General features: G+C 32.9%; 32 protein-coding genes, 1 non-coding gene and 1 pseudogene across 63 annotated transcripts in view; 17 read left to right on the top strand and 17 right to left on the bottom strand.

Annotated features, from left to right (window-relative positions):
- The window catches only part of LOC137806860 (CRM-domain containing factor CFM2, chloroplastic), a 3531-nt gene extending 962 nt beyond the window's left edge, over positions 1-2569 (top strand). Inside the window, exons 3-4 of the mRNA XM_068607236.1 lie at positions 371-772; positions 2081-2569. Coding sequence (XP_068463337.1) covers positions 371-772; positions 2081-2566 — 888 coding nt within the window. The 3' untranslated portion in view covers positions 2567-2569. The remainder of the gene's footprint in view (positions 1-370; positions 773-2080) is intronic.
- A 6318-nt stretch (positions 2570-8887) lies between these two features.
- On the top strand, positions 8888-13020 carry LOC137806725 (fructokinase-2-like). The gene is made up of 5 exons (XM_068607013.1): positions 8888-9477; positions 11265-11597; positions 11812-11928; positions 12092-12214; positions 12735-13020. The coding sequence occupies exons 1-5, from the start codon at positions 9064-9066 to the stop codon at positions 12789-12791; spliced, it is 1044 nt and encodes a 347-aa protein (XP_068463114.1). The 5' UTR covers positions 8888-9063; the 3' UTR covers positions 12792-13020.
- Positions 13021-13651: 631 nt separating this feature from the next.
- LOC137806803 (B-box zinc finger protein 24-like) lies at positions 13652-16934 on the bottom strand. Its single transcript, XM_068607124.1, has 3 exons — positions 16323-16934; positions 15351-15653; positions 13652-14250 (listed from the first exon to the last, which is right to left on the bottom strand). Exons 1-3 carry the CDS (start codon positions 16503-16505, stop codon positions 14011-14013), a joined length of 726 nt encoding a protein of 241 aa, XP_068463225.1. The 5' UTR covers positions 16506-16934; the 3' UTR covers positions 13652-14010.
- Positions 16935-21522: 4588 nt separating this feature from the next.
- Positions 21523-22883, top strand: LOC137827260 (RHOMBOID-like protein 13). The gene is made up of 2 exons (XM_068633537.1): positions 21523-21602; positions 21745-22883. The coding sequence occupies exon 2, from the start codon at positions 21961-21963 to the stop codon at positions 22774-22776; it is 816 nt and encodes a 271-aa protein (XP_068489638.1). The 5' UTR covers positions 21523-21602; positions 21745-21960; the 3' UTR covers positions 22777-22883.
- A 3545-nt stretch (positions 22884-26428) lies between these two features.
- Positions 26429-31220, bottom strand: LOC137806592 (probable transcription factor PosF21). 2 transcript variants are annotated; one of them, XM_068606828.1, is made up of 5 exons: positions 30893-31220; positions 30225-30731; positions 27953-28085; positions 27700-27784; positions 26429-27039 (listed from the first exon to the last, which is right to left on the bottom strand). In XM_068606828.1, the coding sequence occupies exons 2-5, from the start codon at positions 30695-30697 to the stop codon at positions 26717-26719; spliced, it is 1014 nt and encodes a 337-aa protein (XP_068462929.1). In that variant the 5' UTR covers positions 30698-30731; positions 30893-31220; the 3' UTR covers positions 26429-26716. The 2 variants fall into 2 exon arrangements, with proteins under 2 accessions (XP_068462929.1, XP_068463003.1); XM_068606902.1 differs by having other exon boundaries at positions 30225-30726; positions 30893-31171.
- Positions 31221-32996: 1776 nt separating this feature from the next.
- On the bottom strand, positions 32997-37147 carry LOC137806467 (F-box protein SKIP16). Of its 2 annotated transcripts, none has more exons than XM_068606644.1 (5): positions 36806-37147; positions 35293-36015; positions 34670-34888; positions 33581-33687; positions 32997-33259 (listed from the first exon to the last, which is right to left on the bottom strand). In XM_068606644.1, exons 1-5 carry the CDS (start codon positions 37007-37009, stop codon positions 33181-33183), a joined length of 1332 nt encoding a protein of 443 aa, XP_068462745.1. In that variant the 5' UTR covers positions 37010-37147; the 3' UTR covers positions 32997-33180. The 2 variants fall into 2 exon arrangements, with proteins under 2 accessions (XP_068462745.1, XP_068462825.1); XM_068606724.1 differs by having other exon boundaries at positions 35293-36046; positions 36806-37107.
- A 2617-nt stretch (positions 37148-39764) lies between these two features.
- LOC137808146 (flowering time control protein FPA-like) lies at positions 39765-51418 on the bottom strand. 4 transcript variants are annotated; one of them, XM_068609147.1, is made up of 6 exons: positions 51017-51418; positions 48189-48434; positions 47773-47853; positions 46542-47560; positions 44653-46049; positions 39765-40041 (listed from the first exon to the last, which is right to left on the bottom strand). In XM_068609147.1, exons 1-5 carry the CDS (start codon positions 51287-51289, stop codon positions 44666-44668), a joined length of 3003 nt encoding a protein of 1000 aa, XP_068465248.1. In that variant the 5' UTR covers positions 51290-51418; the 3' UTR covers positions 39765-40041; positions 44653-44665. The 4 variants fall into 4 exon arrangements, with proteins under 4 accessions (XP_068465248.1, XP_068465403.1, XP_068465478.1 ...); XM_068609302.1 differs by having other exon boundaries at positions 46542-47557; XM_068609377.1 differs by lacking the exon at positions 39765-40041 and adding an exon at positions 43428-43706 and having other exon boundaries at positions 46542-47557.
- A 2416-nt stretch (positions 51419-53834) lies between these two features.
- LOC137823463 (3beta-hydroxysteroid-dehydrogenase/decarboxylase) lies at positions 53835-59586 on the bottom strand. 4 transcript variants are annotated; one of them, XM_068628622.1, is made up of 13 exons: positions 59369-59586; positions 58971-59219; positions 58784-58873; positions 58574-58707; positions 58282-58452; positions 57429-57545; positions 57270-57349; positions 56689-56884; positions 56236-56353; positions 55279-55453; positions 54737-54893; positions 54378-54444; positions 53835-54297 (listed from the first exon to the last, which is right to left on the bottom strand). In XM_068628622.1, the coding sequence occupies exons 2-13, from the start codon at positions 59215-59217 to the stop codon at positions 54092-54094; spliced, it is 1758 nt and encodes a 585-aa protein (XP_068484723.1). In that variant the 5' UTR covers positions 59218-59219; positions 59369-59586; the 3' UTR covers positions 53835-54091. The 4 variants fall into 4 exon arrangements, with proteins under 4 accessions (XP_068484723.1, XP_068484739.1, XP_068484731.1 ...); XM_068628638.1 differs by having other exon boundaries at positions 58971-59162; positions 59369-59537; XM_068628630.1 differs by having other exon boundaries at positions 58971-59242; positions 59369-59503.
- Positions 59587-60572: 986 nt separating this feature from the next.
- LOC137806302 (probable hydroxyacylglutathione hydrolase 2, chloroplastic) lies at positions 60573-63812 on the bottom strand. 3 transcript variants are annotated; one of them, XM_068606443.1, is made up of 9 exons: positions 63381-63666; positions 63000-63181; positions 62686-62868; positions 62361-62564; positions 62121-62244; positions 61531-61631; positions 61272-61346; positions 61085-61183; positions 60573-60886 (listed from the first exon to the last, which is right to left on the bottom strand). In XM_068606443.1, exons 2-9 carry the CDS (start codon positions 63006-63008, stop codon positions 60740-60742), a joined length of 942 nt encoding a protein of 313 aa, XP_068462544.1. In that variant the 5' UTR covers positions 63009-63181; positions 63381-63666; the 3' UTR covers positions 60573-60739. The 3 variants fall into 3 exon arrangements, with proteins under 3 accessions (XP_068462544.1, XP_068462470.1, XP_068462632.1); XM_068606369.1 differs by lacking the exon at positions 63000-63181 and having other exon boundaries at positions 63381-63812; XM_068606531.1 differs by lacking the exons at positions 63000-63181; positions 63381-63666 and adding an exon at positions 63697-63812.
- A 3959-nt stretch (positions 63813-67771) lies between these two features.
- Positions 67772-74728, bottom strand: LOC137820041 (calreticulin-3). The gene is made up of 14 exons (XM_068623823.1): positions 74483-74728; positions 74290-74397; positions 73499-73691; positions 72521-72779; positions 72209-72265; positions 71495-71542; positions 71296-71382; positions 71160-71217; positions 70612-70679; positions 70392-70487; positions 70239-70295; positions 70046-70129; positions 69552-69581; positions 67772-68073 (listed from the first exon to the last, which is right to left on the bottom strand). The coding sequence occupies exons 1-14, from the start codon at positions 74580-74582 to the stop codon at positions 68062-68064; spliced, it is 1257 nt and encodes a 418-aa protein (XP_068479924.1). The 5' UTR covers positions 74583-74728; the 3' UTR covers positions 67772-68061.
- Positions 68768-68840, top strand: TRNAA-AGC (transfer RNA alanine (anticodon AGC)). Its single transcript has one exon. It is a non-coding gene; the product is annotated as a tRNA-Ala (tRNA).
- Positions 74729-77936: 3208 nt separating the features above from the next.
- Positions 77937-83396, bottom strand: LOC137822995 (uncharacterized). 2 transcript variants are annotated; one of them, XM_068628063.1, is made up of 4 exons: positions 81357-83396; positions 80831-81139; positions 80004-80095; positions 77937-79123 (listed from the first exon to the last, which is right to left on the bottom strand). In XM_068628063.1, exons 1-4 carry the CDS (start codon positions 82341-82343, stop codon positions 78241-78243), a joined length of 2271 nt encoding a protein of 756 aa, XP_068484164.1. In that variant the 5' UTR covers positions 82344-83396; the 3' UTR covers positions 77937-78240. The 2 variants fall into 2 exon arrangements, with proteins under 2 accessions (XP_068484164.1, XP_068484170.1); XM_068628069.1 differs by having other exon boundaries at positions 81369-83066.
- Positions 83397-92407: 9011 nt separating this feature from the next.
- Positions 92408-94628, bottom strand: LOC137830619 (uncharacterized). The gene is made up of 8 exons (XM_068638070.1): positions 94358-94628; positions 94194-94277; positions 94014-94094; positions 93511-93650; positions 93310-93400; positions 93159-93222; positions 92692-92754; positions 92408-92605 (listed from the first exon to the last, which is right to left on the bottom strand). Exons 1-8 carry the CDS (start codon positions 94417-94419, stop codon positions 92528-92530), a joined length of 663 nt encoding a protein of 220 aa, XP_068494171.1. The 5' UTR covers positions 94420-94628; the 3' UTR covers positions 92408-92527.
- A 911-nt stretch (positions 94629-95539) lies between these two features.
- LOC137824486 (uncharacterized) lies at positions 95540-101189 on the bottom strand. Its single transcript, XM_068630143.1, has 11 exons — positions 101014-101189; positions 100405-100523; positions 99262-99347; positions 98965-99173; positions 97906-98184; positions 97758-97816; positions 97569-97605; positions 97409-97480; positions 97124-97274; positions 96492-96623; positions 95540-96380 (listed from the first exon to the last, which is right to left on the bottom strand). The coding sequence occupies exons 2-11, from the start codon at positions 100514-100516 to the stop codon at positions 96039-96041; spliced, it is 1479 nt and encodes a 492-aa protein (XP_068486244.1). The 5' UTR covers positions 100517-100523; positions 101014-101189; the 3' UTR covers positions 95540-96038.
- Positions 101190-102510: 1321 nt separating this feature from the next.
- Positions 102511-114164, bottom strand: LOC137825061 (uncharacterized). Of its 2 annotated transcripts, XM_068630740.1 has the most exons (8): positions 113673-114164; positions 112673-112772; positions 111989-112048; positions 104502-104616; positions 104265-104347; positions 103763-103824; positions 103604-103658; positions 102511-102893 (listed from the first exon to the last, which is right to left on the bottom strand). In XM_068630740.1, the coding sequence occupies exons 1-7, from the start codon at positions 113846-113848 to the stop codon at positions 103646-103648; spliced, it is 609 nt and encodes a 202-aa protein (XP_068486841.1). In that variant the 5' UTR covers positions 113849-114164; the 3' UTR covers positions 102511-102893; positions 103604-103645. The 2 variants fall into 2 exon arrangements, with proteins under 2 accessions (XP_068486841.1, XP_068486836.1); XM_068630735.1 differs by lacking the exon at positions 103604-103658.
- Positions 114165-116027: 1863 nt separating this feature from the next.
- Positions 116028-130609, top strand: LOC137818802 (U11/U12 small nuclear ribonucleoprotein 59 kDa protein). 7 transcript variants are annotated; one of them, XR_011082145.1, is made up of 11 exons: positions 116049-116317; positions 116445-116787; positions 116891-116974; positions 117542-117607; positions 118048-118120; positions 118600-118976; positions 119223-119263; positions 119793-119920; positions 128820-129070; positions 129191-129472; positions 130084-130609. XR_011082145.1 is itself a non-coding variant. In XM_068622418.1 (9 exons), exons 1-8 carry the CDS (start codon positions 116157-116159, stop codon positions 119869-119871), a joined length of 1224 nt encoding a protein of 407 aa, XP_068478519.1. In that variant the 5' UTR covers positions 116028-116156; the 3' UTR covers positions 119872-119920; positions 130084-130609. The 7 variants fall into 7 exon arrangements, 4 of the variants coding, with proteins under 4 accessions (XP_068478519.1, XP_068478546.1, XP_068478554.1 ...); XR_011082144.1 differs by adding an exon at positions 125345-125517 and having other exon boundaries at positions 128820-129472; XR_011082143.1 differs by having other exon boundaries at positions 128820-129472.
- Positions 130610-136070: 5461 nt separating this feature from the next.
- Positions 136071-142222, top strand: LOC137826646 (protein NLP9-like). 2 transcript variants are annotated; one of them, XM_068632712.1, is made up of 6 exons: positions 136071-136510; positions 137422-138503; positions 139009-139053; positions 139209-139946; positions 140193-140316; positions 140748-142222. In XM_068632712.1, exons 2-6 carry the CDS (start codon positions 137547-137549, stop codon positions 141788-141790), a joined length of 2907 nt encoding a protein of 968 aa, XP_068488813.1. In that variant the 5' UTR covers positions 136071-136510; positions 137422-137546; the 3' UTR covers positions 141791-142222. The 2 variants fall into 2 exon arrangements, with proteins under 2 accessions (XP_068488813.1, XP_068488822.1); XM_068632721.1 differs by lacking the exon at positions 136071-136510 and adding an exon at positions 136840-137033.
- A 518-nt stretch (positions 142223-142740) lies between these two features.
- LOC137820849 (peroxisomal membrane protein 13-like) lies at positions 142741-146070 on the top strand. Its single transcript, XM_068625136.1, has 5 exons — positions 142741-143212; positions 143610-143834; positions 143953-144254; positions 144924-145016; positions 145498-146070. The coding sequence occupies exons 1-5, from the start codon at positions 143194-143196 to the stop codon at positions 145717-145719; spliced, it is 861 nt and encodes a 286-aa protein (XP_068481237.1). The 5' UTR covers positions 142741-143193; the 3' UTR covers positions 145720-146070.
- Positions 146071-147446: 1376 nt separating this feature from the next.
- On the bottom strand, positions 147447-155822 carry LOC137813336 (uncharacterized). 2 transcript variants are annotated; one of them, XM_068615544.1, is made up of 17 exons: positions 155407-155822; positions 155216-155306; positions 154990-155108; positions 154670-154860; positions 154324-154534; positions 153447-153687; positions 152665-153056; positions 152263-152368; positions 151917-152113; positions 151342-151676; positions 150679-150778; positions 150392-150610; positions 149739-149978; positions 149388-149597; positions 148993-149262; positions 148666-148875; positions 147447-148084 (listed from the first exon to the last, which is right to left on the bottom strand). In XM_068615544.1, the coding sequence occupies exons 1-17, from the start codon at positions 155689-155691 to the stop codon at positions 147929-147931; spliced, it is 3573 nt and encodes a 1190-aa protein (XP_068471645.1). In that variant the 5' UTR covers positions 155692-155822; the 3' UTR covers positions 147447-147928. The 2 variants fall into 2 exon arrangements, with proteins under 2 accessions (XP_068471645.1, XP_068471724.1); XM_068615623.1 differs by having other exon boundaries at positions 151917-152110.
- A 6504-nt stretch (positions 155823-162326) lies between these two features.
- LOC137825125 (uncharacterized) lies at positions 162327-170483 on the top strand. The gene is made up of 10 exons (XM_068630821.1): positions 162327-162698; positions 165576-165750; positions 165854-166037; positions 166350-166420; positions 166803-166940; positions 167028-167119; positions 168128-168399; positions 169277-169362; positions 169517-169618; positions 170062-170483. Exons 1-10 carry the CDS (start codon positions 162616-162618, stop codon positions 170221-170223), a joined length of 1365 nt encoding a protein of 454 aa, XP_068486922.1. The 5' UTR covers positions 162327-162615; the 3' UTR covers positions 170224-170483.
- A 182-nt stretch (positions 170484-170665) lies between these two features.
- On the bottom strand, positions 170666-174575 carry LOC137825191 (peptidyl-prolyl cis-trans isomerase FKBP16-3, chloroplastic). Of its 2 annotated transcripts, none has more exons than XM_068630918.1 (7): positions 173950-174575; positions 173365-173633; positions 172616-172699; positions 171967-172016; positions 171507-171555; positions 171281-171355; positions 170666-170920 (listed from the first exon to the last, which is right to left on the bottom strand). In XM_068630918.1, the coding sequence occupies exons 1-7, from the start codon at positions 174119-174121 to the stop codon at positions 170801-170803; spliced, it is 819 nt and encodes a 272-aa protein (XP_068487019.1). In that variant the 5' UTR covers positions 174122-174575; the 3' UTR covers positions 170666-170800. The 2 variants fall into 2 exon arrangements, with proteins under 2 accessions (XP_068487019.1, XP_068486983.1); XM_068630882.1 differs by having other exon boundaries at positions 173365-173648; positions 173950-174500.
- Positions 174576-185125: 10550 nt separating this feature from the next.
- On the bottom strand, positions 185126-186179 carry LOC137830189 (endochitinase PR4-like). The gene is made up of 2 exons (XM_068637371.1): positions 185706-186179; positions 185126-185623 (listed from the first exon to the last, which is right to left on the bottom strand). Exons 1-2 carry the CDS (start codon positions 185989-185991, stop codon positions 185217-185219), a joined length of 693 nt encoding a protein of 230 aa, XP_068493472.1. The 5' UTR covers positions 185992-186179; the 3' UTR covers positions 185126-185216.
- A 2898-nt stretch (positions 186180-189077) lies between these two features.
- LOC137829369 (uncharacterized) lies at positions 189078-191648 on the top strand. The gene is made up of 3 exons (XM_068636177.1): positions 189078-189269; positions 189609-190157; positions 190419-191648. Exons 1-3 carry the CDS (start codon positions 189084-189086, stop codon positions 191439-191441), a joined length of 1758 nt encoding a protein of 585 aa, XP_068492278.1. The 5' UTR covers positions 189078-189083; the 3' UTR covers positions 191442-191648.
- A 1707-nt stretch (positions 191649-193355) lies between these two features.
- LOC137830255 (uncharacterized) lies at positions 193356-201786 on the bottom strand. 2 transcript variants are annotated; one of them, XM_068637466.1, is made up of 3 exons: positions 201257-201786; positions 194024-194492; positions 193356-193930 (listed from the first exon to the last, which is right to left on the bottom strand). In XM_068637466.1, the coding sequence occupies exons 1-3, from the start codon at positions 201713-201715 to the stop codon at positions 193470-193472; spliced, it is 1389 nt and encodes a 462-aa protein (XP_068493567.1). In that variant the 5' UTR covers positions 201716-201786; the 3' UTR covers positions 193356-193469. The 2 variants fall into 2 exon arrangements, with proteins under 2 accessions (XP_068493567.1, XP_068493560.1); XM_068637459.1 differs by having other exon boundaries at positions 193356-194492; positions 201257-201785.
- A 5067-nt stretch (positions 201787-206853) lies between these two features.
- LOC137833417 (uncharacterized) lies at positions 206854-210121 on the top strand. Its single transcript, XM_068641769.1, has 2 exons — positions 206854-207353; positions 208944-210121. The coding sequence occupies exons 1-2, from the start codon at positions 206898-206900 to the stop codon at positions 209964-209966; spliced, it is 1479 nt and encodes a 492-aa protein (XP_068497870.1). The 5' UTR covers positions 206854-206897; the 3' UTR covers positions 209967-210121.
- A 1139-nt stretch (positions 210122-211260) lies between these two features.
- On the top strand, positions 211261-213984 carry LOC137829355 (uncharacterized; annotated as a pseudogene).
- A 681-nt stretch (positions 213985-214665) lies between these two features.
- LOC137829348 (uncharacterized) lies at positions 214666-216185 on the bottom strand. The gene is made up of 3 exons (XM_068636158.1): positions 215729-216185; positions 215191-215295; positions 214666-215083 (listed from the first exon to the last, which is right to left on the bottom strand). Exons 1-3 carry the CDS (start codon positions 216083-216085, stop codon positions 214781-214783), a joined length of 765 nt encoding a protein of 254 aa, XP_068492259.1. The 5' UTR covers positions 216086-216185; the 3' UTR covers positions 214666-214780.
- A 1591-nt stretch (positions 216186-217776) lies between these two features.
- On the top strand, positions 217777-219910 carry LOC137829341 (putative B3 domain-containing protein Os03g0621600). Of its 2 annotated transcripts, XM_068636154.1 has the most exons (5): positions 217777-217832; positions 218047-218119; positions 218644-219010; positions 219191-219360; positions 219518-219910. In XM_068636154.1, the coding sequence occupies exons 1-5, from the start codon at positions 217792-217794 to the stop codon at positions 219785-219787; spliced, it is 921 nt and encodes a 306-aa protein (XP_068492255.1). In that variant the 5' UTR covers positions 217777-217791; the 3' UTR covers positions 219788-219910. The 2 variants fall into 2 exon arrangements, with proteins under 2 accessions (XP_068492255.1, XP_068492252.1); XM_068636151.1 differs by lacking the exon at positions 217777-217832 and having other exon boundaries at positions 217846-218119.
- Positions 219911-223047: 3137 nt separating this feature from the next.
- On the top strand, positions 223048-228294 carry LOC137829326 (B3 domain-containing protein Os01g0723500-like). 3 transcript variants are annotated; one of them, XM_068636142.1, is made up of 7 exons: positions 223048-223214; positions 223332-223515; positions 223928-224046; positions 226222-226576; positions 226729-226893; positions 227073-227242; positions 227895-228294. In XM_068636142.1, exons 3-7 carry the CDS (start codon positions 223975-223977, stop codon positions 228153-228155), a joined length of 1023 nt encoding a protein of 340 aa, XP_068492243.1. In that variant the 5' UTR covers positions 223048-223214; positions 223332-223515; positions 223928-223974; the 3' UTR covers positions 228156-228294. The 3 variants fall into 3 exon arrangements, with proteins under 3 accessions (XP_068492243.1, XP_068492238.1, XP_068492247.1); XM_068636137.1 differs by having other exon boundaries at positions 223136-223214; positions 223329-223515; XM_068636146.1 differs by lacking the exon at positions 223048-223214 and having other exon boundaries at positions 223473-223608.
- Positions 228295-233260: 4966 nt separating this feature from the next.
- Positions 233261-236744, top strand: LOC137829301 (B3 domain-containing transcription factor VRN1-like). 4 transcript variants are annotated; one of them, XM_068636110.1, is made up of 4 exons: positions 233261-233431; positions 235115-235787; positions 235880-236079; positions 236175-236744. In XM_068636110.1, the coding sequence occupies exons 2-4, from the start codon at positions 235133-235135 to the stop codon at positions 236532-236534; spliced, it is 1215 nt and encodes a 404-aa protein (XP_068492211.1). In that variant the 5' UTR covers positions 233261-233431; positions 235115-235132; the 3' UTR covers positions 236535-236744. The 4 variants fall into 4 exon arrangements, with proteins under 4 accessions (XP_068492211.1, XP_068492207.1, XP_068492216.1 ...); XM_068636106.1 differs by having other exon boundaries at positions 233336-233766; XM_068636115.1 differs by lacking the exon at positions 233261-233431 and adding an exon at positions 233492-233766 and having other exon boundaries at positions 234180-235787.
- A 1438-nt stretch (positions 236745-238182) lies between these two features.
- LOC137829317 (B3 domain-containing protein REM20-like) lies at positions 238183-242137 on the top strand. 2 transcript variants are annotated; one of them, XM_068636127.1, is made up of 6 exons: positions 238183-238767; positions 240130-240215; positions 240447-240993; positions 241073-241209; positions 241504-241590; positions 241711-242137. In XM_068636127.1, the coding sequence occupies exons 2-6, from the start codon at positions 240147-240149 to the stop codon at positions 241963-241965; spliced, it is 1095 nt and encodes a 364-aa protein (XP_068492228.1). In that variant the 5' UTR covers positions 238183-238767; positions 240130-240146; the 3' UTR covers positions 241966-242137. The 2 variants fall into 2 exon arrangements, with proteins under 2 accessions (XP_068492228.1, XP_068492233.1); XM_068636132.1 differs by having other exon boundaries at positions 238207-238767; positions 241073-241280.
- A 1001-nt stretch (positions 242138-243138) lies between these two features.
- Positions 243139-245412, bottom strand: LOC137829362 (diphthamide biosynthesis protein 3-like). Its single transcript, XM_068636169.1, has 2 exons — positions 245059-245412; positions 243139-243460 (listed from the first exon to the last, which is right to left on the bottom strand). The coding sequence occupies exon 1, from the start codon at positions 245324-245326 to the stop codon at positions 245066-245068; it is 261 nt and encodes an 86-aa protein (XP_068492270.1). The 5' UTR covers positions 245327-245412; the 3' UTR covers positions 243139-243460; positions 245059-245065.
- An 8566-nt stretch (positions 245413-253978) lies between these two features.
- Positions 253979-270532, top strand: LOC137811470 (uncharacterized). Of its 2 annotated transcripts, XR_011081089.1 has the most exons (16): positions 253979-254278; positions 254379-259326; positions 259419-259607; positions 260106-260220; positions 260387-261437; positions 262077-262524; positions 263076-263129; positions 263250-266100; positions 266191-266304; positions 266440-266570; positions 267178-267270; positions 267406-267675; positions 267928-268576; positions 269345-269420; positions 269498-269762; positions 269851-270532. XR_011081089.1 is itself a non-coding variant. In XM_068613247.1 (15 exons), exons 1-15 carry the CDS (start codon positions 254067-254069, stop codon positions 269595-269597), a joined length of 11301 nt encoding a protein of 3766 aa, XP_068469348.1. In that variant the 5' UTR covers positions 253979-254066; the 3' UTR covers positions 269598-270532. The 2 variants fall into 2 exon arrangements, 1 of the variants encoding a protein (XP_068469348.1); XM_068613247.1 differs by having other exon boundaries at positions 269498-270532.
- Positions 270533-278362: 7830 nt separating this feature from the next.
- Positions 278363-281529, top strand: part of LOC137829638 (extra-large guanine nucleotide-binding protein 1-like) — a 5668-nt gene continuing 2501 nt past the window's right edge. The window contains exons 1-4 of the mRNA XM_068636489.1: positions 278363-280825; positions 280957-281094; positions 281173-281277; positions 281355-281528. Coding sequence (XP_068492590.1) covers positions 279926-280825; positions 280957-281094; positions 281173-281277; positions 281355-281528 — 1317 coding nt within the window. The 5' untranslated portion in view covers positions 278363-279925. The remainder of the gene's footprint in view (positions 280826-280956; positions 281095-281172; positions 281278-281354; position 281529) is intronic.

Genomic DNA, 281529 nt, shown 5'->3' with positions numbered 1-281529 from the left:
TTCGTTGTACTTCTTGATCTTAGATGCTAATATGCTATATGCATAATTTTTATAAAAATAGAAAATGTCTCTATTGTACTGCTGGTTGTTGTCCATTTTGAAGAGCTTGGCTGTAGCAGTTATGGACTTGAGGCATATTTGATTGAATTTTACTCATGATAGGTGGTGCCGGGTTTTTTGTCACTTTAGTTGGTCTGATAGATCTCCTATTTATGTTCTACATTGTTCTAACAGAGATTTTGTGTATATGTAGTGTTTTAATGATGAGACTAGGAAATTGTTCATCAACAATAACAAAAAACTTGAAATGCTTATTATCTTATACATTTCTTTCTACTAAACTTTTGCATGAATATGGTTTTAATCTCAGGCCAGAGTTAAGGAAGCATTGCTCATTGAAAGGCTCAAAAGATATGAAGTTCCTAAACTTCAGGGTCCTGTTGTGAAGCCTGATAGCTTGACGGGGGAGGAAAGGTTTTATTTGAAGAAAATGGCTCAGAAGAGATCTAATTATCTACAAATTGGCAGAAGAGGATTGTTTGGAGGGGTTGTGCTCAATATGCATATGCATTGGAAGAAACATGAGACTGTTAAGGTCATATGCAAGCCTTGTAAGCCTGGTCAAATACACGAGTATGTGCAAGAACTTACCAGAAAGAGCGGCGGTATTCCACTTCAAATAATTGGAGATGACACTGCAATATTTTATCGTGGAAAGAACTACGAACAGCCTGATATTATGTCACCAATTGATACACTGTCCAAGAAAAAGGTGTGTTTCTGTGCTTCACTAAAAAGGAAAAGAAAATATTTGAAATTATCATTGTTATAGTTTTTGTTCATAGTTTAAAAGCATTGGAAATGAAAATTGTTTCGATAATTTACCTGCAATCTCCGTTGCAGAAAAGGTTTATATCATGCAACTCTCTTTTAAAATCTGGTCTAAGTAGAAAAAGGATATTTTCGCTATTCCTTCCTAACAGTGATCGAAACCAGCATTGTGTATTTTCATCATAGGATCCAAATCTTCTAAAATAAGGGGAGTGCACTTACGATTAGTGATTAGAAAATTAATGTTTGAGAATTGTGATAAAATAAAAAACATGCTAACAACTTTTGAAGTTAATGTCACATGGAAACTGTTGCATTGTCATACTTTCTAATATTTTAGTTAGCTATTAAGCTTTAATCAAACATAGTTGTTTTCCGAGATCATTTCCCCCGTTTTGTTCATCTGTTTTTTAATTTTAAATCTGCATGCATCACTTTCTGTTTCGAATAAGGGCCCTTTATACCATAGAAATAGTAAATCTTTGTGTACATTCAACTTGACTAAAGAGTTTCTGATCTAATTGTTTTATCTTCTTATTTCCATTCAGTAATATATCCCATCATAGGTCATTCATTCTGCATGTTTTTCTGCATCTGCTTGTAAATAAATGCATGATTGGTAATGCAAAGCTGGGAAATCAAGCAATGGACAATAAATAAGTAGGAGGCTAATAGGAGAGTGTTCCAAGGAGTGCCAAGCTATTAGTGGGACAATGCAGTGTGAAAATATTATGGTTAAAGGCTAAGCAAATAAGGAGCTGAACTTGCTAGTACAGTGTTTAAATACGTAGCATTTGGCCTATGGGATAGAGTTTCTTATGCATGAGTTTTGTGTATCATAATATAGTGATCTCTAGTCTGCATTTTGAAGTAGTATGTTCATGGACGGTTGAAAACTCATGCTTTCACTAACGAATTTTATGCTGAAATTGAGACATTTGCAGCTGTCGTTTCAATTCTCGATGACAAATTTGAATTTATAAGCAATGTGGAAATCTGTAGTTGGTTGATATTTTATACTAACTTCGCATTTTTTCTGTTGCTTGGAGAAAAATATTGTGCAGTTTGGTGTGTTTTTCTTGCAGTTTCTGTAAAGATCCACTATTTCTTATTGTAGCTCCCTCTTGGTTGAGTGACATTTCATTATTTCAGATGGAACTAATTTTCAGATTAAGTGTTTTTTTTGTTGACATATGAGTTTGTTATTGGTTTAACTCCTACCTTAATCAAATCACTTTTTTTCCTGCAGGCACTTGAAAAATCTAAGTATGAGCAATCACTTGACTCGGTGAGGCGCTTCATTGCTATTGCTGAGAAAGAACTAGAGCTATATTACAGACACGTTGCACTTTATGGTGATCCAAACAACCGAAATCCCTTATCAGTACTGGACAGTCCAGATGGAAACTCCAAGGAAAAAGGGAATCATGGAATTCAAGATAAAAAATTCCCTCACTTGAACAGTGATTATTTTTCAGCTACTCTTTCAGAGACTAAAGCAGATTCCACCGAAATGGAGCTGTCAGAAGCAGAAGATAGTTTTGAAGATGAAAGCCTGTCAATGAATGAATCAGATTCTGAAGAGAACAGCATGTCTGGTTCCAATGGTGATCAAGAAAAGGAGGTGTATTTTACTAAATTGCGATATGAAAGTGTAAGCTCGACCACTGGTTCTTCATCAATGGCTAAACGTAGCCACTATTATAATAATAATAATAAAAATCAATGTATATAACAAGTTCCATTCACTAGAGATTACACATATATTGTTAACAGTTAGTTACCTTGAGTAAATCAACATGCACATAGAAATATACCTTGCAAGAATCTGAAAAATAGGTAATTTGTTGAGTGTTCAAAAATAGTTTTGATGTGGTGGACACAGTTGCATGGCTACACGTGTGTGCATGCTGGTGTTGATAACAGGGTAAGACACTTTTTCATGGACATAGTTCACACAGTACTTCAAAGTTGACAATCAAAAACATTGTGCTCGCATAATGTTGTTTCCACTTACCAAGAGGGTAAAGCATTTAAACACTGTGATATGATATCAGTGTCTGAAATTAAGTCATTGGAACGTGAGATAAGTTTCAAATCTGAATTATTTACTGTCCCTGGTCTTAGTGTTCATCATGAGGACATGGACCTCTAATGGCTACTTATGGATGTTTTGATTGAAGCTACCACTAATGATTTTTTGACACATTGATTCAAAAATGCAACAGCATTTCTGATTTTCACTGTTATTGAATGCTAGTTACATTTACCAAAACAATTTGTCCATTTCATGATTGATTATTTGTGATGCCATCTGACTCACCTCCCAATGCTGCTGCCTCCTTGTAATAATGTTTGTCTTTTTACAATAAAATTAATATTAAATTATTGAATTTGTTTAAATTAATCACAACTATACAGTGCTAAATTAGAACACTTATTTAAATATTATAAAGTATAGGAATTATTTTTCTTACACTGGAAGTATGTTTGGTTTAAGAAAAACAAATGTTAAAGAATATTATAATTTCATAATTCAATACTCATTTACTTATTCATATGACTTTAGCAATAAATACTATAGAGGTAAATTTTTCATGGATAAATATATATAACAAAACACTTGTATATTATATCACCTCTCAAGATCAAAACCAGTGCAATTCATCAATGACATTATTCTTCCACGACAGCACAATGGATTTTAGCAATGTTCCAAATTTAACTTCAGTAAGGTGTGCACTAACATCTTACTCCATCGAACAATTTAAGAACAATGAAGCAAATCCTTTCTAAACAACTAATTTAATTAAGTTACCTCATTAATTTTAGTTTGATGTTGGTTATGACCCCACAAACAAGTTCATCAAACATTTTCTCTTAATGTCTATAAAGCTCTATGCTTCACAATTTAGAGTTTCCAACTTATTTTCTTAAAGGTAAGTTAGTTTCTCAAACCTCAATTTTCCTTTTGTCTCAAGGTTGTGTTTGGTTTGCGGAGAAGATTTGAGAGGAAAGTGTAAAGAAGGGTTGTTTGGACTAAGGTATACTAGAGTGGATTCGTGAGGAAAATTTATTGAAATTTGTGAGTGATATGATGGTTATGAGAAGATTTTTAATTTTTTTTAAATGTGTAAAATGTAATTTTACAAATTTATCCTTATCTTTAAAAATATTTGAATAACAAAATAGGAGATTTTTTTATAAAGTTAATTAAATATTTGATGTAAAAAATATTTATTTTTATTAAATAATTTTTTATTATAAATACATTAAAAAAACATTTTCATCAAATCAAATTAATTTTTAATTTATTATTATTATTGATATTATTATTTAATAAATTTATTTTAATTATTATTAAACATGTAATTTATTTTTAGGGTTTAGGGTTTAGTTTTATTATTGTTGTAATATATATATATATATATATATATAATGTTATTTTATATATATAAAGTTAAGAGTAATTTTGACTTTTTAGTAATGTTATTTGAACAATAGTAATGTTATTTAAACTTTTTGTTGATTTCGTTGCTTTTTTTCACTGCACACCGAATATTGTTTTTTCTCTTCTCTCGCAACTAATCGCTTTTCTTTCCTAACAATTACGCAGATACAAACATATATTTTATTTTCTTTAAAAGAAATTACAAATTTGAAAAAGTAATTTGAATTTCAACACCATAAAAGCTCTTAATTTGTCGGGACGGAACTTCTCTTATAGTCACAACATCAAATCCTTAATATTTAGTCTTTTCGATTATCGATATTCTCGGTTCTTTTGATAAGAGTATCTACAATATCACTTCAATACTCAAGTTAATTGAGAGTTTGAGTGTGTAGAGTATTATGGGTTCAATTTTCATTACGTTTGACTCTATGAGATTTCGTTTATTTATAACCACACATTTAGGTTTCATGGTGTACAAAAGTGTATGGATATGGTTCAATGGAGCTCAATTATCTCTTAATAATGATTTGTGCATTATTATCTCGTAATGATTGCTAAATGATGTTGTTAATCGCTTTGTCAGTTACAATACGAGACAGACTAGGAGACCGAACAGTCACGTAATAACGTTAATCAGATATTCGACCTCCCATTAGTACACTAATCAACCAACATTTTAAAATAAGTTGAATTTGAGTATAAACCTTTTTTCTTCAACCACTCTAACATGCATGAGTTCCAATTTTGGGGGAAATGGAAATTGGAAAGGGAAGAAATGAGATGACCTTACCCATAGCAAAGCCTTTAGATTAATTTTCCACACAATTCTTGAGCTAGCTTGTAGGTTGAAGTTTTCTCAAAATAATAGAAGAGGATTTGACTGCAATGTTTTAGTCATTATAAAAAAAAGTTGAAGATGAAGGAATGGATAAATGAAAGAGTTTTTGTTTTCTCTGAACACTTACCCTTCTTCCCTCAAACACTCCTGTCACTTACTTCCCACACCCCTTTGCAATAGCCCACTAATCAAAAGTTCTAACTCAAGCAAAACACATACACTACCTTAAACATATACTTGGTTAAATTAAAGATTAAGCATAAATTAAATGCGTTCAACACTTCTAAATTTAATTATATGATTACTAATAGCACCAAGAACGGTTCCTTATAAAGATGATTGTGCAGGTTATTTAGTAAAAAAGGAAGCTAACAATACATAAAAATAACATGCTTATTATTATTAATAAAACAAAAGATTTATACACAAACAAGGGTGTTTTAATAGTTTTATAAATATTGTTCTATAATTTCTTAATAAGTTATTTTTCCTAATTTTTTTTATAAAACTTTACAATAAATTATAAAAAATCTTAAAATGGTAGAACGTTTGCATTAGGGTTCACCTTATAATTTAGTTGAATGATGATAATGCAACTTTCCTTGAAAGACACGTTTGTTAATTTGTTCCACTGTCAAATTCCAATAGGGTTCCACTTAACTGTAACCTCTTCAGATTCAGATCTTCCAACACTTTATGTTCCAATATCAAATTAATTTTTTTATGATGTTTCATTAAATAAGCCAAATCAATATACAATATATTTTAAAAAATATAATTAAATAAACTATAATAATTTATTTAAAATTTAGTTTACATGATTCTTTGGTCAATATAGAAATACTCAGCATTTATGTTAATAAAGTTTAATATATGTAAAAAAATTATTTAAATGATAAACTTCATTGAGAGATACCCTTTTAAAACTATATATATCCACGTTCATGAGAATAATTTATGACAATCACAAAATAAATAAAAATATATGATTAAGATTAAATTTCTTAAAATATTTTTATTATAAATTTAAAAAATTCACCTAAAACATCATATCTATAACTGTTAGATGATAGTGGAGATAATGATCATGGAGACAAGACAATAAACCTAATTATATTATGTAATAATGAGTTTAACTATTATTATGAGTATTGTGGTTTTTTTATTATAATTATCACTATTAATATAAAGAGTGATTAAAACTAAATCAATAAAAAATTGATCAAAATGATTTTTTCTTTAAAACTTTTTAATTTACCTTTTTCTCAACAAAACAATTTTGTTTAGATTTCAAACTAAAATATTATACATTTAAAATTATTTATGTAGGTTGTAATTATACAGTAAATTTTAATTATAAAATTGTGTAATTTAATTATAAATTTCAAATTGTAAATATAACAATATAATTATATATAAAAATAACAATTTTATAATAATAAAATCGCAAAAAAATTGAAACCAAACTGTAAAATAATATTAGTGTGATTTGGTTTAAATTTTACACTAAATTAAAACTGAACCGAATGAAATAAAACTGCATTTTACTTTTTTACTTAGTTCAAATCACATTCTAATAAAAGTCAAAATTGATAATCATTATATTAGTAGTGATAATAATCATGATAATAGAAAATATACGTGGTTTACAATTATCATAACATTATATAATTTAACTTCTATTGGTAATCTTTTTAGAAATTTAACAATTTTAAAATTTAAATTGTTGGTTGCATCCTGCAGTTTTTTTTTATGTATATCAATGTTTACATCTATCTATATTCAACAGAATTTATCAGCAATTTTTAGTTATTAAAAAGAACTTAATTAAATTTTAAGTTTTTTTATAAATTTGAATATTTTTAATTAAATTTTTATTTATTGAGTACTATTTTTTTTTAACTGTTATTTAATTTTTCTAATATCTGAGTGCGTAATTCTTCTTCCATGGTCATCTTACTAACTTCTTTAAAATGAAGGTTTTGTAATATAAAAAAATATTATGATTAATGTAAAAAGACAACTAATTTTTATAGTTTATTAAAAACATATTAAATAATAAGGTACTTTCGTAATTATATACATTAATGGGTACTGATAATGATCCTTTAATTATACTTTTAATGATTATATTTTGATGTTTTAATTTATTTATGTTTTACTTGTTATTATTATTATTATTATTAAATAATTGGTGAGATATTACCATTCTTTACTTAGGTTCCAAGTTTAATTATAATATATTTATTTATTAAATGTTGTATATATTAAAAAGGAACGAATAAAGTTTTATTTTATTTTGAGGGAAAGAAACGAATAAAGGTTTTTTAGTGTGAGAAAGGAATAAAATTATAGTACTAGATTAATGATATATTTTTTATAATAATGTTGATGATTCATTTTAAGAAGAATAATGTAATAGCTGCTTAAAGTGAAAAAGGTTTAGTTAAGAAATCACATGTGTGATAGATTAAATATAAATCCAATAAAGTAAAGTAGCATACCTAATATGCCATCACGTTTTTTTTTGGTACACAATTCTTTTCATTTACTCAACATGATGTGCTTAAATCTCTTAAAAAAAATTATTCAAAATTTAAAAATATTCACCTAAAAAACAAAATATAAATATTCATGTCAATAAATGTTACAGTTACTGGCAACGAAAATTATAGTAGTGATAAGTGTAATAATGAGCTTAATTATTTTATTATTATATTGCTGTTGTTTTTCCTACAATAATCTATTATAACCACTGTTATTAATATTAAAAGTGTTTAAAATTGAACTAATCCAAAAGTTGATAAGATAATTAAAATGATTTTTCTTAGGTTTTTTAATTTATTTTTTCACCAAACAAATTTATTTAGATTTCAAAATAAAATTTAGATTTGTATAATTTCAACAAAAATATGATATTTATATATAATATTATTCAATTCGATTTTAAATTATATAGATTTCAATTATTAAGTCCAGCAAAAAATAACCACGGTTTTATTTTATTTAAAAAAAATAAAAAAACCTGAAGTACTAATATTATTTTATTTTTGCGTACAAACTTATTGTGTTGATAAATATTTTTTGTATGTGAAATTTCAATTGAAGTAAGTGTATGTCATTTAAACATTTATGTATATTTTAAATATTCATAATCGATAAATATTAAAAAAATCAGCTGAATTATTAAAACAATTTTATTAAATACAGATTCAATTTTAGTTTAATTGTGAAATTTTTTGTTTAGTTATTATACATGTAACACATACACTTACACGGACACGGAGATACATAAAATCTCTAAAATGTAGGACACGTGGACACAAATTTATATATTATATAATTATGAATTATATAAATTGACAAAAAAATATGTGCACAAGTATGTTTCAGATTAATTTTTGAGCCGAAATATATTTTTCATAATTGGTTCACAGAAATTTGTTTTTTATTTTTATAACTATAATAACAATTTATAAAATAAAATTTAATTTTTAAAAAAATTAATATATTTTTTCTTTTTAAAATTATATTAAAACCGTATTCAAATTATAAAAAATGATATGAATATGAAATACTGACACGCCATTTAAGAGGAGCGTATGAAATTCGTATATATAAACTTCTCCCTCCTTTCTACATTCACCTTATAATTAAAAAAATAAATATTAAAATATAATATTTTATTAGAAAAACAGATGTAAAGTGAATGTATTTTTTAAACTTGAAAAGAATATTTATCCTAACTTTTCCGATTTAAAAACAGTGTTGTATGTTGTTGTTTATTATGACCAAAATTTGAAGATTAAGGAAAGGATTGACGGATTTACTTATCTTAATTCTTGTTTTCTTCACTATATAAACTCTACAAAATTAGTATCCAAACTCACTCTATCATCTTCAACCTCCAATTCAAATCAAAATTCCATACTCAGAAGCCATGGCCTCCACCAATGCTCTTCCTCCCACCGGCACCGGCCTCGTCGTCAGCTTCGGCGAGATGCTCATCGACTTCGTCCCCACCGTCTCCGGCGTCTCCCTCGCCGAGGCCCCGGGTTTCCTCAAGGCTCCCGGCGGCGCCCCCGCCAACGTCGCCATCGCCGTCGCGAGACTCGGCGGCAAGGCGGCTTTCGTTGGCAAGCTCGGCGACGACGAGTTCGGCCACATGCTCGCCGCAATCCTCAAGGAGAACGACGTGAGATCCGACGGGATCAACTTCGACCAGGGCGCGCGCACTGCGCTCGCGTTCGTGACCCTACGCGCCGACGGAGAGCGTGAGTTCATGTTCTACAGAAACCCCAGCGCCGACATGCTCCTCACGCCCGAAGATCTCAATCTTGAACTCATCAGATCTGTTAGTAAAATCTCTCTCTCTCTCTTTTTCTTCTTCTCTCTTTTGCGAGCGCGGTGTCTGTGAAGCACGCGCGTGTGGGAATGTGGGCTTTAAGGTAATGGATTTTGCCGAGTCAGCTCGTGGGGTCCACAGTGGATCTAGTATACCCGAATAACGCAGCAGGTTATTTTTAAATAAATTAAAAATAAAAATAAAAACCCTTTTTCTCTTTTTCTAATTTGCAATCATATCAGATCGCAAAAACTGGTGCAGTCACGTGACGTGTCTCACGTGTTTTTTCTATTTTGGATGAAACTTTTACGGAGGTGGATAATGCGGATTGGGACCACTTATCTACTGTTTCTTTTCTTCAAACAAACTCAACATTACCTTTTTTTTTTTTTTTTTTTTTTTTTATATAAACGTGAAGTGTTCACATTTTTTTTTTCTGATAACTAATCCCTATAAAAGATTCGATTCATCACTTTGTAGTAAATTTTTTCTTTTTTAGTTATTTTTTCATTAAAATACTATATTTTGAAACTTTACTAAGTCATTTTTTCTCAAACTCTAGCAGAAACAGTTACCTTGAGGACAAAGCTGTTCTTTTTTTATCGATTTAAAAGTTTAAAATAAATAAAAAATGTAATCTTTCTTTCTGTTATTTTAGTTTAAAGTTGACATATTTGTTTACTACACGTACTTGTTAATACTTTGACCCGTTGTGCTTTTGAAAAATTAATCATAATATATTTAGCAAAAAAAGATAATTTTGAATTTTAACTGAGTCTCGAGTTCTATTTAAATTATTAACATAAATTACACTTTCCATTTTTAAACTTTAATGTTTTCAAGAAATTGATTACAAATTAATCTTCGGAGCATGCAATGACTATAATTCTACTAATAATCAAATCTTTCATTTTATTTGTTTTTTATGGATATCTATAACTATTTCTATTCACGCGCTAGATCGAGAGTGGGAGTGGTAAGGAAGCTCTTTCTGTTGTCCTTTGCCTTGAGACAATTAATTGTGTTTGTCTCAACAGTATGGGGCATGCATATGCCCCTCTAACTGTGTTCTCACGGTTCAGTTGACTCTGCCAGAACTTTTAAAAGTTAAATTTTTTTTTTTAAATTAATGAAAATATTGAAGATGCTGAGAGAATAAATTAATGTTGTCATAAAACATTCAATGAATGAATTATATATGACGTGGGAAAGTGATTTTGATGAGTGTATCGAGAGCTTTTGTTTTCAAACGATTTTAGAAGGAGCCAACAACAAGTAGTTTTGTTGTTTTATTTCTTATTGTTCTTCATTGTTGTTATCATTTTATCATACTGTGTTGCATTATTTGTTTGTTGTTCCCTTGTGACCAAAATATCAGGGTTTATTTTATATAAAATAAAATTGAATATGGAGGAGGATGATAGAGACCCTCTAGGGTTTGCAGGCAAGGGTATCATAATGGGAGACATTTCACTATTTGTTTATTTGTTGTTTTGTTATGAGTTGCAGATGAAGAGCCTTGTTTACATTTTACAGCCTTGCAAACATGTTTATAATTAAAAAAATAATAATAATTTGCCGGCCTTTTGCCATGAAGGTACGGCGATGAATTCATGAACAGAGTACTATTTTTTGTTTTCAATTAATGTGGTTGAAATCTTGAAGTACAAGAACAACCAGATCGAAATTTACTCTTGGCAGTGTAGTTGCATAAATGTTTTGCATTGGGTGTAGATGTATGTATTCTGTTTTATTTTCTTGGGGAGTGATTGAATGTGAAGTTGATTTGTGAGCAGGCAAAGGTATTTCATTATGGATCGATAAGTTTGATCGTGGAGCCATGCAGATCAGCACACCTGAAGGCAATGGAAGTTGCGAGGGAAGCAGGGTGTCTGCTTTCTTACGATCCAAACCTGCGGCTACCCTTGTGGCCATCACCTGAGGAAGCGCGTCAGCAAATACTCAGCATATGGGAGAAGGCTGATTTGATAAAGGTGAGTGATGTGGAACTGGAATTCCTAACCGGAAGTGACAAAATTGATGATGAATCTGCTCTCTCACTGTGGCACCCCAATTTGAAGTTGCTCCTTGTCACTCTTGGGGAACATGGTTCTAGGTACTACACCAAGGTAAGAAAAAAACACCCTACTCAATCAAGTTATACTAAAAAGATGTAGTGTCTTTATTTTCACCAAAGGGGTGGAAATTGCTATTCTCTCTAGGATCATATGGGTTTCATCTTTATGATATTTACATTTCAAAAAGTTATGTTCTGCAAAGTATGTTAATGCTGACTACCCTTTTTCTATTTGTAATAATTGTTCTCCTTTCTGCACAAACCAGAATTTCCATGGATCAGTGGACGCTTTTCATGTCAACACAGTTGATACAACTGGCGCAGGCGATTCCTTTGTTGGTGCTCTATTATGCAAGATTGTCGATGATCAATCCATACTTGAAGTGAGTGCTGACTAAATAAACCTTCAAATTAGCTGCTTCATGCAAAGTTTGGAAAATTAATTCATCGTTATGCATTTTCAACTGTATTGTTACTGATTTTGTAATCTTTAGTCAGGATCATTTTGAAGTCATTGATTTATTTCCATAATCTGGTTAACTGCAGGATGAAGCAAGGTTAAGGGAAGTACTCAAGTTTGCAAATGCGTGTGGGGCCATTACAACTACTAAAAAGGGAGCAATTCCCGCTCTTCCCACAGAGGCTGATGCCCTCAACCTGATCAAAGAGGCATAGAAATTTCGTGCTATTATCTTTTGGTTTTCTTTATATATATCTCTCTTCATCTTTTCACTTTTCTGCTGAAGTTTCTTGCTATCAACTTAAGATGGATTTTGATCCTTGGTTTTCTATGTTTTATTTCCCCCCTCGTTCTGCATTAACAGTAATATCATATGATTTGGGGTTTTTTGCAAATGAAAATTTGACTCCTTGTCATCTTGGCCAACAATGGCTTTTTCTTCGGGACTTGAATTGGTTTGTCTTTATTGCAAAAAAGATTGCATTATTATGTAGTCTTAGTTTGTACAAATCAAATCGAGTATAGAATAATGAACCAAAGTTTTGGGTAATCAATTAGTTCAATCAGTTTAGTAGTGTAGTTGAAACAATCTGTCTGGTTTACTACAGTGGCCAGATTAATCGGATTAAATATATGTTTTTTACATTACTTTCCAAATATTTTAAACAAAATGTCTTTTATCAATAAGCAAGAATGTTAACAAAAATGGATATATTTTTTTATTGACAGAAAAACGTAAAGGAGGATGTGCGTGAAGCCTTGAAAACCAGGTGTCTTATTCTGTGATCATTTTCAAACAATTGATTTGTGGTTTAAAGTAAAGCAATCCAGCCAACCCTCTGTAAAATTAAGATAAAAAGTGGAGAGCTTCTGTCACAATGTAACAAGGGCCCTACCCTCAAAACTACAATTTACAATTTTTTAAATTATTATAACTTTTCATACATTTATCAGTATGTACTATATAAAAAATACAAAAAATGACAGTTATAAATGTTAATATATATTCAAACAACTTCATACTTGCACATTTCTTATTATCATTTTAAGATATATAAAAGCGTATATGAAACGTGCTGGCTATAATTCAGTTTATAATATATGTTTGAAAGGCTAAATTTCGTACACACATACTTAATGTGTCGAATATTGGACACAAGCAATGGGTATATTATTTCAAAAATGGAAAGACAACCTTTTTTTCTTTATTAGAGATGTCTCTAATTATCAAAAAAGAAAGGTCTTTAGCCTTTTGAAGAGACAAGATCTAAGTGTTTGACGAAATTACTAAGAGACAAAAGGTCCAAGTGCTTGATAAAGTTGTTAAATCTTTGTAGAATTGCATAACAAAGGATTTTGATTTGAAGTAACCAGAATGTTCTTTTCATTTTCAGTATTTAAGATTTCATGATACGTGATTCACGGACATATTGATCCAAACATTGAAGCATATATTTTTGCAGTCTCTAACCGAGGTTCATGTTATTTTTAAGTCAACCCTATCAGTTTTTCACCCTTTTTTCAACATAAAGTTTCTGGTAAGAAATCTTGATAATGATTTATTTTTCCTCATTTGTATTCTTGTAGAAAATGGTCAAAAGATTACCTAATGAAGTGTTCAATATATTAAACTAAAGCTTGTCATCTAACAAAAGACATAAAGTTGGATTTTGCCTGTCATATATACAAGTAATATCGCTTCCAAAATTGGTAACACAAATATACGTATGAAATTAATCAGCCCAAAGACCAAGGACCTAAGATTTAATCTATGCTATTTTCTAAAAATAAAACCATTCCAAGCTCCTAAAATGAGATATTTATCATCTCCACACAACTAGTCAACATACTTCATTACTCACTTTCCTAGGAGAACTATGCATATACAACTCATCAATCTGCAAAGCTTCAGCTAGATAATGCATATTGAAGAGTTCATTAACATCTCCATCTAGTATGCATATACAATTCATCAATCAGGAAATTGTTTACATGACCATGTGCTCTAGCCTAGATCAGGAACAGTGAAGTGTTCCTCATCATCTTCATCCAGGGCTTCAATCCTAGGCTTTTTGTAAGACATGAAGGATTTAGAAGCTTTCTGTGAGGTAACATTGCTAGTATGTGTCACTGGAAGCTGGGGAACTTCAGCAGCGGCTAAAGGTTCCTCAGGGAACTGTTCACCAAAAAGACCTACATCTGCTAGCCATTCAAGCTCTCCAAACTCCAGGGACTGCTTCTGAGCCTGAAAAATATGAATCAGTTCCAAACATTATAACAATACACAAGGGTAACAATGTAATTAAATGATGTCAACTCCTTACCATAACCCTCAACACAGTTTATGGTGCAAATATGACACAACATATTGTTTAAAGAAAGTCAGATAAACAAGAATCAAGAGCTCGAATGTACTACATAGAAGCCAATCTACCTTCTAATTAATAAGTTAAAAGAACTAGCCTCTTCCTTGATGAATCATTTTTAGATATAGAATGCAGTGTTTGATCATGTGCAAAACTCATAAACCTTAATCTCTCAATTCGTAAACAATTTAAAAATAACTGCTTTGGTCAGTCTTCATCCTTCACACACCAACAAACAAAAGTTTGTGTGCATATTTTTTGTGACTTGCATTCCAACACTCACAAAACTGCACTCACAAAACTGCATGAAGGACTTCAAGAATGTTGATCAACAAAAACAAGTCATTACATAGGTTAGTACTGCATTCATGCACTCTATAAATAATTTTTAATTGTATTTTATCTGTAAAAATGTCGACTTCCAATTCCTCTGGATATGTCTTGACTCAGTCAAGTTCACCTTGTACTATAAAATTCTGCATGAAGAAAGTCCAGAGGTGGTGAATTGGCTTAATCGCATTGGAAAGGAACAATGGACTGGAGCATGTTGGAGATACATGGAAACCATTCTTGCCAAGCCAATCAATTAAGTACTAATGGGGATGCAAAATCTTCCAATATTTCCATTAGTCCAAACAACCTAAAAATCTCAACCGTGTTTATACAGATATTCCCACCAAGGCCATGGATGAGGCATAGGCAAAGGCCAGATTTCACCATGTTTGTAATTTATACCTATAACAGAGTGGAGAAGTTTTGTAACCCACAAGAGGGACAACTTGAAGGAAAATTTAAGGTGAGGCCAGATTTTATGGTAACATGTTGTGTGATGATTGGCTACTGTATGCTATTTCAAAATGGATATTGGAGGCAACAAAACAAAATGGTCCCTCTAAATCATACTAGATTCTTACATCAAAATCACTCTAATTTCTTAGCTAATGTATGCAACTAAAATAGAGAAACAAATCTGCCTTACTTTGTCTGGTGACTCAAAGTCTGTTAATTCCAACAAGTCATCAACTGCCCAAGAGGATGTGCAGCTAGGCACTTGCTGAGAAGGAACTTTCACAGGAACTTCTTGTGCATTTGGATTAGATGGTTCCACATGATGACCTTTTTCATTGCCTTTGGTGCAAGTAGAACCCAAAGCCACCCGAATACCAGTAGCAAGAAAGCGCTGGTGGTTTGCAGAAAGGCTACCAGCTACATGAATTGGCTCGTCACAGTCTTTACAGAAGAGTGCTCTATCCTCAACACAAAATATGAAAGCTGCCTTGTCCTACAGTTACATTACATACATCACAAAGTTAACAAAGTCATCCATGTTCAACACAGGTTTCAACTCTTATACTCTACTTACAACAGAGGTCATAACAATACATAAGGATTATTCTCTACCATAAATAGTCAAAGATGAATAAGGTTTTGGTAGAACGATACATGATTATAGCATCTCTAACCTCTTCCTTGCATAAGCTTACATCAAAGGTATCAGACCATTATACTGACCAGTTAGCTCTTTTCATAAATTTAGTGCTTTAAATAACCAGAAACTTGTGGCTTTAACAATCATAAAGAAATACCATAGGATTAAGACAGTAAATTTTAAATATAAGGTTTATGGAATCAGATTTTACAATCCTTGCGAGGAAATGCTATGAAGTTTTCTTAAACACCCTCTGCCGGAATAAATTCTTGTGTGCCATGGGAGCAATTGACACAATTAAAAGCACAATCATGCATGCCAAACAGATTCAATTTATTAGAATTAAATCTGGTCTTCTTTGTTATATAGATCTCTTTATTTGATACTTAAACAGCAGCCAAGGTTATTACTACACTCCAAGATATCCCGGTTGATTCTCATATGAAACAAACACACACCAAAATTCTTGGCAAAATCAAACAAAATCCATCCATCCAAGTATAACGATTTGTGAAGGAGTACCTGACATATGTCACATCTGGGAAGCTTGTTTGATAAACATTGAAGGAGAAGCCTCTGATGCTTGCTTGCAAGCTTGTTTGCAGCATGCACTTCAACGTCACATTTGGCACACAACACTGCCTCATCTGCGCAACAAATCACTGTTGCCGGGGCTTTCTCACACACATCACACTGAATTTTCATGTTCTTACCAGCAGTGTCTCTTCTCTCACTTTCTTTGGAAAATGGGGTTCAGAAAAACACCATGCCAATATCAATATCCACACAAAACAGGAGAACCTCTACTACAGCCACTACCCTATAAGACAAAACCTTCCTATTGTAATGTGAACAGCTTTAGCTGTTCTAAGCCGAGAATATGAGCAAAAGGTTAGATCAAGTTGAATATGAACAGAAAAAGGGGAGCGAAAACAAAAGATAGCATTCAAAGTGACAGTGCTAAGTAATTAATGCAGAGAGAAAATAGTTTGGCCATGGAAAAGGAAGTGGCTGGAGGAGGGTACAGTTGGTGAAAGGGTGATGCGAAGATGGAGATTTCATGAGATCTTACCTTTGAGAATAATGAAGAGTGGGGTCACTTTGCCATGCGTGTGGCTGTGGAAGTACCACATCGAACGCGTGAAGTTGGAGTTTTAGATATTCTTATGTGTGGTCCTTGTCCTACATTGCTGACTGTGACTTACATGTTCTAAAAAAATGAACAAAGGGAATGCATCTAAATTCTAATTAATACAAATTACTTTTTCATAATCAAATTTTGCTCAGATTTTCATAATAATGACAAAAAAATGACGTGGTTATACCTCAAATTGAAGGTGTATAAATTAAACAAAGGGTGTGTACTTAGTAATAAAGACTAACCCTATTGATGTTGTTGTTTCGATGAAACCAAAGTCACTTTTATTTCAGAAAATGTTCACACAAAAAGAAAAATGACAGATACCACACACAAAAGAAAAAATGGTAGTAATAAAGCAACGTAATAGATAAATAAGAATAAAATAGATGGTGATAGTTAGAGTTTTTTAAGCTTATCCACTCAAGTATACAAATTAAAAAATACATTTTTAAATTTTATGTTATAAATGATTTTTATCAATATAATAAAATATATTTATTTTGACATCAATTCAGAGAGATAATATAATTAGGATCAATCATTACATTCGAGGTATTATCTACTTTGAAAGTTGGTGTTTCGTCACAAATTTATTATTAAAAAACACTTCAATGATTTAAAAAAGAAATATGTATTTAAATTGTTATTGTTTTCAACTCCTCCTGATATTATATTAGACGTATCGAAACAATATTCAATATTAAAAGATATAACATGTATGTGTTTTTCGTAAAAAAAATAGTTGAATTTTCCATCAATAATTATCTATAGAATAAGGTTCATTTGATCTTTATGCAATAACTATTGGCATAGGTTATGAATCAAAACATGATAGGAGAAGAGAGGTAGATGAACTCAATTTTTTTTTACAACTCAAATGCTCTATTTTTATTTATTTTATTTTTTATGGTAAAAAAATTATGAAGTTTTTTTAATAAAAGAAAACTAATTTCTTAATTACAAAACCCTAGCAAGCATATACATGTTCTTCTAATTGTCACTGACAAAAATAGATCTTCTATGCTAAAGTGCACATTATTTTGATTTACGTGTGGATTATGATGGCAAATTCATGGAACTCTACTCATAATCATGTGAAAAATGGTACGGAAGTCATGGATGTAAATGTGCAAGATCCTCCTAGGAGCTATGGTGATCTTGAAGGTGCATGATGTGTATGGAAGTAGGGAGGTTCGGCCAGCCCTATGGTAAGTGATGAAGATGAAAATTAGATCCTAGAAACTAGGTAGAAGCAAAGTATGGCACAATGTTGGCAGCATAACTTTACTCTCATTAATCTTGCAAGATACAAGAGATGGTTTCTCCTTTTATAGCCAAGGAGGCCGTAAATTCTAAGCTAATTACACATGAAATGTGAGCAAAATGAAATGAAAATGAGAAGGCACATGGCACATGGACCACATGGCCGGTCATGTGTGCTAAGGTTCTAGAATGTGCACAAAATCTAGGGTAAATCACATATAAGACAAGTTTGTGCTTTCTAACACTACACTAATTACTAAGTCACCTCTAATGGGCCTCCATGTAACATGTATAAGGCCTTCTCTTTTCCATCCGTGGCTTCATCCATTTGGGCGTGAGTGTGCTTAGCCATTGACCTTGTAATAGGGCCTAGACGGTCTAGCCCTCCTCCTAGACGCTCCATGTGTAGCATTCCCTCATCATGTCCTAGACGCTCCTTTCTTGAGTCTAGACGCTCATCACGGTCTAGTCTTGGGTTTTGGCTTCCATGGTGAGGTGTGCTTGGCCCTCCTCCATCACATAAGATAATTAAAAATATATAATTTATTTAAATATCATTCTCGTGTGAGAATTTACAATATAAGATAATATAAGATAGTATAATTTTCTACATTAGTAATACATTTCAATAAATTTTTAAAATATTTTTATATTAGATTGTTAATTAATTAGTGGAATTTAATTTAAACTCAATCTCGTTGATATTTGTCCTATATATTAAAATTTTGTCATATTTTTGTTTATGTCAAAATATCTTAATTTATTCCTTTCTCATGTAAAATCATTAAAATTTTATTACATTAATTTTAATAAATATTCAATCTTTAAAAATTAAGAAGTTAAAATTAATATACAAGACCCAGAATAATATACAAACTATCAATAAAAAATGTATATGAAAATATGTAAATACAAACCTTTTATATTATATTATTTTTATCAAATACTTTGAAAATGTGATTTATTATATATTAGTAATTAAATAAGGTAGTTTATACCTTCAACTTATAATCCTTTTAGCAGTTCCATTTATGATCGTTGTATTTCTTCCCCACCTCCACATATTTCGACCTACATCCCATAAATATAAAATATTTATTTTGCATTGTACAAATTTTTAATTTTTAATTTCCACATTTCATAATATGTAAGTATTTTTTTTTCAAAAAATTATTATATAATTTAAAAATTATTTTTTACTTCTAAATTATATAATCTAAAACTCATTAAGATTGTAAAATCTAGAAAAAATAAATAAATTTTGAATTGTACAATTTAAAAGATTTTTTCTAGAAAAAATAATTTTAAAATTTTACAATATTCCAAAATCATTTCATAAAGAAAAAAATGACTTCTAAACATTACACTCTAAAAACTTTTTTAAGATAAAAATTACTTTAAAATTTGTAATTAATAAGCCAAAAGTAATTTCCAAATGGTACAATCCAAAAATAAATTAGATTATATAATAAAAAAGACATTTTTAACTTTTGAATTTCACAATTTAAAAAAAAAACAAAATGAGAATTTATTATTTAAGGGCTACAAGAAGAAGATATGAAGGTATGTTTGACAAAAATCCTCTAGCAGTTTCTTCTTGCACTTTTACATTTTTCTTCCTGCACCCTAATGTTATGCAAAGATCATATTGTTTCTATTATTTTTAAAAACTCCAAAATGCAGTTAAACTGTACTTATTTTTTTACATTCCAGATAGATTAAGGAATCTAGAAAAATTTCGGATTGACACTTCCAGTAAACTTTTGGATCCACTAATCCGTAATTCAAAATATACATTTTACATTTAGAAATCCATCATTAAAAAAAAAACATTCCGGATCCACTAATCCATAACAGAAATATGTATTTTGGATTCAGAAATTCATAATTAAAAAAAAAACATTCCGATTCACCAATAACAAAATTAGGCTTACGAATTCAGCAATCCAGAAATCAACAATTTATACAAAATTTGCTTATGGAATACTCCTCATCCAAAAAACACAGTTTAATCAATTCCAGATTCATGAATCCATAATACATTACCGGATCCCGATATCCGGTAACCCCGAAATCTCCATAACCACCATGCTCCTAAAAAAATGTAACTCTTACCTCTACAACCCAAACAATACTTCGAGAACGTAGTGTACTCTCCCACCTTGCTCTGAACAACTACAAAGACCCTCAACTAGCGGTTGATATTCAATGATGAAGATGAACAGTGATAAAGAAGTCAACACGGTGTCCCTTTTCAAATTATATGTCAAGGTTAATTTTGGGATATTTAAAATTGTGGTGGTGCAGGAAGAAGTAACCAAATCCTCTTAAAGTAGAATATAAGGCCCAAATAGTTTTTGTGTTCTATTTTTGGTCCTCAGATCCTTCACAATAACCACTGCTAGGCCCATTCCTAATATTGACGACAAAAATTATGTAGTATTGATAATATTTTTATAATATATTTTTATTATTTATTTAAAAAATGTTATAAAATATCTCAACTTAAATTTTATATATTTTTTTATTTTAGTATATATTTTTATATTAAAAACTGACTTTAAGTTTAACTTAACTTTATAAAAATAACTTTTTAAAATAAATATACATCCATATGAAATATTTTTATCTAAATGAAATACTAAATTAGTGGTATATATCTCATTTAAAAAAAATGAGAGATAGAGAAAAAAAAGTAATATATTTTATTAATAAAATATTGTTACTCACTTACATTTACTCTATTTATATAGTATATAAAAAAGATAAAAAATAATTATGATTAATAAAACAGTTGTAATTATTAAAAAATAACTAAAACAGTTACAATTGTTTAAAAAATATAACTAAAAATATAAAATATTATATGAGGTTATATTTATCATCTAATATTATTATTGTATATGAGATCTGGTTGATGTTTTAAAAAATATTTTTTTAAATGAGGAGAAAAATAATTAAATTCCAAACAGAACTTTTAATGCACGTAGTTTTTTTTTTTTATTGATTACAAGTATAAGGTTTTACATACTTCATTCTATCTCAAATATAAAAACTATAGAGATAGAGGGTGTTTGTTTCATATAAGTAAATTTCAACTTATTTCATTTCATAATAGTGTAATTTTTTAAAAATGTTTTATATATTTTTAGTTAGTGTGATTTTTCATGCATTCAAACGCCAAATATAATAAAATTCAATAAGTTTATTATGTAAAATTATTTGTTCTTGAAACATGGTATAAAACTATTTTACATTAAAAAAAAAAAATTTATAAAAAAATAAAAGACAGCTACCTCATAAGATGTAATTTAGAAAAAAAAAATGAAATATTATATGATTCAGAAAACGAAGGCCATGGAAGGATTCAACTGGAATTGTCTAGTACCTCAATCAAGGTGAGCATTATTCTGAACCCTCTTTCTGCATTTCTCTCATCACCAATTCATTTTTCCAATTCAATCTCAATGCAACAATCCCACTACTGTTTCGCGTAATTCAACTTCTTCACCCTTGTTTATGAACTCCCTCAACTCAAAGACTCCACCTTTCTGCTTCTGTTCTCGTGCAATCCCTTCAGAAAGGCTTCTGTTCCGTGAAGGGGAATAGCTGCGCGATTTTTCATTTGGTGGGTTTCATTAATTTCTGAGATTTCCTGAAAATTGAAATAAATAAAAAAACCCTTGGATTTGGAGTGTTGGATTGAATAGGCTGTGTTGTGTTGTTTGATTGTGGCATTAGAAGGGATTCTGGGAAATGGGGAAGCCTTTGTTTTATGAGATCTTGGAAAAACCTGCCACAAGTTGTATGATAGGAATATGCAGCATGATTTGGTTCTATATACAGAAGAAAAATATTGGGTATTCACATGTGGGTTTGAGTTATGAGACTGCAGTGGAAGGGCATTATTGGAGGATAATTACTTCTGCTTTTTCTCATATTAGTGTTATTCATCTTGTTTTTAACATGAGTGCATTGTGGAGTCTTGGGGTGATAGAGCAGCTTGGGCACTTGGGCCTTGGTGTTGAGTACTACTTGCAGTACACACTTGTGTTGGTGATTGTATCAGGAGTGCTGGTTCTTGCAATGTATCATATGTTGATTCAGAGATTCAAGCTTGAGTATTTTCGTCGAGTGACAGCTGTTGGCTATTCCTGCGTTGTTTTTGGGTGGATGACAATTCTTTCTGTGAAGCAACCATCTTCCAAGTTGGATCTCTTTGGGTTTCTGTCTCTCCCTATCAGTTTTGCGCCGTTTGAATCGCTTATTTTCACTTCGATCATCGTTCCTCAGGCAAGTTTCATTGGCCATTTGTCAGGGATTGTTGTTGGATATGCTATAGCATGGGGTTTAATTCATGGGATGAGCAATTACTGGGCACTCTCCTTATTGGGATGGATTCTGCTTGTCTTTGTTTTTAGTTTGAAGAGATCTGGAGCGCTTGATCTAAGCTTTCTTGAGATTGAATCTGTTACCGATCCTTCCTTACCTTCTGTGCGGTTTTTGGCATCAAGCACTGGCAGAACACTGCAGATGAGTGCTTTGCCAAATGGGAATGTTGAAATTGTCTAATGTAAAAGTCATATATATCTTGTGATATCAGATGTTGCCTTGACACAATCTACATTGATAGCAATGCAATTCTAATTCTTCCAATATATAATTTGTTTAAAGATTCACCAATATCCCTCTTCAGAGTTTGCATGTTTAGTTTTGTGATAATGATCGTTCTCTGATGCTCTGTATATTCCTCTGCTGAAGTGATACTGCTCGCTGCAAATTTGCTGCTACTTTTTGCCCTTTGTTTAGTTTATTTGCTCGTGGACGATACCAGTTGAATCTGATTTTACAAGAACAGAGGACAGTGGTTATTTTGTAAATGAAAATTTAGCTGTTTTTGCTGTTTGATTGAGTTTTGGACTCCAATTTTATGTATATGCTACTTGGCAATCTGCGGTTTGCCTTCAATAAAAGTATTAAGTTAGCATGGAGATTAATAACTTGTTTGTTTTAAAATTAGATAGAATTGATTTTAACACGATTAATTGAACTATTGAACATAATTATAATGTGTTCCAATCAATCTCCAGTCACAGATTTCCAGTGAAATGTGCATTTTTCACTGGAAAAAAATCTGAGAATTAATTTTACAGTATCAAAACAAATAGGTCCTAAAATAGCAGTAAATGAATTGGCACCAAAGTAAAAATTTCTCTGGATTAAAGTTACTTTGCTGCTAAAATCAATTTTTGTGTTGCTCTGTCAACAATTTATATAAACTAGACAGAAGGTGCTAGATCCCCAGGTTGCAGTCATAGATGTAAATTAAGAAAGAAAAGAAAGACAGCATACACTAACACAACCAAGAAATATCATAATATTTAATAAAATACAAGCAAATTAACAAGTGAAGCAGAAAACTGGGCTATGTAAAAAGACATTTTGGGATTGAATCTAATCAACCAACTATCTTGTATTGGATCTGATCTATTTATATATATTTGATTAATCTCTACTATAAAAAAAGTGAACCAGAAACAGAACAGAATTGGTTCAAATATAGACAAATAAAACTGTGCTCTCAATCTACTGATTAGAGTGATGATGAGTATATCAGTTACTACCATGGAAGACCTAATATCAATATCTACTTGTATGTAATTGACAATAATGTTTAGTGCTTCAAAGTAATATACAATACAAACTTACAATCGGCAACATAAAAGCAGAAGCTAATATGATGCATGTGTATGTGAGCAGCCATAAAAAACTGCGCAAGATTTACCCAATATACATACACACAGTACATAAATATTCGTTCTAAAATTGGGTGGTGACATGGAAGCAAAGAAGTGGATCACCTAGAAAGCTTAGCACCGACAGTCTTTAACGCAAACAGAGTCTATTTCCTATATATAGAGAGACACACACAAAGATGATTATGACATTGTTTCCATATTTTAGTAGGATTTGTGAATGAAGTTATTCTATAAATCATGTAGACTCGTTGAAAGTAGAGTAAACATATGAAGTTTGATGCAAAGTCATGTTAATGCTGAAACTTTTTCAAGCAGGTAACGAATGAATACGTTTATGAATCATGTACGTATAGGTGCAGGTAGAAATGCAAACCGCATGTATCCTCTAACTCCTTCACAGTTTTATCTTAATAAAGATATTCTAACTCCTTCACAGTTTTATCCTTAATAAAGATATAGAGAGGAATGTGTAATTAAATTGATTTTGATTTCGACTTTTAATACATGTGAGACTATTGGATATACTAGAATTTGACGAAGCTTTTACCCTTTTTCTTGCTTCTTAGTTCAAGGTACTATTCGAGGGATAGTAAGAAACAACCCACAATAAGCTAATATCTCATAGACTAATCTTTTGTCTTATGATCTCAGAGGCCCTCCCTTTCAGAAACGAAAGGGTGGAAGAGCCAATTCCAAGAGACAAACCACCCTTTTGAGTCCTATTTAATCGTCGTTGTATAAATTAATTGTCGAACTTTATTAATGAAATACTAAGTGATAAGTGAAAATCTATCTGCAGAAAATTCATTCTAGTTTCTCAAGAGTTAGTAAAAACTTAAAAAACATGAAAATATTTAATATTTAATATTTAAGTGAATGAATGAGATTAAATAATTAGTTCCTAAAATTTTGTGGTTTAATTAGTTAGTTAGTCTATTACAACATAAATTCAAGTAAATATGAGTTATCAGGAGGATTTGTAACTGATTTTAACCATCAAAAGTATTCATGAGTCCTCTCTCAAACCTGATAGAAATAATAAGATTCAAGAACACTAGAAAGAATCGATTTGGAGAGGTGCATCGAAACCAAGTAATGTTTAGTCTTAAACTTCCTATGTTTATACTAAGGATTAACATGATAAAATGTGTGATTATCTTCAGGAAGATAATGTTACAGAACTACTACATTCATGACAAATAGCATTAATTTACATAATTTGATCGTGTTGTCTCCAATGGAAATAATTGATGGAAACCCATGGACAAGCAAAAAGTAAAGTAACGTGTAATGCATAAATCATGCTATGAAGTCTTATTTTAATTTTCCGAATCTTATCATTGTATCATTCCTTAAATTGTTTGTTTTTATGACTCGTGATCTTATTTTAAGTTTAGTAATCAAGAATCTCTTATCAGGATACATAAATAATGAATAATTAAGCTAAAATTTATATTTAAATATGTTTATACTTTATAATTTGTATTTCTAATATTTTTTTATGTAATAATAAATTAAGTTAAACTTTAAAATTTTGTTATATATTTTTTTTACTTTTATTAGATTTTACATCTGAATTCACAACTTTAGATTTCGCTAGCGTTCATATCAATTATTTTTCTTAAAAATACGATTATTTGGATTCTACATTATAATAATCAGCTATCATAAAATCATTTTATAAATAAAATTATTACAAAATTTAAAAGTTCAATTTTGAATTTTTAAAGTTAACAAATTTAAATAATGATAGTAATTATGATAATTACTACACAATATTTAATTAGTAATTTTTTAAAAAAAATTTATGTATTGATAATTATGATGCAAATGTATCTCACATCCACCTATTAGAAATTTGTTAAAATGTTCTTTTGTATTTTTTATTACTTACTTAAGTTTACATACTATTTATTATTTTCCTTCATTCATTTGGTTTTGAAAAATTAATGTAATTTTCCATCATCATTTCCATATATATATATAAAAGTTTAAAAATGATGAATATGTAATTGTCTACTGCAAAACCACATAATTAAAGAGACAGAAAAAATGATCCACACTTAGATTTTTGCATCTTCATGTTACATGAGAGAATATGATATCCAGTTTAAATAATGTAGTTTTACAAGTTACTAAATTATGTTCACATTATTTGTTGTCTTGTTTTTGTAATTTTAAAATTATTATATTTTTCCTATATGTGTATATGACTTTATCATTATGTTACATTTTGATTTAGTTTTGCAACACTAGTACAAATAAGAGTATGATGGTTTTACTCACCAATAATGGTGTCAAATTGAATACACTAAACACAATAAAATATAAAAAAAAAATGGTAAAATTAATGATATTAAAGATTAATATAGATTAGAGATGATCAAAATAAAGCTAATAAAAGTAACTATCTAATCGTATATAAATTTTGTCCTATTTATTAATCTAAACACTAAACAGGACACTTGTGCAGCCATACGTAGGCCAAAGAAATTGAAAGAAGGTTTCATAAACATAAATCCGACCCGCAGATCCAACCAAGGGTACCAAAGAATTTTACAGTGCATAATTTTGAATCTCTAACTAGGACCATCTCATGAATAAGAAATAAAATGTGACTGTGACCTACACAAACTCTAAAACACAAGACAGGTTAAATAAAAAAGTGATGAAGAGAGGGAAACTTGTAGTCTCTATTGTCCTCGGTTGCTGAAGGGTTTTACATTTCATGAAGGGTTATCTGTGTCCCCTCCCTATTCAAGTGCCCCATTTGTTGATGTTACAGTACTTGTTGCTGTTGTTTGTTTCTGCTGTTGCTGTTGTAGTTGATGCTGAAGTTGATGTTGCTGAAACTGTTGTTGTTGCTGCTGAAGTTGATGCTGCTGCTGCTTCTGGGATTGAATTTGAAGCTGTTGAAACTTTTGTGCAGCTAAAAGAGTGTACATGGCGTGATTGTTGGGATAGAATTGTTGCCCCCCACCAAACGAAGCAAAGTTTGTAGATCCTCCATTTGGAATGGCTTGTCCAGTCATTAATTTCAAATGCTGAATTTCTTCTTTTAATGCATCATTTAATGCTGCAGGCGGTAGAAAAAGCCAGGAATTAATTTTTGTAACAGAAAAAATCGGGATAAACTCTCCATCCATGCACAGCAAATTTGATTTTTATTGCTTCAATCATGAAAACACATTTTCAACCAGAAGAGCAAGTTTCAGACGCAACCCAAGAAGCCAACCCACAAATTTTATCAGCCAGCTTTACAAAAGGGAGGTGGCTTTATCTTAAGACTCATGCATTAATTCCATGGGCAGTCTTACTGATGTCATAAAAAAAGCACAAACCTTAAATGTAAGGTGAAAAAATAAAATACTTCATCAACTTAAATAATAAATTCAAAAATCCAAGTAGCAATATGCAAACATACACCATAATAAATAAGTTTACATTTTTCTTTCATTGTTTTGAAATATATTACAAGTTCAATTTACTTTAACCACTGTTTTCACAATGTTGATTACCTTCTAACTTCTATGCATGCTAAGGAGCAGCCCCACCAAAAAACATGAAAGTTGATCAAACTTTTGGTTCAGCATAAATCAAGGTAAAATTACTATATATCAATAAAGGTCACAAGTCGTAGAGCTTAGTAGCTCACAATGTTTGCCAATATTCTTTTTAATCTAAAATTAGAAAAACAGGAGAAGAAAAGGATAGAGCAATAATCTAAAACGCTTACCATCTTGCAAGTGAACCTGTTGCTCCATGGTTTGCAACCGCAACTTCAACTCACCGTTCTCAGCATTCAGTCCGTTTGTATCTCTCTGCTCATATAAGAGGCAAAATTACATTGATTACAATTCCTACTATTTGTTTTCAATCAGAAGGAGACATGGTAGCCGTCAGAAGGTTAAACATAAATAGCTGTCAGACGTTGACATAAGTGGAATAGAAAAGTATACGACATAAGATGAAGACGTGTTAGGGAGTACCTGCAAAAGAGTTAATTGTGCAGACAAGGATGTTGCTTCTGTTTGCAATGTCTGCACTTTCCTTTCAAGCTCGGAAATGTAACGCATCTTCCTTTCTTTTGATCTTGCAGCAGACTGTCGGTTTGCCCATATCCTATCACACTCATATAAGGAGTATAAGTCATGGTTTGTAAGTTTTTTTTACTTTTAATAAAAAGATTCATGGAAAGTGTTTAAAGTCAAGAAAGTATGACACTATTCCCTCCAATTTTAAAATGTAGGTGAAAATTTGGGAACAATGGGGGACAATTGTGCCCAACGGAAAAGGAATACAGAAATATCACATATATACAAGTTGGAATGCTGATTTACTAAGATAGAAAGGTGGACAGATGGTTCCTGCCCAGAAGAGCAAACATGTACGCAATTTATTCCACAATATATATCAGCGACCCCACACAAGGTAGAAAGAAAAGTGAAAAGACAATGAAAAATAACAGAAAGCCATGCCCCATAATTTTTTTTACAAAGTAACCCTAACAGAACTTCCAAAGCCAATATTAATTCACAACCCATACAGTAGCAGATACCACTAAATTCAACAACGTAAATCACAATTTGCAATCGAATAATGTAATTGCTATTAGTTGATTTTAACTAATAACCTACAGACAAACCACGTAATAACACCTACAGTGCCAAACAGCCCATAGCTTTACAGACGCTAAAGCAATCAAAGAAACATAAACAAGTCTAGCAATCACGAAGGGCAAATATCATACAGAAAACCTAAAGATGACCAGAGAGGATTACTTTTTATATTTCTATATAAAATCAATTCAGAAATAAACACTAGGTAAGAAAATTACGGCAGTTTCATTGTTGGACTAAAGCTAATGGAAAAAACCAAGGATTTGTCTTGTCAATGAACAATATAAACCTATGAAGCACGGACAAGGGTGTGTCCGTACGTGTCAGATTCATGTGTACAATTTAAAAACCTTTTTTTTTACTTCGGCACGGCTGTGGCACAAGTTAGTGAGTGAAGAGGTATTTATTTTTTCAAGAAGCTTGTATTGTTACATAATCAAGAATATGTATTATTATGAATTTTTTTATTTAATCTTTATCATATCTTTATTAGATAATATCAAATTTCTTTTGTTTATTGTATTAATTTCATTTTTTTTCAAAATAAATACATTTATGTTGTCTCAGAAACATATAATTTCAAATCAATATCTCTCTTTTCTATGGTCTAAGAGTTTCTCCATTTCCTCTTTTACTGCCATTTTTTAATTTTCTCATTGTTAGTCTCTTATCTTATGCACTTCCCCACTATTCCATGCTTCTTAATTCTTGACAACACGATGAAAACCTACCACTAAAGTTTATGTAGGAAGTACTATTATGAATACAGTAAATTTGATGCTTTGTTAATCATTTTCACATAAAAAATAATACGAAATTCTCTATTTTTGTTGTAGTCAAACAATTTTTGTTGTTGATGTTCTTGGAGTTATGTAATACATTTATATTATGTCTAAATTTATATTTTCTCTCCCTTGCTAATGTTATGTAATACTTTTTATGCTATGTTTCGATGGATTAAATGCTCATGCTATGCTCTCTTTTTTTGTTTTGTTTGAAATTGTAGTAGAGATGAGTATTCCAAATCCTAGTTCTAGTCAAGCCAAAGAACAAGATAATGATACTAAATCTCTACAGAAATATCTTACAGATAAGTGTATATTGTTCTTGTGGTGGAAAAAATGAAATTAAATGCAAACTTTATGATTTAACTTTTGAGGGATCTAGACTGAAGGTACACTTATTGAAGATTTGGAGAAAAGGGAGTTAGAGTTTGTCAAAAGTAACAAATGTCAAACTTGAATTTAAGAAGTTGGACCATGAGACCACACTGAAGAAGATAAGTCAAAAACAAACTCTCATTAATACTGTGTCGAAGCAACAAAAAAAACAGTTTTTAAATCCGCGCCATTGAATATGTATCTGTGCTTCATAGATATAAACAATACTACCTAGTTCTAATCCCTCTTAAGAATCGGTTTATTAATAAAAAGCTACCCATTTTTATCTGTCCATTCAAAATTATATTTTGGCACGGGGCTACAAATATACCCTACAGAAGATAAAACAGTCAAAGTCTGATAGAACTATTTCAGAGAAGTATACTGTCAATTATGCACTTACATTACCTACACCTAAATTTTTACTATTTGGCTGACACATCAAATAAAGATAGAGAGAAAGGAGAATAGTAAAAGAGTACCTTTTAGCCCGCTTGGGATCAATTAAGGCAAGCTCAGCAAGCTTGTCAGCCGACATAGCCTTTTTGGCATCCAAGCCAGCAACGTCATCGGCGCCGGAGATCAGCATATCCGGCTGGATGGACAAATCCATGGAATGGCTATGTTGGTGTCTAACCCTCGGCCTTTCAGTAGCAACGCCGTAATCGTTATTGCTGCTGCTGTAATTATTGTTGTTGCCGATGTTCTTGTTGTTATCTTCAGGCAACGGAGGGGAATTGAGATGATCTACGAGGGCGAGGAAGTCATCATCGAGGGCGAGATCAGTGTCGAAGGTGAGGTCATCGGGAAGGGTGATAATCTCGGAATGGGCGCGTCTGTGGCCCCTGTTTTTGGGCGGATTATCGGGCATTCCGACGATGTCGTGGCTGAAAGGTTGGGACGAGGAAGATGAAGGCGGCAGAGGAGGGGATTTGTTGTCTCTGTCTCTATCCATTACCCTACACTATGCTACGCTACGCTACACTACACTACAATTCAACACAAACAAAAATCAAATTCAACAAACAGAATCAAGACATTGAACATTTGATTGACGGATAGATAAATTGATCGGTGAATGATGAATAATTGATATCGGTGGATGTGAAATTGAAAGGAAATGATAATCGTATTGCATGTATGGTAGTACCTTTGGATTTGGTTGAAGACGAAGCAGAAGAATGGTCCGTTAGATCAGAGATGCTAACATCAAATGCCAAAACTATCACACGCTATTCACTCAAATTGGATCATAATCACGCACACATCGCAACGCGCATAAGAGAGAGAGAGAGAGAGAGAGAGAGAGAGAGAAAGAGAGAGAGAGAGAGAGAAAGAGGAGTGAGAGAACTCAACCCAAATCCTATGAGAGATTGCAGATTCTGGGTTAGCACAAACTACACACCAGAGCTTCTTCTCTTTCTTCCTCTTTTTATTTATATCCTTTCTTTTTTTCTATGCAATCTTATTGTCCGTTCAGATATCAATCAAATTATTATTTTTAAATAGCTATAAATAAAGAGGTTAAAAAACATTATTATTTTTAAATAACTATAAATAATTAGGAGTTTAAATATGTAATATTCATGTAAGTCAGCATTAGTCGAAATTGAATTGTTATGTAAAAAAAAAAAATTAATAGAAATAAAATTTTATTTAATCCTAAATAAGATCTATTGCTACTCTAAGTTTCAAGTCCTGTGGGGTGGTCAACCCTAAAAAAAATTAGTATTATTTGATGAAATTAAATTAAATTAAAATGAGTTATAATTTCTAATACATTTACTGTTTTCTTTTTTTGTTGGAATAATTAAATATTCATTACATGTTTTTAAATAAAAATTAATAAATACTTAATGTTTTTATAGAAGTTATATTGACATGGTTCCTTTCTAACAGATAATGTTTGATGAAACAGTTGAAGTGAAGTAATATTATTACAAGAACATAACTGTCGTTGCTAAAATTAATGTTGAATATTCTACTCATTTATTTTGGTGTTTTTACTTTTATTATTTAATTAAAGTGACGATGTTAGAGAATTATTCTTATCTACTCTAAATAAAATATTTTAATTATCATCGTAGAATGAATATGGACCGAAAAATTGTTATTCATTGAACCAAGACGCGCCGTTTCTATAGTATTGTGACGGTTCACTTTCTTTACCTATTAAATATAATTGATATAACAAAATTGAAATCTGTATTCTTATATCTTCAATGTTACCAATGAGTTTAACTTCGATTAAAACATGAATTGTTGTAAAAATATCATCAACATTACATTTAATAATATATAATTTTTAAATTCCAAAACATAATAACTCTCTTCTCATATGACTACTGGATTTGAAAATTTAAAATAAATTATTCTAAAATAATAAGGACAAATTCTTCTTCCATAAATTCTTCTTCCATCTCATGCATTCTTTTTTACTTTCCATGTTAATTGGAAAAAGTCAATTTTAACTTTTTAAAAAAATTTAAGTAACCTTAAATAAAGTATAATTTTACTTTATTAAATTATTTCAGTTGTATCTCTCTACCTTCTCTTTAGTCGCATACCTTACTTCACTTCCAGTTATAACACTTTTATTCTTCTTTCGTCCCAATATTTAATAAAGCGGTTTCATCATTTGTGGGCAAGAAAATTAACAGAAAATTCGTTGTATTTAACATTTTGTAAAGATATTTTTTAATTGTGACCTGGTTTTTCTTTTTTGGTTTTTGTGACTTCAAAAAATAAAAAAAATAAACAAAAACACAATCACATATCCATACAAACATCACAAATTTTATCCTAATCACCAAAGTTCATCACCAGTCAAAAAAAACAATCACCATTACTTAAAAGAAGAAGACAACACATTCTTGTGCCAAATAATAAAACCTGGTTCAATTATAAGACTATTCTTGTGCCAATTCTGCTTAAACCATAAAATGGGTATCCTTTAACTATTTTTTCACACTAATGCTCAAATATCTTTCCTATATTAAGAGAATGGAGAATTTCGTTTATTTATATATTTGAGTATTTACACAAAATAATTATAATCAAATTCATTCTATCTAAGTTCGAGTTTGGTGTGGGAATGAGATTCAAGTGAAATCATGTGAATAGCACGACAAATTCAAATTTACCCAAATACGAAGATGATTTCTTTTACCATTCTATTAGATGACAAAAACCTCATTGAATCGCATGCATATATACAGAGTGAATGGAGGGTACAAAGTTAAGAGACAAGTGAATAACGCAAGAAATCCAATATTACTACAGATAGATTATATATAGGGAAATTGTGCAGGTCCAACACTTAGAAGAATAAAAACTCAGGAACCAAGCCACTCTCACTAAAGTCACATAATGTGCACAAACGCCATTGGGGAGCTGCAATTGCCATCAGAGATACTTCATTTCCATTCAGAATCAAAATCAGAAAATATAGTCTGGCAGCTGGAGAGGGAATTGTGCCACTGTAGCTAGAAAAGGGTCTCCTTTTGGGTATGCCAAGCTGAAATCAGAATAAAAAACGAAAATGGCTAGCTCACAAGACAATAACAATAGAATTTAATTCATATGGTGTCAAATGCATGGTTTTGTTGCTTGCTGTGAATCAAGGCATCCCGTGGAAAAATTGACATTTGGATGATGAATGTGGTTTAAGTTGGCAAAGAAAAACCCAAACCATTAGTAAAAAGTTCATGTGTACTTAGTACAAGCAAATTTGAAATTTGCTCAATCCAAAATTCACATATTCCTACACTGTCAAACTAACCATAGATAACCAAATAACTTGTCGCAAACAATAATTAAAATAACAAAAAATGCATACCTGCCAGGTACAAAAGTAAAAGAACCTTCAATGGAACCTGATGGCAGTGGTAGAGGTGTGCAACTCTGATAAACAAATTCTTCTGCACCAGGATGCAGAAGTGGATACTGCAGGGAGATTCACAACTCAGTAGTTTAACACTTTGACCACTTTATTTACCAAAGTTACTCGGACTTTAGAAAATGAGGACAATTTTCATTGTTTTCTAAGAAAAATAGAGTTTAAATTCCAAGTTCCAAAAACTATGAATTATAAACCTTTGCTACCTTTGGAAATGAAAACCACTAAATCAGTTCAATTTTTATCTGGTTTGCAGAGTTGGACCTATGACTATCTGCTCGAAAGCCATAAAGTAAATTACAAGCTGAACTAAGCTATAAAGTAAATTATAAGAAAATGAAGACAATATTCTTTGTTTTCTAAGAAAAATATAGTTTAAAGACATTCTTCCAAGTTCGAAAAACTATGAATTATAAACCTTTGCTACTTATGGAAATCAAAATCACTAAATCAGTTCAATTTTTATCTGGTTTGCAGAGATGAACTTAAGGATGACTCTATCTGCTCGAAAACTATAAAGTAAACTACAAGCTTAACTAAGTTAGGCACGTCACTTAGATGCACTCAATCAGTATATGCAACAAGAATCAAAAGCCCCAAAGTTTTATTAGACTTTGGCCACATACAAGCTCATAGAAAGGTAATGGCAGTGTGCTAATGTGCAGTTTTTGGGAAATTCCACAATTAATTCACAACTGAACAGAAGCTTCTTGTTGTAAAAATTCAACAAACCAAAATACTCGTAGAACAATTAGGTGAATATCAATTCATTTAGATAAGGGAGACCTTGATCAGCTGTTCATTTGAAATTTTGACCCCGATATGTCTAAAATCCAAGTGAAGTCAATGCACCTAACTCACTTCTCACGGCTACTAACTCATCCGGAATTTCAAAATTATGGATTCAATTTTAAAAGATCTATGTCCAACAGCCAAGACATGAAATAGTCTAAAATGCATACTTACTGAATAACTTCAATAGAATAAAAATAATTGCACAAATTGAGGGGAAATTTTGGGAACTTATACCTGTCCTATAACAGCTTCTCCATTGAAATCCGATACAACATCATCATTAGCACGAATGATCCAGTGCCTCCAATGGAGCTGACAAGAGTTGAAGGACATTCCATTAATCAAGCATCCTTGCGGTTCAAGGGACAAGCGGATTGAATAAGCAAATAAGTACTTTTCATTCTCATCTTGAGGATCAATAAACTCAGGGATAATCAATGCAGATGCACGGACCTTGAAAAAAAAACACTTGTAAGTCTCCAAGGAAAAATGACATACTGGAACTACGAAATATTCGTAAAAAAAATCAGTAGTGATGAAAAAGGCACGTGAATTGGAATATCCCATGCATCATAATGAGCAAAAGTCATTAACCATTTGCTTCCTTTATGCATAAAGACAACAAAAAGAAAAAAGAAGCTCCAGATCCAATCCAAGAAAATCTGTCCTGATATATATTGTAATTATAAATATCCAAACCTCAGGAGGCATATGATAACCTCATTACAATAATTATTCCCTGTAACCCAATATGACTTTGCAAACTGCATCAACGACTACCATAGCAATAATGTTTTCTATGCCGTAAGATACAGTGCTAATTGAGCAAGCATAAAGAGTGGTATACAGGCTTTTACCTTCACACCATTAGTAACAGCCGTTGAACAAAAAGGGGGTTCTTCTGGGAAAAGATTAATGCTTCTTCCATTTTCTTTGTCACAGAGTTTGATGAAGCCATGTTCTAAACGACGACCATGTTCTTCTAACCACAGTAGCATGGCATCTTGTTGCTCTTCAATATTTAATTCCCGATGTAAACTTATCAGATCTTGAGGTACACAAGGGATTATGTCTTTTTCAGAATGAAGTTTATTGGTTCCAACATATAGTTGACCATTGGAACAGTTGAGGAAAAACAACTTTCTACGGAAAGTGGATGAAGCAGCCACAAGAACAAACTTGGATCTTCTTAAAAAGCTCAAGTGACGCCTAATTTGCTCAGTTTCTTGGATTATCTGACGTATAGGCAATAGATAAACATTCACCAAATGATTATAGAAGGAGTAACCCCCAATTAGACCCAAAGAACTTCCAAATGTACTAGTTTCTGGATTTGCTTTTACGATTTCTTGCCCATTATGAAAGCGATAAAGGATCCTTGTAGGAAGTGGCAATTCCACCTTTAACAAATTCTCCAACGTCTGAATGTCAGCTTCAGTTGCCCCTTTACAAAGAGTGGCCTCAGCTTCAGGAAAGTTATTGGTCAACCAGGTCTTTATTCTATCCCAGCACTTTTTCACACGCTTAACAAGAGGCCATGGATACATATCAAAAGCTCCTCTCCATGCTTGATAGCATTCCTGCGTAACACATACACAGTCTGATTTCTAGCTGTACCAAAAACATTAGTTCAAATTTAGCACACACAAGTCAGTATCATCAAGAATCTTGAGCAACAGAGCATCCATCCTTCTCAACATGAAAGAAAGAAAACGATGCACACTTTACAAAACATAAATTTAGCAGGTCCATGAACCGGCAAACAGGAAGGTCAGAAGTTAGTTTCATAAGTAGTGTCGAGAAAGCATGCAAGTAGTAAGTACACTAAATCCACAACTTGACTGTTTCCAAAAATATAAAAAGAAATGGAGGAACCAAATGTATCATGGTTTTCATTTCTTTAAAATGGGAAAAGCACTGAATGGAGCATAAAGGAGTCTATTCCACCCCATTCCATTTATTCTATTCCACCAAAAAAACATCTAATCCAAGGCTCTATCATTCTACCCCCAATTACCACATCCTTGTCAGTTCAATCCCACACGGCATTAAATATAAATCTAACCACAACAGGATAAACATACTTTTAACCAGGGCAAGAAGTTCACCCTGTTTCACAATTGGACCAAGTCAACACAACAAGGTCATTTTTTAGCACACATGGAACAACAACAAGGACATCCAAAAGCACTACCCAATCATGTGCCTGAAATTGAAAGACACAGAAACAAATCAAACTTCACAAAGAGACAACTTCATCATTTGACTGAAACCACCCAATAACAATTCAATGCATCTTTTTCCACAAAATAATTATCACCCAAAAGCAGAGGCTCAGGAAAAGTGAAGGAAAATTAAAAAAGGAGCGACCTTGAAGGAAGGGAAGGGGTTTCCAAGATGATCGATGGGTTGGGTCAAAGCGAGTTCATGGAAGCAGAGATTGGTCCAAAGAGTGTCATCTGAAGCTGAAAACCTAAACCTTTTGCTGGCACAAGCGACTCTGGCAACATCTTCGCCTTCTAACTTCTTAAGAATCATGTTAATGGCTAAATCTCCAACAGATTCCAACCCCATTTTTCTGCTCTCTCAATTGCACTCTCTCAACAATCAACCAAATTTGTTCATAACTATAACATTTAAAGCAAAATTATTTGACAGAGAACAAACTATTCACATCATAAGTTTACTTTAGTTCATTATATTCAAGATTTCAGATGGTGAGAAATTTGTCTATTTTTATTACTTTGTTATAAATTTCATATAAACTATTAACAAATTAATTAAATAATTAAGAAATTTATTTATTTACTTTTCAAATATTATTTTACAGATTCTTTCTAAATTGAGTTTGTCAATTTTCATATTTTCTTAATAATGACATTTTTAATATTTATTTTAAATTTAAATTTAAATTATTTCAATGCCAGAGAGATATTTACTAGTACATTTAAAAAAATACATGCTTACAATATTAATTTAAGTTATTAGTCTAAATTATAAATTAAATTTTCAATTCTTAATATGAACAATTTTCTCACCTTTAAATAACTCAAAAGTGTTATTAATTTTAAATCACAAAATTTCAATGCAAAAAAATCATATTTTTTTTTTAAAATAAAATTATTTAGAAAACAAATAATTGTAACATTTATCTTCTATTACTAACAGAATCACAACTTAAATTAATATATAATTTCATGTATTACATCGTTATCTCAATAAAATTATTACAATTTACCAAGTTTGTAAACATTTATGTTATTTATTTCTCACTTTAAACTAATTTTTCATTTTAAATATTCCTTTATTGTTTTGTTTCAATGAAATAAACTTTATAGATGTCATCAAGCCAAAATAAAATATATTTATTACACTTAACAAATTTCATAATTATGTATATATTATTTCGTATTTATATAGGTAAATTAATAATTAGATTTAATTGTAAATGTACTCAAATCATTAACTTGAACCAATATTTAAATTCTTATTTTTATTATCAAATAAATTAATATCTTTAAAAAATCTCAATATTAATTACATTTAATAATTTATTTAAATTATTAAAAAAATTAAAATTATCATTGTAAAACATTACCTGTTTTTTATTATTATATTTTTAATTTTTTAATTTTAAGACTGTTTTATAGTTTCAATTTTTTAATTTAAAAAAGTTTTCAGAAATTAAATTATGTCTTATTTTTTAAACGATTATCAAAATGAACATTTTTACCATGAACAATAAATTATATTATTTAAATAAATATTATAGTTAATATGCCATTCAGATGAGTTTTTTTTTTAACAAAACTATCTTAGAAAAAAAATTCATAATTAGCAGCTACTGCAGTGGTGTTGCCTCAACCACTGAACAAAGAGTAACAATTTTACACTTATTTTTTTCTCATATTCCTGTTTTCTTATAAAATTATTTTGTAAATATAAATATTATACAAAAAATTTATCTTTACATCATCAGAAATCACAATGAGATAAAAGGACACGTATCTGAGTTTGAGTTTGATAGAAGAAAAGTATGTGAGGAGGAGTAAAACTCACACCTTGAAATAAACAATAATATTATTTTCTCCACTATATTTATAGCTTGTTATCATCATTTTATTTTCCTTTTTCTAATTGTATTATTATATTTTTTCAATTATTTTTTCTTTACCAAACACACTTCACATGAAAGTTTGTGAGAATGACATGATAAAAGCTATAGCTTAATTTATATATCTAGTTACTATAAAATAATTTTATATATGTTTTTAGCAGATGAGTCACATCGAGTTTCATTTGTGTAATACATTTGACAGTGAAAAGTAATAAATGCTTAATTAAGAGTACCATGTGTTAAAGAAATACCAATTTATTAACATTTGGTAAATAAATATAAATATGAAATCATTGCACTATTTATATCTCAGATTAATTTAAAGAATAATGTGTGGGTTTGAAAAGATGATAGTACATAGTTAAATTCGTTGCAGTTTTAACAGAATAAATTTGAGAAAGAAAAACACCAATAACTTGTTTTTTATTTCTGCTTTTCTTAATTTTATGACATAAACATCACTATCAAAAGATAATCTCTCTTTCTTGTAATATGTTGGATACCATATATAATTTAAGGACCTGGTACTCTTGATTTGTAATATCTTAATAATAAAATTATAAGGTATGTTTGTAATTACACGTTATAAAAAATTATTAATAATTAAGAAAGGTAGTGATGTGGGTGTAAAAAAAAGGAGTGTAGTGTTTATATATAGTATATAATACATAAAAGAAACTACTGAAACCTATTTTATTGTATTCCATTGTTCATCTTCAATTATTTCTCTCTCCAAATTATTAACGGCTAAGAATTTTGTGCACATAAATAAAAGAATAAAACTTTTATTCCATCATGTCTCACTTTATTCTACTATAATATAGTTGTTTTCCTTTTACCATATCACATTGAACCACCGCATAATACTGAGACTAGAAGTGAAGTATTTGAATTACCAACATACTAAGGATATTTTGCCTTTATTATGCCTTTTAGCTATCATATTTTTTATAACCTTTAAATTTTGAACAGATTTTATTCAACTTAATCATCATTTCCAAAATGACATTATTTACACTTTTTTCAATTGATATACTTATTTTTATCTAATATTTAACTAATTAACAAAAATGGTGATGTAAAAGTAAAAAGTGTCAATTCGTTAAATCCATTTTTTTTCAGATAGACACCGTAGTTACTTCTGACCCTAGTTGATCCATTTTGGAGCAATCTCCTCTGGACTTGCCAATAATATTTGAAACACAAAGAAACGTTGGATATCCAAAGAAATAGAACAGCAAAAGTTTAAACAAATAATTTTAAAAAAGTAGTCACACGTCGGGTGGGTAGCCTAAAAAAGTTATGTACATTGAACAGTATGATGAATAAAAACCAACTTACAGCTTTGTATTTTGTGGAGTGAAAAAGGTTAGAAGGAAAGAGAGTAAGTGGGGTAAACGAAAGTTGCTTTGATAAATGATTAAATAGAAATTGCTGTTGAACAATGGTGAAGTCTGGGTCACCTTCGCATGCATCTTTCGACCATTACCTACGCGTCCATAAAGATAGGGAAAAAACGACACGATTAGACTTGGCAGAACCTCATCAATTACGTTGCGCAGCGCATAAAAACATATTTATTTGGATAGGGTATGCATGTATAATGAAAAGAAGATCAAAAATCATATCGCAGTAATGAGTATAGTGTTGCCAGATCGTAGAGTCTAATTTTATATCATTGCATTATAAGATTTTATAACTTAATATGTAAAATTTGATTTTAATGGATGAGATTGATGCAGATGATTCAACTGCAGAGAAGTGAGAACCTAATAAAGCAGAAAATCGCGGTGCTACGAAGTACGAACCCTTAATGAATGGAATGGTTCAGTACCTGAATGGATCTACGAAGGAATTTTTGGTATTCAGAATCGCATTAATGGGTGAATACCCTGCAATGTAGCACTCAACACTCACCGGCTATTAACTATGGACAGAAAAAGCTTTTAGCAGGGGGGGAAATACGTTATTATGGTATTCCAGTGTTAAAAATTAATTATAATGTTTTCGGTATTCTATTAACAAGTACCTTCCTCAAATTTCATATCCAGATAATATTTATTGGGTTAATTACATCAAGGTGTTGCTTACAAGGCATTATTGATAACAACAAATAGAACAAACTCAATTAGGAAGACAGTAATTTTGTCCGAATGCTGTCAGAAACACAAATTCAAAATGACACATTCTTTTATCACAAAACTAGATGCTACTCAGCACCAAAGTCATTGAGACTGAATAAAGAAATGTATGGAGGTATTTTCATTTTATAGATCATCTACTGCCAGACTCTTTATTTTCTAGGTTTAATCAAGTAAATTAAAAATAGGTCTGATATTTTCACAAGAAATGCATAATCAAGGCCCGGTATATGAAGCAGTTTTAATTAACTAAATATCTATTTATCACTCAATTTTGTTTAAAAGTAGTTGACAGTTACTGCCATCGCCTCTATATATTTTTAATTATATATATTTAACGAATTTTCACCTTTTTATATATTTAATGAATTTTCACATTCATATATTTTAATGGAGTTCCAGCTAACAAGCATTACACAGGGAACAGAAAATCCACGTGCTCTGGCTCTTTTTTATTTCAACGTATACTAAAATGAAACCAGCAGGACTGATAGAACATTCATAAGAATGCAGGCAACTGAGTGTTTATTAGCCCTCTAACGATAATAAAATTTGGGACGCCTTTCCATGGTATTCCTAATACCTTTTCCTAAGTTTAGACGCTACTCTTACTTCGAGAAGTTGGCCTTCATATTAGGAAGTAAATGATTGAGTACTACTTGCCACGCATGCTAATTGCAAGAGACAGACGACATTAAAAATTGTCCTTAAAATTAAATAGGGCAGGTAGGATCTAAAGTTTTCAGTTAAAAATTTCACTAACCAAGTTCAAAAAATTAATCTAACCATGTTGATGACCAATTAGGGCAATCAAAGTTCCTATAAATTTCAATCCGTGTCGAGTTCTTGAGGTCATTATTATATCTCTCGTCCCTAAGCCAAACTTGTAATTTCTGTATCCCATATACAGGAGGGGAATCATAGGGGAAATTAGTGCAAAACCACAATTGACAGTGGCACCAAATTTGTTGATTTGATATACTAATCCTTAATTAAGGTTAGCTAGGAAAATATTAGACAAATTTAACTCTAAATGTACACATTTAATTTGAAGTGTCTTCACAAGACCTGAAGAAACACTTTCAAGATTCTTACCCGGTGGGAGTTAAACCTAACAAGTCTCAATAAGTTTAAGGGTGATTGAATTCGGAAAGAAACATAGGGAAAGTAAATGGAAAACCACAATTGGGATGTGGTACCGAAATTTGTTGATTCAGTCTACCAATCCTGGATTATGGTTAGCTAGGAAAATAGTAAACAAGTTAACTCCAAATTTTCAAATGTAATCAGCAAATATCTTCTCATTATCTTTAGAAGCACATTCAAGATTCTTACATAGTGGAAATTACACCTCACAAGTCACGATAAAATAAGTTCAAGTGACTGAATTTCTACCCCTAAAAACTACCTTTCACGAGGTGAAAAAAGAAGAGAAGAAAGATTAAAGCCTACAGCTAAAAATAATGGATACAAAACACAGAAGAAAATAAGCTATTATCACACCAAGTTTTTATAAGTCATATAATTGGTATGTAACAGTCAATCACACTGTCAAAGTACACTACTGAGAGATAAGGAAAACAGAAAGAAGAATAAGACATGTATGTATTAGAGACAGAAAACATAAACAGTAATATACAATAGGTATAACACTACAGAATTAATCTACTTATATATGAAATGGGTCAGTTGATGACACGGTGATACCAAGTAATGAAGAAAAAAAATAGATGGGGAAAGTAATACTAAAATGATACTGCCTCCAATCTCTAATATAAGCCCAAAAAGAAAATATTGGACATTCTTTCAATTACAATCTCAACTTAATGAAATTATCACTAAAATGCCCTTCATTTAGTTGGTGTCTAATTTCCAAGTGTCTAATTTTCAATGACTCTTTTATTCTTGATATCTATTTCCAATGCAAAGTAACTAAAGAAACAAATTGATTTTTAAATGAAATTAGTGCAATTAAATGTTACTAACTCTCTGTAATTAGTCGAATAAGTATTTTTACTTGTATTTGAGACTGGAGGGAGTAAAAAACTACTTACCTATCGACAATGACCAAATAACCACAACATTAATTCCATTATATCAAATGGTTTCTAGAGCACAAGCCTAACAGATGATCCTCCCTATTATCAATGATGACTAAACTGCCATAGCAAACCAGCTATGGGTACCTTAAATATCATGAAACGGCCACTGAAGACAAAGTGCTAATGTATTGTACCAACCAGGAATTTCTTCAAATCCTAATAATAGACCCATTGTGAACGTTTAAAGAGGGGGAAAAGGAAATGTAGGAGGGTGAAATGTGAATGTTGGGCCTAAGGAACAACGAGAGTGGGTATATTTGAGGAAAAATAAATGGGTGACAAATGACGAGGAGGAAGGATTATCAGGAAAGGAAAAAATGAAAACTGGCAAAGGGGAGTTGAGGGACATGTCAGAATCATACGAGAGAGACAGCGGAGAGATTAAGAGGAAAGTAAGGAAAAGACTGGGCATGAATGAGAACAAGAAATTTTGTAGATTTTGAATTGAGGATCTCACACCATTAGCATTTTATTCTTCCTTTCTGCAAGCAGACTCATTTAATATTTCATTTGCCTGTGCCATGAATATATCTTTGAAGTTTTATTAAATTCAAATTCACTTGGTATTTCCTGTCAACTAAGTTTACTGCCTAATACTTGACAGATAAAATATCAATCCTACACACAGCCCAAAATTCAAATCACGAGTTTTCTTAACATCCCTGGAAAAAAACTTTCCAGCTGTTAATCTGACAACCATGAAGCAGTCAAAAGAGATATCTTAGTCGATGAGGGAAAGAAACAAAAACTTAGCAAGCAACATTGACAGTTTACCTTGTAATAAACCAGCACGCAGCAGAAAACAAGAGAAATCAACAGATCTTGAAGTAGTTCAATGACAAAAACTAGTAGCAATAAAACCCTAATCCCATGGTCACCGCCAAAGATGTGACTACTGAATTTACAAGATGCTGTACCACGATTTGCCAAGAATGGGTCAGGCACAAATAAAACAATAATCAGGAAGAAGGGCTAGAACAGAGAGACAAGCAAAAAAGAATTGAGGTAAGCTGGCCCATGGCTTTGCAATGTAAAGCACTTTACCAATATCATAATAAGATAAGGTGAAAACACAAGGACATTTAAAGCTAGTGATGCAAAAGGGAAATCCCAAATGAGGTAGTAGAGCCAGGAGGAGAAACGGGAGAGAAATGGTTGAACAGGCAGATGGCTTGGAAATCGAAGAGTTAGAAAATGATGTAACGGAAATGTCTTTATTCAAGCACACAGTAAAGAATACAGACTTTTTAGAATATTGTAAACCTTTCAAGAAAAATCATGGAATTCTGATAGTATGACAATTTGTAACAAAGTTCAGAGCAAAGAAGAGGCAAAAGTAAGATAATGAGGGTCAAACATAAAGAAAGACTAAGAGATAATGAATGAATAATCCAAATCATAATTTACCGGAGGACAAAATAGGATCAAACAAATACAATGGAATTTTTCAACAGACAAATGCAGTTTGATTTATTTGGAAATGACATCATTAAGATCACCTGCCTAATCCCAACCCAAACTATATAAGAAAAACGACTTGTTCCAGAATACTCCCCATAAAAGTTTGGACATACTTCCAACTACATATAATTGTTTCCAAGGGCTTATTACATCTCTGTAAATTTATAAGTTCAAGATTTCCATATTTATTTTGTCCATGACTTCAAGGATTTCAGGTGTAGAACCTACAGATCATTTGCAATTGCAACCAAGGTATGGAACCAGACAATCACGTGGAATATACCATCACATAAATGACATAAAAATATTTACAAGAAAAATGTAAATATGGACAGAATCTGAATGAGTCAATTAAACAGTCAACTAGATCATATATTAAAGAAAGAAATTACTTACAGGAAACATCTCATTATTGAATTCCTGGTCCATGCCCTCCCGGGGCTTGTTGTTGCTTCTGTTGTATTTGGAGAAGAAGATTGGCAGCAAACTGTAATGTTGACTGGTACCTCTGATTCTTATCAGCTTCCACCTCTGGTGTGCCTTGACCGACTCCAAAAACAGAAAGTTGCTGATTGGGGGTGTCTGGGTTTACTTGGTCTACTGTATATGGCATGGCTGTCTGCTGCTGTGAAGAATTGGCACCACTAACTTGATTAGTTAAGGCAATAGAATTATTAGGTTGCTGGAAAGGCAGTGAATTGTTATTAGGTTGTTGGAAAGCCTGAGAATTGTATAAAACAGAGGCATCCGTTCCCTGCACAACTCCAAAGCCTTTCTGATTGCTGGGGGAGGCTTCAACTTGATAATGCTGACTGCCATGAGGGGATGCAGCTACTTGTCCACTTTGAGTGGGCATCATGAAATTAGGCATGTGTCTAGATAAAACAGCACCTTGCTGATGCATGGTGGCTGTAGTATCTTGGATATGAGAACTACTAGAGACCACTTGAGTAGGATTGCCACCTGGAGCAGATGCTGGTGGATAGTGCTGATAGTGAGCATTCTGAACGTTATACATACTCCTCAACTGTTGAGGAGGATGAGTGGTTTGATCAGCAATTTGATTATCCTGTTTCCATAAATAGGATTGACTTCCATCATTTGGTGCCACAGGAGGAAATGGAGGCTTCATGGTGGAGGAACCCACTCCAGGCTTGGCACCATCAGTGGCAGATAATGGTGCAGTTGTAGGGAGAAAAGAAGCTAGAGTTGCAATCAGCTCAGGCGTTAATGCAACTCCTGCTTGGGACCCAGCAACACCATTAATAGGAGCATAATCTGAAGGCACAGAATGAACTGAAGGAGGCCCACCTGCAGGTGGGTAGACTGGTTTAGTAGGAAGCATAGAATCCTCATGCAATGGTCTGCTATAATCCATTGACAAAACCTGTTCCTCTTTCATAGGAATCAAACCATATTCAGTCTGTGAAGGAGGAATTTGCTGCATATACTGACTTGTTGGTACAGGCAAGTTCGATGGTTGTTGCATAGGTGCATTACTTGGCAATTGAGGAAACTTCAGAACCACACCATACAATCGCTCAGGTCCACTCACTTTCAAAACTCTTGTGAGAAAATCAGAAGGAGGCACCAGGAATAAGGTGGTGTTATCAACAAATTTGGCAACACCAGCACGATTTTTTGCACTGAGATAGCGAAGGAATTCAGTATATGATGCAAAATCATCTTCACTATCAGGCAGAAAGAAAACAATATCAAAACCAATTGCATCAGCATAATGTTTAGTGAGTATATCCAATCCCGTCCTAGCTGAGCAATCAATAACATCAGGACTGCAGCAAAAGAACAAAGCAAACTTGAATTAACATTAAAACAGTAACATAAAGAAATATATATACAATACATTAATCAAGATGGACTGGTGTTTTCGAGAAAAAATCATACAAAACTAAGTACCCATTGGTTGTGCTTAGGAAAAAAAATGAGCAAGTCAGTTAGAATCTTTACCTCCAATATACTAAAAAACATAAAAGTTTAAGACTATTATTTTCATAAAGAAAACATAAGAAAAATAAGCACACCATTTGTCCTGATGACAGCACAAACCAGTAAAATTCATAAAACATATGTTCTTGTAGAAAAGAAACAACACACAGAGGAAAGAGAATATCCTACATGTTGACTTTGCTAGCAATGAGAATACGATAAATGCAAAATAAGTCAACAGAAATGAACAGATTCCAAGAACTATTCCAACTTTTTCCTTCCTCTAACAAACATGCAAATTTTTAATTGAGATTAGAGATAGATAAAGCTATACTCACAGCTCAGACCCAATCCCTTTCCCAATTGGTATACATCTAGCACGGCAAACAGGAGTTCCGCCTTTTGCAATAATTCCACGCCAAATATGATCACTATCAGGTTGGACCGTACCACGTACTCCAGCTGTAATCCTTGAGTTCATTGGACCAAGGTGACTCTTTCCTTGAATGTTTGCATAGGGACCAGAGCTACCTCCATCAACTGATGGATCCATCCCATAAGATTGCTCCAGGGCTAATCCCCGATCATCCATATTCCTTAAAGGAAATGGGGCTTCGTCAACAGGTAAGGGTCCATCAATCCTTGAACGTTTAGAATCTCTTGGAATATGGTTTATGTCAAGTACATCCCATGCACCAGAGGTTGATCTTGTAGGATGCCTAGGACCTGGTGCAGGAGAAGAAAGCATCCCTGGTGCAGGAGGAGATGGCCTTTTCCAGTTTGGACCCATGTTACTCTTGGAGATTACATCCTGAAATTTGTGGAGGGCATTAATCTCATTAAACTCAGGACCAGAAATAACAGTGTCAACACCGCTGTGAGGACCAAAAGGTCGCATTGGTACATTTGGACCCATAATACCGCTAGGCGGTAACTGACCAGTAAAATTATTTGGAACCATTGGACGATTATGACTAAATGCATCTATTTGTAACGGTCGGAATGGATGCTCATTCAGCAATACATCGGACCTTGGTCCATTACTTCCAGAAGAAAAGCCAGGGTAATCACTGCCATGTACTAGATCATTGCTAGAATACATAATTGTTATTCGAGGATCATTAAAAAGGCGCCCTTGAAGGCCCTCTTTTGCACGTCGGGCTTCATCAACACTTCTAAACTCTACAATAGAATAATTCCTCAAGGGAAAACTCTTGATTCTCTCAATTTCACCAAATAAAATCATAGCATTGTGGAGCATTTGTTTATCAATCTGAACAGCAGGAGGATAACCAATCCACAACACATTACTTGGTTGACCATCGCCTTTCCTCCCCATTGGAGGCTGTGAATGCTGCTGACACAAGAAATGTTATTTATAAGAGGAACTGAAAAAGTTCAAGCCACAGGATATACAGAAAACATTGAGCATTCTTGTGTAAATAATGCCCAGTCTTCCTAAAACTAAAACGTTACATTAAACAAAGCAATGACAGACAGATGAGCAAGAATTATACAAAAAAAAAAGTTACAAACTTGCAATTAGATTCACATTGCAAGGACCCTCACCAGTGGTCTTTTCTGGCCAGAATAAGCATCACTAGGCCCCAAGCTTTTTCCTTGAAACTGCCCATAATCAAGCAACTGATCCTACAATAATCAGCAAAGGAAACATTAACTACAACAAAGTAACATGTAAACAGAAAAAGCTACATAAAAAGGAAATAAGCCAGTTCATCAATTCTAGAATGAAAGCAATTTACACAAACGCTTGGCTCAAACAGTTTCAAGTGAAAAAAAACCATTACAATAGTAAATATGGATTATTTATCAATACAAGAAATAAAATTCAAGATGTATGCCATTTTAAAATAATCACTCCCCACTAACTTAATTTTAATTACTCTTTACCAACATGAGGCATCAGGCCCTAGATAGTTGAATAATAAAAGGAAATCAAAGAAAACCATAAAAAATCTACTTACCCTTTTTGTAGCTTGTGATCGAAGGAAGTCAACACGAATATGCTCCCCCCCTATTCTTTTCCCATTCATTATTTTCATGGCCTGAGAAGCATCTTCTAAATTGAAAAATTCAACACATGCAGTATTACGGTCTCTGTAGAACTTAAAATCCTCAATTTTACCAATTTTACAAAATTCAGCTTCCAATTCTTCCTTTGTAACAGCTGGGCTAATACCACCCACCCAAAGCTGTTTGTTTGCCTTTGCCTGAGAACATTTTTTAGTCATTTAAATAAACATTAGAAAAATACAGATAACACCCTCCACATACAGATGTTTACGAAAAAACATGTTAAGATTTAAATAGTTGATACTATTGAAAGATATTGTACTTTTGCTTCAAAACAATCAAAGGAGAAGCTAGTACTATGAATTTCCCAGTTGAACAATTGAAAAAGAAGTCCCATCTTGGTTTGCCCAAGAAAAGAAAAATAAGGTCAATGTTTGTCTATTCCACTTTGACACATAACATAACACATCCAATGGTAGGAACTAAAATGTGAACTCAACTGTATTATTATTTTGATCATGTAAGGAGAGAGGATACAAGTTGAGTAAATAAATATGAAAAAAAATCATTAATTATATTGCTAAATTGCTAGTTGAATGTTGTGTCTAGGTAAATAAATTGAACTAAAGATGATGAGATCATTAAACATTACATGGTGAAATAAAGTATGACATGATACAACCTCGCTTCAACGTTCAAACAATAACATATACTTATGTGATTAGCAGTATCAAACCAAAGCTACCAAGTAAGACTTCCAAAAGTTCCGCTTCGATTTAAGGACTGAAATTGCTTTCACTACAATCAATCAAGAATGTTTATCCACACATCACCTATCGTTTTGCACTTTCTATTTCGTACATGATTCTGATCTTTTTCAGACTTTCATTTTTTTCAAATTCTTAATATAGGAGAAACTCAAGAACTGGATATCATTCTCTGTATCGTATGTTTCAATTCATCAATCTTATCCTGGATTTGTTTTTTAATTTAATTTTAAAATATTGTTATCAGCTCCTCGCCCAACTTTAAACGAGAGAAATGTCTTCCAGGAAGCCATGTTTAGAAGTTTAACGCCGGCGGTCTATGTTTTTTTTATTGAAACAAGTCTTAATACTCTACAGAGAACGTCCATCACAACTAAACATCAGGTTGCGGTTTGGACTATCTATTAGTATATAATAAACACACTACACCCGAACCAAATACTAAAACAAAATTACTGTTCATGCTACTACCGAACCAGTGTTATTTTAATTTTATTGGCCTTGGTTTCTTTTTATGTAAGTTACGTTATTTGAATGGCTGGTATTTTTTTAAAGTAGGGCAGAACAATATAAAGTTGTTTGATGATTATACAGATTTTCGCAGTTACGTAAGTTTCTATACGAATAATGCTTGGTAACCTCACAACAGTGAGATCACTACTGTACTCCAAATCAAACTAAAACCAAGGGTAATTAATTGGAGTAAATCAAAGTAATGCATTTTCACAGATTTCAATAAAACAAACATCTATTCTTCTCTATTTCGTTCATTCTGAGTTTTTCTAAATCTAACATCAGATATGTTGTAATTCAGATACTTCAAAAGGCAATCTTTCCAATTGTCCATTTATCCTGTCACCTCTCTGTAGACCTAAAGAAACACTCCATCCTGTTGGCTACACAGTGGTTATTAATCAAATAATTTGTATTTCTTAACTGGTAGATTGAAAGACTTCTTTTAAGTCAACCTCTTCGTTTTAGCCAAACGCACAGCTAGATAGGAGATTCGTGTTTCATGATAATTAATTTCAGGAGTTTCAGGACAGGAAGAAAAAAAAAAGTCTCAGTTCATACGCATTATGTTGTGTGTTTACTATGAGGACGTATCTGAGTAGCTCATTCTGACTTTTAGCGTGGGTGTGTATTTACTTCATTGTTGCTGTTCTCATTAGATGACAGAATTAGTTACATATGAGCTCATGTAAAGCACTATTCTACAACACTGTCACTTTGAGCGATGCATTGTTGTATAACTTGGGTCATGTTTACATAACATTTTAGATCTTCGTTTAAGAATTAAATAAATCTTAGTGACTAGAACAAACGAACCACAAAACAAGCTTTCAGACCCCTTTTGAGATGTGAAGAATTAATCAACAGAACAAGAGTTTATATGTCACCAGACTCCCAACCAAATTTTCACCCCTTAAATTTAAGCAATTTTAATTATTTTTTATTTAAAAATTACAAATTTGTATCTTAAACTAATCACCACAACAACTAATTTACTAAGGATTTCGTCCAATGTAATCCAAACACTGCACACCGATCTTCGCCGACAACGAGGTTAGTTTACACTATTTCTACGTTGTATTTGACTTCACAATTTCATAGCGAGTATCACGATCAATTTCGCCATTTCTATGCAACGTATATGGTTACTGTTTGTTTAAATTCATTCAACACAATAAAAAAATTACACTAAATTTTAAATAAAACTTGCCTTGAGAATCAATTTTACAAAATTAATCTTATCCAAAATCAATTTTGCAGAACACGGCGACCTAAACACGCGAAAAATACTTAAAATTAGGGATTTGGATTTTGTTCATGCATGTCGAGCAATTCCGTGAAACAAATGGCAACGAGGGAGAAAAATACAAAAATAACAAAAGCCTAGAATGGAGAAATAGCAAAAATACTAAAAATAATAATATATTAGTTGAAAGAAAAAGAAGAAGATGAATACAGGAATTGTGAGAGCAAATGAAAGCAAAAAGATGAAGACAAACCGGTCTGGCAAACTCAATCTTCAAGGAACTGCCGCGGAGAGAGGTTCCTTGGAGAGCGTTTTTGGCGGCTTTGGCATCTTCGACGCGCTTGAAGAAGACGAAGGCGTAACTGCGAGCGGAATAAGAGGTGACGCTGTCGAGTGCGCCGTATTTGGCGAAAAGTTCCATGAGATCGGCGTCGGTGACATCCGGCGCCAGATTCCCCACCCACAGGTTGTTGGAAGGGCTCGAGGACTCGTCGGAATCCCTCATTGGTTTCGCTGGAAGTGGCATTGGAACGAACAGCTTCTATCCAAATGCAAATAAAAAAAACCCTAGAGAGAGAAAGGTGAAAATGTTGTTCGAGAGAAACCCTAGAAATAAGTAGAAGAGAGAATGAATAATTTTTATGCGATAATGGTTGAAAAAAAAACTTCAAATGTAATATTTATATATTTTTTAGTTGCCTTGGAAGACCCAGAATATTCGGGTTCCATTTTCCGGATATATTACTTTCACCGTTGTTTTAAATATTTATATATCTATACTTATATAAACACAAAATTTTTAAATTCTACTCTTATTTAATATATTTTATTTTATTAATATAATAAAGTATTTTATATAAATTACTTAAAAATTAAAATTATTTTTTAATTTTTTAATTAATATTAATGTACAATTTTTATATGATTTTTCCAATCTTTCTTTAAGAGAAAAAAAAAGATATTCTCACAAAATTTTACATAAAATAAAAATTACTCTATACTTTATTTTTTGTTTGTTTGTCAATTTTGACTTGTTCAAAATTATTTTTTAGATATATTACATTCTGAAAATTGAGTGTTATAAGAATAGTTATAATTAAGTATTTTTTTTCAAATAAACTTGATTCATTTTATTTAGTGTGGTTTAATTAAATTATCTTTTAAATTTAATTCAAAATTAACAAATTTAATTTCAAAGTAATGTAAAATAAAGTATAGCATTCAATTTTTAAAAATCCAACAAATATCAATAAAAGAGTTTGCATAATTTTAATTAGAAATAGTTAACTAAATCATCAGATAACAATGCAATCTTTTAACAGGTATTAAAAAATTCTAACGAAATTTCATGATTTTATTTTATATTTAATATAATTAAACTCAAATCAAGAAAGAGTACTTTGTTTTTTACTCAAATCTTAGTAGATTAGATTTAATATGATATGTGAAAGTTATAGAGTATATAACAAAATTCTAAAATTTGATTTACTTTATTTATGAATAATCATGCGTATAAAAGTGCAATTACGTATATTAAATGATGAGTGATATTCTAAATTCATAAAGTAATTATGATGCAACACATAACAACTTATAATAAAAGGGGATGTTTAAAATTAATGAAATTTAGTCCAATAGTTTTAAATCTTGGTAGATTTGATTGTATATAGAGATTTTCAATCATCTTCTATTTCTAACTAATATATAGTAGTTTAGAGTGTACAAGTTGTGAAAGTAAGAAAATATTGTGAAAGTAAGAAAATATTTCATAATATGAGATTCAAAGTTATCATAAATGTGAGCTAATTTTGTTTCTTTTATATATTTTAAATAGTTTTTAAGATTGAAATAAATGTTATATGGCTCCCTTAAATTAAGAATATTCTTTAATACTAAGTTTCTTATGTATACAAAGTAAGTAATCATGGTTGGTGATAGACAAAATAAACAACTATTTTATATTGTTCTGATTTTAAGTCGAAGAGATAACATTGTCAGAATTAATTAATTATATATGAGATATTGTCTGTTTTGGAAATCAATACTTTGACAGGATTTGGTGCTTAAAATATATCTGAGTAGATTAGAGAAATAAAAAGTATATAAATTATTGGCCTCAATTCCTGAAAAATATGAGAATATATTGAGGGTAGGGAATATTATTTTTTCAAAGTAAAAAAGAAGATGGTGAAATATATTTATAGTAGGAAAATAAACTCATTCATGCTATACAAAGAAACTCATGTTAGGATCAATAAAAAATAGACACTAATAACTTTTTATGGAAATAAATATATTAAAACTACGCTGAGATAAATATATTGTTTTGGTTAACAGATTATTGATAAGATCAAAGTAAGTAATTTACTTCTTTTACTTTATATTTTAAAGGACAATATCATAATTTAATCTCATACTATTTTCATTTAAATTTGCTGCAATTTTAAAAAATAATTTAATTATAGTTAAATATTAATTTAATGTCTGTGTAAAATGGATTGATATTAAAAATTACTTGTATTCTTGATATTATTCAAGACTCAGTCATTAAATTGAAGAACTTCGTATAGCTATGAGTATAATATATATTTTTATATATAAAAATACATCATTAATTAAATATTGTTGGAATTACTATCAATCTCCAAACCAGAGAGCGCTTAACCTAAAAAAATATAAACATTTCTCACCAATGATCACCAGTGAGTTTTGCAGTGTAATTAATTACTAATTAATATGTCAGTATATCTTGTTCTTTTGGTACAACGACCATAATGCGTTGTTTGTTCCCACAAATTTTCGAATTTTACCAACATGTTTTTATTCGACTATCCACAATTTATGCATTTTGTTAAATCAAAATTCACTGCTCAGAGTGCACCATGCTTGAAGATTGTAGTACACTGCACTATTGCAGGGCGTGCCAATTCGTTTTTTAATATTTCAACACTTACAAAGAATATCAGTATTTACAAAAAAAAAAATTCAAATTGCAATCTTCAGCCTGATTCTTTGGTAGTGTGTTTTCAAATTTTCCAACAAAAATAGTGTCGTGACAATGAACGAAAAAATAGAAACAACTATTCCATGCTTGTTCCTGCTTTCCACATGGAATTTATATTGATTTTGGTCAAATTGAAGCTAATCTAAACATAGTACAGTTCGATTGTGATTACAGAATACTGTAAGAGAGGGTATTCCGAAGCGTGATTGTATTTTCCGTATGTTTTTTCATAGGGACAGGACTCTTTTTCAATTGTTAGGTATGTAAAATATATAGCGTAATTGAGCTTAATAGCATAGCAAAGCTGAAACTTTCTTCTTTTGGCTATCTCATGTTTTTTACGTTTCTTGGTCTTTCATACTGCTGAAAGTTGTCATGATAATGCAGAAGCCTCGATATAAAAGCAGGAGAAATTCTCATCAAATATATCATGAACTCTCTCAAACTGGTGAAAAGAATATCCACCACTCCATCAACTTCTGATTCATATTGCTCGTAAACAAAAAATGCCATAAATGCGAACACCAAACCTACAGAACAATTCAGATTGAGTAAAAATGAAGTTACACAAACCGACAAAGTTCTAAAACTCATCTCAACAATTCCATACCTATGCCTATCAATTTCGTCAACAACTTTGCCAGGAACATCTTCAGAAGGTAAAGAAAAACTGCAATCTGCATCAGTTAAAAAAAATTAAACATGGAAGGGAATGATTCCCAGTATCTCTACATAGTAAAACTTTATTCATGTGTGAATTATTCATTCTTTCAAGCCAACCTCGAAAACAAGTACGTAAGCCACAAGCAAAAGAACAATTAGTAATAGAAACCTAGAACCCATTTTTCCAAAACCAAAGAACAGACCCAGACATTCTCAATAAACAAATAATGCTTAGATAATATATTTTAAATTTAATTAGAACAAGAAAAAAGGCATGTTCGCCTTTTTCTTTTTAAGTTTGTTTACCTTGAAGAATGCGGACCAGTCTTCCCCATGGGCCAATCTTCTTATTATTTGAAAACCCTTGTTCCAAAGATATACTGTAGTTATAACTGAATCTTTCACTTCCGCATTAGAGATCTCGAAATAAGACAAGGGTATCATTTGTATCTTAAAACCAAATCTGTTAAAGTGTCACACAGTTAGTACTTAGTGAACGATTTATTTTTCCAGTAACATATAAGGGTACAAGTTGTTATGAGCCAAAATCCCCAAAACAACTTTTAAGTGTTCATTAAATGTACACTACGTATTTGGCACCCACTTGTGGTGAGATGAGTAGCTCTTACGGCTGATACACCACATTACTCCAAAAATAATTCATTTAAATAAAGAAGCTGTGACTAGAACATATCTAGCCATGCCAAACCAGAAGGATGACCAACTGTAGAATCATCATTTCAATTAAGCAATTTGTGCTATACATGATTTGACGGCAGAAAGCTTTGTAAATTTGTTAAAAAGTGTTGAAAGAGAGAAATTTGAAGTCTTTATGAGCATGCACTTACAACTTTGATGGCAGAAAACCATGTCCATAAAAAAGTAACGTGGCAAGCTGCAAAAGTTTTGCAGCAGATGATATAAAAGTTCTTCCAGAAAGGAAAAACCAGTAAAACAACAAAACCAGCACAACAAAATATGTAAATGATTTCTTCTCGTCTCTCCACAACAAAATGTCAGCCACTGTAAAAATAAAGCAAAAATTATTTGGCTTGGCAATGTTATAAAATATCTATGATTCAGAAGAGTTAACACATGTACTGCCAAATATTTCCTTTAATTATGTATTTCAATTGTATTCTACCAAAGTGATTTTAAAATGATTGACGTTTAGATGCATTTGCACATCAACTTTAGTGGGTTAATGCTTATGACCCAAAGACTACAAACGAATTGGTGTGGATGGGATAGTAAAATAAGAAAAATACACTATTGAAGTGATCTAAGAGTGGGTACATTTGGCAGGGAAGGCAAAAATACGGAGAGCAGTAAAAATAGTTTAGGATGGAAAAAAGAAATTTCCCGGACCTCAATGTACAGTCAAGAGTAGAAAAACATGAGCAAAAAATATTAAAATTTGGTACTGAGTGCAACCCACTTCTGCGCTTCTCTGAGAACACTGCCATATTTAACTTGTACCATACAAGTGTAAAGAATTTTTCATTTGAGCCAAGCACACCCTAAAGTAAACAAAAAAATTAAAATATCTGGGCAAGCCTATGAGCAATGTATTTATGGTTGGTGGTGTTTCCCTTAAACTTATGTCAGGTTTAACTTAATCAGATAATTTGCAGGTTAAAAGTTAACTATTCTAACAAGATAGCCTCATATGCATGCAATAAGGTATAAATATGCTCCAAGTCACTCCATTTTCACTAAAAGTAGTTATGACAGTAACTAAAGATAACAAACCTTCATTGATGCATGTAAACACTGTAATGCAAGATAAAATATTAAGTTTTAACCTTTTCCTCCACCCAGCAACTTATCTGCTTTTGACTGTTCAGTGGAACTACGACATCTTGATAAACATGAGTGTTTGGATAAATGAGAGAATGATTCTATGGTTAATGTGACTCCTTCCTGTATTGGCCAATATCAATAAATATAAATGCAAATCTCAATAGTAAGAAATTCCAAGAACATTTCCAAGTAGAATATTTCACTCTGTTTAGAACACTATAAAGTAACAGAAAGGAATATCAAGAGCCTAATTTGTGTATCTGTATGTGTGAGGCATTGGAGGTCTGAACATTATTGAAAAGGGAACAGCCTTATTTTATTTCAGAATCTTAATTTTTCCTCTTTGGAAGTTGTTCCACAGTTACACGACCTCATATAATTCAGTTATCACTAAGTAACAAGAATATATGAGATTTCACAGGTAAAAATTTAAAATGAAGCAAGAACAATTAAACCTCAAGGGAGACTATTGGTGAGTATCCAATATTTTTGTGAGCTTTAGTGCAGTTGAAAGTTCGAGTATAGGAAGCTAACTGAAAATAGCGAACTAATAAAGGATAGCTGAAGTATCTGGGTCCCAACTTTTCATGTGACCACTTTAAAACCGATAGAATACATTGAACCAACTTAGCAGGAAGTTTGACGTATGGCCTGCAATTCAAGCAAGGATTTTTCTGGCTTGGTTAACAGCATAAGAGATCATAAACCAGCAATAAAGAAAAAATACAAATAGCCTTTAGTTGCCTCCAACAATAACTGAAATACCAAACCGAAGGAGCAAATATACCAAAGAAAGAGCTAATTTGTTATGATATCTCCTAAATTGGTAGGAAGGAAAAGGTTATTTTAATATAGTTTGTGGCTAAAATTTTCCAAAACATATGAGCAGAGAAAATATAATTTTAAGCTTTTTTGCTCTTCTAAAACTCCCGGATACTATATCATACCATTAAGTCAAACATACACAACTAAACATCAATGACATCAAAAACAATACTATGGCATTCATAAATCAAAACAGGCTACCTATTTTTACCTTTGATATTCAAGACCTTCTAACAAAAGCGAAAGAAATTCCCAGAATTGTATAGGCTCATGATTCGTGATGAAAAATGCCTGCATGAAAAGAAAAATACTTTGTCATGCATGAATATCAAAACAGCAAGTAGTGAGTCGATATTCCATATATACACACCTTTCCTGCCACAGAAACTGTTTGGAAATTTAGGGCTTCTTCTGCACAGATATGGGCATGGGTAACATTTTCAGAAAAGGTGAAGTCTGAAAGATTATCACCAGTCCCTATAATAAACTGAAATGAGAAATTGTTACTCTAAAATAAGACTTTACCGGACTAGGTGAGATCAAAATACATAAATCACATGATATATGAAACCATCAACAAAAGTTTTATCCCACAAGGTGAGATCAGAGATCAACTACATAATTCACAATTCAACTAGGTTAAACATCAAACTAATAGGTTTTGGAAAGTTTCCTTAATTGCAGTTACCCATAGCCCGTCACATTAGGGTCCTTTTTGGGGGGCTTCCTTAATTGCAATCTCTAGGGTGGTATTTTAGTCTCACATCAATTAGAGATATAACTTAAACAAGCTTTGAAGATTGGGTAGTCATCATCTTACATGTGTTTTTTGTAGAATTGACTTAGACCATAAGTTAAAATTCTAAGAATAGGAAATTTTGAACTTGGCATCATATGGAGCACGAAAAAATTTATAGCATATCCAATAATTAAAACAAATCAAGGACCCAAAATTGTGGATGTAAGTGACTGTATCAAGTATGATGGTCAGTGTGAAATTAGCTTCATCATCATACACACACATATATGATAGAGAGAGAAAAAAGTATTGTTGTATAGATTACAAATAACACAACTCTAAGTTAATTTCAACCAGATTATAAGAATGTTAAACGTGAACTTTTTGTAAAGCTTACATTAGCATTTATAAAACAACCCGCCCCCCTCTTTTTGACAAAAGAATACTACGAAGCCAAAAAAAAACAGGATAAAAAGAAAACTACCTTTGCAAAACCATATCTTGCTAACTTGAGAAAATATGGTACAAATTCTGTGTCACCAGGTCCAAAAACATTACTAGGACGAAGAGAGCATGTCAATAGGCCATCAATGTCATTGACACTCAGGATCAAAGCTTCTGCTTGAGCCTTAAGGTCACTTAACATATTGTCAGTCTGCAATTCACATCCTCCCATTAAAATGCTTAATCATTCGCAAATGAAAAACATCTAATCTAGTTCTTAAAGGGGAAAAACAAAAAGGCTCTTCCAAACTTGAACAAAAGCAGAGCCGTACTTTCCACGGATAGGCCAACGACTCATCTCCGTCACGAATATCATGCAAACCATCAAATACAACATCCGCAGAACTGTTATATATCAGGCGTTTCACTCTACATTCACGGCAAGCACTAATTACATTCTTTGCTCCTGAATAATCGAACATCAAATCGAATAAGAAAAAGCATCTAATCCACTGCAATTAACGGAGCAAATGGAAGAGTACCTTGAACTATTAGCTTATAACAAGTATAGAAGTCATTAATATCAACGCCAGCAACGTCCATAAAAAACACAACGGAAGAACCTTCTAGAACTGCACAAAGCGCATTTGAAGGCTGACATCAGTTTCCACAATTGAAAGGAATTGAAAGAAAACGAGTGCACGTGACGTAACAGAAAGGATTGTGGACCTTTGACAATGTTGCACTTATCGGTAAGGTCGATGTGGAAGTAAGAAGCGCGTGCGGAAGAGAGAGCTTGCGCGAGGACGGACTCGGAGTTATGGAGGTGGAGAGACTGAGCGGAATCGGCGATTCGGACGATCCAGTTACCGAGTTTCAACAGCCGGAGGACCAAGGATCTTCCGAGGAATCCTCTGCCACCTAAAACCACGCACTTCTTAGGGTTCAAATGTGCAAAGCGATCGTCCACCGCCATTGCTGCCAGAGCGAAACGACGAACGCTAATGTTGTTGATTGTATGTATGTATTGAATTGAATTGAATTATTGATGTGGAACGTTGTTAATGTAATGTGAGTGAAAAAGGAGAGAGAGCGAGCGAGAAAGAGAGTATAGTTGGTGAATTAACCTGTTGTTAGTGTTGTTCTGCGTTTCCTTTGGCGCGGAAACTGTTTCTGTGTATTGCAGAGCAAATCGCACTGAGAGTGGGTGGGGACCCTCTTAGAATCTTGTGGACAAGGGAAGGGCGAGGGATAATAATCTGATCACGACGCTTAATAACTATGATGTTGATGCTCATGCTAATGCCACACAACAACGGGACTAACCACCACGACATTTCTTTCCATTATTATTATTATTATTATAATGTATTATAAGAATAATAATTTATTATTGTTGTTGTTGTTAAAATTATCATAGCACATTACATAACGTGAGTGTTAGCATGCGGGGGTGTGCAGGAGGAGCCCACTAAACTGCAGTGCTTGGATAATTTATGTACTTTGTTGACTCGTGAAACAAAAGACGTAAACGTTAAGACACACATATCCAACTGTAGGGAATTGGAAGAGGTTAACCAAATAATGATCCTATGTGTGGTGATACCAACAGGTACGAGATGACATGGGTAGGTGTATATTTTTTTTTTTCTGGGAACAGTGGAATAGCTCGTAAAGTAATTCTGTCATATTCGAGAAGGATGATGATGATGGATGGTGTTGTCTGTTTCTTCGAAGAGTGGCGATTAATGCAGAAGCCGTTGAAGATTCGGGTTTTAGGTGAATCCATCCATCGACTTAAAAGTGTGAGAGTAACAACCCACCATACTCCACAAGTCTCTCGCAAAAAGTTACGCAACTCACTCGCTTTCTAAAATGAGAGGGCATGGGAAAAAGTCGGTACTACGGCCAATATATACAATCTTCAACGACAGATCACACGTATAAACAAAATACTTGAAATCAAATCCATTATTTTGATGCTTGCATCCTCTATCCTTTGGTTTCAAGTCATACGACATCAATTGCAAATATTACATATCATTGGCCGAGATGTCTGTTTATAATATAAATTATCACAGTAGACCCATGAACCGCTAACGGCTGACAAGACGATGTCATTTTTCGTTGGCCTTATTACTGATAAAGCATGCTCTTATTCGTACAAACTAGACTTTGAAGTATTGAAAATCGTCATTGCCAACATGCAGTGGTTCAAAATAGTGAAATACCACTTCTTAAACATTCTTAAGATATGCATATGCTAACACAAGGGCGTGTCTTAGTGATGTGCTTCATCCATGCATCATCATATGATTTTGACTCCCATCATGCCAACGAAACTGAAATCTAATTTACATTTCAAATGAAGCCGAAGAAAATTTTAAAAATTACATTACGATACCACCAAGTAAATATTATTCCATTGATGGATTCATGAACCTAATCTATACAGAATAAGTATAATCTTTAGAATTTTAAAATTTAATTAAGAAATTCTAAAATTTATCCTTTGCTTGCCGAATAACACGCAGGGCTTCTGCTTCTTCTGCTGTGGCTGCAATATTTAGTTTTTGCCGGATTTCCATGCTCCATGTGCGAAGAAACGGATTGCAAGCCTTTTCCATCTTCAGCGTAGTTGGAATCTAAGAAAACAGTAATAATTAGGTAAAGCAAAACGCCAGATTCAAATCAAATAGACCAACAACTAACAACGGCATGTTAGCTTTGAATGATGACGAAAAAATGTTGGCTGAGTTATGACATGTTAGTGAGGAAGATCCGCCACGGATAGGGCACTTGAAAGTTGAAACCATCCATAGAAGTTCAATTCTGGAAATTACCGTGGCCAAGCCCTTATTTCTAATGTGAGCTACGTGGGCAGCATAGGATTGAAGTTCCTTGTTTTGTGGTTCTATGGACAAGGCAAACTTTGAATTATTCTGTCAAATTTGAGAAGCCAAAGTCAAGGTCACAGCAATTAGACTTGGAAATGAAGCAGGGAACATAATGAAAGTAGAAACAACCAACCAATGTATATTCATGACCGCAGTAAATACTTGTGTCATCTGGCAACGACATAATCCTTTTAAGAGAAGATAGCATCTGTAACATGGAAGAAATTCTCAATAATTAAAGGGTAAAAACATTACAAGCTAACAGAGCATCGGACTTATACAAATTGTACATTTGTAAATAACATCTAGAAATCAACATCCAACATAAAAAAGGATAAAATAAAAGACTTATCCTTATGTAACTAACATATACAAATGCAATTCAAATCAACCTGTTCAGGGGTTCCTTCAAAGAGATCGCCACATGATAAGCTGAACAAGGTGTCTCCAGTAAAAATTGCTGCCGATCCTGGAAAGTAGAAGCTTACATGACCTGCTTATAGCACAAACAGACAATAACTTGAAAAGGTGAGGGTCAGCAGGTTGAAGTGAAGAAAATCATATAAAGGAAATTAGCAGCACCTTGAGCATGTTAGTTACACAGGCAAACACTAGAGGACTACCCAAAGCAATAACCCAAAAAATGTTTATAGAAAAGCCCTAAACCATAGTATCGATAAAATAAACCCTGGAGTCTAGCCATGGGAAAGGAAGTCAAAGACTAGAATTCTGTGAGGGCCAGATAATATCATGCTAAACCAAGAAGAACGTGTATGCCTTCAAGTAAAAACCACGAGTTTAGACAATATAACAGCAAAGAAATACACAGTTTAGATTCCCGTGGAATTGAAAATTGTAGAGCAGAATAAAAGAGCTAAAGTAACAAGTCGACCCGAGCCATATTTTTAATCAATTAACTTAAAATATATCTAGTGGCAGACAAAATTAAGATTTATTATTGCAAGTAGACAATGAATATGACCTTCAGTGTGACCAGGAGTGGCTAATATATGCACCTCATGACCTGCAAACATCCAGTTATCTCCATCACTCAAATAAATATCAATACCAGGAATTCTTTCCTTGTCTATTTCTGAGCCAATTACCTGTAAGACAAAGAAGTGTAACAAATAAATCTCCTCACATTTGCTGATAACACATTTATAATACTAATTAAAAGTATTATAAACTTTGACTCAAGATAAAAGACGTACGTACGTACCTTTGCCCCGTACCTTTCTTTCAACTCTACATTTCCACTGGTGATATCATGATGGTGGTGAGTGTTCAGTATGTAAGTCAAATTTAGATTTTTCTTACTCAAAGCATCTATAATAGGCGCAGCTTCAGAAGGATCAACAACACCAACTGTCCCCGTATCCACATCATGTAAAAGATAAGCATAACTGTCCCTAAGGCATGGAACCTAAAATCAAAGAAAAATAAGATTAATCTAAGATTTCGGCACACCGCACCAGAACTTATCAGCATGAGTGACTAATATTAATCTAATTGCATCATAAAAAAGGAGGGAGAAATTTGCTCACCAATTCAATCTGCAGTGAGGAAGATAGATTCACTACACTGCAAAATTGATCTACTCTCAACGAGCGACTAGCCCCACGCAAAGTTTTTAACGGTATAGAAAATAATCGCATAAATCCATATAAAAGACCTTTCCTCAAGCAAAGTTGTCTCGCATCCGGCCACACGCAAAACCCACTTCTTTCCTATAAGACAGAGAGTAATCAACACATATTACCAAATAATAATAAAACGAGCACATCAACACGCATACACAGCTATTACACCCAAATGCAAAAAGTAAAATCAGCAGCGAAACACGCGAACGAAAACTTACAATGCCCATACTAGATTATAAGAATTTGAGCCGTAAAACTCCCCAGCACAAACAGAAAACCGAATTAACTCGAAATAAAACACTACTGTGAAACATTTTCGAAATCAGAAAGCAAAATCAGTTGCAATCAATTGCTTCCAAGCAATACAGAAATCCTTGTGAGAGATCTACACTCAAAAGATCTGGCATACAAGAAAATTCATGAAATCAAATAACGAAGATTCGCACAAACAGACAAACAAAACACAATAAGAAAAAGGTTCATTCGATGCGTGGTAATAAGATCTCGGATTAGAAGGGAGACAAGAGCGCAGAATTGCAAGGAAGTGAAAAAATCAGTTAAAATAATAATAATAATAATTATTATTATTATAATAATACCTTAGTTTGACTCATCGAATGTGAGGCGAAAGAGTGTGGAGGGAAAGAAGAAGAGAAAGTGAATTGTTAAGAAAGAAAGAGAAAGAGAAAGAGAGAGAGAGTTTGTTGCATCAGGAATCCATTACTGTGAGATTGTTGAATGTGAGGAGAATTGGCGATTGAATTGTGAGAGAGAGAAGAAACCCTAGAAGAAGAGGAATCGGTGAAAGAGCATTGATCTGAGATGAAATGTGTGTGAGAAGAGAATGAATGGAATGAAATGAAATGAAAAGAGCGAAAAATGAATGAAAAGAGAAAGCAGTTGCATTTATTTTACGTTGACACAAACTCTTCTTTCTCTACTGTTTCCTTGAAAACGATTTTGCCTTCTCCCCCTCCCACCACCTTTCCCTTCCACCTCCTACCAACCTTCCTACTATTTTTCAACCTTTAATTCTTATATTATTCTTCATCAACTTTTATTATAAATTATTTTTAAATTAATTAACTCAATCAATTTTATTATTAAAAATAAAATGTGTTTATTCCTATAAAATAGGATATATTCACTATATCAATAATTGCATTAAGTATTATCTGGTTTAGTATTTTGTTACAGTTTTATTCTTAAAAGATATATCAATGAGTTAAAGGTAAAGGAGAAAGTATATAAATTGTCAACTTTCTAAACAATATATAACTATATTAACGGTGTTGAGACCATGGTAGTAAGTATCGTACGATATGATACGATTCAGAGTATCCGCGATACGAATTGCAAGAATAATCGTTTTTTCTCTCATATCGCAGTTGTAACGTGTGAATCGTGATACGAATCGCGAAACAATTCCGTATCGGGACTTACTTTTCTAAAAATCTTAATTTTAATTTGAATTATTATATAAAAATCCTAATTTTAATTTTAACTATATTTATAAATAAAAGCTCTAATTTTAATTTACCCACGAACCTAGTGCCTCATTTCAAATGTCCCCTACTCATTCTAAAAGTTCCTGTGTACATCACTCATTACGTAAAATATAAAATTATTTTGTTATTAATTACATATTTGCATTTTTACATATCTTATATATTTAATTATATATCACATTTTTTAACATTTATGAATCTTACAATGAAACGATACCTAATTCAGAAAATCAACTCTCCATAGACTAATTGTATCTCGATTCAAATGAGACAATGTCCACGGATTATTTGAGAACATTGTTCATATACGTAAACATTTTTCAAAATCTGATTATTTTTTGTGAAATTGAATATTTGATTTTAACCTGCACAATATTTCCATAAAAAATCTACATAGTATTTACACTTTAGTAAAGTTCAAATTTTATTTTAATCCTTAATCATTTTTTTATTTTACTTTAATCGTTTTGAAAAAATTTAGACATCAACAGTATTACCTAACATTGCCAACGCACTCTTTGGGATCAAAACCTTATAGAGACACTAACTTACACTGCTCATAACTAGCAAAATTTAAACAAATGAAATTTTAATTTAACGAGATCTGCAGAAAATTTACAAGTATAGAAAGTGAAAATTGAATTAATAAACATATTTATTTTCGTTGCCTGAATCTGGATGCTTTTAAAGGAATAGTGAGTAAAATAAGAATTTGAATATGTTCACAAAATGGCTTAATTTAAAATGGAACAAACATCATGTAGCTTTCTTTTTCACACATCTCTTGGATCAAAGGGACCCATCATGTTCCTTTTTGTTAAACTGGCAACGGATAAGTTAAAGATTCAAAGTTTTGAAAAATGGCACATCATTTGAAACCACAAAACATTGGATTAACCATCATAATAACAACTCTTTCTACCAATCACCACTATTATCATCCCTAAAACTTTCCAAAACACAATCAAGGATATTGTTACTATTGGGACCAAACAACAACACCAAGATTCTTGCTTTGACTTGCTAATATGTGGTAACCTTACTCCATAATGTTCAATTGTTTATTAAAAATCTCTTAGTCCTTTATATAATTAAGAAATGGAGAGAGAAATATAAACATTATTCCTTCAACATAAAAACTTATTCTCACTATTTAGCATAACTAAAAAAAAATAAAAAATTCATTTGTATACTTTAATGTGGAATTAGTTTTCGTTCTTAGCCTAAATTTTACCTTCTGAATATTTGTAATAAGGAAATTATTAAAATAAGTTATTGTCATTTTTTTTCACGACAAACGAATTTATTTTCACTGTGAATTATGATGTTAAAATATTTCATATTGACTCGTCGTTGACGTAAATGTAATGGTATTATAATATAGTTTACGCTGAAAGTTCGTTTGTTAAAAAATATTGATAAAAATTTATTTCAAGAGTTTCTTAACACAAGTATCTAAAAGATATAAAATTTAGGTTAAGGACGAAAAACATATTTTATCCTAACTGTATTCTAAACCTTTTATATTCACAATTATTTTATTATATGTGACTTCCTTAAAGATATTTATATCATTTTATAAATCTACCTCTTCTTTTCTCTTATATTCCTTTCTTTATATTAAATGTCTATTCTTTTAGTTTTGTTCTCACTTTTTTTCCCTTCTTTACACTTTTTGTATTGATTTCATGAACAATTATGGTATTAATTCATCCTAACTCCTTTGTAAAAGTAAATGATGATGAACCCATATTAAGTATGCGTCTGTTGCATGTCATTATTTGATTGAAGTCTTTGAAGACTTTTTGAGTTTTAATGTTGAGCTATCTTTATGAATATCTAACTTATCTTCACTACAACTTTTTAATCAAAGTTTTCTTAAATTTACCTCAAACTTTTTAATCAAAGTCAATCTTATACATCACAGATCTAGCATATGTAGTTAAACTTTCTTTATACCATTTCATGTCATGATTGACCACTTTGGTGGGATAATAAATAACTTAATTTGTCTTGAATGAGTAATACATGAATAGTTTAGAGTATTAATGGGTTTTCCAATTAAAGTTTAACAACAACAAAAAAAACAATTTATTAAATAAAATTAGCATTATTAATCTATTTGTTCATCAATACAAAAACACATAATTGGATTGGACAAAATTGATTTTCAACTGTTGAACATAATTGATATTGGAACATGTGTTTCTTACTTTAAAAGTTTAAGAATATCTTTATTAATTTAGAAATAAATATAATTTTTGCCCTTATATTTTACATTTTGTTTGCTAATCTCACAAAATCAAATAATTTAATTCACATATATTATTATTTAAAAATATTTCAAACTAAATTAAATTGATGTTGAAATAAAATTATTTGTAAAAAATGAATTATTGTATTAATTAATTTTTAAAAACTGAATTGTTAATATTTTATTTAATTCATTTGCATATTTAATGCAATTATTAATGCATCTATATAAATGTTATCAATTAAATTTCTCATTAAAAAATAAATTTCCTAATGATATGCAAATGGGTTAAAGATTAAAGAATGGTAAAAATATGAATAATAAAAAATTAACTAATATTTTCTTAAATTTTAAAAATAACAGTTAAGTAAAAATAGAAAATCTTTCTATATTCCACAGTTTAAAAACCAAAAGATATTTAGTGTCAATAATTCCTAATAGTATTAAAGGCTTTATTGACTAATATACATCAAAATTATGAACAAAAACAGTGTTAGCCATCAAAATCAAAAATCAACCTCATTGGTCATATCATTAAGGATTGAAATGATCGATAGTTACTGAATTAAAGTCTATTTCTTTCATTTCAGAATTTTGAGCGTTTTTTTTAATGTTTTGTGATTTTAGAATTTCAACATACATACTGTGTAAAATTTTCAGTTTCCCAGTTAAATATACAAGGCAGAAGTATAAAAAAGTATTTGTAATAAAATCAAGCAATTGAAATAATAATACAGAAATTTGTAAAATAATGATTAAGAATAATTTACTTTAATTTTATATAAATTAAATATTTATTAATTTGCATATAAAAAAAACCTTAGTAAAATTTTTTAAATAGAGAAGTACATGTTATTATAATTTTGCATTAGAACAACCAGCACTTATAATTTTGTCATCAAATGGGAATAACAGTTCATATTTCTTTTGTTTTTTCCCCTCTGTTCTATCTCTAGTTTCTACTATTCGAATTTCCATTTCTAACAAAAAGGTTTATACTACTTCCTCCTTGTTATTCGTGATGCTTTTGAATTATATTTTCTCTCTCTTACACAATAATGACAGAATCTTATCCTACTAGCAAGAAAGAGTCAGATCAATGGAAATTATTTTCTAAGTCCTAAGTTTTAAAGTAAAACTCCCCAACCCCCAACTACACAAAAAAAAAAATGTTCTTCTTACTCAACCACATCAGTAACAATTGGATGGAAAATATTATGCAGTAATATACCAAAAAGCAATAATTTTTTTTTTCTTTTTTCCTTCTGGGTTACAGGGAAAGTTTAAATTCCATCCTTCAGAACAGTACCAGCAGACCAGCTGTTACCTTATAATAATCCAAAAGAAATCAGGTTAACATTATGACTGACCCATTTTTTCAGATGTTACAATGCAGTACAGCTCGGTATGGTAGGTGCAATTGAAGCTCTGGTCCTACAATTCACAGCACTTTAAAAACTTCAAAGATGCATTTTATTGCTGCAATCACACAGCTGACACCTACCCAGAGTACACCTCTCAAAGTTCATCCTGAAAGAGTCAAAGTAGAAGGAAATGATTTACTGAGGGTACTGAAAATAAAAACTGACCCTTACCAAAATTGAAGAAAAAGAAATTTGACTCAATGGAAAGATCTCACAATTCAATGAATCCAAAAGTAGCTCAATAATTTCAGAAAGTTGTATTTTGTATTACAAATTCATAATATTAGCGCCTGGTACTCGAACTTTGGCTCGAGGCATTTTCTCTACCCCTTCTTACCCTGAAAAAGCAGGGGCACCATGCGTCCTTGAACCGATAACCATCTTTCGGCTAACCTAGCCTCCTCCGTCCCTCGGGACCAACAAAGGGTAGTACAGGAATATTCACCTGTTGTCCATCGACTACGCCTTTCGGCCTGATCTTAGGCCCTGACTCACCCTCCGTGGACAAACCTTGCGGAGGAACCCTTGGGTTTTCGAGACATTGGATTCTCACCAACGTTCGCGTTACTCAAGCCGACTTATCCTCATGACTTCCTCACAATGTAAGAAAAATTATCTGACATTTATGAATCATAACTCATGACTAAGTGTACTTTTATAGGAAATTACCTATGAGGAAATTTAGTGAATCATTGAATTTATAATTATTTATAGCAACTCAGGACTAAGTGTACTTTTAGTGGAAATTACCTATGAGAAAGTTTAGAAATTGAATTTAAGGACAATTTAAATTATCAAATGGGGATGTAGCTCAGATGGTAGAGCGCTCGCTTAGCATGCGAGAGGTATGGGGATCGATACCCCGCATCTCCAAATAATCTTAAATTTTTTTAATATTTTTTCATGTGGTGACTGTCTCAGAAAAAAGAAAGCAAACAAAATTTCAGATGCAATGATTACTATTGAAAGACACTTTCAGGAATTTATTTATAATTTTGCATATCTAAGTATAACAGAACAGTAGTTTTTTTAAATTGATGTTTGAATATCTTAGCTTGTTTTGAATAAATTAGGACTTAAAACATAAAAGGAAAATTCAATCCAAAAGATTATTCCATTCATAATGTTAATCCACTTAATAGGTGAGAAAATTTCAAGACTTATTATCACGATAAGTAGTTTGTCCTGTTTAATGTGAAACTTTTTCCAGAATCAATGCACACTTTGCCACTTTTTTGAGGTTCTGATCAGATACAAACTTCACCAAATCACACCGAATGATCACAGCCAGAAGGTATACATTTCAAGTTCGAATAGTGTTTTTGCCAAGGTTTACTTTGTTTTTCGTGTTTGTGTCATGTAACTGAAAATATCTTGTTCGTATTTAATTTGGATAAGCAAAAAGGTTGATATCTATCTAAATGGCAACGTGGGCAGTGGTCATATACCTAACTCAAGCAAACCGTAATCACAATCTCAGCAGCCAAAGTTCACACAACACATCATTACATGAACAACGGAAGCAATAAAGTATCACGAGGCATATTCACATTAGCATTAAATAACAGAGAATTTTAGGCTTACATGGTAATCATACGTATCGTGGGGATCCGGCTGCAAAACAAAGTTTTGACATCAGACTTTGTAGTTCATATGCGATAAGTGAACATAGATCCATTAGAGACCAAACAATTTTACATATATTGGCTAGGAAATTTAAGAGAAGAAAGCACAAAAAACTGTTAGCTTGCGATCTTTTAGTTTCCCCATCAAATGTCCCAAACTCGTGTACCAATGTTTTGCATTCTTTTTTCAAGCATGAAGCTTTCATATATCCTCTTTCTTAAACGTCTTCTAACTATTTATTCACCATTCATTTATTTGTTCCCAACTGGTCTAAGTGTAACTACAGGTTTTGAATGAAAGGGATTCCAAAGCAAAAATGTTGAAATCAATCTCAATTCGATAATTCTATATTGCATATTCTCTCCCTCTTAAACACAGATAAGGAAATAAGGATAACAAGAAGCTTTTTCTATAGAACAATTTTTTACGAGAAACCAGGATAGAAACAGTACCCTTCGGCGACGCCTCCTATTTCCATATTTATGATCCCTCTCCTTCCTCCTTTTTTCACCCTCTTCTCTTGCTCTCTGTGCCTCCTACACAATCATAACATCAAATGGTATTGATATTGTACAAAGCAACATGACAAATATGGTTATCACACTTTAAAAATACTGCTGAAGCATTTAGGCTTTGAATGGTCACCTCTTCTTCCCGAGCCCTTCTTTCTTTTTCTGCTTCTTCAAAAGCTTCTTTTTCAGCCTGAGATTTTACACAAAATGAGAATGATGCAGATACTACGATTCCTATCTGCTACAAACTAAATAACAGATACGAAGTCTAGAAGCAAAAGCTCACCTCTCTATTATTAGCCATAAATTCATCCACAGCTTGCTTTGCATACTGCGGGTCATCACAAATTAAGATGTTGTCGTAAACTGAACCTGCCTTCACCTAAAATTTCAAAGTTAATATTGTCACACTCAAATATTCAATAAAAGATATTTTCAAGTTTAGGTAAACTTCTGAAAATTACTGCTTAGGGTGTTTGGGTAAACAATTTAATCAAGACACACACCTGCCACACTTCAATGCCCACATACTTTATTGGCTTGAGAACATAAAGATCAGGATCATCCTCAAATTCTGCAGGAAACAGAAAGGGTAAAGCAAATTTCGTAATTAGAGATGACATTAGTAACGTATAAAGAGCAAAACCAGAAAGTAAAGATCAAGTAACTACACCAATTGCTACACGTAAGTTTACATAGAAGTCATAACAAGTTTGCTAAACATTCATGCAGAGGCTTATAAGCTTAACTGAATGAAAGGCTGAAAATATTACTAAAATAATTGATAGCTCAGTTGCCACCTAGTGAAAACTATGAGAATACCATTTTATAATTTTCTTGTCTAATCAAAATTTTCCCTAGCCAACAAGAAATGAGCAAAAACCAACAGTCTAGATCCATATAAAATTATAATGTCAATACATTTCATATTTGCAACAGTTACAAGTTAACATAATGACAAAGCCTAAAAGTATAGGCTAGTTTTTTTTTTGTCTGTACCAGGAAATTAAAACATTGACTCCAACTTCTTGATTCTAAAAACAGATAAATCTACCTGGGTTATCAATCCATGGAATCTTCCACTTTCCTTTGTAGTTGGGATTCTTGATTTTCTGCAGTTCAATAATTTTCAACAATAAGAAAGCCTAAAAGAATAATGACTTCAACTTTAAATGTGTGGCATTAAGAACCTTGCGTTTCCACGGTCCTTTGTATGCTGGATTAGGAACCTTTGAGGGCTTCCATAGTCCATCGTCATCATCATCCCAGTCAGCAGGCTACTCAAACAAAGAATTAAACAAAAGAAAAGAAGGAAAAGAACATTCATAAGTCCATGCTAAATTAAGTCTTCTGTCAATAATTAAAAAAATATGAAGTAAAGAAATCAACCTTTTTTGCTTTTGGATCAGGAATTTCAGCTGGAATGGAATCATATCCCTGCAATATAAAAAAAATTAAGCAGAATGAAGCACATGAAAATGTAACTAAAAATCCATATGACATTATGAGTTGCCAAAAACCTTTCAAGCAGAGGTTGGCTAAAAAAATTTCATTGGAATTTAATTGTCAAGTTGATGTTCCATCATTATTAGAATCAACCACTTCAAATAAATAATCTAATACTTGTAACAGGGGACTGAGAGAAAGACAAGAAGTATCTGAAAAAGTTTGATACCATTTATGATGCCTGATGAGACTTAAAAGAGTAATTAATAAAACAAAAAGCAATTGATTTTTTTGTTGTTGACACTGGAAACATCTTCAATACAAAATAAACAGAATTTTGCTAATAGCCCAGCCACTTGTAGCAGACAGTGTTCTAAACTGCAAAGTGGTTGCGGTTGCACGGATGAAATTTAGTTGCAAAGTAATTGACCAATCGCAACTTAAAACACTTAGCAGATATTATCTACTGTTCATGTGGACATTAAACTCAGTGAAATGGAAAATGCATACCACTACATAAATTCCTAAAAAGGTGATTGTGAAGGCTTTTCGTGTAAATGCAAATGCTACATGTAAAGGTGAAGGTGTTTGGAAAACTTGATGAAGAATTTCAAGTTACCAGAAGAGGATGATAGTGAAAAGGGGGGCAAATAGTACCTCTGGTTTGACCCCATCAGGATCTTCAATGTACTCTCTATCATCCCAGTCTGCTGGCTGCAAAAGTGAAAATAAAATGTTTCAGATGAAAGAAAATTGATTGATAAAAGATGTAAAATATACCAAAAGAACCAAAGTGTTTCCTATATCAATTAAAGAACCCTATAGAATGAATGTTTAAGTTGTTTTTTAATGTATGACCGTTGAAGCCCCAGAAATTATTAACTAATAACAATAACAATGCAGCTCATATACTTAGAAAGGTAATTACAAATATTCTCCATTCAAACAAGTCCAGTCCCATAGTTGTACCTTTTTTGCTTTGACATCCTTGATTTTCCTTGGAGGAAGGATGTCCCAATCTGTATACATGCTTCCCGAATCTCTTTCCCGGTTATCAACAAGGATACTATAAGAGGCATCAGGCCTTAGAATAAATGTATAGAAATGAGTCAATTTATCCGTTTCACATTGCAGTTCCTTTGTAATAGGGTAATTCTGCCCCTGGTATGATAGTATAAGATGGAGCTTCTTAGTTTGTGTACCGCATATATCTGGTCCAAACATCAAACTGCATCAAGCAAGACAATCAGTTCACTCTACTCGTCAGCACAGCGACAGATTAAATAGAACACTGAAGCGCATGTTTCTACAACATCAAACAACAAGACGCCTCACTTCAATAAAATCAAGTGGGGGAATAAAAAGAGAAACATTTAAATGTGTTAAAGAAATAGCAAACAAATGCAGGAGTAAGCTGTTTGGATAAATTCCTCTTCAAGCTCTTACTAGGGAAGAAATTAAGAAAGTAAAATGAAATAAGTTTCTCTCAAAAGTTAAAATCAACTTATCCACCGAATAATTTACAGAAATTGCCCCATTTAGTTATTCCACAAGTTACTTTTACCTTATAAAAGAAAATTATGTCTCTTTTTCATATTATTGTTCTTCTACACAAATTCCTTACAAAAAAATTATTTAAACTTAATCTATATAACTAACATAAAAAAATACGTTCAAATATACTCTTTCTAGCACATTTTTTTGTTAACTAAAATTTATTAAAAACTCACAAAAAAACCTGGGTCCCACCCTCTATCTAACAAGTGAAGTCTCACCCATAATTTCTCATGTCCTAATAAATATGAACCAAACATTGAAAGCGTGCTGTTAACATTTCTTGATACAGTATAAAATTTAGTCCATTTATAAAGAAGTTCATCTTCTATTTGTAACAAGCTACCAAGCATACATCTTCTAAAACATAACATGAGAAATTGACGGACAGACCTATAAGGGGTATCACCACCAAACTTCTTCTGATTGACATAACCAGAGAGAAGTTTGATGTAACCGCCACCACATTCAATGTCCTGCTCAAGCCTAATGGAATACTGCACCACAAGGGTTCTGTCCTTGTTGTTAAACTCCGGTATCTTCGCAGATATGGCAAAATGCTTGGCATCGTTATATGTCTGAAGACCTGAAAAAAAAAAAAAAAACATTCATCATCATCATCAAAACAATAATAATACAATTAATTTTTTTTTAATTTTTAACTTGTGTATAAGTTAATTAAGAGATATAAATTTCAAATTTTGTCTTCATATTTTCCCTGTTAGAGGTCAAGATCGTCCTAATAGGTCATTAGTATGTGAAATAGTTTATTATTCTAATCAATGTGGGACATGTAAGATTAATGAATTAAAGAATTATTACAAAGTGGACTTTATGCATAACTCAATCCCATAAAATCATTTCATAAGTTAAGGTTTGCACTCACTTATATACAATTAAATGTCTTAATCTCTAGTCGATGTGAGATCTCTAACACACTCCTCACACCCGAGAGTGACAGCTCGTACGTGAAATAACATATTATGGATGGTCCGATAAGTGGTAGCTTGATAAATCCAACAAATACTCGCTAAGATAGACTTTAAATGATTTTGATACCATATTACAAAGTGAATCTTAAGCCTAACTCAATCCATAAAATTTGTTTATGAGATTTGCACGCACTTATATACAACGAAATATCCTAATTTCTAGTCGAGATGTGAGATAACAAGAATGAATACCTTTGTCATCAGGATCTCCAGACCATTTCCCTGCTGTGTGCTTGAAGGTACCTGCTTTCCCCTCACTCCTTTTCCAGTCCGATAACACCCAACGGCTCTTCCATCCATCTGAAACAATCAATCAACAAAGTAAAAAATTTCCGAAAACCGTGGAATCTGAGGTGAAGTGGAGGATGAAGATTTCAACGATTACCTTCGAATCTCTCTTCGAAGAAAATCTCAGCAAGTGCAGAGTGAAGAATCAGAAGGAAAAGGAAGAGCTTGAAGAAGTGGGTAGTGTTGCCATTGGCCATCTCATTCCTCACTGCAATGGCAACAAAGTTGCTTCAGATTTCAGCTTAGAGTGCTGAGTTGAACTGAGTTGCCACAAACGAATTTAAAATTCCGACGCTGGAGGAGTGGTACTTTCTAGAACACTGTCCTTCAAATTTATTCATTTATTGCAAAAGAAAACTATTTATGAATATATTCTCACTCCGAATATTAATAATTTTCACTAAAGTTTATAAGAATGAATTAAAAATAATTTATAAGTTAGACGTTTCTATAAATAAATTATAAGTTATTTAATAAGAAGTAGTTTTATTTAACTTCAATATTATTTTACTTATATTTAAGATTATTTATTAAATTAAAACAACTTGTCTTAATTGGTTGTGACATTTATCTTTTGTATTGCTATTAATATCTGCTAAAAGCATTGTTTTTTTGTACTTTTTAAACTATTAATATCAAACTCCTTTTTTTTCTGCAAATGTTTAAAAGTGCAAATGGTTAAAGTTATGTGCTTTTGCTAATTTAAAGGTATCTCCATAGTTAATTGTGTTACTTCAATGTTGATCTTTTACATCTTGAAATAAATTATAATTGATTATTACTATTGTGTTGATTAAAATTGATAAAAAAAATATTTAAAATAAAATAAAACATGACTGGGTTAAACCTGCAATTCCCAGTTAAAACCAACCTTATTTCACAATCTAGCCAATGAATAAACTTTCAAAATTACATGATTTTATGCTGTCTATTTCTATTTCATTTCAGTAAGAATAATTTTTGAAATTTTACAATACTATTTTTTATTCACTCTCCTATTATTAAATACAGCTTTTTTTTGGTTTTAATTTTCAGACCTATATTTTTACACAGTATATCTTTTGTTATGAACATGTGGAAAAAAAAAATCCATGAGCTTTAAGATAAGATTGTTTTAAATAAATTAAAATTATTCTAATAAAGGTTGTCTTTAGAACTTTTAGCCCCTGTTTGAATTGGGGGTGGCACTGTAGCCGCAGACGGATGTTGGGTGTTACCACGTTTGGATGTGTAGATGGGTGAGGGTGAGAAGGAAGTTGGCCAAAATGATGGTCTTTTGAGAAGTGAAGAGAAATGAGAGGGTGAGCGTAATAAAAAACTCCAACAATATATATGTGGTTACCAAGCTCAGAAACCTCACAAAGTAGAGCACATACATAGAGAGCTTGGAGGGGGCTTGTTCTTCGTTTGTGACCTCAGGTGAGCTGTGTGTGAGTTTAGTTTCACTCTTAATCGATTATCACTGAAAATGAATGTATGCAATAATCGATTATCTAGAAAAAAAAATAGTTGATAATCGATTATGTTCATCACATAATCGATTATCTGTAAAAAAAAAAATCATGAGATAATCGATTATGGTCGTTTTTGCACTGGAAGCATAATCGATTATGTGCCATAAAGATTTGGATAATCGATTATGTCGTATTTTGCACTGGGTTGATAATCGATTATGGTTCTAATTTTTCAGATTTATGATTTTATGTTTTTTGATAATTAATATCATAATTAATAGTAATTATATTAGTAATCAAAATCATAATTAAAATCAAAATTATTAATTGAAAAATAGTAATTATATTAGTAATTATATTATTAATTGAAAATAGTAATCAAAATCATAATTAACAATAATTATATATTTATATAACATAATATTTATTAAATAATCATTAATAACATTATAATTATCTACCAACAAAATTTTACTAATACAAATATTTTCAATTAATAAAATTATAAACGAAGAATTCATATTTCATTTCTATATTCTATTTTTTTTAATTCATTTCAATTTTATATTATTTTTTAAGTTATAATTGAAACTTACAATTATTTTAATTATGAAAATTATGTATAAAAGTAATAATTATTTCTTTATTATTTTTTTACACACATGACAAAAGTATATTTTATTATTATATATAATGTAATATAAATTAAATAATATAATATTAATTATTTTAATTAACTTAAATATCTTTAAACTAATTAATATTTCATTTTCCTATTTATTTATATACAAGGATAAATTTGTAATCTTACAATTTACACTATTCAAAATATATTAAAATACTCTCACAACTATCATATCATTCACACTTCTCAATAATCCACTCTAACATCTCCTAATCCAAACACCCTCAACTTTCTCCTCAACTTTCTCCACACTTTCTTCACATTTCCACTCACCCACACCCTCAACTTTTCACTCACCCACAATCTCTAATCCAAACAAATCATTACTCACAAAGCTTTTGTAATAATTTCATTTAATATATTCTTTTAAACCCAAAGAGAACTTCTTTTATATAGGAAGAAACAAAATGGTACTAAGAAAACCTTTTTTTTAGAGAAAAACATATTTAACTACCTTAATAAATTAACATTGCTTATTAAATATTTATTAACTTTTATTTAATTTTTAAAATATTACTAACTTGTAAAATGTTGTTTAGATTGAATGGTACTTCACTCACCTTAGGGTTGGATCCATGACACTTAAATTGCAAACAATTCTACATTCATAAACCCATCACTCACTCCTATCAAAAAAATTCATATTAGGTTGACTCTTGAATTCTTGTATTGCATGTACTTTTTAAGTTGAGATTGAATTGAAATAGTTACAGTTTTTATTTTATTTTTGTTATATTTTTTAGAAGATTTAATTAAATTTAGATATTTTGAATTGAGTTTTATTATTTAATTTCATTAAGGGTGACATGACTCTTAGTTTGTATCATCATTACTTAAATTATATTTCTCATATATTTAGGTATTTTCAATTGAATGTTTATTTAATCTTTTTTTTATTAATATCAAAACTCTATATTTGTCAATTTAGTACTGGTGATCACTTAGAGTCATAGTTTGTAATGACATTGTTTTATTTTATAAATTAAATATTAAAATAAAAATTAAATTGTGGAGACACAATAATGACATTTATTAAATACAATTAGTTCATGACACTCCCAACTAACTACACACTCAATTGAATAATATAGAAGTTTTGGACATTCAATAAAACAATTTTTTTCAATAAAAATATAGAAATTTATGAGGAATTTTAAGACACGTAAATAATGAATGTACAAAAGTAAAAATTATGTTACCCCAATTAACAACAAAAAATCAAATGACAGATAATTGATTTTTTTTAATACTTTGTAGATTTTTTTAATAATAGAAACTCAATTAAAATATTCAATTTTATGAGAGATATAAAATTTAATTAAACCTTTTTAGAATAATTATTTAATATTTAAATAATAAAATAAATTAATATTTCAAAAGTAAATATTTAGTTAATGGAATAATAAAATAAATTGAATAATAGGAATATTACTATTGTTATTCTCACTCCTTATATCTGTCTACTGTTTCAATTTGTGTAGTTTCATATGAGCAATAACTTAGTAAAAGAAAAAGAAAATTCTCACAGATAACAATGGCTACTTCCCGCATAAACAATTAACACTTCATATTCTACACCTCAAAACACTTGCAGGATCTATGTACAAAAAAATGAGTGAAAGGAGAGAAACTTTGTTGAGTTCTTCTGGTGACTAAATATCCTCCCATGCCACCATAAACAATGCATATCCTTAAGCTAAGCTATGTACCTATTCATCACTTTTGGACTTTGATCTCTGATGTTTGTACTCCAGGGGATGATTGTGATCCACCAGTGAGTGCAGCTGCTGCAGATTCAACATGTGTAAGAAGATATTCATATATCTTCTTCCTCAACCTGTCAATTGTCTCTGCTGGTATCTGGCATGATTCTCCTTCATTCTTGCTTGATCCTACCTCATCAAGCCAATCATTCACACTTTTTAGTTGAGTGAGCATGCCTGCTATCTGCCCATTATTTGACAAGCTAGCAGTGTCCCCATCAGAGTCCAAGAATCTCTCAACAAACACCAAAAACCAATCTCTTGACCTCAGTTGCAGCATGTCAGTTAAATCAACCACTTCATCAAAGCCATTTCCTCTAACCCAATCCCGTGGTGGGGATTGGACTAGTTGTTTGTGTCCATTTGATAAGGCATTGCCTGCTTTGCGAGGAGTTCCTTGCAAGGCTTGTTTGGAACTACTACCCGTCTGACTCTGACGGGTTTTTCCATGAGATTTTGATGAAGTATCTTCACTTGAACTTTCTATGACCACCATTGGTTTGCTTCCCATGATATTCTTTTGGTTTTGAGAATTGGTTGAAGCTGGAAGCCTGGATGATGGAGGTTCTCGGTTATAAACAGAAAAGGATGATAGATTGGTGGATATAGCAGTTTGGACCCAAGAATTTGCAAGCTTTTGTCTATCTGATTTGAGTTTTATTGCTTCTTCTGTTATGATTCTTTCGTTATCTTGAGAAGAGTCATCTGGAATGGATTTGGCTAGCGAGTCAGCAATCATTCGTGCACTATTTAGGCTAGCATGAAGAGTCAAGAACTGCTCTATTGTAGGATGCGGGTTTTGCTCATTTGCAGAATTACTTAGCTCTGCATATACGCTGCCAGAAACATTGCAAAAGAAATGTCAGAAAAACCTGGTATGCTGCATTGCAGGAGGGTGACATAGAAGAATGGCTGTGGAAGAAGATGGATAGCAAACATCTATGGTTAAATGTGTACATCAAATGAGTCATCATCTTAACTTGGCAAGATATAGATCAGCTTTAATTTACAGTTGAACATTGACTGCATTTAGACGCATTGTTCTTCACTTTTATTCAAATATATCCAACAAATATAGATAAAGTATACACCATGATTGCAAATGCCAAGGGTCATACTTGTCAGAACACACAATAGACCTCACATGACCCAACATTAACCCTACCCTCAACAGCCCACACTTTTTCTATCTTAGAAGTTACTAATTATTAGTATATTGTACGAATTTAGAAATAAACATTTAAATCTGTATTAAGAAGCAAGCAAGAAATGATTAGCATAAAAAGATAAGTACTATATTTATATGACTCATATGATGTAACTCCATATCATAAAATACAAAGCAAATGCATATGTAGCATCACTATCACTAATGTCTAGGATTCAATTTGCCATCCCACATTTTTCAGATTCCATAGTCATTTTGGTAAATCACATTTCTGTATAGCCATTCAACAATGCACATAGTTTATCAGAAAGTATCAGCATGACCTCATATCTAGAGGTGCTGTGCTATGCTTTAATGAGCAGCAATTTTATCAAAACAAACATAAACCATATACCAGTAATATATCTTGGTTTAAAGTCTAAATTTCAATTTCCATACATGAGAAGTCCAAAATCTCAATTGTATTGAGAAGCACTAAAGTTCGGAAGTACTGATATGTCATTGAGCAGTCCATAGGAATTGGTTATTAAATGTGAATATATTCATACCTTAGACATTGCAGCAAACTCTCAGCAGCAGCAGCCTCCTGAATAGCCTCAGTTGCTGCCATTTGTGCTGCATCTCTGTGCTTCATCACTTCCTGTGAAGACATGACATTATAAAATGACGATGAAACAGTTTCAAAACTTCTTGTCCAAACAGCAGGACCAACAAGAAAAAAATAATCTAATAAATAATGCATCCAGTGGGCAAGGACATGGTATAAGAGCATGGGCAGAAAACATTTTACTATGGAAGACTCATAAAACAAAAGAATAAACCAACCGTATGATCTGACAGTTGACATAATACTTTTTGCATACTTATTATATATGCATTTATGATGTCACAACAATAGCTTTATGAAACTCATGATATTCATGTTTATTTAACGTTGCAAAGGAGCACCAGGTTGACTTTTTCCCATTAGCAATACCCTCCTGCAATGCCCTTAATTGAAAGTTGGAGACATGACAATTGACCAATGAGAATAAATACAAAACTTGCAAGGCATGCCTGGCAGCATCTCTGAACAGTTCTTATTGTTTAACCAAGTTCAAAAATAGTGTATGAGGTTCACCTATTGGGGAGGGTAGATGTACACAGCCTTACCCTCACAAAGGATGTTTCTAAGATTTAAACACATACTTCAGGTCATTAAGATGTACACAGCCTTATTGCTGTGCTGAGATTTGCCCTCTACTAAACTTTAAAAAATGTCAGTGAAAATCACTGGTGAAGATTGCATATAATTATATTCATCATTCAGCAGTATATACTTTGCAGAAAAGAGTAAAAAAACTGGTGAAAAGAGACGTGTTTTAAAAGGATATACCCTGCCAAGCTTTGCTATAGATGATGGCAGTGAAGCCCATTGAACACTTGCATCTGTCACTTTTCTACTACTTGGAGAAACTTTCACCAAGTTTCCAGGGAATCCAGTGTTTGAAAATTCTGACGATTTCTTTCCAACAGAAACTCTTTGCTTGCCTGTCTTTTCTTGTTCTTCCATAGTTCCATTGGCAACAACTTTCTTTATAGATGTTTGAGTCCTGTGCTCTTCCTTGGAGGACTTTGTCAGCGGTTGCATCTTGCTCTCTTCTTTAGAGGACAACTTTTCACTTGAAGTACTTCTCCTAGGAGTCTGGAACACCACAAAGTGAAAGTAAGAACATAACTGTTTGATTGCTTAAAAGATAAAGGAAACTGAAACTGAAATGCAGATATCTTATAGTGACACCACACAACTCGTATACAAAAGTAGTTAATATAGCATTTTTTCTCAAGGGAAATTAGATATAAACAAAAGTTGTGGTTTGAAGCTAGGAGATGTTCAAGAAGAGAAATTACGAATCACTTACTGAGCCACGAACCTCAGGCTTAGGGTCAGACTTGGTAGCCCTTGATTTGGATGTGTCTTTATTCTTGACTTCCATACTCCCTTCCCAGCTCTTACGCAGCACCTTAGCTCCAAGCTCAATTCCCTGAACCAAATTTCTGATCGGGTTTCCCATGGAAATTCTCTTTCCGGTTGGACTAGCTCCACGGACACCCTTTCCTACCTCCAACACTCCCACCTTGGCAGTTAGCCTGTCCACTCCCTTGATATTTGCCTGATTCTTGACCCCGTTGGCAAATTTCTCAAAGGAAGTAGGCAAAGAATAACAACTAGTGGGGGAAGAAGGAGTGGCCCTTGAATTAAATGACTTCAATCTTGCCAATGGTTCCTTCTTCACATCAATAGTATTGTTGGCTGCCACTGCTTTTGTTGTCTGAGATTTACTCTTAGCCAAAACCGCTGGTTTCTTGTCTAATTGCTCTTCATTATGCAGTCTTACTTTCTCCTTCTTCTCCTTCTCCTTCTCCCCAACGTGGTGATTCCCCAACACTTTCCTAGGAGACCTGGATCTCTCTAAGTCCAAGGGACCAGAACAAGCACTGTTCTTTTTAGCCTTAGCGTTACCGAGGAACCCAAGTGAGTGAGTTGTTGCAACAATGTCCTCAGGGGTTCCAACACAGGCGTGCCTCCCAGGAATAGGCCTAACCCCGTGAAGAATAGGAACTGGTGAAGCACCCTCCAAACGATCCACAAAAACAAACTGCCCCAGTTGAATCTTGTCACTGAGGATGAGATCATCATGTTCATCAGGGAGAGAGACATAGGTGGCATGCAAGGAATCAGAAACCTTGAGATAAAAGCCTTGATTTGGGAACAACTCACCCCCGGCAAGAGCCGGAACAATGCTCACTACTTGCAACAGAGAGGACCTGTGCTCACCAGCAACTTTCACATCTGTGTTCATGTGCTGCATAAGTTTGAGAAGCACCCCAGGAACAAGACTTGCCATCTTTTGTTGTTCTGGCAGCTTCAATATGCATCACTCTCTTAATACCTAAATGGGGCTTTAAACACCGGGAAAAAAACAAGGAAGCGTTTTGCAATGAAAATGCAGAATTTTAGACGTTTTCTAAGCAAACTTGCAACTGATGGAATGCCAAATCTGAACTGAAACAATAAATGCTGCGATGCCTTCGGGGGATTCTACAATCGCAGAGAGGGAAATCTTGCAATAAAGTCGCAATCATAGGCTATCCAAATCCAAGTAAAGAGTAAATTGAATAAATTGAGAAATATTTCAGATTTTGGAAAGGGAAGAAGAAAAAAAGCATAGGCTTTGGTAGCAATTTTTAATACTAGAAAAGGACACAAAACAACAAATAAGACACCAATAAGCTATCAAAAAGAATTCCCCAACCAGAGGATGAAGAGATTTTCTATCCTGGTTAGTATCATTGGGTGGTAGTACAGCTTGGACATGAGAAGGAGAACCCACCCACCTTCCTAGAAACACAAGCTAGACGGTGACAAATATGTGAAGTCCAGAAATGGGAGAATTATTTCTCCTTTGGAAATGGTTTGGAATCAGTGTCTTGTACATTTCACAGCAATAATAACAGTTTTGGTTGTCCACACCACACTAAACCAAGAAGTAAAATTTAGAAGCCATAAAAACACAATTCTTTTGTGGAAGCTACCTTTATTGGCTCTGTGTCATGTTGGAGAATGATGTGAGATTTAGATAAAAGCCTTAAAAGGTTTTAAGGAAAATAGGTAAGGGGGTATAATTGGCACCATGCTTATTGCATGATTGATATGAAAAGAGCTGTCAGTGTCTGACAGATACATCTAAACACACATGCACATCAATGGATACAAGAATAAGAAACCTGAACTTGACCCACTTTAGTTTTGGCTCAGTTACTGAATCACACACACAACAAAGAAGGCTACTTTCCTCAAATCAATAAAAAAAGGGATAAAGGGGAACCTCTCAGAGCTTCAATTACTATACTTTTTTATGTGTTTTTATTGTTTTTCTCTTTAATTATGAGCAAGGTGAGAGCTTTTCAAAGAAAGATTCCAATTTTATAAAGGGTGAATGCAAGACTCTGCATGTGCAGGGGTAACGCCGGTGTTGAGAACATGGTAATGGTGTGTCGGCTACCTAAAAAAACAAGATTCACGTTCTTCATTATTTATCCAATCACAACAAAAAATTAATTTTCTAAGAAAAACATCATCAAAAAGTGTTTTAGATAATGTTGGTGAGTGTTTTAAAGCATTGATGAATTACAAATGAAAAATATTTAAAATGTTACTCCCACTTTTTTCAATGCAATTCTAATGTTCTTATTACTATTTTTAGCTGTTAGAACTACACTATAAACAAATTTCAATCCAACACTTTCTCTATTGTATCAATATTTCAGTAGTTGACATTGATAATAATGTGTGTTTCTTATTTAAATAATATTCAATTTTTAATAATGTTCTTTTAATATGAATTTAACTATTTTAGAATAAGAGTATTCATATTTTATACATTAAAAAAATTTATTAAATAAAAATTTTAGAGAAAAAAAAATAATTAATTGATATATTATTAAACTAGATATCATTTTAAATAAAAAAAATTATTATTTTAAAATTATTTTCTATTATTGAAAAATAGTTTTTAAATTATTATCTAATTTAAATTTAAAATTTAGATAATTGATAAACGAAATCGGTAGTTATGTGCTAATTTAAAAATTATTTATTAGTAATAGAAACTAATTTAAAATTAATAATTTTTTTAGTTTATAAAATAATATCTAATCTAGTTAATATAATAATTAATTTTTTTAATTTCTAAAATTAATTTTTATTTAATTTTTTTTAGTAATTACGTCAATAAACTTAGTATATTAGTAATATCATCTTAGAAATTCAGCAAATTTAATTGTTTTTTTTTCATGTTTACGTTACAAGTGCCTTCTATTAACAGCGAGAAAACATTTATTATATATTTTTTAACAGAAATTCACTTTCTTTCTCCCACTTAATTGTATAATTTATTATACGTGTTGTTTTAGAAATAATGTTCTGTACGTAATTATATAATTGATAACTTTATTTTGCTTCAACTAAAAATTTCGGACCTAATTATATATAAAAATAGGATGTAATAAAAATATGCATTGGGCTTTATTCTTAGGTCATAAAGGTATTAAAAGTTGTTGTTTTTTTAATTAAAATTAGTTTCTGCATTAACTGCTATAGATATAGTTTTCTAAATTGTTATTTTTAATTCATTTCATTATTTTCGATATATATATGTGGTAGTTTTATTTCTTTTCTATATTTTTTGGCAATTGTTTGTATTTTAATAAAATTGCATTTATTCCTGTTTCATAGGTGGCATGAGACAGTAAAAGAAAAAGGAACATAATATTTCTTTTAACATGGGTATTTATTGTTTAAAAAAAAACCTATGAAACAAAACATGTGATAACATTATGTGTCGACCCAACACCCTAATAAATATCTACATACATGGAATATAAAAGTATATGAAAGTAATTAATGGAGAGAAGCCAATTACTATCAGTGTGGTTTTAAAATATTATTTTTATTGCAAACACAGTAGGATGGTAATGTGGGCTCATTCTCCTCCATAGTTTTGTTATGGTTCACAAAATATGAATTAGGTTGGTCCTTTTTAAATAATGTAAGTTTATTTTACTGGTTCGTTTTACATTTAAAAAAATATGAATAAAAAATACTGTTGTTAAAAAATTAAAATTTTATTACAGTTTTAATTTATTTAATTAATATAAAATATAAAGGAATTTAAGTATGAAAGTTGTTAAAAGGTTTGATTAAAAATAATGAAAATTTTATTTTATATCTATTTTTCCTTTATATGTATAACGATTGGTACTGGACAGATCAATCCTGGTCTCGGTAACCGACCGTCCAAGTCAAAGAACAAGAGATGCGATAAGTAACAATAATTATAAGTAGCGTTGAATGAGTCAAGGTGCATCCGAAATATACGAAAATATCTCCGATAAACCAGCTAAAACAGATTAACTCTCATGATAATAGGGGACCACGATGCATGTAAAATAATAACTGATATACGGCCCATCAGAGTCACGACCCATAAACTAATACTATAAATAGTAAGGTACGTTTTTTCCATTTAATCAAACAACACTCTTAAACCATAACACTTACTTGAGCATTGGAGTACCTTTTTTAGGTAACCTTCGATCGAACGAATATCAACATTAAAGGAAAGAGACTTGAATTAGTTAGGAGATTACTGACACGTCAGCAATTGTACGTCCAATCATAGGTACTATCTGAGCCTTTCAACTTATATATGTACAAATGTATGTAAATGTATCTTACCAAAGTTTTGCTATAAAATATTTTAATGAAAAGAACTAATTTTTTAATGAGTATCTTATTGAAATCTTTTTTTATATTATTTTTTATTAACAAACTTTAAATATAAGATTTTATTTCAAATTAAATTCACTGACATTCTTAATATTAACTTCTTTAGACGATTAAAATAAAACATTCATTTTTTTAGTACATTAAATTCAATTTTTTTTAAAAATAAAATAAAATAAAGGTCACAATGCAATAATAAGTGATTGAGGTATTATTGTTTTTACAAAAAAAAAAAAAAAATTATTTACGTAGGCCAACCTGTCTCGCCTCACTGCTAACCTGTACAGACTGTAGGTTATATAGGACGACGGATAAATAGGTTAGATCTGTGAACCCGTCCACACAGACTGCGGACCGGCTCATATGATCCAACTCACATCTTCATTCCTAAACAATAGTAAGTGTATTTCATGGTTGACGTAATTGTTACACACTCCAAGTACATGAGAAAATAATTTGTATAAAAAAGTTGTATTTGATTTTCAAACTATAAAAAACTTGTGGGATCAATACTATAGTTAGCGAGTATATAGTTTAATGAATCTAGAAAAATTATTGATAAGAAAAAAACACCAATAAGCAAGATTATATAAACTAATTTACTTTGTGTTGATTTTGAAGTGAAGTTAAAAAATGGGAATATTGATAATAACTTAATTAAAAAAACTTATAAGACCTAAGTTTTACACAGTTTAAATTTAAAAACCGGAATTAAATCTTATTTTTCCTATATTTTTAAATATGTTTTTTAAGAAAACAAATTTCTCATATGTGTTTTCCCATTTTTTTTGTTGTGGGTTGTTAAAAAACTTCTTTTAAAGTAGATGCAAAAATTAAAAAAATAATTAAATAATTAATATTTCCTTAAAAAAATATGCAACTTGAAATAGTGTAATTATATTATATTCTTTGAGACTTCGCCAAACGCTTAAATGTCATTCTCATTAATGAGTTTTGCCTCGTCTTCAAGGTCACGACAAGGAATTCTTTATTATTCAAAAAATTTTGTATACAAAATCTCACATTATTAACGTAATTAAGACACTCCATTAAGTGTGTATAGTATTGAACCATTAACACATAATATGGTTTTTTTTTTTTTTTTAATGTACACATTTTCTATCTATTATTTTCCTTTATATATATATATATATAAATATAAAAATTGTTCCTACTCGGGAGATGAGACCTAGATAACTATTAAAATGTTCTTCTCCTTCCTTCGGTCGGGCAGATGACTAAGTGATAAGTTGTGATTCTTCTCGTCCTCTTGCTTATCCTTTGATAGTTGGCACTCGGTCGTCGAGCGAATCACCGGATGGTGGGGGTACATGCAAAGGCACTTCGACGCTCAAGTCAGTTAAGCGGGTGCTCAGCTCTCAGGTAAGTGAACAGTAATAAATGACATACCTTACTCCTTGGGATGCGTGCTATTTATATTATTCTAATGGGCCTACCTTGTTGGGCTTGTTTATCTAGGTGGATATCGCTTAGGGTCGCATTACCCAATTCCTAATGATAGATTAACTTCACTGACATTGCTTTGAGCGTTAACTGTAATGGGGGTCGGCCGTCGGCCAAATCATCATGATATGGGTCGGCCATCGGCCATATTCCAGTGGTCTTGATTGTCTCGGTCAAGCCTTCTAAGGTTTCGGTCTCTCGGCCAAGTCTTATGAGGTCTCGACCAGTTTCCCTTGGTCTCGGTCAAGTGGACTCGGCCTCGCCCATACCGGTACATAAATATATAATAATCCTAGGTTTGTGGGGAAGGGGAAATAGTGAGTTGGTTCCAAAGAGCAGTAGGTTGGAAAATTGGTGCAGGCGATAAAGTTAGGTTTTGAGAAGATATATGGGTGAGTAATAATAATCTTAAATATATTTTTCCTAGGTTGTATTCAATATCTTTGGATCAAGGTCGCAAAGTGGGAGAAGTAAGTGTGTGGGAAGGATCAGATTGGAATTGGAGGTAAGCTGGAGACGAAATATGTTTGATTGGGAACTTGCACAACAAGAAGAATTACTAAGAACGTTGTCTTGTGTAAAACTGAATAAGAAGGTAAAGGAGACAAAGATATGAGAGGGTGGTGAGTTCTCAATTAAATTAATTTATGAATGTGTAACAAATATTGTTAAGGAAAGTGAAAATACTAGGTTCAAACAATTATGATTGTCTAAAACGCTCAGTGTGAAAATTACAACATGGAGAACTTTGTTGGATAGACTTCCAACACGAGTGAATTTAATTAGGAAATGAATAGTGGTTAGTTTTTCCATTTGTGTTTTGTGCCAAAAAATGGCAAAATCGACCCAACATCTACTATAGGAATGTAAAGTTGTTTTTGAAGTTTGAAATTATTACTTCACATAGATTAAAATTTTGTTCGTCCAACATAAGGAGTGTCATTTTGAAAGTTTTCATTTGGATCATATGAGTTCAAAGCAATATATATATATATATATATATATATATAATAACAATAATAATTGTTATTATTATTATTTTGTAATAATTTTATTTATATTTTTCAAATTATTCATATATCTGACATACGATACACGTCATAAATTATCTACAATTTATAAGTAATTATTTTTATTTTTTCAATATACAGTTTTCTGTGTTCACTAATTCTAATTATACTGATAAAATCGACAAAAAAAAAACCTAACCACTGATTTGGTAGAACTTTAAATTAGTGTTAGTGATTGATTGGTAATGATTCCTAATCCATGAAAATGGTACACTTTTGAGTGGAAACAAAGAGAATAAAGAATTTGTGAAATAGTTAATGATGTTAAAGTAGTTGCAATTATTTCTTAAGTGAAAGAGGTGGTTGCGGTTATTAGTTGCTCTAATTAAAAGTTAATTAAAGAAAAGTATAAAGTTTAAGCTTCCACGACACTCTCATTAGAAGAATATATGATTTGAAAAAGCAATTAAAGGTCAAAGTTGGTTCAAAATAATTACAACAATCCAATTAACTGCCACATAATCTCAACTTTTTTCTCATCACAAATTTTTTTATCTTCTCTTAAAGTTTCAATTAGCTTTTTCTACTAATCATCGCTTAATTAGTTAACAAACTACTAATAAAAATAGTTAACAAATTATCATTTTATAAATTAATGTATTAGTTAGTAGATATCATATATGAAGCTCGAACACTTTTCTTAAATGGTGAGTTGGTGTCTGATACTCATATCGGATACTGACATTCGTATGACACTTGTAAGACACTTATCCTTGAAGTGTCCAATTAAAAAAGTATTTGTTAAATTTCTAACAATTCTAAAATAGTTTTAACCTAATTTTAAAAAGGAAAAATACATTAATTTTCTAAAAATTCAAACTGTATTGTATAAATTGTTATTATGATTATAAAAATAAGAAACAAATACTTGTGAACCAGTCATGAAAAACATCTTTTTGCTCCAAAAAACAATTTGAAACATACTTGTGCACATAAATCTTTATTGTCAATTTATATAATTCATAATTATATAATATATAGATCTGCGTTCCCATGTCCTACATTTTAGAGAGTTTACATATCTCTCTGTTCGTCTCCGTGTCGTATCAGTATCCGTGTCAATGTCTGTGCTACATAAATATCATACACTCTAATATATAAGAACATTAATTATATATATATATATAATAAAAACAATTTATATAAATAAGTTAGTATTTGACTTTTTTAATACATGAAAACTCGTTACATAGTATCATAATTTACATGGTTAACTAAATTTTACATAGAGGGTTTTTAAATAATTTTTTATTAAACTCTTTTTAATTTTTATTTTGAGATGTAATTGCTATTTTTGTTTTATTTACTAATTCGTCGGTTGAATTTTTTTTTTTAATTTCTTCTAAATTATTGATCAACTTATTTTTAGATTAAAAAAACAGGCTGATCAGTAAATAATTATAACTTAATATAAAAAAGACTTAAAAATAAACTTAATAGAATAAGTTTGGAAAAGTTATGAATGAATATTTTAGGTTTGCAAATAATTTATTTAAGCATAGAAAATTTAGAAAGAGAAATAGAATTAAAATTGTAATTATTTGAGTTGATTAGGTGTTGAAAAGGAAAGATGATGGGTGGAGAGTAGACACCGACGCATAGGTAGGTCTACAATTCATCATCCACGTCAAATCTCACAAAAGTTAATGTATTCAGATTAAAGTTTTTATACTTAGATTGTAATGATTTTTTTTTATTTGCTATTTTAATTGGATTTTAAAGATGAAAATTGTTTTCCTACGCCCAATAATTTTATACAGTTGAAGAGTATTAATAATTTTATATTATTTAAGAATTGAGTTCAAAGATATTATATATATATATATATATATATATTTTAAACTTTTTATTATGTTTTTTTAAATACAAAATGTGATGGATTGTAGTCATAAGCGATATCATCTTAAGAAAATGAAAATAAAAAAATATATAAAACTTGATTTACAATTGAACTCAACTAAGAATTAAAAAAAAATCAATTTTATTTTTAAAAGTTATAACTTAAAACCTAATAATATATCTTTTAATGATACCATCTTAACATACTTAAGGGAAAAAAAAATTGATTTAGAGTGGGAGTCAACTAAAAATTAAAAGTTTTTTTCAATTTTAATTTTTAAGATTTTTAAGGTCCAACTCAAAACCCGTGTGTATATGTGTATTTTTATTTTAGTATTATTTCTTCTTTATTAAGAGATTGAAAAAAAAAAAAAACACCCGTGTTTTCTTATAGGAATGTTTGTTTCAAGAAGTTTATATACTTTTATTTCATAAGTATATGGAATAGAGAATATTTGTTTTCGCATGTTTTATTTATTTATGCATGCATATTCTTTTGTTTAGCCTAGTCTAATATGTTAGATTATTCATCGTATAAACTGTTATAAATAATTAATATTATTAACAGGAGAGAATGTTTTGTAATGACTTTTATACTTTTAATTAGTTAAAAATAATTTTAAATATTATTTTAAATTATTATTATTATATATATAAAAATTAGCGAAATTTATTATATATGATGATTTAAGATTGAATGATAATATTTTTTTATAATATTAATATATTCAAATTAAATGTATGTTTGAAGGCTGAAATCTGGTTTAAATTTTGGCATTTGGTAATTCTTTTTTTAATCAATAAAAAATGTTTTCTTACTCCATCAAGAAATTACAAGCATCACATTTAAGAACAAGACAAAATTTCACCAGATTTAAGAGCATATAATAATGATTGTAAAACAAATAATATATGTTCATTGGGAACATCAACATGTATAATACCTACCCAATTATACCCTTATAGAAAAACTAAAGTTTTGACTTTAAAATGATATTTAATATCAATAAAAATTTGCAATTGAAACTCAAAAGCAGTGAAACTTCAAACCCACGTTTTCAATGTCACAGAATAAGACCAATTAATGGATGGAGAATTTTCTATCCTTTGAAGAAAGGTGGTTGTGAAATGCAAACAATTAGATTCTTGGCTCTTTTACAACCAGGGAAGTTACACAGCAAAATGAAAAGGAAACTCAACCACCATACATGGTGATGATGATGACTGTTGACTAAAAATAAGAATACATTAATATCTTCTGAGATTTAACGAAATTGCATTCTAACTTCCTTTAATTCATATAATAACATTAAAAACCAGGATGTTTCTATAACCAGAAGGGTAAATGTCACATTGCTATTATTTGATAACTGAGGATAACTCCCCTAGCATCAGCTTCTAGCATGCCTAGTAACTGCGATGGTAAGGTTTCATTTTCAACTCTGAAAATGAACTCCAGAGATGGTCCCCACCTTGGCTATGTAATCATCACAGTAGTTCCTCTCTCTTTCTGGGATGACCACATTTATCTGCCTAGTTATTGAGAGTGCCATATTTATGACACGGGTTCAGGGGTTGCTGTACTAATGAAACTGATAGCAATGAATCAGATAAACACAGCACCTTCCCATGCCCAACAATTAGTTTCATTAAATCTTACAAAATGTGAGTGTAATTTGCCCAACAATTAAAGCTACAGACATACTCTATTCCAAAATGAAGACTCTAAGAAAATTACCCCCAATGTATTCTGAGTTCTAAGCTGGGTTGGTCAAACATACACAGGCAATTGAAATGTTTGGTCCAGCACCCACCAATGTCACAGGATCATCATCAGTTGGGCTGTGGCTAGAAAATCGATGCATCATTAACGCATTAAATAACTAGCACTGATCTAAATGGAAACCCTATTTGAAACTATAATTCCAATATTAAAAATGTGATTTCAGTATAAGGTTTCCTATAAGTCGGCTAGCAAACTACTAATGCATCGGATCTCATCAGAATTTTTCGCAGTTAAATGTGTTTGGACGAAGATAGTACTAGGATGAGTGACCTCTTGGAAAGTCCTTGTGTTGTACCACTTTTTGTATTTCTTTAAAAAAAAATTGCATGGTCATTGGGGATTTTGAAGTCTTCTAGTGCTGTTACCTGGATAGATAGCAGATGTACTACTAGTTACATTGAAAAGAAAAAAACTACGTACAAAGTATATGATCCACAATATAAATTGGATGAGACAGTCCTCAAATTGCACTTGTGAAAATTTTCATTAGAGGCTTGGGAATTGAGCTTTAATACATCCAAAATCATATAGCTCGGTAATTTCAAGCAGAAGGGGTGAGAACAAAAGAACATCTTAATTTACAGATTAAATTCTCCTTCTATTATCAACCCGTTGTTTCTTTGACGCAGATCCAGCTTGTGTATGCTCACCACTTGATCGAATCTAGAAGAGAAGAAGAAGAAACTATTTCAAACTTCAACACAATAAATGATTCTTTCTTAAACATATTATGCAGTAGAAGACATCACCTTATCAAGCTTATTCCGCACAATATTTACTGTTTGATTCATGGAATGTGAAGCAAAATAATCCTGGAAATAGAACATGTTAGTATGAGGTAATATACGAAAAGCAAGTGTCCATTTTTCTTTGCATACAACATCTTAGAGCAAATTTATTAAGTCTAATAGTTTGGGAAACTATAATATCAGATCCATCAATGAGGGCCCTAACATATTGCAAAAAAGCCAATAACAGTAAAAATAACTTCCACTAGAGAAATGATGAATGCTGAACATTTGAAAATACAACTGCATATAGGTGTCTTCCGATTGGTCCAGATAATAAAGACATGAAACTCAAAAACAGATAATAAAGACAAGAAACTCAAAAACTTTCGAATAGCTAAGAGTTATTCATTCGCCACCCAAAAAATTCCTTCAATTCAAAAGACTAGCGTAAACTTTTGATGTGCATATAGCAAGAAGCAACAAACCTCATTAGAGGAAATTCTTATTGGAAAATTACCACTGCCTGAACCTCCTTTGATTTCTACATCCCTACAGTGGGAAAAGAGAAACAATTACAAATGTTGCCTTGCTTCAACTCAAATCTACGAATTGCAGAGCACAGACAGAATAAATTACCTTGCATTAGAATCTAAATGTTGTGCACTATTGACATTTGATGTAATCAGAGCATTAGAGCTTGTGGCTGGGGTCTCTTTAGATCTCCTAGCTGATGTCAGAGGGAATGTATAAGTTAAAAAATGTCATTACAACAATTATTCATTTAACAAGCACTATGTATACTGTGTAGTATGTTACCACTGAACGGTTCTAACTTACGGTTCAATCGTGCTAAAACCTCCCTTCTTCTTCCCTCTAATTTATCTTGTGTGTCTGACAGGCTCTCGAATTGGGAAGCATATGAAACCTGCAGTTTATTCCCGAAGAAAACAAAATCATCCAATTTTCTTTTTGCAAACCTGAAAATTATAGATAGCAGGTACTCCCTCAATTCAACCTTCTCAAACATAACATTAAGAAAAGCTAATATCATACTCCTCTATAACACTTATTTTCTTCTCAAAGCTCTCCTTATTAAAATTGCACACTGATTTCAGTGATAAAAAAATGAGCTCCAGTTATTTAGTATGCTTTATAAACAGTTTTAACAACCACAAATTGCAAAAAATGGTAGAACTGCTATATTCCATCTGCAATTTGATGTTGCTATCAAACCGCAATTTAACACTGGTTTTGAAAATTTGATGATTGTTTGGTGCTATTGTTCCTCCTATATTTTATAACACAACCACTTCATGAGCCAATGGAGAACAAAATGAAACCTAGCATTGCTGACAAGGCGGAATTTGATCCAATAGACATCAGTGTATTTATCACAGTCTTCTGCATCCATGGGCTTACACCTGCAGAGAAAAATACCCAAATATATTGATAGATAGAGATAAACAATAAACTAAATAAATGAATGAATACACAAATTGGGAATTAATGAGTGAATTTACTCCTCGACTTCTCCATAGGATGAAAAAAGTTGGAGCAAATCATCCCCACAGCCAAATTCTGGAATGTTCCTCACAATCAAATATCTGCACCCACCAAACCAAGAAATTCATTTTTTTTTCACTAAAAAAATAGATTGAACTGACGAAAGAATAAAAAACAGGACCTGGATTCATCACAGACAGTGTAAACCCGAACTGCAGGGGACTCGTCCTTGTAACGAGGCATTTGAGAATTGTTTGTTCAAAGAAATGAAAAATAAGGTTTATGGGAAGAGGATTAACGGAATGGTAGAAACTGGGGTTAGGTTTGGAAATTGACAAACACATTATAAGATCAATGCATGAAAAAATTGGGAGATTAGGTTACGATTTACTCAGCGATTTGGGACAATTGATTGAGAAGAACAAAAAGCAGGTTTTGGGAGTAATTGATTTGAATTTTTTTTTTCAAATTTGAATTTTCTTTCTTGTAATTGTATAAAATGTATAATATTTTTTTAATACTTACATCATTTTTCAAGCATTGATACAATTTTTATTAATATTATTACTAGAAAAGATATATTTTATATTTCTATATTTTTTTAAATAAAAAAATACATAAAGACAACATTAGATATATAGTGTGTATTTTTTTTTAATTTTAAAATATAATAAAAAAATAAGAATATGAAATGTGTATATTAAAATTGAGAATTTCATTATGTATTGTTATGATTTTTTATTTATAATTTTAAAATAGACTTAAAAATAAAATAAAATATGAAATACATAAATAGGAGAATATCATTATGTTGTTAAAGATGAAATTTTTCACTAAGTGTATATGTTTCCTTACTTTCTCTAACTAAAATATGACAAAGATGTTAAATTATTATTATTATTATTACAAAAACAAAATTATTATTATTATTATTACTATTATATTCTTCTTATTATTATGGTTGTCCATGTCAAAACATTTATGTTCTATTGTTCGCTTACTAAGTTTGAAGAGTGAATATTATTATTGATCAAACTCACTATAAGAACCTCATTGAAATTAATTAATAAACACAATTTTTTTAATTATGGTCTTTAATAACAAGCCAACTCTTTTTTTATGTGATTTTGAAGATTACAATTTGTCTTATAATTAAAAGAATTTTGACTTAAGCATAAAGAATAAAGATATATTAGGCTTTTTATTCCAACACCATCCCACCACTTTCACTTTCTCAACTTTACATTCAACTTAGAATTTCTAAGGAAAGTTAAACCAATTTGTATATGGAATTTGTGTACCAAGAAAGTTCAAAAGGCAAACCCTACTCTATATCTCTTTATAAAAGAAAAAGAAAAAAAAGAGAGAAAAATGATACTTGATTACTTTATGTAAAGGTCTACACCTCATTCCTCTCCTCACTTACTTGGAAGTTGCTATTTGCTAATTTTTTTTAAACTAAGTAGACTATGATTAAGAGATTTTGATTAATGGTGATTAATCTCTTAATCTGCTCCAAATTCTTAGTTTTTCTCAAGAATCTGATGTCCCTATGTCCTCTTCTCATTTTTGTTGTTTTGATCTCTCGAGTTTTCAGTGTCTTTCGGTCTTGCAATTTTTGTTGTTTTGATCTCTCGAGTTTTCAGTGTCTTTCGGTCTTGCAAGTAAGGTGTATGTAATTATATTTCGACGATCAAGTCAATTTTAATCTAAATAAATGATGTACATACAAGAAACGTTAGAGTATAATTACAGACATCCTACTGGAAGACGGAGACACGAAAACCAAGAGATCAAGACATCAGAGTGGAGAGAGAGACCTTACAAAGAAGAAGACTTAGTATTGCCATGACAAGATAGTGTTACACAGAACAATCTGAAGGTTCATGACTATGGTCTTGGCAAGCCCTTATTGTCCATAGCACAACAAAAAACACCATGACCACTGCAAGAAGCATCACTCCTATCCATGTCATCCGAGAAAATTTCTTCAAAGGCTTGCAGTGTTTGAGAATGATTTGAGAGAATGCTTCTTTTACCAACTGGCATTCTATCAACTGTTCCATTCCAGGATACATATTCAGTATGCTCTGAACTAAATTTGTGTAAGTCTCAACTAAATGATATTCACCAGCATTGATGAATACTTTACTGCTCCCACATTTTTCATTATCATCATTAAAACAAGTATAATGCTTCAAAACCTACAAAAAAGCATTAGGAAAGTGATAGTAATCACAGATAACAAAAGTAGAATAACTGTAAAGCAAGATTATAGAGTGTTAGTGTTAGTGATTCCCTTATTTGTCTCATACCTCAGGGATATCTGCAATTTTAATAGTATTAGGTTTGCACATCTCTGGCTGATATGAATATTCAGGTGCTGCTGAGAAAGGATCGCACAGATAAACACCTTTTGGAAGCAAAGTCCCCGCGTTTTTATTCACCTAGAGTTTAGCCAAAGAATAATAACATCAAATCATTTTCAGCTTATAATATGAGATGTGAAAGTTAAACTCCTTTTGCTGTGAATTGTGGTACTATAGTTTTCAATGAATCCATTGATTCATAAAACACAAGTGGTTGGAGAGTCCATTACTTCTCATGTTAGTTCCTTAAACTCAGTTTGATACACATGAACATGACCAAATATTAGTCCTCTGTGACATATAACCTCCACTCTCTTGGATTAAACACCAACACAATGTGAATTTGTATAGAAAAGTAAGTGATAATGAAGGGGAAAGAAGAAAGAGAAATGTGTGCTCTTTTCTGCATAACTTTTAATTGGTTGAAGTTTATTGAAACTTTCAAATTCTTTTTACTCTTCTTATTCTATAGTTTTTAATAAATTTTAACCAATAGTGTCTTAGAAGGATGGATAGAGAGTATCTGTTGGTAGCAATTCTCGAGAAGAAATTCATGTTTGAGACTATGCAAATGTTACCTCATGTACTACGTAGGAAATCGCTGCAGCAATTTTCTGTAGAAATGTTTTTGCTGAGAGCAATTTAGCACAAGGGATGGTTGAACTTAGGGTGTTGTTGTAGGGGTTTTCTTTGAAGCTCTCAAGAACTGTGCACGTATCATCAGAAAAACTGCAGAATAGGATAAGTCCTTTAGTAATTAAACTCCAACTTCACACCTACTAAACATTTTCTAGCAGGAAAAATACTGATATAACTAAAGAATAAATACAACAACCAGTAAATTGGAAAGAACTTGGTTATACTTTTCCAAGAAGAAATACAATCCGAAGATTAGCCAGCATACAACTGTCATCAGCCAGCACAGTATAACAAATCTGAGAGCAGAAGAGAGGAGAAAATAAAGAACCAATAATTCATGGATGAAAATGTTAGTTCCAAGCAAAGACAATTTAGTTTACCTACACGTAAAATGGCCTCCAAAACATCTTTACTCCAAAAACTGTTCCACAGAAAATTCCAACATGTTATGAGAATCATGCCTAATTTATCAAAATTTCAAATTTAACTAGTTAGTTTATAAGCTTTTTGAGTTACTAGCTTAGAAACTAAATGCTATGTATCATCATATCATTATTGACCAGTTTGACATACCTGAAAAAATTGGTACTGCAACTAAATTCAAGGTTATGATCAGAATGGTGATTACAAGCCTGAAGTTAAAAGCATCCAATCATTTCCATGGAATTAGGAACTCACTTACATGTTTTCAAAATGAAAATAAGTGGCCTAAAATTCTTACACTACTTTGAAAGCCTTGTTAACAGTGTGCCTACGTGTCCAAGTTTTCTCTACAACATCATCAACAGCATCATCCATTCTATTGGCCGTAGAGTTAAGTTTTGTAAAAACGTCAGCAGTAATACTGGATTCCAAGTTTTTTTCGATGTCTCCTAACACCCTTGTTGCATTGTGTACAATTTCTGATGCATCATCTGCTATCTTCACTATAATATTAACTGAAGTCCTTGCTTGAAAATGGAAGTTTGCACTCCCAACATAAACTACCACACTAGCAACCCTATAGAAAGATAATTATATATATGACAACTATTGGTAGTAATAAAGATCAGTGTAAAATATTTTGACACATTCAATGAAAATCACCTTATCTGCTATATCATAGTGAAGAAGAACAAACTAACATGTTTTAAGAATCCCAAAAGGCCAAAGTCTCACATTGTCTACATATAACTTGTTAAGTGTTTATAAATCATTCTGTTTCCCTTTTCTAAAATTCACAATATTTTTTTCTCTTCTCCTCCATGCTTTTCTTGAGTTTATTATATGTTTTTGAAAGCTTTGTAGCTTCAATATACCACCTTAGAGGATCGTGTTATGTCCTGCAAGACTTAAGCCATACTCCCCAATAAGTTCTCAAAAACAGTGTTGGAGATCTCACATCGACTAGAAATAAGAACATTTCATAGTGTATAAGTGGGTCAAACCTCATCTTATAATTGGTTTTTTAAGGTTAAGTTAGGCTTAAAGTCTACTTCTTACTAGACCAAGCTATGTTTCAACAACTTATTTTCTTCATATTCTGTCTTTTTATACTACACTAACATGGCAAAAGAAATAAAATCTTATTAGATACCTACATAAATTTATTTTACATTAACTGTGTATATAAATTGAAATCTTTTTGTTGTATGTTTCAAAACCAGTTAACTTAAGATTACACATGTGCCTTTCCATTTTGTAAAGTACATCAACCATGCACATGTTGCAACAGTGCAGAGAACCAATAATCAGTAGATACTATATGCTGTATGTTATGCAGAAAGGTTTCGAAGCTTACATGATTAACATGATGAAGGATATAGCCAGAGCAATTGGCGAAAAATGACAACTCTTACAATTACATAGAAGATTTTTCTTGATCTTTCTTCTCCCATCATGACTTTGGCAACAAAAAGTGATTATTATCCAAAATAAGCCACACATCATTCCACAAAAAAGCCAAACCACCCCAATTGCATATCCATATATTCCTGTGAAGATAACTGACTACAAATATTAAAGACAAGTTAAAAAAATACCATGGATGTTAGGGTTAATTAGACTCAGACAAGAAAAAAATGGTAGAAAAACTTACAATCCAATAATGGATATTGGTGATGTCATATCCTCCTCTGTATTTTTTAAAATTATCTGTTGGATCTACTCTAATAGTATGGTCCCCTGTTTGAAATAATATGCTTCTGTCAGTAAAAAACTAGGATACAAAGGTAGGATATACAAGATATATACAGAATCAAATTAGATAACTTGTGATAGCATTTTTCTTTGACAAAGTAGTACAGTTTTGCTTTCAATTTTACCAAATAGTGTTGCAAGTTTTAAATTTTTTACAGTTAGTTAGTAGGTAGCATTTGGTGAGACCTGTGTAGTACAAAAATGTGAAACTTGCATTTTTTTTCAATAATCATATTGCTGATGATTAATTTCTTAATATAGTGTTTGATCAACTTTAATAAAGTCTTCTTCTCTTAATCACATATTTCTCACTCACAAAACTCAAATCTTAAAGAGCACACAGGATATTTCTTAAACTAATTTGTTCTTGAATATAAAAATATTATGAATTTGCATTTCACAAGTTGATAGGTCATACATCAGATGACTTAATTTTACACTCTTCGTAATTTCCAAGTACAACTTGCTCTAACTTGTGTAAAAAAGTTTTAAAAGACACAGGATTTTATTTTGGTGAAAAGGGAAAAACCACTTCCAACCATCAAATACAAAACTGTACAGCAATGCACTCCCTGCATTATATTTCAGTGGAAAATGTTCATCAGTACAAAAAGTGGTTTATGGTAAACTTTTGAAAGTAATTTCTATCTCTATACTAATATACCCACTACTCCAAAAAACTCTTTCATACCAAATAACGTTTCAGTCACAAAAATTTATTCATGTCTGTAATTGTCTTTCCTTTGCATGCTTTTTAAAGCCTAAAGACAGATAATTTATAAATTATAACTATATACTGTCAAGAGAACACTAACAGATACAAAAAATACTACTTTCCATTTCCATAAAATTTATTCAAATTCAAGATTGTGTTGTTATGTGTGCTACCATTACCTTGCTTTTTCAAGCCTGATCATATGCACTCATTCTTCTATGCATTGTTCAGGTATTACAGTATCATAATTTTGACAATTGCAAAAAATCTGGAATGGTAAAAAGTATAAAGATTGAAGAGACTTTTCACAAAAGCCTTTTACATTACCTACAACAGATTCTTGGATGGAGACTATATGTGCAGCAGTTTGGGGGAGAATTAATGCTATAATCACAATAATATATGCTAGGCCAAGAGGGGTGTCTTTGGAGATAGCCATCTTTAACCTGCAAAGCCAAACAACAAGCATATTCTGCTTAACAAATATTTGCATGGTTGATGACTAGAGACTGATATATAGTTTAATGCATTTTGTATATAGATACATATGAACTAAAACCATTGGTGGTTTATCTATGCTTCACGTGTATTTACATTGCAAATTTGCATGCATGCATGGTATAATGATCATTGAGACCATTTTAAAAATTCTCTTTTAAAATAACAAACACATAGTTGGTCACAAACTTACAATGAAAAAATTCCTATAATTATAGGGGTGGTAATACATATATACATGCAGTATTTTGGATTGACTTTACCTGAGAAACTGATAGTTGAAAAAGGATTTGGATAACTTTCTTATGAATTATGACCTCAAAAAAGCTACTCTTAAGGCTTAATTTCTGCATATATATATGTCTGAAGATTGACAAATATATATATAACTTCCTATCTTATTTCAGGCCATGGAATAAAATGCAGAAAAATCATCACCTTCTCAAGCTCTAATTCTTTGAACAGAAAACACATGGAAGCTCAAGCTATTCAGAATTCACATGTCATCTTTCTAGTATTTCTTGTAGAGCAAAATGAGCCAATTCCAACTACAATCGTAACTCTTCATATTTTTCTCAAAACGTAAAAACTAAATTGAAAACCATGAATGAAGTAGGTAAAAAATATGATTAATGGTGAGAACATAAACTGTTATCAGTTTGCTTGAAATGCATGGTATCAGAAGTTTTTACCATAAAAAAAGTGCTATTGTTTAACACCATTAGTTTATTTTCCAAATTGTAAAGCCCAAATAAAGATTTTTTTTCAAGTCTAATAATACCATTTTGTTCAATCATATATAAGAAAAAAAATGGTGTTCAGCACTCTCTAAATGGTTTTCAAATTTTCAGATTAATCCACTCCTCACACCATACAGAAGTTTTTGAAACATTGTACAATTTTATCAATTTGGTGAGTAACTTTTGAAAAAAGAAATCCTGAAGATTCAATAATTATTAGCCAAAACCCATGTCCACGTTTTTATTTGTGCAAAAAAAAAATGGAAATAATTTTGTAAGACTAAAAGTTGAAAAGTTGTACCATTATTCTATAGTTGGGTTGGGAAATTGTGCAGTTGTTTTTCTAATTCGAAATTATACATTTACGTATTTGATTAAAGAATGAAATTATTTTAATTTATTGAATATTAAAATTAGCTAGTTAAAAATGATATAAAAAATAATTACAAAAATATGTATCCTGTTATATAATGTTTGAGACATTGTTATGATTTTAAGTATTGTGAAATAGATAATTAGAATATTGTTTTGTTCTTAAAAGATGTTTAAGAGAGTTAGGAGATGAATGTGTGTTTATAGTGTCATTAATTTTAACAAACTATTGGACGTATAACACATTAAAAAGATATAAATATTTATTTATAATTGTATTTTTTTTAAATAAGTGGATGATTTTGAAAGGTTATTCAAAATAATAGTAACATTTAATTAAAATCAAATTTTATACTCTTATAAGTTTCTGAATATTTAAAAAATGGAAAGAAAGGCTTAATATTGTTTTAATAGCATTTTTTTTTTCAAATATCCTTTAAAAATGTAATTTCTAAACTTTTTTTTTAAAAATTATTATATTTTCTCCTAAAGTGATCCCTTAAGTAATTAATAAACCTTTAAAGTAATTTCAGAGTACTGGATATTCATTTTCAATTCCTAAACTGACCTATGTTTTGGTAAAAGGGATCATTTGAAGGAGTTTTTAATATTTAAAAGTGTTTAAAATTATTTCTAATAATTACTTAAGTGATTTTTTTATTTTAGGATTTAATCAAACACAAAATTTGTAATTTATTTAAGGGACTTTATTCATATACCCACATATGTATTTTAGAATATACATTCTAAAACCACATCTAAAATAAGTTGGTGAAGACTAAAAATATGAATTCAGTGCAGGAGAACCAGAAAGTGGTGAGCATAGACAAGGAAACAAAATCTACCATTTATATATAAAGAGAATACAATTTACAAATATCCAAGTTCTACTTATTGTTGTCCAAGTTCTACTAATAACAAAACAACTACTTCCTATACTCCAATTAAGTTAAAAACTTAACAAGGGAAGAACAAGATGAGGAAAACCAGCTTGTTACAAAAATTGAAGACTAGTTTAGTTGGGTGGTGGAGCTCAACTTATTCCATTCTCTCTTCTTTAATGCTCAGTCAATAATATGGTAGAAGCAAGCCAGATATTATAGCATCTGGTGAATTGTTTTTGGAAATATGGAGTTGAGTATAGTTTCATTGATCTTCAAAGGAAGAGGTGGCATTTGCTTCATTATATCTGACATGTCATTCATGCTGCCAAAATAGTAAGACAAAGAGTCAAATAAGAAGAAGAAAAAAATTAATGAAGAGGAATGCAGAAGAGTTCTTGTAGAACAGTTAAGTATAAAAGAACTAGAAAATAATACACTTCTATAAAAGTTCCAAATGTATTACATGTTTGTCATGAATAGGTTCTTTTACTTAACATCTTGCATTTGTTAGGAAGACTCATGAAGAGTAAACTACCATTTTAATCACTGAAATTGTGGACTGCTGTCATATTAGTGTTCCTGAAGTTAGAAAATTATCAAATAACCCTGAAATTGAAATTAGTTAGTCATATTAGTCCTTGCTACTAGTTTCGTTAGGGACATAAAGATTAGTGACTTATAAAAATTTAAGGACTATAGTGATGGTTATGTTGTGCATTTCAAGGGCTAAAATGATATTTATCTGACATTATTCTAATTTAAAGGACATGACAGTGTTTTTGTATACGGGTTGGAACACCCCTGAAGTGTTCCCTTTAATTTAATTATTTTTTTGCTGATAAAAAAAAATCATGGCAGGATCTTACAACCTTAATGACAGTAAAATGATAGGAGCACTCAATTTAAACTAGTTTTAGTTTAATGTAATGATATTTCACAACTAAAACAAGTTTGTTTTTGAAACAAATCCAACTCCGCTGAAATTATAAGAACAAAATTATAAACACAAAGCTCTTCTCTCCCTTATTATACCTGCTGATTGAGAATTAAAAAGAGAGTTACAGAATTGTTGTTTCACTTTAGTTTCCTGTTGAATATTGATCAAGGACTTTCAGTCATTCACACATGGACTACTAGCCTCTGGTATATATAATATACTTTTAAACAACCAAGAAACGGTTTCTAACTTACTCATTCAAAATTGTGATGATGTTGTCTCTCGTTTGGCTGAAAAGATTGATGTTATCCTGAAACTGGAAACAAAGATATAGTGAGAAATGAAAAACATGTGAATTTAAACCTCCCCTTTGTACAATGAGTAATCAGTGAACGACCTATATATAAATTCAAAATAAGTCTTCTGATTTGAAGAAAAAAAAAAGCTTTATGGACATATATTTGTTTGGTCAAAAGAGTCCTCCGAATATTCTGGTCTTATATTGGTAATTGTTTTCACTTTGAATAGAACCCAAGTATACACTTTATGCTCACATCTTTAACATTTTTTGAACTTTCAGAAATGTTGTAATTGATAGATCTGTATAAACATAGTTTTACAAGCCTTAACCAATAACAGGATGAAGAATCTAACATCTGAGTGTTCACTACCGAGATATTGTGTTTTATCCTTTTAGATGAAGAGATTATTTTTGCATGCATCAGGTTAAATCAATTAAACTGGGAAAGAACTCACCTGAAGAGCAGCAAGATTGGTAGAAATGTTATTCAAGGCCTGTGCATTTTGCTCTAAGAGCTCACCTGCAGGGCCTCCAATAGCTACAAAAAGAACAATGCAAAGATCAAAGCAGAAACTTCAATATTCAAAAGGAACATGCAAATACATGAGATCTCCAAAGCAATGAAAAGGACCTACAAGACATAAATCATAAATGCAAACATCAAAATATTTACTGCTATGAAAGAAACAAACCTTTATGAGAGATGCTGTCATCATTGTCTATCATCTTCATTGCAGGAGCATATAGGGAAACATTAGATTGAGCAGTAAAGTGAGATGACCTCACTGCAGGATCTGTAGCCTTTTCCTGAAAAAAAAAAACAGTTTTCCATAAATGCAACTATATGTTACATAGCTCTTGCTTCCTTTTTCAGTTTTTTTTCATTGGTAATTTTTCAAGCCAACCTTTTCCTTATTTAATATGTAAAAATGAGAGAAATTACATGCTAGCTTTTTCCTGTTTAGAACATTTAACATATATGATGCTTAGCCTATTTCAAGAGCGAAGGTATAATAATAACCAGCAAATGCAATTCCATGGAGAAAGAAAATAATCTCTCCACCTGAATAGAAAAAGACCTTACAACACCAAAAGGAGGTGATATCATAATGTGCAGTAAATGGAAATGTTTGCTACAACAAAAAATAAAAGCCAAGGAGCTAATCCATTAACAATATGATAAGTATCCACGGACTTAAGGAACCCATGCTCAAAAGCTAGCCACTAAGGGGGATGGGGAGAACCAAACACTTAAATACTCCATGGAGTTCCTATCATAGGAGGGGATTTGGGAGGAGGGGAGTGAGTGGATTTGTGAGAATTAGAGAGGATGAGTGAGGATATGTGAGGTTGTTTGGACTGAGGGATGATAGAGTGGATTTGTGATGATGATTAATTGTATGTTTACAAATTTGTCCTTGTTATTAAAAAATATTTAAAGAATTAATTATGATTCTTTTGGTGTGTAGGTTTGAATTAATTAAATTTTTTAATATATAATATTCATAATTACTTATATTTTTTAATAAAAAATTAAAAAATATAATAGAAAATATTTTTGTGTTAAATTGAAATAAAATTATTAAACATATTAAAATTTATGAAAATAATATTTATTATTATATTCATTTATTATTTTATATAACTATATATATTTTGTTAATATTATAATTTTTTTTATTTTCATTATTTACAATTGTATGTTGTTATTAATAGTATAATTAAATATTTTTTAAATTATAAATAAATTTATGTAATATTTAATTTTGATATTGTAATAAAATGCATGCCCAAGGATATTTTGGTAAAATACAACCATCGTACATTAATCCCCACAAAACTCTTCATTTTGTGAAGAATGAAAAAATCACTCACCATCTCCCCCATCCACTCCCCCACCCTCAAAACCCTTGAAACAAACACAAAAAGCACCCTCTCCCTCCTCCTCCATGGAAACAAACACACTCTACGGGTGGTCATGGATTATCCAATCCAAATTCAAATAAATGGATTTAAAAAATCCATTTAAGGTGGATTAAATCCTCTGTTAATTAAATTAAATCCACTTTGTAAAATACTTTAAATCTATTTAGATATGGACACAAACTAACTTGGTTCGAACTGGGCCTAAGCCGACTCACCTTGGACGCGGACCAACTAGACTCAACATCGGCTCGGGCCTGGACCACTCGAAATCCTGAGCCCGAACGACTCGACATCGACTCAGGCACAATTGACCCAAAATCAACCCGAGTCTAGACGACTAAACATAGACCCGAGCCCAGACGCCTCGAAATCGGCCCGAGCTCGTTCGACTCGACATCGACCTAAGACTGCTCGACTCGACATTGGCCAGAGATTGTTGGTCACGTGATCGGCTCGGGCCCGAACGACTAGACATTGACCCAGGCCCAAACGACTAGACATCGACCCAGGCCCAAATGACTTGACATCGACATCGACCCAGGACTGCTCGACTCGACAACAACCCGAACCTGGACGACTCAACATCGGCCTGAGCTCGTAGGACCCGATATCTACCCGGGACCGCTTGGCCGGACATCGACCAGGGGCTGCTCGACTCGAAATTGGCCTACGATTGCTGATCACGACATCGGCCTGAGCTCATACGACTCGACATCGGCTCGGGCCCGTATGACTCCACAACTGCCCGGGCCCATACAACTCAACATCGACCTCGGGACCGTACGAATCAATATCGGCCTGGGCACGGACGACTCGACATCGGTTCGGGCTCGCTCGAATCCACATCAATCTAAGAATGCTCGACTCGACATTAGCCGGAGACTGCTGGTCACGTCATCGACACGGGCCCGGACGACTAGACATCGCCCAAACCCGGACGACTCGACATCAGCCCGAGCCCGAACTAATCGACATTGGCCTGGGCCCAAACGACTTGACATCAGCCCGGGCTCGCTCGGCTCAACATCGACCCGAGACCGCTCGGCTCGACATCGACCCGAGATTGCTCGACTCGTCATTGGCCCGAGATTGTTAGTCACGTCATCGGCCCAGCCCAAAGGACTTGACATCGGTCTGAGCCCAATCGACTCAACATCGGCCCAGGCTCGAACAATTCAACATGGAGCTGGGCCCGTACGACTCAACATCGGCCCAGGCTCGAACAATTCAACATGGAGCTGGGCCCATACGACTCGACATCGGCCCGGGCCCAAACGACTCGACAATGGATATACTGCTGGTCACGTCATCAGCTCGAGCCCGGACGACTAGACATCGACCCAGGCCCAAACGACTCGACATCAACCTGAGCCCGAACGAATCGAAATTAGCACGGGCTCAAACGACTCGACATCAACCTGAGCCCGAACGAATCGAAATTAGCACGGGCTCAAACGACTCAACATTCGCCCGGACCCGCAACTCGACATTGGCTCGAGACTGCTGGTCACGTCATCGGCCCGGGCCTAGACGACTCAACATCAGCCCAGGCCTAAAGGACTCGATATCGACGGGGCCCGAACGACTCGACATCGGCCTGGGCTTGAACGACTCGTTATCGACCCAGACCCGTACAACTCGACATCAGCGCGGGCCCGCTCAGTTCAACATCGACTCGGGAATGCTCAACTAGACATTATCCCGAGATTGCTCGACTCGACATTGGCCAGAGAGTGCTGGTCACGTCATCGGCCCAAGCCCGAACGACTTGACATTGGCCCAGGCCCGAACGACTTGACATCGGGCTGAGCCCGAACGACTCGACATCGGGCTAAGCCCGATAGACTCAACATCGAGCTGAGCCCGAACGACTCGACATCGGCCCAGGCTCGAACGACTCGGCATCGATCTGGCCCCGAACGACTCGACATCGGGCTGAGCCCGATCGACTCGACATCGACCCGGGCTCGAACGACTCAACATCGATCTGGCCCCGTACGACTCGACACTGACCCGGGCCCGTACTACTCGACATCGGCCTGAGCCCTCGTTGAGTCCGGACAACTCGACATGGACCTGAGACTTCTCGACTCGACATTGGACAAAGACTGTTGGTCACGTCATCGGCTCGGGCCCGGACGATTACACATCGACCTAGGCCCGAACGACTCAACATCGACCCGAGCCCGAACGAATTGACATCAGCACGGGCCCAAATGCCTCGACATCGACCCAGGCTCGCTCGATTGGACATTGGCCCGAGAAAGTTGGTCACATCATCGGCCCGAGCCCGGACGACTCAACATTGGCCCAGGCCCGAACGACTCGATATCGACAGCGCCCGAACTACTCGACATCTGGTCGGGCCCGTACGACTAGATATCTGCCTGGGCCCGCTCGACTCGACATCGGCCTGGGCTCGAACGACTCGTCATCGGCCGGGACCCATACAACTCGACATCGACCTCGGCCCGAACGACTCGATATCGGCGGGACCCGAACGACTCAACATCGGCCCAGGCCCGTACGACTACATATCTACCCGGGCCCGCTCGACTCGACATCGGCCTGGGCTCGAACAACTCGTCATTGGCCCGGGTCCGGTCCGTACAACTCGACATCGGCCTTGGCCCGAACGACTCGACATCGACTTAGGCTCGTACGAATCTACATACGCACGGGCCCACTCGGCTCAACATCGACCTGGAACCGCTCCACTCGAGATTGCTCGTCTCGACATTGGCTTGAGACTATTGTTCACGTCATCGGATCGGGCCCGGACGACTCAACATTGGCCCAGGCCCGAACGACTTGATATCGGCGGGGCTCGAACAACTCAACATTGGCCCGAGCCCGTACAACTCGACATCTACCTTGGCCCGAATGACTCGACATCGACCCACGCCCGTACGACTCGACATACGCCCGGGCCCGCTCGTCTCAACATCGACCCGAGACCACTCGACTCGACATCGACTCGACATTGGCCCGAGATTGTTGGTCACGTCAACGGCCCGGGCCCAAACGACTTGACATCGGCCCATACTCGAACGACACGATATCAGTCCAAGACCGAACGAAACGATATTGGTCAAGGCCCGAACGGCTCAACATCGGCCTGGGCTCAACGACTCGGCATCGGCCCGGGTTTGTACAACTTGACATCTGCCCGGGCCCGTACGACTCGACATCAGCCACAGGCCTGTACGACTTGACATCGACACAGACTCGAACGAAACGATATCAGTCAAGGCCCGAACGGGTCGACACCAACCCGGGATCTTACTACTCGACATCGACCTGAGCCCATACGACTTGATATCGGCCTGAGCCTGAACGAATCGACATCGACCTGAGCTCAAACGACTTGACATCGGCCTGGTCCCATACGACTCGACACCAACTCAGGCCCGTACTACTCGACATCGGCCTGAGTCCAGACGACTAGACATCGGCCCGGGCCCGTTCGACTCGACATTGGCTAGAGACTGCCGGTCACGTCATCGGCTCGGACCCGAACGACTAGACATCGACCCAGGCCCGAACGACTCAACATCGACCCGAGCCCGAACGAATCGGCATCAGCACTAGCTCAAATGACTTGACATCGGCACGGGCCCGCTCGGCTCGGCATCGACCCGAGATTGCTCAACTCGACATTGGCTGGAGACTACTTGTCACGTTATCGGACCGGGCCCGAACGAATCGACATCGGCCCAGGCCCGAACGAATCGACATCGGCCCAGGCCCGAACGAATTGATATCGGAGTGACCCGAACGACTCAATATCGGTTCAGGCCCGTACAACTAGATGTCTACCCGGGCCCGCTCGACTCGACATCGGCCTGGGCTCGAACGACTCGTCATTGGCCCGGGCCCGTACAACTCGACATCGGTCTTGGCCCGAACGACTCGACATCGACTTTGGCCCGTACGACTCTACATACGCACGGGCCCGCTCGGCTCAACATCGACCTGGAACCGCTCCACTCGACATCGATTCAAGATTGCTCGTCTCGACATTGGCCCGAAACTGTTGTTCACGTCATCAGATCGGCCCGGACGACTCAACATCGGCCCAGGCCCGAACGACTTGATATCGACGGTGCTCGAATGACTCGACATTGGCCCGAGCCCGTACAACTCGACATCTACCTTGGCCCGAATGACTCGACATCGACCCATGCCCGTACGACTCGACATACGCCCGGGCCCGCTCGTCTCAACATCGACCCGAAATCGCTCGACTCGACATCGACCCGAGATTGCTCGACTCAACATTGGCCCGAGACTGTTTGTCACGTCAACAGCCCAGACCCGAACGACTTGACATCGGCCCATACTCGAACGACTCTATATCGCCCGGGCTCGAACGACTCAACATCGACCCAGGCCCGAACGACTTAACATCGGCCCATACTCGAACGACACGATATCAGTCCAAGACCGAACGACTCTATATCGGTTGGGCTTGAACGACTCGACATTGGCCCGGGCCCGAACGACTCAACATCGGCCTGGGCTCGAACGACTCGTCATCGGTTCGGGCCTATACGACTCGACATCGGCCTGGGCCCAAACAACTTGACATCGACTTGGGCCTGGACGACTCGTCATGGGCCTAGGCCCGTACGACCCAATATCGACCCGGGCCCGCTCTGCTCGACATCTAGCCGGGACCGTCGACAGAACATCAACCCGGGACTGCTCAACTCGACATTGGCATGGGATTGCTGATCACGACATCGACCTGAGCCCAATCGACTAGACATTGGCTCGGGCCCGGACGTCTCGACATTTGCTCGAGGCCGAACTACTCGACATCAGCCCGAGCCCGAACGACTCGACATTGGCCCGGGCTCGAACAACTCAACATCAGCCCGGGTCCGAACAACTCGACATCTGCCTGGGCCCCTACGACTCGACACCAGCCCGGGCCTGCACTGCTCGACATCGGCCTGAGCTCATACGACTCGACATTGAGTCGGGCTCGCTCAGATCCACATCGGCCTGGGCTTGCTTGGCTCGACATCGACTCGGGCCTGCTCGACTCGTCATGGGCTCGGGCTAGCTCAGCTCGCTATCAGCCCTAGCCTGGTCATCTGGATATCGTCCCAGGCCCGCTGGACTCCATATCGGACACGAAAGACTCAGCTCGACATGGACATGGACCGGCTCAAGTAAACATTGGCTTGGGCCAACTCGGCTCGATATTGACCACAGCTAACTCAATATCGATCACTCAACTCAACTTGGCCTAGGGTTGACTCGACTCGACTTTGGCCCGAAACGACTTGGTTGACTTTGGCTCATACCGACTCGATTCGACCTTGGCCCGGACGACTCAGCTTGACGTGGACTTGGGCCGACTTTGCTCAACCTGGGTCTGGATTGTCTTGGCTTAACCTGGATCTGGCCAAGTCAAAATCCAACCCAAAATGCAATTTGGATAATCTAAAAATGTATCTAATCTATATCTAATCCATATCCAATTAAATGGATTGGATTTAAAATCCAAAAATATGGATTTGGATTTGAGATAAATTCATTTAAATGGATTAAAACTAATATGGATTTGAATAATTATGAATTGGATTTTCTAATTTGGATTTTTTGCCCACCCTTACATAGCACACCTCGAAGAGTTCACATCTCACCAGCTTTCACTCAAGGAAACTTCACTCCGTGATACCTCACTCAGTGATACTTCACTCAACTCCTTGTTGGTCAAAGCCCTCCGCAGGTAGCTCCTTCCAAGACACCAACTATCAACTCTGATACTAATTGACAAGTACTCAGGCACTTGAGAAATTCACCCTCAAAGGATAGCTACTTAGGGGGGAGAGTCAAACACTAAAATACTTGACTGAACATCTCATATACTTGATGTGGGACTTAGGTACCCAATAATATCCAAGTTTCTATCACAATATTTCGCTATAATAATCCTTAGCAGCATATAATGGTTAACCATTTGCTTTCATATTTATTATCAGTTCAAAGTAGTAAGTCATACGAGAGGGTAGTATTATATATTTCCCTCATGAAAATATGTGTGGTTAAATGTGGGATGGGTTGCCAGAGTAAATGCAAAGGAAAACAACAAAAAGAAACAGAAAGATACTGTAGCATGCATATGACAGTGAAAGATGTTAAAAGGCATATATATATCTACTCTGGTATGCACAAAGTGAGAACACAAAACACCTATTCAAATCATACATACATGATATCAAATAAATGTAAGCCATACCTTTTTATCTTTAGTTTTCCTTGAAAAATCATCTTTCCTTCTCTTGCAATTTTCTTTTTTCTGTACAAAAATGCAAGCCACACATGTCATTAATCAGAGAAAGTAACCAATTTAAAGAAATTTGGAACTTGTTTGAAACTTTTTATAAAATATATATTTATTGAATATTTGTGGTAGATTATTGGATCTATATGCTGATTAAATTGTAAATTTAACTCCTGCAGGTGCATACAACAACTTTGAGTTATAACGATAGCTCCAAAAGGAAAGAAAATAATGTTTGCTTAAGATAAGTGGCCAAGAAGAGGAGCAATCAATAACAAACCAGGCTCTGCCTCTGAGAATTTGTCTTCATTTTAATCAGAGTGTGCAGAAGCTAAGCCTAAAACAATCTCATCTTGTTTTATTTTTCATTAAGAGTGAGAGTGTTGCAACTTGCAAAAGCTATGTAACTGTCCAGAATCATTCTAATTGTGGAAACTTCATAAATTATCCTTTGCTTTCAGAAGGTAAGATGATTCTTTAACCTTAAGACAGTAATAAGCATAATGAAAGAAAATAGTACTATGTATCATCTCTGACACACAAATTTCAATAAGAACCCTATCTAAGCTGAAAACAGGTTAAGGCATTCATAGTGACATAAACAACTTGTGTTGTGACAACAACAGGTATGTAGCTTACATTCATCCACCTGACCCTCAGTGCTACATCCCGGACTGTCTTGTTATTCAGATTTATTGCTATCTTTGCATAGCGAGTGAGATTAGGTTCAGAAGCAAACCTACAAGTAAAAAAGAAATTGTCTTTTCTTTAAAAAATGACGGGCTATAGAACTTATCAAACACACTTACTAGTCAAGGGTAAGATGTTAAAAAGCAAACAACATAACAATGAAATCACAGAATCAGCACAGAACACAATTCAAGATTATCTGCTTACACATTAAAGTAAATACATGTAATAAAAATATTTGATTTCAAACTGCAACAACCAATCCACAACATTACAAGGTCACAAAAATACTTAAAAAAGAAAGAAAGGTGAAATATAGGTTAAAAGAAACTTTTAGGCTCTTAAGTGTTTTTGTTTCATTCTGGTTCCCTTAAAGTGTTTCTGTTCTACCATACTAACTTGGTAAATTTGGTAACATATGACCTGATAAACTGTGAGAAATGTCATGTGAAATAAGTGTTTGTTATGTTTGCCATAATTAGCATTGTTAATTAAAAAAATAATCGACGAAAGTATTAATTGGTTCTGACAAAGACACAAGAGATCCAGATGAACCTTTTAAACATGGAGATTGAACTAAAACCAAAAAAAGAAAGATGAAGGACAGCAAGTGTATTTAGTCAGAAAAAGAAAATACAAAGACACCATCACACACATAGTTTCCTCTGTCTCTCTCGTACTAAAGTTTAACACAGAATTGTTCTCAACAGATTCAAATGGAACTGCTTATCAGAGCCTACCCCAATATCAAATAAACATACAGATAAAAAGTTATTTATCAATAACATCAAAACATTAATAAAGACACACTTTCAATTTCAAAAAACCATGTATAGCCCCACAGAAGAAAACGCTTTGGACATAAAAAATAACAAAAAAGTAAAAGCTGAAACAACAAAGCAACAATCAATTCACAAAATAGAAAAGAAAAGAAGAATTGGTATCATACAGAGAGAGTCCTTCTTCGAGAACGGTTTGTTCTTGAGGGGTCCAATCGAGGGCGATGCCAGAGTTGTGCTTCATGGCGAGCGCGGTGGGCAAAGTCTCGGCTGCCAAATTCCCGTTGAACGACGACGCAACATGGGTTGTCTGCTCTTCTTCGTGATTCCCAGAAGGGTTAGCCATTGAAAATTGATGCCCCCTTTTTTCCTTTTCTTTCCAAAGATTCCAAGGCTGAATCTTTACGCGCAAATCTTTCACAATTGGCCAATTCCACACAAAGGGTATCCGAATTGACAGTTGGTTCCCGCCAATTACCACATAACATCAAAATACATTTGAAAATGAAACAAAAATTCAAAAAAAGTATGGACACGTTACAGTGAAGAAGAAAGAAAAAAAGTTATGGATGATGGCAGAGAGAGAGAAAGAGAGAGAAAGAGAGAGAAGAACGCACTAGCAGCTACAGTAGAAAATCAACGAGGGATTCTTTTCTGTCTTTACCAAAGCTTTTACCTTTTGTTTAACAAAGAAACATCAAAGTATGAAAAATTAATTGTTTTTGTTTAATTAAAATATAAGCCAATAGAAAATACATATGATTTACTCGTATAATTACTAATAACCATCTCTGATGAGGTTTTTAAATTTTTATACTATTGTTCCTTATATATTATTACATTTTATTTATACTAAGGAGCACATAAATAGGGTGGCAAAGCAGGTCAGGCCTGCAAAAATACAAGTCGGATTGGCTTGTCCCGCAAAGTTATTGTGGGTTAGAATTCTCGACCCACCCTACATAAGAGCTAGCCCGTGAGTTTGCAGGTCAGTCCGCGTTTTTTTTTAAATTAAATATATATTTTTTTACCTTTTGTTCTTAAAAAATTGTCAAATTAAACCTATATATTTGTTACTATCAAACCTAATTTTTTTTTTCTTTCCTTTCAAACATAGTCAAACATCAAAACATTAAACATTAAGATAAATCAGGGATGGCAAAGCGGGCCAGCCCGCCCCGCATTGGCCCGCCCCGCGCTTGGCCCGCAAAAATGCGGGACGGGTTGGCCCGCCCCGCAAAGTTATTGCGGGCTAAAATTCCCAACCCGCCCCACATAAGAGTTGGCCCGCAGGTTTGCGGGCCAGCCCGCGTTCTTTTTTTTTAAATTAAATATTTATTTTTTTACATTTTGTTATTAAAAAATTGTCAAATTAAACCTATATATTTGTTATTATCAAACCTAATTTTTTTTCCTTCCTTTTCAAATATAGTCAAACATCAAAACATTAAGATAAATATCAAATATGGTGTCTTGCTCCTTTATCGTGTTTGAAATTGATTTAATTGGCATGACCCAGTTTAGGTTGCCCTGCTGCAGTGTCAATATTTTTTTCTTGCGGGTTTGCGGGCTAGCCCGCCCCGCCCCGCAATTGGCCCGCGCGGGTTGCGGGCTAATGCGGGGCGGGTTAGCGGGTTGAAAAGGTCATCCCGTCCCGCTTTGCCATCCCTAAGATAAATAACAAATATTACTATTCTTCCACTTTCAAACCATTAAAAATACTTAATTCCAAAACATTAAACATAAACATTAATTCAAAAATATTAAACATAAACATTATTGACATTCTTCCATTTCAATAGCATTAGATGCCACCTTAGAATAATTTTCATACATTTTTTCAAACATAAACCTAATTGTGTTGGCCTGCTGCTAAGTGTCAATTTTTTTTTTCTTGCGGGCTAACCCGCCCCGCCCTGCTGCTGGCCCGTGGGCTAATGCAGGTTAACGGGTTGAAAAGGTCAGTCCACCCACATTTTTTACCAGCGGGACGTGGACGGCCCGCACGACCCGTTCCACTTTGTCATACCTACACGTAACTATAAAAGCTTAAAATATAAGACCATTTATTTTTATTTTTTCAGTTTGCTTGTAAAATGTATAAAGTGGTAATAATTTAGTCTTTCATCGTGAAATGTGATAAAAAAATATGATTTACCAAAATTATTCATAAAATATATAATTTAATTTTAAATATTATTATTTATGACAAATAGTTTCATAAATTTACACTCATCTTAAATTACACATTGACATTTATAGGATATTTATAGGATAAGTATAGGTGAAATATTTAATTTAAAAAATATTTATTGATTTTTTTACAATTTTAACAAATCTAACATAATTTTAAATAAGAAAAATACATAAATTTTTTAAATTTTTTTATTATAATTATAAAAATAAGCATATTTTTGAATGAGTCATAAAAAAAACATTTTTTTTATTTTAAAAAATTGAAATGTATATAAATATTTATATTTATTCTCTATAATATATAAATATGTTTATATATTTTAGAGATTGTGTGTTGTATAGTATGAATGTTATATGCTAGATAGTTTACAAATAATTGTTTAAGCTATTGCAATTTCAAATTCTTCTAGTTAGGTTATATATTTTGGGTTTTCTGAATCTATCACTACTCCGTAGGAATGAATCCGATTCCTTTTCAATCTGTAGCACCGCCACCTCCTCCTCCATGGTTTCCGATATTACCCTCGGAACCACCGAATTCGGCTTCCTTTTGGGAGAACAGAAATGTCAGCGATCGCCTCAGGGAATTGCGACACACTCTCAATCTCGCAAAGGCAATGTACGTGGCTCTTATTTTACACTGCTAAAATCTATTTCAGTTATGTTATGATTGTAAGCTATTATCATTGAATTTTTTTAGCATGCTATTTGATACTGTTGAATTAGTTGGGTGTTGTGTTGTGTAGGCAGAAGGAGCTAGAAATGTTGATGGTGGTAAAAGATGGTAAAGGGTCTTTAGAAGGTGTGAAACTTGTCACCAATGAACCTTGCCATTCTGGTTTTCTAAAATGTATAGAAGACAGAGGGGTTAGTGTAGAATCCCTAGAATCATTTGCTGTGGAAGCAGCAAATTCTTTGATGTCAAAGCTAAGAGCTCAGCTGGAGCCGTTCCGGTATGTTGCTGATGAGACAAGTCCATGGGAGGAGAAATCAGCTGTGGCTAGGCTTGCAAATAAAGTAAACAAGTCTAAACGGAATAAACTATGGAGGAAGAAAAAGAGGAAACGTGTTGCGGAGTTGATTGCAAAGGTTGTTCTGCTTTGGTTTGGATTTGTTAGGTTTTTACTTCCCCTTCATTGTAGCTGTTGTTAGAGACTGATTAATTAGTTGCTTTCTTTGTTGAAAAATCTAGGAGCATGAGAAATTTGAACAAATGGACAGAGAAGCCGATGATTGGATTGCTAGGGAAAAGGCCAAGGAAATTGCTAACAGCAAGGTATGGAAACTCTTTCAATCTATGCCTACTTTTATTTTGACTGAAGTTAGTAATTGTTTTTTACTCGAAACTGAATGAAATAGCATGCTAATATGATTTTAAATTTTAATTAGAGAGGGTTTTCAAAAAGATGTACGATTAGGATGGGTGCTTAAGGAAACATGAACTATTAGTTGATTATGGTAAAGTTCTCATACTTTATTATTATTATTATTATTATTATTATTATTATTATTATTATTATTATTCTGAATTATAGCGCACTCCCTGTTACTATACTGTTTATATGGCTATATACTTTCAGTTTCAGATTAAGAGTGGGGCTAAGTGAAAGGCATTCAGTTCATGGAATTTCAAATAACACATTTGTACATATTGGTTTAAACCAATGGGCCTATTTTTTGAGTTGTTTCAAACTCTTTGCTGCTATATTGTCTTTACTGTTCTCTGTGGAAAATTGGGAAGGGTAATATTGATTCATTGTTTTTTGGCAGTTGCTTATGGATATATTAGCAGTTACATTAGTTTGCGTTGCAAGTCTTATTCAGGAAGAATTTCTATTTACAGGTATTGAAGATGAAAGAAATTGCGAAGTCTAAAGCCAAAGAAGAGAAGAAGAAACTAGAGGCTGAGGTAACTTTCTTTTTTAACAAATGACGGGTAAACCATTGCCAATTTATCGTTGCTGTTAACTCTGAAGAACTTGGTCAAACATTCCATGCACTATAACATATGTTATGACTTTCACTTGCACAGGTTGCACTTATTAACTACCTAACTCATAATTTCCCCCTTTATTTTTCAGCTCAGTATGTTCCTTAGCTCCTCACCATCAAATTCGTTTTTTTTTGTCTTCTCTTTCTATTTTGTCATTTTGTGGCTGCCATGCCAAAGGGTTCATGGCTTGTTTTTGGTATGTGTCTCTTAAAAATTAAGCATATGCATGCTTTCATCCGTCTCTATGTTTATTTGCTGAACAAGAATCATGCCATTTATGTGTATCCTTCATCATTCCTCTTACTTTCCCATTGGGTGATAATTAATTGATTCTCTTACGTTACTTGATATCATAGCTTGAGCTGCTCTTGGTGGTGGAAAAGCTTCAGGAGTTGCGCTCCATAAGAATACAAAGGTTGAAAAAACAAGGTATATATAGAAAACCACTCAGCTTCTAGTTATCTGTGCTATAAACTTATGATTATTATAGTGTACATTATTACTTGGTCTCTTGTGACTGTGCTTGGGTTCTTTTTCTCCATCCTTGCTGCCATATATAACATTTGAACTTGTTATATTAATTTTCTTACCTCCACAGTACCAAATGCTGGTTTACGATTGATTGGTCATATTTATAAATCATGTGTGCCAGAGTTCAAGCTCTGGTATTTTAGCATTCTGATTCTGAATAGATAATTATTCACCTTATAAATGTATAATGAGAAATATATAATCAACACATTTGTTAATTATGAAACTATACATTCTTAATTTCGTAATATAATTGGAATGGTTTTAATTGTTTTTCTAATTGGAATCTTCAATATTCACATTTTTGTGCATGCAAGAGTTTGTAATATTCACATATTTAACGTTTAATTTGTTTATGGTTCTTTACAAATGGTCAGGCCATTTTCTCCCAGAGGAGGATGACAAGTTTCTTGATAGAGTTCAAGCTGCAGTGGAAGAAGAGGAGCGTGAAGCTTTGGCTGCACTTGAAGCAGATGCTGCTAAAGAAGCAATTGCAACTGCTGAGGAATCCAGGAAAGCTATTCAGAATCAAGGGAAACTGTCAAAAGGAAGCAATGATGATAGTGAAGTAAAGGATAACACAGAGCAAATAGATCCCAGTGTGACTGAAGAGGGATCTGGTGCATTTGATGAGAATAAATCCAGTAAAATAGGACAGATCAGTGGAGGAGCATATGATCCTTTGGCAAATTTACCCATTGAGTTCTACCATTATTATTATGGAAGCAACAATGATATGGGTACACTCATTGAGGTAAACTCAACTATTTTTGTTATTAAATTGTACATCTCTTCTGCACTTTTCTTTGTTTCCTTAGAATAAATACATAATTTGTCAACTTTCCTGTGTTTGAAAACTTCTAGTTTTACTTGATTGTTACACTAATAGCCTAATGATGCTACATGTTTTTCATTACCAGCTTATGTGTAATTCACTTGCTTGCTTTTTCATTATAACTTTTTGTTGTTAATGTTAAGGCTGCTATACAATCTCATGCAGGTTAGAAGAGGATGGGATGCCTATATCAGACCTGGAGGAAGGTAAGAAATAAGAATGATGAAACTTTTCTGCTTATGCTTAATTCTTTGAGTGGGGTGATCATTAAGGGATATTTTACTTATAGATCTAAATGCCCGATGTAATTTTTCATATAAATGTCTCATTGGTGAATATTTTACCTCATTGCTTAAGGGCATCCAAAGTTGCTTTCTAGTGAAATATTTTTCTGTTTTAGGCATATCTATGATTATATTTCAAAACTGAGTTAAGAGACAGAACATCGGGTGTTAAGTCCTTAAATTATATTCATGAGAAGTCAAGACTCTGACTAAAGTACCAGACTAACCACCTTTTATCACACTAATGATCTGTATGAACTATATTAGTATATCACACAATCTGTTCCACTGTTCTTACTTCACATGTTGGGTCTGTAGTTACGATTAAAATTTATTTTGATAGTTGCTTTCACTTATTTTGGTTAGTGTGTAACATGCATGCATCATAATCAATGAGTGTGAAAAATGTAAATCAATCATTTATCTTTTGATATTTTTTCCTTGCATCCAGCCGCATACCAGGGCATTGGGTTCAGCCTCCTCCTCCAGCTAATGAGATATGGGCATCTTACTTGGTGAGGCCTAAATGATTAGTTAACAAATCAACCGTTTTGCACAAAGATGCCGTACCCTCATATGGTAAGTTTTGAAGGTTTGAACTGTGTTCCTTGCCAACCTCAGCAATATGCTTTTGGCGGCATGTTTATATGCGTAATGCTCATCATGTACTCAGTTCAGATTTTGATAATCATTATTGTTAAATTTACATGAAGATAAAGGGAAAAAATTACCTTTACTCACTTTTTCTAAACAACTATAGTGATTTACATTAATATAAAAGTTGTACTAGACCCGTCTATTTATAGTCTGTTAGATATTATTAGATATAATTAGATATTATTTGATATTATGAGATATTATAGATATTGTTAGATATCTCATATTTATGTAATGGGCTTAGCCCATATGTTTCTTTTTCCTATATAAACATAACCCTATGTGTTCAATATACACAAGGGATTTACCCTATTCTTTCTTTTCCTTTAATATGGTATCAGAGCATAAGGTTAGAGTTTAGGGTTTAGGGTTCAATTTTTATTGGTGAATCCACTATTCACTGGAATTTTCCAGCCACCACCCCCACTGTCTCGCCGGACCTTCGCCGGACCTCCGCTGGACCTTCGCTGGACCTTCGCTGGAACTTCGCCGGAGACGCCGCCGGAATCTCGCCGGAATCGCTGTCGGAGCCTTCATCTTTGTTGCTCCCGCCAATTAACCGGTGACTGGATTTGTCCTTATCTTTTATGGCTTCTTCCGCTTCCGCTGCCACTATGGCTTCTTCTTCAGTCATTATGCCGGATTCATCTATTTATACTAATTACGTCAATGTTCATCTTTCCATTAACAAATTGGATGGAACCAATTATGACACTTGGGCATCAGATATTAAATTATGGCTTAAGAGTCAAGGTTATGTTGATCATCTTACTCATCCTACTCTTGCTGAAAATGAGGTTGTTCGTTGGTCGAAAATTGATGCTCAATTATGCATTGTTATCAAATCGACCATTCACTCATCTTTAAAACAATTTTTTCGTACCTATGAAACATGTTCAGAAGTTTGGGAACAAGCAAAATTATTATACACCAATGATACTCAACGTCTTTATGGTGTGTGTCAAAATCTTCTCACAATTGTTGCTCCCAAACGTCTTGATGGTACAATGGCAGAATATCTAGGTAAACTTCATGCTCTTCTTCATGATTTTAATGAGTTATTACCTCCTGCCTCTACTCCTTCTCAAGAACTAGAACAAAGATCCAAGTTCTTCATGTTATTGGGTTTACATGGTCTTCCTGATGATTATTCTCACGTTCGTGATCAAATTTTGGGATCTCCTATTGTGCCCAATTTTACTTCCACTTGTTCTATCCTTTTGCACGTGCCAGGTAAACACACCGCTGATATAACGTCTCATGTTGATGACTCTTCTGCTTTAGTATCTCAGCATAATGATCGTACTCGCCCTCACAAGCTGGGCAAAGGGCGTCACAAGTGTGACCATTGTGGCAAACTTGGCCACAAAATTGACAGATGTTATGCCTTACATGGTCGTCCTCCTAGATCTGTTGCGGTTGCTCAAATTGCCCCTGTGCAACCTTCTACCATGGACCATACTTCAATTGATACCCCAAGCCAGCCTGCTATTTTCAATGAATTTCTTAAATGGTATGAGGATCGTCAGAACCCTAGTTCCACGGCTTCTGTTGCACATTCAGGTACATCTTTTGTTGGCCTCACTCACTCCACTTCCCATGGCCCTTGGGTTCTAGATTCAGGTGCCACTGATCACATTATTGGTAATAAATCTTTTTTCTCTTCCCTATCTACTACGGGTTATTTACCTTCAGTTACCATGGCCAATGGATATAGGGTACCATCACATGGTGTTGGTACTATTAATCTTTTTTCATCTTTATCTATTGATAATGTTCTTTATGTCCCTGGGTCTCCATTTAACTTATTATCCATTAGTCGTCTCACTCGTTCCCTTGACTGTGTTATTTCTTTTACCAAAGATTCTGTTACTTTACAGGACCGGAGTTCGGGACGGATGATTGGCACCGGATGTGAGTCTCATGGACTTTATCAACTACAGATCTCTGCACATGTTGGCGCAATTATGGATTCTCCATCTCTCATTCATGCTCGGTTGGGTCATCCTAGTCTTGCCAAGATGCAACAGCTTGTTCCAAGTTTGTCTAATGTGTCTACTTTATCGTGTGAGTCGTGTCAGTTAGGGAAACACATTCGTAGTTCTTTTCCTCGTAGTGTCTCACAACGTGCTTCATCTCCTTTTGCCTTAGTTCACTCTGACATTTGGGGACCAAGTCGTATTAAGTCTAATTTAGGATTTCAGTATTTTGTTACTTTTATTGATGATTATTCAAGATGTACTTGGGTATTTTTAATGAAAAACCGTTCTGAGTTGTTTTCTATATTTCAAATATTTTACAATGAAATTAAAAATCAATTTGGAATTTCCATCCGAATTTTGCGCAGTGATAATGGACGTGAGTATCTTTCTCATTCTTTTAAAAATTTTATGGCTTCTCATGGTATTCTTCATCAAACTTCATGTGCTTATACACCTCAACAAAATGGGGTAGCTGAGCGCAAGAATAGACATCTTGTTGAAACAACTCGTACTATTTTAATCCATGGTGATGTTCCTCAGCGTTTTTGGGGTGATGCTGTTCTTAGTGCATGTTATCTCATTAATCGCATGCCATCTTCAGTTTTAGATAACAAAATTCCTCATTCTATTTTATTTCCACATGACCCTCTCCACTCTTTACCTCCCAAAGTTTTTGGGTCCACATGTTTTGTTCATAATTTTAGTCCTGGTCTTGATAAATTATCTCCTAAGTCACACAAATGTGTCTTTTTAGGGTTCACTAGATCACAAAAAGGATATAAATGTTTCTCACCGTCTTTAAACCGTTATTTTATTTCAGCAGATGTCACCTTCAGTGAATCTTCCCTTTACTTTAAGTCTTGTCCTTCTCCTTCAATTTCTTCATCTAATCAAGTTAATATTCCTCTTGTTGTGCCTAGTGCACCTAACAATTCACCACCGCCACCAACTCTTCAGGTGTATCGTCGTCGTCAACCGTCTCATCGTCCATCAGCAGACTCTATTCTGGTGCCAACACCTCATCCCCCTCCGGCTCCTATAGTTGAACCTCCGATTGTTGAACCTGATCTTCCTATTGCTATCCGTAAAGGTATACGTTCTACTCGTAATCCCTCTCCACATTATACTGCTTTGAGTTACCATAGACTATCTCAACCCTTTTATACCTGCCTTTCGTCTATTTCTTCTGTATCCATTCCAAAATCTGTAGGTGATGCCTTAGCCCATCCTGGTTGGCGTCAGGCCATGCTTGATGAAATGAATGCGCTTCAGAATAATGGAACTTGGGAACTTGTTCCTTTACCATCTAGGAAATCTGTTGTTGGTTGCAGGTGGATTTTTGCTATCAAAGTTGGTGCTGATGGTACTATTGATCGTCTCAAAGCTCGTCTTGTGGCTAAGGGTTATACCCAAATTTTTGGTTTAGACTATGGTGATACTTTTTCTCCAGTAGCAAAGATGGCCTCTGTTCGCTTATTCATAGCTATGGCTGCTCTTCAACAATGGCCTCTTTATCAACTGGATGTTAAAAATGCTTTTCTTAATGGGGATTTGCAGGAAGAAATTTATATGGAGCAACCTCCCGGTTTTGTTGCTCGGGGGAGTCTTCTGGATTGGTATGTCGTCTTCGCAAATCCTTATATGGCCTCAAGCAGTCTCCTAGGGCTTGGTTTGGAAAATTTAGCAATGTTGTTCAACAATTTGGTATGACTCGCAGTGAAGGCGATCATTCAGTTTTTTATCGTCACTCGAGTGCTGGGTGTATCTATCTTGTAGTATATGTTGATGACATTGTTCTTACAGGCAGTGATCACCATGGCATCTCACAAGTAAAACAACACCTTTGTCAACACTTTCAGACCAAAGATCTTGGCAAACTCAGATATTTCTTGGGAATTGAGGTAGCACAATCCAATACTGGTATTGTTATCTCTCAAAGAAAATACGCATTAGATATTTTGGAGGAAATTGGGTTGATGAATTCGAAATCTGTTGATACTCCCATGGATCCCAACGTCAAGCTTCTACCCAATCAGGGGGAGCCTCTTTCAGATCCTGAGAAGTACAGGAGATTAGTTGGAAGATTGAACTATCTCACTGTTACTCGTCCTGATATTTCCTTTGCAGTCAGTGTGGTGAGTCAATTTCTTAATTCTCCATGTGAAGATCATTGGAATGCAGTCATTCGTATAGTGAAGTACATTATAGGCTCTCCTGGAAAAGGTTTGTTATATGGTCATAATAACCATACTAAAGTCGTTTGTTATTCAGATGCTGATTGGGCAGGATCTCCATCTGATAGAAGGTCAACTTCTGGTTATTGTGTCTCCATTGGTGATAACTTGATCTCTTGGAAGAGCAAGAAACAAAGTGTTGTGGCAAGATCTAGTGCAGAAGCAGAATATAGAGCTATGGCCTCGGCTACTTGTGAGCTTATTTGGCTTAAACAGTTACTTAAAGAATTGCAATTTGGAGAGGTTACTCAAATGACACTGATATGTGATAATCAGGCTGCTCTTCATATTAGCTCAAATCCAGTTTTTCATGAAAGGACAAAACATATTGAGATTGATTGTCATTTCATTCGAGAAAAGATTATATCAGGAGATATCAAGACTGAGTTTGTTAATTCAAATAATCAATTAGCGGATATTTTTACTAAACCCTTACGAGGACCTAGGATTGATTACATTTGTAACAAGCTGGGTACATATGATCTATATGCACCAGCTTGAGGGGGAGTGTTAGATATTATTAGATATAATTAGATATTATTTGATATTATGAGATATTATAGATATTGTTAGATATCTCATATTTATGTAATGGGCTTAGCCCATATGTTTCTTTTTCCTATATAAACATAACCCTATGTGTTCAATATACACAAGGGATTTACCCTATTCTTTCTTTTCCTTTAATATAGTCAAATAGAATTTTATTGTTAAAACGTGATTATATGCTTTCAGAATCCTTCTTAAATATTAGTTACAATCTAACCGTGAGGTGAAGTGGAAGTCCTAGATGGAAAACTTTTGTTTGGTAGAGTTGAAACGTATTGAAAATAGAGGTTCAGAAAAGAGCGTTGGATTGTTGAAATTCGGCTGGTTTGGTTGTGAAGAAATTGTGAGCAAAGAAATATAAAGTAGGTGGGTCTCACATTAAAATAAATGAGTAAAGTACTTAATGGGTCCTGAAACTTATAGACACTTGTTGATTAGTTCCTTATTTTTTTGCACAAGTCCTTGAAAAATTTTCAAGTATCATTTTAGTCCTTCTGTTTAGTAGGACTATTAACATAAGTTCAAATCATTAAGCATCATAGTGACACCTTTTTCACTCCTAGATGACTCTTATTTGTCAGGTACAATGTAGAGTAGACTTTTCAACTCCAATGGAAGTTCAAATATTGATGCTTTTGTTGGAAAAGTACTTGACCAACTGCTGAGTGTTGTGGAAATGAAAAAGGACAGTGAAGTTCAGATCCACCATCAAAGAATTGCAATCCACCATTGAAATAATAGAATCAACGACTAGGTAGATTGTATTAACAAGCAATTTTGTTGGATAACCAAATGGCAGAAATAACCTCAAAAGGTGTTGTCTCGGGTGGCTAATTTATAAATTCACTGGCAACTCTAATCATATGAAATGGGATATGCATTTGATATAAAGCGAAAAATTCAAGTGTTTTGAACGTGAGAACATGTATCAATAGGCCCATCTGCACTAATGATAGACGACCTGGAACTTTGTAAGTGCATGAGCAAAATATCAATCAAATTAGTTTGTTTCAAGGTAATAGGTAGACGGCTAGGTGTGAAAAAAAAGTTAGGTTAGAGATCCACCAAGAGGTGGGTTGTTAGTTGTGTCTCCTTTCTTGTTGATACCAAATGACAAAAGTCAAGAACTTAGGGTTGTTGCTCTACACATCTATGTTGATTGTTATGTTTTTATTTGGGCAACTACATGCAACCAGTGTTGTCAAGATCGCGATCTAGATCGTTGATCTTTCAATCTTTTGAGAAGAAAATGAGTCGGATCGAGGGTGGATCGGAATTTGTCCGGATCGGAGTGATTCGGCGATTCATGGGTTGGATCAGACAATCTCTGTGGCCTCCACGATACATGACTCGACCCATTAAAAAAAATTGAAAACCCATAATCCTAATTTCATAACCTCTGCAGCTAACGACTTCGGTCTCGTTGTCGCTCGTGCCTCCGTTCGCGTCGTCGTATCACTGCTTGCGCTATCGCTCACGCACGCAATTCGTCGCCACTCGCGCCTCCGTTTGCGTGCTAGCATGGACTTCAAAGGATGTGAGAGCATGTATATCAGTGTCGGAAGAGGTTAAAAAATCAATGTTGGATATTGTTGTTATTCCGCAACAAAATTTGTTAAAGAAATCAATCTCTAGAGAAGAGAGTAATGTGGGTTATTCAGAAAATGCTACAAAAAGACCAAGTGAAGAAGAGATTGAGCACTCATCAAATATTTTCAACAAAAGGGGAACTCAAAGTACTATAAGAAGAATGACAAAGAGGGCATGTTAAGAGATTGCTCGGTTTTTCTACAATAATGTTATTCCTTTTAATGTAGCAAAGAGTGAGGAGATGCTTGAATTAGATGGTAGACATGGTCCCGGATTAAAGCCAACATCATATAATGAAATAAAAGTGAAATATTTGAAGCAACAGGTTGAGGAGACAAATCTGATTCTAAAAGAACATAAAGTTTTTTGGAAAAAATTGGATGTACAATAATGACAGATGAATGGACCGATAGGAAGAAGAAGACTATATTTAATTTTTTAGTAAATAGTCCAAGGGAAACTGTTGTTTTGAAGTCTATTGATGCATTTGATATATGTAAGACAATTGAAAAGATCTTCAAAATGATGGATGTAATTTACCTATATTTGATTTCTAAATTAGAAATATATACTTGTTTTGGAGATTAATTTATTTATTTTTATCTTATTTAGCTACACTCTCCTTTGGAAAATCATTGAACAAAGATGGGACAACCAATTGCATAGGTCGTTGCATGCTGCACGATATTATCTTAATCCCATGTTACACTATCATCTTGACTTAAAGTTGATTATGAGATGAAATGTGGAATGTATGACTGTTTAGAATAGTTGATGGGAAACATTGATGAGATGAGTAAAATTGATGTTCAATTTGAGATGAGTAAAATTCATATTTACTCTTGAAACTCTCAATTTGGGCATCAATCTTACTTATCTCATTAATGTCTCCTCCCATCCTTTTTAAACAATCATACATTCTCGTTTCACCTCATAATCAACTTTAAATTCCGGATGATAATGCAATATGGGATTAAGATAATAGCGTGTAATGGCTTATGCAATTGGTTGTCCCATCTTTTATCAATGATTTCCCAAAGGGGTGTAACTAAGTAAGATAAAAGTAAATAAATTAATCTAAAAAACAAAGTTTATATTTCTAAAAAAGATTAGACATGAAATAAAAGTGAAAGGTAATTAGTTATTTACCTTTTACTAACTCCATTGAAGAGACTTTGTATCTTCTCTTTATCAAGGTCCATCTCTTCATAAATAAATTTCATGGCTGGTTTTTCATTTGAATCCACCATGCGCAACACCTTAATTAGGGGAAGAGCACCCCTCATACAATTCAAAATATTTGTGAAGAATCCCTTATCCAATACTAAATTTCCAATAAGTCTTCCATCTTTAGTTTTTACAAACTGACTAGATTGTCACTCCTTAGATGTAAACATCCTAATAAGTGATTTCTTATTCTCATTTAAACATCCCAAAGTTAAATAAGAAATGACAAAACGAGTATTAGTTGGTCTTATCAAATTTATCCATTCAGTATGTTTGTGCAACAAGCAAATAAGACTAGTTCTTAAATATATGTAGGTTGTGATTTTCTTACCATTAGATATGGTCTCTTGATGGAGAGCATTTTCTTTTCAAAATCTTCTAATATTAAATCAATGCAATGTGTTGCACATGGTGTCCAGTACAATTTTTTTCTCTTTTGCATTAAGAGATCTCTTGCTTTGTAATTTGTTGCATTATTAGTTACAATTTGGATGATATTATCTCCCAACCTTTTCAACAACATCATCCATCAGCTTTTTTTTCAGTTGTCTTGGATATGTCAAAAGCATCAATCGCTTCAAAAAACATTTCCCTTTGGACTATTTACAAGAAAATTAACTATGGTTTTTCTTTACTTATCATTTCATCCATCTGTCATTATTGTGCTGCCAGTTTTTTTCCAAAATAATATATGTTCTTCCAATATTTGATTGGTCTTTTCAACCTGTTGCTTCAAATATTTCACCTTGAATTCATGGTATGATGGTAGCTTAAATTCGGGACCATGTTTGGAAATCATGTCAACCATTTTACTGGACTTTTCACTCCTTACTACATTAAATGGAATAACATTTTTGTAGAAAAATAAAGCAATTTTTTGACATGTATCTTCCCTCTCACTCTTCTTGAAGATGGAAATTATAGTACTTTGAGTTCCCCTTCTCTTGAAGATGATTCATCCCACTCTCTTCTTGAGTTGATCTTTTTCTAAAATTTTCATAATCACCCACATTACTATCCAAGTCTTCTCTGAACATAAATTTCTTGATTAAATTAAAACAGTACACAACATTAATTTTTTAACTTCTTCCAGAACGGCAAGACGTGCTCCAACATCCTTTGAAGTGCTTGCAAGATGTGTTTTAGTTTGTAGATACCACCAGTTAAAACCTTCTCACAATATTTACATTTCAAGTTTCTTGATTTTCCATCAATAAAAACACAAATGATTCCATGTAGGGTCTTGTATTGTCATCGTCTGAAGCCATTATAAAAGGCACAAACACTACTTCTGAGTAACGCTATCTCGGAGAAGAAAAGAATGAGAACCGTGACTCATGGAGAATGAAAGAAGAGGAGAACGTGAGCAGTTGTTGTGGCGAACAATAGTAATGGAGAATGCAACTATGAGTGCTGGCAGAGAACCTAAGCGTGACAGCGGTGCCGGTGGAGAACGTGGGTTCTACGATGTTTGTTTTCTCTCTTTAGGGGTTTGTGACTTTCACCCTATTCTTTCCTGCTTCACTCACATATATGCTTTTGGGCTGCATTGGGCCTTAAAATGGTCGTGCTAGGTCCAATAAATTTTGACCTAAAACATGTCGTGCTAGGTTATGTTGCGGATTGACGACGCCTTCTGATGCACCGAGTCGCGCAGTGTCGTGGTGCGATCCTCTCCGATGCCGATTCGTTGGTCGAGTCATCTTGGTTTGGCTTCCATACTCATTGCCTCGTGCAAGTTCGCTAGTTTACTCGCAATTTTGACTACATTGATCACAATGGTGGGAATCATATGGTGATGAACATCCAGAACTACAAAGATTTGCAATTAGAGTACTGAGTTTGACTTGTAGTTCATCTGGTTGCGAGCGTAATTGGAGTGTTTTTGAAAGGTAAGAATTTAAATTATTGAAAGTGATTATATAATTATTTTTTAGATGATCATATGGTGTTAACTAGTTTTATAATTATTTTTGTCCACACTAAGAAAATAAATCGTTTACACCAAATGACCATGAATGATGTGGTGTTTGTGATGACTAATTCAAGATTGATGAAGAAGAAAGATGTTAGAAAAATAAAAGACTATAATATTAGTGATCTGGCTTCTGATGATGAATAGAATGTGGAGGAAAATGGAACATTAGATGGTTTAGATGAAGATATATTACTTGAAGTAGGAGAAGATGATGCTAGTAGAGGTGTTGTTGCTCCATCCATTAATGATTCAGAGGTTCCTCCAATTGATAATGAAAATGTAGATTATTTGGAGGAGGAAGATGATTATCCTATGATTAATGTGAATTTTTTTCTTTGATAGTTTATTTGTATTAAACATTATCTTGAATCTACTTTTAATTATGTTATGTATTTGGACCATTTTATGTATTATAAATCTATGTTTAATTATGTTATGTATTTGGACCATTTCATGAATTACGAATCTATTTTTAATTATGTTATGTATAGTAGTAACTTAAATAGTAACTCTTTCGAATCTCAGGTTACGAGTTTTCATACTCTTTCTGATCCGCTTCCGAATTACAAGTTTAACAACATTGCATGCAACACTGGAGCTACATAGCCCTAGTTAAGTTAAAAACCAAATATTGATGCTCTATAGTTGATGAAGGATATTCTTAATAAGCAATGGGTTATATGCTAAGAGTTGCATTATGGTTGCTGCATGATGTTCATTTGAGGGAGGTGAAGTTCAGGTTGAAGTTGCTGAAGAACTATCGGAAAACAAGGTTTGTGGAAGTCAATGTTGGCAAAAAAGTTTTGTTCTGATGAAGAGAAGGCAAAGGTATGAATTCTCACAATTAAGAGTCACCTTGGAATCAAACATCCTCCATCATGATTTATGATTAGAACTGTTAGACCCATAGATGGATTGACCCTTTCATGTAACTCATTAATAGTGTCAATTGCCAATATTTGTTTTAGTACATTCTTTTTTAGACTTCAAACATCAGATCAAACATACAATATAAATTATTACTTGTGAATTAATACTCTTACTATGATAATTGATTGTGTTTCATCTTTGCAATGATAGCACTGAATTGATAATAGGTTTTGGTACAGTAATTTTGTTATTAATCAAACTTGTGTCTTTTGCATCTTTTCTCCTTGAAAAGGGTTATCTATACATTATCGATAAACTATTTTAAATACATACTCCTATTGGTTGAAATTTATTGAAAACAACAAAACTAACATTTTCACCTCAGATTTAGGGTTGTTTAAGGTTTAATAAGAAGTATCTATTAGTTTTTGTTGATAATTAATTTCCATCACAATTTAGTTAGTGATTTTTAGAAGGGTGTTTTTTCTTAATCATATTTTTTTTATCTACAATATTTGAACCCAGAATCTTATATAAAAATACTGATGATTTGTTCTTTACGTCCAAGACCACTCGTACTAATAAGATGTTGGCACTACCAATCTGAGCTGTTAGTATTGTTATAATAATCAATTGAGAAATGATTTTCTATAATTATTATTTTGATGGATAGAAATTTTTAATGCAAGGTGATTTTTTGTGTTAAAGTATAATAATCTTTTTATTTCTAAATCATACAATCTAATAAGAAATTCTAAAAATATTTCTTCTCTGTTTTACTTTTAATTTCTAAATTATCCTTTCTCTAATTTTGTCTTTTTTTCTATTTTATTCACATTTTCCCCTTCGAGTTAATTTGCAAAAAAAAAGTGAAGAATGGAAACTTATGTTTATATTGTTACTACTTTTTCATTTATTGTTGCCTGTTATATTCATTTTCATGGGGATGATTTTATCCTTTTCATTTATTTTTTTATAATTCAATTCCATTAGTCTTTAAAGTTAAATTCATATAATGTGACGTGTTTTAATGTAAAAATCGTAATTAATATTAAATTTAAATACATATATTTAACTCATAATTATAATTTATTTATTTTTACTTAGCATTCAAGAAAAAATGTATTATTTTAATATTGAATGCTTAATAATATTTTATTTTTTACAATAATTTTTATTTTTTGTAAAAAAATAACTAATAAATATCTGAACAAATAGAAATTGTGACATGGAGATAGAGAGATAAAGATCAAACATAAATTTTATATCCATATCCATAAAATATCAAGCAAAAAAATAAATATATATTTTTCTTACTTTAAAAACAAATATGAGTATAATTATTTTTTAGATTACATCACATAAACAGATCACATAAACAGGTGAATCATACACCATATTTTTGTTCTTAATACTTATATTTTATATAGAAGACTTTCTGAAAATATCTTGTGTTAGGATGTTAACGTGAAATAGTTTAAAATTCTTCATATTTTGCTTTTCGTCACACTAATGGGATTTGTTAAACAATACGTACAAGTTTTCCTCTTGAAAGAACCAAATCAACTAAAAAATATTATCAACATAAGACAAACCATATATAACATCACTTTCTATTAATAAATAACTAGCCATGAAAACTACCTTTTTACATAAACAATTTGAAATCAAATGATATTATTTTATTTTAAACAATTATAAGATTTTTTTTATGTTACATATTAGCCTTCTCACAAAATTAATAAAACCATACAAAACATTTTTGTAGTTGAAGAAATAGTATATACTTTATAAATAAAATATACAATCAACATTTCATCATTAGAGGAATATGACTTCTCCAGACTCTTTATGGATATTCTTTTATATATTTATAATTTTTTTTCATAATATATATTGTAGGGTTTTCAGAAATATTTTAATTAGTATTTCCATTGTGAAAAAACATTTGCAATTTTTTATTTTAATAATTTTTTTTATTTCATAATAGTTACAAAAACAGTGGAAGTGATAAAAATATTTTTTAGTTATTTTGTATAAATATTTTTAAATAAAATGACAATAAGGTGATGGTTTTTCTATTTTTATGAAAATAAAAATATGTATTCCCCTCAATGTAACTTATCTGACTTTTTCTCTTTTAATATTATCAATCTGGTAAATTTTATTTACATCTATCCAACTTAAAAATAGTTATTTTTTATCCTTTGGAGTTTTAGTGATCAAATAAATTACTTTTATATTCTAAGAATTTAGTTTAGTAAATTAAAAAAATTCTTATAAGTTACTTCTGTAGATCATCTTATTACATTAATTAAAAAAATCAATGATAGTTATCTTCTCTCTCGAATATTTTGTTTGTTTTAATAGTTCTATTGTTTGTTTTAATAGTTCTATATTATATTGTGAAGGGGAAAAGATTAACTAAAGTGGATGATTCAAGGTTGTGGATAAATATAAAAAAAAAAAAATCACACGATTTAGATTATTTGATAAATACATGAGATTAGTTGTTTTATTTCTTTTTTTTATCTTAATCTCGTAAAAATGATTTGTAAAATAAGAATAATAATTAAATTATATATTATAATTTTATTTTATTTTTAGTTAATGTAATTTCACAGAATGAATATTTTAAATATGTAATTAAATATACGTGAATTATTTAACAAAAGTTCAATAACGATGGTACAAATTAACTCACTAATTTTTTTTTAAATAATTCAAATATCAATATACGTTAAACTTATAAAATTAATTTATAATATGGGTGTAAGAGTATATGCACTCATCAAACACCTCACAATTATCACCTTTAAAAAAATAAAAATTATATATTAATTCAAATATTGAATAGAACATAATGCTTAATATAAGGACCCACAATTCACTTTATCACTATAGGAAAAACATCATATTAGCATTGTTGATAAAGAAACAAATTATTTTTGTACACGAAGCACACTACTCGTGATTGTGACTACATCACTATCACCACTACAAGAAAATCAATAAATAAAATTAATTTTAAAGATAAAAAATAATTAGTTATTATATTAATTAAATTATATATTATTTTATAGATAAAAAATTATAAATATCTAAATTATTTTATATTATTGATAAATAGTGTATAAATTGGTACCTAATTAACTACCAATATTTTAGGTTCCAATTTTATAATATAAATAAGTGGTAGCTAAAACCTTAATAGTTAATTAGATACCAATTTAATTTGTTTTTATTAATAATATAAATTAATTTAGATACCAATATTTTTTTAGTTTATAAAATAATATTTTTAATTTAATCAATATAACAACTAATTATATTTTGTTTTTATTTAATAATATTCAAATAGTTCACATAACACACTTTCTAAATTTCTATCTTTGGTGTGACAAATATATATATATATATATATATATATATATATATATATATATATATATATATATATATATATATATAACTTAACTTAGTGAAGTTCTCTTTTTATTTGAGCTTGACATTATTGAATTGAGAGAATAGTTTAAAATAGAAATATGATGAATTAGTTGAACATAATTAATTATATTTTTCACATAATACCAATTATGGGATGTTCAGTTTATGTTCATGGATTCTATTTCGGTATCTTAATATGTGTGAAAATATCACAATTTCGGTATCTTAATAGTGTGAAAATATCACACGATGTTGTGTTATGTATTGAAAATTTTAATAGTTATATAAGTTGAAAGGTGACAAGTACAAAGGATTTGAAATTTAGCATATAACTTAAGTTTAGTTATTTTTTGAAGCAAGAATTTAACATTCTTGAGGTTATAATTTAAGATGTTCACCAAGAAGAATTTGAAATTAGTAGAACGTTTTAAATATGATTTAATTTTTTGAAATTGAGATTAAATTTTAAAATTAGTTTGACATTTTAAAGTAATGATTGAAATTGTAAAGTGGTTTAATATTTTTAACTATTGATTAGAGTTTAAGTAGGGTTAATATTTGAATGTAGGGAATAAAATATAAGAAAGTAGTTCTTATATTGCTAAAATTTAACATTTAGTATTTTTAATACATATGTTTTATGTTATACGGTATTGATTGTTGTTCAAGTGATTAGTTTCAAAATTTTGTGTTTTTTTGTTAATTGAAGTATTTTATATTTAATTTATCACAATAAGAATATAGTGATTATATGATTCGGTCTCTATATTCTTATTTTAAAGAGTTCTATAAATTAATTTTGATAGAAAAATAATTTCTCTGTCAATCTTTCATTTTATTTTCCCTTGAATTTATCTAGAAAGGAAAATAGAATAAAAAACTTTTAAATTTAAAATATTATATGAAAAAATTATAATTAGCAAAAGAACATAAAACAAAGAAGAGACCACTTCCCAGGAAAAATATATTTTTATGAATAGTTTGTTTAAAAATGACAACCAAATAACAAAATGAGATCTATCTACTAATGAATTAGTATTACTCACACATGTACTTTTCTTTTTTCTTTTAATAAAAAATCGTATTTTAGTCTCTTATAAAACTCTTACTGGGTGTTATAGTCCAATATAAAAGAAATTTTTTATTACTTGCATTATATTGATTAACTTTATCTCAAACAAAATAATTTAAAAAGAGATATTATGTCAATTCTAATTAAATGCGTGATTAATATTATTTAACAAATAACTGATAACTTAAATATATTAATTCAGGTCGAAACCATAGCAAAACAAAAGTAAAAGTTTTGTAAGAATCAAAATAGAATAAACTCTATTGAGAATAAAAACAAAACACACAAAATTATTTGAGAAAAAGTAAAAAAAAAAACAAAAACATTTTATTGAACTACTAACATGTCATATGACAAATAATTAACTAGTATCCATAAACAAAAAAACTAAAATAGAAATAATTTTTTTATCGAAAATCAAAACAGAAAAATAATTACCATTTACTTACGCCAAATTAATAACACTAAAAAATGTTACAGAAGTAAGATATTAAATATGAGCCATTAATATATAAGATAAAAAAAAAGGTATAAATGTTTTAAAATGAAAAATATGACCTAAGGAGACAGCTTAAGGTTCGAAAAAAAACAAAAAACAAAAAGCGCATCATTCTCAACATCTTCAATCTGACACCACAATAAATATTTTATTTTATTTTATTTTATTTATTGAAATATAGTTGTCTATCTATCCACAAGATTCTGATTCCACATGAATTCTGGTGGTTAGGTAGTTTAATATCAATAAATTAATAGTTAATTACGTAAACTGAAAATACATTAATAATTAATTACGTAAACTATAATTAAACTGAAAATACAGTTATTTTTACAAAGTTCAATAATACCTTATTACCAATTTTATACATTTTCACATAAAAAACATTATTTTATTTTAAAAAGTAATTGTGGAATGATTGTATTTTACAGATATTTTGACACCAAATCCCATTTGACATAAAAAAGTTTATTATTTTATTATAATATAATATTTTATTTTAGAAAATAACTGTAAAATGATTGTTTTTTTACTATTGGAATTAGATGCATGTTTGAAAAAAACATTGCATGTAGAAGTTGATATTTTATTTGTTTTCTTCTCTATTCTAAAAATATGTTTTTCAAACATTCAGATAAGATTATTTTATTGTGTTTGTGCCTATAATTAGAATGAGGCTAAGACAAGGAACGGTAGATCACCCCACCTTTAACGGTTTTCTATTTCTAGTAACCATTTTTTGTACTTTAAGTAACCAGTTTATGTGAAACTGCTGCAAAAATCATATACTACTCAGTTCTGTTACATTCCCTTTTATGGAATCTGTCTTTTCCACCTACCCTTTGCTACTATTAGCTTCCATCAAGGAAGAAAATTCATGGGTTTGTGAAAATTCTGAATTTTGGCTTCCAAGTTTCAAGCTTTTGGAATTTTAGGACAGTTGTCTCTTTTGGGTGTTTGAGTGGGTTGGAATGTGAAAGCTTATCTGATAAGAAGACAGGCATCTTAGTTCAAAAACCTCTTTCAGCTACTTACAGATTGCTCAATGAAGAGGTTCTGACATGGTTAGTAGAATTTGAACTCATGTTCTTGTGAAGAGCTTGCATTCACACTCACATTAAGTGCATTACACAACTGGGACTTTCTCATTATCATAAATGGTTGACACCCTTTACGAATCCTTGTTCTTGGTGACTTAATTGTGGGTTAAATTCTTTCATTGATGCACTTGATGGAGTACAAGCATTCAAACCCAACTTCATTGTTAAATTTGTCTTTTGTTTTAACTCAGTTTGTTGTTTGTTTAATGTGTTGTGATGTTTTAAACATCTGTTATGCTGAATTTATTGCTATATACAGTTGTGCCTAATTTCAAGATTGGAATTTTCTTTAGGTTTAAATAATAGCTTTAGGGTAGTTGGCGGCTACTCATTAGTTTGGTTGGCGAATTTTGACTATTGGATGTGATGATTTGCTTATACTAATTCCTCTGATTCAAACTTTTACTAAAACGAGGACTTTGGAGTAATGATTCTTGAATCCTCGATTCTAATTCCCCCAAGTTTCAAATACCGGATTTTAAATGAGGTGATGTTTTTTTGTAATTACTCATTATTGTTACATAAAGTTTTTCTGTTAAGTTCCCGTACTTCAAAACATTCTTTCAAGTTCCTGTAAATATCATTTTTAACCCTTTTTAGCCTTTGCTAAAGAGATTGAAAAGAATTGAAATGATATGTGGACACAACAGAGATTAAAATTGGTATGTGGAAGGACTAAAAGAAGATTTTTTTGAAGTATGAAGATTATAAGAAAAGTTTTTGTAAATATGGACAACAAGGGAATGATTATTTTTTTAATTAATTTTCTTTTTCTGTTTGATTTTGTTGTGTTTTTCTTTCTGTGATCAGAAGACTTTTGTGTGATGATGTTCAGTTCCTGAGAATCCTTTCCTAAGATTGTGCATGCCATGCAGTGTTAAACCTTGGTGGCTTTTAGGATGTTGGTAAGCTGGGAAGAAGCCTCTGGTGCAAATTTTTATTCAAAGGGACTCTAACGTAGGTCAAATTCTCAACTTCAATTTTTCTCTTCAACCAAACCATGGAAGATCATTTTTGCCCTAAGGGGAATGAAACTGGCTATTGCACCTCTCCTGGGGCCCAGTTGGAGGAATCAACATCGGTTGATGGTGGAATGAAAAAATCTGCTTCAGAAGACATGTTTAGTAACTTCTCTGAGCTCATGAACTTTGATACCTATGCTGGTTGGAACAATAGCTCATGTATGACTTATCAGAGTTTGGCTAATGTGTTTTCATCATTTTCCTCAGCATCATACCCTCCCTCCGAGGGATTGAATTTGGTGGAACATGGCAATGGTCCATGCTTCATGACAGAAGTTAGTGAAATTCACAGTGGTATGGAAAGTTCTCCTAGTTGTGAGGAGAGAGGTATATTTCAGCAAATGGACATCCAACTTGGGTTCTTAGATGAAGCAAATGATTCAAACAGCTTTGATTCAAAGCAAAATCGTAATGGTACATATCAGCAACTTAATACCTCAGACATGTGCAATTACTTAATCTCAAGGTCATCAGGTAGGCCACTTGATGATAGAATATTGAGGGCTTTGTCCTTCTTTATGGAATCAGTTGATGGGGAAATGCTGGCACAAGTTTGGGTACCTATAAAGCATGGTGATGAATTCATCTTAAGCACAAGTGAACAACCTTATTTGTTAGATCCAAAGCTTGCAGGGTACCGAGAGGTGTCAAGGGCATTCACATTTTCTGCAGAGGGAAAGAAAGGATCATGTCCAGGGCTTCCTGCTCGAGTGTTTATATCACATGTTCCTGAATGGACTTCCAATGTTGGTTACTATAATAAAACTGAGTACTTAAGGTTGGACCATGCATTGAATCATGAAATTCGTGGATCTATTGCTCTTCCTATTTCCGATCTGCATTCTCTAGTGCCATGTGCTGTATTGGAACTAGTCACTACAAAGGAGAAACCGAATTTTGACAGAGAACTAGAAATTGTTACTCATGCACTCCAGGTGGATTTTTCTTCTGCTATTTCTCTTGTACACTGTAATTTCTGCCGTTTCCTGTCTCACTGCTTCTTATACTATGTTTGTTTGGCAAATCAGTGTTATTCATGGAAAATTTTCTACCTTGTCTGTATTCTGTAATATTTTATGTCTATCTCTTGCTGTAGGTGAGGAAAAGTTAGGAAAGAAGATTTTCTAAGCATGTGCATGGTGCTGGTGCAGTCATATTTCTAGTGATCAAACTAGGATTAGTTTGCAAAAATTGTAGCCTTCAAATTATACTAGTCTATTTCTAGTCCATAGTCATCCTTTGTAGGCACATCCTGCATTCATTAGTACATAACTTACTTGTATGAGAAACCTCTAGGGCCGTGATAATATGAGTCAAGTCAGTTATGGATCCACTCTACAATTACTTGGAAAAGTAGCCTTTTCTATGTTTTAGATATTTCCATATTATGTTATCATCGAAGGTTCTAATGATAAATATCCTTGTGATGACTTTATGCAGCTTGTAAATTTAAAGACCATTACGCCTCCACGACTTCTTCCCCAGGTAATGATAATCCATACTATGATGATTTATCATATTGATCTTTCCCCACCATAAAGGCAAAGCTAAACTTTCTAAATTTTCAATGGAGTGGAGGGGCTTGAGAAGTATCATTATCTGGTTTTCTGAACAACTTATTAGTGGTTCTTTTTCTGCAGAGTCTATCAAGTAACAAAAGAGCTGCTTTAACAGAGATACTTGATGTGTTACGTGCCGTGTGTCATGCACATAGATTGCCACTAGCACTGACATGGATTCCCTGTAGTTACAGTGAGGGATTAGGGGATGAATCTGAGAGAATACAAATCAAAGAAGGTCATACAAGTTCTAATGAAAAATGTGTGTTATGTATTGAGGAATCAGCTTGCTATATAAATGATGGAGCACTGGGAGGATTTGTTCATGCATGCGTTGAACATCATCTTGAGGAAGGACAAGGTATAGCAGGGAAAGCTCTTCAATCAAATCATCCATTCTTCTATACTGATGTGAAGACATATGATATTGGTGAATACCCCCTTGTTCATCATGCACGCAAATATAACTTGAATGCTGCAGTTGCAATTCGGCTGAGGAGTACCTATACTAATGATGATGATTACATATTAGAATTCTTTCTGCCGGTGACCATGACAGGGAGTTCAGAACAACAACTTTTATTGGATAATCTCTCAGGTACCATGCGGAGAATTTGTAGGAGTTTGAGAACAGTTTCAGATGCTGAGTTAACAGGAATAGAAGGATCCGTAGCTGAGTTTCCAAAGGAAAAAGCCACATATTTTTTTCCCATGTCCAAAAGAAACTCTCAGATAGCATTTATAAATGATGATCATGATTCGGTCCAGAAAATGTCCTTGAAAGCATCTAACAATGGGATAGAAGCTGTTCATAGCCAGGTACATCTTGGCCATTTCCTTTATCCTGTGCCCTTGAGAAATTTAATATAAAATGAATGCTTAGTTTGAGAAAGCATTTGGTACCAAAGTTATTGTGATAATGGAATTAAACAGGGGAGAAGTACTGATTGTCCAATGGGAGTGAGCTAATGTAGAAAAAACTTCATGGAATTTATGCTTCAACTTTGTAAATTGGTGTAATGGTTTTGGGATTGAACTTTAACATCGTAAGAATTTGTCTTGTAGGTAGTGAATGGATCAAGAAAACAGATTGAGAAAAAGAGAAGCACAGTGGAGAAGAATGTTAGTTTGAGTGTTCTCCAACAGTACTTTTCTGGTAGTCTGAAAGATGCTGCAAAAAGCATTGGTGGTGAGACCCCGATGTTAATTGTGTTAATTTCTTCACCTTATTTTTAATGAAGATTAATGTTTTTGGGTTATGTGAGATATTTTTTTCATCAATCACATTTGTTTGATTTCATGCACATAAGTTCTGAAACAAATGTATATGTTTTTTCTCTACCAGAGTTTCTACTTACTAAAGAAAATAATAAATGCAATTTCATTGAATTATTCATGATGGAATTGTTTAGAATGAAAGATGCAAGAGAGATGTTACAAATTTAGATATGCAAAGTGTTATGCTAAGCCTGAGTTGAATTCATAAATTCAAAACCATACTATTGTTGCTATATGTTAAACTGAAGAAGATGTTATAAATTTCTGAAAGACTGAAGAAGTATGTTTCAGAAAGAAGAGGTAATTCTTGTTAACAAAGTCAGGTTTTTCTTCTTTGAACAGTTTGCCCAACAACTCTAAAACGGATATGCAGGCAACATGGAATTTCAAGATGGCCATCCCGGAAGATCAATAAAGTGAATCGTTCATTAAAGAAGATACAGACTGTGCTTGATTCTGTCCAGGGAGTGGAAGGAGGGTTGAAGTTTGATCCTTATACTGGGGGGCTTATAGCTGGAGGATCAATAATGCAAGAAATTGACACACATAAATATATTCTGTTTCCTGAGAAAAGTGCTGTGAAAGACCCTAAGCATGCAACACAAAAACCAGTCTCAGTAGTTCCAGCACCAGGCAGCACTAGTGAGAATTCAACAATTAAGTTGGATAATGATGATGGTGTTTGTTTGGTGGGAAACAAGCTTGTGCATTCAAGAAGTGTACTTATATCTGATACCAGTGAGGGAGGATTGAAAAAAGACAATGCTTCTTCTGATGATTGTTGTGAAGATTCAAAATCAGTGGCCATGAATGATGGATCAAGCCAGAAGGGCAGCAAACGGGCCAAGAATCAGGATTGCCCTGATCAAACTTGTTCAATATCCTTGGTTACTGATGAGGTTGAAGTTGGAGTAGATGGGGGAGAGGGAATTGATGAACACAACCACCTTAATTCTTCAAGCACTACACACTCATCCAATGGCTCTGGCTCAATGATGCATGGCAGCTCATCACGCTCTCAAAGCTTTGAGAACCAAAAGCATTCAAAAGTAAAATCAACTTGTGTTCATAGTGGGTCAAAAATGATTGTGAAAGCTAGCTATAGGGGAGACACTATTCGTTTCAAGTTTGATCCATCCGCAGGTTGTTTCCAGCTATATGATGAAGTTGCAACAAGGTTCAAACTCCAAAACGGGTCATTCCAGCTCAAATATCTAGATGATGAAGAGGAATGGGTGATGTTGGTGAATGACTCAGATTTGCAGGAATGTATAGAAATTTTGGATGACATTGGCACACGTTGTGTGAAGTTTCTGGTTCGTGATGTGCCTTGTGTTTTAAGCAGTCGTGGCAGCAACAATTGCTTCTTGTCAGACAGTTCATAGTGTCTGATATGATGCATGGCTTCATTGAGACCATTCAAAGTCTTGCTTCAACAATATTTTGTTAATTTGTCACATTATCATGAGGGTTTTGGTTCACACTTGATTCCAATAGTATGTTGGTTGGAAGAGTTGGCCTTTTAGCCACCAATGCAACATGCAAATTTCTTCATTTCTGTGTAGATGTTTCAAGTGCCATTTGTGGGCATTGGGTCAAATATTTGTTATAATGCTATCTTCTAAGGGTGGCTGTTTTTAGTAGATAGAAAGATAAACTCACATGATAGCACTAGCATGTTAAATATGTAGTTCTCTCTCTATATGCTTCATTAAAGCATGTAGAGAAGACAGATGATGTAAATAGCTCAATCTTCAGTTGATCAGATTTGTCATCTCAGAATATGATCAGAAGTTAAAAGAATCTCTATGTTTGAATTCTTGTTTCTTTTTACTTTGCAAATGATAGTAAGTTAGGAACATAAAGTGCTAGAGATAATGACTTAGTAATGAGTAAATTTCATAAGAACATTTCGTATATAACATCTCATAATTTATAATAAGTTGCAAATATATGTAAAATGGATATAAATTTCATAAAATTAAATTAAACTTATTAATAGAAACATTCGAGTCAATTTTATATAATAAACCTATGGTAAGGTAATAAAAAATCATTTTAAGATAATTATTACGAAGTAGACTTTAGGCCTAACTCAATCCCATAAAATCGACTCATAAAATTAAGGTTTGCACCCACTTATATACAATGAAAGGTTCAGATCTCTAGTCGATGTGGGATCTCCACCAATAACTATGTTTTTAAATGAATATTTTATATTAATTTTTTAATCTAAAACATATTTTTACATCCTCCAATATATTAACAAATATTTAAAGTATTAAAGACAAAATAATTGATAAGTAAAAGCTTTAGACGAGTGAGTCAACCTTTTATAGAATTGAGAATTCACATTGTGGAAGGTTGGCTTTTTAAAAAAAGGAAGAAAAACGAAAAACACGTGCTGTTGTAAAAAAGTTGGAACAACAGAGATGAAGGTTCTTGGAATGAGTAATTAAAATTATTTTTATTGTTTATAATAAGAAAATTTGACATACTTAATAAATAAAATACTTTTTAAATTTTAATTATTTAATTAATATCCCTAATTAAATGAATCCACGCCATGGTTATTTAACATTTTACCTGTTTTGTCACAAAAAAAAACTAAATGAGGAAATGTTTTCACCGTCCTGATCCGTTCCACCAAAGATAAATCAATGGCTGAAATCGAAGTAATTAATTATTAAAACACTTTTTTGTTTAAGATATTGTTTGTACCAACGTAAACATCTAAATCGCGTTGAGTTGTTGTCTGAAGAGCTTATGCTGTTTGATTGCAATTCGCATGGAACCATCAGCTTCAGGTTCAGTTCGCAGAACCCTCGATTTTTTAAATTTGTTCTTTTTCTAATTTCGTTTATTAAAGAAAAGGGGTAATTACTATTGTTGTTGTTGTTCTAATTTTTCTTGATGAAACCAAATAAAGAAAAGGGTAACCGCAAAACTTGATCTTTTGGTGATTATTAGTGAAATTGGATTTCATAGTTTGGCATGTATTGATTCGGCAATTCTGGCGGTTCAGTCAATTACTGTGTAGTATTCTGGGCATTATCAAAATGAAGTGTGGTTTGTGTCAGTATTAGAGACAAAAGAGGTTTTGATTTGTGTTTCCTGAGTGGTGGAGGTGATGATAATGGAATTTAACTTTTCTCCCTCTTAATGGGATTTCCATTCCAACAATTTTATAGTTTTGTGTTGCAGCTCCACCTAAACCGTGGGAGAAAGTAGCAGCCTCATCTGGGCCTGCACCTTTTAAACCCCCATCAGCAGGTACCACGAGTGATGTAGTTGAGTCTTCAGGGACTGCAAAACCTGGGGAAATAGTTTCAGCTTCCAATAACACTGCAACTGTCAATAGGAATGCTCTTGGAAGACCCCTTCCCACAAGGCCTTGGGAGCAGAATTATGGAAGTACCAGCTATGGAGGTGTCTTTTTTATGTTAAATTGTTTCTGGTCTTGCATATTTGTTCTCCTATGATCCTATCCTTTTGGTTTTTCCTTGCTTTACCTATTTTTGTGAGTCGTTTCATTTGTGATTTACAGGGTATGGTTCTACAATGAATTACAATTCTGGATATGGATCCTCCTATGGTGGAGTGGGAGGGTTTAGTGGTGGTGGAGGAATGTATGGCAACGGTATCAACAGTATGTACAGGGGAGGAGGATATGGGGGGCTTTATGGGTCCTCTGGGATGTATGGAGGGGGAATGTATAATGGTGGCTTTGGTGGTGGTCCAATGGGTGGTTATGGCATGGGTGGTGGTCCTTATGGAGCTGAAGATCCCAATAATCCATATGGTGCTCCTTCACCGCCCCCAGGATTTTGGATTTCTTTCATACGTGTGGTGAGCAATATAATTTTCTGCCCAGTTTTGTTCTTTTTTTCCTTACTAATTGATTTTGGTTCTCATATTCTGGGTTACTATTACTAATTACTTGATCATAAAGTAATGTATAATTTCTTATTACTGATAATTTATTTACTATTTTTTTAATTATATGTTTGATACACATCAAATTCTCTCTCATTTCTTAATAACCTTAATTTAGTACAATGCATTTCTTTTGTATGTTATTGTACAACAAGAAGTTCAATTGGTCATTCCTGTCTGTGCTTCATTGGCGTAATAATTACTCTCACTTCAGTTCAGACTAGATGCAACAGAAACTAGGAGAATAGATGTTCCTTAAGTTTTAAGTCTTTCAGTGTTGTTCTTCGATTAAAATTGGAATTTAACATCAACAATTTGCGTAATAAAGGTCTTCATTAAAAGTCAGTGTATGTAGGTTACTGAGGTAACACTATTTTTGTCCTTAATCTTTCTTATGAAACTTCATGTTTTTAGGTGTATTTGGCCATTCAATCGGCATTCTAAAAGGGACACGTTATTTTAAATCCTTTTTTGGTGTACTCTATTCACTGTTCTCATTCTACTCCACGACCTCAACCTTTCCCCCTCCTTTGAAAATTTGCTTTGCATTATTTTATTTTATTTTTTCCCTTTAAATTGTAGATGCAAGGCGTGGTTAACTTCTTTGGTAGGATTTCAATTCTCGTAGACCAGAACACGCAGGCTTTCCATATGTTCATGACCTCACTTCTTCAGGTTTTACTTTCATCTTTTTCTTTCCATTTTGTGTTCCTTTCCTTTATTAATTTGTTAATATTATACTATAGGCTCTAATGGATGTTTGAAGATCACAAGTAATCTATAATCGCTCCTATCTTTTGAATTCTGTTAATTTGAAAAGCTTATTGGACAAAATTAAAATCAAGTTTGATCTGGCTTGTCCAGTCCAAATTCCAACTCAGTTAAAAGTTACCAAGTGATTTAATCAAAGCACAATTCGATTGATGGATGTATGTATTAGTTTTCTCACACAAATGCACTGAGTTTACCTTCTGTTACATTTAATTTAATGCATATTGCAGTTAGCCATTCTAGTTTCTATTGTTTACTTTCTTTTCACAGGGCATGTTGCCAACAATGATAGTCCATGCCAAAGATCACTGTGTTTTCTCCCCCTTTCAAATAGTATTATGAATGTTATTTTAATGCCATATATGGTTACTTGGTATCTTGACAGCTTTTTGATCGGTCTGGTGTGTTGTATGGAGAGCTAGCTAGATTTGTGCTGCGGTTGCTTGGAGTCAAATCTAAGCCCCAAAAGATTAACCATGCAGGTCCAGATGGACTTCCACTGCCTGGGCCACACAGTTCCTCTGTAAATCAGAACTATATTGAGGGAACAAAGGCTGCACCAAGTGGTTCTTGGGACAATGCATGGGAATATGATGCCAATAAATGATGAAATGAATCTGTTGTGCTGCTGATAGAGAGAATCCAAAGACAATATAAGGAATTGAGAAACAGCTGAAGCAATGCAAATGAAGATACTGAAGATGTGCAAGTCATGCTTATCCTGGAATTTTCAGTATGCTTTGGTTAGATTTGTTTGTTTTACTGGAAACGAAATACAATGGTAAAACAAACCAGTAATACATTTACCTTTAAGCATCTGCTTGGAATTTTGTGGGATACGATTTGTATAGATAGTTGTATTGCTTTGTATTTCAAATGTTGCTTAACCTATTGGGGGAGACAAATAGAAACAAGTAAATTGAGTGAAAAAAATATAAAGGCTTGTTTGACTCTTCAATTTCTGGTTTTAAAAACCGATTTCTTAAAAAATTTGCATTACTGAGCAATTAAATTTCATATAGACTTTACTAAGTTCTGACAATTGTTTCCAAAATAAGTTTTTTAGAAATATATATATATATATATATATAAACGAACAAAAAAATTATACGTTTTCTCATCTGTTTTTTTAAGCATCATGTTCAAGTGTTTAAGAAACATCTTATTAGAAAATACAAATGTTCTTGAGGCTCAAAAACTTATAAGTATATCGGGACAATCAAATATAAGAAAGAATATACATTGTTTTTGGGTTACCTTGTATTGTTCTTCCTAAACATTGTTGTTTTCTTGGGTCTAAATAAATGCTAGAAGCATAAAGCTTGTTTTCCCCGACTCTGTAGAAATAGTAAAACCCCATCAAAGGTGATGCTACACCTTCTGAACAATATAGACCAACAGTAATCGCATTACCTTCAACAAATTATGTTTTAAACCTTTGTTAAACACCATCCTTAAATAACACTGTAAAGTTGTTTTAAAGAAGAGTGGAAATAAATGTCAAATGGTAAAACTGTTTCAAATAGCATGTGTGTATTGTTTATAAATAAGTACTTATCTAATAAAATAAGCATATTCTTTGTTCTATTTCTTTGTCTAATCTGCTTATTTTAAAATAAACAAATTTTATCTTCTTAAATAAGTGATTATTTTAAGAAGTACTTATTTTAAGTTATTTTATTTCAATTTCTATGTAATTCTTTAAAATTTCTATCTATTTTAATTTACTCTTTTAAATTGAATTCAATGTCAATAACTAAAATATTATTTAAATTAATTATTATCAATTTAAAATATAACTAATAGACTCAAAAACATTTATTTATTATATTTGTATATAAAATAAACATTTATGTAAAAAAATTTAAATATGAAACTTATACATTTTACAAGTTAAAATAGTAGTTTGTCTTAAATTTTGACAAATCATTTCAACTGACTGACAACTCCACAAGAAACTTCTAAAATATAAAAAAAAAAAATCTCCTTCTAAAAGGTTATCTTCATAGTAAATTTTAAAAAAAAAGTTCCCAAACAACAAAAATTTAAAATAACCTGAATACTAACTTTCAAGAGTCTGCTTCCGGGTTGTCGCAGAAACAAATTGGCATTTGAATGGAATTCTATAACATTATGTTGTCTCAGATTTTCATATTTAACTAGTTCTTTCAAATATCCTTAAATAAAAATAATAAATAACACATTTAATATTTTTATGTTTTAGGCACTACATAACTTGTAATGTATATTTCTTCCTAAAATTTGACTTCTAAATAATACGTAATTCAAAGATAAACAGTAGAAGCTTCCAGCACTAAATAAGCAGAGCAGAGGTAATAGAACAATAGAAATTAATTTTCCAAGGAATTTGAAATAATTTTACAGAAGCACAACTGTCAAAGTAACTCCTCGCACAAAATTGATATTCGTACTAACTAGTAGTAACTAACAAAACACGCAAAACAAATTTATCTAATAATTCACCTCTTTTTTGCTCAATAATTGACACTAGCAGGACAAAATTTATAGTAATACATGTACTTGCAACATGCGATTTCTAAGCCGGGATAACCGATTTCCGACTCAACCAATTTTATCTATCAATGTTGTCATTAATTCCTGAGATCCATAGCACCATTTCCAAAACAATCTACATGATGCTGAATACGTGAAATTTGTTCTCTTTAATTCCATAATTCACGTAGATCCAACCGCATGAACCTTTCATTTCATGTTTCTCTTTTGTGACAGTTCCAAGTCACCAAAATTCATTTACCTCAACAATTTCAGAACGAAATCTAGTAGTAAATGTAAACCTATGCTTTCCGAATTCTCTTGTTCTGCTTGCCTTCTGCCCGGTATTTCCCACGTCTTTCCTCTCTCCGGCGTTTCTTCAACAACTGCTCATCTTTTGCTCTCTCTGCTTCAAGTTCTTTCCTTTTCTTCTCTTCCTTAAACTTTCGCTTTTTCATCTGCAAGGGGCTCAGAAAATAGAGTATGTCAAAAGACATGCAACAGCAGTGCTTTAAAAAAAATGTGCTCCATCATAACAATGTCACTTATTATGAATGGTATTGCTAAAGAACTCCAGAATAAAAGACTCTAGATACCATGAAATTACAACTTAGTCAACTGGGAATCAATTTCTCAAAAAGTCAGTAAAAAGGGTTAGTAATTAAGACCCATTAACCATTGATACCTTGAGGCAAGAAAAGGAAAAGTGAAAAACCATCAAGAGGACAGTAGCCATTAAAGCACTGAAATTTGGTGAGTTAGGAATATAACCCAGTATATCCAGAGGACAGTAGCCATTAATTAAGCTACAAAATCATTGGCTAGTGAAGGCCTTCTTTGAATTTGAGTGAACTAAAGGGAAAATCTACTGTGTTTGAAGTTAATTCATCCTCAATTTTAAAAGACTTCGCATCCAATAAAATGGAACAAAAATACTTTTTAGCAATGGAGTATAGTCCCAAGCCAGTTGCACAGTCTGCTTGGAAATCTTGATAGAAATTCAAATAAAGTTGAACAAACAATCAGCTGCCATACTTACCTTCTCATTATTTATTAACTGGAGATGTTGAACAAGAGCATGAACTTTGCGCTCTCGAGGTTCCATGACAACACCCCTTCCCCTTCTCTCTTCAAGTAAGGGCTTCTTTCGCTTGGGTATATCCTTGGGTTTTGAGGCAAAGGGAAGACTTGCTTGAAGAGACTTGGGAATTACCAATGGATTGAACTTTCTAGGTTTTCTTTCAATTTTCTGGCAGAAGATGAGAATGAAAATAAGTAGACAAACTACAAACCATAAGGGAGAAGAAACGTCTCAATGCACAGCAGGAAGGGAAAGCATCCATTAGTATCAAACTAGAACATGTACCTTGTAAAGTGAATCTTTATTTACAGGAACAGGAAGATTGTGTTCTCTTCTCAATTCTGCAACGGTCCTCATTCCTTTCCAGGTCTTTTCACGAGGCTGTAATGCAGTTGTCAATGGATTATAAAACTGAGGGACTTCAACTTGAGTCCATGCACGCAGGAAAACAATGTCACTCATCAGGATTTTATCTTCAAAAGTGCACCTAGCAATTCCTTCTTTAGTTTGCCCACCATTCCTTTTTGCTTGATTACCTATTTCTTCTTTTGCGACCTGCCAGATTAATAAATAACTTAGGATAAAATAGATGGTAAGTTATACGTATCCAACTGCTGTAACTACCAAAACAAACCATCAGTATAATGTACGTCACTAACTCAATGTGACAATTCACAGACCTTCTTGACCTGCCCCCTAATCCCACTGACTGTTCGAATAGCTGCACCTTCAAACCGAGCTACTTCAAGATCTGAAGTAAACATATCCTTGATAAGTGCTGTCTTCTTGAATATCTTGCATGGATAACCAACCAATTTGATTTTCTTCGCTATCCTTGCTGCATGATTAAACTCAAGCACAACTGCAGTGGCAGTAATCCTAAATGTTGCCTGATAAACATAAAACATCCTCTCAGGCACTAAGCAAAACAATAACACAGAAAAAAAAAAGGAATAAACTAGTAAAGATCCCATGATTTGACAAGACTTTAAAGAAGGATTATTTAACAGAAAGGAATGTAAGCACCAGACCTGATTGTTTGATAAATTCTGAACAGCTACAACCCCAGTGTTGGGAGGAGCAAGAGGGCCCCAAAACATAGCAAGGCAATGCATGTGTTCCGGAGTGTACTTAAGCATTCGATGCCTTCCATTGCTATCCTCAATGGCATAAACTGGGGTTGTCTGGTAACGCCTCCATCCTACAGATACAATAATTGGATCTCTAGTCTTCAAAACTTTCTTGTGCCACCTGTGCCGCTTTAACCTTGTCTGGAAACAAATAGAAAACAAATCTCAAAATTCAAATTTCAGTCAACTTTTAAAACTGAACTCAAGGCTGCTATTTAAATGTTTTAGAAGCCAAACTTTCATTTTCTTCTACACAAACAGATTTTTGCATTCCTTTCCTCGCATATAGGAGGTCCATGTTACCATCTTAGTAAACAGCTATAAATAGTCACTATTTCAAATATAAATAATACACAATACATTCATTTTAATATTTTACAAAGTTTTTTTATGGTCACACGTGACTTGTCCTAGGATTATTGCATTAAACAATCTGGACAAATAGAAATCCCAACCAATTTACTTTTAAAGAAAATATTAGTTTTATTGACCTTAAAATGTTAATAACACTTGTGAACTTAAACATTATAAGGAATTATGCTTTAAACACAGACCTGCATATATCCAACATTTTCCTCCCCTATACCAACCCCTCCAACCAATATTGGATGGTAGGGATCAAAGTGTTCAACCATCTCACAAGGAACATCGTCAACCTCCAACCTTAGGTATGTCCCTGTTCGGAAGCCTTCTATCTCCAATCGGGTATCTTCATCAAGATCATTGAGTTCAGCTATATTCCTTTGTTTCTGGAGTTCGATCTCCTCCTTCAACTGGGAAAAAACAACACGTATTAGCCATAATAGAATGTGGTAGTTGACACCTAATGTTTGCAATTTACCTTGTCAAAATAGCTACTTTCATTAGCTTGACCACGCTGGAACTTGTGTTCACTTTCATTACCAGTGTCTTCCTCTGGTGACCCAGGGTCCTCATCAAATGTAAATAACGGAATTAAGGTAACAAAATACAGTACCATATTGCACCCAACAATTTGCTAAAGTCAGCATCACACATTAGACTAATGAGTCAGTGTCTTCACATTTCACATCATTATCATACCAATGCCTGAGACATTAGATCCATATCATTACCCAAAAGTTTAGGGCAAAGGGCCTTGATGAAGTTTTCTATGTGGACCATTCATCACTGATTTGGATTGGACCCTTATTCATGTGAAAGACATCAAGTTTTGGCAGGGATGGAAGTGGACCATAACCCAAAGAGGCTCCACCATTAGGACAATTGTAAGACAGCATTATTAAAGTATGGCATAAATTGGTAATCTATTTTCTAGTCCTATGGAATTTTTATTTCGTGACTGTGCATGTTGGTGGAAGGGTTGTTAACCTTTGAATAAGACAAGCTATGTATGGAATTTAAAGATATGATTCTACCAAAATCAACCTTAAAGTTATAAATGAACTTTTTCAGATGAGGGTGTGGATTAATAGAAGTAACTGTTCATGTTCAATAAGTATATATGGAGAGAAAAAAAGGATATTGAGAATCAAATTTTGCACGGAGAGCACGTTTCTTAAGCCTCCGCTCCTCAGCTTCCAATTCATCTCCCTTGAGTGTTGTTGCAGCATCATCTGTTCGATAATTCTCATGTTTTTCTCCTGTTTCCAAATCTTCAAAGTCACCATAGACATCATCATTTTCTCCTTCAGTATTAGCTGATTGTAATGCATTTCTGAGTGCAGCTTTTGCCAAATTGCCAGACACAAAGCGGTTCCGAATCTCCTCATCCCATCTCTGATTCACAAATTGTGCACACTTGGAACAATCCTCAGTGTTGACCACTCCATCATCATCCAATCCATCTCTCATGTTTTGCTATATATTTTGAAGACAAAAGGCACAAACACAATTGCTTAGTTCATGTAGCAAACAATAACATACTTTGAGGGCTAACAAAGTAACAAATTTAAAAAAGGGTTTTTAAGAAATACCAACATGTACATTTCAAATGTGGTGTTTCTAAAAATCGTTAAAGGAAAAAACATTGCTAGACAGGCAAGCAATAATTAAATGAGCAATTTGGTACATGTCCTGACAAGGTAGTAACGGACAAACCTTTTTCAGTTCTTCTATGGGCTTAAAAAAGTCATCATCACTTTCCTCGTCTCCACTATTATCATTCTGTGTGTTTGTAGTGATTGAATTATTAGTAGATTCCCCATACACAAGTTGCATCAAGCCAGGAACTTTCCGTGAGAGAGTTCTTTCTGCCAAAGACTCCTTCCACTTGGAAACATTACCCATGCCATCTTCTATGAGAAAATGAAGAGAAGTCAGAAAAGATATAAAGACTCTAGTTTCAGTAACAAGTTACTGATTTATAGCAATTAATATCAGATACAATATAGCCAGACAAGAACAGAAGACATAAATCTTAACAATAACATGAGGAAAACTGCACCATTTGTGTCAATGTTATCATCTTCCGCCTCTTCTTCTGAAGATTCTGAATCAGAAGATGCAATATCATCATCACTGGCAACACCATCCTCGTCTCCTTCTGAATCCTATCAACAAAATCAGTTTGAAATTGAGTGTCACAATAGAGCATTTTCAATGCAAATTGACATACATATCACATGAAACAAAAGGGAAAATAATTATATTCAAACAGCAGTCAGTAATTCAATGAGTTTTAGCTTGGATAACAATTCAGTATAATATAAGCCTGACCTCATATAAACAAGATACGTAGGAATTAGAAAAATGAAAAAGGAATGACAGTAACACAATCTATGATATTTCCCTTATGTGAGGCATGAGTTGTGTGACCAAAAAACAAACAAAATTGCTTAAAGCTTACCATCACATCACTTTGATCAGTATCATTTCCAAATATTGCTCTCCGCCTTCGTCTTCCATCATGAAACTCAATATGTTCTTGTATTTGGTCTCCATTCAAAGAATTACTATTTGGTGAATCTTCATCGTCAGAACCAGAAGCTTCACTTTCTTTCAAGGTGTCCTCTTCATCCTGATCAGATGATTCTGAACCATCCAAATCCTTTGAGTTTATAACAGCCTCAGTCTGTTCTACATCATTGTTTGTGCCATGTGCATCAGCGAGAGCTTCTGATGATACTTTAGGCTTTTCACCAAAAAGACTGATAAAGCTGTTCTCCAGCTTTTCATTGATAGAGTATTTGGTATTCTGTAGTGATTTCACCAAAACCTCTCCTACATCTCTGTCCTTTCCTGTCAAAAGCATATGAGATAAAAGTTTAATAAATAAACTGTTCAAAACAAGGAAGAAATCAGAAAAGTGAAACAAAAACACTATTGAGTTATGCACAATATAACCTGAAAGTATAATGAGTAATTGTGTTAAAATGATGCAGGTAAAAAACAAGTACCATGGATAACTGGTGTCATATGATATGATCGCAATAAGATATAATGATAAAAGTTACAAACCAGCAGAATACCTCAACTTTCTATCAAAGGAACCGCCACCATATGATCGTAATATGATTTCACAGACAATGATAAAATAATCAAAATATATTTATTCTTCCACCATATGACCACAATATGATTTAATGAACAGGGATGAAATACATGAAGGAAAGGAAACTAACAAGAGACCTTTGCTTGTCATAGCAGAGTTTTCACCATCAACTTTTGAGAATTGAACAAGGTGGTCGTTAATATTTATGTATACAGCATCTTTGTCATACAAAAGATCCCCAAGTCCAGACATAGGAGCATAGAATAATCTTTCCTTATCCCGCAGTCCTTTCTTTTTTGCAGCAGATGGAAGAGGACAAGGATCGGGTAAAGCAGTAATACAAGTTAAGCTATAATCACCCACTCCTGCTATGTGTACCTGATTTCCAAAATCCAAAACACTGGTTAGACTACCAATATTTGAGGGCACGTAAACATAATACTTCAATTACCATCTCATAACTGTATTTCTCTAAACAGATAGTTTAAGTTGATCAAACACTTCTAGCATGCACCAAACTAAAACAGTGAACCCAGTGACTAACTGAATTCCTTTTTATGTAATATATACATTCAAATCTCTTGTGGAGAAGGAAGGAGATTTTTCAGCAGGGGGAATGGTTAATATAGTGTATAAGTAGAAAATAAATAGTAATTAGTAGTTTGAAAAACATTTATAAAATAAATGAAGATATTTTGAAATTAAATTTAAGCAAAATTAGCATGAAATTTTAGATACACAGATATTAGGATTTAAGATCACAGTTACATTTTAATTATTTATCCCCTTCAGCTAATTGGTTACAATCAGTATACTGAAATCAAACCAACAGATAAAGCATGAATTTGTTCATGTCAAGGCAAGATAACAGTGCGAACTTTGAGCTAACCATGAGATGAGGAACCATCTTAAGTATCAATCGAGGACACTATGTGCACTCTACCAAAAAGCGCTAGATTCTAATGAATTTAGTTTCAGGAAAAGAAAATAATATACTTGAACTGCTAAACACACCTTATTGCCCTTTTTCAAATTACATCCTCTAAGATAACCATAAAGGGTGACTTTTCTATCACATTTATCATTAGAGTGCACTTTTTCAGGAGGAGTGATGTCTTCAAAACGATCAACTAAAACATAAGGGTGGGAAGTTCGCCAAGATAAAGGATGAAACTTCATGACTGAAATAAATCGAGCAAGATTGTGAACTTCCCGCTTAACATACCTATTAAATTAAGGAAAGTCAGTATTTAAAAGAAAAAACTACTAACAAGGCCTAGTAAACACTATTAAGCATTAAAATGCAGAAGTAAAAGAAGAAATTGTATAGTAACAAAACAGATTTCTTCTAACAACTTACTTTCCATGAATTAGGCCTGATAAGTAAAATAGTTTAGCGCCATCATATATCTCTGTCCAAAACCGGTGTTTAAGTCTTTGTTTTGTTTTCCTCAGCTTTTTCACATCCTTGAATTTATCAAGATGGGTGAGAACGCCCATGACCTTTGGGAACCCATGAACTTGCAATATATTTAGGAACTCAAAGGTTTCCTACAAAAAAAGTAAATATAAAAAAACATCATCCTTATTTTATAAAACGATGCCAAACCAAATTCATCAAAATCACACAATAGCACCACTACACGTGGACAACCCTATCGTCATTCACAAACAACTCACCATTTCAAACCCATAACTCCCATCTATGAGAAGAAGCGCTAGATCAGCAAACTTCGCCGCGTCTATCATGCCATTGATATCATTCGGACATTCCACAAACTGCACCCGCCTTTGCTTTCCTGACAGGTGAAACAAAAAAACACCGTTAACTAAGTGCAGAGAAATAGTGAAACACACACAAGTAAAGGTACAGATAGAAGCAATGTAGATAAAAATAATCCCAGACCTGACACAATAGTAATTGGACCTCGAACATCGGGCAAATTATGTTTCGTGTAATGTTTAACCAAAGATTTAATCAGAAGTGACTTCCCAACCTGAAATCAAACCAAACACACCAATCAATACAGGATTGATATATGATGCAAGCACAAAGTTGAGTTAAATTATAGTGAAATAGAAGAGAACAATAAGCACCTGAGGAGGACCCTGCACGACGACGACGTATGGTGCGACTTCGCCGTAGGAGCGGTCAATGATGGGAGCGTGAAGGCGGCGCTGCTCTTTCTCGACGGTACGTGATTGCAACCGCTTGGCTTTGTTGGAGGAAGAAAAGGCGAATGCCTTAGGGTTTTGGTGTTTCTGATCCTCTCCTCCGTCATCCTGATTCTGCTTCTTCTTACTCTTCTTCTTGGCGGATTTGGAACCGGATTGGCGGGTCCTGTGAGCCCTGTTGGATTGATCGGCGTCGTTGACGGCCATTGAAAGAGGTGGCCGAACTCTGCCACCACTGTCTGGTGAGGTTTAGGGTTTATCGGCTTCGATTTTAGAACGATAATGGCGGCCACGTTGTACAATGCACGAAAACCTACTCGTTGTTTTTATCTTTATTTGATTAATTTAAATACTGTGATTACCTTTATCTTCACAAAATAAAAAAAAAAATACAAATCTCACTTTTTAGTCAATGAGAACGCAATAAAATTTGGTAATGTCAATAACAAATATTGTTGTTAAATTATTTATTTATATATATATAGTTTTTTAATTTAATATTTTTTCAATACAAAAGTATGATAAATTAAATTCACAATAGATTTTTGTGATAAAATTGATTAAATTTTTATATCTTTTATGTAGAAAAAATATTCTTTAGAATTATAAATACTAAATTGTAAAATTTATTATTTCTTTTATTAATTATATTTTAAAACAATGATGGTGTGTATAAGTAAGGAGAAATAATTTTAAATTTGTATAAGTAATTTTGAGTAAGAATTAACATGTGCAAGTGATCATGAAGATTCATAGAAATTATATATTTAGTACGTACATGTTTACCTTTATTAAAATTTTACTATCTAATATTTGTAATGATTATTACAAATTTACTTTCTAATCTATATATATATAAAAAGATTTTCCATTATAACTAATTTTTTATACACAAATTTGTTTATATTTTATCTTTATTAATATTTTATTTTATTATTTTATTTTTTATATTTTAATTATTTCCTATCTTTTAAATATTTATTAAATAACTAATTATTTTTATAGTTAATTAAAAATTGTTTTTTTATTTTTAAAATTAATATACTGTCATTTGTAAAAAACAGTTATGTAAAAAATCATTTTTTTTTATATATTCTATCTCTCTTGTAAATTATAGTTTTTTATCCTTTCTTATCATTTGGTTTAGTTCTTCCCTATCATTTAATTTAATTGTTATCTTTCTTATCATTTAGTTTTTTCAAATATTATGAATTTAAATAGATATGTATTTAAATATTAAACATAAATATATATATTTATACTTATATATATAAAAAAGAGATTTTTCTGACTTTGAAATATTTTCTTATTTTATTCTTATATTAAAATTTAATTTAATTATTATATTATTTACATTACGTCATTTTCTATTTTTTCTATAACATATTAAAACAGTTAGTAGATTTAAAAGTAGAATAAATTTTTTTTAACTTAAATTTTTTAAATATATATTCATTTCTTCAATTTTCATATGATTGTTGCTTTCCAAATTGAATTTTTTAATTTATTTTATTTTAACACGGTTCTTTCTCTCTTCGCTCTTTCTCACTTTATATCTCTTATTCTTCAAAACTCTTGAAACTCAATAACATAGCTCTCATGTTCTTTGTGTCTCTCATGCTCTCTGTGTCTCTCATACATACAGATACACATAAATATATATTTTATTTAAATAAATATAAATATACACATAATAATAGTAAAACTAAAAAATAAACAATGTGAATGTGTTCGGACATCTTGTAATATTATAAAGAGTATAGAGAATTTATTTATTTTCACATGGAAGTATATGAAAGTCTTCAATGACATCATTTTGTATTATTGATTTATCCTAATAAACATTTATTTTGCTTTTTTCAACAACAAATCTAAAATCAATTTGTTACATTTTTAAATTCTGCAATGTACTAAACTTAATTAACTATTAAAATAAAAAACCATAAAGACTAAGTATACAAAACTAAACTTAGAGGAATAATCTTTTATCTTAGTCTTGCCCTCCGTTGTTTAATCAAGACAATAAAATAAATTCACTAAGTGGTTGGAAAATAAAAATAATAGGGATGGGGAAATGATTTACATATTTCCTAAACAGCATTTTGAAATTTTTCATCACTTTGTTAACTTTGTCTCCGTATGTTAAAATATATAATTTTGTATAGAAATATTTTATAAAATATTTTTTAACTTTGGAAATATCTCTAAAATACAAGGAGGTACTATATTTTAACTGATTTTTTAATTTATTTTTTTATATCCAAAGTTGTTTTCTTTCTATTGATTTTTTTTTCAACAAGTTATTTCTAGTTTTCTCTTTTAATTAGCATAACATTTTAAAAATTACTAGAATAGACCAAAAAATATATTTACAACTATAAGTGGGTTGTGTTTCGTAGGCACAACTTCATTTAGAATAAGTTGTCATGGTAGAGCATGACTTGAGGATGATGTAAGTAAAAGGCAAAAGTCGTGTTAGATTGCACGACTTAGTATAATTTATTTTGGCTAAAAAATTGTGTTTAATGTTCAAGACTTTAATTAAGGTGTAATGTATGATTTTCATAAAAGTTGTGTGGGCATGGCACAACTTTAGTGCAAAATAAAATAATTGAAGTTGTGCAAATGTTTTCATAGGTGTGACAACTCCACTTGTTTTTGTTAAGAAATGAAGTCGTGTTACACCTATATGACTCAAATTTGATTTATTTTTTTTTTTGCGTCCTTGCAGCACCCACCTATGCCTCGGTGTTGGCTGACATGGCAAACACAAATAACACATTGGATGCGACCATTGCTGACGTAGAGAAAATTGATGAGTTACTCTCACACCCTGAAGTGTCAAACTTTTTTGTGCACACGATGTTGAACATGGAGAAGAAGCAAAAGGTAGTGGATGATGGTTGAGTCCTCATGGTTCCAACCCCACACCAAAAACTTCCTCTACATCGTAGTGGATTAACAAGATAATAAAGGAGTTTAACTTGGTGTATAACAAGTTCATCAACATGAAATTCGTGTTTATGTCTTAAGTTGTTTTCACATTAATTTCATCTCGTAGCTCCACTTCTTGATGACAATCCAATCACATCATTAAACCTATCCAACAAACCCTATTAACGTATTTTAGATTGTGTTACAGCAAAAGAAACCATAAAACACATGTCATAACTCATTTACTTCCTTTGACCATTGAGTTGAAAGAATACATTATTTGGGTATGTATTTGAAGATTTGTTTCATTGCAAACAAGTACAATTATATTTAGTATTGTTGGGAATATCAAAATGGTTTTTATAAATTTTAAGCATTTATTAAAAAAATATTTATACTTTGAGTTAATAGTTTATTTTAGTTACAACATATTTCAAGGTTTGACATGTTTGGTGAAGATAAAAACCAATTCCCTCATTTATCTACAAATTGTATAAAAACTCTTCTCTTCCTTATATCCATGTCTTTCTTACTTTTTTTCCTTTATTACATATATGCATGCACATATTAAAAATGACTTCGAAATTAACAAGGACAACTTCATATGTAAAGAAGTTGTGACACTTGATGACATTACATGTGATGAAATTGTGGGACTAAATCACAATTTTGTCGTTGTAGGACACAATGATTTTGTGTAGGTGTAACATGATTTCAATGTAAAACAAAAAAACAACTCAAGATGTTACACATATGTATGATTTTAGTTGTTTTTGTTTTACTCTAAAGTTTACACCCACACAATTTATATGAAAATACATTGACCTCAAATTACATCTTAATTGAAGTTGTGGACATGGAACATGATTTTTAACTAGAAAAAAATACACTGAAGTTGTGCAAAATTAGCACGACTTCTATTTTTGTCTTAGGTCTCACCTTAAGTCGTGTTTTACCATGACAACTTCTAAATGAAGTTGTGCTTACAAGTCATAACTTTCCCATAGTCGTAAATAGTTTTTGTTATCCATTATGATAATTTTCAAAACAAAATTATTTTTTTTAAAAGATAATTAATTTTTATAATTATTATCTATAAGTTTTGGAAATTTCAAAGGTTTTTTTAGATTTTATTATTCTTTTAAGTGTTAAAAGAGTATATTTTGTTAATCTTATAATCACATTACAAACCAATCATAACTATATTTCATTGTGATATTTATCATATTTAACATTTTTTCTAGTTTGTCAAACAATAAAATTAAAAGTGTAAACACAATGTCATGAAAATTTCCTCTATGATTGTTTCAATTGACCAAAATTAAAAATTTCATTTATCACTTTTCAACTCTCATCAATAAAGTGTCAATTGAGTAAGTATGACCTTGAAAAATATTTGTTGTTCAAACATCACAAACTAAACAGATTTTAAGAGTATTTTTTTACATATTTTTCTTAACTTTATCCATTATTTTAACGTATTTTTTTTTCTACATCTGCCACGATATTTCTACGTCTCATTTTAAATTTAAATTCTACTTAGAATACAAAAATATAACTAATTTTAATACGTAACAAACTTTTGTGATAGTTTATTATTGTTGAAAACGATAGATTAAGAAATGATTACCTAAATTTGGGAATTTCAAATTCACATTAATGTAAGAAGTTAAGATTCTTTATACTTTTAAATTTAATTATCTTATTTTTGTATTTGGTTGAAGGGTTATTAGCTTAGCTAGTATTGAAACATCTATTTTGAAGTCGTGCATTTTCAACTAGATATCATTTTATTATTGATCTCGTGAAGATCTCTTAAAATATAATGAATTATAGTTCATTTTTATTAAAATGATTAAAGTTATTTCATTATTATATGAAAGTAATTTCCAACATTATGTTTTTCTTTTATCAAAGAAAGGCTAATTTTAAGCATGATTTTTTTTTTATGTTATCTAAAAGTTTTTTATATTAATGTTAGTTGAAGTTGTAGTTATTTCTTAATTGATGATAGTTAGAATTTTCTCAACTTAAATTCCTCTCACATTAATATAATTTATATTTTGTTTGACATTATTAATTAGTTGTAGGTTATCATTATTTCACGGTCAATATTAATCATGATTTTCTTGATAATTATAAGCAATCTTTTTTTTTTCAGTGGGTGTCAACTTTATTTTACTCTCGTAATTATTGTTTTTTTTAATATTTATATTAGTTGGTTTTAATAGACAACACTAATGTTTTTGTTGTTAAAAGTTAGTTGGTTAAATTATTTTTGTAGTATCGATTGAGAACTTTTTTGATCAATTTTAGCTTGAATTTTTTTGTTCTTAGTGTCAATTAAGAAGATTTTTCAATCAACATTTGAGAAGTAAAAAAAAAAAAGAAACTCAACAAAGATTAAAGAAAAAACTCTTATTAATATTAGCTTGAAAAATTGATATCAACGTGAACTGAAAATATCATTTGTCCATATTAATTATCATCGATTAAGAAAATGAAATTTTCACTAACTTCAATCGAAAAATAATATTAAATATTATTTGATATTTAAATGATTTATTATGTTGGGTGACAATTATAATACTCCATTCAAATTTTAAAATAAACTATTAAAAATATGAATTTTCTTAATCAAACAGAATATTCAAAAAATTAAATAATTTTGTAGAATAAAAAAACTATTCAACTTAAATGTACTTAAAATTGTTTTGAAAATGATGACTAGTCTTTTTTTTTTTTATGTAAATGAAAGGTAAAAATAATAAAAATGAAGCTTGTTTCTCGTGACATTTTCGCAAATTCTCCATGCACCTCTTTCTCTTGCATATATATATATATATTAATTTCAATAATATACAACGAAGAACATTAGATGTTTTTCTTCATTTTCAAGTGGTGGTTTAAGATTTACGTGATTGATAGTGAATATTAGTAATTAAAATAAGTTTTGTAATATTTTTAATGATAATATTTATGTTTTCATTCGCTTATTTTATTTTTATGTTTTTTGGAAGTCAAAAAATTCCAAACAAAAATTAACAATATGTAAAATTAGAATATAAAACTAAAAAAAATTATTATCATAAAGGGAAATGTGAATACAATAAATTCGTCAACTCTCTTACACACGCTTAAATGATAAAATTGCTATCTCAAACACTCCAACATAAGAATAATGAAAATGTTACAAACTAGAAGGGAGATATGAGGAGTACAACTGAGGTTATTTAAAAAAATGAAATTATGCTTCATTTAGAATTATTTAAAATTTTAAAAATAAATTTAAAACAAACTTAAAGAAAGAGATGGATGAAGAATTTATCTATATTTTTATCGTCAATAATTTTTTTGACAAAGTGCTTTAGAAAAACTCACTTGTCTATGAATAATGTTTGATTACTGCTATAAACAATTTATATGTTAGAAAAGTCTTCACCAAATAATGAAAGTCAAATGATAAAACATATACAAAACAACAACAATGATAAAAAAAAATATACAAGACAACATTGTGGTTATAAATAAATAGTAGAAAAAGAACCAAATTTAAAATGATTAACGACATTTTATTTGCCTCCACATAAAAAATTCAACAAAAATTCCACTACTAATAAGATTATACGTTGTTTCAGCCAAACTAAGAAAATTATTGCCTCCACAAGTTTTCTTAAAAAAATTGGAAAATTTTGATATTGCAAGTCTTATGGACAAACTTGAAAATTTCTCTCCTTATTGATATTATATATTTCTTAAATAACTTATTTTAAAATTATTTATTTTAAAAGCTCTTTTTTTTGTAAGTTTGAAATCCATAACAGTATTAAATAAATTGAACCGCGGCTATAAAACGTTCCTTAAGGATTAAAAATAAATAAAAAAATGATTTCTTTAAGATCTTAAATAAATATTAACGTGTGCGGCCAAAGGAACGCGCTTATGGGCGAAAGGGTAGTGCCAGAAAAAAGTTACAGAACAAAAAGCGATTACGAAAAATTAGGAATTAAAGAAATACAAAGCTTAGCGATGTGGGTTTTCACTTTTCATAATTATTACGCACGATTACTGAAAGTTAGAATGTTATTTTGGCGGTAATAGATGACGACGGCGACGACGGCGACGACGACGACGACGACGGACGAGTGTTAGTTTCGGCAGAAGTAGCTGAAACAAACAACGAAAACTGTGATAAGCATGAACGAGAGCCAAGAAGATGAGCGTAAGATAGCTACTACCCTTGACTCCAGATTGAATCAGACCCTCAAAAATGTTCAAGGGTAACCCTCAATTCATCTCCTTTTTCTTTTCTCAAATCGAGGGTAATATTGGCGTTACTATTGCTTCATCTAGGTTTTATCCCTCTTGTATTTTCTAGTTGATTTTATAACTAAACTTGTTTCTGAAGTTTTCGTTTTCTTCCTCTTCAGTGGATTGGTTGATTGAACGATATTATTATTTCCCCCTTCTGAATTTTGTATACAGTTAATAGTTTCATCTACAACTTGAAGCACATAGCTTAGTATATTAGCTAGCCTGCATTTAGAAAATGACTTAGTTTTTTCGGACTATTTTGTTGATAAGAAGAAAAATAAGAAGATGAAATGAAATGAACTTCTCCGGCAAACTAAAACCAATTTATTGATCTCATCTTTTCGAGAAGCTAAATGAGAGAACTAAATTGCTTTTTTAGCTTAGGGAATAAACTTAATTGAAAAAGAACTTGATTATAATACATATATCTTAAAACTATATCACGCTAATAATTTATGCACATCAAAAGAAAACTAGAATAATAATTCAAAACCCTGGACCACATCTATAATCCTGTATATCAGTCCACCATTACCCGCATTGTTATGTGCTCCTGTGTATCATCATAGTTATAAAACGAACAACATCATAGGGTAGGCTAGGAAATATTTATATTTGCACAAGAGTATGTATACGAAGAAACACAAAATTGATATGATATGACATAAAAGAAATCAATCACAGCCATGCCTACTCCAAGACTCAAAATCATATCAATAGTTACAAGGACTTGACTATGTCTGAAAGACAACATTGAGTACGAATATCTAAGAATGACACTTGTCATGTCTTTTACAAAATACCTAGTCATGAAATTGGCCATATGAAAATTTACTTATTATTTAGCCATGATTTGAAGGATATCCTAACTAATTTTACACATAATACTTGACCATCAAGTTGGCCATATGAAATAGGTGACAAGAACCTTCTTTGGCTTTTTTGCCTACCCGATATCTTTATCTATATGATTTAGAAGTTTAGAAGTCCCACCTTTCAACACTTACACCATACTTATGCCATGTCAGATATTCTCCGAGGTAACCACAATTTGTTAACTTGTAATTGACTAACTCTTTATGCTCATATGACCTTTGTAGAGTTTAAATACAATATCTAGAGTTATATTAATCATATGAAGTTGTTTCTTATCTTGTTTGAAAGCTACTATAATTATCTACAACTTTTATGTTAATTTTTTCCTAATTCAATTTAACATCATATTTAAACGGGTCAAAATCTTAAAAAATAAAATACACTTCGTAGTTCACCTTCCACACCCTGTGTCTGCAACCATATCCTTATTGGAGAATCTTTTATGCAAATTTCTACATCAACAAGTTTCCCATACTTCTGTGGTATCAACGAAAACCCTGTGGATGAACATTTGATTCAAATCTGTTTATCAACGAGCTTCACACACCTCTATTGGCTCACCTGCAACCCTGTGGGCAAATCTTTGATGCAAATTTCTGCATCAGCTAGACTTTCACGTCTGTGGAAAACCTGTGATGCAAATGTCTATATCAGCAAGCCTCTCACACATCTGTGGGATCAACTACAACCTTGTGGGATCAACCACAATCCTGAGGGAGAACCTTTGATGCAAATTTCTATATTAGCTAGTCTCCCACATCTTTGTGAGTTCAACAACAATTTTGTAGCCAAACCTCTCCAAATTTCAACATTAAACTAAAATGCATTATATTAACATCTCAACATTTTAACATGAAATCATTTACAAAGTTCAATATCTCTAGTTTACATCAAATAACAAAATTCATCAAGTTTTGGTTTTCCATTTAACATAGTTTCATAACCCAAAATCTACACAAGTCTTTACTTGTATTTTAATTTAAAAGTCAAAATAGAGTTAGCTTCCCATACTTAAATCTTCCTTGTTGTTTAAGGAACTAGAGTTTCAAGGGAGGAGGCCAAAACACTGAGGAACTCTTAGATCACTTCAAAGTATAAAGCCTAACCGGTCAACTATAATAAATGGGTTAAAAACCACAAAACTCCCATACATTTCAAATTCTAACTGATGCATGTATTATCCGAGAAAAAAAAAATGAGAGGAGAAAAACTTACCCAAAACCCACAACCCAAACTATTTGCACCACTCTTCCCCTTCCCAAGATTTTAGGCTCCAAAGAATTTACTCTATGTAGGATAGGAATTTCACTAGAGATATTTAGGGAGAAGAAGAATGATTATAGGAGAAGAAAGGAAGAATGGAACAGGTGTTCTGTTTTAAGGCAAAGAGATAACTTTTTAAATTAATAAACTAAAGCTTCAACAAAATTTCAAATTTAACTATCAGTTTTAATTTATTTCATGCACTTTATATTACAGCACAAAAAAATGGGTCCTTACACTTTCCATTATGAGAAGTTTATCTAAACAGAATCTAAACTCATTGAGTAAGTGCTTATCTGTAAGCATTTATGTATAAGTTGTTTCTAATGAAAATGGGAAATAAAGATTAAACTGTTTTCATGAGTTTGTAAGTTGTTTCTGTAATTTATTGTGTAAAGCTTATTTAAAAAAGCTGAAAATAACTTACAAACATGTTATAAACTATAGTAAACAATTGCATGACTGCTTATGTCATTACTAATATACTGAAATAAAGTGTAGATAAGGTCTGCTTAATGTATCCTTATGATTGATATTGATAGTAGCAATTTAATCGATGATTTATAAGGCTGGAAGTAACTCACAGACTTATTATAAACTCTCGTAAACAATAACATAAACTCAACTAAACTGTAAACATGTTCTTCGAAAGGTATCCTTATGATTGATAGTAGCAATTTAATCTATGGTCCCTCTTTATAAAGGTTACTCAAAGGTCGCAGCATACCCGGTAAAATATTGTTGAGCCGTAGCCCTCCGGATAACTCAAACTCAAAGATATCAAATAACCCAAACTCAGAGATATCCTCACCAAGTTACAAGAGGAGCTTTTCTCACAACGATGCTAGTCCAAGCGATCACACATCTGGGGCAAAAGAGGTGACAGTGTTATTCATAACTATATCATTTTATACTGCCTCTATGAGATTAACATGAGTGGTGGGGATCAGCTCATCAAGCGGAATTTCTACTCTTGATGCAGAAGGAATTTCACAGTACAAGCAAACCAATTAGTATTGCCAATGCCAGTAAGCTAAAGGTGTCTACCTCCTTTGGTGGCAACCTGCCTGAAGAAATCCGCAAGTCTACAATGGGTGCTAGAGCTACGGATTCTGCAAGAGTTATGAAGTTCACTAAGGTCCTTTCAGAGACAGTGGTTATATTAGGTATTTTAACTTTCCCTATTTGTATTTTCTTTTGTATATCATTCATTGACCTTTTTCCTTATATCTCGTACTTGGCTGCAACCAGTTGGGGAATCATAAGCTGTGTGCTCTTATAAACATACCCATCACGTGGTTTCCTTCTATGGATAATTTTAAAAGTAAGAATAAAAGATAAATTGCAACAGAAACTGAATTATTGAACCATGGCCATAGCATCATATATAAATTTTATCTTTCCTTTTTATAAACCTTTTGAAAACCCATGGTTATCTACCCCAATAAGATATCTCCTCCTTGAAATCTATATTTTAGACAAGTTGCGTGAATTAGCTTGGAGTGGTGTTCCAGACAAAATGCGTCCTGAAGTGTGGAGACTTCTGTTGGTAAGCTCTATGTCCTTCAGCTATTTCTCTTGCTATAACTCATGCCTTTGATGGTAGTTCTCAAGTCATACAAAGTGTAATGTGTGTATAAGAAATTTTCAGGTCTGAGTGGATTCTTATTTTATGTAGGGGATGCCTTAGATTAAACTTTTGTTGACAGAGGGTTAGACATGAAATTATTCTATTGCAACTGATCTAGATGCTGCTTACAAAATGTTTTGAAACTGTAATATATACAGTAGATTTTAGAATAGAAAGTTGAAGTGATTTATACTGTAGAGAAAATAATTTGAGTAAGGGCTTAACATTTTTGACCCCCAGTCACTCTTCTTTTTATAGAACATTTTTCCTTCCTGGAAATTTAAAGATATACTGACAACAGGGATATGCACCACCTAATTCAGATAGACGGGAGGGAGTTCTAAGAAGGAAGCGCCTTGAGTATCTTGACTGTATATCCCAGTATTACGATATTCCAGATACAGAACGTTCAGATGATGAGGTCAACATGCTTCGTCAGGTATTCTCAGGTTTCATATATTCCTATCTTGATTATTCACGTAAATAATGTATTTCTTTCTGACTGTTGTCATTATATATTTGTTAGATTGGTGTTGATTGTCCAAGAACTGTACCCGATGTTCCATTCTTCCAGCAACAGCTAGTTCAGAAATCACTGGAACGTATTCTTTATGCATGGTTAGATATTGTTGTTACCCAAATGTTGGCCAGATATTATTCATAGTTCACTGTTCTATGTTATCGATTTTCTTGTTAAGTTGAAAATTCCTTAGTATTGGGTATGTACCAATTTGTGAACCTAACAGTTCTGTTTCATTATGGATGTAACAACCATTTGAGTAGATACCAGTTTTAGACGGTGGGACTTATGCTTTCTTTTTTGGTACTGTACTCAATCAAGCCTGGAAAAATATAAGTGTTATTGTGTTAGGCAATGTGTTTCCAAGTTGCTACATATCCTTTAAGTAAGCTGGTAACTGTTTTATGGTACTAGATGATACTCAGGAGAGGCCTTGGGAGGGGCATAATCGCACATTCCTTCTAGAAATGGTTACCCTGTTAGTTATCAGCAAATGGTTAGTTACCTTCTGATGCACATGTACTACACATTCACAAGATGTTTAAAAATCTGATTTAGTCTATATGTATTTGCTTTCTTAGCAGCGTTTTTGACCTGGGGAAAAAAATGATGCCCAAACCAAAATAGACGTTGTGATTGATGCATCTAGCTTTCTCATTACTGTTCTCAGAGTGATTCGAAGTTTGAACCATTAATTATGAATATAAAGTGGGAGAAAATATATCATTTAGAGAGAGTGGGGAGATCAGAGAGAAAAATAGGGAGAATTGAAAACTGAAAATGATTTCCGATGTTATTATGTCTCATTGGTCATATTTAGGTGATTAGTCTTTATATGAAACAAAATCCCAGTGCTGATCATCAACAACTCAGTTTAACTAACTGACAGTTGTCAATAACAGAATGACAGCGGAATGATAATAAGCTTGGTTTAGAAGGTGCTGTATATGATCTAACAATTATGCAGGCATGAATTGTTCTGGCTTCAGTCTTTATCCATGATAGATATTCTGAATCTCTTTAGCCTTTGTTATTGACTTACAAATACATACAAAATTTGTTCTTTTATCTTATTTCACTAACATAATTTCCCAATCTTTTACCAGGGCCATTCGGCATCCAGCAAGTGGATATGTTCAGGGGATAAATGATCTTGTTACACCATTTTTGGTTGTTTTCTTATCAGAGTATTTTGAAGGGGATATAGATAATTGGTCCATGTCTGATTTATCTCCAGATACAATCTCTAATATAGAGGCAGACTGCTACTGTTGCTTGTCAAAGTTGCTTGATGGTATGCAAGATCATTTCACATTCGCTCAACCTGGAATTCAGAGGCTTGTTTTTAAGTTGAAGGAATTGGTCAGGAGAATTGACGGTAACCTTTTTCTAAGACCTTTTGTCTTCCTTCAAGCACTCTTGTAATTTTTTGAAATTTAAATGCCTCACCACCTTTCATTGATTTGGTACACTTTCTATTCTCTTGAATGTCATTCTCTCTATTTTGGAAACAGTGTCATTGATTCTAATTTTTAGCAATATTACTTGTGTGTTGAGTTTTCATGTTTCACACGAATCTTCTCCCTCTATTTATGAAGATATATGTGGTTTGTTGTAATGTTGTTAGTGTTATTTAATTGGTAGTATATATCAGCTAGACTACCCTGTTTTCATAAGATATTTATTAGTTTCAACTTTTTAGAGTGAAAATACTCGCATATTTTGCATCATGGAACATTAGAAAAAACATGAGAATATGAACAATTAGGACGAAGAGAAGAATATGAATAACTGAACCTGTGAACATGGAACATTGCTATTCTACCCTCAACCTTGGAAATAGGTGTATAGATTGTAAAGCACCTGCAATTTCCATCTTAATTTCTTCCTACTGGAATTCTTTAACCTAAGACATGTTATGAGTATATTTTCTGGTGGGCCAGGTGGTTGTTTGTAATTAATTATGTTGTTAAAATTCTGTGTGTTTTGTTTGGAGTTCTTATGTGTGTTTTGAAGAGTAGAATCAGTTAGGGTGGCACAAGGGATCGGAAATTTCAACTAGACATTTCCTACCGAATTGCTTTTACATCGAACTGTGAAAAAAACTGATCATTATCTAATTTGTGTCCATTTACTAAAGAAAAGGAATTTGTAGAATGAACTACCAAACCTTACCCTTATTTTTTTCTATATTATTATTTTATGTATTCAAATATAATCTGATGTGCCCTAGTGAAACTTTTGAGCTGCACCAGAGCCTGTTTCCCGGCACATGGAGGACCAGGGACTTGAATTTCTTCAGTTTGCTTTCCGCTGGTTCAACTGTCTTCTCATCCGTGAGGTTTGCTTTGACATTTGTTTACTTATGAGTGGGATAGTTTTGTCAAAAACATATAATATAATTGATTACATTACAGAATGGAAACATTGCCTGGAATAATTTTTTTAAGATGATTTTATGCTTTTTTACTAATGATGTCTTATTATATAATTAGATACCATTTCATCTCATCACGCGCCTTTGGGATACATATTTAGCTGAAGGAGATGCCTTACCAGACTTCCTAATATATATATTTGCCAGCTTCCTTCTAACGGTGAGCAAGATTTCCTTGCCCATTTCATATAAATCTATCTGAATCAGATTTCATCTTGCAACTGTGCTGACTGCGAATAGTATCTCTGCTGGTCAATATGTTAATGTATAGTTCCTCAGCTCTTCTGGCACGTAGGGTAAAAGCTTGGCATGATTTACATTTTCTTTACCATTGTGCCTTTTGTATAGATTTCATTCCTTGTATTAAAATTGTTTAGATTATTTCCAATGTGCATTAAAATTGCTTTCTAAAGGATGCAAACATTCCTGTATATACTTGTATTCCCTGTTTGACAACTGCCTCTGATACGCACATAATCTTTTATGCATTTCTTTGTTTCGTGTTGAATTTATGTATAGTTGCTTAGATTATTTGCACATCCTTGCTTTTGGTAATGCTTACTTTAGTAGGAAGTGATTTTTCTTTTTCCTTTTTACCTTTAGTGGTCAGACAAGCTCCAGAAGTTTGATTTCCAAGAATTGGTAATGTTCCTTCAGAACCTCCCAACAGATAATTGGACTCACCAAGAGCTTGAGATGGTGCTTTCTCGGGCATTTATGTGGCACACCATGTTCAACAACTCTCCCAGCCATTTAATTAACTGAGCGGGCAGTTGCTGTTTCTGGGTTTAGTTCTTCAATTTTACCTTTTCTTTTTCTTTCTATTCAGATCACTTCTGCTCTTGCTCAGTATGTGGTGCCTTTTCTTATTAAAGTGTTTTTGTAAACCAATTATATTTGTATGTTACCTTGTAATATTTTGTAAAGGAGATACAAAAACAAATGATAGCCAAAGTGAGTCTATTTTTGTTGTATTAACGATATATATTCCAGAACATCAATTGATACCCAGTTTGTGTATGCAATTTTTTAATGGAGTCTTGTACAAGCATAATGTATATGGAAATTTCTCTTAACTCGAATTGGCGAATTTAACAGGACGATTTCCCAGCCAAATGCCATACACGCCCAACATAACCGTTGATGTATTTTTATGCTAGCCCTTTAAGTACATAAGGAAGATTTTTGTGATACCTGAACTCAGAAGTTCTAACAATGTTACTCAGCATAGATTTTATGCTCATTTCTCTGAAAGAATTAACGATTGTATATAATGGTGATCGAGACAAATAAAAATCAAGATTGAATACGTACAATCAAATCTGTAATGTACAACCTTATTTTATTCCTCATCCACTTCAAGCCCCGGTATATATTCCAAACTAACATCAAATATGACTGGACTGCTTGGAGCCACCCTTGGTCTTCCTGGAGCAGAATTAAGGCCTTTTGGGAATGCCAACTGCCAATAAAACACAAAGATCAACAATCAGAACCGAAGAATTGCCATTTTCTATCAGTAAATGAAAATTATCATACCATCAAGTGTTTTGTTATCGATTCTCCATGCAATTTTCAAGCACAATGTTCATAGTCAAGTTGCAGTATCTTTTTTAATGCATTAAAAAAAGGTTGTAGTATGCTTAAAAAGACACAAATATTACATATTTCAGGTGATTTCGATCATTTCTGGGACGTATCTACATATTTTTTATTTATGAAAAAAATTTGCTTTTTATATGAAAATTGGTCTTTATCATGTTCATGAACCATCTAATAATTTTTGGGGAATCCAGCTTGAACTGTCAAAATGGAAGCTTACTGATCCAGGTATGTACAGTCGACGCTTCCCTCCTACTTTCATGCTCAGAATACCTTCATCAAGTCCCTGTATAACCTGTTACTAATTGGGCTGAATATCAGTTAATATTCAAAAGCATTGTCAAACACTTTGGTCACAAAGCCGTTGTTTGTCAAGTTTGAACACTAACTACACTAACTACGGTGTAATAGAAATTCTTAAGCTTTATATAAACTCCAGAATTTACCTGACCAGAACCAACGCGAAAAATGTAAGGCAGACCTTTCTCCAGTGAACTGTAAAATTGAAAAGCGTGAACAAGAGAAACACATATAAAGAACTTTTGTCTAGGTCATATTCACAGGCTTAAAATTCATTTTCAGCATAGTGCATCCATGTGAGTGTATACATATAGGTGAAATTTTTTAATCAGGGTTCAATGAGAAAATCTTCAAAACCAAAATTTGAATGTAACAAAAAACTGGAAAAGGAGTGAACAAATTAAAACATCAAAAACATTCCTAGAGTATTTTGCTATTAGCAAAATATGGCTGATTGACGATTCATAAAACATTTAGATGTCCAACTTATGATTAGGAATGGTTGTACAATTCTGCAGTCAAATAAAACTTCTCATGAATGCAACAACAAAAACCATTTCATACTAATTCATGGATTGAAGAAAGATTATTGCAAATTTGTAATACCTGTCAAATATTTGTCCAGTTGGAACCATTGCAACATAATTAGCGGCCACCTGTAATTATATTTCATTAGTCAAAGAGAGGCATATGGAAATGATGTCAGTCTTGGTATATTGAGAAAAATATCATCTGCTGACAGAGGACTTTACTCCTGACAAATATCACTTTTAAGTTTATTCAAGGTTGAAAAAGAATGAAGATACTTTAATCTTCATAGAAATATCAAACTTCAGCAAGTTCAGAAAGGAGGTGGTCTAGAGGCTCTTGCCTGGCCAAAAAGCATGTCATTGTGAAGAAGTTTAATTCAGTAGTGGAGTAAATGCAGTTTCTTTCTCATACAATTTTTTTCCTTTCTAAATATGCATCCAGTGATTCAAGTGCATGAGAAAATTATGCAGTGCCCCCAAAGGTTAATTTTGATGCAAATGGAAGAAAACAAGGGCACATTGGATCTGCAGCGGCATATGCTATCTTGAAGAACTCAGTAGATATGGCAAGCCCATTCACGCAATGCCATTAGTAGAGTATTTTCTAACTAGAAGGTAAAGATGAATACACAATCAGACCATTTCCCAATAAAAAAAATCAGTTGTTCCTAAGACCCAACTTAAGTAGTCAAGACTGGGACACATAAGTCAGAAATTTTACACACCTGAAATCCAATTGGTGGACTAGGACCTTGCCCTACTTTAATATCCTTGTATTGCAAACCTGATCCCGTAGTTACCGTAGGTACCTTCATTGCATAAAACATTCAAAAACAAAACCAGTCATTAACTACAGGTCTTAAAGTGCTAGTAATGTAAAATCCATCGACCTATCATCTAGTGATGATTAAAGGTCCCAAAAAATGTGTAACCTTCAACTTAAAATGCTATCACATCACATCGGTTAACTATTTCTAACAAAAACAATAGATTCTTCATTGCATAGCATTGAACATCATGTAGTATCTTATGTACAACTACAAGAACCTCTACTCATTCTTATTACTAGAACGTTAGATTCTATTAATTAGGGGGAAGATTAGGCACTGTGCAAGGAAATTAAGGCTTAAATTTTATCCACTCAATGAAGTTTAACTGCCAGAGATTCTTGGGTAACCAAACTTGAAATGAAGGGGCTTGCGGGTGACTACTTATTACTGAAGGTTAACAAACCTATATTAACCAGATTTAAAGACAAGAAAGTTCAATGAAATTGTGATATCTTCCAAGTGTAAACTTCTCAAGATTTGACACGATTCATCATCTTACAAAAACCTGGTTTCTACCATTACACTATAAAATAACGCATAAATGTAAATGCATTGTAAGGAATGTACATCAATCACGGCCAATATTTAAGCAGAGAAAAGCATGGAAAGGAGGCAAATAAGGGGACTATGCAATCTCACCATACATTTTCAAGCTCTTTCTCACAAATGTCATCACACAGTTTTGGCTTTTCCTCTGGGGGCAAACCAGCTCCATTGGCATCCAATGAACCGATGAAGAGGCCTGAGACTCCTAGAGACAACCCAAGAAAGTTTCGACGTGAATTGGCATCAAAAGTAGCAGCAGTGCATTCCCTTGTGTCTGAGGACTTGACTTTAACAATTAATCTTCGAAGTTTGTCAACCAAAGTGCTCTGAGGAGGATTAAAAGAGGGACTTTTACCACAAGTAGAACCTATCAAATAGGAACCTAAGTTCATAAAACAATTGTGGCAATTAAAGCAACAGAAGCATTGAAGAACAGAAGTTGGGCCAACACTATGCACAAATAAATCTGAATTCACAGTCTGAGTGTGAACTCCTTAGTACTTCATATTAATAATATATATGAACACAACAGAACTTATTTTTTGTGTTTTTAAAAAGTCTTTTCAAGGACATGCCATGCTAGAAAAGCCTCTTATGCATAGTTGAGATAGAGAGCAAAGCAATTGAGTTATGGTGTGAAGGTAACAAGTGCAAATATGAGGAAGAGAAACAAATGGGGCTACCGAGTGGGAGAAGCAGAGAGGAAGCTATGGCAGACATATCCGAGGATGTCATGCGATGATGTCCGCAAATGTGGAGGTTGCTTTCATCCTTATCCTGTGATGAGGGGGTGTATAAACAAAATATGGAGGCGCGGGTAGCAATTTCCTTCCAAACATGTGGATCAGATTGCATGGAGTCAAGTACAAAAATGAAGGTATTTTGGGTTTTGCACCCACATGTTTCATTTTCCACTCCATAAGATGAGCAAAAGACAAATTTGTCCCTCTTTTGTCACCCCTTGCCGCCACCTTTCCATGTGTTTATCAGCACCCAATTTGTTTGGCTTTACACCCATTTTCTTCACGTCTGCAACAACTGCAAGTGCCTTTCTGCGTTCTCCGGAGTGTAAACTTCCGGCAGCAATCTAGGAGCAAGAGGTCTTCTAAGAAAGAAAGAAAAGAAAAAGAAGATCAAAGGCGCAACAGAGCTGATACCATAACAGAAAAGGCTGCAACAAAAGCGAAGAACCCAGAAACAGGTAGCAAAGAATGGTAAAACGCTAAAGAAGGATAAATGAGAAGAGAAAGAACGAGAAGAAAAAGAAGTAGAATTGTATATCAGCATGAGAGAGATTACAAAGTTGTGTGTCAGAAATAGATTAACCCCAAACCAACTAAAAAGACTAAACAAAAGCTTCAAAACAGAAAAAAACAGGCCCAAAAGCAGTGGGCTTTAAACAAAAGGACAGCCCAAAAACACAAACACAAACACAGTTTATCACTTTAAGTCTAGGCAGTTTCTTCCTGCACCCCACAATTTTGTAGATCCCAAAACTGACCTTTACCTTTTATTTGAAATTGGGATTTTGGAGTATGTTACGGATTCATCAATCCAGAGTGAATATGTTGCTTTTCATATGAGGGGGTGTTCCAGAAGCAAAATTTGCATAAATTGTTAATTTCTGGATTACTGAATTCGAAAATCTAATTTCTATTATGGATTGGTGGATTATAATGATTTGTTTCAATTATGGATTTCTAAATCCAGATTGCATATTTTGAATATAGGATTGGCGAATTAGGAATGATTTTTTTAATTATGAATATTTTGAATTTTTTTTATTTTGGATTAATACTGTCATTCATGTACTACCGGAAGCACCAATCCGAAAAGTTACCGAACGCACCAATCCGAAAAGTTACCAAATTTCATAATTCAGAATGCAAAAAAATAAATTTATAGTTTTTATATAGAGATGGTTTTATAGGAAGAAAAATGTAGGATGCAAAGAAGAAATTGTCTGAGTCCTAAGTGTGATACATATGCATACCTTCTTCCTATACCTCCACATTTTTTTAATTCCAATCCTAAACTTTTGAGAATATTTTAGGATTTTTGTTAATTTATTTTTATTCATTTTTCTTATGTATACCGTAAAATCTATTTATTATAATATATATTATAGATTGTATAATAGATTCAACAATCCAAAATACATATTATAACAATATTTATTATTGGATATACCTTTCAGATTTTATAATTAAAATAAATTTTAAAAAAAAATATATATTAAGGATGATAAAATTCAGAAAATATATCCCAAAATACTTTTTAGATTGTGGAATTCAATTCTTAAATAATGTAAAATTCAGAAACAAGTTCTTCCTTTTCGTTTCAGCAAGTATAAGCTACAAAGTAAATCTGAATGGAGAAACAAACTATGAAGTCAAATATTTAATGTTAGTGTGTTAAAATAATCGAAAATGATAAACCAGAAAAGTTGTTAAGATTAATTAAATTATAGATTAATTTATCAAAACCAAAACGACTATAATATAACAATATATATTATTATATAAAATTAGAGTATAGTGAGATAATTGACTCTATAATAAAAATTAAGTCTTCCTTCTTAAAGAATAATATTTTAAGACTTGTTTTCTTTATCATCACCTCAAGTGGCTTCTCTTGTACTTTTTATCTACTATTTTTATCATTTACAATTTTTTTTATCGATTTCAAACACTGCTACTTAAGTCATATAAATTAAATTTTGAATTTTAAAGTATAGAGGGTATCTTTCTTTTGTATAGTTTAATTTTATAATTATTATAATTTTAATCAATGCTACTTTGAATTTGATATTTAAATTTTAACACGTTGTATCAATAAATATTATATTTTTTAATTTATAATGTTTATATACATGAATATAATATCGACCGTTGATATTTTCTTTAATGACCGAAATTATTTAGTAATCTTTAAAACGAATTACTCACTTTATAAGTTTCTTTCAATACACTATTTCTCTATTAGACATACTAATTCTATTGAAAAAATTGTCTTTTATTTTTATTCTCTTTTCACATCTAATGCTTTTAATTCATACCAAAACTTTTCTGCTTTATTCTTTATTAAATATTAGTAAATTCTTCTTATATAGTTTTAAGTTTTTCTTATTTTATTTTATTAAATTTTATTTATCTTCTTCAGTTCCTATATGATTTTTTATTCTTATTCTAAATTTTAGACCATTCAAGGGTTTAGTATGAAAATTATTAAAATAAACTTTTTTTAATGTGAAATGATCCATAAAGATTTATTAATGGTTTAAAGTTTGGATTATAACATAAAGAACTTTTGTATTGTAATACAGGAAAAAAATATTACTACTAAACTTTATTTATTTACAAGATAATTGCATATTTTATAACAAGGTATATATTGATTTGGTGATAAAAGTGGAAAGAAAGAGAACAACTTTATAAGTTTCAATTTTTTCTTAACAAAAACTAACACATTAAAATCTAATATTTATTAATTAAAAGGTGTCTAAACTCCAACCAATTGAGTAACAAACCAAACATATGAAAAACAAATAAATGGACCATATTAAAACAATTTAAGATTAAATAATATTTTAAAATAAAATAGCAATATTTGTTGAATTTGACATATATATTCACTACAAATAAACTAATTTAAATTATTTGTTGGATTTTTTTAGAAGAGATTCAACCCCAAATATTTCAATATAAAATTTTAAAACAATATATTTATAGATATTTTGTATTTACATAGTGTGATTCTTGACCATTGTTACTTTAACGTGTGATTTCAAGTCACACTTAATTCTAATAATATTTTGAAAGTCTTGAAAACATAACTTAATACTTTTGTATGCAATTTTGAATTAACTTAATTATTAAAAAATCACACGTGACAGTTGCAGATTCAGGGTAGGTTTCTATGGAGCATGTGTATGCAATCTTCATTGTTTTTTTCTACTTGTCCCATTAACACGTCTTTGAAGATATTTTATTTTCCCATTATAATTTTTCACCTTAATTTGTAAAAAAAGAAAAAGTGAGTAGTTAGTTGGAATTTGCAAAAGAAAAAAACTCCCACTTGCTATTAAATTCCTTTATTAAAAACTAAAAAAAGTAGGTGTCAATATATATTTGATATTCTAAATAATTGGTTAGGTGAAACCTATTATTCTTTCATTTTTTTCTTTGGCATAGTCAAATATGAGTTAGTCAAATTCAACTTTTCCTATCACACTACATCCCTAACAACATAGCATTATATGTTTGCACATTTGTCAACACTATTAGCCAAAACTACCAATCAACTCTTTCAATTTTAAAAATTAAAACCCTTTGACATATTCAACATCACATAGCATGTATTCTCTTTTCCAGGCAAATCATGTGTATGTTTTGGATTGACTTAACACAATTTATGACCAAATTATATAGTATATACTTGATTTGATTTGATTTTACATTTATTAGTGTAAATAAATTTACATTATCAACTAATTATCTTTAAGCACAAAATAATTTTTTTAATTTAAAAATGTTTATAGAGAAAGTTGCCTAACATATATATTTCCTTTTTGAAGTTTTTTTTATCAGTAATAATAAATTAATTAAATGGAGCTCTTGGAGTGCTTCATGATGTATAATATTTACAATAAATCATCTAAAATATACTTTCAAACATGCATATCATGATAAATAATTATGGAATACATGTTGACTTAAATTATAAATTGGTGTATTGTCTTAATACTACAAGAAAATCATGAAATAAACACCAATTTTAGAGACAAAAAATAATTAGTTGTTATAGTGACTAAATTAGAGACCATTTTAGTGACTAATTTTTTTTTTGGTTTCTAAATTAGTTTATATTTTTGTTAAATAGTTTCTAAATTGGTATCAAATTAGCTACCAAGGTTTTAACTAACAATTATTTAGATTATAAATTTGGTAGCAAAAACTTTAGTAGTTAATTAGATACCAATTTAGAAACCATTTAATAATAATAGAAACTAATTTAGTAACCAAAAGATTTTTTTTTTGTTTCTAAAATAGTCTCTAATTTAGTCATTATAACAACTAATTATTTTTGTCTCTAAAATTGGTTTCTATTTCATGATTTTCTTGTAGTGTAATTACTTGAGGATGAAAATTATCTCATTACTCCACTCTAAAGCCTAATCTCAACCAAAATTATCTCTTTAAAACATGATTAGTTTTACCATTGATACAACTTATGAATTTTAAAATACATGTGAAGACTTCTATTTTTAATTTGGTTAGAATAATACAATAAACAATATATAAAAATATATGAAATTTTGGTATTGCTTGGCAACTTCCAAAAATCCTTGGTCAACACGAAATCCATTGAAACCCATGTCCAATGAAAATGCTAATGGAGTCAAAAGAAAAGAAAAAGAAGCACAAATCTAACACACTTGTTCCCCTTGTCTCACTATAAAATGGCACCAACAAGAAGGCACAACACAACCACAAAAGCTTTCATTGCTCCTTTACTTGAGATACATAGCAGTAGCTATCTACCTATACCACAACAACCCTTCTTCTTCTCTAGCTTTCACCAAATCTTCCATCAATGAGTTCCTCAAAAGCATGCACCCTTTTGAATTTGGTAGTTGTTGCTATGTTTGTTGCCATTTTGATTGGACAAAGTAGGGTGGAGGCTAGGGTTTTATCTCAATCTGAGGAGTTTGCATTTGCAAGAGCTAATAACCTCCAAACACAAACCTCTTCAGCCTATGAACAAGCCAAGAAAACCATGGCGTTTTGGATGCAACGTTTGGCTTCTGGACCAAGTCCTAAAGGTCCTGGTCATTGATTTCATATATCTCACCCTAAAGATCCTAGAACCCTAAAACACACTTTTGTGTTCACATTCATAGCTCAATTATTCCATCACTTTCTATCAGTTTTTTTTCTTCCTATTAAGTGTGCTTTCGTTAGGTCAAGAGATACTTGTAAAATGTCTATTGACGTGTAAACACGTACACACCTATGTATATATATATTCCAAATAGGATTCTTTAATTAATTAATATTCATCATTTTTATTACATTACTTTCTCTATATCTCTCTCAACTAATGAATAATCAATCTCTTATGTGGTTTCTGTGAAATGCATACTCAAGTTAAAGCTTTGAATTGTCAACTTTGATTGCCTCCTATATTTAGTTGTTGGAGATGTTAAGTAGGATGATATTTATTTTGTCTTATTTTGTGAGAATGTTTTATTTGAAGAGATAATGTAATTATATTTTGATATGATCATGTCTATATCACTCTGATTAGTGTTTTGTAGAGTATGTTGTTGGATTTTCAATTGGTTGGGCATTAAGAAGTTTGGTCTGGATCGTTTTATATAAAAATTAGAATACTTTGCACTACAAGAAAATCATGAAATAGAAACCAATTTTATAGACAAAAAATAATTAGTTGTTATAGTGACTAAATTAGAGATTATTTTAGAAACTATTTTTTTTTCTAGATTACTTTTGATTATTGTTAAATGGTTTCTAAATTGGTATCTAAATAATTGGTAATTAAAATCCTAGTAGCTAATTAGATATCAATTAAGAAACTATTTAACAAAGAAACTAATTTAGAAACCAATTTTTTTTAGTATCTAAAATGATCTATAATTTAGTCATTATAACAACTAATTATTTTTTGTCTCTACAATTGTTTTCTATTTCATGATTTTCTTATAGTTTTTTTTTGAAGCATCTCATCTTATTTTATTTATTATTTGCCGATAAAAAAATTGAATTAAACTACTTCCTCCTTGTCTCAATCCATTGCATATATTAAAATAATTTAATAAAAAAAATACTTTTATAGATTTAATAAATCTCTTCAGAATACACTTGCTATCATATTACAAAAATTGAATTTAAATATAATTTAAAGAATTTTAAGGTTAAAAGTGACTACAATGGCGCATATTATTGGAAGCCATGTTAAATACTTCTATAGTTTGAAAAATATGTATAGTAAATGTTGGAGCAAACATTTGGATAATAACATTTTTATCACAGCAGCTATTTTCGTCACAGACTTATCTTTTTATTTATTTGTCATGAAAATTCAATATTTTTTTTTATGTTTATACATTTTTTCAATTCAAGAATGTTGCACGATTTTTGCTGGATTCAACAAAGAATCATTCCTAAACAAACACTAAAAAAAATAATTAAATGTAAACTAATTTTAAAACAATAATTATTTATTATATTAATTAAATTATATACTATTTTACAAATGTATTACCATTTAAAATAAATTCTATTATTAATAAAAAATTATAAAATAATTTATAAATTAATATTAACGGTAGGCTTTAGCTAAAAATTATAATTCTCATACCTTAGTGTAATCTAATACAATATTTTTTCCTTTAATAAAAGGTTGACCTAAATTTATGATTGTTACGTTTCATTGTGGTTTTAATTTAATAAATTTGCATAAAATTCCCATAACCATTTAGGCTTTTATAAGATTTGATTTATTTTTGGTCCGCTTTTTGGGTAATTCATCTTATACTACTAAATGTCTATGTGATCTATATTTAAATATTTTATCATAAATGCTAGTTAGTAATAAAATTTAATTGCGGATTTATTGTTCATGATTTATAAAATTAAAACAATTTGGACCCTCAATTAATATACCATTCAATAGTAAAAATATATTAAATAAAAAAATACTATAGATGTTTAACAAAAACAATAAAACAATCCTATCATTAGAAAATCCAAAGATCAAATCTACCATTTAAATTTTGTAGAGAATAAAATTAATTGTATAAAAAAACTACATAATCAAAAGGTAATTTGACCATAATTTTTTTTCTAAGAATGTATCTAAAATTGTTTTAGCATCTTATTTCTAAACTAAAAATCTAAACATATAAAAAAAATATGCTTAAAATCAGCCACTCAATTTAATTATAAATTTTTTTGAAAAGAAAACATATGCACTACTAATATGCACTACTGGTTTATCAAAAACAGTATGAATCGGTAAACCATCCAGTCCTGTCATAAGATGGACTGTATTGACAGTAGTCACATTTTAAATTTTTTTAATTCTCTCTTTTTTGCATTTTTTATTTATTTTAAATTTATTTATTTGGTTGTAATTATTGAAATCACTTTTTTGACAATAAAAATTGCAATGAACAATAAAATTAAATCAAACTTTAATATTATAATTAAACAAAATTTAATGGTTAAAAAAAGTAAATATCCATATATAAAATAATATATAAAAAATGATGTTAATAGATTTTTATATAAAATATCGATAATCACTAATTTTGATTCTAAAAGTATGTTATTCCAGTTTAAAAATATCGTAAATAAAAATAAGCGGGTTGGTTAAGTGGATTGACGAATTAGACAAATTAAACCAATGCAGATTGACTGGTTCAAAATATTGACGAATTTCATACAAATATGATGGATTGGTAGACGACATATTGGATCGAACCCACCTTCTCATCCTACTAAAAAAAACCTTTCAATTAGCTAAGACACTGAAACTTTTTCTTGAAGTATTTTTTCTATGCAAATATTTCAGAAGTTATAACTTAGATTTTAACAAGTTTTCAACTATTAAGACAAAAAGTAACCAACATAAATTTTTCTTTATTACAAGAGTTAATGATGTTGAATGAAGTGAATTATTACATTTCTAAGTCTCTTTCTCCTTTAGTTGTTCACTATATTTGTGGTGAGATTTTGACGTTTAGGAGACTTTTAAGGTCAATATAATTATTGTAACATTCCATTATTTTTATCAATTAATTGTTATATTTTTTCTTTATCAAACATAATAAAGCTAATAACTTTTTCAAAAAATATTTTAAATTAAATACCTTAAAATAAATACAAATGAATAAAATATTAACAAATGTTAAACATTAATCCAAAATATATTCTTTTAAAATTATTTAAATATAAATAAAGCTAAAATAAGATTTTTATGAGCAAATTCCCGTGCATGAAAATAATGCATATATTCTTAAGCTTGCTTGGAACTTTGTTTATAGCAACAAGCCTTGGTCTTTGCTCTTGAAAGCCAGGGTCCTTAAATCAAAATACGAGTTTCGAATGGTTTATAGATCCCATCTCTTTGGCCTGGAATTAAGCAGTTTTATTCTACTATACTTGATTATACTTCTTGGACTGTTGGTACAAGTTCTTTTATTAATTTATGGAATGATAAATGGTGTGCTACTACTTCTTTAGCAAATATTGCAGGATTATCTGATGGTGCTAGTATTTCAGATACAGTCTTTCAGTTTTGGACATGTGGTGATTGAAATATTCTATTGTCTTTACAACAGATGCCTCATCTTTTTAGTCATATCATGGTTAGGGCGGAACAAAATATTCCTAATTGGATTCTAGATGAGTCTGATCGTCTCAGTCTTAAATCAGCTAGGACTTTTTTCTTGGATCCAGGGGTTTCCTGTGGTTGGGATAAATTTATTTGGTCTTTATATATTCCGCCTTCCAAAACTCTTGTCCTTTGGAAAGTTTTTCATGGGCGGCTTCCTATAGATCAACATATTCAAAATAAAGATCTGCATATTTGTTCTATGTGTACGCTTTGTGAAAAGCATGAGGAATCTATTCAACATTTATTTTTTGAATGTGCTAATGCTTTGCATATTTGAAGTTTGGTTCGACACATTTTTCCTACTTATGATTTATCTAATAAGGATTATCTTCTTTCTTTTATTAAAAGTGATGGTAGTCCGTTGGTTAAATTGGTTAAGCTAGCTGTGATAACTTTTTATATTTGGATGATATGACGTATGAGGAATTATACTCGTTTTCAGGATAAGATTGAGGTTTCTAGGGCTATTTTGGTTATTAAAGATTTAACTTGTCTAGTGGGTAATTCGTCTAAAGCTTCAATGAAGAATGATATGTTCGATTTCAATGTGCTCAAGTTTTTTGGTATTAACACTCGTACTGGTAAAATTCTACGTCCTCTTCTTATTAGATGAGAGTTTCCTTCACCAGGCTGAGTTAAAATTAACACTGATGGGGCTGTTAGGGGTTATCCAGGTCTTGCCGCTTGTGGAAGTATTTTCCGTGGGAGTATGGGGGAGTTTATTGGAGCTTTCTCTGTGTTTCTTGACGTTCAAACTGCTTTGGTTGCTGAATTTTATGGAGTTATATATGCTTTGGAGGAAGCTCAAAAGTTGGGTCTTACTAATGTTTGGCTGGAATGTGACTCTGCCTTGGTTTGTGCTATGTTTACTGCTAGGACAAATGTTCCCTGGATCCTTCGTAATCGATGAAATACTTTTCTTAATTACTGTGGAAAAATCAGTTTTAGGGTTACTCATATTTTTCGTGAAAGGAATGCGTGTGCTGATAAGTTGGGTAATTTATGATTTATTCATAGAGAATCATTTCATTGATATAATAAGTTTCGATCTAGTCTGTTCTTAGAATTATTTATTAATAAGTATAATCTACCTATGTATCGTTTTTGTTAACATATGGGTTTTGGTATAGTCCCCCATATTTTTCTTTTCTTTTTCTTTTTTTAATAATACTTTTTTCATGTGATGACAAATGATTGTTGTTACTTGATGTGTCAGTCTAGCTAAGATGTCAAGTAGCATAGTGATGCCTAACATGAAAGTATTTTATAAAAAAAATAAAAATAAAAATAATTCCCTTGCTTAAATTAACTTGATACTTACTAATAGAAAATGCTTCAAAAACTAAAAAATATCTTCTTCAAATTATAAATTTTATTCTTTTTTATGTGTAATTTGCTCCCATCGAAATTTATAATATATTTACTAGATCATTGTATTCATCTTCAACAATTAAAATAAGATAAGTTTAAAATCAAGTGCATTGGGTTTTTAAATTATTAATAAATTCGTTTAACTTATAAAAAAACTTATAGAACAGCATAATTAATAGTATTATTTTCTATAGAAGTAAGTAAGAATGTAGTAGTTGATAATCATACTTTCGGCTTCTTCGCGGTCGCATTAAAAGCTTAACATTAATCAATATGTTAAAGTTACAAAAAGTTTGATTAGTTACAACTACTCCATCATAGATTAGTGAAATTCTTAATCTTACACTTTCATAAGTGGTTTGAAATGCAGAAACATTTTTTTTTTTTTCAAGAAAAATGCAGAAAGATGAAGCACACATGTTTAAAATCAACTACGAACTAATGTGTTAGCAATTCCCACGAGGCAATTACATGTTCATATTCAATATGTTAATATATTGATCAATTAAGACATTTTTATTATCGGTAATAAAAAAAATGAATAAATATAAACCACTTTAAGGATAATCCAACCTTTATACATAAAACTGAACCTTTAACCTTCTTCTCTTATTTAAATTCGGGGAAAAATCACTTAAGCCTTTCACTCATACACTTAAAAAAGTACATCATGAGATTGTAGTTTTGGATGGACTCTTCTTTTTCCTTTACTTTGCTCTTTATCTTTGGTTTTTAGTTGAAAGAATATTTGTAAAAGGTCTTTCGACTTATGATAAATACGTAATAATAATATATTTTTGCCTTAATTGTTACACCTATTTATACAATTATGATGATTTGTTATTATTGGATCAAAATTAATACATGAGATCATGATTAAAAGTATATTATTAAATTTATATATGACTTAGTTTTATTAATCATTCTTTAACTTTAATGCATTTAAATATATTGATCAATCGATCGAATATTAAAACATCCCGAACCATCTGGTTCCGACCGGTGCAACATGTATAAGAAAAAATTAGTAAATTGTTTTGTGTTACAATAATGAAAATAAAGATATGACCCTTTGAATTGTTTATTTATTAATATAACTTGTGTGATCACATATATGGTAGACATATATATCCAATATCATAGTAGAGGTGATAACTTAGCAATAAAGATTGTCACCAGGAGCAACACCAAGTTGAGAACAGTAGTGTGTGTAGTGATTAACACGAGCCTGGACAGTGGCAGGGTTTCCTTGATCACATTCAAGCTGGCCATTGATGGCTCTAATGGTTGCACCAAAGCCCTGGTTCATGACAGGGCGAACAAACTCCATCCAGTACCACAATGCTGTCTTGAAGGACACGACAGGGTCATTGGCCACTGTCTCCGGAGCATTCAACCCATCAAAACCGATGTTCTGTCCTGCTGGTCCATAGTTGAAGTTCCAAGATAGTTGGATCGGTCCACGACCATAGTACCCTTTGCTAGGGACACATGGAAACTCAGTGTTGCTTTCATCACAGTAGTCCCTTGATGCTCCTCCAATCTCTTCTATGTAGCAAAAATCTGCATGTTAATTAACTTTATCAGTTGAACCAAAAAAACCAGTATTTGATTTCTGCTATATGTAAAAGTTCCTCATACTAACGTCCACTTTCATGTGTGAAATGAGCAAAAGCAGCTGCAACTTCACGTTTGGAGTCATCTTCATTTCTGAGACTACCAAAGCGAGGGTAGGAATTGTGAGCTTTGAGGAAAGCATCACGTGAGTAGAAGCTCTTCCCTGGACAATCACCATCAGCCTTATTGATTATGTTGTTGAAGAATTGTCTTGTGACGATGTCAGCTATATGCAGGGCACTCTCTGTTTTTGGCACCATCATCATCATCACCACCATGAATAAGGTTGCCACAAACCCTGCAACCTTGCTCATCCTAGCTAGCTGCAAAGTGTGTAAGAGAAACTATGTAATGTTTGTTAGACGAGGTTGAGATTTTTGAGCACAAAGAGACTTGTATTTATAGTGTTAATGCTGGCTAGGACTTTAAACTTTAGTGCTTGAAATTTCACTCTGAACTTGGTGACATTATTAGAGTATGTCCCATTCTATGATAGAACAACGTAATACACGGTCTAGATTTTGACTTTATAGCTTTGATTTGTATACTATAGCTCTTAGTTATAATGGTTTTAGAAACAATATTGTTTATAAAAAAATAGCTTACGTTATTTTAAAATTCACTTTCCGACAACCTACTTGTTCCTGCAGAGTAAAGTGCGTTTCCTTCATGTTTGAGGGGTCTTCGGCCTTTTAGGTTTTCTAGTTCTTATTGGGTTACTCATCCATTTTTGTGTGTGTTCTTTATAATTGTTGTAATGTAATTATATTTTGATATTAAAGTTAGTTTGAAATTAATTTAAAATTAAAATTTTGTCATCTTCCACTTTAAAGTAGTGAGTCTTTAACTAATACATATGACTAAATTATGTTTAATGAGGTTGAATAGTTTTTTAATCATTATACTGGTCGTGATTGAATGAGTCACGTCACTCGATATCATTGACTGATCGGCCGAGTGATCAATCACAACAAAGAACAAATTGACAAATAAACGACAAAAAAATATCCTATAAATCAGGGTAATTTCCCTACAAATCCGTGTCCAACCTCGTCAAATCTAGGTGTCATTCCGAAAAATCAGCTAACACTGATTTATTGAAGATATGTGTCAGATACAACCCATGAATCAAATGACCTATTACCAAACACTATAAATAAGCCTTCTTCAAAGGAGTAAGGTACGCTTTGATCAATTACATCATACACTCTTAATACAGAGTATTTGCTTGATCGTTGAAAAACCTTCTGCAGGTTAACTCCCAACTGAGCACCAAGGAGGAGTGATCGAGTATTAGAGAATGAGTACGAGAGAAGAGTAAGGATGAGCAAGCGAATACTAAAGAACGAGTACTATAAGACTAATAAGGAGCGACCAAACACTAGAAAACGAATACAAGAAGTAAGAAAAAACAACCGAGTACCATAGAACAAGTACGAGAAAAGTAAGAAGGAACGATCGAGACATCAACGACAATATTACTACAAGTTCGAGTTTCACATACTATATAAACCTATTGTAATCTATATAAGTACATAATTACTAAGGGTTTATTGTATAATATTTATTAATAACATTGTTAAATATCATCATTCTGTAAAGATAAAGATAAAATCGTTATATAAGTGTACGGAAACTCCACACTCAAAAGATAACTACAATGACTAAATTTATTTTGGATTATGACTACTAAGTTCTTTTTTTTTTCTCTGAAAAATATTTATAAAAAAGGCATTAAATGTGGATAGAGGGTGGTGTGTTTTGTTTTGACTTGTAGGTGTAAAAAGCTAAGATGAATAGTCTTATGTGTTTGTGTTTGACTTTAATGATGGCGTAAGTAGCCACACACTTTCACGCAACCCCATTCTCGTTATCTTTTAATTTGGATTACTTATTTAAATAGGTTTTGTAGGCTTCACGTTAAAAAACAAAAAAAGTTTTTATAAATTTACAAGTATTTACCGGGAATTTTTTTAAAATTTCTAAAAAATGATAAATTGATTTTAACTTATTTAAAAAATGCCTTAATATTTTATTTTATCTTTCTCTTACGAGTATTTCCTTAAATTTTATTCAAACTAACTTGCTGATGTTTTTAAAATTTATCAATAATTTGCAAAACAAACACGAACTTTAAACTCGTTTTAATTAGTTCATTAAAATGTTACAAATGTATTCATTTTGCATATTAGAGTGAATCTCTCGTAAATATCCATTCATAAACTCAAATAAATTACTTTGGTGCGTGCTAATATTGGTTTTTTTAGTTAATACGTTATAGCTATTATATACCATGAGAAATTACACAATTTTGATTGGAATTAAACTCAGATTTTTTAAACAAAATATTAAGTTCGAGAATGAGATTTAGGTGTAAAATTATAAATATTTTTTCTATAAAAAAAAGATGCATTATTTAAGGATTAATCCAAGACTGAGATGTAGTTAACATAGCTTTAAGACTGAAAGTTTTAAATATTTATACTTTAATATTTAACCTATTTTCATTATCATTAAAATATTTATAAGTTTTATTTTGGTTTTCTAATTTTGTGCTTAATTTAATTTTCTTAATTATCTTGTACTATTTTTTTTTCAAAACTGCCTCATCTTATTTTGTTGATTTAGGGGACGTGTTGATGACTATCATAAAAAAAAGTTAAAACAAGCTTAATATTTGTGTTGTCTCATTATTTATATCTTTATTCAATTTCATCCTATTATTTTAAAAGGTTTAATTTGATCCATTATTTTTTAAAATACATTAACAAACAATAAGTACATAAATATTAAATAAGTGACAAAGACAAATTATTCTTGGATGTTTCGTAATCGATAAAATACTTGTATTGAAAAAAATAAGTTTAGGACTATGCGTGTACGGATAAGTTGACTAATTTAAGATTTATTCATAGAGAATATTTTCATTGGTATAATAGACTTCTCATCTAGTCTATTCTTAATTTTTTTTTTGAATAGGTATAGTCTATTTATATATCGCTTTTGTTAACATATGGGTTTTAATCTAGTCCCCATATTCTTGTATTTTTTTTCCATGTAATGATAAATGATTGTTATTACTTGAAGTGTCAACCTATTGAGATATCAAGTTGCATAGTAACGTATAATATAAAATTTTTTATTTAACCTATTGAGATATCAAGTTGCATATAAAGAACGGTAAAATTTCAAAAACATTTAAATGTATTAAATATATATATATATATATATATATATATTTTAAAAATATTATTTAAATAAGATAATTAAGTTAATTAAATATAATTTATATTAATATCGAATTAAAATTGTTATATTAGTAAAAAAAAATATTATTGACATTCTAATTGTCATAAAAAATAATCTTAATTAATATTAGTTCACAAATAATTTTGATTATGTTTTAATGGTTGGAAATAATTTTAACGAACCAGTGTGTAGCAGTGGTGGGAAGAAGAAGATGATATCTCCCACACTCTCATTCTCTTGCAATCCCAAAAACCCAAACTCGCTTTGCTTTTTTCCATTGCAGGGTTTTGCCAGCGCTTCCACTCTCAGGCTTTCGCCAACGCTTCCGCTTCGTTGCTCTCAGGTCTTGTCTCCTTCACTTCCTCCATTGTTTATTTACTGTTTTTTCATTACAACAATTTCTGTTGCGTCTTTGCATTTTTCTCAAACCCTGGAACCTTTAAACCTCCACCATCGTTGTCTTACGTATCTTCAATTTCAGTAGATAAATATTTGTAATACAAATTAGTCGGGTTTTCGGATTAAATTGTGAACACATGATTTTGGAGCAGATTTATTACAGGCTTATGCTCGTGCATTGCAGTTGTTAGGGTTTGATTAGGTTTTTTTTTTGAAGAATCCAGGAGTTGTTTAATTGGGGGTATGGAATGCTGTTCAGAGCGTTGAAATTTATTTTATGCAGGAAAGAAGCATTGCAGCAGCACCAGTAGGGCTAGATGAAAGCATTGGGGGATTATCAACCACAAACGACCGCGTTTTGAGCGGCAACACTCCGGTGCTTCGGCAAAATGGCCTACCTCCTCTTGTCAGTGCATTGAAAGCTTCTGCTGAGCAAAATGTTGCCAGTTTTCACTTTCCTGGACATAACAGAGGGCATGCTGCTCCTGCTTCCTTGACTCGGCTTATCGGAACGAGACCCTATTCGCATGATTTACCTGAGCTTCCGGAGCTTGACAACCTCTTTTGTCCCCAGGGCCCCATATTGGAAGCACAGACTGAAGCAGCCAAACTGTTTGGATCATCACACACATGGTTTCTTGTTGGAGGTACTACTTGTGGGATTCAGGCAGCCATTATGGCTACCTGTTCCCCGGGGGATTTTCTGATTCTTCCAAGGAATTCCCATATATCAGCTATATCTGCTATGGTATTGTCTGGTGCAGTGCCTAAGTACATCGTTCCCGATTATGAAAATGATTGGGACATTGCTGGTGGTGTCTCTCCATTGCAGGTTATTCAGATGCTGCCCACTATCATATTGTGCTCACGTTCATGAAAATCTGCTCACAAAAATAAAAATTTCATGCAAGAAGTTGATACGAATAGAATTGCATTGTCGTATTCATTAAAGAAACCATCTGAATAGTTTTTGTTTTTAACTCTTACACAGAAGATGAGTTCCGAATCTCTGACTTTTTACTTTCATTAATGTTAGGATTCTTTTAGTAATCTTATCTAATTCTCACTCTTTTTTATGTGGGTGTTTTTGCAGGTATTGAAAGCCATCCGAGGATTAGAAATGGAAGGGAAAAAAGCGGCAGCAGTCTTCATCACTTCGCCTACTTATCATGGTATTTGCAGTAACTTAAGCGAGATTTCTGAGCTGTGTCATTCTCGTAAAATTCCTTTGATTGTTGATGAAGCTCATGGGGCACATTTTGGATTTCATTCTGAGCTGCCAAGCTCAGCCCTCCAGCAAGGGGCTGATCTGACTGTACAGTCAACTCACAAAGTTCTATGCTCTCTTACTCAGTCATCTATGTTGCACATGTCGAGAAATATTGTAGATAAGGAAAAAATTGATAGATGTCTCCAAACACTTCAAACTACAAGCCCTAGCTATCTGCTTTTGGCATCCCTGGATGCTGCAAGAGCTCAACTTAGTGAACGCCCTGATGTTGCATTCAACCAAGCAATTGCATTAGCTTATGAAGCAAAGTACACGCTAAAATCAATTGCTGGTATATCAGTGCTTGAGAATTCAAGCTTTTCAACCTTTGCTGCAATTGATCCATTGCGTCTCACAGTAGGCTTTTGGAAGCTTCGTTTATCAGGTTATGAAGCAGACGAAATCTTATACAGAGATTATGGTGTTGTCTGTGAACTTGTTGGGAACAAATCTATTACTTACGCATTTAATCTCGGGACTTGTAGGGACCATGTCCATAGACTTCTATTGGGAATAAAGCATTTGGCTGCAACTTATTCTTCCTTTCAGCAACCTGAAGAGAAAGTGCGTAATGTTGATGCACCCTTTGATGATATTATCATGAGTTTGATCCCCAGAGATGCCTTTTTTGCTAGTAAAAGAAAAGTAACAATAAGGGAGAGCATAGGTGAGGTTTCAGGGGAGCTTATATGTCCATACCCTCCGGGCATACCAGTATTGATCCCTGGTGAGGTTATTACGGAAAAAGCTGTTGATTATCTTCTGTATGTTAGGAGTAAAGGTGCTGATATTAGTGGGGCATCTGATCCCTTACTTTCTTCAGTAGTTGTCTGCAACGTAAAGTAAATCAGCTGGTGAGAAGCACCTTGAAGTTAAAACATCCCAAGTGGCCTTTGATTTTTTGCATCACACACACCAAAAGGTTATTTTACAGTTGGGGATGGTTTACACAGCTGAAGAAATTTCTGAGTAGTTAGCAAATACTAAGGCTGAATTGTTGGTAACTTTTTCTCATTTAGAATGAAAGAGTACTCAATTTTTGTCTCTTGGAAATGCTACTGGGTTCTTCGAGTCACTGGGAAAGAAATATCACAAGTCATGACTGTTATAGGAGAGACGAGCAGATTCGTCACTAATAAATTTTAAACAAACTCATAAGAAACTAAGATGTTATTTTCAAACTAAAATCTGAAGGTAATAAATTTATAGGTTCATCTTACTCAATTCTTTACTCAATATTAAACTTCCAACTGATTTTGAATTCCTATTATACAATTAAATGCTAAATATTTGAGAAAGGACCGATGAATGCAGAGCACTTAAGGAGACCAGCATCACTCTGGAAACCGTCATAAATATTGAAAGAAAATTGCAAGTAATTGGATTTTAATTGTATGCGTAGCTAATTGGAAAAAATGATTTAGAGAATAGGAAGGATTTATTTCAGACTTTTTCATGATTTATGCTAGTAACGTTATAGTGACGGGTAAGGTCAAAACTTGAGAAGTCAATGTCACATACCATACTCATGACTAGTGCATGTTTATCTTTTTGTAGATTTCAGATTGGTTAGACATTAGAACAATTTAGAGTATATAACAATTTAGAGTATATGAGTATATAAGTGGAAGAAATCTCAACCAAGATTTAGTTAGACATTAAAAATTTATTCTAATACAAATTAATTTGACACTAAGATGTGATGTGATGTGTAATGTAATTGTAGTTTGGATAGCAAATATTAGAAAATTGATTGTCTTAAAATTGACTTTTGGTGTATGATTACTAGAATGTGTTTTGTCTTGCTGTTTACCAGGACAGTATAACATTAAACAGGGATATATGGATTGAGCAAGTGTATTTTTGTTTTGTTTTTATTTAAAGGAAAAACTGTGTTAAAAATTATTTACAAAAATGCTCTTAAAACAAAAATAACATCTCCAAAGCTGAAGTGTTAAGAAATGTGTTAAAATTGGAGACTTAAATTTTGGAAGAAACTCCCATTAAAAGAATCCGATATGACAACAGGGTGCCTCTTAAAATTAAATTAAGAACAAGGTTATACACAAAAATTTGGATGGTAACAATAAATAAGGCAAATTCTCCAAGCACCTCAATGCCTCCTTCCTCTAACTCCATATAATTTAAAAATGTCAAATATACCTTGACTTATTATTATTATTTTTTAATTAATGTCAAATATTTTTTAATTAATTGTATTTTCTTTTATTAGAAAATGTGGATGAATGATTATGAAGAAGTAACATTTCTTTTTACTCGTCATATTTAAGAGATTTATGTTTCTCCTTTCCATTTTAGAAAAATGTTGGTATATTATAATTGGTGTACATGTCAATTACATAACTACAAGGTAATTAATTTTAAAAATTTTACAAATTGTTGGTATGTTACCTAAATAAATAAAAAACGCATAAACTCCTAATTATTTTGTTACTAATATCTCCCACATATGTACGTTCCGACAGTCAAACAAAGTGAAAAAAAAAACAGAGCTTTTAATAATGAAAAAACTATATATAAAGTTTGAAAAGTATTTTTTTAAAATAAAAAATACTTTGTATTTCAAATTATAATTTTTTCAAATAATCTTCTTAAGCAATGCTATGATTAACTCAATATACCGGATTTAACTTTGAAGAGTTCACAAAATCTCAAGTTTTTCTCATTTAAAATTTCTTTCCGAATTCTCACTTTCAACCTAATTGCTTTTATTAGTTAGTTGCTGTCATTAGTAGTTGCTGATCACTGCTAAAAAATTTCTTTAACTGTGGAAATCCTTGTAAAGTGTTGTAATAATAACGTTATAGTGCGACACAAAGACCAAATTTTAGCTTAAGAATGCTCCTTCCCAGTTCATAATTTACGGCAAACAACTATTGAAGAAAGGGAGGAGTCAGATGCTCCATTGATTTCAGCACCTTTACTCCTAACATGAAGCAGATAATCAACAATTTTTTCAGTTATAACCTCACCAGGGATCAACACTGGTACACCTGGAGGGTATGGACATATAAGCTCCCCTGCAACCTCACCAATGCTCTCCCTTATTGCCACTTTCCTTTTACCTGCAAAAAAGGCATCTCTAGGGATCAAACTCATCATTATATCATCAAAGGGTGCATCAACATTCACCACTTTCTTCTCAGCTTGTTCAATGGAACCATATGTTTCAGCTAGACGCTTTATCCCCAACAAAAGCCTCTCAACATGTTCCCTACAAGTCCCAAGATTAAGTACATAAGTAATACATGTATTCCCAACAAGTTCACCAATGACTTCCTCATCCTTGTATAAGATTTCGTCTGCTTCGTAACCTGATAAACCAAGATTCCAAAAACCTACAGTGAGACGCAATGGATCAACTGCAGGAGATGCTGGAAAGCTTGAGTTCTCAAGTAGTGAGATACCAGGGATTTGTTTTAGCACACACTTTGCCTCATCGGCTAATGCAATTGCTTGGTTAAATGCAATATCAGGGTTCTCACTGAGTTGAGCTCTAGCAGCATCTAGGGATGCCAAAAGCAGAAAACTAGGACTTGTGGTTTGGAGAGTTCGGAGACATCTACAAATTTTTTCCTTATCTACAATGTTGCCTGACATGTGCAGCATAGATGACTGAGTAAGAGAGCATAAAACCTTGTGAGTGGACTGCACAACTAGGTCAGCTCCTTGCTGGAGAGCTGACTTGGGAAGTTTGGAATGAAATCCAAAGTGTGCGCCATGAGCTTCATCAACAATCAAAGGAATTTTTCGAGAATGACACAGCTCCGAAATCTTGCTCAAGTTACTGCAAATACCATGATATGTAGGTGAAGTGATGAATACTGCTGCTGCTTTTTTCCCTTCCATTTCTAGCTCCTCCATGGCTTTCAATACCTGCAACAACACCCGCCACAATAACAATTCCTAGACATTACTAATTAAAAACAACAAAGTTATGAACTATTATCATCATAAATTACTTTCTATTGTTTGCAAATAAAAGCGCACTCTTCATTTCATTTCTTTCTTGAAATCATTAGTAAAGAAGACAGTGTCTCTACATTATACGTGCTTTCATATGTCTGTAACTGGCTTTTCATAATATTTTTTAAACAGTTGTATACTACTTCATCAACCTGTGTGAGTAAAATATTCAAGAACCTAATACAGATACGTGAAGTAAATTTAAGTATACATATGCTTCATAGAAGATAAGAATAGCAAACGCAGTATCAATGTTGAGGAAAGTAAAAATGGATCAGAGATTCGGAACAAATTCTTAGCATCCTTAAACATGTAAGGAAATAACGGATTTTCTATTAAAGGGTTATAATATATAATTATATTTTCTATTTAGCTTATTAACGTGGATTAAATGAGTAGATACCAATATGATTTAATTAAGGGGATTATGGAAACCCTAATTAGCAACATAAATATAGGGTTATTGGTTATGGTCCCCAACACACTAAATAAAAACACACGTTAGATATTAAGGTCCCATAGAGGAATTAGGTTATTTGGTTGAGGAAGACCACAAACCTCATGTTCTTGATTGTCATAGAGATTCCGCAACCATTGGCGATCATCACTATGGATCAAGGTATTTTAATTAATATTTTTGATAATTGACATGAAAAATCTTGACTATTTTCGGATTATAGAATTAGAAATTCTAACAAGTGGCATCAGAGCCGATCATGTTTATTTATTAAGAATGTTTTTGATGAATTAGAGACATATTTAATTTATCATCTTAAACCCTAATTATTATCTTTTATTTGGTTTGAGTTATGGATATGCCTCTTTACAGTCAACATTCAATATTAAGGACCTTCTCATTGGGTGACCATGGATCCTGGGGACTTTTGATTATACTATAGCTTTTGTTTTATGTGGAATACACTTTAAAGAAAGCTTTCGATAGATATATATATATATATATATATTTTTTATTTTATTTTATTTTTTTTTCTTCTGAAATCATGCGCTGTGTGTATTTATTTTGATTGATATTTTTATTTTATTTTATTCATTCAACATGTCAAAGGATATATATGGCATAATTGGTTCTTTGATAAATTTTATTAAAGCCTAACAATTCTCTATTGTTGTTATTGTGATTATTTAATCATTCGGCCATCACTAATGAAATTTGATCATTTTTGTGATACGTACTTTGGATCCATTAAATCATTGTTAATTTGTTAGTGTTATAAATCAATACTGGTGGAACTTTGCCGTGATTGTCATACGGTTTATTAAGCAGAAGGATCCCATTAGTATAATTCTCATATGGTTTACTTTTTAATTTTACGATTTTATTATTTATAATTAAATATTGGTAAGTCTGTAATTAAAACAATTTAATTGAATCAATATGTCGCCAAAGTGATCTCTTTTGTGGATATTATTTTGTTTTGAATTATAGATGTTTTTCGTACATGTAATTTTGTAATTATTTATCGGCTCAAAGGAAGGTGAATTTTAATGAAATTACGTGAACGGTTGTTGTGATAGAATGAGTGATGACTATTTGGTTTACATGTGAATTTTAAATCGGCCCAAAGGAAGATTTATTATTTAACATGTTATTATTGTCATCATTTGATTACAACCAATATGTCATTTACAAATTAATATTTTGTCCAAAGATAAAATGTTAGTGGAGTGCCCAATATCTTGGGATGGGGTTACCTTTATTTAATTTTATGATTTTCTAAACTTATGTGAGCTTTATTGAATTTTCTTTTGTTCTAAATTCAGTTTTTGTTGCTATTGCTCCGATTTTTTCTGCTCAAGCCAATAATATCCCTATGCTTAGCGGGACAAACTTTAAATTTTGGAAAGAAACCGTGGAAATTGTTCTCGGTTGTATGGATTTGGATCTGGCACTTAGGGTGGAACGACCACTCCTACTTCGGATAACCCAAATGAGGTTAAAATTGAGAAATGGGATCACTCTAACCGAATGTGTCCGATGATCATGAAACGTTCCATTTCGGAAGCGTTTCGGGGCTCTATTTTTGAGAGTGGGGATGCCAAAAAGTTCCTTGAAGGAATTGAAGAGTACTTTGCCAAGAATGAAAAATTGGAAGCGAGTAACCTTTTGGGTAAGGTTGTCTCCATGAAGTATCAGGGCAAAGGAAACATAAGAGAGTACATCATGGAGATGTCTAATCTCGCATCAAAGCTCAAGTCACTTAAGTTAGAGTTGTCTAAGGACTTGCTGTACACTTGGTTTTGATCTCTCTGCCTGCACACTTTGGTCAATTTAAGGTGAGTTATAACACTCAAAATGATAAATGGTCCTTAAATGAGCTTATTTCTCATTGTGTGCAAGAGGAAGAGAGACAACAACGAGATAAGGTTGATAGTGCTCATTTGGCTTCGACCTCGAAGAATAAGATGAAAAGGAGAGCTAAGGATATTGTGGAGGGAGCTTCTCAAAAGAAGAAACCAAAGATGCATAATGGTGAATTCATTTGCCATTTCTGTAAGAAGTCGGGACACATGAAGAGGTAGTCTCCCAAATACGCTGATTGGCGTGTAAAGAAAGGTTTGCTTCTAAATTTAGTTTGTTCTGAAGTTAATTTAGCTTTTGTACCTAAGGATACTTGGTGGGTAGATTCTGGTGCTACTACTCACATAAGTATTTCTATATAGGGTTACTGCCAAGTGATGCTGAAAGATTCATCTTTGTGGGCGATGGCAATAGAGTTGCAGTGGAGGCTATAGGAACTTTTAGATTATTATTAAAGATCAGAGTTTATTTGGATTTATTTGAGACTTTTGTTGCACCGTCTTTTCGACAGAATTTAATTTCAATTTCTAGTTTGGACAAATCTGGTTTTTCTTGTTCATTTGGAAATAAATAATAAAGTTAGTCTCTACCAAAATTCAAATCTTATTGGATCTGATTATTTGAATGATAATCTATATATGGTTGATATTGTTAGTTCTTATAATGAAATACTGCAAACAAGTTCACGTGGTACAAAGCGAAAATTAAATGAGGATTCTACTACCTTATGGCACAAGCGTTTAGGTCATATCTCTAAACAGAGAATTCAGAGACTTGTGTCAGATGGAATCCTTGAACCCTTAGATCTAACAGACTTGCAAGTTTGTATTGAGTGTATCAAAGGGAAACGAACAAACAAAAGAAAATTAGGTGCCGAAAGAGCTTCAAACGTCTTAGAATTAATACATACTGATATATGTGGCCCATTCCCTACAGCTTCTCGGAATGGACAATGGTATTTTATTACGTTTATAGACGATTATTTTAGATACAGTTACCTATATTTGATACATGATAAGTCTCAATCCCTTGACGTTTTTAAATCTTTCAAAGCTGAAGTTGAGCTTCAACTTGGAAAGAAAATTAAGGTTGTCAAATCTGATCGTGGTGGTAGGTACTACAGTCGATATGATGGATCAGGAGAACAACGTCCGGGGCCATTTGCTCTTTTCCTCAATGAGTGTGGGATCGTTCCGCAATACACCATGCCGGGCAAACCCAGTATGAATGGTGTTGCAGAACAAAGAAACCGAACTCTTAAAGACATGGTTAGGAGTATGATTACTCATTCTTCTTTACCAGAATCACTCTGGGGAGAAGCATTAAAGATCGCAGTTTATATCATTAACAGAGTACCAAGTAAGGCAGTTGCCAAAACCCCTTATGAGCTGTGGACAGGCAAGAAACCTAGCATTAGGCACTTGCACATTTTGGGGTTGTCCAGTTGAAGCGCAACTTTATAAGCCGCACGAAGCAAAACTAGACTTAAGAACGATTAGCTATTATTTTGTTGGGTACGCTGAGCGCTCTCGAGGCTACAATAGTTTTTTGATCCCACATCAAGATCTATTTTTGAAACGGGAAATGCGAGATTTCTTGAGGAAATTGAGTTTGGGAGGGAAGAAGATTTAAGGAATGTCGGTTTTGAGGAAGAGTTTGTTGTTCAAAATGACAAGGTCATTGTACCTGTTGTTATTCATGACACAACTCCATAACTCAACAACGATGTTCAGGCTCCTATCCCTGACATTGTTGTACAACAAAATGACAATGAAGTTCTTCCTCACGCACCACCTAATGATCAAACTCAACAACCTCAAGAATTGCCATTAAGAAGATCCATTAGAGAAAGAAGAAGTGCGATTTCGGATGATTACATCGTATTTCTGCAAGAACATGAGGATGCAATTGGTTTAACAGAGGAAGATCCAATCAACTTCTGTCAAGCCATGCGTAGTTCAGACGCTTCTAAATGGATCGATGCCATGAATGAAGAGATGAAGTCTATGAATGACAACGACGTTTGGGATCTCGTTGAATTGCCTAAAGGCTCGAAACCCATTGGTTGTAAATGGATATTTAAAATCAAGAGGGATTCAAATGGAAATATTGAGAGATATAAGGCACGTCTAGTCGCTAAAGGCTTTACTCAAAAGAAAGATATTGACTATAAAGAAACTTTCTCTCCCGTCTCTTTGAAAGATTCTTTTAGAATAATTATGGCATTGGTAGTGCATCTTGACTTGGAGTTACATCAGATGGATGTCAAGACCGTGTTTCTCAATGGTGACATTGATGAGACGATTTATATATTGCAACCATAAAATTTTGTATCGAGTGATCCAAAATCTATGGTGTGCAAGCTCAAGAAATCCATCTACGGACTCAAGCAAGCTTCCTGTCAATGGTATCAAAAGTTTCATCAAGTCATTACCTCATACGATTTTGAGGCAAATGTTGTTGATGATTGTGTGTACCACAAGTTCAGTGGGAGTAAATATATCTTTCTGGTGTTATATGTCGATGATATTCTACTTGCTAGTAGTGATGTAGGATTATTGCATGAAACCAAGAAATTTCTGACGAAGAATTTCGAAATGAAAGATCTTGGTAATGCATCTTTTGTATTAGGGATTCAAATACTTAGAGATCGCCCTCGAGGTATTCTTGGATTGTCACAAAAGACCTATATCGATAAAATTCTGAGTAGATTCAGCATGAAAGATAGTAAGCCAGGAGATACACCTCTAGCCAAAGGAGACAAATTTAGTCTCAAACAATGTCCCAAAAATTATCTTGAAAGAAAATAAATGCATAAGATTCCTTATGCATGTGTTATAGGGAGTCTAATGTATGCACAAGTCTGTACTCGTCCCGATATAACATTCATTGTGGGAGTATTGGGCAGATACTTAAATAATCAGGGATTACAACATTGGACAACAACCAAACGCGTGTTGCGTTATTTGAAGAAAACAAAAGACTACGTGCTCACTTATCGGAGATCAGAGAATTTGGAGATCATTGGGTACTCTGACTTTGATTTTGCGGGATGTCAAGATAGCAAGCGCTCCACATCAGGTTATGTCTACATATTAGCTGGAGGAGCCATATCGTGGAAGTCTGTAAAACAGACTCTTATAGCTTCTTCAACTATGGCAGCGGAGTTTGTAGCTTGTTATGAGGCATCCAACCACGGTTTGTGGCTTCAGAATTTTGTTACGGGATTACGAGTTGTAGACGAATCGAAAGACCACTAAAGATTTACTGTGACAACAACTCTGCAGTCTTTTATTCCAACAACAATAGAAGCTCAACGAAGTCAAAGTTTATTGACATTAAGTTTCTAGTTGTGAAAGAAAGAGTTCAAAATAGATAAATTTCTATAGAACATATAGGAACAAATTCTATGCTAGCTGATCCATTAACCAAGGGATTGATACCTAAGGTCTTTCATGAGCACACTGCTCATATGGGTTATTCGTGATGATACCTTGGTTTAGTAGGAGTGTTCTTGTTCTATGTTTTGTTTATGGATATTCTATTGCTTATTATGTTTATGCAGAATAAGGTTGATGGTTTATATGTCTATGATTGAATTCACTATGTTCTTTATTAAACAATTTTAATTGTGTATAAAGATTTTGGAATGATCTCACTAAAGAATAAAGTAGGATCAATTGGAAATTGCCGTTACTTTGAGATAACACTTTACGAAATTTCCATGCTACTCATCCACATTAGATCTATGTCGTTTGGTATATTGATATGTGGTGATTGTCGTGGTCTTGTCACAGATTGATTGTGATAAATATCGAGGTAATTTTCTTATCTTTGTATTAGATGAACCATATTGTTCATAAGGAAAATTAAAATAAATAGGATACGGATGCGCGCCTAAAGAATTGTGATATAGTTGTATTCAGGGTAATATATAACCCAAGTGGGAGATTGTAAGGAAATAACGGATTTCCTATTAATGGGTTATAATATACAATTATACTTCCTATTTAGCTTATTAATGTGTATTAAATGAGTAGATACCAATATTTCCTAATTAAGAGGATTATGAGAACCCTAATTAGCAATATAAAAATAGGCTATTGGTTATGGTCCCCAACACACCAAATAAAAACACACGTTCTTCTCTCCATCAAGAAGAGAGACTAAGGTCCCATAGAGGAATTAAGTTATTTGGTTGAGGAAGACCACAAACCTCCTGTTCTTGATTGCCGTAGAGATTCCACAACAATCGGCGATAATCCAGGTATTTTAATTAAATTTTTGATAATTGGCATGAAAGATATTGGCTATTTTCATTATAGAATTAGAAATTCTAACCTAACATTGTTACCTGAGATGGAGTGACGGCAGCAGCAATGTGCCAATGATTGACAGAGCTGGGAATGATGTACTTAGGCACTGCACCAGATAATACCAATGCAGATATAGCTGATATATGGGAATTCCTGGGAAGAATGAGAAATTCCCCTGGAGAACAAGTGGCCATTATTGCTGCATGTATGCCGGAAGTAGTCCCTCCAACAAGAAACCATGTCTGTGAAGATCCAAAGAGTTTGGCTGCTTCAACCTGTGCTTCTAATATGGGACCATGAGGACAAAAGAGATTGCCAAGCTCTGGAAGCACAGGCAAGTCATGAACATAGGCTGTTCTTCCAATGACCTCAGTCAAGGAAGCAGGTGCAGCATGCCCTCTGTTGTGTCCAGGAAAATGAAAACTTGCAGCATTTTTTATGGCTGAAGATTTGAGTGCAGTGACTAGAGGGGGAACCCCATTTTGCTGAGACATCATGCAGACCTCAAACTAGATTTGATGATAAAGTCCTGCTAATACAAACAAGTAAGGAGATAGAAAGTGAGTATGTTATAATAGATGATGCCCCACTCCCTCTCAATTATGGTGGAATGAATAAATTATTAATTTATTAAGAAGTGAGATGTATGTTTTTACTGTTGAGAGTGTTTAGAGTTTTCAGAGTGTTAATAATTTATTATATAACTTTGGTTTGATAAAGATAATATATTTATTATATAAATTTTTCTTATAATGATTATATATAAAATGACTTGTTTTTTCTCGGTGTGACATGTTAGCTTTAAAGCTGTTTAGTTTATATCAAAAGTACATTAAGCAAGGATTTTTCATATATTTGTATCTACTCTTTGATCGACCCCAAAATGAGTTGCATTATGGAGTGAAGAGGTGAAGTTTGAAAAAAAAAGAGAAGGGTAATGCTGACATGTGATGAGGCATAAACTGTTCCACACATTGATTTTGATTTGGCTGTTGTATCTGTTCTACAGACACTCACCTTTACATCCATCTATAATTTGGTGCTCTAATTTCAATGCCATCAAAAGAAAACTCAACCGAAAAGAGGGGTTGGTTTGGTAGGCTAAGGCATTGAATTTAGCTCAATCTTCACTGCATCCACTTGTGGTCTTTCATTTATGAGAGAGGTGTGTTTTGATTACAAGGTAGATGTAAAAATGATTATAGAAAAAAATACACTTAGAAATTAAAGTGGCAAAACATAACATAAAACAATGACAAACACATGAAGCACAGAGGTTCTTTTGTGTAGCTATTAGAATTTTAGTGTTGAACACATGAGAGTATTACATTTTTGAAATAAGGCTGCACATGTTCAGTCAAAAACTAAAACTGAAAAAGTGAAGTATGGAAATTATTACCATAAGCTACAAGTAAAAATAATAATGGAAAAACATATAGGTAGAAATCAAAGTATATAACTGTAAAAACACATATAGAGGTGTTTTCCTGTATGTGGCAGAGTTTTAGTATTGAACACATGAGATTATTAAGTCAACAGATTTGAAGTATGGTAACAGATGATCAGTTAAAGAATAGAAGTGAAAAAGTGTTGAACATATAAGATTATTAAGTCAACAAATTTGAAGTAAGGTAACGGATGATCAATTAAGGAATAAAAGTGAAAAATCATGAAGTATGAAACTTATTACAATAAACTATGTAAAAAATGATAATGAAAAAACATAAAAGATAGAAATCAAAGTGACAAAACATAAAAAAACAACAAAAATAATAGCAAATTATTAAGAAGTGGACTTTAAGCCTAACTCAATCTCATAAAACCGGCTCAATGAGATGAAATTTGCATCCACTTATATACTATAAAAGGTTCTGATCTCTAGTCGATGTAGGATCTCCAACACAAATGAAATGTTGTTTTTCTTTAACCGTCAAAATTTTAGTGTTGAGGATGTGAGATTATTATGTAAATATATTTGAGATAAGACAGAACATTATAACTTACAAAATAAAAGTGAAAAAGCAAAGTATGGAAGTTATTACAATAACCTACATATAAAAATGATAATGAAAAAAATATACACATAGATTAAACTGAAAAAACATAACAAGAATAACTTATGATATATAGATATGCAATTTTGTACTAGGCCGGATTTGGGATTTGAGTGTTAACCACATTAAGTCAACACAATTCAAATAAGACAATAAACTATCAATAAAAAATAGAAATGAGAAAACAAACTCTTGTCATTACAAAGCATTATATGAGATTATTAACTTCATATATGAAAAATAAAGAAATAATAAATGAAATCACTACATGTTCATATATGATTTAATGTTATATGTATGACTGAAGTCCATAGGAATTTGGTTTCAAAGATTACTTTGCACAACACATTAGTAGTTGATGTTGCTACATTTCCATCTTCATCCAAAATAAGTATTTTCAATCATTTCTTTGTTTTAACTTTAGAAACAATAATATATAATTGATCATGTGTATCGGAAGTGAAAGATAAATTCCAAACTTTAAAAAATATTGATGGTGCCTCTTATTTATTATCATTACAAAATAAAGATATTGAGAACAATAAACTTGAAAGACGATCCCAAATCAATTTTTAATTACTTCAATATTTTTGGGATTTTTTTTAATTTGATACAATTTTATCTTTTAAGTCGTATTACCTTTGCACGACTTTTTCACAATAAAGTCGCGTTACTATGTTCCTAAGTTAGTATGATACTATTTATCCATTTTGATAATTTTTAAGTTTTTTTATCCATTTTAATAATATTTTAAATTTTATCTATTTAAATAATTAACCAATAAAGTTCTACCGGATTAATAAAAATTCCACATTTTTCGGTCAATAAACAAAATACAAACTCTTTTTACTCTTCAACATGATTAATCATATATTAATAGGATAAATTGTATAACACCTTTTTTCTTCATTCATTAATTATGAATTAGTTGATAAGTGATTATGTGGAAAATGAGATATCTGAAAGAGATTCTAAGTGGGAAAAAACTTAGATTTTGCGGCGTCAACTATAAAAGATCTCAAAATATAATCTTAAAATTAATCGTATCAAGTTGGGGCAAAAGTATTCTTTGATGGAATAATTGGAAGGAAAATAAATTTGTATCTCTAACATACGAAAATAAGTGAAAGCTTGGAAATCGATATTGGGTCATGGATCGAAGTTACAGCCCATATTTTTTAAAATATCAAAATTTTCCATTTTCAAGTTTATAATTTAAAATAAAAAAAATTGTATTCTGCATTCTATACAATTTGTAATACAAAATTTTTACAATCTAAATGCAAAAAATTGGATTATAAAATTGTATTTAGAATTGCAGAGTTTAAAAAATATTTTCAAATTAAAAAAAAAATATTTTTTTTAACAAAATTATATTCTGAATTATACCGTTTGAAAAATATTTCTGAATCCAAAAAATATCTTTCTAACTTTAAAATTTGAAATACAAATGTATTCTGAATTATAAAGTTTGGAAGGTATTTTTGAATGGAGAAAATACTATTTAAACTCTTTGATTTGGAATACAATTTTATATTTTGAATTGTAGAGTTTATTTTCCATTCCAAAAAATACTTCTCAAACTCTAGAGTTTGAACAACAAAATTTATTCCGAATTGTAAAATTTTGAAAATATTTCTACCTTATTTCAAAATTTAATATTTATTTTTTTATCGGCAAGAAAAAATAAATAAATAGGTGGTCCAATCCTTATACATACCTCAAAATACAAACATAACTCGTCCAAAAAACTCAACCATAACTAAATAAACACCTAACATGAGACCCAGAGTCCAAAGAAAGTCTTCAATACAGAAAGTCCAAAACAAACACCATATGAAAACAAGTCTCCTCACAACACATTAGAGAAACACCATTCAAAGAACAACCATATGACCGAATAGAATCCACCCCGACAACAACAATCCACCAACCAAAAAGTTAACTAACATATTTTCCATTCCAAAAAATACTTCTCAAACTCTAGAGTTGAACAACAAAATTTATTTCAAATTGTAAAATTTAGAAAATATTTCAACCTTATTTCAAAATTTAATGAGCTAACACTAAAAGTCTACCCTAATATTTGACGTGTTATTGTCTGTTTGTTTATGTTATGTTTTTCCACTTTAATTTCTAAGTATATTTTTTTTTCTATTATCATTTTTACATCTACTTGTAATCAAGACACCTCTCTAATAATGAAAGGCCTCAAGTCGATTCAATGAAGATTTAGGTAAAGTCAATGCCTTAGCCTACCAAATCAGACACTCTTTTCAGTTGAGTTTTAGCACTCAAATTAGACCAAACTAGTGATGGATGTAATAACGAGTGTCTGTCGAACAGAGACAACAACCAAATCAATTTATGGAACAGTTTATGCCTCATCACATGTCAGCATATACCCTTCTCTTTTTTTCAAACTTCACCTCTTCACTCCATAATGCAACTCATTTTGGGGTAGATCAAAGAGTAGATAGAAATAAAAACAACATGCATATATGAAAAATACATGATTATTGTACTGTTTCATATAATTTGAACAGCTTAAAGTTAACATCTCAGACAGTGAAAATAACATAAGTTAACATCTTCAGTATAGGCCTTACTTAGTTTTTTATATATTTAGCAGGACTTGATCAGAAAACTACTTTGTTTGTATTTGACAGGACTTTATCACGAAATCTATTGAGGCTTCCATGATGTCTCAGAAAAATGGGATTTCCCCTCTAGTCACTGCACTCAAATCTTCGGCCCAAAAAGATGCTGCAAGTTTTAACTTTTCGCATTGGAGCCACCTCATTTTCTGAAAGCTGAATTGCTGGAATTTGAAATTTGAATTTTGAAGTTTGAAGGTTGAAGGGGAGACCACCAGATTTGGACCTACTTCATTTCAGTCAGAACAGTTATATAATAAAAATATTATATTTTATGATAACTTCCATTCGGGCACGAGAAAGTCTGCGATCAACAATAACTCAGTATTGAATTTGGTTATCATTATTTCGGATCTGAGTAGTTCAATAAAAAATAACTTAGAATTTTGAATCTGATTGTATCCATTCAGACCCGAGCAGTCCGATCAAAACCTAAAAAAACACTCACAGTAAGTATTTCAACTTGAATTTTAACACTATATATATTCATTATATAGAATTTGAAGCTTGAGCGTCGGTATATTTTCTGTACATGGAGTTTCCTCGTTCCTCGAAAGCTACAGGAGCAAACCATCCAGATTCAATTATATAATAAAAATATTATATTTTATAATATCACGTGTGAAAAGAAAAGATACTAGTAGTAGACAATAATCTAGAGTGAGTGGGGGCATCATCCAATAATATACTGTATTTCTATACAATAATCGAGAGTGAGTGTGGGCGTCATCCAACAATGTATATTTCTATGTCCTTAATTGCTATGTCTGAATTTTTGCAGCACTTGATCACGACACTGTATTCAGCATCATCCAATAATTGAGGTTTTCATACTGTTCACTCCATAATGAATTAATATTTTACTCATTCCACAATAATTGAGAGTGTGCATATCATCTAATATAACCTTACTCTTGGTTTGTATTTAGCAGGAGTTTTTCACGAAATCTATAGTTTGAGGTTTTGAGATGTCTCAGCAAAATGGGGTTCCTCCTCTAGTGACTGCACTAAAATCTTCAGCCCTAAAAAATGCTGCAAGTTTTCAGTTTCCCGGACACAACAGAGGGCATGCTGCACCTGCTTCCTTGAGTGAGGTCATTGGAAGAACAGCCTTTGCTCATGACTTGCCTATGCTTCCAGAGCTTGGCAATCTCTTTTGTTCTCATGGTCCCATATTAGAAGCACAGGTTGAAGCAGCCAAACTGTTTGGATCTTCACAGACATGGTTTCTTGTTGGAGGGACTACTTCTGGCATACATGCAGCAATAATGGCCACTTGTTCTCCAGGGGAGTTTCTCATTCTTCCCAGGAATTCTCATATATCAGCTATATCTGCATTGGTATTATCTGGTGCAGTGCCGAAGTACATCACTCCGAGCTCTGTCAATCATTGGCACATTGCTTCTGCAGTCACTCCAGCTCAGGTAACTACATCATTCTTTTCCATTCTTTTTGGATTAGTTTGGTTTCGAATACCTCCTTTGAGTCATTCACGTACACGTTATACAATATAACTACCATGTTTTGCTTAACATTGCACTTGACTCGAAAAGCATCGTCATATTGGTTGAAGAAACTATATAATAGATAAGATGAAAAAAATTTACTGAAATTATTAAATAAAAATTAATTTTAGAAATAAAAAATAATTAATTGTTTTATATTGACTAAATTAGATATTATTTTAAAAACTAAAAAAATTAGTAATATTTAAATTGATTTGTGTTCTCAAACGGGATTGAAACCAAAAGAACGATTTAAATCACTCTTAGTTCTGCTCCTCAGTCCTTCCTCTAGGTTGGACTCCTTTACTCTCGCTCTCCTACTCTTCCTTCTCGCTAGCTCTGGCCTCGGATGGTACCTACAAAAGACACTTTGATGCTCAAGTCAATTTTGGCACTCGACACTCAGTTTTTAGTATTAGATGATTGCGTAACTGATCCATTGAGATTTGTGCTTATTTATATAATTATTGTGGATCATTTGTCGTTAATGAGCCTAATAAAAGCATATTAACAAATGTTTGGTCATTAATCAGCTTCATGTTGATCATGTCGGTCGGTCTGGACCAAGTGCCGAGTCTTATGTTCGGTCGTGCAGACCCTACTGGTACAATTTTTATTATTGATAAATAACTTTTAAATTGATATTTAATTAGTTATTAAGTTTTAACTATTAACTTTAGAATCTAAAACTAGTTGTAAAAGATCTATTTTTCTCAATCTCTATGAACCGAGATCGAAAAACATTAAGAATAAGAAATAAAACCATCTTTCATTCTTAATAGCCACAAGATTATCATCTTAGGGTGATATTTTTGTTGACAAATGCTCCTATTATACCTGTAGTCTCTGAAGGATAAGAAACAATTATGTAACATCTACATCGAGGATCGCTACAGGAAATTAATTAAATAACAACAAAAAATATAGTCACTATATTAACAAAATTAAATACTATTTTAGAGATTAAAAAATTATTTATATTTAAGGTGATTTTTATTATTAATAAAAATTTATAAAATGAATTCTAAATTGGTATCTAGATTAGCTGTGATTTTTATTATTAATAAAAATTTATAAAATGAATTCTAAATTGGTATCTAAATTAGCTAACAAGATTTCACGTACTAATACTTTAGATTATAAATTTGTCTCAATTAGATTTTTAGAGACTAATTTAGAATTTAAAATATTAGTAATTAAAACTTTGTTAGTTAACGGTTAGATATCAATTTAAAAACGATATTATAAATTTATATTAATAATAAAAACTATTTTTTTAAGTCTATAAAATGGTATTTAATAGTAAGTAATCTTCTTTATGAATGATTTCTTCTAATTTAGTTTAATATATAGTAACATGGTCTTCTTTATTTTAAGAAAGAAATGAAATGGAGAGTACACTTTTATTTGCAAACAATAGAAAGTCATTTATGATGATAATATTTCATGTAACTTTGTTGTTTTTAATTAGTAATCACTAGGAATTATTATTGTGGCGGATTGTTGTAGGTATTGAAAGCCATGGAGGAACTAGAAATGGAAGGGAAAAAAGCAGCAGCAGTGTTCATCACTTCACCTACTTATCATGGTATTTGCAGCAACTTGAGCAGGATTTCGGAGCTGTGTCATTCTCGAAAAATTCCTTTGATAGTTGATGAAGCTCATGGCGCACACTTTGGATTTCATTCCAAACTTCCCAAGTCAGCTCTCCAGCAAGGAGCTGACCTAGTTGTGCAGTCCACTCACAAGGTTTTATGCTCTCTTACTCAGTCATCTATGCTGCACATGTCAGGCAACATTGTAGATAAGGAAAGAGTTTGTAGATGTCTCCGAACTCTCCAAACCACAAGCCCTAGTTTTCTGCTTTTGGCATCCCTAGATGCTGCTAGAGCTCAACTCAGTGAGAACCTTGACATTGCATTTAACCAAGCAATTGCATTAGCCGATGAGGCAAAGTGTGAGCTAAAACAAATCCCTGGTATCTCACTACTTGAGAATACCAGCTTTCCAGCATCTCCTGCAGTTGATCCATTGCGTCTCACTGTAGGGTTTTGGAATCTTGGTTTATCAGGTTACGAAGCAGATGGAATCTTGTACAAGGATGATGAAGTGATTGGTGAACTTGTTGAGAGTACATGTATTACTTATGTACTTAATCTTGGGACTAGTAGGGAGCATGTTGAGAGGCTTTTGTTGGGGATAAAGCGTCTAGCTGAAACATATGGTTCCAATGAAGAAGCTGAGAAGAAAGTGGTGAATGTTGATGCAACCTTTGATGATATAAGCATGAGTTTGATCCCCAGAGATGCCTTTTTTGCAAGTAAAAGAAAAGTGGGAATAAGGGAGAGCATTGGGGAGGTTGCAGGGGAGCTTATATCTCCATACCCTCCAGGTATACCAGTATTGATCCCTGGTGAGGTTATAACTGAAAAAGTTGTTGATTATCTTCTTCATGTTAGGAGTAAAGGTGCTCAAATTAATGGAGCATCTGACTCCTCCCTTTCTTCAATATTGGTTTGTGGTAAATTATGAGCTGGGAAGGAGCATTCTTAAGCTAAAACTTGGTCTTTGTGTAACAGTACAATGCTCGTCTTTAAATTTGAGATTCTTCTGAGAAGGATAGTATTGATTAAGATGATTATTTCAAGTAATTGTTAACTTTTAACTGAAGATTGTTCTGCATTCAATTTAATCGTCTTAAGTTGGTGCAAGTATTCTTTGATGGGAACAGTTGGAAGGAAAATAAATATGTGTCTCTAACAAACGAAAATAAGTGAAAACTTGGAAATTGGAGTTGGATCGTCCATCCAAGGGGAGTTTGTAGAGTTCGAAAGATATTTTCAAATTCAGAAAATAATTTTCAAATTCTATAATTGATAAAATTATATTCTAAATTTTACTATTTTCAAATCTACAAATTTATTTTGAACTTTGTATTTCAAATTGTAAAGTTTTGAAGATATTTTTAAATCTAGAAAATATTTGAATATTATAATTCAAAATATAGTTTTATATTTTCTATGAGTTTGAAAAATATTTTCTAACCTAGAAAATATCTTCTAAATTTTAAATTTGAAATACATATTCTTTAACCAATTTGTCCATTGATTTAGTTTAGAATTAAGCAGCTTCTTTTGTTTTAATTTAGAATGAAGTATTTTTTGTGCTAAAAAAAAGAATTTTTTATTTTATTTTTAACAAAAAAAATTTATGATATTCGAAAACAAGTCTTTAACTTATATATATTTATGTTAATAATTTGAGTTTATAATAAGTTGAAAAAGACGTTATGCTTGTTAAAAAAAAGACATCAAAATAATTATGTAAATTCAAATTTTTATTATGAAAATATTTGTGTAACATATACCTATATATAAAATGGATTCTTCCATAGTGTTTTTTTATGTACATAATTTTTTTCCGATTCTACCCTTATTTAATATATCTCATTTTATTAATATAATGAAATATTTTGTCTTAAAAAATAAATTTATTTTTAATTTTTAAAATTAATATTATTGTACTGTTTTTCTATGATTCTTCATTCTTCCCTTAATTCCTTATTTTAAGAAAACAAAGAGAACATACTCCCACACATTTCCACACCAAATCTCACATATAAAATAAAATAACTTTCACTTTCCATTGCTATTATTTTTTTTTCAATTTTTTTTATATGTTATTTCTGCATTAATTATAGAGTTGGAAAGGTATTTAGAAATACATAAAATACATTATCGAATTCTACAATTAAAAAAAGGATAAATTAGACTTTTCAGAAGAAAAAAATAAGTATGAAGTGAAAGAAAAAGGTAGGAGGTGCAGTAAGAAAACGCCCAACCTTGTTCCGACAAAACCTCAAAAAGAGTAACTGAGTAAGGGATAAGACATCATCATTCACCACTCATACGTGGGAGAGAGACACGACATGAACATGGACATGGTTTCCATGTCGAATTCCACAACATTTGGAGTTCCTTCTTTCACAACATGCCCATTCTCTACGACTGGAACTAGAACCTGCTGCATTCACGTTCCTGCCACTCCAAATGCAAAATCTAGAGACTCTGTTTCTCTCAGTCTCAGTCTGTTCAAGAGGAGGAGGTACTCGATTACTTCACTCTCCACTACTTTTTTGTGGATGATACTTAACAACCTTAATGGCTTATATGTTTTGCTTTTATGTTCTTCCATGCAGCTTGGGTGGATTTTTTACTCCCATTGAAACAACTCTTGGACATCTCAATGCACCAATTTCAGCCCTTAATTCAGGTGACTTTTGGACCCATTCCTCTTTTGGATTTCAAATATATGAATGGATGTTCTAGAGAGTGTTAAGCACACAAAATGGGAAAATACCAATTACCAACCTGCATGTGTTCTGCATCAATATATCATGTTCTTCTTGTCTTGTAGGTTTAGAAGCATCAATTACAGATTCCAACGAAATTTCAGCCATGTTAACAAATGCCAAAATAGTACTAGATTCCGAAGAGGAAAATAAGAAACAAGTGAGCATGTAGAATTGCTTTCTGCTTCTTTCAGGAAATTTTCTCATGTTTCTTTATGTTCTCATACTATGGTCCCAAATTCTATCTCCATAGCTTCTGTTCTCTGTTTCTCTTGATATTTTCTTCTATCTCTATTCTGCTATTGCTTTATCCTATAGAGTGCAACGATGAAAAGATGTGATTTATTAAAAATATAAAAAAAAATGTTGTACATTTTCCAAGAGAGGGAAATGTTTATCTCTGGATTCATTTGCCCACTGACATTCTTGAGATTTCTGATATAATATTTGATATACTGATTCACAACTTTTGGTACTAAAGATAACTGGTTTTTCCAATCTAGTTCATTAATTTGTTAACCTTGAAGACTAACTAACCACTACTAAATCCCTAGGTAGTCGTCATGCTCAATCGGGCAAAGTCTTCCCTGCGGTATTTTAATTTGTTTCTGTCGTGATAATGTACTTCATCATGGTACTTATTTATACAAGCAGGTCAAAATTGAAGTTAATATTACTCTAAGCATATTTTTTGGTTGTTGCAGACATTGCCACTAGCATACAATGCAATCTGCAGCTTCAGATTTGCATAAAATATGGCTAGATATATCACTATATCAAATCAAGCCTTTTTTCCTTTACCCTTTAGTTTCTCCCTTCTATCATCTATTATTTTTTACTACTGGAGTGTGAATTTCTATAAATTCCTGGATCATGTTAATTTCATGTTTTCATATTGCTTTTTGGTTTGATGCTGCGTTAACTATCTCATGAAATAAATGGCAGCTGAGAGTGGACTTGACTGGTGATCAAACACAAAAAGTATTCGATAGGATCGTAATAAACTTAGGTCGTACTGCCCCACCGGTTCCGGGATTTCGCATGCAAAAAGGAGGTAAGAATCAAGAAGCTGCATTATTGATAAAGTACACACAGTACCCTTTCATACCCTGAACAATTCAATTGGTTATTACATTGCAATACGTGCCAAGAACCCACCACCCACATGAGCTTAACATTTGACATTTGCTATAAGATTTATCCCTCATTCAAAATCCCTTATCCTCAAGAGTTGCTACAACACAAGACATTAGCATTTGTCTAAAAAACTGATAACCATCTTTTCTAAGAAATATCATTTTGCAGCTGCTTATGCTCTTATTATATCATGGTCTTTCTCTTTTCAAGTCTTGGACCGTTTTATTTTCATTCGTATTTTCTTGCTCAACTAAGACTTGTCCAATGACCATCACATTCACATCCTTCACATTGGTGATCTTGGTTTTTACGTGAAAGCTTTACCAATTGGTTGGACATTTTCAGACTTCCATACCGTTAGTGAGAAAATCAACCGTGTGGGGCTTCACTGGTTGACCCTCTCTTCTATAGTAGTCAGTTCAGTTGTCTCTAATAGACTGATACTAAATATGCATACCAATGATGAGAATAGTGGGAAAAGAAAGGAAACTGGATTGTCATTTTACTCTTCACAATTATATTGATATGATTTTACATGTGATTCATTTTCCTGTTCATCATAGTTCAGTATTTTAACAGCATAAGAATTTGCAGTTCATGAGTTTTTACTTTACTTTTAAATTGTGCATGTGATGTCCGAACTGCTCCAGGAAAATCATCAAAGGTGCGTGATTTCCAATCAAGTTTTTTTATATATATCTGATGTATTGTTTATTATCTTTTCATAAATTATTTTATCTTTCAACTGCAATGTGCTGAATAACATCAATATAATTAAAGTGTTAGCATTGATCACTTAGACGATTAGATTTTTCTATCAAATATCTTACCCAACAATTAGTTAGCCCTCAAAAAGAAAAAAATGGAAAGGCCTCTGTCACTGAATACAACAGAACATCCATAGATCATTATAATGTTTGTTTCTTCCTCAAAGATAACCTCGTTAGGAAATGCATGCAGATCCCAAAGGACTTCCTTGTTCAGATACTAGGGGAAGAACGGGTTATCAAATTTGCAATACAAGAAATACTCAACTCTACCATGGCTGATTATGTAAAAAAGGCAAGTGATTTTACCACTTCATATGTGGGTGTCATGAATGTAAACTTATTTCCACATTTGATGACCCAATACCAGGAAAACATGGATGAAAAGGAGTGGAAGATAAGCACTACCCAAACGGCAGAACAACTCAAGAAGTCATTCACTCCAGGAAATGACTTTGGCTTCAACGTTATAATTGAGCCTGAAAATCAGTAAGATTCTAATAAACTTCTTATGGAGATCTAGTTGTTGAGCATAACCAGATTGACCGGCAATGGGGGCAACGTGATTTCTTTTCTCTCAATGATATACAGGTTAAAGAGTTGTTTTAGTGATCAGTTTGGTGTACACATAAAAAAAGAGCTTCAATATTCTTATGAGCCTTGCAAGAAAAAATGTATAAGAAACTCATTTTTAGACTTTTCATCCTGATTTTAAAGGGATACCAAAGTGACTCGAGTCGTATATTACTGCCTTCTAGTGTGATATGTTACAAACTTCGAATCTCTTACACAACCCTTTTAGTAGGCCTTCTCAAATGATGAGCTTCATTTTTTTATGTCTACACGAGTTTGCGATTTGCTCAATTTAACGTACCTATTTGATCTTGCATAACCTGATTTCTTGAGATTAGGATCAACATAATTACATGTTAAGTAGAAAATCCTCAGTCAATAACTTGGGACTAAATAGAAATAGACAAGTTGTGGGGATTGATTATGAATGTGAAGAGTAAAGACAGCAATATTGAAACTCACAAAGAACAGTTAAATGGGTATATCCTCCTTTACATGTAAGCTGAAAGTATGTAAACTTAAAAGAACTTTTCATATGGCCCAATGATGGAGTCACGAAGATCGGAGAATAGACCATAGAGGGAGTACTGCCGTAGATTTTTCACTTCATACCAAGAATTTAAAGCATCGAGATTCTTGTCAGTCCCTGAGAATGTCAACTGTATGCCTACGTTGCAGATATCCCCTCCATTTTTTTGACACTCGGTGTTAGGCACTGCACAGTCTTGTTGATTCAGGCAACTGCTTCCACTAGGACATGCATCACAACCAAAACTCTTCCAAAACAAGTTTTGAAGGATCCCCTCTTGAAATTCAAGAACCTGTTAATCAATCAACATTCAGATTCAAAACGACGTTCATAGAACTTGTCCTAAAGGAAATCAAGTTCCTAGAGAAGCCAAATCTTGAGTAAGTCAATTGAATTTACCAAAGACAAACTAGTAATTGTGTGAGTGTTGTCAACAAACATTATAGGTAGGGACCTTGCTGCATATTTCTTCCCAGCAAAAGCAACCATATATCCATTTGCTCCCTGATAAACTCACAAAATTAATTGAGAATTACCAACCAAAATTTTGCTAAAGAATACGGGCTACAAGACCATTCAGCTTTGAGATCATAACAAAGCAGAAATATTTCTTCAAACAAAAATCATACATATCATCAAAACTTCGAGGAATTCTTCAAATTTGTGCCAGGGAATATTATATACCAGTTGAAAGCTCCCTAAAATCGACAGTCTCAATGGTAAAGTGCAATGTCCCATGACTGAACTGATGCAACTACTAGAGACATGATAAGGAAAGGAACTAGAGAAGAAAAAAGTTTAAAGCATTTTATAAACCAATTCAAACACCAAACATATCATTCTAACAAGCCTGGCTGATAACATCTCCTAAGTCCTATCCATATGCAGCATACACAAAACATTCAATTGTGAATCATGATAACATAAAATTGCATACCGGGTCTGATGTGCTTCTGTTAATAGTAAGTAGGGAGATCTCATCAACCTTAGGCCTAAAAACAGCAAGCTGTGCTCCTTTATTTGCGAGCTGTAGGCGTTTGTCACAAGGTGAAAGCTGTGGACCATTATCCGGGGAGAAAATCTGCTTATCCGAAAATGCAACACCAAATGTAAAACCATCTCCTTTCTGAACTTTAGCATCAAAGCATGGACTATAAACATCATTTGTATCAGCTGCATCAACAACAAACATAGCCATCACAGCCATCACCACCATCCGTTTCACCAAATCTTCTCTCCTTATCATGGACATGGAAAAAACTTCACCCATCCCCATCTTCAAAAGCATGATCATTTTCTTAGCAAAAAGAAAAGGTTTATTTTTCCTGGTCAATGCACGAGGAGAGAAAGTTAAAGACCAAATTTTGTGGTGATAGAAACAAAGTGGTGCCAACATTTGCATCTTAATTTATAAGAATGGAAATGATTTAAGGATTTGTTCGTGGCAGAAATTAAATAAGAACTGACATGGGAAAATGTATTTAAATAAAGAACAAAGCAATTACTTACAAAGCAATAAACTAATCTGCATACCTCCAAAATGAAGATATACGAGTTTTTTATTTTAAAGAATGTTATAGAGATTGAAGATGAGGGTTGTTGTGTCTGTATTTCCAAGACATGGAAAAAGGTTAACTAATCCAGCGAGAAAATGTTGAATTGCTCGCAAACTTGTTTCAGAAGCGGTTATGGAGGTTGGCTTTTACCAGATAATAGATTTGGTAGTTAAAACTATCTGTTTGACACAGGGAAATGCCAAATTCTCGGGAGAAACCAGAGCAAACAAATATTGTCTTCCCATAAATTTAGATAATGTGAAGTTGTCTGTTAGTTTTTCCAGATTGACCTACAAATGTATTAGGCCTTGTAAATTTGTTCTTTATGCTATATTTGCAAGAGAAGAACTACATATAACAATACAAAATATTTAATTGAAAAAAAAAATGTTTTAAAAAAAGTACAAATATATATATATATATATATATAAGTGTGTATTTTTCTTCTTTTATTCTTGCTCAGACTTAGGATAATACTATCTCCATTCATATGGATGATCTTTTAGCACAAAAAAAAAGTTTATATTGATTCACCTTTGAAAGTGTTAATAAATTATTAAAGTTTTCTTAAAATTTTCCTCCTAATAAATATTATTTTTTAAATACTTAATTATATTTTTAAAAGTAGAGTAAGTAAAAAGAAGTAGGGATATTTTAACAAAATTAATAAAAGCTATTATCTTGACGTAATTATTATTTTTAATGTGTACAAAAATCTTAAATATATGTTAATTCTCTATATAAATAAAATTTATAATTTATGTAATTAAATCAGCAATTTGTGCTGGCATAATTTGGGAAGCGTTGTGATAATTTTTTTTTAAATGAAGGGAATTAGAGGTGATTTTTCCTATTATTTGCAGTGTTTATAACCCATACGCAAAACATTGTTACAGACTGAACCACAACATAATTTTATTTTACTGTAAATATTATATATGTATTTTTGTAAGATATTTAACATTATATAGTGTTATACTTGCTCTTAAAATACTTTCACCTGGTTATATTAAAGTATTATTATCATTAAGAAAATTTTAATATAAATATATTACATAAAAAAATTTATAGTTAACATCACTGCACGATATTTATTATGATTTTAAAAACATTTCTAAATAATATTTAATAACTAATATTGTTACTGAGTACTTTTAACAAGTGTTATTATTATAAGTACACGTATTATTTACTCATCATTTTTTAACAATATATATTATATTAAATACTTTTACATTTTTATTTTTTTATGTGATTGTTAAAGCTTCTTCTTAGTGAGTTTTACTTCTACCAATAATTATACTTGTATTGTGTTTATTATTATTTTATATCCATTATTAGTTTTCATCTGTCCTTTCTAGTCACATGATACCATACCACAATAATTTCTTCTTTATATTTCTGTCTTCTGTGTCTCTTTCTCACTCAATGCATATATAGAAACATGCCAAATACATTTATGATTTTCTATTCCTTTCTCTCAATGTATGGCTTCTATCATGAAATGTACATGTTTTTCTTATTTTTCTAAACATGAACTACTTGTTACTGTTATCAGATTTGTGGGTGGATTATATATATTCCTCTACTATTTCATATTTCTATTTTGATCTCTATTCTTCTATCAAACTGTGGTTCCAATGACAATGAGAGACTTTTCATTTTATCAAAAAGCTTTAATCATACAAGGAAATGGCAGGGAGACTTGGCAGATGGATTATTATCAAGGCAATCCAGTCTTCTTCATCATTGTCAACAACACTAAGTTACAGGTGATGTGATTGTCTACTTTATGTTGTTCTTATGTTACAGGTTTTGCATTATTTTTGGATGCTCAGAAACTAGATAAGAAAAGAAACATTTTTTACATTAAACAGTCTTGTTATACACATGTTCTGTTTTTTAATATGATTTCTGCTGAAACTACATTGCCTTCATTCCATATCCTACTAGAGCTATAGAACATTAATCTTGTTGATGATGAATTTGAACCATTGAGGTTTAAAACGATTCCTCCTACCACAATCACACACAAAGGAGGTGGCTTTTACAAAAGGGCTTCTCTTAAAATTGATATAAAATATGCTAGAGAATGAAATCGTTTTCTCTTATTCATAGAAAAATACATAGATTTATCAGCAAAAACGTAAATGAATGAATGAGGGGTAAGAAAAGTATTCCATGGTATATTGGTATATTGAGTTCAGTCCTCACACCACCTCTTTAAGATCTGGCTTGCTATATATGTAGAATGTGGTATAGTTTCAAGAGTAGTGTTCTTTGTCATAACTTGCAGAAAGTCCCAGAGGGGTTTCTGAAGCATTTGAATGAAGACTTGCCAAATGCAGTTCTTGTTAGTCCTACTGGTGATAACTGGCAAATAACTATTTTGAAGAAAGGAAATAACATGTATATGCAAAGTGGTTGGCCACAATTTCTGACAGACAACTCAGTGATGCTTGATGATTTCTTGCTCTTTACATATCATGGAGGAAACTGCTTCCATGTTCAAATCTTTGGTAAGAATGGATTGGAGAGGCTGTGTTTCAAACAAACAAGACAGGATCAAGTTCTGATTCCAAGTTTGGTGAGGACAAAAAAGAGCACACAGAGAAGAACTTTTTCCAGTTCATTCCTCCACCAAGCCAAGTCTTGTAAAAAAGGTAGCTATTATGCTTTCTGGCAGATATGTGGTAATTACAAACTCAAAAGTGACAAGTTCAATTGGCCAAATGTTTTGAAGGGAAGAACATGCAAACAACATTGTAGATTTGACCTTTATTTTCCCCCCTAACCCCCAAAAATATCTCATGTCTTCAAATTTTGTTTTCTATATGGAATAGGTCTGTCTTTCAGCAACAAAATCTCATTTTCTAAGGACTTCCAAAAGCTCAAGAGCTCAATTAAGATTGAAAGCACAGAAGCCTGCAACTTGGCAGACTCTTTTACCTCTCGCAATCCTCATTGGAAGCATCTCATGACAAAATGCAATGTAGAAGATCACTGCACATTGGTAAATATGAATTTATTTTCTGTAGTAGTCACTAGAATTGAGTGAAATTATTATTCCACATGCTAAAACAAATCATTTTTTTTTATTCAAATATCAGTTGCAGTTTTGTTTAGAACACATATTAATATGGTATAAATTGTGGTTATCTTGCATGCAGCCAATTGCCACGGAGTTTGCCAGGAAGCATATTCCTGAAGCAGTGAAACAGATCATTCTTTGGAACACAGAAGGAAAATTTTGGGAAGTGGTAGTGACTTGGTTTGGATGTCAGAATAAGAGGTATACTCGATTTACAACAGGATGGGGAAGATTCGTTCGTGATAACAGACTTATGAGGGGTGACACCTGCATATTTGAACTTGAAGATGAAAACCATTTGAGTGTTCACATATTCAGAACAGGATTATGTGCACCAAGACTGTTTTAAGAATGAGTTTGAATTCTTGATTAGGTTTGATTGATTTGATTTATGTCATGTTATTGATCCAAGTTTGTTTAGCCTGAAATAGTATGTATTCTATTCATAAACACACTTAACTCTTAGACATTATTATTAATCTTTTCAGCATAATTCTATTATAATGTATTAAAATGTCAATATAAACATATAAACAGTTCCATGACTAAAGTATCCATTTATAAACAATCTACACATTTTCTTCTTCTAATTTTACAATTATTAAAGAATTTAATGATTAATTTAACAAAAGATAGTAATAATGTCCTGTTAAAACTCTGAATTGTAATATGATGAAACTTCCGTTCCAATATCTGGGGGTTGAGGTGGGGGGTAACCCGAGGAAGATACAATTCTGGGATCCGGTAGTTAAAAAGGTCGAAGCCAAACTTAGTTCTTGGAAGGGGAGATTTGTCTCAATGGCAGGACGAATTTGTTTGTTGAAATCAGTGTTCACAGTCATTCCTCTGTTCTATCTCTCCATTTTCAAAGCCCCTGTAGCAGTGTACAATAAAATCAGTAGCATCCAGCGGAAGTTCCTATGGGCGTGGGGGAAGCAAACTAAATCGATATCCTGGGTAAGCTGGGATAATGTGTGTAAGCCTTTAGAGCTAGGAGGCTTGGGGGTGAAGGATATGAAGAAATTTAATGTGGCCCTCCTGGCTAAATGGAGATGGAGGCTCATGAGTAGCGAAGGAGGTAAGTGGAAAGAGATTATATCATCTAAATACGGTACAGGAGCAAAAAATATGAACTTGAGGTCGAAGTACCAATCATGGTGGTGGAAGGATCTCACTAAAATCTGCGCTGAGGGTGTCGAAGACGGTTGGTTCCAAAAGGCCATTGGGTGGAAAGTAGGTAATGGAGCCAGAGTGAGATTCTGGGAGGACGTGTGGCTTGGGAACGAATGTCTTAGATCGGTTTACCCTAGACTCTTCTCCTTGTCTCTTGATCAAGGTAAAAGGGTGGGGGAGGTAGGAGCATGGGAAGAGACTACCTGGCAGTGGAATCTGAACTGGAGGAGGGGTAGGTTCCAATGGGAGATGGATATGGAGGAAGAACTCTTGTCCAGACTTAGTACGGGCGTTGTGTGGAAGGATTCCCTCGACCAGCTTATATGGAAGGGGGACCAGAAGGGTATGTTCTCTGTTAAGTCAGCGTACTCTATGTTGGATAATCACCAATGCTCAGCTGCAAGAGAAGGTGTGTTTAGTCTCTTATGGCAAGCTAAAGCCATGCCCAAGGTACTTACGACAGCCTGGAGAATTCTCATCGATAGAATTCCTAATAGGGTTAATTTGTTGAGAAGAGGTGTGCAGGTGACATCAACTCGTTGTGTTCTTTGCAACCTGTCGGAGGAATCCTCTCAACACCTCTTTCTAGAATGCGGTTTTGCTCAACAAGTGTGGTCTCAGTGTTATAGGTGGATAGGTATTCTAGGTGTCCAAAATAAAGATCTCATGAATCACTTTATGAATTTCCAGCTAACCCATTTGTCCAGTCAACATAATCAAGTATGGTTAGGTTTTTGGGCAGCCGCTGTTAGCTGTATTTGGGAGCACAGGAACATAGTGGCTTTTAGACAAGGGGTGCCTGACTCCGATGAGATTTTCCAGAACACGCAGCTACAGTCCTGGTTGTGGCTAAAGCACAAAACATCAGCTTTCTCGTACGCCTTCTCGGACTGGCTTTTGTATCCGAACCAGTGCCTCCTCTTGGTTCGCTGAGTGGTTCAAGCATGGGCTGGAACAGGTATGGCGTAGTAAGGAAGTGAGGGAGGTTCTTTAGAAGGTATAAGGTGTTCGCGCCTCATTGAGTTATGCTCTACCAAGCAATTTTGATGGAATGTTGCAAAGGGAGTTCTTGGAGATCGTAGATCATGCTGGGAGCCGATATGGATGGGCATTTCCTTGGGCTGTAATAGTATACGAAAAGGAGTTGATATATGTGGACACGAACACCATGTGTGTACTGTGGGGTTCAGCTGAGAGATTTTTGCGCTTCTAGAAGTTAATGCATGGATGAAGTGGGAGAGAGCAGAAGACAAGAATTGCTATGTAGCCTTTAAAGTAGCGGGCACCGATTATGCGTGCGTAGTCGGTGGTCGCCGAAGGTATGCAAAAGGCCAACATGATCGCCGGTCAATGAAACGGTGATCATCATGCGTGCGTAGTCGGTGGTCGTCAAAGTTATGCAAAGGTCAACATGATCGCCGGTCAATGTAACGACGATCTTTATGCGCGCGTAGCCGGTGGTCGCCGAAGGTATGGAAAGGTTAACATGATCGCCGGTTGATAAAGCGGCGTTCTCCATAGGTTTACATGATTGCCGGTCGACGAAACGGCGATTTCCATGTATGCGTAGTTGGTGCTCGTCGAAGATATGAAAAGGTCAACAAGATCGCCGGTCAAGGAAGCGGCGTTCTCCATCTGTGTGGAGTTGGTGGTCGCCGAAATTATGCAACGTGTATGGGTAACTCGTCGCGTGGCGAGGAGAATGAGGAATGCCAACACTGGGAAGCCACTTTTGGCCACAATTCTATACTGGCGAGTCAATACAGATGAATAGCAAAAACAAGAGATTGGCTGGTGGACATTACTCAAAAAACACAAATCTCCGACTTATGCAGCTCTGGCCTATGTTTTCTATTGCTAGGCTATGTAGTGTGAGAGGAGGAAGGAGGTGTTGTGGCATGTGGGGATGATTGTTGACGTTGTTGATTCTGTGTGTTCTTGCTTTCCTAGCGTTATTAGAGGTACGGTGTTGCTTTAGTGCTAGCGTTTGTAGCGTTTTATTGCAAACAGCTCAACCTCTTGTTTCTATGAGGGTGTTTTATGTAAAAGGGTTGAGATACCCCTTTGTATCTCCTCTAATTTTAATTCCATTCTTTGCTGATAAAAAAAAAATGTCCTGTTAAAAAATTGTTGTCAAACTTTTACCAGAACTATTAGTTTTGTTAAGTGAACACATAATTTTTACACTCAAAAGAATTCATTAGTGCAAACTAATTAAGAATATTTATGTTCAAACATAAGATATATCTTTGTGCCACTCACTATACTGTACAAAACAAGACAAGTGTTTGTGCAATAACACAAAAGGTGACCAAAAATGGGATGTGGTTGGAAAATAATGCAGAGTCTTTCCGTTGATGAACATAACTTGAGCAGGGTAGGCATTGTTGTTTTATTCTTAATAAGGAGAGCTATAGATGGAGGTGGGGTAGCTTTGTGTTTGTTTCCACAGTAGGTCACTAAGAAACCAAATGCAGCAAGTGCTGAAATAAACACCCCTATTCCAATTTCCTAACTTGAAAACAAAACAAAACAAACGGGTTGTAAAAGAAAGTAACCTGCAAAACTTAAACTGGAAAACAAATCACTTTGAGTTTGAGGTGGTGAGTAAAGGAGTCCTCACTCAGCTTTTAAATAACATTTTCATATATGTCAAGTTGGATGTTTTTTTGTTGTTGTTATTTTTAAGGTTTTAAAAAATCATTGTTTGACTCAAGAAGCAGAGAAAAGTGGGGACTGGAGAATAGGGAGTGATGGCAAAGTGGATCTGAAAGGTGAAGAATTTTAGGAAGTAGAATCCAAAGTTTTGATCTTTAGATCAAAGGGTCATCAAATGCTTTGGTTTTTCTGCCTTAGCAGACACTCAAGTTGCTTCTATGCTCCACAGCTCAACTGTGTCAACTGGTACTTCATTCTTTTTATCTCATACTTCCACTCTTATCTTGCATTTGGCACTGTCTGTTGTCTGAGTTTATGACAAATGATAAAAGATCAAAGGTGATATCATGTTTCTTTCTCTTGCTTTCTTTACTGACACCAACCCTCATCTCTCAATCTATGTTTCCTCATCAAGATTTGGTTTTGTTTAACAGACATGAAGTGTGAGAACTGATTTCTGATATGTACTTGTTTATTCTGCTGTGGCTGAAAAGAAAAGAAAAGTACATATCAGAAATCAATGGTTTTTAAGAATGGTTTTTTTTTTTGGAAGTTTAATAGAAACTTTTTAATTAATTAGACTGCTTCTAGAAAAGCATTCTTCACCTTTAGCATTTTTATTTTTGACTAATTTATTCACTGTTTTGAATTCAAAAAGGGGTGTGAAATTTTGAGGACTAGAAATAGTTTTGGATATACAGCTTGATGACTAGTGGTGCCAAGAAATACCCTCACTTCTTCAAAATCTTCCTTCCAGAGCAAGATTCTCACATAATGGTATTTTCTTAACTACACTTTCTGCAACCAAGGCTTACATGAAGACATATATTGTTATAATACATTGTATGTATAATTAAATTTAAGATGTTGTAACAAATTTACTGAAAATAATATGAGATGTTTTAACCAAGACTTATAATTATTTATTCTATAATTAAATATATTTTATCTTTGTATTTTCACATAAAATTAATTTTCATTCTTAATTCAAACTTTATAATTTATGAGAAATTGATTTTTATTCATAATTCAAATTTTATATCTAATGCAAAATTAACACATTAACTTTTGTTTTACTAAAAATGTAACAAGAAAATTATTGATAAGAAATTTTACCAATTTCACATTATTTACAGCTCTTATTCTTACAATATTATTTTTAGAGCATTATGTGCTCAATTACTCATGAAATGCTTACACCTCTTCTCTCTCAAATTGAAGAATATTATAAAAAAAAATTATTTTTGTGTAAATAATACAGTAATAGCATTAATAACGGCTACATTAATATTTATCTTCACCTTCTTTTCATTAATTTGATTGTTTAAGAGTGTTCCTAGCACTCGTCATTTATTAATTCTAATAAAAAAAATATTTTTAATCAATATTATATTGATAGTATATATTTTTGTTCTGTTCTCTCTCTCCATATGTATAATAACATGTTTATGTATGGAAATAATAAATATAAAACATGGTTTTCTAAATAGATTTTAATTTTTTGGTCTTGTCTTACCCATGTGAAGTTAATAAGTTATTTTGGTTTACTTTAAAAAAAATAAAAGTTAAACGTATTTAAATAAAAACAAAAATGAAACACATATTTTCAAAAATCATATTATTCAATTTAAATTAAAGTTTAAGCATATTTTTAATATAGAAATATAAATTATAATATATCTATTTGTTTTAAAAAAAATAGATTATTTTATTTTAAACATAACTACTATTTTATAAAAGGAATTGTGTTATAAAAGTGACTCAACAATAATATTTTTTACCTGATCTACCCTATTTTACGAGTTTTAGATTTGCTTATTGATCAAACCTATTTTAACCTGTAGATACATGTGAAACATAACATAGGTTCTTAAGTTTAATTTATAATTTTTTTTAGTGTTTTTGCATATTCGGAAAATTATAAACACTATAAATAGAATATAAAAATAAGATTAAAATAAATTTCATGTCTTTTATGTCACATTCACACAAACACACGTGTATATATATGTATGTATATTTTGAGAGAAAATAGATATAGAAAAGAGTATTTTATCATAATACTACATATTTATTTATATAATTTAAAATTCTATATCTTAAAATTTAATATTATCTAGTATTGTTTATTTAGATGTTAAAAAATCCGGTAAAATAGTGATAATAAAATATTATTATAATTAAGTAATTTTTAAAACCAGATTATTTTCATATAAATATATCACATGAGAAAAGTATGTTTGATATTTAATATTCAATCATATTTATTATTAATTTTTCTTTTTAAATATTTTTAAAAATATGTAGTAATTAACATTGTTATTAAACATTTTAATATGAAATTTTATAATTATAAATATATATGTATTGTTTAATTATTACAATTATTATTGTGTTAATAATATATTATCTTATCAAATATTTATATTAAATTGTAATCAATGAGATTATATATCAATGGAATGTCAAATGAGTTTTATTTTTTATACGTATAAGTAACCATTATAGAAGTTATATGTGGATTGTACAAACACTCCATTTCCTATCAATTTCTTTCTAACTCTCTTTTCTGTCACATAATATCATATTTATCTTTGTGCTTTTCTCTCTTCTATTGCTTTCTCTTGATGGCAAACTCAGTTTTCTTTTGTGTGTTTCACTTTCTAGCATCTTTTTTATCTGCATTTTTACCTGATGTGTTGTGCACTGTGACTTGATTCTAGATATGCTAGAAAATGAACTTATTGGCTTTTGTTGTTCATCAAAAAAGTAAAGATCTAGTACCAATAAATAAATTAAAAACAATGGTAAGAAACACCTTTCATTGTGTAGTGGTATTAAGTTGTGTCCTCACCACAACTTTTTTGCAGTCACTGCATTTTGCTGTATATATATGTATGTAGCATGTGGTGGTTTCAAGCCTAGCCTAGTGTTTTTTGTGATAACTTGCAGAAAGTTCCAAAGGAGTTTTTGAAGCACTTGGATGAAGACTTGTCGAGTAATGCTGTTCTTAGTGGCCCTTCTTCTGGTGAGCAGTGGCAAGTAAGTGTTCTGAAGAAAGGAAATGATGTGTATATGCAAAATGGTTGGCCAGAATTTGTGACAGACAACTTAGTAGTGCTTAATGAGTTCTTGCTTTTCACATATCATGGAGACAACTGCTTCCATGTTCAAATTTTTGGTAAGAATGGATTGGAGAGGTTATGCCTCAGAGAAACAAGACAAGAACAAGCTGCTGCCATCCCAAAGAACAGTACACAAACTTTTGCAGGTTTATCCCCTCATAAGTCCAAGTCTTGTAAAAGAGGCAAGTATGTTTTCTCAAACATACACATACACATACATACATGTGTTGTTTACAATATCTGACAAATTTGATTTGTCCAAATGTTTTGAAAGGAACAATATGAAACAACAATGCAGACATTTCTTAAACTTTTGCTTGATGTTTGTAAATAGATACGCCTTTCAGCAACAAAGACTTTATTTTTACTGGATGTGAGACAATGGAAACAAGACAAAAACAAACTGCCACCCCAAGTTTGGCAACAACAAAGAAGAACAAAGAAAGAAAGTTTTCTCCTGGTGCATCACACCTCCAAGAATCTAAGTCTTATCAACAAGGTAAATATATGATGTCTAAACATGCTCATGAATGTGGTTACAAACTCAAAGAGTGATAAATCTGATTTGAGCAAATGTTTTTGAAAGGAAGAAAATTCAAAGAGCATTATAGATATGGCTTTGTATTCCCTAACCCCTCAAACATATCTCATTTCTTAAGTATTTGCTTTGTGTAACAGATTTGTCCTTCAGCAACAAAGCCTCTCTTCCGAAGGACTTCCCAACTCCTCAGCATTCAATTGAAATTGAAAGTTCGAAAGCATGGAAATTGGCCGAGTCCTTTACCTCTTGCAATCCTCATTGGAAGCACCTCATGACAAAATCTAATGTGGAAGATTGTTGCATATTGGTAAATATGAATCTATTTTCTGCACTAGTATCACTGTAGAATTGAGTGACATGCTTATTTTGCATGTTAAAATATGAAGCTCGGATACGGCTAAAAATGTGCCGTCGGTGTGTCTGATACACTGCGGACACGGACACGCGGCGGAAGCGTGCCCGACACGGTGTCGGACACTTTTTATTGGGCCGGAAACGGCCCTCTTTCTGGATACGCCGGAGGGGACAGGTTTCCCTCCTTGAACACGCCAGAAAAGTTAAAAAAAGAACGCGGTTCAGTGTTTTAAAGAACTCTTATTTTCTACACTAAATCTCAGATAAAATATGATAAAATCTCAAACAAAATATTAAAATCTTCAAAAAGTAAAAGTTAAACATTATGTTTTTCTTGATTTTTTTTCATATAACAAAATATATTACTACATTTTAATTTATATATAGTCGTGTCCCGTGTCCTGTAATTTTCAGTTTAACCGTATTTCCGTGTCCGTGTCCGTATCCGTGTCTGGGCTTCTTTAAAACTTAATACACCCAAATGAGTTTTCATGGTTCAAGATTATAGTTGAGGGTGTTTATATCTGAGTCGCATCACACACACCTAAGATAAATTCATTTAGAACACATAATGTGATATGAATTGTGCGTAATCATGCTTGCAGCCTATTGCTACTGAGTTTGCTAGAAAGTATATTCCTGAAGCAGTGAAACAGATCCACATTGGAAATTGTAAAGGAACATCTTGGAAAGTGCAAGTGAATTGTTTCAAAAATCAAGATAGAAGATATGCTCAGTTAACAACAGGATGGGTAAATTTCGTTCGTGAAAACAAGCTCATGAGAGGTGACACTTGCATATTTGAACTTGAAGAAGACTTCCATTTTAGGGTTCACATATTCAGAACCAGTTGTGCACCACGTTAAACCTGAGCTTTATTTGAAATATCTAATATTGCATTGGATCCTCTTCAATTTATCCTTATTATCATTATGTGAAACTTCGAACTTCAAATTTGCTCTTAAAATGTTAAACTTGAGATCAAAACCTCGTTAGTTTTTCTTAGTGAAATGTGTATCTAATATGTTTCGTTACGTCTAATAATTTCACATTGTTTAAAAATTGAGGTCAAAGACAATAATTTGAATCTTCGTTATGATTTTATTTTTGAAAGACATTGAATTAAGAAAGGTACGTGCATTCGTGCATTTAAATTGTTCTTAATCTCGACTTTTAAGTTATATGAAACATTCGAGATATTATGTGTTTTAGAGTTCTCAAACGATAAAAGACATTTCAGAATATCAAAAATTTTATCCAATATAATTAATGAGTCAAACAATCTTTATTTTATAAATTAAAAATGTATTTTTCATAAACATTTATCTCTCATAATCTCAAGACTATTTAGGTTTCAAATGCAAAATAATATCATTTATCTCTTATAATCTCAAAACTATTTAGGTTTCAAATGCAAAATAATATCATACCAGTTGGACTCACCATCAAAAGAAAATCCAACATCCTTAAAAACTTAGAACAACAATTATTGGAGTTTAACAAACAAAATTGAAGTTATATCATGTTTATCCAAATAATAGATAACATTTTCACCTAGAAAATAAACTCAAGATTAGTGATATTTACTCATTTTGGATTTGTGTTTGGACAACTCTACTTATCATGGTCATTGCTTTCAAAATATTGTCTATTATACACAATACTTTATTTCAACTCCTAATTCATATGACATAATATAAGTTTTAGGCTTCTCATTTCACATATCACATAGGCTCAAAAGAAGATTCAATTTAATTTTTTTACAAACATACGACAATTTTAAAAGTTGTTTCTATTAAAAGTTGTTTCTACTAATTTTGTCAAGGAAATACAATTTTAGTATTACATTAAACATACAAGTCGTGTCAAAATGTTACTATTCCGATTCAAATCTTTACATTGAATGTAATATTGGATGTAATGGTGTGGTGTGGTGATTTGAATTTTCATGTGCATTTGGAGAAAATTATCTCAAAAACAGCAAAAGAGAAATCGTGGAGTGCGAGAACTTTACAAAACAAGAACTACCTATAGATGTCATTTATTTTCAATCTTTTTTGCCATAAACATGAGATATTAGAAAAAGTTACAAATGGATCCTTCTTATCTTCAATTTTTCGTGGTCCCATTTCCTCATGCTGACACGTGTAAAAAAGTTCCACTTCCTAACTCTGCAATCTTTTTTTGTTCTTTTACAAAAGATAATAAAGTCTTACAATATCTTTTTTTTTATAATTCTGGATCTTTATATGTTTAGAAATTGGATAAGGACTTTCTTTTCTTCCTTTCTTTAACCCTTTTTTTATTCATTTCTCTAGCTCTGCCTTCCTGAAAAGTTTCTGTTTCTTAAACAGTAAATTCTGTAAAAGGTAATTAATGTTTGTTTAAAATTTTATTAGGATGCTAAAAAAAGTGTTTTTTTTACAGATGTTGAAAACATTGATTAAGGTTTTGAAACAACACATGTTAAGAAGTAACACACATGTGGCAAAAAAGAATCATCTCTCACTTTCTATATATAAAACAAAACAAAAAAGGTGTTTAGTTTTTGAAAAAAAAATTAAACGTTAATTGATCTTAAGGAAAATTTATAACACGTTAGTTTCAAATTAATTAGGAAAAAGGACCAAAAAAGGTAATGAGTATAAACTCATCCCACGTTCAACAAATAGAAGTAATCTAACTTCTTATTATTAAATTTTGGAGTCAAATATATGTCTTATTTTTTTCAAACCTTGTTAAGAAGAGGAGTTGAGTTTGATTTTCAAATTATGAACAAAACACTCTCAAATCACTACTAAAAAATTATTAAATAAACATTAATTTTATAGAAAAAAATAATTTGTTATTATATTGATTAAATTAGATAATATTTTAAAGATTAAAAAATTATTAATATATAAATTAGTTCTTATTATTGATAAAAGGTTTCTAAATTAATATTTATAGTTATTTATGTTTTAACTACTAATTATTTATATTATAAAGTTGATATCTAAAACATTGATAACTAATTAGATATCAATTTAAAAATTATTTATCAATAATAAAAATTAAATTATATATTAATTATTTTTATAATTTTTAAAATAATATCTAATTTAGTTAATATAACAACTAATTATTTTTTGTCTCTAAAATTAGTTTATATTCAATAATGTTTTGTAATAAAGTGAAGGGTAAGTGTATATATATTATTTTTCAGCAATTATATAATATACATAATTATGTATGTTGTATGTAGATACCTAGTGTGATATTATGAAATTTTATTAAGTGTGTGACAATAGATACTTATGATGATATTGTGTAGTACTACGCACGACACTCATTAAATAAATGACATATAGTGGCTTCATTAATGATTTGATCATATAAAGTAGAACATTAGATGGTGAGAACTTAAAATTCTTATATCAATGCTTTATATAGGAGACGCAATTAATCACCTTGACATATTGTGATGCAATTGATTATTCTTATATTTTGGATATAAGTGATTCAATAGTAATTTATCATATTTGTTTTTTAGTGTGAGAATGTGTAAGTTATGTTTTACGATGTGAAGGTGTTTGATTTAGTGATTATATTTATGGAAATATGAAATAGTATTTGCATTGAGATTTAAGTTTATTATATAGTTCACCCTTGTATATGTGTAATGTAGAAAATTATAATCATGCTTGATACGAAAGCATATGACTCCATATTAGGAGTGACAAAACGGGTTAATGTGACCTATTTTGGCCCAGCTCATCGTTGACTTGCCAAAAAGCGAGATGAGGTGGATTCACCTGTCATAACAAAATGGGTTGAAAATCTTGATCTACCATGCCAACTTTTTTTAAATTTTGTATTTTAAAATTTGTTATATATATATATATTAAAAATGAACTTAATCATATAATTATTTTCTAAATTTTTAATTGATTAATTAATGTCTTTAATTAGACAAATTAAAATTATTACCTTTATATATTAATTATAATTAATAATTAAAATTTACTTTGTAAGTGTTAATGATTGATATCAAGACCCACTCTATCACCTTTATTTTACATATAAAAAATAAACTGTGATAAAATAAGAAATATTTTATTTTCTTACTAATTAGTGAAACATATAAAGTTATAGATATATACATAATTTGTTTTGCAAACCCTTTTATACTATGATAATATAAAGTTATATATTATAATTCTATTCTCTAGTTGAGATGTTACATTAGTGAAACATAGTTAGCCAATAGTTTTTGGGACATTACATTAGTAGTATTAGAGTAGGTTGCATCTTTAATAGATCTACAAGAGATGAATTTGTCGTGTTTATTATGTGAAAGAGTGTTGGAGTTTTATTTAAAAATAAAAAGATATGAATAGAAGATTGTGTACATATGTTGGATAAACAAATGTCTTTTTACTTTGAAGTTTATGGCTAAACCTCATATTCTTCTTCTAATAAATATGTCACATCTGCATGAGCCAAAGAAATGATAATCGATCATAACATTACAAAAATAAAGTATCACGATGAAACAAGAACATAACAAGATTATATTGCATTACATTAATTAGAAAGCTACAAAAAGAACATTATAGAGAACTCCATTAATTTATCATGACGCATATGATAACTTAAATGAGTTTACCACTTATAAACTTTCTAAATTCAAATTCAAAATGGATGTAGAATATTAAGTGTCTTTTTTTTTTTTACAATGTCCATAAGAAAAGAATGTCTACTTGAAAAGTTTCAAAGAGAAATTTTTAGAAGAATAATTTATTGATAATATTCAATATGTTAAGGAATTAGAGTTCATGCATATCATTCATGGTTGCCTATCAATATTAATAAAATACATATTTAAAATAGAATGTGTATTTTAAGGGCAACTAATCTCACATTAAACATATTAACACGCTATTAGTAATTTTACAGCTAATTAACGAAAATTTAAAAAACAAATTAAAATTCAAATAATTAAATTAGTGAAATTTAAAACTTAACGATAAAATTAGTAAAAATTAAAAGTTTAATAATAAAATATCTAATGAAGTCTTATTCTTTGATGTTTCTGAAACAATTTTATCGGTTTTTTAATCTTCTATTTCGTAGCTTGTTTAACTTTGTGAATAATATCTCATAAATAAAAATTTAAACAATTTAAAGTGTTTATTAACACAAACTTTTACATATTCTCATGCAATTTTTCAAACATAAACTTTGGTACAGGTTATAGTTTTGCTTTAAAACAACAATTTTAAATCCTCCCCTTTACAATATTTTCCTACAATAATTTTTTTTACTTTCTAACACATTTAAATACATTAATTTTTATATTATAAAGTAATACAATTTATAAAAAAAGTATAACACTGCTCTTAATTTATATTTGGATTAACGATAAAGAATCAAACAGAATGAATCAAAATATATTAAAATAAGATAATTACCATAAAATAGAATAAAAATGTATTATTTAATTTAGATATTTTACTTTAAAAACAAAAAAAAAATCATACTATTATTTTGAAAAGACGATGAAATTAATTATAATTTTAAATATTCATATTGATTTTATTTAACTATATTATTTTTAAGAAGTTAATAATTATATTACAATTTATATAGATAAAAGAGCTGTTTTAGAATGATTATTGGTCATTTAGAATATTAATTGGGGTTATATATATATTATTATTTTTTAAATTGTTTCTTAGTATAGAAACCTGCACAAGAAAATTATGGTGTGAGAGGCTCTGCATTGAAGAACAGTCTCCCCTAACTTTGTGCCACTCACAGCACGCTACAGAAAAGAACAGAAATGGTGACCTAAAATTGAATGTGGTTGGAAAACAGTGCGCACTGTTTCCATTGATGACGTAAGTTCGGCAGAGAAGGCATTGTCGTTTTATTTTTTTTATAGGGAGAGATATAAATGGAGGTGGCGTGACTCTGTGTTTCTTTCCACAACGGGAAAGTAAGAATCAAAGGGACCAAACGCAACAAGTCTTGAAAATAAAACCCTGTTTCAATTTCCAAACTTGAAAGCTAAACAAAATAAACGGGGTTTTAGAAGAAAGTAACGTGCAAAACCTAAACTGGGAAAACAAATCAAAGCTTAGACTTTCAGTTTGAGGTGGTGAGTCACCGAGTCATCACTCGTTAGCTTTTTTAATAAGATTTTCATATATGTCAAGTTGGGTTTTTTTTTTTGTTATTTTAAGGTTTTAAAAAACCATTGTTTGACTCAAAAAGAAGAGAAGAGTGGGGACTGGAGAATAGGGAGTGATGGTGAAGTGGATCTGAAAGGTGAAAAAATTTCAGTAGGTAGAGCCCAAAGCTATCATCTTTGAATCAAAGGGTCATCAAATGCTTTAGCGTTTTGGTTTTTCTGTCTTCCGACACACTCAGAAAATGACGCACCCTTCTTTCCACAAGCTTCTTCTCCCTTCCACTCTCCAACCCAACCAACTGGTACCAAAATTTTCTCTCATTTCTCCCACCTTTTTTTTTGTAGATTTTTTTTTTGCTTTTTGGAGCGGCTATTGTTGTTTATTGGGTGTACCAGGAATTTGAGTGAAAGTGAAAGGGGTAAATTATGATTCTGGGTTATGCCTTTTCTTCACACCCACCACTCCCAGCTCCCAAACTTTGTCAGCTCTTTAATCAAGTTTGGATTTTTTTTATTCCATCTGGAGTGTGAGTACCAATTCCTATCCGTGCTTATTTGTTCTGGTAGGGTTGGGAGGAAAAGTGCATGTTGGTCTAATAAATTTTTTTAGTTAAAATAAAGAACTATTTGAAGTGGAATTATGAGTTCTGAACCTAAATTTCTGGGTTTGTTATGTCTATTTCATTATTAGCTTGCTTTCAATTTTTTACTGCAGAAGACTGGTTGAGTGATTGTGAAGAAAAATCAGAAAATTTCTTTTGGGACAAGGTCTTTGGATTTTAGAAGACACTGTTCTTTGTGTTGGCTCACTCGAAATTAGTGTAGAACTTGAAGTCAATAAAGTGTGATTGGTTAATTTTATGTCTTTTTTCATCAGGGTTCTCACTTGTAAGCTTTTCAGCTTTGTCCACGTTCCTATGTGTAAAACACCCTATAAAATTGCCAGACTTTTTGTTTTCTTGAAATTAGTTTCTGTTGGTTGACCAGTGAGTTGATGATGGGTTCTCCAGCAGAAGAATCACATGTTTGATATATAAGTGAATAAAGTGCTTCGAATTAGACATCTCTTTTTTACTGAGCACTGCCAATTTCTTTTGCCACAGGTTCTAGTAAATACGAAACAGTAATCATGGATTTGAACAGTGTTTTTCACCGTATACACTCAAATTTATCTTAAAATACTTATGCTGTGTTACTTAGGTAGAGATTTATAAGTATATCTCAACTTACATTGGAACTGATAGGAAGCACTTGAACTTAAAGTAAACCCATGTGGAAACTTTATTGAGTCCAACTCCATGTTTGATATTTGAGCCTCATCAGTCACATTAGCTCTGTCACTGTAGTAGAGTTTGAAAGTTCCGTTTATTCTGAATTGGCTGGCTTAAAAGTTGAACTTCTTATGAGAATTAGTCTAGTTAAGAATCTGAAGTTGAGTTTTACACACATGTCAAACCATTTTTACTTTTTGTACCATCTGTTGTACATTATTATTCATGGTGGTGGGCATTTAATAATGTTGGAAGGGGCACAGTCTTCCTACCATCTTCATTAGATAAGTTTGGTTCTTAAGAGTTTAGAACATGATTGAGGTCTTGTATTACAAAAAATTACCAATATCTGGAATCAAACTTGATTTATGAATTGCAGAGGCTTCCAGATGATTTTATGAGGAAATATGGGAGGGAACTTTCTCCAATTGTTACCCTCTCTGTTCCTGATGGTAGTGTCTGGCGTGTAGGATTGAAAAAGGCAGACAACAAGTATTGGTTCCTTGATGGTTGGCAAGAGTTTATTCAGCACTATTCCATTGGGGTTGGATACTTGTTGGTTTTCAGATACGAAGGAAAGTCATCTTTCAATGTTCATGTTTTTAATTTGGCTACTTCTGAGATAAACTATCAATCAGCCATGCGATGTAGTAATGAAGGGCCTCACTTTGCAAATCTACTTAAATTTTTTGAAGAAATGGATGATGAAGATTCTATTGAAATCTTGGATTCATCACCATCCCATCTTGCTCCCAGTTCATTGCAAAATAAAGTTCTTGCTGGATCAGTCGATAAAATGTCGCCTGCCAAGTGTTATACACCTCCAGCATTGCAGAATCTGTTCAATGGATCTAAACTTAATAGCATAAACTGGGGAGAGGGTGGTGATGCGCATTGTTCGAAAAGTGTCAATTCCCTGGATAATCTATTGACAAGAGACATAGGAGTTCAATTTAATGCAGTTGAGTTTAAAAAATCTACTGAAGAATTGAAATTGCGTGCTTCCATGGAGGAAAGGATGAAAAAAACTGCAAGAAAGAAGCGGAAATCAGGTCCTAGTAGTCCCTTTTAACTGGTTTTTCTTTCTGTGATCTGTTTATCTACAAATTGAATTTTAAGATCAATAAAATTTGTGAAAGTGCAGAGGGACAGGAAGCCTCTGCTGAACAAGAAGAGGAAGTTGAAATGCGCTTTAGATTTTATGAAAGTGCTTCTGCAAGAAAAAGAACCGTGACAGCAGAAGAAAGAGAGAGGGCCATCAATGCAGCGAAAGCATTTGAACCACCTAATCCTTTCTGTCGGGTTGTTCTAAGGCCCTCCTATCTATACAGAGGATGCATAATGGTGAGCCTTGAATTTGACACAATACATATAACCTCTTATTCTTCTTATTAGCTGATTTTGTATACTAAAAACAAACTTCTCTTTGTGTTTTTCAGTATCTGCCATCTTGTTTTGCAGAAAAACATTTGAATGGAGTTTCGGGGTTTATTAAACTTCAGATCTCTAATGGGAGACAGTGGCCAGTTCGCTGCCTTTATAGGGGAGGTAGAGCCAAGTTAAGCCAGGGGTGGTTTGAATTTTCATTAGAGAACAATTTAGGAGAAGGTGATGTGTGTGTGTTTGAGCTTCTTAGAATGAAAGAAGTAGTGCTGCAAGTTAGCATCTTTCGCATTACTGAGGATGTGGGATTGTTGAGCCCTCCTCCTTTGCAGCAGAATCAAAAGATGAGCTCAGCTAAACTGCTGAACACTCCCTTGCAGCAACACCTTACTTCAACTAAAATAATTAGAAATTAGCAGCAGGTTCATTCCTTATAGCTCAACTGTATCAAATAATCCATTCCTTATGTGTGGAACTTAGATGCACTTTTTTGTCCAACATTTCAGGGTGACTTGAGTGGAACATAGTAATTATAGTTTTGATACTTTTTTTCTCCTCCTCTTTTGACTTGGGTTGTAAATAGATTGTTGAATCTAGCTTATCAGAAACCGAGTCAATGTTTGTCCTATTGCTGTTTATCTTGGTTTTTCTTTTCTTTTTAGTTTGAAGTTAAATTATATAACTTTGTTCACTGTTTTTGTTGATTGCTGTAAGTTGTGTCAAATAGTTGACATGGATGGATGGATGATATACTAGGTGACAATGACAATAGATTTTTTACTTTTTATTTTCCATCACAAAATTAGATTACTGTAAATATGATCATTAAAGATTAATGACCCTCTGCAATGTTCAAAACATGGTTGTATCATGAGAGTAAACAACAGTATCATATCCTATATTTATATAGTGTATCTTACTACTGGTTCATAAAAGTAGAAATTCCATACTTTCAGTTGCAATTGTATTTCATTTTCTGGGTTGTTTTTGGTACTCTAAGATTTTTTTAAAATTAATTATATGCAAAATTAACAACTTAATCATTGTGAAATTAATTTTCGTCTCTAGTTTAAACTTTATAGTTATAATATAAAAAAAACATATTTAACCTTTCTCATAAATATTAATAGAATATGCATTTTTAAGGAACTCGAATTTTGACCTAATTTACTGGTTAGTGGGTGCATCAAAAGATAATAGCATGGTGTCATTGCATTTTGGATTGGAATTAAGGATGTGTTTGGCAAGAAAGAAAAATAATGGATGCAATTTTTTTTTAAAATAAGTCTTTTTAAACTGGTTTCTTTTAGTCATTGTTTTATACAGGAGGTAGACCTTCTCTTGCTTCATAGTCTTGTTAAAAATATTTTTTTATGTATAAATTTATTGGGGCAAATTCTTTTATATTATATTTTTAATTAGTTTATAAATTAAATTTAACTAATGAAAAAAAAAATCTTTTATTTTTAAGAAGTTTATCTAAATAGTCTTTACTTTTCGTACCCCTACTGTTTCTAAGAGATCTGCCTTACCTTTTTCTTTCTTTCTTTTTACTTTAAATAAATATATTCTACAGTTGATATATCAATTCCCAAATTCTTTAGAAACTCCAAGAGTCAAACTTTCAAAAGTCCATTTTGAAACTAAATTTTTTAATTTTTTTTGAAGTAAAAGAAAAAGAAATGGATATGGTGTTTAGAAAATTGACAATATCATCTTTCCTTGGCCAATGTGGTAAAAAAATTATACATGTGTTTCTGGTTTTGTGAACCAAATACTTAATTTCATTCACTAAAATATGATTAACTACTGGCTGTGCCTTTAATTTCTGTAGTACAAAAAAATTAACTTTAATATTAATTTGTGAAATAAAAATCAGAGTTATAATAATTAAAATTATATCATAAACTAGGCTTAATTATAGCTCACAGGGTCAATCTTGTCCACAGATATGTTATTCATAAAAATAGAAAAGCAAATGGGAGATGCTTGTTGTGGTTGAAGTGTTCAGAAATAGTATTTGTACTTAGCATCATAAACATTTAGATGGACCACACTATAAAAATGGCAGATTAATTACCATAATTTGCACTGAACTGAAATAATTGGTGCAGCAGTACTGGACATGCACCATGCACCATGCATGCACTGTGGTGTGACATGTTTTCACAATCAGTTTCCAGGAACAGAAGAGAATCACAATAATCACGAGAAGCTATATCAGACACTTAAAGAGAAGTTTCTTGGAGTCTTGAGGGAAACAAAAATAAATTTAATTTACCATCCATTGCATTAATTTGTTGTGATAAGAATCAGATCACAGAAACCAATATCTTCATTCCAAAATCTTATCTTAAAGTTGAGAAGCTTGCACACAAAAGCCACAACCTTACCTTACCCTTCTACCTCTTCCTCCACTCTTTCAAACCGCACCACAACACTCAAAGAAAACAAACAGATCCAAGAGATAAGTGCTTCTGCTATATATGTGGTTCAAAACACTAGGGCATGCCAATAGTTGCTTCAGCAATGACATCTCCTGCATAATCAATGTGTAACAACTCCGAATCCTGTACCTGTTCCAACTTTTTCACCGATTATGAAGATTAACTTTGATTCATCTTAGTTGAGGTGACTGAACCATACCTGGTATGATTTCTCGCTACCATTTTGTATATGTCTCTGATCTAGGGTTTGTGGTATGACTTCTGGGTATAAACATCACAAAGCTTCACGTAAAACTTGTCTAAACCTAAATCTGCTGGTATTTCTGACAACCCTTTTCTTAAAAAGGACCGATTGAATGGGATTTAGTTTTGAAAAATCTTAGAACAAATATAAAGCTTAATTATTTTGCTCTTTTCATCAAAAAAGTGAGGGCTTTTTCAACTTTCATCTTAAACTGAAAAGGGTTGTCAATGGTTGGGAAAAACTGGTTTTCAACACTCTTTTGCTGTTGAGTAAGAAGGGAAAGTGTTGTTTACACTTTGTGTTTTACCTTAACTTGCTTTTGTTTCACTGTGTCTGTTAATCGTTATCTGTTAACATGAATGACTCATTTTTCTGTGAGTTTATCCTCAGTTTTAAGGAACAACAGTTACTGACATGCATGTTTGTGGGCAAATTACTTTTGAGAAAAAAAAAACATTTTTTTTATTATAAGTTCTTCTTTATCAAAAGTTCATTTATGAAAAAAAAAGAAAAAGGAAGAGCTTCCTTAAACCCGTGTGGGATTTAACTTGTGTCTCTGACATTAAACTCAGAAAGACAACCTTAGTAGCTGAAAGATGAACAGATGTATTGATAGAAAATAAATGAAGAATCTTTTGTGCAGTGTTTAACCTTTTTCTATTTTCATGTTTAATAGGAAAAAATATTTAAATATTATAAGGTAGACACATGACTTTAATAAAGAGAGAAAGGGATTTCTTTTAAAGGAAAACAAATGAGCCAAAACATAATTAATATAGAACGCCTTTAAAGTAAAAGAAGTTTTTTAATAAATAAAATCCAAAAAAATAGAGGTTATGTATAGTTCAATTGAATTGAAAGAATTTTATTTTTAAGAGAAGCCAAAAAAAAGCTAAGATAGGGAAAAATAGCATTATAATATTATTTGGAAAAATTTAATGAATTTATTCCTTTATTTATTTGATGTGAGTTCATTTTAAATTTGTTCACTTGTAATGCAAATGTCTTGAAAATATAAATTAGAGTTAAAAAAAAGTTAATAAAAGAAAACTCAATAGAGAATTGCCATTATATTTCCAGAGTATGGAGAACTAATTAGCATTTACAATTAAAAAAATGTACTATTTCTGCCAAAAAAGTTCTTTTATTAATTATTGATATATAGGGTCATTTAATTAGAATTGTTAGTATCTTAAAAATATATCTTCCCAGAAAAAAAAAACTAAGTAATAAAGTTAGGATATATTTACACCATGCATTATTTGGGAAATTTCATTGTTTTGAATATGAAGAGGATGCTAAATTTTGAGAATTTGACAGTATTTGTGGATAGAACGATGAGTGGTGCGGAGAAGTACCCAGATTTCTTCAAAGTCTTCCTTCAAGAACAACACTACGAAAGAATGGTAATTTCTTCATATACTTTCTGCAACTATAACATTGGTGTTCTTAGATTACTACTCAAAATATTGTTATATATGGATAGTTAAATTTACTAAAAATAATTAGATTCATACAAATGCAGTTTTGATTCCAAACACTATCAAAGTGTTATAATATCTCAAGTATTGATCTTAGTGAGTGTGTGATAAGAAGCTTACACCATTGTTCTTTTTCTTTCTCCTCTAAAATTGCAGCTTATTCCAAATGCTTTTGTGAAGTTGCAAGGGTTACAGGGAAGGATCCCTGAGGATGTTCTCCTCAGGAATCGTAGTGAGAGAGTGTGGCATGTTAAAACACGTTTTTTTGGAGACAAATTATATTTTGATGATGGGTGGAAGATTTTCCATGAAGAAAACTGCTTAGGAAATGCTGATTTTCTAGTATTCAGATATGACGGGGTTAATGAGTTCAGGGTCACAATCCTTGAAATATCAACGCAGTGTGAGAAAACTCTGGTAAAGATTGAGGAGGAGGAGGAGGGGAATGAAGAAGAGAGAGCAGCTGCACAAGTTGAAGAGACAGTGATAACACAGGAGGAGCAAGCTGAGGACTGTGACATTGAGGACGAGGAAGACAGCCAGGATCAGGACTACGATGACGACAATGACGATAGTGATTTTGATGATCATGATCATGATGATGATGATGATGAGAACACAGAGATGGAAGAAGAGAGTGAAGAAGAAAACAGTGTTGGTCCTGTTGGATACGCGAGTCAACATTATCGCAAACCTTACAGAAGTAAGTTTTGAACTTCATGCTGAAAACTAGTTTTTGTTTTTTCCCATGTCTATAATATGAGTGCATGAATCTTGTTTAGGGGACACTGCATCAAGTTCCTACCCCCAGACTGAAGAAGACACTTTCAAAGACGATGAATTTGATCCTGAAATGTGCATTCAGCCAGAGAATAATTTTTTTGAAGCAAAACTCTACAGAAGTAGACCCAACGAATTGGTTAGAACTCAGAATTCTAATCTTGTTTATGTAGCTATTGGCTTGTTAGACATTAAAGCACTGTTAGATGAGTAAGTCAATTTGCTTTAAATTCCCTTTGGTTTAGTTTGTAAACCCTTCCAATCTTTGAGCCTATACTATTGTGTTCATGTTTAAAGAGTTAACTGATTGATTTGTCATTTCCTGATTCTCTTTAAGCAATTTCACTTTTCATAACTTTCAACTATTGCATTTTCCTTTGTCCATCTACTGTACTTTTCACTTTTGGTTTGATTTGATTTCTTTCTATTGCAGCATATTCCAGGAATCGCCATTCAAGATTTTTCCCTTAGTTTTCCTGAAAAGATTACCCTTAAATGTTGCCAACACTGCCAGCGTAAGGTATAACTCTTGTAGTTAATTACTTATTATTACAAGTATATGTTGGGGATATTTGTGTGTATTAATGGGGTTGTCCTGAGAATTTGAAGTTATAGCTCTGTACATTCATTGTGACAACAGGATATTCAAAGAAACCAATTGCAAGACTATCATCTCAACTTGGCACAACAGGCACCCATCAGAAAAAGATATTTAGAAGTGACAGGAAAAGTGTGTAGGTGGCAAGATGATAGAATATGTATCAAGGGTTGGGCTAACTTTAGCAGAAGAAACAAGATAAAAAATAATGATGTATGCATCTGTGAAGTTATATCAGGGGAAGACCAAGTAGTAAGAACCTTTCTGGTGCACGTTATTGGTACTAGGAGGGAATAGCCACACAATCGTCTGCCAGTGATTTGGACTACTTCCCTAGTGTTAATTGCATGCTCTAAATAATTTTAGAAATTAATGCTTATAATTTTCTTTTGTAATGGTTTCTTCCATTTTCACTTGTAATGACTACCACCATATTTATCTACTCTTGGTTGCACAATCATTTAGATTACACTATTGCCTTGTTTTTATTGGATAGGAACTTGGAGTTTTGTTTGTGGACTTAAATTCCACTCGGTTTCTTTGCTACTAGTTGGACAAATCTAAACTTAATTATTATGCGAATTTGAGATTGGTGAACCAATTTGATGTTGGAATCAATGTTGTTCAAAGGCGTTTGAGATTTTGCTACTAATTTGAAATTGCGACCAGCCACATCTTCAACACGTAATGCTGCAACTGAGATTTTCCAGATTGCAGTCATCATGAATGAACTTGTTCTTATTGAGATTGATAAGGATTTCTTCTTCTCTAAGTTGAAGCATCTTTGGAAGAGTCATAGTGAGAATCTCATGAACTTCATTTAGATTCATGTATTTATTGTCTTGATATTTAAAGAATTTTCTTTTGGTGTATGGTTAAATATCCATGAAATTGATTTTATTGTGATTACGATCAGTGATCTCCATTCCTTTGTTTTAAAAGAGGCTATATAATTTGCTGACCATTTAAAAACAAAACTTGTAATTCCAGAGAATATGATAGCAAACCTTGGAGGGTTCAACCCCTAGTTAGTATAAGTAATAATTTTAAGATTTTGGGCTTTTTGGTGCAGTGAGAAGCAGCTTTATTCAAGGTGAAAATGTCTACATGCCAGTACGAATGTGTGCTTACAGGACTTTTAGTTCAGTGAGAAGCAGCATTATTTAAATTCAGTAACCTTAATTTTATGCATAAAAATTACAAACCTAAATTATACTATCACAGTAAATTTTCATTATATGTGACAATTTTTTATCTTTATTTTCATGACCCCGACGAGACGTTGGTTGAAGGCACATTGGAAAGAATGAACCCTCTTTTACCTCCAAGACTGTCTTTTCTGTTTACGGTTCACTGAATCACCACCAAAGCGTTGCCTTCTCCCTCCCAATCCAAATGTGACACCCAAAAAAATGCATGACATATTTCAAAGCAAAAGTAATAAAGAAAATAAAGAACAGAGAGAGTCACTTGTTCAACAGGAAAACTAGCACATAAGTAGCAGCTATATAATTCAGTAAACGGGTGGTATTATGAAGTCTAACTATTACAACGATATGTTTCAAGGCCACATACATGATGACATATCAAACTTCAAACAAATTCAGTGACAAAAATTTTGGCTCCCTTATTCCCTTCTGTAGAGGGAAATAACAGCAGCATTCTTGCTGCAATATAAATCTATAATCTTATATTCTTTTCACCCTTTTCCATCAAAAATACCAAGAACTCCTATCTGCAAAACAATATATGCCGTCACAAAACCTACTACGCACTCCACATGTCAGGACATCTGCAAGACAAAATACACAATCGGTTAAGGTTAAGGAGAATAAAAGAAAATATTTACAATTCAGTATTGAATCACACGCAATAATAAGTAATCAGCTCTCAAAGAACAATAACCACAATAAGTAATATGATTACAACAACAACTACATTCAAGTATCCTTCAACTTACAATTTCTTGAAATCTATAAAATGAGAATATAACCCACAATATAAAACCAAGAGTCCTGGACCCAAAGGGATACAGCATACGCAATTGGCCACTCAACCACACACAAAAAGCAATAAAACGAAAGTTTATAAAACCAAAATGCATTTCAAGTAATAAACACAGATCATAGTCAACAAAAACAAAACATATCTCCTTTGCAATAGTGTGGGCGGGAGTTACTGACCAAAAATGGCAAAATATGAAAAGTAAGAGATAAAGGGTATTATAAAAATCAGCGTCAACAGCATTAACTCTGTGACTCCTAAAACATGTGTTTTCTTGGTATTCTTCATAAGAATTGAACACAGGTGTCAAGAGCTTCCAATAACTAGCACTCGCTCTTAACCAACTAAAACATGTATTAAAACACGTCTAGTTGCATATTCTATGAAGAGAACCCCCGGAATATATTTTCTGGCAGGTGTAAGGGCCTTGACTCTTGAAAATAAAACACCAACACTACATTTAGAAAGAAATTATAAATAGGAGATAGAGCAATTTGGGATAAATAATTCTCAACAAAGGTTTCTTTACCACTAACAAGCCATGAGTGCATCACCACAACCAATCGACACTAGTGACAATATACTCGCTTCCATGACTTGACAAGACGCTCTGCACAGATTCAGACCGGAAGTCTACCCAATATATTACAAACAAACAAACACACTTATTCTCACAGCTTTGACGGGTGATACTTCACCACAACTGCCAAAAGTGATCAGACTATAGAACTTCAAATTCAATAAAGGAGACATCCAAGAAAAGTTAAACAGATTAGAAGCAAGCTAACTCCATTTGCTATTAGGCCGCACACGCTATCATAGCATAACCAGTACCTACCTGTACCAACTGCTCCGCTTATCTTATAAAGTTCGTGGGCCCAACATCCATTTACGTTAAACCCAAAGATAATCGGTCATTATACCAATCACAATTCATTGAAGTTTGTTAGCATGAACTTATTCATAAACACTCCAAAGAGAAGAAAAAAAATCCTTCCAAACTAACTTGTAAAAAATCCTTTATATTAGTTTTTCAAAATCAGACTTTCAACTTACACACTAGTTTTAACTTGTAGAGAAATTTACTTCGTTTATTTGTTCTTTATTTTCTTCTCCAAAGAGTGTTTCTAGAGAAATCCCAAAACTCTATGACTCTCCTTTTCAATATCCAAATTTACACATGAACTGATAATATCTTTTAAAAAAAGGTGCACATATGCTTTGTATTCTATTCTATGCAGTCCAATAAACTAGGAACAAAATTAAATTCACAGGCATGAGTGTTATATAGAAACAACGTAAACCTCATTCCGTTTTTTCTCCTTGAAAAACACACTATTAATTCAGGCAAAGGAAGATAGATATGGATGAGAAACAGTGAGTGACCTGAAACTCAAGCAACGGTTACGGTTTGTTGTTTGGAAGGTTGGAGACCGTTGTTCCGTCGATTTTGGTCGGAATCGGCGAGGAAATCTTCGATGTTGTAGACGACGGTGATGTAGAGAGAGCAGCTAGGGCATCGAGCGATCTCTTCGCCGAGCTTAAGGTCTTCCTTCGTCATCTGGAAGAGGTCCCCGCAAGGGCACGGGTACGTGTAGGCCTGCAACTCCTCGTTCCACTCCATATCCTCGATCTCCACTTCGTCGTACGACATCGTTTCGCTCTCTCTGCGCTTTCGCCTTTTGGGAGCTCTTCTCTCTCAACCAACAAACCCAACGCCCGATAGGGAGCAAAACAAAAGAGGAGGTTCCTGTCTTTATCTAAATTTACAATTTAAACCCTACAATTTCGAGAATTTCTCACCCTCCAAACTACTAAACCTTTTTTTTTCTTTTTTTATGGGAATGTCCTTCAAATAAATAAATAAAGTTTGTTAACACCAATTGTTTTTCTTTATTATTTAATTCTTGCATAACTAAATATGAGTGATTTATTTATTATTTTCTGGTAAATTAAATAAAAACTAAAAAGTGAATTTTAAATTTAAATTTAAATTTTTTTCCTCTATAGAATCTGTTAATTTTTACTTTTAGTGTTTTATATTTTTTTTTCCCAATCCAAAAACAATATGAGGATACAAACTATAAACTCTGCAACAACTTTTTACTACTTGAAAACTTGAAATGAGTTTCATATTTTTAATTTTGAAATGATAAATAAACAATAAAATGCATTCATAAGTGTTCAAAAAAAATGTTTTTTTACTATGAAAAACTGAATTTGTTATGATTTTTTTAAAATATTTTTATGAAAATAAATTAAAAATTATATTTCTGTGAAAGTATGTAGCAATATATAATTAAAATCGAATTAGATTTTATTATCCTCGTATTTGAAATGTTGGTCCACCAATGTGTTGAATTAGTTTTTTTTTATGAGTATTTCTTTTCAATAAATGTCATCACATTTTTTTATAAGAATAAATTATTTTAGTAAAAAATATTATTATCCCTAAAAAAAATTAAAATATATTTTTAATATAAAACTATTATACTATAAATTTATAATGTTTTTTTAATTAATATATTATAAATTTATAAATATCATTACAAATTATATTTATATATATTAAAGAAGAGATAAATACATTTTCTTTATATATTATCATAGATACTGTGGAAAATACATCAGATATGTGTGTACTCATTTTTTTAATTTAATAACAATTAGTTTTTGGTAAATATTTATATAAGTTAAATATAAATATTTTACATTTATAAAATAATTAAATGTATATTTTTTATATACACTCGTGTCTATCTTTTTATTACGAAATAATTTTTTTTATTATATTTATCAAAAAAAATTATTACATTTTATAAAAAATATGTTCATATAAATTATTATAAAATAAATAATTTTATTATAGATAATTTTTTACTGTAAATAGTTAATTGAATTAAAAAAACCATTACAAAGTATAAAAGATAAACTAATAAAAGAAATAATATTAACTAGACGAAACACACATCCCATTTTTTATTTTTTTTTATTATTATATTTATATTTATATTTATTTAAATGAAATATATATTTATGTAGGTATGAAAGTCATGTTATTGAATTTTTATAAATTTGAAAAATAAGAGAGATAAAATGAGAAAAAACAATGATAAAATTTCAAAAATTGGAAAACAACAATCATCCGTGAAAATTAAAGAAATTCACTTCATCTTCATCTTGAGAAGAAGGTAATAGTAGCCAAGATTGGAAGTAAAATACCACCATAATCATATATTTCATATCGATAAATTGTAATCTCACAATTTGATGAGAAAAGTTGAATTGGAGGGTTGGTTTACACAGTGAAATGATTAAATTTTTTAGTCAAGAATCCACAATCTGCTTAATCTGCTTCCTGCGAAATGAAAATTAAAATCATGGACAATTCATATAGAAACGTAGTACAAAAGTCTTGAAATTGATAATTTAACATCCATTTTTTCAATTGTGCCGCCATATTACAATATATTTAAAAGATTTTTTTTATCATTCAATAATTTTATACATTTCATCCATAAAGTTTGTAAATAAAGAAGTTTTATATATTTTATTTTTTAAATTATAATTTATAAATATTTAACATTTTTTAGCCAATAATCTACATTCTGTTTCTTGCCAAATAAAATTTAAAATCACCGTATGGACAATTATATAAAAAATGAATGTAGTCCAAAAGTTAAATGTACTAGGTTGAACTATTATAATGTTATTCTTCTTGAAAATGATTATTTGACATCCGTTTTTTATTTGTGCGGCAAGATTACAATATATTTAAAAGATTTTTTTACCATTCAATAATCTTATCCATTTCATCCATCAAAGTTTTTATATAAAAAAAAGTTTTATATATCATTTAAAAATAAATTATAAGTGTATGGAGATTTCTCTCAAAATTAAAAGTTAATTATGTAGTAATTCACTAATCATGTGATTATATCATTATCAAATTAATTGCGTACAATAACATTCAATAATTGCGTACAATAATTATATATAATTTGATAATCATTGTTTTCCTAATAAACATCAGTCATATTGATGTGTTATGCTCTAACAAAGCACACTTCATCTTCAGTTATTAAGTTGGCGTGCTCCGATCTCCAGCACCCCAGAACCGGCGGTCACCGGGTTAAAGATGAAGTTGCCAGATGTAAACCTAGGCGACTAATTATAAGAGATCGCCGGAGCAAGCACATCGCCGAAGATGAAGGTGGTGCAGATTATGAAGGCGGCCGGCGAGACCACAGGGAAGGTGTGTACGAAGGCACCCTAGCTCGCCAATCCAGTAGAGATCGCACTCCAGGACAGCTATGCACTGAGTAGTATCATGCATAAGTAACTTAGCCAAAAGAGAGTCAGAAGCAGCGCCCAAGTCAAGGAGGCTCCAGATGATGGCATGTGTACAGCTGGATGCGAGCCACGTGTCCAGATGTGTAACTGCCAGGATAGAGAAAGTGTCCAGGTATTTAAGGGTTTCCCAACGAACTTCTGAGGTACGCACTTCAGTCACTGACTTGGGCGTTGGAGTGCGATCGGCCGCAGCGGCGCCGCTCTGTTCTTTTGCAGGTTCTTGAGGTGCATCGTGACGAAGGACGGAGGTTGACGCGGTGCACACGTCGATACAAGTTTGACGAGGCAAGTTCCAACGTTTTGGTCAGCAGGCAGGATCAGGTCTTGTGTCCCAACGATACACACTGCAAATATCATCATTGTTATTTGGTGTGACTTTTCTGTACTTAATTTTCAAGAGCTAATTATGTATTGATTCACTAATCATGGGATTCTATCATTATCAAATTAATTGCGTACAATAGCATACAATAATTGCGTACAATAAAATTGTGTATAATTTGATAATCATTGTTTCCATAATAAACATAAGACATATTGATGTGTTATGCCTCTAACAAAGCACACCTCATCTTCAGCAGAACATTGATAATCGTGCCCAAGATTGGAAGTAATTAAAATACCACCAAAAGCATATATTTCATATCGATAAATGGTAATCTCAGAGTAAGGGGTGAATAAAGTGGTCCAAATTATAATACATTAAATCAGGTGTTTCTACGCTTCAAAACCATTTACAAATATGTCTTCATAAGGTCTTATGTCCCAACGATAGACACTGCAAATATCATCATTGTTATCTGGTGTGACTTTTTTGTACTTAATTTTCAAGTTTTAAGCTTTTTGTCCATAGTGTGTTCATGTATTACAAATGTTAAATGTAGTAGCTTGAACTATTCTAATGTTATTCTCATTAAAAAAGATTATTTAACATCCGTTTTTCTTTTGTGCCGCGAGATTACAATATATTTAAAAGGTCTTTTTTACCGTTTAATAATCTTATCCATTTCATCCATCAAAGTTCTTAAATAAAGAAGTTTTATATATCATATTTTTTAAATTTATAATTTATAAACATTTTAAAAAAATTATAAATGTATGTAGACGAGTTTCTCTCCTCAAATTAAAAGCTAATTATGTATTGATTCACTAATCATGGAATTCTATCATTATCAAATTAATTGCGTACAATAAGCATACAATAATTGCGTACAATAATGGTGGATAATTTGATAATCATTGTTTCCATAATAAACATAAGACATATTGATGTGTTATGCCTCTAACAAAGCACACCTCATCTTCAACAAAACATTGATAATCGTGCCCAAGATTGGAAGTAATTAAAATACCACCAAAAGCATATATTTCATATCGATAAATGGTAATCTCAGATTTTGGTGGGAGGAGTTGAATGGAAGGGGGTTGTTTTTCACGTTTTGCTGCACGTGTCACTCACAAAAACATGTGTTTCAGCTGAAGCCGAAGTAAGGGGTGAACAAAGTGATCCAAATTATAATACATTAAATCAGCTGTTTCTACGCTTCAAAACCATTTACAAATATGTCTTCATAAGGTCTTGTGTCCCAACGATAGACACTGCAAATATCATCATTGTTATCTGGTGTGACTTTTTTGTACTTAATTTTCAAGATCCAAATTATAATACATTAAATCAGGTGTTTCTACGCTTCAAAACCATTTACAAATATGTCTTCATAAGGTGTTTCTACGCTTCAAAACCATTTACAAATATGTCTTCATAAGGTCTTGTGTCCCAACGATAGACACTGCAAATATCATCATTGTTATCTGGTGTGACTTTTTTGTACTTAATTTTCAAGTTTTAAGCTTTTTGTCCATAGTGTTCATGTATTACAAATGTTAAATGTAGTAGCTTGAACTATTCTAATATTATTTTCATTGAAAATGATTATTTAACATCCGTTTTTCTTTTGTGCCGCGAGATTACAATATATTTAAAAGGTCTTTTTTACCGTTCAATAATCTTATCCATTTCATCCATCAATGTTCTTAAATAAAGAAGTTTTATATATCATATTTTTTAAATTTATAATTTATAAATATTTAAAAGAAATTGTGTATAATTTGATAATCATTGTTTCCATAATAAACATAAGACATATTGATGTGTTATGCCTCTAACAAAGCACACCTCATCTTCAGCAGAACATTTATAATCGTGTCCAAGATTGGAAGTAATTAAAATACCACCAAAAAACATATATTTCATATTGATAAATGGTAATCTTAGAGTTTGATGGGAGGAGTTGAATGGAAAGGTTGTTTTCCATGTTTTGCAGCACGTGTCACTCACAAAAACATGTGTTCTAACTAAGGGAAGTGATCTAAATTATAATACATTGAATCGGGATCCAAATTGTAATACATTGATTCGGGTGTTTCTACCTGAGAAATCTTGAGCTTTAAGAAAATATTATTTTCTTCCGTAGAGACTGAAAGTTTTTATAAATAGTCTCTACATGGATCATTTAGTAAAATGATTCGATTTTTTGCAAAATGAAAATTAAAATCACCGCATGGGCAATTCATATAATTGTATGAAACTTTCTCTTTCCAAATTAAAAGCTAATTATGTGGTGATTCACTAATCATCTCTCCAAATTAAAAGCTAATTATGCAGTGATTCACTAATCACGAGATTATATCATTATCAAATTAACTGAGTAGTATAATTGCGTATTACAATAATAATTGCGTACAATAATGATGTATAATCTGATAATCATTATTTTCATAATAAACATCAGACATATTGATGTGTTATGCCTCCAACAAAGCACACCTCATCGCAGGACATTGATAATTGTGTTCAAGATTGGAAGTAACTAAAATATCAACAAGAAACATATATATAAGAAACATATATGTCATATCGATAAATTGTAGTCTCAGAGTTTGGTGGGAGGAGTTGAATGAAAGAGGTTGTTTTCCATATTTTGCAGCACGTGTCACTCACAAAAACATGTGTTTCACTAATAGGTTTACCTCCATACACGAAAACATGTGTTTCACTAAAACATGTGTTTCACTAATAGGTTTACTTCTATCTCCATACACAAAAACATGTGTTTCACTAATAGGTTTACTTCCAAATAATAATACATTGAATCAATGTTTCTACCTGAGGTCACGTTTCAAAACCATTTATAAAGATGTCTTCGTAAGACTTTGTGTTCCAACGATACACTGCAAATATCATTGGTATTTGGTATGAATTCATTGTACTTAATTTTCAATATTTAAATTAATTATATAGTGATTCACTATGGCATTCTACCATTATCAAATTAATTGCGTATAATTGTGTACTATAATCTACATTAATTGCATACAATAATTGTCTATAATTTGATAATAATTTATTTTCATAATAAACATGAGACATATTATTGTGTTATGCTTCAAACAAAACACATTTCATATTGGGAAGGACACACTAATAATCGTGTCCAAGATTAAAAGTAACTAAAATACCATCAGAAGCATATATTTCACATCGATAAATTGTAATCTCATAGTTTGGTTGCAGGAGTTGAATGGAAGAGATTGTTTTCCGTGTTTTGCAGCACATGACATTCACAAAAATGTTTTCGCTTAAGGCGAATCAAAGGGTTTACCACCATGATCAACAAAAATTATACAAATTATAATACTTTGAATCGGGAGTTTCTTCCTGAGACCACGCTTTAAAACCATTTATAAAGATATCATTGTTATGTAATATAACTTTCATGTATATAATTTTTAAGTTTATTTTCATTATGTTCACACTATCTACATTATTGAACAAATCTTGAGCTTTTTAATAAATTTTTCTTTTCTTCCCACTAAATTTTTTTTACAAAGAGGACATGACATTTTTTAGCCAAAAATCCTGTGAAATGGAAATTAAAATTACGGCATGGGTAATTCATATAAAAATGAACTTCCCAAAAAAATTAATTGTAGTAGCTTAAACTATTTTAATGTTATTGTCCTGAAAAATGATTATTTTACATCAGTAATTTCAATTGTGTCGTTAAACGGTATTTTTTACCATGGAATAAATTTATCCATTTCATCCATAAAGTTTTTAAATAATTTTTTTATATATTTTATTTTAAATTATAATTTATTACTTTAATTTAATAAAAAAATATTTGTTTGACAACATATTTATATGACAATCGAGATGTAACATTTTTCTAAAAAATTGCTAAATTGGAAAACTATTCTTATGATATTTGATTATTTTTAATTAATAGAATTTTTTTTATTGGAATAATCACATTATATATAATACCACCATTTTGAACACTAAGATACAAATATATATATATATATAATAAATAAATAAAAAAATAAATATCATATTTAAATTAAAAAAACAAAAAATATAAGTAAAATGTTGATATTATTAGTTGTTAAATAATTGATTTTTAAGATACAAATAATTGATTTTATTCAATTTAAATGACACAAATATACAACTTTTACATTGCATAAAGAAAAATTTGCAAATACAAATAAAAACTAAAAAAAGAAAAAAAAAACAAAACAAAAACTACACAATAAGTTAGAAAAAAAAAAAATGAAAAGGAAAATAAAATCCGCACCCAATCACAACCTTACAGGTTTGTCATTCCCTTGATCATTTACTAAATCTGATCATTTACTAAACCTTGAAGAATTTAACTTGAATATTGTTAGTATTGTGCAGGTCCGTAATAAGGCAAGGAATTAAACTTTGTCCAATGCCCATTGCCCATTCAAATATATATATATATATATATATATATATATAAATAATTTTATTTCTAATGTCCAATCCATATTTTTTTTATTATTATTATTACTAGCAGAAATATAACGTATATAATAGAAATTTAACATATATAAAAAATAATTTTGGATAAGGCAAATTTGAAAAACAAAAAGTAGAGTGCAGATAGTGATTATTATTTTATTTAATATGTGGAATTTGGTGTGAAGATGTGTGAGAGTATACTATTTCTTTCTTTCTTTCTTTCTTTCTGTTATTGCCTTAAAATAAGGAATTAAAGAAAGAGTATGTAGTAGATAAGGATACGGACACACGAACACAGAGTTACGTATAATATTTAAAATGTATGATACAAGGACATGGATCTATATATTATATAATTTTGAATTATATAAATTAAAAATAAATATTTATGTTCAAAAGTATGTTTCAGATTCTTTTGGGAGCAGAAAAATATTTTTCATCACTAGTTCAAAAGAATTTGTTTCTTATTTTTATAATCATAATAAAAATTTATACAATAAATTTGAGTTTTTAAAAAATTATTGTATTTATATCTTTTAAAATTGTGATAGAATCGTGTTAGAATTTTAAAAAATTCAACAAATATTTTTTGAATTGAACACTTCACGCATAGGTGTCCTACAAATGTCAACACCGATACGTGTGTCCGACACGGATACGTCATTTTAGAGAAGTGTCTGAATATAAAAATTGTACATTAATATTAATTTAAAAATTAAAAAAATCATTTTATTTTTTAAATAATTTATATAAAATGAAAAAATACTCTATTATATTAATAAAATGAGATATATTAAATAGAGGTAAAATAGAGAAAAAAAATGGTGTATAAAAAAAAAAATTATAATGAGAAATCTCCTATACATATAAATATATAAATATATAATTATTATATTATTATATTAATACAGATGTAATTAGTGGCTAAATATATAGATAAAAAAAGTCAGTTACACAAACATGTTTTTATTTCAAACCGTAATAAACCAATAATTAATCGCAAAAATGGCAATACAGTGATGGAGTAATTGAAAATTCTAAATATTGAATAAAATATTAAATTTGTTTAATTTGATTTTTGCAAACATTTATCGTCTTATGGCTTAACAATTAAAAGAAAAACAAAATTGAGGAGAAGAAATGGAAGACAGAAAGGTATTAGTATGGTTCCTTGGTGAACATGGGAAGCAGCGAGCAATGAAACGCAGTGATGCAAGGAATTCACCAACAACACCACCACCAACACCTCGCTGCACTCGTCTCCGCGGCCCTCCCCAAGGACAATTCCGACGACGACCCCTCCCCTCGCCTCGCTGCGATCCACTCCCTCCACCGCGCCATCCTCCACCCTCACAACTCCCTCCTCCTCTCTCACTCCGCCACTTTCCTCGCACAGGCCTTCTCCCAACTCCTCTCCGACAAGTAACTAACTCATTTCACCTCACTCCGTTTTTGACCTAATTTCAACATCACTCCACTCATACTAATCTTCCTTTTTCAACTAACTTCGATTCTCCTGCAGATGCTACGAGGTGCGGCAGGCTGCGGTCACAGCCTACGGTGCGCTCTGCGCCGTGGCCACTTCAATTCCCGTCGCCTCCAACGGAAGACAAAACCTCCTTATGCTCGTCGACCGCTTTATTGGCTGGGCGTTGCCGTCTCTCAGCACGGCCGTCGCTGTCGATGGCACTAAGGAACTCGCGCTCGAAGGCCTCCGCGAGTTCCTCAACGTTGGTGGAACCGACAGATACACTTTGCCTATCCTGAAAGCCTGTCAGGTGTTGCTTGAGGATGAGAGAACCTCTCTGGCCCTGTTACACAGGCTTATTGGTGTTATTACTTTGATATCGTTGAAGTTTTTGAGGTGCTTTCAGCCTCATTTCCCTGACATTGTTGACTTGCTTCTCGGTTGGGCGTTGATGCCGGATTTAGCTCAATCGGATAGGCGTGTTATTTTGGATAGCTTCTTGCAGTTTCAGAAGCATTGGGTTGGCAGTCTTCCCATGTCCTTGAGATTGCTCACTAAGTTCCTGGGGGACATGGAGGTTTTGCTTCATGATGGAACTCCGGGCACGCCGCAGCAGTTTCGGCGGCTTCTTGCTCTGCTTTCTTGTTTTTCCACTATTCTGCAGTCCACTGCCTCGGGATTACTGGAGATGAACCTGCTTGAACAGATATGCGAGCCGCTTAGCGCCCTGCTGCCAAGATTGCTGCGGTGTTTGTCTATGATTGGGCAGAAATTTGGGTGGTCTGAGTGGATTGAAGATTCGTGGAAGTGTTTGACTCTTTTGGCTGAGATTTTGCAGGAGCGGTTTTCAAGTTTTTATCCTCTTGCTGTTGATATTTTGTTTCAGAGTTTGGAGTTTGGAGTGACAGTGCAGCGGCCAGGGTTTAAGAAGATTAGCTCTTTCCAAGTTCATGGGGTTCTGAAGACTAATCTTCAGTTGTTGTCGTTGCAAAAGCTTGGCCTCCTTCCATTGTCCGTGAAGAAGTTATTGAAGTTTGATGCATCGATCTCACAGCTGCGGTTGCACCCAAATCATTTGGTGACAGGGAGTTCTGCAGCTACTTACGTTTTTTTGCTTCAGCATGAGAATACAGAAGTCGTTGATGAAGCAGTCACCTCGTTGATTGAGGAACTGGAGCTGTTGAAGAGTTTAATAGGAAACAACACTGATCATTCAGATGAATTTAATTGTGTTGTAGATACTAAAACATTTTCAAAAGCTGAATTATTGGCATTAATCAAGTTTGATTTGAAAGTACTATTAGCGTGTGTTCCCATGGGTGGGGACAATAGTTTGATTGGACAAAAGGATGTTGCTTTGTTGTGTCTTAGGAGGTCAGAAAAGTTGGTGTCATTTATAATAAAACAGTTGAATCCTTTTGAATTACCTATCCAGGTTTTCATGGAGCTGCAGATAACCGTTCTTAAGACATTGGAGCGGCTAAATTCAGTTGAGTTCTTAATTAAGTGTTCCGTGAGAGAACAGAATTGTGAGAACACTTTTGTTGAGTTTCCAACTGAAAAGGAGGACAGTGATGATCAATTCAGTAATGAGATTTTGGCTGTGATTACTGAGCATTTGGAGAAGTATAGCAAGCTCGTTGTAAAAGCCTTTCAAGTTTCTTCTCCTCTGGCAATTAAATTAGTTGTTCTAGATTGGGGACAAAAGTTCTGTGAGAGTGTAATGGCTATTAACAAGATCTCAAGGATGAGTGGTTTTTCCTACGAAGCGTGTGAGTATGCTGGTGTAATCATGAACTTAGTTTTTTCACTTTTAGGTGGTACATTTGATAGGGAACAGGAAGTGAGGTCACAAGTTGCATTAACTTTGGAGATGTTTATGCAAGCAAAACTTTTGCATCCTGTGTGTTTTTATCCCTTAGCTGAAGTCATACTGGAGAAACTTGGGGATCCAACTATAGAAATACGGGATGCATATGTAAGACTTCTTGCCTATATTTTGCCTACTACTATATATACATGTGGTCTCTATGATTATGGAAGATTTAGGCCTGTTGACCCTGTGTTAGGCGACAGTTCTAAGATACATTGGAAACAATTATTTGCCCTGAAGCAGTTGCCACTGCAACTGCACTCCCAACATCTTGTGTCGATTTTAAGTTACATTTCACAAAGATGGAAGGTACCTCTTTCTTCTTGGATCCAGCGGCTCATTCATAGTTGCCAGAGTTCAAGGGATGCTATTTTAAGTCTGCCTGAAGAAACAGGAATTTTTGGTGCTAATTCTCCGTGGTTGGATATACGAGTGGATGAAGACATACTTGAAAAAATCTGTTCTGTCAATAATTTAGCTGGTGCCTGGTGGGCTGTACAAGAAGCAGCTCGTTACTGTATTGCTACAAGACTGCGGACTAACCTCGGTGGCCCCACCCAAACATTTGCTGCTCTTGAACGAATGCTTTTGGACATTGCACACCTTTTGCAACTTGATAATGAGCAAAGTGATGGAAACTTAAGTATGATAGGGTCTTCTGGTGCTCACTTGCTACCAATGAGATTATTGTTGGATTTTGTTGAGGCTCTAAAGAAAAATGTATATAATGCATATGAGGGGTCTGTCATTTTACCACCTGCTACTCGTCAGAGTACTTTATTTTTTCGGGCAAACAAAAAAGTATGTGAGGATTGGTTTTCTCGTATTTGTGAGCCAATGATGAATGCCGGATTGGCTGTACATTGTAATGATGCTGTTATTCAGTACTGTACACTGCGTTTGCAGGAGCTCAAGAATCTTTCGGTGTCAGCTTTGAAGGAAAAATCTAGGACTCAGGTAACTGATAACCTCCACAATATCCGAGGAAGGTATAGAGGAGATGTCTTAAAAGTTTTAAGGCATGTTTCACTTGCTCTTTGCAAGAGTTCTGATCCAGATTCTTTGATTGGCCTACAAAAATGGGTTTCCATTACCTTCTCCTTACTTGGCGATGAAAACCAGTCCTTCGGTGAGGGTGGAAATGTTGGACCACTTTCTTGGATAACTGGGCTTATATATCAGGCAAGAGGTGAGTATGAAAATGCTGCAGCTCACTTTACACACTTGCTACAGACTGAAGAGTCACTTAGCTCCCTCGGTTCTGATGGTATACAGTTTGTCATAGCACGCATAATTGAGAGTTATACGTCTGTATCTGATTGGAGATCTCTTGAAACCTGGCTGTTAGAATTACAACTGCTTCGTGCTAAACATACTGGTCGAAGTTATTCTGGTGCTCTGACAATGGCTGGCAATGAAGTTAATGCAATTCATGCATTAGCACGTTTTGATGAGGGTGATTATCAGGCTGCATGGTCAAGCCTTGATTTGACACCTAAAAGCAATAGTGAGCTTACCCTTGATCCAAAAATAGCCTTGCAACGGAGTGAGCAGATGCTTCTGCAATCTTTACTCTTTCAGAAGGAGGAAAAAAGTGAGAAGGTACTGCATGATCTGCAGAAAGCTAGATCAATGTTGGAAGAACCACTTTCTGTTCTGTCACTTGATGGCTTAGCTGAAGCAACACCTCTCGCAATTCAATTGCACTGCATTTTCCTAGTAGAAGAGAATTGCAAGCTTAAAACAACTCATGAGAAGGCCAAACAACTACCATCAATACTAAGTTCTCTTGAATCATTGCCATCTTCCATTAGTAAAATCCGTCAAGATTGTAATCCATGGTTGAAAGTTCTTCGGGTTTATAAAACCATTTCCCCAAGTTCTCCAGTTACTTTAAAATTCTGCATGAATTTGCATAATTTAGCTCGCAAGCAAAATAATTTTTTGTTAGCAAATCGTCTAAACAACTACATGAAAGATTATGTATTTGCTTGCCCCGAGGAGAGACATCGAAATATTCTGGTTTTAAACTTGCATTATGAGAGCATTTTACTACAGTATGCTGAAAACAAGTTTGAAGACGCTTTCACAAACCTTTGGTCATTTTTGCGTCCTTTCGTGGTTTCTTCAAAACCATCTATAATATCTGATGTTGAAGAGAGGATTCTGAAGGCCAAAGCATGCTTGAAACTCTCAGATTGGCTGACACGAGATTATTCAGAATGGAGTCCAGAGGGTATTGTTCTCAAGATGCCAGAAGATTTTGATTTGGCCGAATCATGTCCACTAGGCAAAGATGGCAGCAAAGAAAACATAAGTTGTAAATCAAATTTGGGTTCTATTATTGAGGAAATTGTTGGTACAACAACAAAAATGTCTTCTCGTATTTGCCCCACCATGGGCAAGTCATGGATTTCTTATGCTTCTTGGTGCTTTAAGCAAGCAAGAGACTCACTCCATGTTCAGAGTGAAAATATCCTCCATTCATGCTCGTTTTCTTCCTTACTTGTTCCAGAAATTCTACCTGACAGATTTAAGTTGACTAAGGACGAGGTGCAAAGAATTAAGTCATTGGTTTTGTGTCTTTTTCAGGACAATATTGATATGAAAGGTTTTACAGATGAACAGGATGAGCGAAGCTCTTGGCTTGATTCTGCAGAGCTCTCAATTAGTGACAGTCCTCTGCAGAAATTGGTTTGGAATATAGTGAATATTATAGAAACTGCTGCAGGGGCATCAGGTGCAGAAAACTCGGGTGGTGAATGTCTTTCAGACATTGTATCTTCTCAGTTGAGAATTTGTTTGTCAAGCACAAAATTTGGGCTTGGAGAATCTGACATAAGTTCTGCATTGGATGATTTTGTTGATATTTGGTGGTCTTTGAGGAGGAGGAGAGTATCCCTGTTTGGACATGCTGCTCATGGTTACATACAATATCTTTCTTATTCATCTTCCCGTATTTCCCATAGTCAGGTGCCTGGTTCCGAATATGAGCCTTTGAAGCAAAAAACTGGCAGCTACACCCTGAAGGCTACATTGTATATATTGCATATACTTCTCAATTATGGTGTGGAATTGAAAGATACTCTTGAATCTGCTCTTCTGGTTGTTCCTTTGTTGCCATGGCAGGTTGCATGCTAGATCTCAGGTTTTTACTTTAACTTCTTTCTGTTTCACGAGGAGGATAGTTAACTGATATATTACTGGAATTGTCTTTGTAGGAGGTTACGCCTCAACTGTTTGCACGTATAAGTTCACATCCTGAACAGGTGATTCGAAAGCAGTTGGAGGGTTTACTAACACTGCTGGCGAAACAATCTCCATATTCTATAGTGTACCCAACACTAGTTGATGTTAATGCATATGAAGAGAAACCTTCAGAAGAGCTTCATCATGTGCTGGGTTATCTGGTAATATGAAAATTTCTGTGTGCATTTGTAGCTTATATATTCTTTTTACCTCAAGTATTCTCTCAACATCATGTGGATAATTAGGCATCAAAATTCTCACAACATCATGTGGATAATTAGGCATCAAAATTCTCACAACATCATGTGGATAATTAGGCATCAAAATTCTCACAACATGACAATTGTCACGTCTGTGTTTTAAGACAGTGAAGTGTGGTCACTGGTCAATTAATCTTTTTCAGGGATTTAGTAGTTCCAATTCTAATGTCTATGATATACTTTGGGTGGATAAATACATACTGATCTTGTTTTCGGCATAATAAACATCCTGATGACTACTCATTAGTTTGGCTGGGCATATTTATCAAGACATGATGTGATGTGCTCGTGGATTTGACTAACAGTTATATTGTTGTTATTGCTTTTATACTGACCTTTTGTTAACTTGCTTGTTTGGAGTAGCAAATAGGATGATTAAAATTTACCTGTTCCATGCAGAGAGAACTTTACCCCGGATTGGTTCAGGATGTTCAGCTGATGATAAATGAACTTGGAAATGTTACTGTTCTCTGGGAGGAGCTATGGCTGAGTACTCTGCAGGATCTTCACACAGGTTGCTTACTGATTTTTTCCAATATTTTGTTGATCATGAGATCCATTTCATTGAATTGCATTGGATAATTGATGACTCTTTTTTTGGTGTTTGAGGAAGGTACATGAGATTTCTTTTTATTGCATAATTAGGTAAGAGAAATATGGCTAACCATATTTTGTTGCAGATGTAATGAGACGGATAAATTTGCTGAAAGAAGAGGCAGCAAGAATTGCAGAAAATGTAACACTTAGTCAGAATGAGAAGAACAAGATAAATTCTGCTCGATATTCTGCAATGATGGCTCCAATAGTTGTGGCTTTGGAGCGTCGATTAGCTTCAACGTCTCGAAAACCTGAGACTCCTCATGAATCTTGGTTCCAGGAAGAGTATAAAGACCAACTAAAATCAGCCATAGTATCCTTTAAAATTCCTCCAGCATCTTCTGCGGCTATAGGTGATGTGTGGCGACCTTTTGATAGTATTGCTGCATCCTTGGCCTCTTATCAGAGGAAGTCTTCAGTTTCATTGGGAGAAGTTGCGCCACATTTGGCTTTGTTATCATCCTCAGATGTTCCAATGCCAGGTCTTGAGAAACAAATGCATGTACCTGACTCTGACAAAACAACTGATCTGCAAGGGGTTGTCACAATTGCTTCTTTTCATGAGCAAGTTACCATCTTATCAACAAAGACAAAGCCTAAGAAACTAGGTATACTTGGTTCAGATGGTCAGAAGTACACATATCTCCTGAAAGGACGAGAAGATTTGCGCCTTGATGCTAGAATCATGCAATTATTGCAGGCTATAAATGGTTTTCTGCATTCTTCATCTTCTGCATGTAGCAATTCTCTTAGCATTCGCTATTATTCTGTGACTCCAATCAGTGGTCAGGCTGGCCTAATCCAGTGGGTGGGCAATGTAGTAAGTATTTACAGTGTATTTAAATCTTGGCAAACCCGTGTCCAGCTAGCACAGTTCTTGGCATTGGGCTCTGCAAATACAAAATCCTCAGCTCCTCCACCTGTTCCCCGACCCAGTGATATGTTTTACGGGAAGATCATACCTGCACTTAAAGAGAAAGGCATCAAGAGGGTGATTTCCCGAAGGGACTGGCCTCAAGAAGTCAAATGTAAAGTTCTTCTTGATCTCATGAAGGAGGTGCCTAGGCATCTTCTTTACCAGGAGCTATGGTGTGCTAGTGAAGGATATAAAGCTTTCAGCTCAAAATTGAAGAGGTACATTAAAAGAACTTCTGAACCTTTCTGGTGCATTTTGTGGTTGTGCCATTTATAATTAAATTCAATGGTTAAAGGTATTTTCCTGAATATGGATTTGACTTTTGGGGATTTATTTTACTATCTATATCTACAGGAATAGATGTGACACTAACCATGAACTTGGTTCTCCATTTACACCTTGTTTGGTTGAGAGAATAGGAGAGCATAAATTAATGTTGTATGTTTAATGGGAGAGGAAAAGAGGAGAAATAATTTTAAAAAATGGTACGACCCACTATACTATTTCTTATGTATTCATAATACTCATCTCTCTATTTCTCTCCTCATCTCATCTCTATTTCTTTTCAATCAAACACCTCTAATTTCTACTTCATTTCTCCTTTATTTCCATTCAAACTATTTCTCTCCTCTCTCTACCAAACAAAGCATTAAAACAGTAAGTGTAGTTATATCAATGTTGTGAAGGGTTTAGTTCTTTCATTATATACTTACTTATCCTAGGCTTTTGCTCCTTCATTTTCTAATGGAGTTAAGAAGTTTGACATGACCTTGTTAAGGCAAAAATTTATGATAGATTTGATACTACAATTAGCTTTACTATTATTATAATGTCATCGTCATCATCTTCAATTGTAGGTATACAGGAAGTGTTGCGGCAATGAGTATGGTTGGTCATGTTTTGGGACTGGGAGACAGACATTTAGACAACATTCTTATAGATTTTTGTAATGGGGATATTGTACACATTGATTACAATGTGTGTTTTGACAAGGGACAAAGACTAAAAATTCCAGAGATTGTTCCTTTCCGTTTGACCCAAATGATTGAAGCAGCTTTAGGGCTGACTGGAATAGAGGGTAGCTTCAGATCAAACTGTGAGACAGTTATTGGTGTTCTAAGGAAGAACAAAGACATGCTTTTGATGTTATTGGAAGTATTTGTTTGGGATCCACTTGTGGAATGGACACGTGGTGATTTTCATGATGAAGCTGCAATTGGTGGTGAAGAAAGGAAAGGTATGGAGTTGGCTGTCAGCTTGAGTCTATTTGCATCTCGAGTACAGGAAATTCGGGTTCCCTTACAGGTATGTACAGAACATAATTCTACCCAAGCAAGTATTGGTGTCTGACATAACTAGATAAGCAGTGTTCAAACCTTTATGTGGTTTATATTTGGTTCAGATGCGTTAAAACAAATGTGTGCAGGCACATAAATAATTGTGTTTCAAGCATTTGTGTAGATTATGGATATTACACAAGACATTTTAGAATTTGCATGATGTATTTTAAATCAATTTTGCATTCTTGATTTTGTATTAAACTCCGGCGTGCAGTGGGTTCACCGGGAAGTCAGGGATTTTACCCTAACTCTAGATACCATATTAAAATAAAGGAAAAGAAAAATAAGATAAATCTCTTAAGTCCAGTGAGCACATAAGGTAATGTTTATATAGAGAAAAAATATGGGCTAAGCCCATGACATGGATAGAAATATCTAAGAATTTGTAACCTTCAATTAGAAAATCCAGCGTGTGAAAATTTGTCATACAGTATAGCTACATGTTTATATATTTACTTGAAATCTATTTAACTTGACTAATAACTGATATTTTTTCTTCCTTAAATCTGTGAATAGGAACACCATGATCAATTATTGACTAGTTTGCCAGCTGTTGAATCAGCACTTGAGGTAATGATGAAATCAATGCCATGAAATCTTTTGGCTACATTAAAATTGTGGCTTTGTTTAATTTTTTTTCTCAATCCACAATTTTTTAAATTTGAATTAACTTTGAGAAGTATGTACCAGAGGTTTGGTGACGTTCTAAATCAATATGAGCTTGCCTCTAGTCTGTACTGTCGAGCTGACCAGGAGAGGTCAAGCCTTATATTGCATGAGACATCTGCAAAATCAATTGTTGCTGAAGCAACCAGTAATTCAGAGAAAATTCGAGCTTCTTTTGAAATTCAGGCTCGGGAATTCGCCCAAGCAAAGGCCATGGTTGCCGAGAAAGCTCAGGAGGCAATGACTTGGGCTGAGCAGCATGGAAGGATTCTTGATGCTTTACGGTGCAACTTAATCCCAGAAATAAATGCTTCTTTTAATCTGAATAACATGGAAGCAGTCGTATCTCTTACATCTGCAGTCATTGTAGCAGGGGTTCCACTAACTGTTGTTCCTGAGCCAACACAAGCACAATGTCATGATATAGATAGGGAAGTTTCTCAATTCATAGCTGAGTTGGGTGATGGACTAACTTCTGCCACAGCTTCTTTGCAAGCATACTCCTTGGCTCTGCAAAGAATTCTACCATTAAATTACCTTTCAACCAGTGCAGTGCATAACTGGGCACAAGTTCTACAACTATCTATCAATGCTCTGTCATCAGATATCCTCTCTCTTGCCAGAAGACAGGCTTCTGAACTTATTGCAAAGTTTCATGTAGATAACAGTGATTCTATCAAATGCAGTCATGATGATCTCTGTTTCAGAGTGGAGAAGTATGCAGTTGAAATAGAAAAATTAGAAAAAGAGTGTGCTGAAATAGAGAGTTCTATTGGCTCTGAATCAGAATCAAAAACCAAGGATCGTCTTTTATATGCTTTTATGAAATTCATGCAGTCCATTGGTCTTTTAAGGAAGGAAGTTGGAATATCTTCTGTTCAATCTAAATATGACAGCGGAATGAACAATGTTAGACCTTTAGGTGAGCTAGAAGAGGAGAGAGAGAAGGCATTAACAATTCTGAATATTGCCATGAGTTCACTTTATAATGAGGTTAAACAAAAAATATTAAATATATATAATGATACATCCGGAAGAAGAAATCAATACCATATGTTGCAGAGTGATTCTGGAACTATTTTTGCTGAGTTTGAAGAACAGGTAGAAAAATGTAATCTTGTGACAGAATTTGTTCATGATCTATGTCAATATATTGGAAAGGACATCCCTTCTGTTGATATTAACAAAGTTCGTTCGAAGATTTCTTCTGAAAGTAATTGGGTTTCCATTTTCAAAAACATTTTGATTTCCTGCAAGGGATTGGTTAGTCAAATGACAGAAGTTGTTCTGCCAGATGTAATACGAGCTGCTGTTTCATTAAATTCAGAGGTTATGGATGCATTTGGATTGATCTCACAAGTCCGGGGGTCTATAGAAACTGCACTGGAGAAGCTTGTGGAGGTTGAAATGGAGAGAGCAGCACTGATTGAACTTGAACAGAATTATTTTGTTAAGGTTGGTCTTATTACTGAGCAGCAGCTGGCCCTTGAAGAAGCTGCAGTTAAGGGCAGAGATCATCTTTCATGGGAAGAGGCAGAGGAACTTGCATCCCAAGAGGAAGCTTGTAGAGCACAACTGGACCAACTTCATCAAACTTGGAATCAAAGGGATGTAAGGACTTCTTCTCTTATTAAGAGAGAAACAGACATTAAAAATGCCTTGGTTTCTGTGAATTGTCAATTTCAATCTCTTGTTCGGGTGGAAGAAGAAAGGGAGCTACACATTTTGAGAAGCAAAGCACTATTGGCTTCACTTGTTAAGCCTTTCCTGGAACTAGAATCCATTGATATTGTGCTGTCTTCGGCTGATGGTTCAGTTGGCATGCCCACAAGTAAATTTCATACTCTGACAGATTTGATAAACTCTGGGAATTCTATATCTGAGTATGTCTGGAAAGTTGGAGGTCTATTGGATAATCATTCCTTTTTTATTTGGAAAATAGGAGTCATAGATTCTTTTCTTGATGCATGCATTCATGATGTAGCTTCATCAGTTGAGCAAAATCTAGGCTTTGACCAATCACTCAATTTTATGAAGAAAAAGCTTGAAATCCAACTTCAGAAACACATTGGTCACTATTTGAAAGAAAGAGTTGCTCCTTGTTTGTTGACTTGTTTAGATAAAGAAAATGAGTACTTGAAGCAACTTACAGAGTCATCAAAGGAACTTGCTTTAGACCAGGGGAAGAAGGATGGGGCTGTGAAAAAAGTTTTACTTATGCTTGAAGAATATTGTAATGCACATGAAACTGCTAGAGCAGCAAAATCAGCTGCTTCTCTCATGAAAAAACAAGTGAATGAGTTGAAAGAAGCTCTTCGAAAAACTGCCCTTGAGGTAGTTCAGATGGAATGGATGCATGATGCTAGTTTGAACCCAACATATAACAGAAGAATCAGATTTGAGAAGTATCTAGATACTGATGACAGCTTGTATACAATCATTTTAAATCTCAGCCGATCTAAATTACTGGACAATGTACAATCTGCTGTGTCAAAAATCACGACATCAATGGATTGTCTTCAGTCTTGTGAAAGAAATTCTCTTATAGCTGAAGGACAGCTTGAGAGAGCAATGGCTTGGGCTTGTGGAAATTCCAGTAATTCCGGAAATACTTCAACTAAAAATTCAGGAATTCCTCCTGAGTTCCATGAACATATTAAGACTCGGAGGCAGATTTTATGGGAATCCAGAGAAAAGGCATCTGACATTGTGAAGCTGTGTGTGTCAGTGTTAGAGTTTGAAGCATCAAGAGATGGGTATTTGCATATACCTGACCAACCTTACCCCTTCAGGAGTAGTGTTGATGCCAAGACATGGCAGCAAGTCTACTTGAATGCACTAACAAGATTAGATGCTACTTTCCATTCTTATTCACGTGAGTTTGCTATTTTCCTCTGTTGTTGAATTTCCCCTGTAGTTGAACGTCTGCATTAAGGGAACATGTACTCTCCTTTTCTTCTGATAGGTACTGAACAAGAGTGGAAGCTTGCACAATGCACTGTTGAAGCTGCTTCCAATGGATTATATACTGCTACCAATGAACTCTGCATTGCCTCTCTAAAAGCAAAGTCTGCTTCAGGTAGAGCTTGTTATCTGGGTCATTGTTCATGTACATATTGAATTGCACACATGCATTTGCATGATTTCTTTCTCTGTTGATGTTTCAACATTGTGGTTAAATGTGTTGAATTTACGTTCTTTACCTTTTCCGTAGGTGATTTACAAAACACGGTTCTTTCAATGAGGGACTGTGCATATGAGGCTAGTGTTGCACTGTCTGCTTTTGTTCGGATTTCAAGGATCCATACTACTCTAACTTCAGAAAGTGGTTCTATGCTTGAAGAGGTAGTGTCCAAATTTCATCATTGTCATATGTTAATGCAAAGTATAATGTTAACATGGTTACAAATTACCAGTTCATCAATGTCATAAGTTTGGAACTGTCCCAATGCCTTGTGCACAACATGGTTATACAGAGATAAGTTTGGAACTGGTAATTTGTAAGTATGCAAAAGGATTTTAGATTAATGAAATTATGCTTTGCACCTGATTATTAAATTATAATCTTAACATGACCCAAGCTGTTAACAGATCAAATAACATAATGTAATTTGATCAAATTCTTTCAAAATCTTTTGGCTCCATGAATCATTTTTAGCAATCCTGAAATAGTTAGACCCAACTTGTTAACGAAGTAATGGTAAATTACTAACCCCTCCCTCTCCCAAAATAATCCCAATTCATAAAAGGATTACTATGCATTTGAATAAGGGTTATGTTCCTCTTCCTCATCACCAGATCTACTGTTGCTTAGTCTAAATATTTGATTACTGTCACAAAAAATTATTACAAATAATCTACATATATACAAATAATTTACTGTGTTCCATTAATTACCATTTTGTCCTCTTCCTAATTTTTTTTGCAACCAAATGTTGCTTCGCATTTGTAGGTTTTAGCAATAACTGAAGATATTCATGATGTTTACAATCTGGGGAAAGAGGCAGCTGCTATCCACCTTTCTCTTATGGAAGGCCTTTCAAAGGTTTATTTAACCCTTGTATCTCAGTTTGTAAAATATTGACCTTTAGGCTTTGCCTTAGCTGTCAATTCTATATTTCCTGATATTAAGCTTCCCTAACATCAGTTTTGTACTTTGGTTGATTCTTGTTTTTGGTAGGCAAATGCCATCCTTTTTCCACTTGAATCGGTGCTGACTAAGGATGTAGCTGCTATGGCTGATGCAATAGATAGGGAAAGTGAGACCAAGAAGGAAATATCACACATCCATGGACAAGCTATATATCAATCATATTGTTTAAGAATCAGGGAGGCTTGTCAGACCTTTAAGCCCTTGGTACCCTCTCTGATGTTAGCTGTGAAGGGACTTTATTCATTGTTGACTAGGCTAGCAAGAACTGCTAATGTCCATGCTGGCAACCTGCACAAAGTAATTTGACAGTTTCAAGCTATTATTGTTCTCTCTCTCTAAATATATATATGTGTGTGTGTGTGTGTGTAGTTTCTAGTTATCTATATATCTATCATATGGTGGAACATTGTCCTTTCACCATATTCACCCATTGATAACCTTGGTCTATATGTGTGTATATAAATAGCCACTGCCTCAGTCAAATCTTTTGACTGGCCAAGGATTTTTTATTTTTTTTTAGTTTGACAGATCCATATTCCCTGTTTTCAGGCGCTTGAAGGAATTGGAGAAAGTCAGGAAGTAAAATCAGTGGATACTACTTTGTCAAGATCAGATGTTGGGGGTGGTGATGCTGTTGAATTTGATGGTAAAGAAGGGGAGGGTCTCTCTAGGTCTGAAGATGATAAAATGGATGATTTCATTGGATTTTCTCGACTTAGTTTGGAGGACAAGGGATGGGTATCTCCACCAGATAGCATCTGCTGTACTAGCTCCGGATCTGACACCTCATCAGCCGAAGTTAGTCTTCCTGATAGCTTGAATGATTCAGCAGGAAATAAAGACCTGCTTTCGCAGGGGTCTGGAAGTAGAAACCCCATAGGTCATATGCAGACCGCCCTATTGTCTCAAACTGAAGTAGAAGAAATCTCACCTTTTGGGGTGTCACAATCTTCCCCTGAAGAAACTGATCTTAATGGTGCTGGTTCTGTGAAGTCAATCAATGAGGCCTCCGAGCATCCTGAAGCTATAGCTTTACTAGGTGATAAAACTGTTGCCATCCCTGCTAACTCCCAAAATCCAACAAATGAGAACTTAGACAAATTTGATTCAGCAGAAGAACCCCTTTCTGCAAAAGAAGTTAAAAATGCTGCAGAACATCGTGATCAGAACATAAATGCCAATACTCGTGTCGGAAGGGGTATGTACAAAATCTTTATGTACTAATTTTTTTGTATCGCTGCTTATTTAATATACTAATCCCATATTAGTAAAATAAATAACCAGTTTTTTATTCAGATTTTTAATCCCCTCCAGTTGTGTCCTACTATAAAGAAACACATAATATGGACCTTATAAAATTAATGTTACCCAATTCTAATAAAAAATATACTGTCCTAATGGATATAAATGAACTCTGCTTGCCTTCAGTATAATGACTACACGATTATTTTGTGCGGAAAATTAAGTTAGCAAGAAGTTGTAATAAGCCATTGAGTAGATAGTTCTTTTTCTTTCATTTGATCTTACTTTATGAGTTTTTTCTCCTTTTAAATGTAAAAAGTAAGGAGAAAGTGTGGTTTTATGATCTCTTTTTCCTTTCATTTCCTTGCTCGTTTTCGAAGAGACTGACTTAATGTCAGATCTTGTCTTTATCACAGTTTAAATTATCTATAAAGTTTAAATTTGACTGTGGACCAAGGTTTCGAGTATCATGTATCTCATTTTGCATTGACTATCTAGAACAAGTTATGGAGATTGCATTTTGGTATCTAATGATATTCACGAACTGTAGTTTTTTTAAAAAAGAAACAGAAGCAGCTTTCGTTGTATGAAGCAAAGAAGCAAAAACAGCAAATAATCTCTTAAGCCTACTAGTACCTCACTAATTTCTTATGTGTGAAAGTGTTACGAATGTAAAAGGAATTGACATGCCATTTTCTCATTTGTTTTTTTCACTTTATGCTAGGTAAAAATGCTTATGCCTTGTCTGTATTGAGGCGGGTTGAGATGAAAATTGATGGTCGAGATATCTCTGAAAGCAGGTAAGTAGGGGTATTTTCGCAATCACAAAATCTTCTACTGAATTTTTTATTAATGTTGGGCCTTCTTTGGATTTCAGAGAAATTGATATTGCAGAGCAAGTAGATTATCTACTAAAGCAAGCCACTAGTGTAGATAATCTATGCAACATGTACGAAGGTTGGACACCATGGATCTGAGGCTTCCAGAGGTTCCTCAGACTGGAGCATCTTAACTCCCATTCCCAATATTGTGCAAGAATTGGCCTCAAGCCTTGTTGAGTTGACCATGACGAGGAATAGGTTCTTGGGCCAGCTATTTTTTTTCTGGTGATGCAGGAAACCACCAGAACAAAGTTTTTGCAGGTCCCATTAATCTGGCCATTTGTTGAAGTATTTCATTGATCACAATCCAGGGCCAAACTGTTAACTTCTGCCGTCCCTTTGATTTCAGCTTTTGTCCAGGCAGAGTTACTATTTTTCACTTTGCATGTGGGCTTTCATCTACCATCCCACAGTGCAGTCCCAGGCTCATAGCTGGTCTCGTGGGAGATGAAAAAGGATTACCATGCCTTCACTCCTGGTTTAAGCAGTGTAGTATAACTTTTAGCTCCTACTACTTGCATTGCCATACTGATTGGGGAGCATGTTTTGGATCCTCAGCTCTTGAAGGCTGAAAAAAGGTCATATGATGACAACCGGGCAGTGGAAGATCTAATGTTTTGTTTCTGGCAGGAGCATCATACTATTGCGAAACTGACGTCCGGTATGAGTTACACGCATCCGTGTAATCATTCATTTATATGTTGATAGGTCAAGGAATCAATTGCGCAATGCTGGTCTATTAATCATGTAATTGCAGCGTGGCTAGCATCCTACGCACATTGGTTTGAAGCAACAAAGACCAGCTTATGCGGTTTTTACGTGGAGATTGGAGCTTACGACCAAATTGTAACTTTTTAATCCATTTGCCATCTTTCCTCTCTTTGATTCTTTTTCCATCTTTTTAATCCACTACATACATCTGTACCTAAAGATGCCTTCATATGCATCCCAATATTGCATTATTTCCTTTACTTTCTATGGATTTCTTCATGTTGTCAAGAATATGGGAATGAAGTTGGCACTTGAATAAACCTATGTTCTGAAAATAAGATAGATTAAAGTTTTAATGATATGATAGAATCGGTATTAACAAAATGACAGAAATAATAAATAATATATAAGATAATATTGGAAAAAAAATATAATATTATAATTTAACAAATATTAAAAGTTTAAAGTAACTTTTTTTTTAAAAAAAATAACATTGTTCTTGCATACCCTTTCCCTACACCTTTTTTACATTTTGGATTTTGGACTAAGTAATTTGGAATGTAAAACTTTGGTGTCATTAATATTTAAGCAATGAAAAGGGATATCTCTTGGTAAATTTTGAATTATTTAATTTAGAATGAAAGTTATAGACTGATTTTTTTGTTATAGACTAACTTTTTTAGGTATGAAAAAAATTAAAATTCTCCATCATTGTCACTCTATTTTGTATCACTCTTGTGGCTAGTAACTGTGATGAATGTAATGCTTTGACCTTCCAAAATTTCTCATATGCCAAGCCGTCCTCTCCAATAGCTTAGTTTTGAAAAACAAAATTGTAAGCTGAATTCACCGTGTAGGTCTGATTTTCCTCTTGTTTCCATTACCATTTCCAACACAACCTTGGTAGGTGAAAAAAGAGAGTAAGAAATGGATTAAAAATTAAAATATTTAGTTGAAAAAAAGGGTAAAAAATATACATATAGATAAACAGTTATAGAGCAAATTTAACCATTTTTTAAATGATTTCTATTTTTTTTTTCTTTTTAAATACTTCAGCTCATTTTAATTTATCTCTTTGACGAGTTAAGCTAGCGTAGTGAGAGCTTGGATTGAAACCCTTTTCAATGTATAAGCCTTCATTTGCCTCTGTACGGTTCTTGAAGCTGTAGAGGAAGGAATGACCGCAGACTTGAAAAAGAAAAGCAAAAGAGAAGAAAGTTTATGCCAATGAGGGTGTTGATAAGAGAGTAAGAAGAAGAAGGAATAAGGTACGGATACCAAGACATGACATAATTAGATTATGTTGCGCGTTTAATTATTATATTCTTAAAAAAAATAAGAATTTTATTTATATATTTTTAATTTACTTTTTACAGTTTTTTTCTTTTCTAATGTTCTTATATAGGAATGTGTACTTTCCTCAAATAGTTATTGTTGCTTATGATAGAAGTATTAATTGTTATTAAATGTATAATTTTTTTTTCCGTTTTTGTGCAAGTATTTATAGAAAAAATTACGATACCTATACATATGGACCATTATTTGACACATGGATATAGACAAGAATAGAAAACTCGATTATGTATCAAATTAGGAGAAAGATACAAGAAATTACAAATTAAGTCTGCCCCAAAACAACCTTACAAGATCCTTTTCATAGTTAACTACACTCTTCAACTACCAACAATAAAATAAAAAACTATAATGGTTTAACAGAAAAAGAAAACAGAGTAATTAACTATAAGGTTTTATCCTGTAATACTTATGATTAAGGAAATGTTTCATACATATGTGTTATCTTTTGTACTGGCCCAAACTTCAGACATCGGCTTGATGGTCTGGTCGCGATAGTGGGCCACGTAAGTGGACCCCCAAAGATTGTATGTTGTACTGGCCTAGACTTCGGACATCGGCATCAGACATCGGCACCTGCGGAGCAGGTCGGTTTAGTGGTTTGGTCACGATAGTTGGCCAGGTAAGCGGGCCCCCAAAGATTGTACGTGTTGAAACCTATATATAAGAAAAACTTAATTTGTAGGAAAGTTCATGCATGTGGTGTGTATAGTAGATTTGGGTCTAGCACATGTAATATTCCATGAAGGCCCAAGAGCGCTAGGGTTTTCAGAGAAAGTTGCATGCATGGCACGTGAAGAATTATGGCACCTACAAAACAGATGGACCCCACAACGTTGGTACATGAGTTGGTACCCTAGCGGTCATACTGTTAGATTTTGCACTCCCAAGAGGAAGATTTTGTGCGGTTATTGGGCTAAGATTGCGCAATAACGTACCAAGATGTCCTCCCAGTAAACCTAATTTCACTAGAGGTAAGACTCTGGTGAGAGGGAGGCGGGGACAATGAGTTAAAAACAACCTATAAAAGGGAGTTGAGATCCCTAGTAAAGGTACATCGTTTCTAAACTTGAAACTATTTTACTTACTCATTGTTTCTTAGCCCAGTACTGACTTGATCGTCGGAGTGCAATCAACAGGTAGGGCCTCTCTCTGTTTCAACGGAGCTGCTTTCCAACACCTAAGAGCAAGCACAGAAACTACCAGAAAGAGGAGGAGCCACCGCCTGTCTTTGAAGTCAATGACGGCTAGGTCAACTGGCGAGAACATTTGGCGCCCACCGTTGGGCCGATAAAACTAGGTCTCATCCACAGTCACGTTCAGAGCCATCCAACAACATGAGAAATACAAGATAAGGTGCATTTGCGCTGGAGGGAGGGGACAACGTCACCATGCAACAACTCATGGAGACCATTTGTGCCCTTCAGCAAGCAGTGGCAGCGTCAAAGGCCGATTAGGATAAGATTCTGGCTGAAGTTCAAGCTAAGCAGACAGTCAATCAAAACCAATTCCAGGTTGATTTGGCTGCGTCACGAGCAAACAATGAAGAACTGCGCACATCCCAGTTAGGGCTCGCCCCATGCCCTTTTCCCAAGCGATCATAAATGCAGTCATACCCACTAATTTTATGATTCCAAAAATCACCTTCACAGGTACTGAAGACCCGGAGGCCCACATCACGACCTTCCATACCCAAATGATGATCTCAGGAGGAATTGACGCTATGCACTATAAATTGTTTATGGGAACATTCTCGGGCACAACGTTGGAATGGTTCATCAGTCTCCTCGATGGACACATCACTTCGTTTGATCAGTTCTCAACACTGTTCAGAGAGCAATTTATCATCAACCAGGCTCCCCCTCCCATCTCTTTCGATCTCTTTGATGTGAAACAATGTCAGGAAGAGCCCTTGAAAGATTTCCTAAACCAGTTCGAGGCACTGGTGGTGAAGCTACACACCAAAGACGAAGCCATGGTGGTGCACGCCTTCAGGCAGAGAATATTATCAGGGCCTTTTAGTGATTCTCTGATAAGGTGTCGTCCAAAGACATTTAGCGAGATCTGTCATCCAGCTGTGACCCACATCAACGCAGAAGAAGTGACAGAAAAAACGTGGAAACGATGGCCCGGCAAGACCTTGGGGAACTGATCGTCTTCACAACCCATGAGAGTGCATGAGGCCACGATAGAGAAGAAACCCCTCGGCTAAACAGACGTCATATGAGCCAAAAAAGCCTTAGACTATGGCACAGACGAGGGAAGGTGCGCCCACCAGGCACAACTTCAGAATGGACCTTAAGGAGCTGATTGTTATCCCCAACATGACGGACAGGCTGAAGTCACCTCCAAAGACCAATAGAAGGTTGGGGCCCAGTAAAGACACTTGATGCGAATTCCACAAAGCCTTTGGCCACAACCTATGCAACTGCTTAGCGTTGGGACACCAATTAAATGAATTGGTAAGGAATGATTTTTTGAAGGAGTACCTACAAGAAAAGCAAGGGACCCCAACGTCAGTAGCCCCAGCGGGAGATTAGGGGCATGACATACCAGTCCATGGAGAGGTCAATATCATCTCTGGAAGTTTTTCGGGAGGAGGATGCACCGCCTCCTAGCGAAAGAAGTATGAGAGAAGTAACGACAGTAAAAGTAAGGGAGCCTGACTAGTACCCTTAGCCCAACCTCTTCTTCACGAAGACCAATCTACGAGATGTAATCCCACATGACAACGACTCAGTGGTGATCCCATTGGTGACGGCAGGGAAAAGGGTGCATCGAGTCCATGTCAACAAAGGGAGCTCAACAAATGTGATGTTCTGGTTGACTTTCAATAAGCTGCAATTATCGCTTGACCAATTGAGACCTTACGACGACTGCCTATACGGTTTCGCGAGGGACCAAGTGGAGGTAAGAAGACACGTGGAGCTGAGGACGACTTTCACATACGGTATTGCATCCCGCACTGCTAATATAAGGTATCTCGTTGTCAACGTCCCTTCAACTTACAACATCCTTTTACACAAACCTGTCCTAAACAGGATGTAGCAATGGCCTCGACGAGGCATATAAAGATGAAGTTGCCCTCCCTTGAGGGAACCGTGATTACCATCAAATCTGACCAGAAGACGGCAAAGAAGTGCTATGAGAATAGTCTAAAGACAAAGAGAGGGGTGTGCACCGTCACCAGCCAGCCTCAAAGGGGGGAAGGGGTCGCCCAAGCAAAGATGGACATAACTTGGGCAGAGGAGACATTATCGTTTTATTTTTTTTATAGTGAGAGCTATAAATGGAGGTGGCGTGGCTCTGTGTTTCTTTCCACAACGGGTAACTAAGAATCAAAGGGACCAAATGCAACAAGTCTTGAAAATAGCACCCCTGTTCCAATTTCCTAACTTGAAAGCTAAACAAAACAAACGGGGTTTTAGAAGAAAGTAACGTGCAAAACCTAAACTGGGAAAACAAATCAAAGCTTAGACTTTCAGTTTGAGGTGGTGAGTCACCGAGTCCTCACTCGTTAGCTTTTTTAATAAAATTTTCATATATGTCAAATTAGATGTTTTTTTTTTTTTTTAAGGTTTTAAAAGACCATTGTTTGACTCAAAAAGCAGAGAAGGGTGGGGACTGGAGAATAGAGAGTGATGGCAAAGTGGATCTGAAAGGTGAAAAATTTCAGTAAGTAGACCCCAAAATTTTTATCTTTGGATTAAGGGGTCATCAAATGCTTATGTTTTTCAGCCTTTCCAGACACTCAAGTTGCTTTTATACTCCACAACTCAACTCTGTCAACTGATACTTCCAATGCTTAAAGAGGAAAAACAGGTTTGTATGGACAAACGAGTGTGAAGAATCGTTCCTCAAGCTGAAAGGATATCTAGTCAGTCCCTTAGTGTTGTGTAAGCCGCTGCCAGGTACTCCGCTCCGCCTATACTTCGCCATTACAGAGCGAGCGATCAGCTCAGTCCTCGTCCAGGAGTAGGACCGCGTGCTAAAACCCATATACTTTTTCAGCAAAAGGGCCCGAGGTGCGCTATCAGGCAATTGGAAAAGCAGCTCTAGCTGTTGTGTTTGCAGCACGAAGACTCCGCCACTATTTCCAGAGTTTCACTGTGATTTTGATGACGGACATTCTCATTCGCAAGGTCTTACAAAAGCTTGATGTGGCGGGGCGGATGGTACGCTAGGCGATTGAGTTATCCGAGTTTGATGTACAATATGAGCCAAGAGGACCTATCAAAGGCCAGGTTTATGCTGACTTCGTGGTAGAACTCTCCTCAACGGTCACACATCAAGAAGAAGCAGATTTTCGGTGGGTCCTCTCTGTGGACGTATCCTCCAACCAACAGGGCAGTGGGGTTGGCGTCATTTTGGAGGGGCCAAATGGGTTACTGATCGAGTAGGCCTTACGGTTTGCATTCAAGGCTAGTCACAACCAAGGTGAATACGAAGCCTTAGTCGCAGGAATGTTGCTGGCAAAGGAAATGGGTGCTAGAAGTCTGTTGGTAAAAAATGACTCCCTATTGATAAAGGGGCAGGTTACGAGTTTGTACCAGACCAAGGACCCTCATATGGCCGCATACTTGTTATATGTCAAGATCTTGAAAGAGGCTTTTGTGGTGTTCGAGCTGGTACACGTTCCCAGAGAAAAGAATGCAGAAAACCTTGAAGACACCCCGAACCATCACAGACTGCACAGTAGAAGTCCAAGGTAACCATCTTAGAGGGTGAATAAAGAGGCCACCGGTTGTTGATTCAGGAGACGTTGAAGGCAGCTAGGATAATCACATACGATTCATTAAGGGGAGAGTCATTGCATGTCTGCCTAGTCAACGAGGGTGAAACCTGGATGCACCCTATAGACGCTACTTGGTTGACGGTTTGCTCTCGCTGGAGCCAGCAGAAGCTAGGGTCGTCAAGAAAAATGCAAATAGGTACACCCTGATCGATAGAAAGTTGTTTAGACATGGGTACGCTCACCCTATCCTATCCTGTGTGAGTGGTGAGCAGCGTGTATCATGGTGGAGCTTCATGAAGGTATATGTGGGAGTCACATCGACAGCTGAGCTCTCTCGTCTAAAGCCATCTGAGCGGGGTACTATTGGTCGACCATGAAGGAGGACTGCACGAAGTACGCACAATGATGCAAGCAGTGTCAACGGCACGCCGACTGGCATCATGCACCCCCGAAGGAATTACAATCGATCCATAGCCCATGACTTTCTCACACCTGGGGGATTGATATCCTGGGACCATTTTCCCTAGCAGTTCGCCAGATGAAGTACCTCATGGTCGTCATTGAGTACTTCACCAAGTGGATAGAGGTTGAGCCCGTCGTACAAATCACAACTCTCAAGGTTCAACACTTCATGTGGAAGAACATAGTCTGCCGTTTTGGAATTCCAAAACTTTTGGTGTCTGATAATGGCACCCAGTTCGCAAGTCAATAGTTAGGCAAACTATGCACGGACCTCGGTATCAAGCAGGTGTTCACACCAGTCGAGCACCCCAGACGAATGGGCAGGTTGAATCCGCTCACCGAGTTTTTCTCAGGAGCCTAAAGAGAAGGTTGGAAAAAGCCAAAGGAACTTGGGCGGACGAGGTCCCCAGAATTGTGTGGGCCTACCACACCACTCCTCAGTCCACTACCAAGGAGACGTCTTTCAGCTTGGTGTATGGTTCGGACGCCATGATTCCTGTTGAGATCCAGGAAAGTTCACCTCGTTTCCAAAACTTCATGGCCGAGGAGTCTATCGAGGAGATGGGTGAACTTAGACCTGCTATACGAAGTCAGGGAGGAAGCGCGCATTGGTACCCTGTCGGCCATACTGTTAGATTCTGCACTCCCAAGAGGAAGATTATGTGCAGTTATTGGGCTAAGATTGCGCAATAACGTACCAAGATGTCTGTTGGAGATCCCACATCGACTAGAGATGAGGACATTTCATTGTATATAAGTGGGTGCAAACCTCGACCTCATGAGCCAGTTTTATGGGGTTGAGTTAGGCTTAAAGTCCACTTCTTAATATGGTATCAGAGCCATTTCGATCCTATCCTAGTGAGTATGTGTTGGGTTTATCAGGCCACCACCCATAAAACCGACTCATGAGGTTGAGGTTTGCACCCACTTATATACAATGAAATGTCTTCATCTCTAGTTGATGTGAGATCTCCAACAATGTCCTCCCAGTAAACCCTAAAGCAACCTATAAAAGGGAGTTGAGATCCCTAGTAAAGATACACCGTTTCTAAGCTTGAAACTATTTTACTCACTCATTGTTTTTTTTTCCAGTACTGACTTGATCGTCGGAGTGCAATCAAGAGGTAGAGTCCCCCTCTCTTTCAACAGAGCCGCTTTCCAACACCCAAAAGTAAGCACATAAACCACCAGAAAGAGGAGGAGTCACCCCTTATCTTTGAAGTCAACTACGACTAGATAAACCGACGAAAACATCTTTAATTGTCTAAAAGAAAATTTATTTTTGAATGACCGACTTAGGTTCATTCTTCATAAATTTGATCATATGTATGGATGTTTCGTGGAAAGCGCATTTGCGGTAGTTCGTGGTATTGATGTCACTTACTAGCATCTATCATAATAAATAATTAAAGATAATAAAAATATTAAAAAAATATTAATGAATATAAAAAATCTCTTTTTTTAACTTAAATTTGTTTTCACTTACTAATCTTCGATCTCGAGTTGAAACAAAGGCTAAAGCGATACGCTGGTGGTGGTGCCTTTTATTTCTTACCTATCAAAAGTACAGAAATAAAAATATTAAAATTAACGAAGGGCAGAGATTTGATCCAGTTTCTCTGAAAACTGGAGAAGATCTTTTTGGTTTTGGTTAAATTAGCAATGACACACAGAACCAAAACAAGAATCTCGCACTCTGCTCAAAGACCAAGTGCCACGCCTGTTGTTTATCTTCAATACTGTATCACGGTTTCACGCCAGCAGATTCTCACCTTCTACTTCCTGTTTTACGTTCAGTTTCAAAGCACACTCACAAAAAACAACACTTTCTAAATATTTCCACTTTTCTTCAATTGCCACTTTCTATATATATATATATAGACACACACACACAAACATACCTCTCACATCAAACTAAACATTACCAGAAGTGTCTTTCTTGCTTTTGCTTTGATCTCCATTTCAGTCCCTTATTTTTCTTACTAGCTCTCTGATTAGTGCTTTTGGCTTTGGCTGCTAATTCGGTAGATTTCAAGTGATGTCTGCACTGGTGGATATATGGACAAGGGAACTGTCCAAGCTAAAGGAAAAAGATGAAACCATTCACTCTGCTGCTTCCATTCAGCATGAATCTGCCCAATCCTTCCAGGAAAAGGACCTGATCTCATCTGGGTTGGCTGAACTTGCTGCCAAACACATGCAAGTTAACAAGCCAAGGTTGCTCTTTTCGGAGGCTTCACTTTCCATGCTTCTTCAATGTTTTAGCCCTTGAAGAAAACAATAAATGCTTAACTCACTTTATTTCTTCCTTTACCCTTTACAAGTTAGAATGATGTGTGTATATACTGCTCCTTCCTGTTTCTAATAAAATCACCTGTTTAGTTTTTTTTTCTTCTCTTAATTTCACACCCAGATCGTTTTTAATTTTATGTTTGATGATGAATCATCAGTCAAATTTATCAGTACTTGTTACCAATAACCTTTGTAAATAAAATATAGATAAGCTTTCAAACTTAGTCAAAATAGACAAAAGAAAAGTTTATTATCTTTTCTGAGAGGAATGATCTACCAGATGAATTCAAGAAAACTTGGTCAGAAATGGAAAAACATTGAATATTTTTGTCCCTGCTGCTAACAAATAGTAGCCATACATAGATACATACCACTATATTATTTTTTGTTAGGTGTTGTTGACTTTGCTTTTAAAATACATAACCTGGGCATGTGTCAATTTCAATTGACTTGTTCCTTTCTATCTTTTTTCTAGAAAATTACAGTTTCATTCAAATAACCTTATTTGTACAGTTAAAATGCTTTTCGGTTATTCATAGGTAACCTGACAACTGATATTTAAGGAAAACACACGCACCATAACAGTTGGTTTAGTTTGAAAAGTTCCACGCCGTCGTTGTTGTCCATTTCTTTTCTCATCAATTTCCATTCCAACCTTTTGAATACGTTGTTCATGACCAAACCAAAACCTGTGCAACTCTTTCCCTCGCAAGTCTCCATCATATACTCTCTACCAATTTTTGCAACTCACGACCTTTGATATTACGTTTCAAAAATGAGTGAAGGTTGAGGAATAGCATAAGCAGCACCGAGTTGTGTTGGTTTGATCAGAGTGAACAAGTTTGTTTCACTTGAGTTTTGAAACTTTTACATGGCTTCGCTTCTGAAAAGTCTTCGTCCCGGTGTGCCTTCAGTTCATGATGCTGGAGATGATTTCAGCTATGAATACTCTTTTGCTGAGGAATACAAAGGCCCTCCTCTCAGCTACTCTATCCCAGAAGTTCTTCCTTTCAACCTTGACCAAATCCCACTTGCCCCTGTTGCTCATTCTCCCCCTCACAACTTGTCCCTTCCAGTTATCCAACCCTTTAGAAAAACCAATCCAGAATTGGCTTCAAGAGCTTCCTCTGTTTCTTCTAATCCCCTGTCATGCAAAGAAGAGGATCATGATGATGATGATGACGACCCTGTTAGCCCAAAACATGTTAAACGGCCCTCCGTGGTGACTTTTCGTGATCCTGAGACAAATGAGATAGTGGATGATGAAGAGATTGTTGAATCTGTTAGTGGAGAAAGTAATAGCAACAATAGTAATAGCAATAATAATCGTGTGAGGCCGCATGCTGAGAGAGGTGGGAAGAAGGGATCGTGCTATCGATGCCTTAAAGGGAGTCGTCTAACTGAGAGGGAGGTTTGCATTGTTTGCGGTGCAAAGTTTTGTCGCAACTGCGTACTTAGAGCAATGGGGTCCATGTCTGAAGGCAGAAAATGTGTCACTTGCATCGGTTATAGAATTGACGAGGACAAGCGAGGGAACCTTGGAAAACCTTCTCGGATGCTCAAGTACTTGTTGTCTAAGGGGGAAGTGAAACAAATCATGAAGGATGAGATGTTTTGTAAAACAAATCAGATACCAGCAGAAGATGTTCGTGTGAATGGAGAACCCCTTGACTTGGATCAGCTCACTCTGCTTTTGACCTGTTCAAACCCCCCAAAAGGATTGAAACCGGGTTTCTATTGGTATGATAAAGCATCTGGGTTTTGGGGAAAGGTGATAATCAAGTCGAACCTCGGATACTCTTCTTTGTTAGTTTAATCTAAGTGAAACTTAATGAACTTGAACTTACCATTTATGTTTTTTACAAGCAAAGCTCAGATATGGTGTACTGCTTGATCCTGCAGGAAGGTCAACGGCCATGTCAAATTATTAGCCCACAGTTGGAGGTTGGGGGTCACTTGCAGAGAAATGCAAGCAATGGAAAGACAGAAGTAACTATAAATGGTCGAGAGATTACCAAAAAAGAGCTTTGGATACTGAAGGTGGTTGTTGATCTAGGCACTTTCATAGTATACAATTTTGAAACTGTTAAACTGAAGTGTCACTTTGTTTAATTGCAGTGGGCAAGAGTGCCATGTGAGGGAACAACTGACTTTTGGGTGAGCCAAGATGGATCATACATGGAAGTGGGACAGAAGAATGTGAAGGGGCACATATGGGAGAAGGTAATTCATGTTGTTTAGCTTTTCTTAAGCTATAATCCCTTGTCAATGACTCTGGTATATGTGCATGCTTTTGACAGTCTACAGTGAAGCTTGCTTCTCTAATTCTGTCCCTGCCAGTTCCTTCTAGTTCCTTAACTCCAGCTGACGAAGGAGAAAATGAAATTAGCAAACACAACATTCAACAGAAAATGCTTCACAAATTTTTACTTGTTGGTTCTGAAAATTCTGGAACATGTACCATATATAAACAGG

Source organism: Phaseolus vulgaris, chromosome 11, assembly GCF_000499845.2.
Source record: "Phaseolus vulgaris cultivar G19833 chromosome 11, P. vulgaris v2.0, whole genome shotgun sequence".
NCBI lineage: Eukaryota > Viridiplantae > Streptophyta > Magnoliopsida > Fabales > Fabaceae > Phaseolus > Phaseolus vulgaris.
Note: the sequence above shows the minus strand (reverse complement) of the source record. Positions and strands in the feature narration are given on the sequence as shown.

What these genes read in the sequence shown, in the direction of transcription:
- LOC137806725 (XM_068607013.1), top strand. Translation starts at nt 9,064, where the DNA reads ATGGCCTCCACCAATGCTCTTCCTCCCACCGGCACCGGCCTCGTCGTC. An exon ending in GTTCTAGGTACTACACCAAG is followed by an intron (nt 11,598 to 11,811) that starts GTAAGAAAAAAA and finishes TGCACAAACCAG; the next exon opens with AATTTCCATGGATCAGTGGA. An exon ending in CCCTCAACCTGATCAAAGAG is followed by an intron (nt 12,215 to 12,734) that starts GCATAGAAATTT and finishes TTTTATTGACAG; the next exon opens with AAAAACGTAAAGGAGGATGT.
- LOC137806803 (XM_068607124.1), bottom strand. Translation starts at nt 16,505, where the DNA reads ATGAAAATTCAGTGTGATGTGTGTGAGAAAGCCCCGGCAACAGTGATT. An exon ending in CCAGATGTGACATATGTCAG is followed by an intron (nt 15,654 to 16,322) that starts GTACTCCTTCAC and finishes ATGTAACTGTAG; the next exon opens with GACAAGGCAGCTTTCATATT. An exon ending in ACTTTGAGTCACCAGACAAA is followed by an intron (nt 14,251 to 15,350) that starts GTAAGGCAGATT and finishes CATATTTTTCAG; the next exon opens with GCTCAGAAGCAGTCCCTGGA.
- LOC137827260 (XM_068633537.1), top strand. Translation starts at nt 21,961, where the DNA reads ATGGGGAAGCCTTTGTTTTATGAGATCTTGGAAAAACCTGCCACAAGT.
- LOC137806592 (XM_068606828.1), bottom strand. Translation starts at nt 30,697, where the DNA reads ATGGATAGAGACAGAGACAACAAATCCCCTCCTCTGCCGCCTTCATCT. An exon ending in CACAATTAACTCTTTTGCAG is followed by an intron (nt 27,785 to 27,952) that starts GTACTCCCTAAC and finishes TTATATGAGCAG; the next exon opens with AGAGATACAAACGGACTGAA. An exon ending in ACAGGTTCACTTGCAAGATG is followed by an intron (nt 27,040 to 27,699) that starts GTAAGCGTTTTA and finishes TACCGCCTGCAG; the next exon opens with CATTAAATGATGCATTAAAA.
- LOC137806467 (XM_068606644.1), bottom strand. Translation starts at nt 37,009, where the DNA reads ATGGGGTTGGAATCTGTTGGAGATTTAGCCATTAACATGATTCTTAAG. An exon ending in ACCCCTTCCCTTCCTTCAAG is followed by an intron (nt 36,016 to 36,805) that starts GTCGCTCCTTTT and finishes TGTGTTACGCAG; the next exon opens with GAATGCTATCAAGCATGGAG. An exon ending in TTTACTTTTGTACCTGGCAG is followed by an intron (nt 33,260 to 33,580) that starts GTATGCATTTTT and finishes TTCTGATTTCAG; the next exon opens with CTTGGCATACCCAAAAGGAG.
- LOC137808146 (XM_068609147.1), bottom strand. Translation starts at nt 51,289, where the DNA reads ATGCCACTTCCAGCGAAACCAATGAGGGATTCCGACGAGTCCTCGAGC. An exon ending in CTGGCCAGAAAAGACCACTG is followed by an intron (nt 47,561 to 47,772) that starts GTGAGGGTCCTT and finishes TTCTTGTGTCAG; the next exon opens with CAGCATTCACAGCCTCCAAT. An exon ending in AAAGGGATTGGGTCTGAGCT is followed by an intron (nt 46,050 to 46,541) that starts GTGAGTATAGCT and finishes CTTTTGCTGCAG; the next exon opens with TCCTGATGTTATTGATTGCT.
- LOC137823463 (XM_068628622.1), bottom strand. Translation starts at nt 59,217, where the DNA reads ATGGCGGTGGACGATCGCTTTGCACATTTGAACCCTAAGAAGTGCGTG. An exon ending in CGTTGGCCTATCCGTGGAAA is followed by an intron (nt 58,453 to 58,573) that starts GTACGGCTCTGC and finishes TGTGAATTGCAG; the next exon opens with ACTGACAATATGTTAAGTGA. An exon ending in CAGTTTCTGTGGCAGGAAAG is followed by an intron (nt 57,350 to 57,428) that starts GTGTGTATATAT and finishes CTTTTCATGCAG; the next exon opens with GCATTTTTCATCACGAATCA.
- LOC137806302 (XM_068606369.1), bottom strand. An exon ending in CCTCACTGCAGATTGAATTG is followed by an intron (nt 62,565 to 62,685) that starts GTGAGCAAATTT and finishes CTTTGATTTTAG; the next exon opens with GTTCCATGCCTTAGGGACAG. An exon ending in GAAATAAGGGCTTGGCCACG is followed by an intron (nt 60,887 to 61,084) that starts GTAATTTCCAGA and finishes CTGTTTTCTTAG; the next exon opens with ATTCCAACTACGCTGAAGAT.
- LOC137820041 (XM_068623823.1), bottom strand. Translation starts at nt 74,582, where the DNA reads ATGGCCAATGGCAACACTACCCACTTCTTCAAGCTCTTCCTTTTCCTT. An exon ending in AGGATGTCAAAGCAAAAAAG is followed by an intron (nt 72,266 to 72,520) that starts GTACAACTATGG and finishes TCACTTTTGCAG; the next exon opens with CCAGCAGACTGGGATGATAG. An exon ending in TCCATGGATTGATAACCCAG is followed by an intron (nt 70,680 to 71,159) that starts GTAGATTTATCT and finishes TGTTTCCTGCAG; the next exon opens with AATTTGAGGATGATCCTGAT.
- LOC137822995 (XM_068628063.1), bottom strand. Translation starts at nt 82,343, where the DNA reads ATGGCAAGTCTTGTTCCTGGGGTGCTTCTCAAACTTATGCAGCACATG. An exon ending in AGCCTGAGGTTCGTGGCTCA is followed by an intron (nt 81,140 to 81,356) that starts GTAAGTGATTCG and finishes GTGGTGTTCCAG; the next exon opens with ACTCCTAGGAGAAGTACTTC. An exon ending in CTATAGCAAAGCTTGGCAGG is followed by an intron (nt 80,096 to 80,830) that starts GTATATCCTTTT and finishes ATGTCTTCACAG; the next exon opens with GAAGTGATGAAGCACAGAGA.
- LOC137830619 (XM_068638070.1), bottom strand. Translation starts at nt 94,419, where the DNA reads ATGCCTCGTTACAAGGACGAGTCCCCTGCAGTTCGGGTTTACACTGTC. An exon ending in CGCCTTGTCAGCAATGCTAG is followed by an intron (nt 93,651 to 94,013) that starts GTTTCATTTTGT and finishes TATAATTTTCAG; the next exon opens with GTTTGCAAAAAGAAAATTGG. An exon ending in TGCGGAATAAGCTTGATAAG is followed by an intron (nt 92,606 to 92,691) that starts GTGATGTCTTCT and finishes CTTCTCTTCTAG; the next exon opens with ATTCGATCAAGTGGTGAGCA.
- LOC137824486 (XM_068630143.1), bottom strand. Translation starts at nt 100,516, where the DNA reads ATGGCTATCTCCAAAGACACCCCTCTTGGCCTAGCATATATTATTGTG. An exon ending in TGCAGTACCAATTTTTTCAG is followed by an intron (nt 97,606 to 97,757) that starts GTATGTCAAACT and finishes TCTGTGGAACAG; the next exon opens with TTTTTGGAGTAAAGATGTTT. An exon ending in TTTCCTACGTAGTACATGAG is followed by an intron (nt 96,624 to 97,123) that starts GTAACATTTGCA and finishes GCTAAACTCTAG; the next exon opens with GTGAATAAAAACGCGGGGAC.
- LOC137825061 (XM_068630735.1), bottom strand. Translation starts at nt 113,848, where the DNA reads ATGGCTAACCCTTCTGGGAATCACGAAGAAGAGCAGACAACCCATGTT. An exon ending in CTCGAAGAAGGACTCTCTCT is followed by an intron (nt 112,773 to 113,672) that starts GTATGATACCAA and finishes TTTTACTTGTAG; the next exon opens with GTTTGCTTCTGAACCTAATC. An exon ending in TGAGGGTCAGGTGGATGAAT is followed by an intron (nt 112,049 to 112,672) that starts GTAAGCTACATA and finishes ATTTTTGTACAG; the next exon opens with AAAAAAGAAAATTGCAAGAG.
- LOC137818802 (XM_068622418.1), top strand. Translation starts at nt 116,157, where the DNA reads ATGAATCCGATTCCTTTTCAATCTGTAGCACCGCCACCTCCTCCTCCA. An exon ending in CTCAATCTCGCAAAGGCAAT is followed by an intron (nt 116,318 to 116,444) that starts GTACGTGGCTCT and finishes TGTGTTGTGTAG; the next exon opens with GCAGAAGGAGCTAGAAATGT. An exon ending in AGGAAATTGCTAACAGCAAG is followed by an intron (nt 116,975 to 117,541) that starts GTATGGAAACTC and finishes TTCTATTTACAG; the next exon opens with GTATTGAAGATGAAAGAAAT.
- LOC137826646 (XM_068632712.1), top strand. Translation starts at nt 137,547, where the DNA reads ATGGAAGATCATTTTTGCCCTAAGGGGAATGAAACTGGCTATTGCACC. An exon ending in TAGAAGCTGTTCATAGCCAG is followed by an intron (nt 139,947 to 140,192) that starts GTACATCTTGGC and finishes TTTGTCTTGTAG; the next exon opens with GTAGTGAATGGATCAAGAAA. An exon ending in TGCTGCAAAAAGCATTGGTG is followed by an intron (nt 140,317 to 140,747) that starts GTGAGACCCCGA and finishes TTCTTTGAACAG; the next exon opens with TTTGCCCAACAACTCTAAAA.
- LOC137820849 (XM_068625136.1), top strand. An exon ending in TGGAAGTACCAGCTATGGAG is followed by an intron (nt 143,835 to 143,952) that starts GTGTCTTTTTTA and finishes TGTGATTTACAG; the next exon opens with GGTATGGTTCTACAATGAAT. An exon ending in GGATTTCTTTCATACGTGTG is followed by an intron (nt 144,255 to 144,923) that starts GTGAGCAATATA and finishes TTTAAATTGTAG; the next exon opens with ATGCAAGGCGTGGTTAACTT.
- LOC137813336 (XM_068615544.1), bottom strand. Translation starts at nt 155,691, where the DNA reads ATGGCCGTCAACGACGCCGATCAATCCAACAGGGCTCACAGGACCCGC. An exon ending in TCGTGCAGGGTCCTCCTCAG is followed by an intron (nt 155,307 to 155,406) that starts GTGCTTATTGTT and finishes GTTTGATTTCAG; the next exon opens with GTTGGGAAGTCACTTCTGAT. An exon ending in AAAATGTTGGATATATGCAG is followed by an intron (nt 149,979 to 150,391) that starts GTCTGTGTTTAA and finishes ATTTGTTTCCAG; the next exon opens with ACAAGGTTAAAGCGGCACAG.
- LOC137825125 (XM_068630821.1), top strand. Translation starts at nt 162,616, where the DNA reads ATGAACGAGAGCCAAGAAGATGAGCGTAAGATAGCTACTACCCTTGAC. An exon ending in AGAGACAGTGGTTATATTAG is followed by an intron (nt 166,038 to 166,349) that starts GTATTTTAACTT and finishes TCTATATTTTAG; the next exon opens with ACAAGTTGCGTGAATTAGCT. An exon ending in AGGTCAACATGCTTCGTCAG is followed by an intron (nt 166,941 to 167,027) that starts GTATTCTCAGGT and finishes TATATTTGTTAG; the next exon opens with ATTGGTGTTGATTGTCCAAG.
- LOC137825191 (XM_068630882.1), bottom strand. Translation starts at nt 174,121, where the DNA reads ATGCAATCTGATCCACATGTTTGGAAGGAAATTGCTACCCGCGCCTCC. An exon ending in CTCTCTGCTTCTCCCACTCG is followed by an intron (nt 173,649 to 173,949) that starts GTAGCCCCATTT and finishes TTATGAACTTAG; the next exon opens with GTTCCTATTTGATAGGTTCT. An exon ending in GTGAGAAAGAGCTTGAAAAT is followed by an intron (nt 172,700 to 173,364) that starts GTATGGTGAGAT and finishes TATGCAATGAAG; the next exon opens with GTACCTACGGTAACTACGGG.
- LOC137830189 (XM_068637371.1), bottom strand. Translation starts at nt 185,991, where the DNA reads ATGAGCAAGGTTGCAGGGTTTGTGGCAACCTTATTCATGGTGGTGATG. An exon ending in TTTCACACATGAAAGTGGAC is followed by an intron (nt 185,624 to 185,705) that starts GTTAGTATGAGG and finishes ATTAACATGCAG; the next exon opens with ATTTTTGCTACATAGAAGAG.
- LOC137829369 (XM_068636177.1), top strand. Translation starts at nt 189,084, where the DNA reads ATGGTTGGAAATAATTTTAACGAACCAGTGTGTAGCAGTGGTGGGAAG. An exon ending in TTCCGCTTCGTTGCTCTCAG is followed by an intron (nt 189,270 to 189,608) that starts GTCTTGTCTCCT and finishes TATTTTATGCAG; the next exon opens with GAAAGAAGCATTGCAGCAGC. An exon ending in GTGGTGTCTCTCCATTGCAG is followed by an intron (nt 190,158 to 190,418) that starts GTTATTCAGATG and finishes GTGTTTTTGCAG; the next exon opens with GTATTGAAAGCCATCCGAGG.
- LOC137830255 (XM_068637459.1), bottom strand. Translation starts at nt 201,715, where the DNA reads ATGATGTCTCAGCAAAATGGGGTTCCCCCTCTAGTCACTGCACTCAAA. An exon ending in CTGCCGTCACTCCATCTCAG is followed by an intron (nt 194,493 to 201,256) that starts GTAACAATGTTA and finishes GTGTTGTTGCAG; the next exon opens with GTATTGAAAGCCATGGAGGA.
- LOC137833417 (XM_068641769.1), top strand. Translation starts at nt 206,898, where the DNA reads ATGTCTCAGCAAAATGGGGTTCCTCCTCTAGTGACTGCACTAAAATCT. An exon ending in CTGCAGTCACTCCAGCTCAG is followed by an intron (nt 207,354 to 208,943) that starts GTAACTACATCA and finishes GGATTGTTGTAG; the next exon opens with GTATTGAAAGCCATGGAGGA.
- LOC137829348 (XM_068636158.1), bottom strand. Translation starts at nt 216,085, where the DNA reads ATGATCATGCTTTTGAAGATGGGGATGGGTGAAGTTTTTTCCATGTCC. An exon ending in ACAGAAGCACATCAGACCCG is followed by an intron (nt 215,296 to 215,728) that starts GTATGCAATTTT and finishes TGAGTTTATCAG; the next exon opens with GGAGCAAATGGATATATGGT. An exon ending in CAATTACTAGTTTGTCTTTG is followed by an intron (nt 215,084 to 215,190) that starts GTAAATTCAATT and finishes ATTGATTAACAG; the next exon opens with GTTCTTGAATTTCAAGAGGG.
- LOC137829341 (XM_068636151.1), top strand. Translation starts at nt 217,988, where the DNA reads ATGACAATGAGAGACTTTTCATTTTATCAAAAAGCTTTAATCATACAA. An exon ending in TCAACAACACTAAGTTACAG is followed by an intron (nt 218,120 to 218,643) that starts GTGATGTGATTG and finishes CATAACTTGCAG; the next exon opens with AAAGTCCCAGAGGGGTTTCT. An exon ending in TAGAAGATCACTGCACATTG is followed by an intron (nt 219,361 to 219,517) that starts GTAAATATGAAT and finishes TCTTGCATGCAG; the next exon opens with CCAATTGCCACGGAGTTTGC.
- LOC137829326 (XM_068636142.1), top strand. Translation starts at nt 223,975, where the DNA reads ATGACTAGTGGTGCCAAGAAATACCCTCACTTCTTCAAAATCTTCCTT. An exon ending in GTCCAAGTCTTGTAAAAGAG is followed by an intron (nt 226,577 to 226,728) that starts GCAAGTATGTTT and finishes GTTTGTAAATAG; the next exon opens with ATACGCCTTTCAGCAACAAA. An exon ending in TGGAAGATTGTTGCATATTG is followed by an intron (nt 227,243 to 227,894) that starts GTAAATATGAAT and finishes TCATGCTTGCAG; the next exon opens with CCTATTGCTACTGAGTTTGC.
- LOC137829301 (XM_068636106.1), top strand. Translation starts at nt 233,707, where the DNA reads ATGACGCACCCTTCTTTCCACAAGCTTCTTCTCCCTTCCACTCTCCAA. An exon ending in AAGAAAGAAGCGGAAATCAG is followed by an intron (nt 235,788 to 235,879) that starts GTCCTAGTAGTC and finishes GTGAAAGTGCAG; the next exon opens with AGGGACAGGAAGCCTCTGCT. An exon ending in TATACAGAGGATGCATAATG is followed by an intron (nt 236,080 to 236,174) that starts GTGAGCCTTGAA and finishes TGTGTTTTTCAG; the next exon opens with TATCTGCCATCTTGTTTTGC.
- LOC137829317 (XM_068636127.1), top strand. Translation starts at nt 240,147, where the DNA reads ATGAGTGGTGCGGAGAAGTACCCAGATTTCTTCAAAGTCTTCCTTCAA. An exon ending in TTATCGCAAACCTTACAGAA is followed by an intron (nt 240,994 to 241,072) that starts GTAAGTTTTGAA and finishes AATCTTGTTTAG; the next exon opens with GGGACACTGCATCAAGTTCC. An exon ending in GCCAACACTGCCAGCGTAAG is followed by an intron (nt 241,591 to 241,710) that starts GTATAACTCTTG and finishes TTGTGACAACAG; the next exon opens with GATATTCAAAGAAACCAATT.
- LOC137829362 (XM_068636169.1), bottom strand. Translation starts at nt 245,326, where the DNA reads ATGTCGTACGACGAAGTGGAGATCGAGGATATGGAGTGGAACGAGGAG.
- LOC137811470 (XM_068613247.1), top strand. Translation starts at nt 254,067, where the DNA reads ATGCAAGGAATTCACCAACAACACCACCACCAACACCTCGCTGCACTC. An exon ending in TACTTTCCATTCTTATTCAC is followed by an intron (nt 266,101 to 266,190) that starts GTGAGTTTGCTA and finishes TTCTTCTGATAG; the next exon opens with GTACTGAACAAGAGTGGAAG. An exon ending in CAATACTCGTGTCGGAAGGG is followed by an intron (nt 268,577 to 269,344) that starts GTATGTACAAAA and finishes ACTTTATGCTAG; the next exon opens with GTAAAAATGCTTATGCCTTG.